General features: G+C 38.0%; 1 protein-coding gene, 1 non-coding gene and 1 pseudogene across 7 annotated transcripts; 2 read left to right on the top strand and 1 right to left on the bottom strand.

Moving 5' to 3' along the window:
* Positions 1-72,347: 72,347 nt before the first annotated feature.
* On the bottom strand, positions 72,348-288,092 carry SRBD1 (S1 RNA binding domain 1). 6 transcript variants are annotated; one of them, XM_057741939.1, is made up of 21 exons: positions 288,041-288,092; positions 283,798-283,877; positions 282,666-282,843; positions 276,122-276,508; positions 267,038-267,204; positions 262,738-262,855; positions 261,547-261,685; positions 257,284-257,380; positions 255,818-255,953; positions 244,119-244,222; positions 240,029-240,136; positions 236,248-236,405; positions 233,041-233,131; positions 232,198-232,305; positions 164,539-164,630; positions 155,407-155,489; positions 103,516-103,622; positions 102,287-102,463; positions 98,259-98,441; positions 76,895-77,079; positions 72,348-73,230 (listed from the first exon to the last, which is right to left on the bottom strand). In XM_057741939.1, the coding sequence occupies exons 1-21, from the start codon at positions 288,089-288,091 to the stop codon at positions 72,941-72,943; spliced, it is 3,039 nt and encodes a 1,012-aa protein (XP_057597922.1). In that variant the 5' UTR covers position 288,092; the 3' UTR covers positions 72,348-72,940. The 6 variants fall into 6 exon arrangements, with proteins under 6 accessions (XP_057597922.1, XP_057597923.1, XP_057597924.1 ...); XM_057741940.1 differs by having other exon boundaries at positions 98,259-98,438; XM_057741941.1 differs by having other exon boundaries at positions 287,935-288,047.
* LOC130856763 (peptidyl-prolyl cis-trans isomerase FKBP1A-like) lies at positions 172,329-174,234 on the top strand (annotated as a pseudogene).
* Positions 280,097-280,169, top strand: TRNAW-CCA (transfer RNA tryptophan (anticodon CCA)). Its single transcript has one exon. It is a non-coding gene; the product is annotated as a tRNA-Trp (tRNA).
* Positions 288,093-288,358: the final 266 nt, after the last annotated feature.

The following is a 288,358-nucleotide window of genomic DNA, read 5'->3' as shown; positions in this document are numbered from 1 at the left end:
AAAGGCTGACTGGAGTGTGTTTAAGAGAGAATGGGAGGTATCCACACATTTATGGTCATCTGACCTTCAACAAGTGTGCCAAGAACACACAATGGGGAAAGGATAGTCTCTTCAATAACTGCATATCCACGTGCAGAAGAATGAAATAGGATCCTTATCTCATACCATATACAAAAATTAACTCAAAATGGATTAAAGACTTAGATGTAAGACCTGCAACTGTAAAACTACTAGAAGAAAACATAGGGGAAAGTCTTCTTAACATTGCTTTTGGCAATAATTTTTTGGTTATGACACCAAAATCACAGGCAACAAAGCAAAAATAGACAAGTGGAACTACATTAAACTAAGCTTCTGTACAGTATGAAAAGGAAACCTATGGAAGGGGAGAAAATATCTGCAAACCATATATCTGATAAGGTATTAATATGTAAAATATATAAGGAACTCCTACAACTCAATATTCTTTAAACAATGATTTCAAAATGGGCAAAGGACCTGAATAGACATTTTTTCAAAAGAAGATATACAAATGACCAGCAGGTACATCGAAAAATACTAAACATCATTAATCATCAGGGAAGTGTAAATTAAAACCACAATAACATTCACCTCATACCTATTAGGACAGCTATTATCAAAAAGACAAAATATAACAAATGTTGGTGAGGATGCAGAAAAAAGGGAAACCTTGTGCACTGTTGGTGGGAATGTAAATTGGTACAGCCACTGTGGAAAATAGTATTAAATTTCCTCAAAAAATTAAAATTAGAACTACCAGATAATCCAGCAACCCCACTTCTGTATATATATATCCAAAGGAAAAGAAATCAGTATTTCAAAGAGAGATCTGCACTCACATGTTTATTACAGCATCATTCACAATAGTCAAGATATGGAAACAACCTAAATGTCCATCAAAGGATGAACGGATAGAGAAAATGTGATATATATATATGTGAGATATATATATATGATATATATATGTGAGATATATATATGATATATATATATGTGAGATATATATATATGTGAGAGATATATATATCACAGTGGAATATTATTCAGCCTTACAAAATGAAGGAAATCCTCCCATTTGTGACAATATGGAGAACATTATGCTAAGTGAAATAAGCCAGACACAAAGACAAATACTACATGATCTAATTTATATGTGGAATCTAAAATAGTCAAACTCATATAAGCAGAAAGTAGAATGGTGGTTGCCAGGAACAAGGAGGATGGGAGGCGGAAATGAGATGTTGGTCAAAGGGTACAAAATGTCAGTTATGCAACATGAATGAGTTGTGTATACCATGGTGATGATAGTTAATGGTACTTTATTGTATACTTGAAAGCTACTAAGAGGATAGCTCTTAGAGGTAAATCTTCTTAACATACACTCACACACACACAATGGTAACTATGTAGAGATGATGGATAAGTTATTGAGCTGGATTGTGGTGATCTTTTCATAATATTATCAAAACATATCAAAACATCAAGTTGTATACCTTAAATATATACAATTTTTATATGTCCATGATATCTCAAAAAAGTTGTTTTCAAGAGAGAATGGGAGAAAACTAATTGGAGACAGATACAGACCACTTTCTGGAGAAGTTCTGCTGCAAATGGGGAGCAGGCCAAAAGTTGCACATGTGGGTTCAAAAGGACTTTATAAAATGGGAGAGATAATCATATACCTGCATGCTGATGGAAATGATTCAGGAGAACATGAACAATTGAAGATGGAGGAGAGAAGTGGGCAGTATGATCAGAGCATACCCTTGAGTAGGTGAGCAGGGTCGGGATCTGGTGCCCAGGTGGAAAGTTGGCTCTAGAGAGGTGCACGGAAAGTTCACTGAGTTATAGGCAAGGAAACAGAGGATATGAGGGAAGACAGAGGCAGGCAGGGAGATGTGGTGGAGTCCTTGGAAGTCCTCTTCTGATGACTTCAACTTGGTCTTAAAGTGGGAAACAAGGTCATATGGGAGGAAGGCATTAGGGATCCGGAGAAAGAAGCTGACAGTGTAGAGTCGTCATCCAGGATAATGGGAGACTGAGTGAACTAGGAGAGTCGAGGAGCATGACCTGGCAGCAGCTGAAGGCCACCTTGAAAATTGTGGGCATAACTTTAAAGTGACACAAGTTAGCATCGTTATATTTTTTTCCTAAACCAGCACGGAGTAAATGGAGAGTTGGATTTAAACTTGGTTGTGGTTTTGCCAAGACAGTACAATAAAATGAGAGGGGCAAGGGAGTGATTATAACGATTGACCAGGAATTTCAGTTGTATTCTAGAAAGAAGGGTTTGCATTTTAGTAAGTGGGAACATGTGAGGTCTTTCACTTTGCCAAGAGTGAGCTGTGGATGGAAAAAGCCTGAGACTCAGTGCCCTGGAGGCATCATTAACTCAGTGACTCCCCGAGGACTGAATGGAGGTGACCTGCCTCCCGAACTGGCCCTCATGACTGTCTTGCCAGGAGGTGTGATATAGCACAGGGGTTGGCCGTAGAACAAGGAGGCGAGGGGTTGTCATATTTGCATTAAACTTGCTCTTTGGCTGCTTGTGGGGGCACCCCACTCACTCCAAGACACAGTCCTCTCTGGGCCTGCAGCAAGCCTGGCCTTGCCAGGAATAAGGCCAGCACTCACCTCTGCCCTCAGCCAGGTGTCTCAGCTGCTCCACCTGAGCCCAAGTACCTCCACCATGCAGCTGCCCCTCCCTGTCCTCCTGCTTCCCTTCTCGCAGCTGACCTACCCCTGCCCTATTTGTTAGTCCCAAGAGAGCAGCTCTACCTCAATTCCTGTCCTCTGAATTTTTAGGGATTTCTGAATCTCTGCTCCCGGCTTATATGACCAAGTCCTTGGCTGTCCCGCCCTCCATTCCCCCCCACCCAACCAGCCCCATCAGACATGCAGACTGGACCTCTGCACAGCCCCCACTCACCAGCCAGCCTAGTTCTTACAGCCACTAGTAAGTTTGTTGGCTCAGTCTCACCTGCCCATTGGCAGACAATCGATCTCTAGGGCTATTTCCAGAATCATGATGGCAATGACAATAACAGTAGTAACAACCACAGTGTAGCTGCTGAGAAGAACCGGACCTACTGTGCTCACTGCTATGTTCACTTTCTCAGAATCCACACAGAGCCTTATAACAGCAGGTACTCAGTAAATACCTGAGGAATAAAAGAATAAATGAGTAGCATCTACCAAGTGCCCACCTAAAGCCCCAGGGATGGTGCTACATCTTTTTCACACGTGATCTAATTTTAATCCTCCCAACGACTTCCTTCAAGGCAGGAGGTGATACTGTACTAATCTGATGAAGGAGGAAAATTAAGATGCTAAGGAGTCACATAGCTAATAATGGCAGAAACAGAATTAGGACCCAGTTCTGTCCATCTTTTAAGGATCTCACTACCTTATACAGATCCAGCCCAGTGAGTCCCCACAGTCACCCTTTGAAAGACAGAACAAGAGGCTGCAATTGACAGCACCCAGACCAGAACGCTCACCAGTCAAGCCACATCCTATGATTCGTGGTATAAGAATGACAAAACCTGGCTCCCAGAAATGTCCTTGGTTCCCCACCTCAGCTCTGAGATGCCATCACCTCCAGTGATGGCCCAGAACCTCAAGAAGCTCTGTCCAGGGGTACTATATGACCATCCAGAGCTCTGGCCAAGGACCCCAGAAATTCCTCCCACTGGTGACCAGCCTTTGTCCCTTCCCTCCGCAGCCAGCCCCATTGTGCATTCCAGGCTGGCATCTTAGATATGAGGTAGGACTTCAGGCACTTGGCAGTCCAGATGCCTGGAACAGATGCAAAGATTACAGGCTGTCCCCATTCTCTATTTATAGAGAGTGTCCAAGTTTTAGATGGGTATACGGCTACCCAATTTGTTATGACCATATAACTAACTTCTATGCACGAGGATAACGCCAGAAGTAATATGTGCTTTCACTTGACCAGTGATTCTCAACCAGGAGTGCTTTTGTCCCCCTCCCCAGACATTTCTGGTTGTCACCTCTAGGGGATGCTACTGGTATCTAGTGGGTAGAGGCCAGGAATGCTGCTAACCATCCTACAATGCACAAAACAGCCCCCCTTAAAAAGGATTATCTGGCCCAAAATGTCAATAGTGTCAAGGTTGAGAAATTCTATTCTAGATCATGCCCTTGAAAGGAAAGTGCATGCTCTTTTCCAGTCCTTTCTTCCTTTCCCCCAGGCTATGAATTAAGGAAAACTGCAGCAATGTCCTTGGATAACAAGCCATGGAATGTGGCAGCCTCTAGAAGCTGGACTAGGCAAGAAAATGGATTCTCCCCTAGAGCCTCCAGAAGGAACACAGCCCTACTGACATTTGATTTTAGCCTAAAGAGAGCCATTTAGGACATATTACCTCCAGACCTGTAAGATATTGAATTTATGTTGTTTTAAGCACCAAGTGTGTGATGGTTTATTAAGCAGCCATTGGAAACAAATATTCACCTTTCTTCCTTGCTCCTTCTTCCCTCTCTCTCTCTCTTTCCAGTCTACCTTCCAGGGCTCTACTTATTCTCTGTGAGAGTCTGAGCCAGTGTGGCAAACAGACCAAGGCCCAAGCTGGTCAACTTCTGGGGCCTCCTAGAAAGCTCTTACCAGCAGGACAGAATGAACACCTGGGAGAAGAGTCTGGGCATGCTACCCCAGAGCACGGGCTGGGTCCAGCAATTCATGGATTCAGGACTAATTCCCTTTATGACTTGCTTTCAGAAACATACATTTCATCTGCACCCCAGATCCTGCAGTAGGTAGCCCAGTCCTAACTCTTTATGAAAGCCAGGTTATCACTGGATTATCTGCAGTTCCAAAAGTGTCTCTGCCCAAAGCCAAAGGGACCACTAGGTGATAGTCATACTAACTGGAGACAGAATTAGCCAACCCTCTAATTCCAAAGTGTTTAGCTTTGGAGCACAAAAAGTTAAACACCTTCTTGCAACACATTGTAAACATGTCAGTGTGTTTAACATGTTAACCGTCCTCTGTTCTCTTGCCCACGTGTTTAGAAAAGAAACAGGTTATGATGTTTAACTAGTGAATGGATGTATGTGCTCATAGCAGCTAACACTTTTTAAACACTTGTGGATGCTTAAAATTATGATGTGTTTAAGATTTGAACACGTTTGCTTTTCTACACTCTTAATCCAATGAGTGTTGGCTGCATTTTTTTTTCCCGAACAGCAAGGGTTTGTCCACCTTGCAAAGACCAGTCTGCAATAAGTTCCTAGAGCTGCAAATTGCATTGTTGTTGGTATTTTTGTTTGGGCAAGTTTTGTGGGGTTTTTTATTTGTTTTTTTAACATTTCTTTCATACATGGACCCCCTCACCAGGAGAGTATAAATAACAGTCATGCTTTGAAGGATGTCTGGAGTTCCTATTCTGCTAGAGAATCTAAAGAGTTTTAGTGGAATCAATTGGGACGCTTTCCCAATTTCACTATGATTTCGGAAAAGAAAAACCAAAGAGGCTCCAGGTCCTGCCCAGGCCACACAGAAGTGTGTGGGGGCCTGGGGGTTAAGCCAGACCTCCAGGTGCCATGTGGGGCTCTACTTGTCTTCTCCACCGAGCCTGCTCAAACCAGTAGCTGGCAAAGGCACGAAATCCTCCCGCTCCCTTCTGAGTGTGGGCTCGCAGTGCGTAACTGTGGAGAGGGCTGTTTGGGGTGGTTGTCGGTCTGCTCTCCTCTGTTGCATTGTGACTGCTCTCCCCGAGGCCTCTAACCTTTCTTGCCTGAAGTCCCCGTGATCGTGCCATCCGCTCGTGTCCACCCATTTCTCCATACCCCACTTCCCACCACAGCCCCTGCTGGATGTGGCCTTTAAATGGCCCTGCAGACACCCTCCCTGACCAGTCTTGTTTCCTGCCCAGTGTCTCCCTCCCTCTCTATGCCTCAGCCACCCTGGCCTTCTTTTCATCTTCGCTACTTCCTGCCCCAGGGCCTTTAAATATTCCCTCCTCTCTGATGAAAGCCATTCTTTTCTAGGTCCTTTTCAACTAGGACCTAGAAAAGCCTGTTATAAACAGCAGTGTCTGAGGAAAGATCTTCCCAACTACCCACAGCCCGTCAAGTCTAGGCAGACCACCCCTTCTCTCTGCCATCCCAGCACTCTTTGCCCCTCTAGCATATAATTACCACGTATTTAGGTTTGCCGTCCCCCACTGGGCTAAGCCTCCCATGAGGGTAGGGTCTACCACTCTTTTCACCAGTGTTTCTCCACCACCTAAGGTCAGACACAAAGTCAGCACCTAATGAATATTTGTCAAATGGCCAATGGTACTTTTGGCTCTTCAGCCAACCTTGGGGTCAAGGAAAGAAAGATTTCATTGTGAGTTGGGGTCTGTGAGCATCGTTTCTGACCTGGTGCAAGCTGTTTAATTTCTCTGAATCTCAGCCTGTCTGCACACTGGATGGGGAACCAGCACAATTCAGCAAGTGTTTCTGGAGCTGGCACAATGTTTAAAGACCCTGCCAGGCTCTCTTGGTGCCTGCAGAGATGAAAACCACAAGGGGCTTGCCTTCCTTATCCTCAAAGAGCTTGTAGTTTAGTGTGCAAGATAAGACTTCTACGTAAATAACCACAATCAAAGGCAAACCTGATAAAGCTTCAAGATAATTTGAAAGGACCATGAAAGCATAGAAGAACCCACTTGTAAGTGACAGACTAAAAAGACCTTGTGGAGGAAAGGACATTTGGGCAAACCTAAGAACAGGTAGGACTTCAACAGGCCAAAAGGTGGGGAAAACAAGAGGGAGTCTTCTTATCAGTTCAGTGACATTGAAGGCCCAGAGATGGAGAAGCCTGGGACATGCCTGAGGAATATCTAGAAGCCAGCTTGGCTGCCATGTAAGACACAGAGGAGGAGATAAAACTGGAGAGGTAGGTCGGTGTCACGCACCACAAGCAATCATGAAATGCCACGCAGGAGTTTGGAATAAGGCAGTAGGGAATGCTGGAGGGCTGTGAGCAGAGGAGTGACCAGCGAGAGCTACACTTAGGGTGATTAATCCAGCTGCAAGGACTGGACTGGGAGGATCACTTGGCAGGCAGCTACAATTGTTCAGGAGAGAAGGGAGAAGGCAGATGGTGGTGAGAAAGGCAGTGAGAGGAGGCAGCTGAAATCAGAGACCAAAGATACCAAAAGCAGAGGGATTTAAGAGCTGATTGGATATGCAGTCAAGGGAGAGAGTGAAGCCCAACAAGGATGTCAAGGTTTCAAGCCTGGACAATCAGGAACATGATACTGCAATGAACAAAAACAAAACACAGGAGTAAGAGAGGTAAGTGGGGGTCCGACCGCATGTTTCAGAAATGTTTACTGTGAGTCACTGGTGAAGCTGCTGGGTAAAAACACTGCAGGTAATGAGAAATGCAGGGCTTGAAACTGGAATGTGGATTAATACCTTTCCGGCTGGGCCACAGGGCTACTGGGAAAATTGAAGGAGACGGGAGGATAGAAGGCACTATGGGACGTACAAGTCACTCTGGATGTGTAAGGCATGACAGTTTGTATTTTCATTACTAGTACAAAATACATCTCTAAATATCTCAGAAGTAAAGATGAGGAAACCATGTCTGGTCTCTGTCTCTCTCCCTGGAGATTAGAAACCTAAAATTGTTCCCTGAGTGTTAAAACCAATCTATAAAGAAACAGCCTGGAGTTCTCTGAAAAGGACACAATGGGTTCAGGGCCGGCAGATAGCAGAAAAGGGGCACAGTCATCCTTGAGGACATCGGAAGGGAGAGGAGGAGGCATCACTGGCCTTACCCACCCGGGCACCATCTAGGGATGCAGAGGCAGGAGTATTTCCATTTCCTTGGAAGACCTACAGACCTAAGTATTCAACCAATCCATCAGTGTTACCAATGCCTGGATTCTGTTGCCAGCAAAGCCCATTAACATTTCCCAGGAAATAGAAATAGAATCTGAGTAATAAAAAATAAAGTCTGACCTTTTTTCCTTTCCTTTATGCTTAGTCTAGTTTCACTTGTTCACAGGGTGCTGTGGACAGAGGCCTCGACCCTGGCACTTCAGACTGGAGTTCCTGGTGCGACACGGCTGGGCAGACACCTCAGCTGGGAGACCCCGCCCAGAAGCTGCGCACGACACTCAATTCAAGATGGCGGCGGCGGCGGGCGGAGAGCAGAGACCACGCGACTGGACCTGAAGTGTGAGCAGCATAGCTCCGCCCACCCTGTAAGAACTCCACCCCTCCCCTCCCTGCTGCGAGACCCCTATAAAGCAGCACTGCCCACAGCCTGATGGGAAAGCCTGTGCTCTAGAGCGTGAGCTCACACCTGTCCATCCTCTGACCAAACAATAAAGCTTCCCTTTGCTTCTGGACAGAGTTTGGTCTTGTTCTATTGGCTCAAATGACACCAGGCAAGAGGACCTTGGTTTGGGTCCAACTGGAAAGGGTCTGTAACAATTCTGTGCCCAGAGATTCAGATTTAAATGGCCTGGGGTATGGCCTGGATATTGAGGGTTTTTTTTTTTAAGTTCTCTAAATAATTCCAATGTGTAGCCAAGTTTGAAATATACTGCTTAGTGCCTTAAGTGATCTCAAATTGTACAAACAACCTTCTCATTTCAACCTGGCCTCTCCTGTGACTTGCCAACAGGGGAAGAATATGTGAGCCGGAAGACTTGGGCAGCTTAAACCTGCCACCTGTTGCAAATAACAAGTATTGGTGAGGATATAGAGAAAAGGGAAACTTTATACACTATTGGTGGGACTGCAAATTGGTGCAGCCACTATAAAGCTTCCTTAAAAAATTAATAATAGAACTACCATACAATCCAGCAATTCCATTCCTCGGTATTTGTCTAAAGAAAATCAAAACACTAATTTGAAAAGATATATACACCCCTATGCTCACTGCAGCTTTATTCACAGTAGCTAAGATATGGAAGCAACCTAAGTGCCCATTGATAGATAAATGGATAAAGAAGACGTGGCATATTATATACAATGGAATATAACTCAGTCATAAATAAAGGATGAAATCTTGCCATTTGTGACAACATGGATGGAACTAGAGGATATTATGTTAAGTGAAATAGGTCAGACAGAGAAAGAAAAAAGCCATATAATTTAACTTACATGTGGAATCTAAAAGACAAAACAAATGAACAAACACAAAACGGAAATAGTCCTAGATACAGAGAGTAAACAGCTGGTTGCCAGAGGGGTGGGGGTGAGGGCAGGAAAGAAATAGGTGGGGGAGATTAAGAGGCACAAACTTCCAGTTGCAAAGTAACTGAGTTGTGGGTATGACATGCACAGCGTGGGGAGTACAGTCAACAATTGTGTACTATCTTAGTGTGGTGACAGATGGTAACTAGACTTGTGGGGATTGCTTTGAAAGGTATAGAAATACTGAACCACTATATTGTGTGCCAGAAACTGAGTGTTGTAGGTTAATTATACTTCAAAAACCAACCAACCAAACAAACTCATAGAAAAATAGATCAGATTTGTGGTTACTAGAGGTAGGGGGTAGGGGGAGAGGGAATTGGATGAAGGTAGTCAAAGGTACAAACTTTCAGTTGTAAGATATTTAAGCACTAGGGATGTAATGTACAACGCGATAAATACAAGTAACACTGCTGTGTGTTATGTATGAAAGTTGTAAAGAGAGTAAATCCTAAAAGTTCTTATCATAAGGAAAAATTTGTTTTTCTATGTCTTTAATGGTCTATCTGTGTGAGATGATGGAGGTTCACTAAACTGACTGTGGTGATCATTTCATGATGTGTGTAAATCAGATCAGTATGTTGTACCTTAAACTGTTACAGTGCTGTATACAAATTAGATCTCAATAAAACTGGAAGAAAAATGTTAAATAAGGTTTGGAAATTTTTAAAAAATTAATATAAAATTATTTCAGACATTGAATGAGCCGTAACACTGTGATGCCTTTGGAGCAGTCTCTCATTTCCCAGTTCTCTCATCACTTGCAAATGGGTAGCATTAGCATCTCATACTCACTGAAGTCTGAGGCGACCTCCAGATAGAATTATAAACTTGTGTTCAAAATATGATTTAAATGCCTTTCTGCCCTGGCTTCACGCCCCCCCCACCCCGCCCCCTTTTTTTTCTTTTCTGTGATTCCTTTGGAATCCGGTGGTAGAAGATTGGTTCCCTGCAGGTGGACTCCCAGAGAGGGAGCTGGCCTTCTGCAGAGCCCTGTGGTTCCTCTGCAGTTTTCTGAGCCAGGTAACTTCTTGGGAGGTATATTAAAACGTTTAAATTTTAGATAATACAATAAATTACTCATCTCCTGAGAAGAGTACTCCTCGGTGCATGATTCAGAATTTCAACTGGTGACGACTGCTGGCTTGAGTTAACTGTCTGCTGGCTGGTCCCCGGACTGGTCAGGAGGCTCAGAATTCATGGCAGGCAGTTGCAAATGTGAGTCACAAAGCACTTGATAGACGTGGAGTCAGAGGAGCAGAGACTGTTTCTTCTCGCCTCTGGCATGTACGACCTGGTAGACTTTACTAGTGTCTGTCTACTAATCACCAGTTTTCATCCCCTTTCTGGAAGCAGGAAGGCTGCACTCTTCAAGCCTTTACAGTGGGACAGAGCTGTGTGCTTGTGAGAGGGACTCCAAGCCTGAGGCAGGGAAAAGCCCATGCGCGGCTTTCCCTCTTTTCCTCTGCCTCATTGATTAGGGAGGCCGTGTTTCAGACACAGGGCCCTCAGGATCCCTGAGTTTTTCATTCGAGGACACTTGTTTTGCAGAGTCCCTGGGACTAGTGTGAGTGAGAAGTAAATTGTGTGTGTTAAAACACCGATATTTGAAGATTGCATATGGAAATGTGACCCATACCCCATTTTTCATTTATTTCAGTGACATTTTAACTCCCATAATAGATTGGTGACTGTATTAATTTCCTATTGCTTTTATAACAAATTGCCAGAAACCTGGTCACTTAAAACAATACAAATTTATTATTTTGCAGTTTAGGAGGTCAGAAGCCCAAAGTCAGTCTCACTGGGCTAAAATCAAGGTGTTGGCAGGGCTGGTTCCTTCTGGAGGCTTTAGGGGAGAATCCTGTCCTTGCCTTTTCAAGCTTCTAGAAGCCACCTGCATCCTTTGGCTCACGGCCCCTTCCTCCATCCTCAAAGCCAACCGAGTAACATCTTTGTCTCCCTCTTTCTCTCTCTGATCTCTGCGTCTGTATTCACATCTCCTTCTGTTACGCTGACCCTCCTGCCTCCCCCTTATAAGGGCCTTTGTGATTACACTGGGCCCAGCCAGATAATCCAGGATCATCGTCCATCTCAAAATTCTTAACCAAACCACATCTGCAAAATGCCTTTTACAATGTAAGACAACATGTTCATGGGTTTGGGGGAGTATATCATGGGCATCTTTAGCAGGGCATTGTTCAGCCTTCCACAGTGACCCATGCATTTGCTTATCTGACTGATGCTCCCACTCTGGTGGGATTTGGCTAGGAGCCAGATGGCCTCTCCCAGGCATACTCCCCCACATCACTAACCGCCATGCATCTCTTCTTTTGAGACTTATAAGTATAGTTCCATGTAGAATTGATTATGGGGAAACATTCCAAATGAAGATAAGCTTTCTGCACAAAGGTGTTCATGAAGCATCATAGATTTTGTTATTTAAAAAAATGTGAAGCTCCTACACGTGCAGCAATAGGGAAATGTGCAAAGAAATTCTAGAACACCTCGTGTTTGAACATTATGCAGCTGTTATAAATATTTATGGCAAATGTTAATAACTGAAATTCTTTATAATAATTTTTAAAGCAAGTTTCACATTTATATAATCTTAATTCTGAGACAAACATAAGTAGAAGAGAAATATATACACCAAACTGTCAACAATGCTTCCCCACCCCCACCCCCTCCCCCGGAGGTCATGTATAACTTTTATTTTCTTCTTTACACTTTCTTTTTTTAATGTCCACAAAGGATTAGGACTACTTTTGTAATCAGAAAGCTTTGTTGTTGATGATAGCAGATAACCAGAGCAGACAAGAGTGGCCTGGTGGTCGTGGAGAACCACTGTTTATGAGGAAAGGTGCTTCGTCTTCTCTGTGTAAGCACACGAGGATTTGTTGCAGGGTGATTTCTGCTCATGTGTGCTCAGACCCTTGAGTGTCCCTTCTTTGGGGGGATTTGCCCTCAGGGAATAGCTAGGACTTCTGCAGAAGGCATAGGGACCCACTGGGGCATCCTGAACAATGAAGTCCAAGGTTAGAGCTTTCAGGTTGCTTGTTACCCACCGGCTTCTGTTCAGCTCAGCAAGGAGATGATCAGAAGAAGGTCTTCAGTGTGAGTATGAAAAAGTGCACTGTCTTTCTAGGTGGCCAAAGCCAAGGAGAAACAAACAAACTCAAGCAACAGTTCCACTGCATAGAAGCAGTGCTGGCCTGAGACCTCATCATCCCCAATGTCAAAATGGATGTCAGCCCATGTGGCATTGTCACCTCCCTGGTAGGGACATGTCCTTCCTAAAAGACCAAGGTGGGTGGGGTGGGTGGGGAAAGAGGCGGATGAGCAAGCCGCCTGAATTCCAGATGTGATCTGAGGGCAGGGACACCAAAATGCTCTCTGCTTTTCAACTCCCTCTTGCTCCTACAGACTCTACAATCTCCTATTAAGGTTTCTGTTTCTTTGGATTAATCCGTTTCCTCTTTTAAGTACCTGTGCCCAAGCTGGGCAGCTGCTTTTGCTCCCCTGGCCTCCCTCCCTCCTCATCCTTTTGCCCATTCTCATGTATCTTTGGTCTCTATTTCGGCTCCTTGTCCAGGCTACAACTTTCCGATAATGGCTCTCCCTACTCAGCCCAATCCCCGGGACGCCTGCCATTCACCATCTCTGAGAGAAGTTAATCCACTCATCACCAAACAACTCAGAAGGACTGAATGTAGAGCTGTTTCCCAAAAGGAAGGGGGCAAGGCACAAGACAACTCTGGGCAGGGGTGAGGATGATGCCCTCTCTGTGCTCATGGCTACGGAGACCTCCATGGTGCTCAGCCAGGTTCCCCATCCTTTACCTTTCCCCTCCAGGTCCTGATCCAAAGTCCATTCTCAAGGATGCTGCCTGTCTCAGACGATGAGCTTCTTAAGAAAAGAGAGGGGGACCACTCTCAGCACAGGGCTAGCATAACTAGCAGTTTAAAGAAGACCAAGAAAGGGGAGGGAGATAAGGGATGAGGCAAGGCCGGGGGAGGAAGGAGCATGCCCCTTTATCCTAGCCTCCATGCCTTCGTTCACGCTGAAACCTAAGGAGGCTGTCCGTGACCGCTCCAGCCCCAGTCGCCCTCCCCTCCCCCGGCCTCGCCCTCACTTAGCAGAGAGCTGCCTGTGCCCATACAGCCAACTTGGACTCCGCCTGCCAGCGCTGTGGCTGTGCACTGCCTGAGCGCCAGTCCCAAGTCCACACCTCCACTGTGAGCTGCTCCTTGTGGGGGCTCACGGGCCCTTGCTGCAGCCTTGATTGATTGGATGATGGGGTGGCCAAGGCCTGAGGCACCCTGGTGGCGCTTGCCGAGGAAAGAGGAGTCCAGGGCACGTTCCAGCCCTGTCAGCACTGGCTCAGCCCGAGTGGTGTAAAATCTCACTCTCGGAGCCCCAGGAGCTCCTGGTGCCAGCTGCAATTTTATTGGTGGTCTGTGACTTCAAAGGCCTCTCCTCCTGGTGGCTGAGCCGGGCGGGCTGTGGAGGAGGAGGCCTTGTGCCCAGGGCACCGGCGAATTCCCCTGGACCTGGACCTGGACCAGCCTCTCCCCAGCCTGTCCTGTCGCTTTCTTCTATATTCATTAAAAATCACTTTCCCAGCTCACTCTGTGACCACAGCAGATGGAAACGAGCTCCTTGTTTAGTAGACTGCTTTTATGGACCTGCATGTCCCAGTCTGCAGGCAAGACAATTGTGACCAAACATCTCTTCAATGTCCCAACAGTTTTTCCTATAGAAACCCCTGCAGTGGCAAGATGACAGCCTGGACTGTGGTCTGGGTGATGTGGGCACCCACATGACATCTCTGTGCCTCACCTCATCTATAAAGGGAAGTGACACCCAGACCCTGCTGCCCTCCTTACCGTGCTTGGAGGCTTAGAAGAGGTCAAGTGCAGCAGAGGAGGATAAAATCTCTCAGTGAAAAGTAGTGCTCACTCCACACTGCTGGCATCCTTCTCTAGCAGGCCTGAAACTCAATCAAATGTTTAAGACACACTCTGGGTTTGAATTTCAGCTCTGACATTTCCCAGCTGTGTTACCTTGGGAGAGTTACCCAACATCTCTGTGCTTCAGTTTCCTCATAGGGATTAATTAACATTGGGGAAAAACTTGACCAGTCCCTGACACCCGGTAGGTGCTAGAACAGTGTTTGCTACTATTATTATCACCACACATAAACCTCATCTTGCTTGCTTATTCCACATGAATAGGTGTGTCTGCCAGCGAGATGACAAGTTTCCAGTGTTCTTGGCTTCTCCCCACGACACACACGGACACACAGGCACACCCCCAGCCCAGCCTGGTATGGTAGTAAGAGCAGCCCAGGGGTCAGATCCTGCTTTGCCATCTGGTTGCTAAATGAGGTCTGGTAAATTATTACAACCCTGCAAAACCAGCTTACTCATTTATAAAGACAAGCCAAGAATAACCTGCTTCACAGACCAGTGGAGAATTTACATGAAATTTAAGGAAACCTACCAGGAAGGATCAGTGAAGCTCAGTGTCTAGCCTGTACTAAGCATTTAGTGAACTTTCTGAGGGCTGGACACACCATAGTGCAATAAACAGTTGCTGGTCTGAGGTCAGTTCTGCACAATAAGTGTTAAATTGGGAGGTCATATCAAGTCACCAGCCCCCACCCCTGCCCCACCCCCACCACACCGCGGGCCATACCTTCCATGGTGGCCACACTTAGAAGGACTGATAAGAGTGAACCCCTTAAGGGCAAGGACTGCATCTTCTCCCTCACACTTGCCAGCAGCTGGTCCAGCTCGGTACAAACAATGCGAGACACAGCCCTGCAGAAGTGACCCTGGCTGTCTGAAATCCTGTCCAGAAGAAAATTATTGAGAGAAAGCTGAAGAAGGAAAAGCTGCCCTCAAACATACCCAGAATCTTGCTGGAGATGGAAACTAACAGGGATGGAAACATGACAGCAGAAAAATACAGACCGTTTTGAAGTCTGCCCACCTGGGAGTCAAGCCACATTGAAAATCAATAAGGCATCAAGGCCGGCAGCGTGGAGAGCTGACTGGATACCTGCTTATGCCTCCTTTAAAGCAAGGAAACCTTTGAAGTTGCAGACGACCAATAAAAATACAGCTGGCATTTACAACTTCAACTCCTCCTGCCTTTGCTTTTCACCAAGTACCTCAAGCTGCAGCCAGAGTCGCCCCGGGCTGGAATGTTGGCCCAGGACCACAGGGCCTATGCCATTGACAAGGACAATGGCTCCTGGCACACACCGGCCAGGTTTGGTGATTAACTGTAGGCCTGCTGGCACCTTCCCAGGACAACCCTAGCTTGGGTTCTGGCCACCAGACTCAGTGGCTGAGATCCCCCAAAATACTTTAGTAAGGTGAGCTCCGTCAGAAGCAGTCTAAGTCAAGGCCAAGTTGAACCACAGGGAAGCTCTTGTTTGCATGGGAACCTCCACCTGATTTAGTATGCTTTCCATCTACTGCCTTGTTCTGTACTCTCTTCTGAAGGCCTGTAACACCAGAAGGGTAAACCTGCTGGAATAAGCCCCCACCCCATCCCCCACACCTCAGAAGATGGAGCAATCCAAACAGAACGTTTAAGCAATTGGTGGAAATGGCAACAAAAATTATAACGAAAGGGTCCTAGAACCCAGTTTCCAGCCCAGTGTTGACCACTTAGGATGCTGAAGTTGGAGGTTCTCCTCACCTACCATCTCATTTTTCTACTTACCACCCATAGGAAGCTCCGTGACCTTACTTTTCTTTCAATAAGTGTAGAACAGGTTCTCAGAGCTCAGGGCTCACGGTCCAGCCAAGGACACAGAACTTAGAGACAGAAAACATTCAACAAAAAAGTGACAAAGGAGTCTTAGAATGAATGGAAGATATTATACCATACAACGTACACGGGCAATGTCAGGCCTAATGACCAAGCTGAGCTAATGTCAATAAACAGAGAACTATTAGGAAATTCATTAATCAAGGCCTTGTTTATACTCCTATTTGTCAACCAAATTATTTGTTTGACTTGTGGCCTCCCTGGTTTATTACAGTCATTTCTGTCATCGGCAGAGCTGAGCTGCTGGAATTTCACACATAGGCAGGGCCTGCACTGTCTTCCATACGCTGTCTTGGTCACCTTCTCCGAGAACCAGAGCTCTCAACGAGGGCCAAGGTCTGTCTTCAGTTAACAAATAACTGCTCTTTGGAATCCAATGGCTCGCTGGATCTTAATTAATTGATTTGCTAATCACCGTTTCCTGTTTCCAGAAGTTGACCTCCGAAGCACTCCCCTGCTCTTGGGGGAATGTCATCAGGAAGGAACTGCAGGCCGAAAAGCAACGGCAGGGTTGAGGGGGACACCTGAGGTCCTGCCCCACCTGGATTTGGTCTTTAAAAGGTCATCTGTCACTCCCCATCCCCCACCCCCATACATGCCCTTCCTGCTCACTTGGCTCACATCCACCCACCATCCCTCCCCACCCCCACCCCCGCCCCAGCCCAGAGGTCAAGCTCCGCTAGAAGGCCTGCCCCTGACCACAGAAGCCGGAAAGGATTTGTGCCATCTCTGGCTTTCAAACCTCTCAGTCCCGAAGATTGTCTCTGCTCTGTTCTGTTGGCATTGTTTATACTCAGCTTTGCAAACTGCGCACTTCAGCTAGTAGCTAGCAGGTAAGTTCTTTGAGGACAAGCCAACCTTAAGGGTCTCACAGCTTTTCATCCTTTCTCCTTGGCCCCACTACCCCACTAACACACACACACACACACACGCAGACACACACGCACGCACACGCACACACAATGCTGGACCAATAGAGGGTACCCTGCTCGGTGCAAATGTAACTGTTGTTAGGGGTTTTGCTTGCCCCCAGACCCTAAAGTATCCCTGTTTAAGGCCTTGCCCATAAGCAAACAGAGAATGATAATCACCTTGGCAACCACCTTCTCTGCTTTCATCTCCTAAGTTGAACTAATTTGCGGGGTTTCCACCTTCTCTGAGCCAGTGCTTCCTGTTCAGGAAATAAATGTCAAATGATTTCACCATTCAGAGTGACGATCGCAGTGGATTTCTGGGTAGCAAGCAGGCAGGGGAGCCCCCTTCCTGAAAAGTAGACATCCTTTATTACTTTGAAGGGAAAACGGTGAAGGGTAGTGGGATGAAGGGTCAGATTTCTCCAGAGTGACTCAGAGTAATATCTCCCCTCAGCAGCCACCCTATGAATTTTGACACATCTCAAAAAGCAGGAGTCTGGAAAAAGCAGTCAGAATCTCTTACCTTCTGTAAAAAGCTACTGTGCAGTCTGTTCCTTTGTAGTCGGGTTTAAAAAAAAAAAAAAAAAAAAAACCATCTTGGAAAAATCAAAAAGCAGATGCACCCATAATTGAAGTTGGCAAGGGCAGCAGAAACCTTGTTGTAGGTGTCACAGGCCCTCGCACCCCAATTAGCCTGGGGGGGTGGAGGGGCTGTGGGTTTCTCTGCACAGATATCTGAAGGGAGAGGCCCTGGTGGGCAGGAGATTTAGGTGCTCTGGGACCCTTCGGGAAACTAAGGGCCCATACCTGGCCCTGATGTGGAATCACGCTCCGGCCTTTGGAGAGCCACGTCCTGGGGAGTCCTGGCCCCAGGCCGGCCCTGGAGGAGCACGGGCTGCAGCTTGGCCGCCAGCCTACCTGAGAGTGAGCAGGGGCACGCCCACAGCCACGACCTGGGGCCAGATTTTACGACCTGCCATTCACCATTCTGACGGGAAAACAAATTTAAAACACCTGGACATTTATGTCTCTGATGGTTTGAGTTGCACAGTTCCATTATATTAAATAATCCAGGTGGTACGCTTCAAAGGCCGCCGTCTTCGGGAGGCCACTGGGCGCGGCCTGGGCCACAGGCAGGAGGGTGGCCTCGGGAAGAGCCTTGTGCAGGTTCAGAGGTAGAGGCTTCCAGGGAGCCCAGGTTCTCACCTGTGACACAGCCCTTACCGGCCACACCCTGGCCCCGACACACCCCTGCCCCAGACTTACCAGCAACATGGGATTTACTCCATTTGGTCAGGTCACAGAACTCTAAAGGTCAAGGTGGGCACTGAGTGGAGAGGAGGTTGGGGTTGACAGGAATAATCAAAAAGCTAAGACTGGATGGTGAGAGCGGGTCAGAAAAAGCTGGGGAAAACATTTAGGATGAACTTGAGACTTGGAGCCCAATAGACCTCTTTAAGGCTGGGGCAGCCAAGAGCAGCACTGTGGTGGCGGTGGGGGTGAGGATGGGGCTTCGGCATCCAGGAGCATCCAGAAAGCAGGCCTCAGAACTGACACTGCAGTGGGTGGGGGTCCAGGCCGGGTCCAGGGCTTCCCCCGGGCTCAGGAGGCGAGGACCACCTGCCCAGCAGCTGGGCAGGTGCTTGGAGACTGAAACCAACAGACAGGTTTATGGGCTTACACAAGGTCCACCTTGTGTGGACTTCCAGAAAACACCAGAAGGCGGCGGCGGGGAGGTGGGCTGTGAGATGTTCTGGTCCTGAGGTGAGGGCTGTGAAGTTTCTCAGCGTTTGTGCTCCGTCTGTGAAATGGGAACGCCGCCTGCTCCCTCTGCCTCACAGACCTACTGTGAAGACCAGAAAGAACGTTTTCTGAAGGCACATTGTAAACTTAAGAGGATACGAACAAAGTCATATGAGCGCAGTTGGGAAAAGGGAGCCTGGGGAACATCTCACAGCCACAGCAGTAGGAGAAAGGCTGAGAGAAGGGGCCCTCACTCCCGGCCTCTTTGCCATCCAGCCCAAATCCTGCAGGGCCTGCTCCCCTCCCCTCTGTATCTCCTCAGCGTATCTCTCACACGTCATGGCTCCTTCCCCATCTCTGGTGCCACCCAACTCAGCCTCAGTGCCAGGGTATAGAGAAAACACCAAGACGTCTCTTCTTTGTGCAGCTAAAAGTTTTGCTAGAATAGGCTTGCTCTTTGGTTTCACAGCTGTTATGTGGATAGGTCATTAATCAGGCCATACACAGGTCGAGTAGAACACTTAGGAAGGTGCCTGCCTCAGACCAGGGCTTCAGAGGCCTGAGTCCCAGACGTGGACCTGCCTGTGTCTAACCGTGGCTTCAAGCAAACACATTACTCCACCTCCTCGGTCTTGTCACTTTGCAATTGAGGGCAGGGGCTGCACTCCTTGAAGCCATCCCATCCCCTTCCATGGTTCTTGACCTTGGCTGCACATTTGAGTCATGTGAGGAAGTGAGAAACAGAACCATTGCCTGGGCTCCACTCCTAGAAGTCCAGAAGTTTTGATGTAATTGGGCTGGGATGGAACCTCAGGGGATTGCACTGCTGGGAACACTTTCACTAGTTGCTGTAAAGATTTTATTAAGCAACTGTCCGGTCTACATGGAGTGGCCCAGGGGCCAGAACCTGGATATTTAAGAGGGAGCCCCTGGGAGTTTCATTTCCCCTCCTGGAATGAAAAGCTTAAGAACACAAAAAGCCCCGAAGGTGATTTTGTGGTCTCTTTTCAAATGATGGCACTAAGGTCTAGGCCACCAGCTGTCCTATGTAGGTCTGCTCTATAAGAAGTGGGCCCAGTCACGGCCTCGGTGTTGGTTGAGTTCATTGGTCACAAATCCTCCACTAAACTATCTTCAGGGGGTCTCCTGGGCAAGAAGGGTCTGCAGCTGGAGAGGCTGCCCCCCTGCCCTATCCACATCTCCAGGCCAGAGGGGCCCTCTGAGCCCCCTCCCCCGCAGGCAGCATCCCTGTTGGTCAGCACCCATCCCTCTAGGCCTCAAGTGAGCCTGAGAGCTTTGAGCTGGTTCCCCGCCCCCCAACCCTGCTACTGTGCAAAGTCTATTGTGAACAGGCGTAAGAGAGAGAGACTCCAGAAAGTCATTCCTCTGTGGGCCAGAAGGGGAAGGACTTGGAGAGCAATGAAAAGTTTTCCATCAGAGGGTTTAAAAGAAATCCTCTATTAACCCTTTCAAGGATACCAAATGGCAGATGTTGGAGCTCAAAGAGGCCTCCAAGGAGCAACTACCTGCAGGCAAAAAAGGTGCTTATTCCCATGTTACCTCTGCCATAAAAACCCAGACGAAGGGCTGATGATGTGTCGTCCATTGGTCTGCTCTAATGCAATAGGGTCATTTCTAATTAATCAGACTCTGCATACATGGGTGCAACTGACATGCTTGGAAAGATTTCCTTTCTTAAGTAATAAAATTAATACTTTCCTTCGATTGCACGCTTGATTCCAGTGTGCTTGTACAGAACAACACTTCACTACCCCTTTAGATAAGTGAGGCAGGTATTAATATCACTGTCTTGCAGTTTAGGCACCTAGCGTACGTAATGACGAGGCAAAAACGTTCTGTAAACCAGGTCTCCTGAGTATCTGCCCTGGTCTCACCTCCACCCCGTGTTGCTGTTCAACAGTTCTCTCTCCAGCTACAATCAAGCTTATACCATTTGTTTGTTCAGGAATTTTATTTTTAATGTAAAGGCATATGTTGTGTCCCCAATTCCAACATGAAGCTGTAAATCACGATATGAAATTCTGTTTGAAGCATGTTCCCAGCTTTGGAAACGTATGTGTGTGTGTCATTCACATAGAATAAAATGACCAAAATAAGATACACCAAAATAACAACCATGGTTATCTACGGAAAATGAGAATGTGGTTGACTTTTTCGTTCTGCCTTTCTCTGTATTTTAAGACCTTTAAAATGAGCATGTGTTAATTTTGAGATTTTTGAAACAAGGTATTTTAAAAATAGAGTTCTGCTTCCGCAACCTCTTCTGCAAACTCTGCGAGAGTAAGCTTCAGCTTGGCCCCCGCTGTGTCATCATGAATTTCAAAGTGGTGCCTATCCGGTTGGGACCGACCATCCCCAAGGGAGGGCCTGTGGCTTAGCACCCGAAGCAAAGCCCCACATTAGGGGCTGTCAGCCGTCACAACGGCCGATTTCTCAGGGATCACCCCAATTAGGATCTTCTCCATGGCTGACACCACCAGCCCTCTGACTTCAGACAGGGCGCATCTGTGACACAGCTGGAGCAGCAGGGTTGGAAAATCAATCACTGCCCAACAACTGTGCGACTGATGGCCCATCCATCAGAAACATAAGGCGTTCGCTCCGTGTATAAAACGCATACATTCTCTTGTGAATCTGCAAATGCAATAAGCAGCCCCAGCACCTCAGCGCTGGAGAAACGGCAGCACAGGCACTTTTGACGGCGGAGGCTCACAGACCGGCACCACCAAGGAAGCACGGCTGGCCCTCTGAGCCCCTGCCATCCTCAGGGCCCCTGAGTCCTCCTGTTACCCACACTCAGGGCTGGCTGTGAGATTTTTTATTGGCCCTGAAAGCTAGTCGTGCTATAACTCTGGGAACGCATCAGTACTTGAAGAATTTCTTTGAGACTTTCTAAAATGTCCATTTCCTCCTTCCTTCCTTTTGTCTTTTCCTTCCCTTCCTCCTTTTTCCCTTCTTCCTAACCTCCACATATTAAAGGAGAAATGTCTTTCCCCTAGATTATGGTCAGGTGATGACCAGATCTATGGGACTTCAACACTCACCCATATGTAAGAGATATACATACATACATACATAAATATGTATGTATATGTATATACTGTATATATATATTCTGAATAAGTGTATAAACAAAAGAACTCATACCTAAGTCTGTCCACTTGGAGAAGCACCAAAGCTACCTCTCTTCCCCCCAGGACACCCTGATGCTGTCAAGTGATACCTTCTTCACCAGCCTCTGGAGGAAGTCATTGAGCTTTGGCTAATGGGGTGGAATGATAGCCCAGCCAACATCTCTGGTTCTTACCAGGATCATTTAAATTGTTCCTCTTCAGATAATAATAACAGCGATGAACATTGTATGCTGCCGTGTGATTTATAGATGATCTCATGTGATCCTGAAAATCTTGTGAAATAGGCATTGTCATTACCAATACAGATGAGGACATTGAAAGGGAACTAAGGGGAAGAATAATGAGTGTCTGTCAGTGATGTGCTTGGCACCATGCTAAGCACTTTTCAAATGTGAGATCATGTATCCCTCAGGACAGCCCTGAAGGATGTGGCATGTATCTAGTATTAGCCCCATGTTACAGTTAAGGAATTAAGGCTCGAAAAGGAAAAAGAATCAGAGAGACTGCAAGACATACCAAAGTTACATGGCACGGGATGAGGTGAACTAGGATTTCTGACTCCAAAGCCTCAAAACTTTCTGACTACAGTTTTGTGAATTAAAGTATGGTAGGGTGTATGCTAACACATATATATGGAATCAAAAAAAAAAAAAACAGTACTGATGAACCTAGTGGCTGGGCAAGAATAAAGACGAAGATGTAGAAAATGGACTTGAAGGAGGGAAGGGGAAGCTGGGACAAAGGGAGAGAGTAGCATTAACATAGATACACTACCAAATGTAAAATAGATAGCTAGTGGGAAGCTGCTGCATAGCACAGGGAGATCAGCTCGATGCTGGGTGATGACCTGGGTGGGGCGGGGTGGGGGGGTGGGGGGGGTGGGGGGGGTGGTTAGGAGGGTGGGAGAGAGGCTCAAGAGGGAGGGGATATGGGGATATATGCATAAATACAGCTGAGTCATTTAGCTTTAGAGCAGAAACTTACACAACATTGTAAAACAATTATACTCCAATAAAGATCTAAAAAAAAAAAAAAAAAGAAAGAAAAGAAAAAGAAAAAGTATGCTGGGGTGTAGTTCTTTAAGTGCTGTGAGCTTTCCTGGTTGATTGATGGCCTGGAGCTCAGGAATTCTTTTTAGGAGCAGAGGGCTGGACCAGGAAAACCCCAGAATGGCCCAGCCTGAAATCCAAACTCACCCTGAGAATAGTCCCCCATGACCCACCCTAGTCCAACTCAGCTCTGGGGCTGGAACTCGGAGTTCCGGGGACACCATGACTTGCATATGCTAAGTCAGGCCATCCCCTCTAGGTCCCTGTCTAGACCCCAGAACTGCAGGCTCTAATTGCTCCCAAGAGGATGCTTCTGAAGTCCCAGGATCCCCCACCTGCACTGGTTTGAGGAAAGAAAGGTTGAGCTGCCTTTGCCCATGGTTTGGGGGGCCTTTCCTCCCCTCTGTGAGCCCGGAGCACATGCCATGGGCAGGAAGGAGTGCTGCTGGGGGCTCATTCCTCTTCTGAGAAATGGAATAGTGGTATTACTAAAGGGTCAGAAAACTCCAGGCAGCAGAACCAGGCTGCCAAACCACGGTGCGCCTGGGGGTGAGCTATGAAACAGCGGTGCGAGCAGTGCACCGGGAGCCTGGCTGGGTTAATGGTGTTCAGAAATAATAATTGTAGCGAGCAGTTATTGAGCATTTACACGTGCCAGGTGGAAGGGTGATTGAACTTTTCTGTAGGGTTCCCGGGGGAGGCATGAGGCCCACTGGGAAGAAGCTAAAGGGAGACAGATTTCAGGTTGTAAAGGGGGAGAACACAGCTACGCAAAGATTCAAAGGGCCGCCTTGCTGGGCTGTGGCTCCTCGTCACTCATTGTTCAAACGTAGTGTGGATAATCCCTTGCTGGGATGTTGGAGACGGAACCGTGGAATGGGGAGCACAGCGGAAGATCTGAAGATTTTTAACGTCCCTTCCAGTGATGTGGTTTCTATGATTCTGTTTCAGTGTTTTAGCCACGTGCCTCCTCTCCTCCATCCTGCAAACCAAGCACTTGATGATATTCTCCAGCTCTTCTAGGCAAATGCTGTGTCCCTGCAGTGCCTGGAGGCTCAGGGACACGAGGCCTCCTTTCCCTGTGTCTCTCCACAAAGAGACAGGTTCAAGACCATGCCCCACAGCTTCCCATCAATGTGGCTTTAATTAGTTCGTGCGTAGAGGCCTCCCTGTACTCCAAATCACAGCAACGTTAGATAAAACAGGAGATGAGAAAGTTACAGAGACCTAGTCCCAATAGCTCAAAACCAGATAAACACCTCTGAGGACCTGAAACCAAGTAGAAAGCCAAGCTAGCAAACAGGTGACAGCTCAGGTCTTGCAGGATATCAAGGGCCTAAGAGCTCCAAAGAGGCAAGGGCTGCATCCAGACTCATGTCTGATACCAGGGGCTGGGATGTGGCTTCCCTGCCTGTGAAATGAAGCAGGAGATAGCTCTGAGTGCTTCTTGAGGCTCTGCTTTACCTGGAGGGGTGGGGGACACAATGCAGGCTTGCAAGTGGCAGGGGGGCCCAGCCACCCACTGGCTCAGGACAGGAGAGCTGAGCCACAAATACAAGGCCTGGGTCTAGACAGGATGCCTGGGACACTGTCGGGACCCTGCAGAACTGCTGAGCAGAGGAGTAAGTGCAAAGCAAGAAAGAGATAAAGAGCAAAACTGGATTTCAAATGAGCTTGCCAACAAAATTCCCCAAACCTCAGAAAAAGAGCCTGAAAGATCAACGATCAGGAAATGAATTTACTCCAAATGAAATGAAAATAACAGAGAAATCTGAGGACAAATTTAGAATAAATATGTTTAGGAAAAGGAGGTAAAAGAAGTAAAGGAAAAGAAAATCAATTATATTTTAAAAACTGTGACACGAAGAAATAAATTAAGAAGGGGAAGAAAAATAAAAATAAACAAAACTACGATCTCAGAAATAAAAATATAGTTGATGAAATAAAAAATGTAAATTCTACTGGGATACAGTTAAAGAGAGAACTAATAAATTAGAAGACAGTACCAAGGTATTTACTCAGAATGCAGCACAGAGAGAAAAATTACGTATGTATTATGTATAATGCATATATACATACATGCTGTTTAAGAGACAGGGAGGATAGACTGAGAGGCTCAAACATATTAATAGACGTTCCATAAAAAAGAACAGAAGGAATAAGAGAAGGAACATTCAAAGATATGATGCTGGGAATTTCCCAAAGTTGAAGAGATACAACTCCTTAGACTGAAAGTCATCACCAAGCACAGTTCAGGAGGGAGAAACTGGCCCATCGCTGTGAAACTGCAGACCCTCAAGGAGAAGAGGAAAATCATCAGGAAGCACCCACACACCCGCGGTGCGGTGGGGGAAGGGAGTCTGTTGGGTTCCTCCTGGGCTTCCCAACAAGTTCTTTATAAAAACTCTCAATTACAGCTACTTCTTTCTGGCATTTGCCATGAACATGGAATCCAGAACTTCTCTGTCACTGAAATAATGTTTCTTTCCCGGTTCCCAAAGAAGCGGGTCTTTTGGAAGGCATTGGATTCCTTCCCTCGCTTTTGCCAACTGCTGTTTTTCTTTAGTTTGTAACTTTCAGTTTTTCCCACAGTATGTCACTCTGGAAAAAATGTGGAAATGGGCCTTTCACATGTCTGAGACAGACAGCACACTCCTATTGGGAAAAAAAAATCTCCAACCTGGAGCCCCCAAGCCTGAGTCAAACTTTCCACGGAATTAAGATCTCTAGTACTTGCAACTTGAGAGGCAAAATTAAGTTGTAATATTCCAGCAAATAACTATAGCCACTCAGAATGCTACTCCTGGCTCCTTGGCTGCATCACAAACCAATGCAGAGGCAAATTTAATTACCTGTCAGGAACTAAATAAAAGGTTTGCTTCATCTAATACTCCCAGTGTGCAGGACAGCTATGAAAACAAGCCTGATGCTCGATCGATCTGCTGTTTACAGAGGCCCAAAGAGGAGCTGAGACACACAAGTGGGCTGCTTGACGCTTCTGGAAGCTTAAATATTCTTTAATGCGTTTGTCTACTGTTCCCTCTTCTGCAGCTAGACTCAAAAAAAAAAAAAAAAAAAAAAAAAAAGTGCTGCTAACTCCCGAGAGCTCTTAATCTTTCCTTTCAGATGTCCAAAATGGCTCATAAGGAAGCCCCACCCCATTAGCTCATCCACGCCAGAAGGCTCATCTCTCCCGGAGAAAAACCTGTTTTCTGGGGTCCGCTGCTTATTCATCAGGACCTCCGGGCTGTGTTTTATCCCCATCGGCATTGGCCGTCAATTGGGTCATAACAGAAGGCAACTTTTGGCATCAGGAGACCTTGGTGAGCTAGGCTAAGCTCACATCCGTTGCTCTAAACCTCAGTTTCCCCAACTGCAACATGGAGAAAATGGCCCCGTCTACTCTACTCCCAGGGTTGTGGCAAGCTTAAGTGTGATGGTGAGTGAAAAACCAAACTAAGGAGGTGTTCTGATTGCTGATGAATGTGGATATCAATCATCGCCTGGAGTCGGAGGGCCAGAGGGCAGGGGAAGAGGTGTGTCCATCCTCATGGAAGTCGGAGATGGAGGCTGTGGGCAGCACACTGAGAACAGAGGGAAGGGGCAGGGCTGGACCAAGCACAGAGCAGAGCCTCGGTATGAGCTGGGCAGGAGACGGCGGCTCTCCGCATTACCAGAACTCTCTTCCAAGGCTCAGCAGAAAGCAGTCAGCCCACACCTGCTGTTTCAGGGCAGACCCTGAAGAGGCAACAAAGTAGCAGCTGGTTGGAAATAAAGGGCAAAATCAGGACTGGGGAGGAAAGTTTCCATTTTTAGAAAGCTTTTCTCCCTTGGGCCAAAAGCCAGCGCTGTTGGTTTGCAGGGATGGACTCTACATTGCCTGTCCCTACGAAATGCTACTTAACTTCTCTGAGTCTTGGCGTCCTTCTCTATAAAATAGATTCTGAACCAGTAAATAACTCTCTAACGTGAAAATCATTATGGAAACCTTTACTGCACCTTTATGGTTTCTGTCCCCTTTCCCCTAGGATCCTGGAGGACTTGAATGAATGAAATGGGTTCGAGTGTCTTCACTCTGGACTTCGGAAGGATGTGAAAGAAAGGGCAGCCTGGAGCTGCCCCAGAGGCAGTGCAACCTGGGTCAGGCTCCTCAACCCCAGGTCACTGGGCCAAGTGGGCACATTTTTCCATGTAAAGGCCCCAGGCCCTCGGTGTGAATGTCCTGGACTTATAAGGGATGATTTAGAGAAGATTCTCCCCATCTGCCCCCAGATCCTGACCACCAGGCACTGCTCCCACCCCGAGAAGGGCTCCCGGGACCAGGGGGGCTTCGTGCCTGTTCTCCAGACCCCTTCTGGCTGCTTCACCTTCTGTCCTGTTGAGCTCCCCGACCAGTGTTGACAGCCAGGCCAGGACAAACGTCTGTGACTCGCCACTTCTGCGGGCCTTTCCGTCACTGGGCACTAACCACAGTCCCACCTCCCTACCTCTGCCCTCGCTGCCTTTCATAGATTAGTTCAGAGCACACCTCCTCCAGGAAGAGCTTCTCAACCTCCGTGACCTCCAGAGAGCTTTCCTCCACCTGTGGCCTTGCAGCCCCCACTGTGCTGGCTCCCAGCACAGAGCAAGCAGGCAAAGCCTCGTGGCATCTCTTCAGCTGTCACACTCTAATGGAAGTAACTCAGGAGAGAGAGAGGCTCGGGCCAGCTCCACAGGTCTGCAGCCAGGCCTCCCTCCCCATCCCCACCTCCTGACAGGGGGTTGGGGTAGATGGCTGTACTGGAAACCCCACAGGCCATCAAAGCAAAATCTTACCCCCAAAGCCCTAGAAGGGGCTGAGAACTGTCTCACTCCTGACCTGGCCAAACTCAGGGAGACCCAGACTGCCCCAGCACGGCTGACTTTTTGGTTAATGATAGAAGAGATAACAGCTTTTAGAGATCCTCTGATTCCTTTTTCCAAGGACAGGGAAAAGAAAGATGCTCCCTGCCATAACTTTGATGATCTATTATCAGGAAGGCACTGCATTGTAAATTTCTCTCCTTGGTGTTTTTGTTTGTTTTTTTTTCCCTAAGCAGTGCTAATAAAATCTCTAACCCACGTGGCAGCCCCACTGCTCATCAACTATTAGCTGCCCTCAGGCTGCACCAGTCTGTTTATATTATAAATAAAGGCCGAGATGCGCTGCTTGCTCAGTGCAGGCTCCTTGGGGACCGGTGGGGGAGCAGAACCAGCCCCTCCTTGCTCCCTCCCACCCCACTTGGGGGAGGGACGGCCCAGCAGAGGCCTTGCCTGAAGCCAGCTCCTTTGGACATTAACAAACCACTACAAGGATCTACAATCCAGCCCCGGAATCCTGGTTTAATTATTTAGGAAGCGTGCTTTTGCTGCCCCCAAGCTCTGCTGCTCCCCAGAGCCTGAGGAATCATTGTTCAATGCTTATTACCGCCGCGGGCCCCAGGGCACAGTGTGCCAGAGACCTCATTTCAATATTTACCACTTAGATCACTTAAGGGCTGTCAGCTTTAATAACATTTTATCAATTGGATACTTATATTATTCACGGCTTCATAAAAATAACAAGACCTGCCTTGGCATTTCAATCACAGCCCGCCTAATTTCAGTGACTGCTTGGGGATTTCTTTTTTATTAACGTTTAGATCTGACGTGACGGCTCCTCTTCCTGGACACACAGGGCACGAGGTGGCCGAGCAGGCAGGCAGCCGGGAGCGGGCTGTGTGGATCCCTGCCCCGGGCATGTGGTCAGCCAGGGTAGGAGCCAACACATCCATGGGCCAGGCTCAGACGCCCTCCCCAAATCTGTGACTTGTGCGTGGTGGGTGGGGTGGCTTAGGGCTCCGTCGGCGGGACACCCTCCGTCGGTGCTCGCCCTTGATGACCGGGCCCCCGGCTTCACCTTCGTCTTTCCCGCGCCTAGGCCGCAGCCACGGGGAACTGTCCCCTGGGCTCCGGAAGGCAGCGTTCTCTTCCACGGGGCTCAGTCTAGAAGGCCTCTGCTCTGGCCTCCACCTGCAGAACCTCTATGCCTCCTGCCAGGCTCACCTCAAGGTCACCTCCGCCCTGAAGCCCGCCCCGCTTCCCAAGTGCCTGCACCATGGTGGCTGCGGGGGCGGGGGGGAGCACGCGGTGAGTGAATGGCGCCCTCCTGGTCCTTCTGCTCACTGCCTGCAGATTCCCACGTCTTCTGGTGCCTCAAGCGCCAGAGTCTGGGCCTTTCCTGAAGTTGCCATCACTCTCCCTTCTGGTATCCTCAAGGCGTGTGGCCCTGTCCTTGACGTTTCCTGCATGTTGCTGAGAAAAAAGGTTTTGCAAACAGCTTCTGGTTGCCAAAGTGTTTGCTGTTGCTCGTAACTGCAGGGCAGCACCAGGACTGCTGCTAGTGGTCAACCCCCAGAGCTGTGAGCCTTCGGGAGGACATCCCAGCGGGTGCGGTGGCCGCCACATCCTCAGTCCTCTTGGCTCCGGTTCCTTCCCTTTCTTACTGCCCCCAGGCCCCTGCTGAGCCCGGGCCCGCAGGGGCGCTGCCTGCTGTGGCAGCCTGCCCAGTCTCCTCACAGAGACCACAGTCCTCTCACGTCACTCTCCTGATGGGAGCCCCTTCATGGGTTTTTGTTTTTGTTTTTAAGCTCTTTATTGGAATATAATTGCTTTACACTCTTGTACCAGCTTTTGAGGTACACCAAAGTGCATCAGCTGTATTTATACACATATCCCCATATCCCCTCCCTCCGCGATTCCCTCCCCCTCTCCCTCCTTCACAGGATTTTACTGCTTTCAGAACCAAATCCAATCTTCACCTTCGCATGGTCCCGGCCTTGGCACGCTGGCCTCACCGCCCAGTCCTTCCTCCAACTCACAGGTCTCTGGCGGCTGCTCTTTCAGAGACTCGACCCACAAGCCCTTCTTTACTGCAGAGCCTTGCAGTGTCGGGACCCCTGGAAGGCTCTTCCCACCGCTCCCCACCTGGCCAATGCTAGTGTCCACTTCCTGTCATCTAAGAGAGAGCGGCCCGGACGCCTGGTTTCTCTTTCCAGCCTGTCATCCTCTATCTCGGTCCCCTTTGCTGCCTCCAGGGGACTGATCGCAATGTGCGATTACTTTTAACTTTGTTGATTTGTTTCGCTCCATGAACTCAGAGACTGTAACTGGCACGGAGTCGCTGTTCAATAAAAATGTGTTGATTGGATGAATTTATCCATTCTGTGCTTCCCTTGCCTTTGTGAGAATCCCTCACACTCAGCAAGCTTCCCTCTCATATCACCTTGAGTATACAGATGAGCAGGTGAAAGGATCAGACACATATGAGCCGTTCCTGTTGCTGGGAAATGCCCAGACGCCTGCCCACAACCCACGGACAGCGTGCACAGAGGGTAGGGACACGGGCTTTGGAGGCAGCCTGTGCCCACTTGTCAGCTGTGCACCTTCACACAAGTTCCTTAATCTCCCTGCGCCTCAGTCTGTTCACTTGTAATTTAGGGTTAGTGATACTTCATAGGACCGCTATCAGGATGAACATATGTAAAGTCCTTAGAACAGTGCCTGGCACGCAGTAAGTGCTCTGTACATGCCAACCACTATTATTGTAGGTTTAGAGTGGCTTTCTGCATCTCCCACCGAGAAAGTTGCCCCCTCTCCCCTGCGTACACACACCACCACCACTGCTCTCTTGGGTGGCTGGCTGTCATTCGCTGTTGAGCCCAGGGAGGCCCATTCAGCGAAGCCGTGACTCGCTCACTTTTGTGCGACTGGTGTGAATGGCCTTGGGATGGGGAAGGAGGAGGCTGCTGAATTCTTGCTGCTGGCTGACCAAGAAGATCTCACAACTGGGGAGACAGGCTTTCTTGCAAGAAGATGCTTCTCATTCTTGTCTACCACACGAAGATAGACTCTCTGGCTCCCCTAAGAAAAAGCCTATTCTTTGTGATGGAGGCTTATGGGAAGTCAGTTTCTTACAAGTACTCCCAAGAAAGGGTTGTCACATCTGCAGACCCCATGGGGCAACTAGTGCCCCTGGAGAGACAGGGAAGGGGAAGCCTGGGGCTGGCTTCACCGGTTCTCCCACCAGGAAGGTCAGAGACTGGCCTGCCACTCATGTCCTGAGCAGCCGGAGTTGTCCAAACATACACAGATATTCCAAAACTGCCAGGCTCCATTTGTGCCCTGTAAACTATACTGATTCTGCTGGTAAATTTCTCTATTGCTCAAAGCTTCTATTTCTATTAGAAAGACATTAAGTGCCTCCCAGGTGGCAGGGCTGTGGGGTTTCCAGCCTCTCTGGAGCAGTGTGTGTATGTGTGTGTGTGTGTGTAGGGCAACTATGTGGGGTAAGACCCGTCCCTTTTGACACCCTAGGCTGCCTGGGTCCTGTCCTCCCAAATGTTCTAAATTGCAGGAGAAATCGCCCTGACAGAACCTCCTGCTGACAGACAGTGTCTTTTGTTACAGATGGAGGTGTTGATCCTTCTCTAATCAGCAGCTTAATTAGGTCTGCCGAGATGAAAGAGTCATTTTTACTTGGGGAGCTAATATTTATAGACAACCCTCTCCCCAGCCCCTGCACTGGAGGTGTTAACAACTTGAGGGCTAAATCAAATAAAAATTATAAAACTCATTTCTCCACTCTACTGAAATCACTGGCAAACTCAGGCAGAACTCTCCAGACTGAGCGCTGCCTGCAGAGAGAGCACCTTCACTTCTGGCTGGAGAGCCCAGGAGAGATCGTGGCGCATGGTGGGCACGTGGGCAGCATTTGTTGAATTTTGAAGGAGTGGAGAGCCGACCCGATGGCCTTCTTCTCCAGCAGGAATCACCAGGCCCTGTGGTTGAGGCAGACAGACCTAGAATTGAATCCTAGCAAGCTGGCCACTCAGCTGTATGACCTTGGGCAAGTTGTTCACCATCTCTAAGTCTCAGGTTCTGTGGCTGTTAATTGGGACAATAAGACCTAATTTATAGGGCTGTTACCCTGAAAGCCTGTAGCACGGTTTTCGGCACATTAGAAGCAGCTTTAGCGTTGGCTGCTAGGAGCAGAGATGCTGGCAGTACAGGTGGAGGCGACAATTAAACCTCAGAGCCTCTGCTTCCATAGAAGGTCTCCTGGGCAGCTTTTATGCCATCTCATTTCACAGACTTCTCGGTTCTGTTAAGAATGTATCAGGCTACCTCATGAGGGGAAGGGAAATTAAAATCACAATGAGATACCACTTCATACCCACTAGGGTGGCTATAATAAAAAACAAAACAAAACAAAACAAAACAAAAATAACAAGTGTTGGCTATGATGTAGAAAAAATGGACCCCTCATACATTGCTGGTGAGTATATTTAACGGTGCAGATACTGTGAAAAACAGTTGGGCGTTCCTCAAAAAGTTAGACATGCAGTCAGCATACGATCCAGCAATTTCACTCTGGGATATATGCCCCAAAGAACTAAAAACAGAGATACCTGTATGCCAATGTTCATAGCATCACTATTCATAATAGCCAAAAGGTGGAATATACCCAAATATTTATCACCTGGTGAATAGAAAAACAAAAGGAGATATGTCCACACAATGGAATATTATTCAGCCATAAAAATGAATGACATTTAATACATGCTACAACATGAACCTTAAAAACATTATGCTAAGTGAAAAAAGCCAGATACAAAAGGCTGTATATTGTATAATTGCGTTTATATGAAATATCCAGAATAGGGAACTCTATAGAGATAAAAAGTAGATTAGTGGTTGCTATGGTTACCTACCTCCACCTCCCCCCACACAGCTGAGGGGTATAGGGAGGGACTGCTAATGGGTACAGGGTTTCTTTATGGGGTGATGGGAACGTTCTGCAATTAATGACGATGGTTGCACATCACAGTATATACTAAAGACCAATGAATTGTACCATTTAAAGTAGTGAATGTCATATGATGTGAACTACATCTCACCAAAAAAATAAAATAAAATAGACTGTATTGGGCCCCCAGTGGTCTCACTTCCAACACATCCGCAATGATTGTTTTCAACGTGAAGCCTCTATAGTAGAAAATTTTTACTAACACTTTACAATTTGCAAATCACCTTCCAATTTAATCCTTATGCCAGCCATGAAAACAGGTATTATTATCACTATTACACAAACGTGGAAACTGAAATCAGAAATGTGAAGCAACTTGGCACAGATGAATAATAAGTAGAAAAGTCGGAACTAGAACTCAAGCCTTCAAACTCCAACACCCTCTATTTTCCCTGCCGATGAAACACAAATTGACCAACAGTGATCTCAGATCTTCCCAACAGCGAGCCGCTTCCCTACAGTTGGGATTACCTACGACTTCAGCCCTCTGTCTCATCTACATGGGCAGCCTTCCTGACCCTATCTGTTCCGGACCCCCACAGTGCATACTCCACAGGTCAGAGAGCCTCACACAGGACATGTGAAACAGGTCACCCGATTGCCATTCCACCCAGGCAGAGAGTTTCTCATTTATATCCAGCTGCCAGGTGCTCCCCAAATGTCCTGCTAATTCTAATATTGACTATCTCAAGCCAGCAGGGGCGGTGAGGAAGTCCCTGTTTTCAGTTATTTCTGTCTCCACCCTGCCCCATGTAAGCCCCACTCCATTTAGAAGAAGGCTTCTCTTGAAGTTCAGAGGCGTTTAGGTGCAGAGGTGAGTCAGCTGTTGGGAGCATCCAATCAGCAGGTCAGGAAGAAAAGGACAGATGTGAAGGACCTGAGAAGAGTGAGGAGGGCTTTCCATTCCACACTATTGGGATGGGGAGTGAGCGAAAGGGAAGAAGGGGAAACCAAGGACTAGAGTGGAGAATGTGCGAGTACGCGGAGGGACTCCTGAGGAGCCGAGCCTGCCTGGAGCAACCAGGGCAGAGATGAGGCAGGACCAGCAGAGGGGAACTGGATAGGGCCGTGGCCACCAGGATAAGGAGGAGGCCACCCCAGGAGGTGGTAGGGAGCTCTGGAACTTCTCAAGTAGGGGCCTGACATGAGAGTTTATAAGTCTCCATGGTGTAAACTGTCCATATAGAAAAGCCATTAAAAAGCACCTGTTCATGGGCCTCAGATGGAGCTTCTGCGGGTGGCAAGAAAGGCTTCAGTAACCAAGGTAAAGGTTTCTTCGGGAGAACTAGAACTAATGGAGAAAAAAACTTTTGAACAAAACTTCTAGCTATCAGATGCTGGAGAAAGGTCACAAGATCCCCATGCCCGCTTCTTCATTCGACCCCCAAGTACCTCATTGGAATAGACACGGACTCCCTTCAGAACCTGTCAGATTCTGTAGGTGCGAAGAGAATGGCCTTGTCCCTTTTTTCTGTAGTCACAACAAATCATTTCTTCTTAAGACTGAAGGTGACCTTGAACTTGTTGCCACTTCCACGTGACGCTGAAGTTCCAAAGTCACATCCCTGCTAAACTGTTGTCCAACCTCTGCCTGGACACCCACAGTGACAGGGCTGTCACTGTCTGTTAGATAACCCGCTGTAGTTGTAGAAATGTCTGACTTTTAGAAACTATTTCCTTGGGCAAAGTCAAAACCTGCCTGCCTGTGGGCTCCTCTCACTGACCTCATTCCACCTCTCAGGGCCATTCAGAGACACATTTGCTCACCCTTCCACACGACGGCCCTTCCATATTTTAATCCGTCTGTTCTACCCTCAACACCTATTTGAAGAGTCTTCTCTTCTTTGTATTTCTTATATGACACTGATTTGGAGCTCTAAGTCCTGGCTGGTTTGCTCTTTTTTTTCTTTTCTTACAATTCACTTTTTAGAGAAGAAAAAATTCGTATTCTGCATTTCTTCTGAGGTACTTCTGAATTTCCCTCCCATGGGTCAGCACTGCATCAAAATCTACAGTAGGCATGGCTTTATCTCCTTCTTCACCCAGCAAGTGTGACGTCTCGGGGCAAGGCCATGTATGGGTGACAGCAGAAGTGGGGCCTGGAACCAGACCCATCAGCTGGGGCATAGCAGGTTCTGGGAGGAAGTCAAGTACAAGGGCAGAATGTGACGTCTAAAGGGCATGGAAACAAATAACAGTAGCCATCAAGGAGTCAGTCCAGCAGTGAGGGTCTCAAGGAAGATGCCCTCACAGATCTAGGGATGACATTCAGGAACAAGCGATACCCCAAGAGCCAGGCAGACGATCAGCACTAGGGAAATTCTGCAGCAAGTGGCCAAGCGTCAGGCCCAGGGCCCTAGTCTCAAGGAGACTGGTATTCTGTGAAGGCCATCAGGACACAGGCAGAGAGAACTGAGCCCCAGACTTGGGTCTGGGTGAAGGGCTTGGTCTTGGCCAGGTGGCATGCCAGCTCTGACTCATTGGTAGTGAGCCCTGGGGCACCATGTTGAACGAGATTCTGGTTCTCTTCTGCTTGTCCAGCCTCATCTCTGCCCTTTCTGCTCCAGACAGGCTGGGCTCCTCAGGATTCCCTCCACATGCTCTGCATAGTCTCCATTCCATTCCTTGGTTTTCCCTCCCTGCTTTTCTCTCGCCCCCCATCCCAGCAACCTGGGAATGGAAAGCCCTCCTCACGTCCTCTTCTCAGCTTCCCATCCAGCCTTCTCTTCTTGACCCAGATGATTAGATACCTGACAGCTGATTCATCTCGAGTCTCAGACAAGATTCCAAGACTGCTTCCAGAAAAGGGTTTCATAATTGTTTGCCAATGTCACTTCAGGCACAGGCGAGGAGGGTGGTGGCATCTCCGAACTAGCCACAAGGTTGCTTGCTAGATCTGGGGCCAGGGTAGGATGGGAAGAGCATCAAACGGTACTTGATGCTGTAGGACCGAAGGTGCTTCAACGCCTCCTGCCGAAGGACGGGATCCCCAGAGCAGAGTGCAGCACAGCTGAGCTTGCACGGGTCCACGGAGAGCAATCTTCAGACTCCCAGCACCAGGCTCTGGCTGTTTAAATCCCCCAAATCATACTGATCCTTGACTTCTCTCAGCTTATGTGGTAAAGCTAGGCAATCAGAAAGCATTCTGCAGAAACAATTTTTACAATGAACAAAAGGAGAATTCCATCTGTTTTAGGTAAAAAACAAAAACAAAAACAAAAAACTGGGGCGTGGGGTGGAGAAAAGAGATAAAATGAGGGTGGAAATAGTAATAGAGAGATAGAATTCTATCATAGTAACTGGCAAAATATTTGAAACCACGTACATTTCATATCACTACAAGTTTCATATCACTACTCGGAAGGTAATCCTGCATGTGAAACCTGTAATAGAAACTGGCTGGGTTTTCCCTGAATGACTTTATTGTAAAAAATCCACATTCTTAATGAGGCACAGGAAAGTCAGAGGAGGCCACCAGGATGGGCCGTGGCAAAAGAAGAAGGGTGGAGTATACTGAGATGTTTGGAGTCTGTTCAGACATTTGAGTAGGACTTTATGCAAATCCAATCGGCTCCAAAATCAAATCACAATTATTTAACCCATTATCACTGGTCCAGAATAAAGCCAGACACATTATTCTTACCAGTCGTCACCCTGTCAAGAGGAGAGGGGAGCACTCGTGTGTTTCCTTGGACTATTATACATCCTGCTCTGAGCCCCACCCGTTGCTAAGTGCATGCAGCATCTTTAACTAAAGAAACTAATTGCAAGCCACTTTCAATATCTCTTGTTTTTTAATTTAATGCCCTCAGAGAGATATAATTGGGCTGGAGGGAAGAATTTTCACTGAAGTCATGAATTTGCTATATAAATACAAACAAGAAAGAAAGCTAATACAGTAAGGGAATATGGGATTAATTTTGAAATTGTCTGATTAGTGGATTGCTGCCCATCAATAATTGCCTTATATTTTCCCAAGGCCCTCTCTTTATTAGAGTCTGGCACCGCATCTGCCCACAGTCTGTCAATCAGCCTGTGCAGCTGGGAGGGTCTGCAGAGAGACCACAATTGGAAGCCTGCTGGGGCGCCTTGCTACACAAAGCAATATATCCCAGACGTGAAAACCCTGCTATCTCGACTGGGCTGCTAACGTCTTCACGCTCAGTCCTCCCCTGCTGGAGAAGGGGCTCACCGTGACTAGGTCTGATTTTTAAAAAGGAAAAAGAAAAAGTTGCAATCGTTTCTTTACATGTATTTTACAGGCCTGGGCTCTGCTAGAGTTTGAGGTCACAAACGCCTTCCCCCTCGCAGTGGCTGAGGTGCTGGGTAATGTCATTAAAAAGAGCTTTGCAACAGCTGGAACTTCTAAAGCAACATCGGCGTCATGGGGGACAACTAAACATGCTTCATACATTTAAAAATTATGAAAGATTATCACAAGGGTTATGAGCAAGTGTGCAGATGGTGGGTTTCCAACTTAATTAATGCTTAAAATCTGGAATGTTCCTCAAGCTCCCAGAACCCTTCCTGTCTATCCTCTCCAGGCCTGATGTTCCCAAGCCGTTAAAGACTCTTGATCAGAGGAAGTTGAGGAGGGTCTGTTGACTGAACTCGCCATAAACATCTTTTCAAACCACACAGACACACACACAAAGTTGCAGGCTGGCTAATGATATGTTTATGCCATGTCCATTTCCAGAAATATTTATGTCTATCCTGCCAGCAATCAGTCAAAATACACAAAAATGGATTTGCATGTAAAGATGCTTCGTTTGAAAGACAAAATATAATGATAATAGAACAAAGATGGCTCAGAGCACGCTCTTGTTTTTTCTTATCATCTACTGTTTTCCTTTTTTGTTTGGTAAACTGAGCATTTGTTTTAAATTGGAATTTTGTTCTTGTGAGGTAGGAAAGAAAACAATTTGGAGCCAAGACTCCTACAGCACCCAGAAGGGTTTATTAGCTATCAAAGTGCAATTTCCTCTCAATGTCTAGGTCCCTGCTCTGCTCTGTGGCCAAGACTAGCCTTGGCGCCATCTTCCACTGGGCACCGTGGGCATCTGTGGCTGCCCCTCGACACATCGGCAGCCTGCTAGGCTCAGGGGCCGAGGTCTGGAGGACAGAGCTTGACTCCCTCTAGTCTTGCGCGATAGGAACACAGCCGGTGCACTGAGAGACTTGGAGGGGTTTTGTGCGGAAACCTTAGAAACACATCAATTCCCCTTCCCTCTACGTTCCACTTGGGCCCCAGCCCTGGAGTTGCTCACACCTCCCTCCCTCACTGCTGTGTCTCCTACCCTGAGAGGCTAATAAGAGCAGGGCTTGCCGCTGTTGCTGCCTGGATGGCCCAAATCACCCCAGCGGTGCACTAATGCTCCGGGTGCACTGCCTTGAGAATTAGCAGGCCAGGGCCACGCTGAAAATGTCATCTCCTTCTGTTAGGTAGGAATGCAAATACCTACAGCAGAGTTGTGAGAATTAAGTGATAGAATGTGAGTGGAAGCACTTTCTAAGCTGTAGTGTAGTGCTTTCTGCCAAAGTAAGGGGCTATTTGCTGTTAACAATACTAGCGAAAGTTTAATGCCTGCTTGTACAGCATACGGAGGCAGCTGCCTTGGCCGCTTGCTTTGCTTTGGAGAAGCTGCCAGCTTAGGCCACAGGGACACCGGGCTTGGCTCACACCAGCAAGCTTCCCGGGTACTGGATGTGGCCCCCGGGGATGGCAGAGTGTCTTCCCCACCTCTGTTTCTCTTTTCTAATCTGATGCCCCTCCAAGGCCCCTCAGATATGGGACCTCTTCTCGCTCCAACTTGAAGGAAATCAGAATTTCTTTTCCTTATGAATAACAATCCTCAGTAGAGCAAAGCAGTGGCAGGCACGGTCCTCCCTCTAGGACTTCCCTCTAGGTGGCTTTAAGGACCACCACAGTGGTACCCGCTACTCCCCAAATGCACTCACCCTGCCTCCCAGGTTGATCTCATCACCCCCTGAGGAGGACTCAGTCTTTCGTTCACCTTCTTTCCTCGCCTGTGATACTTCCCTTCTGTCCTTCACTGGCCCAAACCCGCCCCTCTTTAAAGCCCATCCCTCACCTCACGGCTTCCAACTTCGTCTCCCTCCACTTTCTCCGACCACACCAGCCTTGCCATCTCCTCCTCCCCGACTCCAGTGGTGTGTGTGATTGGTAGGCGCCTCTGGACAACGATCAGTGGGCTTGTTCCTTTCACGTGTGCTGAGAATCTCCAGTGCGCTCAGCCCTGTGCCAGAGCAGATCCGCAGGAGAATGCACACCCCGATGTCATGTCTCATGTGATATTTGTGACTTTCCACTGCCTGGCTTGATTTCAAGCTCCTGGAGAGCAGGGACCATATCTTATTCTGTATTTTGCAACTGTTCATAGTTATCTGTCAATAGACATTAAGTAAGTGAGTGACTCAGGGATAACCAGCTGCTGGAGAGATTCAAAGGGTGAGGCTGAACCACGGAGGAAATAAGCTCTTGAAAATCAAAATGTTGGTGCCCCAGTCAAAACGCAATGTCCCTTGCCTCATAGATGGTCTGCCCCATAGTCCCCAGACACATGGCATGACAGATAAAATTAAAAAGTCACAGCATAGTCATATCCTCTCTCTAAAACAAAAGAATCAACTCTGTGGTTCAGACGCAAAAATGGAACGAGTACCGCAAGTGGGCTGAAACCATTGGTTTGCTGGTTCTCAGTCCGGAGGCAGGCTCCCTGCTTGCAAAGGAGGCCAAACAGCTGCTTGAGACCTCAGGCTCCTGCCTAGAAGAGGCCACCAGGACCTGGGCCAGAGCTAAATCCATGAGATACCCAAGGTCACTATGGGACAGGAGTCTCAGTCATCAGCATGCAAGGCTTAGTTCTGGACTGGGAGGCCCAGGAAACTGGATGGAGACTCCCACAAAACTGCTAGACCAGGGTGGTGAGCTCAGGGCTAGCTCTTCCCCCTCTTCCAAATTTATGAGTGTTGGAGTGCCCCATGCTCAGTCCTTGGACCTCTTCTCTTTTCCATCTACACTCACTCTCTGAGTAACTCTGTCCACTTCCATGGCCCTAATATCATCAATGTGCTGAGGATGCCTGTAATTACATCTCCAGACTCAACCTCTTCCTGGGCTCCAGATACTCAGATGTCTGATAAGTACCCCAAAGTTCCCATGTCCAAAACACATCTCTAGATTCCTGTCCCAAACCAAATCTGCCCCCACCTCGCCCCTTCTCAGTAAATAGCATGACCATTTACCCAGCTGCTCGGACCCAAAACCTAGGGGTCATTTTTGAGTTCTCGTTTTCCCTCATACCTGACATGCAATCCCTCAGCAAGGCCTGTTGGCTTTATCTTCAAAAGAGATCCTGAGTTTGATGACTTCTCACACCTTGACCTCCTGGAACAGTACACAAAGCCAGCCAACATCTCTGGCCAGACTGCCGCAGCCTTCCAGCTGGTCTTGCTGCCATCTTGTTCCCTACTCTCTGTTCTCCACACAGCAGTCACGGCAATGTTTTAAAATCATAAATCAAACCATGTCAGCCCACTACCTCAAACCCTCTCCTGGCTTTCCCTTATACTTAAAATAAGATCCAAAACCCTTATCTGATGTGGTCTCATTTCCTACTCAGACCTTCCTGCATACTGGGCTCCAGACACATGGGCTGTTGGGTCTTCCTTGAACCCATCATCCTGTTTCCTGCCCCAGGATCTTTCCACCTCCTTGGTGCTCTGCTCCAGGATCTTTGTACAGTTCCCTGCCCCAACTCACCCTAGCTTCCACTCAAGTGTCACCTTCCAAAGAACATCTGTCCTGTTCTACAATCCCTTACCCTCACATCCTTGTCACTCTTCATCACCCTTCCTGCTTCATTAGTCTTCACTTTAACATAGTTTCAAACTGTGTATTTTGTTGTTGTTGTTGTTGACCTCTTCCCCATACAAGACCCATGAGGGTAGGGATTTTGCAGCTCTCGTTCACCGTCATTCCCTGTGCCTGAATTGTAGTTGGCACATTAAAGGCACTCAATGAATATTTGTTGCATGAGTAAAATAGGGAATGGATAAATAAGTAAGCAATAAGCTAATACAATCTTATTGTCCTTATTATCATGTACACATAACTCTCATGGAGCAACTTTTTTTAAAAAATTGGGTTTCTTTGTGAGGGAAAAACACTGGTCCAAGAGCTCTGAACAATTACCACTTTCATCCCGGCTTTCATTTCTCAAAGCAGAGCTAAGACCAGACTGGAACATCTGAGCAAGATATCACCAAAGGTCCAGGGAGACTGAGGAAAGGCTTGGGTATAAAGTGTGTGTGTGTGGGGGGGGGGGGGCGCCAGGATTTTTGAGGGCCACAGAAAAGGATGAAAGAGCTCCAGATTGGACATTTCACTCAGGGCCAGTCTCGCTTACAGGATGGGCCACTTTGGAAAAGATAATGCAAGCTTTGGGTGGTAGAATAAGGTCGTAGAGATGAACAGGGGAATGTGCCTGTACTTTCACTTGTTCACTTCAGTCTCCCTCACCACTCACACAAGATGGAAGATATAATTCCATTTTTTTTTTTTTTTAAAGCAAACACTGTGCTTGGAGGCAGGAGTTGAAATTAGGTCTGCATGACCAGAAAGCTTTTTGAAACACCTTGGATCGCCATGCCATCAGGACACACTGAATCAAGGTCCCCTCTCCAGCTGGCACCTAAAGAACATCACATGAATCTGTTAACATTCCATGGTCTTTAAGAGTCTACAAACATGTGCGCTGGCTTGTTTTAAAACAAATGCTATCATGCTGATTCCCCAATGATTCTCACACCAAAATGGGCTGGGGGTGGGGGTGGGGGTGGGGGCACAGGGAAGGGGAAGGCAAGGGGATGCACAGAGGAAGGAAAGCTCTGAAGCAAAGCTACTCCCTAATGACAGGCCAAAACCTTGCTAGAAACATGACTGATGATGTGATAAGAGGGCGCCCTATCACACTAAATGCAAAACAGGAATTGCAAGGTAACTGATGGCATATAAAGAACTAGGTAACGGATTGCCTATTAAGAACACAGTTTCCATTTAGTCGCTTGGAACAGAGCAATCTGCAGCATAAAAGGAGGGGAAAATTTGGCAGGGCGCACTGTGAGCTGGTGAGGAGGCAGGAGTGGAGAGAGTTCTTAAAAGAGATCCTAACTTAATCAATCACTTGAAGCAGGAGACCAAAAGCTGCCTTCGGAAATAGATCAAAAGAGTTGTATGGGCCCAGGCGCGCACACACCGTATCAATCTCTGGCCCAAGTGTGCGAGGCTCCGGGCACCACCTCGGAAGCGTGCCCAGAGCCTGGTTTCATTTGTAAATGCACAGGAAAGGCCTGAAACAGTCCCAGAGAAAGGCTGGTGGGGCAGCGGCCGGGTGGAGTAGGAGTCAGGACCAATTGGAAATTCCTTCAGGTTTACTTTCCTACTGATTTCATTCCCGTGGAACCTACATTAAATCCACCCTTAACCTGACAAATTAGTGAGCCCCATCTAAGAGATGGGAAAGGGCCTGAGGCAAGAAAAACAGGCCAGGCCTGGCTTGCACTAAGGACAGAGGACCCGCCTCTTTGGCCTATATCCCCATGGGCTGGACTCTAGTAACTGAGGCCATTCCTGTCGCACATTCCAGAGCTCCAGGCTGCACCCAGCAGCCAGCCAGCCTTTGCTCACCTAACATTCTGCACAGATAAACAACTGGATAGGTATCTTTTTGTTTACACAAAAGGGATTAACTATGCACTTTGCTGTCCATCTTGCTTTTCTCACTTGAGGCCCCAAGGCCACAAGGTATGTCATGAATTGAGGACCCAGGTGAAGAAAGGCTGATGGCGTGTTACACTGTAAGGTGAACTGTAATTTACCTAGTCCTGTACTGATGGACATTTAGGTTGTCTCCATACCCTACTTTTTTTTTTTTCCTATTACAAATAATGCTGCAATGAACATCCTTGTAACACAACTCGGTGAAGTCTTGCAGGTATATCTGTAGGGTACACTCCTAGCTCAGCAACTAGGCTTTAAGCTCCTTCAGAATAGGAAAATGTATTAATCATCTTTCTTGCTCCTTTGCCTAGCACAGTCACAAAATTCTGTGTCTAGCACGGACTCAATAAATATTGTTAACTTGAGTTAATGAAAAAGGTAAAATCCATACCCTGAATTAAAGAGCCCTAAGCATGAAAGAGATAACAGAACAAAATAGTTTATAACACATTGGTAAGTGGAATGATCTGGACCAGGTAAAACTGCTGTAGGGATTCCAAATGGAAGGTGGAGAATCTCTACTTTTTACCCTTTCCTACATCTGAATTTTATATAGCATTGCTAATTAACATCCTGTTCTAAGAGGCCAGTTATGGATAGGCCAACTCTGCCATCTTCTTCCTGGAGATAACAGGAGGAAGAGAAAGATCCTGGTCAGAACTTGTTCCTTTTGCTGAGATTTTTGGGGACATTCTAGAACAGGATTTCCTCATTAGGTCTGATTTTGCAACACAATTTCTCAGCAATCTGAGTGGCTCTGAATGTCTATCAAAGATGGAAAACAATTGCTATAATTTGGAATTTTATATTTCCCCTCAAAATAATTTTTTCAGAGCTACTTAAGGATACACTCCACCGATAACCAGAGGTTTCTAAATTCATACTGTACTACTGATGTGAGGATCCCAGGGGTCTCTGTAGGATTTGGGACAGCTGCTTTTGACTTTGAAGCCAGCTGCTATTTCATTAAGATGACGTTATCATTATCTCATCAGCCTCTCGTACAACACCGTGAGGCTTTATTATCACCACTTCACAGGATGGGAAACTGAGGCACAGAGAAGTTAAGTACTTGCCATCCCATAATTCCTAACAGGCAGAAATGAACTTGGATCTCGATCTTCGAGTTTACTGTCCTGTCTTGGCTCCTAGCAACAGATCTATCATGAAGCCTCAGCTTTTGGCCCACACTTGCACCTCTCCTTCCAGGACCCTGACATTGTGCGTATATGGTCACATATTTTTGTAAAATTTTCAGAAGTAAGATCTTGTACTATAGTTATAAATCACTGTCTCTTTTTATTCTGACTTTCCTCTGGGACTCATTCACCTAGTGCTCGGTGGCCTCTGAGTGGTGGAGGGCATTTTTAGGATCTGGCTAAAGGGAAGTTGAGTTGGTGTATGTTTACTTTGAGTTTGGTCAGAGATGTTCATATGATTCACAACCACTTCTATGTCAAGTTAAATTATTGCTGGCTGTCCTTGGGCAGAGCAAAACTAACTAAACAAAACCCTTGATTTTACTAAAATAATATATGCACATGGTAACAAATCAAATATTACAGGAGGCTTAGAGAAAAGTTGGATGGTATCACAAGACTTACAACAAAATAAGTTCTCCCCATCCCTCTGAGATAACTACTTTTAATTATGTTAGCATTTTCTTTTGACAGTATCTCCATATTTTTAAACAATATCCTAATATTTCAATATTCTAAGTCAAAAAGTTGATGGACATGTAAATTTTCCTTACAAAAATTATTTTAAAGAAATTTTGTTTTTGTATAGGAAAGTATCTAAATTTGGTTTTGTATATTATAAATGGTACATATTATAGTAAAGCTTATGTTTTTATAATACTTTCTTCATTTATCAATATTAGACATTATCTACTGATTTCCTGTCATTAGGTAGCTTAAACTATCTCTCTCAAATCTATTCACTTCCTCGCTCCCATTTTCTTTCTTTCTTTTTTTTAAAGATTTATTTATTTATTATTTATTTATTTTTGGCTGCCTTGGGTCTTCACTGCTGCACACTGGCTTTCTCTAGTTGTGGTGAGCTGGGACCACTCTTCATTGCAGTGTGCAGGCTTCTCATTGCCGTGGCTTCTCTTGTTGCAGAGCATGGGCTCTAGGCACATGGGCTTCAGTAGTTGTGGCTCGAAGGCTCTAGAGCACAGGCTCAGTAGTTGTGGCACATGGGCTTAGTTGCTCCACAGCATGTGGGATCTTCCCGGACCAGGGATCGAACCCATGTCCCTTGCATTGGTCGACGGATTCTTAACTGCTGCACCACCAGGGGAGTCCCAACTCCCATTTTCTTTTTATAGTTCTGTTTTAATTTTTGGTTAAATCAATAGTCAGAGTTTACAGTTTATATGACAGGGATAATATTTTTGCAAATATTAAATTAATACATTTTATTTTCCCCTTAAATAAGTATTTCCAACAGAAAAGGAGGCTTATGTTTACCAAAAAGACAAGTACAAGAATGTTCATAGCAAAATTATTCGTAATAGTCTCTTACTAAAACCTACCCAAATGTCTATCAAAGGTAGAATGGATAAAAAAATTGTGATATGCTCATATACTCAAGTACTGTACATGTATGATAATAAATGAACTACTGTTGGATGTAACAACATGAATTAATCTTGAAAACATAATATTAAGCAAAAGAAATCAGACACGATAGTACTATATGAATCAATAACATAATAACAACAGACAAAACTAAAATAGTTAGAAATTAGTATAGTGGTTGCCCTTGAGTGACTGTAGGGAGGCAAGAAGAGGCTTCTGAGTGCTAGTAATGTTCTACTTCTTGATCTGGGTACTTTTCATATGAACATATTATATATTCACTTTGTGAAAATTCAACAGTATATACGAGTATACTTAAAATTTCTGTATTTTTCTACATGTTTTACTTCCCTAAAAAAGTTTATTTTAAAATATTATTAAAAAGACACTTATACCTCTATTATTAAATAATATCTATTGATTTCCCAGCTTGTAAAGATTTTGTTATACTTACACTAACATCTGTGTCTTTATCCCTTCTCCTCCCAACTTTATTTCTTACAATATCTTTATTTTAGAATATTTATATTCTCCTCTGTAATCAAAAAACCCACATTTGTTTTAGTTTTAGCTTCAGTGCTTACCACCAGATTATTTTATTGCAGTTTTGCCAGTTTTCTCTTAGGTAACTAAAGTGCATGCTCTTATTCAATCAAAGAGGACAACGAAACAATAATCCCCTCCACCATGTTCTTGTATATTGAAAACAGTTTGCTGGTTGCTTTAGTATAGTAATGGGATAATAGTTTGGCTGGGAATAAAATTCTTGAGAAAAGAAAAGTATATTCATACTGCCTTTTAATCACTCTGAGGCTTGTCTGATTTCACTTCCATCAGTTACTCAATTTTTTTTTTTCTTGCTTTGCCAAAGAATTCTTTGAGGTTCAGTAATTTTGCAACACTATATCTCTAGTTCAACTGTTCTGGCTCAGTTTTTCCAGGATGTTCCATTTCCATATAAAGATTCATACACTTATTTTAGTTCAGGAAAGTTTTCTTAAAGTATATCTTTAAACATTTGTCCTGTCCATTCTTTCTTTCTTTTTTTTTTTTTAAGAACTTTTATTGAGATACAGTTAACAGACAATAAACTGCATATATTTAGAGTGTACAATTTGGTATTTTTTTTCTTATTAGTAATGCATATATGGCAATCTCAACGTCCCAATTCATTCCCCCCTCAACCCTCCCTGCTTTCCCCACTTGGTGTCCATATGTTTGTTCTCTACATCTGTGTCTCTATTTCTGCCTTGCAAACCAGTTGATGTGTACCATTTGTCTATATTACGCATATATGTGTTAATATATGATATTTATTTTTCTCTTTCTGACTCACTTCACTCTGTATGACAGTCTCTAGGTCCATCCATGACTCTACAGATGTCTCAGTTTCATTGCTTTTTACAGCTGAGTAATATTCCGTTGTATATATGTACCACTTCTTTTTTATCCATTCATCTCTTGATGGACATTTAGGTTGCTTCCATGTCCTGGTTATTGTACATAGTGCTGCAGTGAACACTGGAGTGAATGTGTCTTTTTGCATTATGGTGTTCTCTGGGTATAGCCCAGTAGTGGGATTGCTGGGTCATATGGTAGTTCTATTTTTAGTTTTGCAAGGAACCTCCATACTGTTCTCCATAGTGGCTGTATCAATTTACATTCCCACCAACAGTGCAAGAGCATTCCCTTTTCTCCATACCCACTCCAGCATTTACTGTTTGTAGATTTTCTGATGATGCCTATTCTAACTGGTGTGAGGTGATACCTCATTGTCATTTTGATTTGCATTTCTCTAATAATTAGTGATGTTGAGCAGCTTTTCATGTGCCTCTTGGCCATCTGTATGTCTTCTTTGGAGAAATGCCTATTTAGGTCTTCTGCCCATTTTTGGATTGGGTTGTTTGTTTTTTTGATATTGAGCTGGATGAACTGTTTATATATTTTGGAGATTAATCCTTTGTCTGTGGATTCGTTTACAAATATTTTCTCCCATTCTGAGGGTTGTCTTTTCATCTTGCTTATAGTTTCCTTCACTGTGTAGAAGCTTTGAAGTTTCATTAGGTCCCACTTATTTATTTTTGTTTTTATTTCCATTACTCTGGGGGATGGATCAAAAAAGATGTTGCTGTGATGTATGTTGAAGAGTGTTCTTCCTATGTTTTCCTCTAAGAGTTTTATAGTGTCTCGCCTTACATTTAGGTCTTTAATCCATTTTGAGTTTATTTTTGTGTATGGTGTTAGGGAGTGTTCTAATTTCATTCTTTTCCATGTAGCTGTCCAGTTTTCCCAGCACCACTTATTGAAGAGGCTGCCTTTTCTCCATCATATATCCTTGCCTCCTTTGTCATAGATTAGTTGACCGTAGTTTATCTCTGGGCTTTCTATCCTGTTCCATTGATCTATATTTCAGTTTTTGTGCCAGTACTATACTGTCTTGATCACTGTAGCCTTGTGTATAGTTTGAAGTCAAGAAGCCTGATTCCACCAACTCTGTCTTTCCTTCTCAAGATTGCTTTGGCTATTCGGGGTCTTTTGCATATCCATACAAATTGTAACTGTCCATGATTTCTGTTGCCTTCTTTGAAGACCCTACATTGAACTCCTTGGCTTGCCTACCATAACTATTATTTCTCCTCTAAGCCTCTACTCATTCCTTTGTTTTCATTTCATTTTGCAATCTTTTCTCATTTCTACTCTCTCTGTTAGTCTTAAATGAAGAATGTATACCCCTGGGCAAAGACTTCCTAAGGAATATGCAAGCATATATAGTTTCAACAGCATCAATTTCCATATTATCAATTTCCATATATACTCCTTGCAAAAAATAAATTGATCTGCCAGAAAATATACCTGAGGAGGTATTTTGTGAGTTTTTTCTTTTCCCATCACCCCTTTCACAATCACTCAACATCACTGATGTTGGTGAAATCTCCTTCAGTCAAGGTATCATAAACCCTCAATAGGGCTTCATGTCTTTCCTTCTTTTGTATACATTTATGTTAAGCTTGAAGCAAGACATTAGAAACTGAGTATTTTGCCTGAATTGGCATCTTCTGAATTCACTGTAGCATGAAGCAGCAAGAGAAATGACAATTTTTGTTTACTAATTTCACCTCTTCTACTCCGTAACTATTGTCAAGAATGTATTGCTTCTAAGGAAGAGGCTTGTGAGAGCACACAAGGGACAAATTTATGAAAACCTCTGGGATATGTGTATAAAAACAGATGATTGACCTTGGCGTACCTCAAAAACTGGTACAAGAGTGTAATGCAATTATATTCCAATAAAAAAAAAAAAAAGAAAAGCTCTGGCTCTTAGCTATCTTATCTACACTCATTATCCTGAGAATTTTAGTATTAACATTGATTTTTAAATGATGTTATCAACCTGCCACAAATTGCTCTTTCTGAATTTCCGCCATTCTTGGTGATGGAATTGGGAGAGTATTCACATTCAAGGTGTGGATCATGCCTTGGTCCATCTCAGGTGCATTTCTGCGTGATTTGGGGAGGAGGAAGTGAAGCACTCTACATTAATTTCCAGTGCTTCCAGATTAATGTTACATCTGGAAATGAAATATATATATCCAAGTCAGGGTTTTATATTTTCTTGAACACTTATGCAGACTGCTAGGGGAAACATTTTCATTAATTTTGCCAAAAGATGGTGGGATGCTATGAACTAATATTTATTTTTCATTTAGGCATATGTCTCCTTCTCATTGTTACTAGTCAACTACCTGCTGATCAATTATTCTTTTTCACCACATAGATATTAGATTTATATTACATAAAAATATACATTTTATATTTAATTTTTATATTCCAATTACAATAGGAATGTTATAGATTCTACTGTAAATAACACATACAGCAACAATGATTAATACATTTCTTATAAGTCCCCTACTTACTGATGGTCTAATACTTTCTTTTGCTATTACTTTCCACAAAGTAGTTTAAATTGCATTGTTAAAAACAGACAAGAGAATGAAAAGACAAATCATACAGGGAGAAATATTTGCAAGACATATCTGATAAAGGATGGCCATCCATAAATGAAGAACACTTAAAACTCAACAAGAAAGCAACAACCCATTAAAAAATGGGCCAAAGACCTTAACAGACACTTTACCAAAGAGGATATACAGATAGCAAATAAGCACATGAAGAGATGCTCCACATAATATGCCATTAGGGAAATGCAGATTAAAACAACAGTGAAATACCACTACACACCTCTTAGAAGGGCCGAAATCCAGAACACTAGCAACACAAAGTGCTGGCCAGGACACTAACAGTACCAAATGCTGGCAACAGGAACTCTCATTTACTGCTAATGGAAATACAAAATGTCGTGGCACTTTGGAAGATATTTAGTTCAGTTTTGTGGTTTCTTACAAAACTAAACACACTCCTTCCATGAAATACAGCAATCTTGCTCCTTAGTCTTTACCTAAAAAAGTTGAAAACTTATGTCCACACAAAAACCTGAACATAGATACTTAGAGCAGATTTATTCATAACTGCCAAAATTTGGAAGCTACCAAATGGTCCTTCAGTAGGTGCACTGATAAATAAACCGCTACATCCAGGCAATGGTACACTATTCAGCACGAAACAGAAATGAGCTATGAGGCCATGAAAAGACATGGGGTGGGACTTCCCTGGCGGTCCAGTGGTTAAGACTCTGCACTTCCACTGCAGGGAGTGTGGGTTTGATCCCTGTTTGGGAAAATAAGATCCCACATGCTGAGTGGCGTGGCAAAACAAAACAAAACAAAACACCCAAAACAAACAAACAAAAACTTGCCATCTGTGAGAAAAAAACATGGGGTAAACGTAAATGTATATTACTAACTGAAAGAAGCCAATCTAAAAAGGCTACACACTCTGTGTTTCCAACTCTAACACACTGTGGAAAAGGTAAAACTATGAGGACAATAAAAACAGCAGTCGTTGCCAGGGATTCGAGGAGAGGGAGAGATGAACTGACATATCACAGAGGACTTTTAGGGCAGTTGAGAAACTACTCTGTACGATGCTATAATGCTGGATACATGTCCTTACACATTTGTCCAAACCTACAAAACATATAACACCAAGAGTGCACCCTAATGTAAACTATGGACTTGGGGTGATAATGATGAATCATGTAGGTTCAATAACTGTAACAAAGGTACCACTCTGGTAGGGGATGCTGATAATGGAGGACCTTACGCATGTGTGAGAGCAGGGGAAATATGGGAACTCTCTGTACCTTCTGCTCAATTTTGCTGTGAAGTTAAGTAATAAAGTCTATTAAAAAAAATAGAAAATCTACCTCTGTGCAGGTGTAGGATAAAATGTTCCCAAAACATAAACTAGAACATAATATCCTGAACTTTGTAAAACCAACTTTATTTAATTAGGGATAATTCCTCCTTCTCAGATTTTGATGTGATCTTCTAATAATATCAAACACATAATTATAAACATGCTCTTTTTCAATCATTAAATAAATTACTAACTTATCTCTAAGAACTGTCAGGTATCCAACTCTGTCCATCTGTCTTCCCATTTTAAGACATTTTAGGATGTTCTAGAAAACTGAAATTCAGCATGGTTATACTTTATTCACAAAGGATTTCCAATTTTCAATTAAAAAAATCTGTTTAACAAATTTAAGCCATAAAGATGAGATTTATCTAAAAATTACAAGAATAAACAATAGAAATTTTAGTCTTGAAAAGGCTTTTTTCGGCAAAATTATAAGAAATTGAGAAAAAGAATGACTTTAAAGACTAGGAAACAAAATTTTTTGCAAATTGGGTGGTTTCTAATTCCTGGGTTTGAACAAAATTGCAGGAGGATCTAATTGAGTTATCAGTGATAGAATATAAAAAATAATATTTGATGATCACTTATAATTTTTGATTTTGGCATATAACTTGAAGGAATTTCCAAGCCCTGGGTGATATTTTTAAAAATAAAACTCCTTTTGCCTCCATCTAGCTATTTATGTTAACATTGGTTCTAAACTCTGATATCTAAGAAGACTAAAACAAGGAATAGAATTGACGCTAAGCCTGTCTCATTCTGAAAATGTCATACTATTCAAATTACATGAACTAACACAGAAATGCCTCGCCAATACCATTGTGATAACTTTCTGATAACTTTTATTAACATTTAGGAGGTTTAAGGATATAGGAAGTTAAAACACATTTAAAAATGTTTATTGAGGTATAACTCACATATTAGTTTCGGGTGTACAACATAATGATTTGATATTTGTATATACTGCAAAATGATCACCACATAAGTCTTGTTAACATATATGATTTTTGTTGCAGAGAAATATGATAGAGTAATTCAATAAAAATTTTTTAAACATAATGATATTGCATTGGGATACAATTACATGGAAGAAATGAAAAAAAACTAAAATACCTTTTTAGTTTAAGGTAAAAAGAAAGGAGAACTTATTCATGTATTTTGATGCACATCAAAACATTGTAATATTTAGATCTGAATGGATAATTTAAAAGAGTTACATATGCAGCTTTTGGGTTGTAGTTTGCTGAATCTTGGTCTACACCTAAGAAAGTGATAGAGAAAATGTAAATAATGCAGATGAAACTTACAAATGTTATGTCCGTAGCCATTACATTGTAAACAGCAAAAATCAAAAAATTAAAAAAAAACCCAAAACAAAAAAGCAAACCAAACTATTCTAATATTCAAAAACTATTATCCAATTCGCAAAGATGACACATATGCCAGTCAATTGATGAATGAGTGAAATGCCAACATATGTCTTATTTCACTTTCATCTTACTCGTTAACATCAGCAAAGAGGGCTTCCTAGGCGGCGCAGTGGTTAAGAAGCCGCCTGCCAATGCAGGGGACACGAGTTCGATCCCTGGTCCAGGATGATCCCACATGCCGCAGAGCAACTAAACCCGTGTGCCACAACTATTAAGCCTGTGCTTTAGAGCCCGTGAGCCACAACTATTGAGCCCATGTGCCGCAGCTACTGAAGCCCACACACCTAGAGCCCGTGCTCTGCAACAAAAGAAGCCACAGTAATGAGGAAGCCTGGACACCACAACAAAGAGTAGCCCCTGCTCACCGCAACTAGAGAAAGCCTGCGTGCAGCAATGAAGACCCAACACAGCCAATAAATATATAAATAAATAAATTTGTATATAAAAAAATCCACAAAGATATTCTTCAACATCCATGTTGGAACTACACTTGGAGAGCCAGCGGTACTTAAAAGTGCGATTCTTTATTTAGTCCTTTTGTTTCTAAAAACCAAATTTTGTCTTGAGGAAATCTCTGCCACCAGCCTATCCATTCTCCCCTTGTTACTGTGCACCAAGGATTTAGGTCTTACATTTCAGGACAAGTCCCTCAACTCTGAGAAACACACTTGGTAGCCTGTTCTGAAACCTGCAGGCACGGATCCTCTGCTCCTTTCTGCATGCTCTCCTGCTTGAGCGCCACAGCTTTTGTTTTTGTTTCATCCAGACTGAGTATTCTCTGCCTTTTAATCAAGGTACTTTTATTTAAAGTGATTATTGGGACTTCCCTGGTGGTCCAGTGGTTAAGACTCCATGCTTCCACTGCAGGGGGCACGGATTTGATCCCCGGTCGGGGAACCAAGGTCCTGCACCCTGCATGACGTGGCCTAAATAAATAAATAAATAATTGATGTATTAGGGTTTACAGCTACCATCTTACTATTTATTTTCTATTTGTCTCATCTGTTCTATGCTCTATCTTCTTTCATTTAAAAAAAAGATTAATCAAATAATTATCATTCCATTTCCCTTTTGATTAACTAATTAATTATACATTATCTTACTGTTCTTTTCATGGTTACCTTAGAGATTACAACATGCATCCTGATTTGCTAGAATCTAACACAGATTTGTATTTTCACCAATGCAAGGACCATAGAACACTTTCATTTCCTTTCCTCTCTTCCTACCTTTTGTACTTGGTACTATTATTGTCATGAATTTTATTTCTACATATTTTAAACAGCTCAAGATAATACTATAAATGTTTTATGTTGTCAATATGTTAATATTATATTTATCCACATAATTTTATGGTTTCAATATCAGGGTAATGCTGACCTCATAGAATGAGTTAGGAAGTATCACCCTCTTCAGTATTCTGGAAATGTTTGTATAGAATTCGTATAATTTCTTTATTAAATGTTTGGTTAAGTTCCCCAGTGAAGCAATCTAGGCCTGGAGTTTTCTTTGTAGGATGGTTTTAAACCATAAATTCAATCTCTTTACTAGATAAAGCATAATTCAAGTTATCTATTTCTTCTTGAGTGAGCTTTGGTAGTTTGTGCTTTTCAAGGAATTTGTCTACTTCACCTAAGTTGTTGAACTGATTGGTATTAATCTTTTACTCTTTCATTATTTTTAATATGAATAAGCTCTATAGTTTACATTAATACTCTCATTCCTGATAATAGTAACTTGTATTTTATTGCTGTTTTTGTTTTTCTGATCAGTCTGGGTAGAAGATTATCCTTTTTTCCCTCAAAGAGTCAGTTTCTGGTTGCACTGACTTTATTTTCCTGTTTTCTAATTTATTGATTTGTTTTTCTTGTGTACTACTTTCTTTATTCTGCTTATTTTCATTTGCTCTTCTTTTTAATTTATGAAGGTAGAAGCTGAGATCATTGACAGGACTTGAAGGGCAAGGATCCCAAAGAGAAGGGTGGTACAGTAAAAATTTCCTTTCAATGAATTTGCTGATCTTAAATGGCTCAGGTACAACAGGGGAAGGACCAAAGCAAAGAGCGTTAGCTAAGAACCTGGGAAGCCAATCCGATCTTTTGGCAATTTCTCAGGCTGGGTGACAGAAATTATAGAGATCAGTACCCACCAATGAGGAAGGACCCTCGTATACAACCCAGACTTCCAGTTAAGGCTCTGGAAGAATAACACTGTAGGTATATGGATCAGTTGGAAATAGAGCAGTATGCACAAAAGACTGAAACCCACCTTCAAATGAGCTCATCCCAGACTGGTTTACAGTGATCTGTCCCTACACGAACTGCCTGCTAAATGGCAGGTAAATCTTCTCTGGAAGAAGAAAATGTTAGCCAGGGCCTCAATTTATATCTACAGTTTTCATATATGATGTCTGGCATTCAATCAAAGAATTATCAGACATGCCATCTGTCAGGTCAAATGTGTTATACACGGTGTTTGTAGCCGTGGCTGACTTTTAAAAAATTAAAAATAGTACTATATGATCCAGAAATTTCACTTCTGAGTATTTATCTAAAGAAAATGAAAACAGTAACTCAAAAAGATATCTGTATCCGCATGTTCACTGCAGTATTATTTGAAGAGAAATAACTGCAGTGTCCACTGACAAATAAAACGGATACAGAAAATGTGGTACATATATATGCATATGGAATATTACTGAGCCACAAAAGAGAAAACCTTGCCATTTGCAACAATATGGATGAACTTTGAGGGCATTATGCTAAAAGTAATAAGACAGACAAAAAGAGACAAGTACTGTATGATCTCACTTATATGTGGAATCTATAAACAAAAACAAAAAAAACCAAGCTCATAGATACAGAGGATTGATGATTACCAGAGGCAAGGGGTGGGGAGTGGGCAAAATGGGTAAAGGTGGTCAAAAGGTACAGACTTCCAGTTAGAAAGTAAATAAGTCTTGGGGATGTAAGGTACAGCATAGCGACAATAGCTAATAACATTGTATCATATATTTTAAAGTTGCTAAGAGACTAGATCTTAAAAGTTCTATCACAAGGAAAAAAATTGTAACTATGTGTGCTAATATATGTTAACTAGACTTAGTGTGATGATCATTTCGAAATATATACAAATATCGAATCATTACGTTGTACACCTGAAACTAATATGATGTTATATGTCAGTTATATCTGAATTAAGAAAAAAAAATAACTAGTCCCATTGGACCCCAGAAAGGTTATCTTCATGAAGAAAGTAGATTTTATTAAAAAGTAGTATGGTCAAGAAAATGAATGTTTTAAAGTTATGGTGAATGTACATATTGTGTGTATCACAAATAATCTTTATGTAATGTATATAATGTATACATTGAAAAGAAAAAAGGTAATTAAAAGCCGGGGGTGGGGGGCACTGTACAAGAAATGTGAAGCAACTAAAATACAGTACACTTTTTTTCTCAGAGTATAAAAAAGATAATTCATTTGACATGATACTTGGAACACTCCCCTTCAAAAGTTAGTGATAATAGAATTATGTTTCTTTCTCTGAGGCTCCAATACTATTTTACTACACAGTTCACAATATTTACACAGTCCATAATAATTTAAACCAATTTCTAATTTTTCCATTTTTAGAATAGCTTACAGACCAAAAAAAAAGTACAGACACTTCATTACACTTACAGAGAAGAATATAAATGCCATAAATCTTAGTGTCATACAAATAATGGAATACTAGCAGATGCTGCAGGGCAACATAGAGAAGGAAAAGAAAAACAGAGAAAGAAAGGAGAAGGAACTGTAGATATGTTTATTTTCTTAGTTACAGAGCAGTGAATCAAAATACATATAAAACTGATGGGTAAAAATAGAGGTTTAAATATGTTTGAAAAATAACCAAAAATAAGTTTGAAAAATAACCAAAGGGAGAACTAAATTAATAATACAATGATCACTCTCTCATTTTAAGATGGAAAAATAAAGAAATCTCTGACTCTGTTATGGACTGAATGTTGTGTCCCCCCAAAATTCATGTTGAAACCCTACCTTCCAACGTGACTGTATTAGGAGGTAGGGCTTTTGGGAGGTAATTAGGGTTAGAAGAGGTCATGCTAGTAGAGCCCTCATGAATGCAATTACTCTTGTAAGTTTCACGAGCGAGCTTGCTTCCTATCTCAGCTTTTCACTATGTGAGGACACAACAAGAAGACAGTAGTCTGCAACCCAGGCAAGAGTCCTCACTAGAACCCAAGCATGTTGGCACCCTGATCTCAAACTTTCAGCCTTCAGAACTGTGAGATATAAATTTCTTTGTTTATAAGCCATCCAACATATGGCATTTGTTATAGCAGCTGGTGTTGACTAAGAGTGAATCTGCTTTCTTAAACCAATCTGAAACAGTAAGAATAAAAATGGAATAAAAACTCCATTCAGGAGGAAATCAGGCCACAATTATGACCTAAACGTTAATATTTATAAAGAAGGGCTGTTGCCCAGTGTAGTGAAAATTTGACCAGAGAAAGGACTCCAAAAGATGATACCTATGGTTGCAGAGCTCAAGTAGGTTGCAGAGTCTACAGTTTTGCAAGGTAGTGGTAAACCTTGAGAAGCAAAATCAAGTTCCTTGTTTGAAAAAAAAAAAGCCTGAGGCTTGCAAACTGGGTCTAGAATTCTCTATGATCCCCTTTGAAACCACACAGACATGATATTCTGCAAAATTTTTTTGAGACAATAGAGAAGGTAAGGTTACTGGGTAGCCCTGAAGCTACCAATTCTAGTCAATTAAAATTTTGTGAAGTTTGAATATATACTCACACTTACAATACACCCCATTAGACCTTGTATATGTAGGGCTTTATTTTAAGTTAGGACAAAGTCCTGTTGGTTCAGAGGTTGTTCAAAGCCTCTTACATCTCTCTCACATTTTTCTTCCCCATATAACGGGTCCCGAAAGGACTCCGTATGCTAAAATGAGAACAACCAAAAAAGGAACCGGGAATGGTTTCACAACCCTGTGAATGTATTTAAAAATATGGAATTATACACTTTAAGTGGTAAATTATATTGCACGTGAATTATATTTCAATAAAACTTTTAAAAGAAGGAGCCAAGAGACAAAATTATTGCAGGAAAAAGGCAAAGGAGAAAAGAAAAATTCAGAATTCATCAGAAAAACAGTTACTGTGGAATAGTTGAAAATTGTGACCAAAGTATTTCTTATGGATTCAAATAATTCAGTGAAAAAGTGGACTCCATGAATCAAGAGGACAAAGCACAGATAAAAGGACTGAAGAAAGAAATGATAAGACAATATAGGATAAGATAAAACTGACTTGAGTGAACCTAGAAAAGTTGTGGAAAAGTAATGACGTTCAGAAATGTTAATTGCAGAAAGAAGAATACACATTGTTGAAAACAAGCTAAAGAAATGGAGGGCAGGCTCAAGAAAACTGAGCAAAAGAAAAAAGAAAAAAAAGAATTTTAAAGAATTATAGGGAAAAATACATGGAAGACAGGATGTTCAGTTATGCATTCAGAAGACAGAACAATTAAGCACACAAAAAATATTCAAAGTGTAATTCAAGAAAATTCTTCGGAAATAAAAGACTTGAATTTACATTTAAACAGGCACACCATCTTCCAGGAAGAACCAACAAAGGTTAATCATCACTAGAACATATCCTATTAAAGTTAGTGGACTTCAAAGATATGATCTTTCAAACAGAAAATCAAATCACCTCAAGGGGAAGCCATAGAAATCAAGCTGCTTCATACTTCTTTAAAGCAATATTCAACACTGTAGCAACTTACTGCCTTCAAATTCTCAGGGATCCTATGACCCATGAATTTTAGTTTCAGTCAAGGTATGGTTTAAGCATAAAGGCAATGTGCAGATGATTGCAAACATACAAATTCTCAAAGAACATAGTTCCTAGGAATCTTTCGTAAAAAAACTACCAAAAAATAGCTTCTGTCAATTGAAAGACAAATGAAAAAGGTAAATAATTAAGTATCCAATTAAATAAATTAGAAAATGAACAACACAATACTCAAGAACAAAAGAAAGGAGATGCTAGTAAAGATAAAAGCAACAATTAAAGAATAGGAAGCTATACAGCAAATAAACATATATTGAGAATGTTCTTAAAGAAAAACAAAAAGGAAAAAATTTAGCAAAGCTAGTCAAACAATGTAAATTAAAAAAGCACATATATAAATATGAAAAATGAGTATAGAAAAATAAGCATGGACACGGGAAATTTTAAAAATTACAAGAAAATATATAGTTCAGCTTTATGCAAATACATAATTAGGGAAATATAAACTATTAAAATTGTAAAAGTTACAAATAGGTCAATTTTTCAAAAATTTTATAAGTGAATTCTATCAAATCTTTACGGAACACGTAACTTTAATATTATTTAATGGTTCCAGAGTACAAAAAGGAAAGTTCCAAAATCTTTTTATCAGTTCAACATGACACTGACACAGGCCAATTCCTAAACACTGTAAATAAAATATTAGCCAATAGACTCTAGCAGCAGCAACATAAATCATATATATATATCATGATGAAGGAAGACATATCAAAAATGCAAAGATGGCTCAAAATATTAAGTAATCTACTATATAATACAACTTATACATCAAAAGAGAAATACTATGTGAACATTCCTGTAGATGCTGAAAATGTATCTAATAACGTTTGATATCCCTTTTGACTAAGAAAAACACTATTAATAAAATGGTAATAGATGAATAATTTCTTAACATGAAAAAATACACATATTTCAAATGCTGAAAATTATAGTGAAACACTGAGTTGCATTAAAATCAGGAACAAAACAAGAGTGCACATTATTACCAGTAATATTTAACTTTGGCCAATACTAGCCAATGTCATTAGAGAAGAAAAGGGAAAATTACAAGGAAAAGGAAAGGAAAGGAAAAGATAAAAAACATTACTGTTAGCAGTGAGATAATGTTATGGCAGAAAGTCAACTTTAAAAATCATTACAAGAATAAGATAATTTAGTTAGGTTGCTGAGAGTAAAGTTAAAACACAATCGGTAGTTCTCCAATATATGAACAATATTACCTAGAAAATATTCAATTTACAAAAACAAGAACTACGATGGAATACCTAGGAATAAATCTAAGAAATGTACAAGATTCACATGAAGAAAACTTGGAAACACTTTGAAAGGTCATTAAAAAAGACTTGAATAAATAGTAAGACACATTCTTAGATGATGGAAAATGACGGCAATCCTCTCTAAATAAATATATAAATTGAATTTTCTCAAGAAAAATACCAACACTATTATTTTGGGAATAAAGCAAGAAAAGAGTAATATGGAGGACTAGCTCTACCAGATACTGAAAAAAAATTATAAACATTATAGTAACGAAAACAGTTTGGTACCAGCACACGAACAGAAAGATCGGTGGAGCAGAATAGATATCCCAGAAACAGATGTAAATAAATACTGGGATTAGTTTCTGATAAAGTTGGCATTTCAAATCAGTGGGGTAAAATGATATATTTAATAAATAGTATTAGGATAAAAGGGTAGCCATCTGGAAAATATGAAATTGGATTCTGTCTTTCACTTATACCAAACTAACTTCTAAATAGAGTATTAAAAAAAATAAACATAAAGGTAACAGAAATGATGTATCTGACTGTAAAAATTTTAATTTTCTTTATGGCAAAAAATTCCACTTATATTTTCATTTCCAAACATTCATTTAATTCTTTTATCAGACCTACTTCACCACTTAAAAAACTATTCTTTCTCCTTATTCGAATGGTTTGTGTTCAACCTCTTCTTTCATTTAAATATATTAAATATATTTATTTCATAATCTGTGTCTAATAATATCAATATGTGGAGGCTCTGTTTTTTTTCCTGCTGTCTCTTATCATAGTGGTTTGTTTCTTATTTTTGTTTGGTTTGGTTTTAAATTTTTGACTGTGATATCATATTCCTTGAACTTTTCTAAGAGAATTCTCCTTTGGAGAACTTGCGTTCACTTCTGCAGATGTCAGGGGGCACAATATTAAATAATTTTGAGACCACTTGGTAGTATGAAATCAGCAATGCTAAGCAGCATTTTTTCTACTTCTCACTTTGATTGCTTCTTTGATGGGTTATTTTTAAACTTCCAAACATTTGCTACTGTTGTTTTTTGCTACTCTCAATTATCTCCACGAGCATTCCACAAGTGAACCTTTATCACGATGACCTTATTCAGGTCTTGGTCACCTCTTGCTAGAATAATCACTACGTATGATCTCTAGCACCAATGTTGTCTCTGCACTTAGAGGAGAAAGCTCTTTGTTCTTTGTGCGTGTGTGTGTGTGTGTTTAAATTGTATGTAATGGCATGTCTAATCCAGATCTTACAAAATTATTCCAGAAGAAAATCCACAGACAAAACCTCCTAATGAGGATATCGAGGATATCGGTGATGAACTGAATCACCTGCCTTCACCTGAAACAATGGAGCCCACTGAATCAAGGCAGTCAAACATGCCTCCTCTGAGGACACAGAATTGATTTTTTTAATTTCTGAAAGGTCATCTGCCCTGGGAAAGGGAAGGGGAATTCTGCATTTTCTTCCATGGTCTGTAACCTCATCCCTGACAGCTGCAGGGACACGTGCATGGGGAAGAATCTCTCCTTCTCCTCTTTCCCCACTCCTGCCTTGCATTCACACATAGCTGTGTGGCAATTTTCCTTTATCACCATGGCCTGGGATGGGCTTTACTTGCTAGGCATCATGTTCTCCACAGAGGCTTCCCATGGGAAAGTCTCTTTCTGCAGCCCCTCAAACCACAAGACCAGGCATTTTTTCCCATCTTGGGTTCATACTTGGATTGACCTCAGTACATCAACAAGTCTTGATGAGTGCACCTATCCATGCCCGACTCCTAGTCAGTGCCTATTCACACTGTCTTAGACACTCCCAGCTCCAGAAGGTAAAATGCAAGGCAATAGAGCCCAAATCAAGCCAAAGCCAGGCTCCCATGAACTTGTACCTTGACTGCTGCAACTGCCACCTAACTTATTTCCCTGCACCACCCCAATGCATTTATACGTGTCTGTCAGAGCAACTGTCCTCAAATTTAACTGTACATATTTAAATGACCACTATCCTCTTTCCTCCACCAAAAATCTTCAGAGGATCCTCTTTCCTTAGAAAACAGGTACAAATGAAGAGAACCAGGAATGGTGGATAAAGAGGTTAATACAACAAGCTCTATAAATAGAGTTTCTTGCTTTCCTCTAGCTGTCCTTTCTTTTATCAGTTTCTTTAATAGACATAAAATTATACAAAGTAATAATTATACTTATGTATTGGGTTTGTAACATATGTAGGTGTAACAATAATATAATATGATGTGACATAACAATAATAAGTACAAAAAGGGGGGAAAGAGAATAGAGTTATATAGGAGTAAGGTTTCTGTCTCACTGGGAATAAATTTCTATAAATCTGAAGTAGGTTCTGATTAGGTGTATCTGGTAAGCCTAGAGAAACAATAAGAAAATAGCTCCAAAGACATCACAAGTAAAGAAAACTACAGACCTACATCTGTTATGAATACAGATGCAAAAATCCTCAACAAAATACTAGCAGAGCAAATCCAAGAATATATAAAAAGGAGAATACACTGTATAAGTTTGCGAGGGATGCCATAACAAAGCACCAGAAACTGGGGGGCTTAAGCAACAGTTCTGGATGCCAGAAGTCTGAGATTAGTGTGTTGGCAGGATTGGTTCCTTCTGAGGAATCTCTTCCAGCCCTCTCTCTTACCTTCTGATAGTTCCACGGTTTGTGGCAGCGTAACTCCAATTTTCAAATGACATTCTCGCTCTGTGCATGTCTGTGTCCAAACCTCTCCTTCTTATAAGGACATCAGCCACATTAGATTAGGGTACACTGTAATTCAGTATGACCTCACCTTTAATTACATCTTCAGAGATCCTATTTGCAAATAAGGTCATATTCTGTGGTACCCGGAGTTAGGACTTCAACGTATACATTTTTCCAGGGACACAATTCAACCTATAATGTACACCATGACCAAGTGAAATTTATCCCAGGAATGCAAGATTGGTTTAACATTTGAAAATTAATTAATGTAATACACTGTATTAATGGAATTAAACACCCTTCATGATAAAAATATTAAAGAACTAGGAATAGAAGGGAACTTCAATCTGATAAAAAGCAAATGCAAAAACCTCACAACTAAATCATACTTAATGATAAAAGACAATACTTTCTTTCTCCTTAAGATCAGGAACAAGACAAGAATTCCACTGTCACGACTTTCATTCAACATTGTACTAGAGGTTCTAGTCAGAATAGTCAGGCAAGAAAATAAAAGGCATTCAGATTGGAAAGGAAGTAGTAAAACTATCTATGTTCACAGATGGCATGGTCTTAGACAGTCCTGATGAATTCACTATAAAAACTATTAAAAGTAATAAATGAGTTCAGCAAGTTTGCAAAATACAAATCAATATAAAAATCAATTGTATTTCTATACATTTGCAGCAAACACTCAGAAAATGAATATGTATAAGAAAACAATTACATTTATAATTGCATCAAAAAGAATAAAATACTTAGGAATAAATTTAACAAAAGAAGTACAAAACAAACTCTGAAAACAACAAAACATTGTTGAAAGAAATTAAAGAAGACCTAAATAAATATAAAGACATCTGTCCCATGTTTATGGATTAGAAGACTCAATATTGCTAAGATGGTAATACTTCCCAAAGTGATCTACAGATTTGACGCAATCCCTATCAAAATCTTAGCTGACTTCTTTGAAAAACTGACACGTTGATCCTAAAATCCTTATGCAACTAACTACAAGAGATCCAGAATAGTGAAAACAACTTTGAAAAACAACAGAGTTGGAAGACTCACATGACACTTTCAAAATTACTAAAAAGCTGCAGTACTCTAGACTGTATGTGATTGGCATAAGCATAGACATAAAGATCAATGAAATAGAATTTACCTATATGTCTACAGAATAGAACCCATGTGTCTATGGTCAACTGATTATTGATAAGGGTGCCAAGCTAATTAAATGGGGAAAGAACTGTCTTCACAATAAACAGTGCTAGGATAACTGGACGTTCACATGCAAAAGAATTAGCTGGACCTCTACCTCAATCCATATACAAATTCACTCAAAATGGATTAAAGACCTAAGAGTAAGAGCTAAAATTACTAAACTCTTAGAAGAAAACATAGGTGGTGTAAATCTTTATGACCTTGGTTTCTTAAATATGACACCAAAAGCACAAGCAATCAGAGGAAAAAAAAATAAATTGGACATCATAACAATTAAAAATTTTGTTCTTCAAAGGACACTATCAGGAAATATTTTTTAAAAGTCCAGAGAATACGATAAAGTTTTTATAAATCATATATCTGATAGAGGACTTATATTGAGAATACATAAAGAACTCCTGCAATACAGAAAAAAAAAACCTAATTAAAAAGTGGTCAGAGTCTGAACATACATTTCTTCAAAGAAATTATACAAATGGCTAATAAGCACATGAAGAGATGTTCAATAGTATTATCCAGGAGGGAAATGCAAATTAAAACCACTCTGTGAAACCACCTCACACTCACTAGGATAGCTATAATAAAAAATACAGATAAGAAGTGTTGACGAGGATGAAGAAAAACTGCAACCCTTATACATTGCTGGTGAGGATGTAAAATGGTACAGCTGCTTTGGAAAACATGCTGGCAGTTCCGCAAAAGGTTAAACAGAGTTCCCATTTGCCCCAGCAATTCCACTGTTAGGTATATACCCAAGAGAAATAACAACATATATCTACACAAAAACTTGTATGTGAATATTCATGGCAGAATAATTCATAATAGCCCAAAAGTGGAAAACCATCCAAGTGTCCTTCAACTGATGAAAGGATAAAGAAACTGTGGTATATCCATACAGTAGAATATCATTCAGCAATAAAAAGAAATGAAGTATTGATACATGCTACAACATGGATGAACCTTGAAAACAGTATGCTAAGTGAAAGAAGCCAGTCACAAAAGACCAAATATTATATGACTTCAATTATATGAAATGTCCAGAAGCGGCAAATCCATACAGGCAGAAAGCAGATCAGTGGCTGCCTAGGGCTGAAGGTGTGGAGCAACTGCTAATGGGTACAGTACAGGGTTTCTTCTAGGGGTAATGAAAATAAATTCTAAAATTTATTGTGGTGATGGTTGTAGAACTCTGTGAATATACTCAAAATCATTGATTTGTACCCTTTAAATGGCGAATTACATCTCAATTAATCTGTTACCAAAACCAAAATCCAAACAAGGGCAAGGTAAATTTTCCGGAGACAAATTTTCAATTGCAGACTATTTTCCTTGGTCCTGGCTCTATTCACTGGGGCCAGCAGACTTTATTAGTGAAGAGTTGGCCAAAGCCCAAAGGAACTCTCTTCATCTGTGCTTTGCCTTGAGCAATTTATTTTTAAATAACCCTATGTCAAATTAGACATACACAGTCTGGTTTTGCATATCCTCTCCTATGGTTTTTGATGTTTTTATCTTGGGGATGGGGTGGGGCATCAAGGGTATGTTTTCCTCTTTAAAAGATGTGATGGGTTAAGGGCCAATTAATTGTCAGTTTTAGTTTTCTTGGCCCCTGACTCATGTCCGTTTTCAACTTCAGCAGCTTCCAGTATCAATCACATAGGAGCCAAACTCTCCATGAGGCAGAGAGATCTCCCCACTGCTCTGAATTTCTAATTTTTTTCTTTCGTGGATCTGCAGCCTCTGTTCAGTGTTCTTAGAGATCTAGGTGGGAGTGAAGTAATCTAAGGGAACCTTGTAAACAATGAAGAAACAGAGGGGTTTTTTAGTTCCTAGGTCACCTGGTGCTGCTATAAATTGTGAGGCCAGGACTGGGGAGGTTCTGGGGCTGGCTTGCTTGGAGCCTGGGTTAGAGTTGAGATCCAGAAGTATAGGATAGGAGCAAGGGATAAGAGGGGGAGAAATGGGGGACAGTGGGTTCATGAGCTAGTAGATCATGTAAGCTAACTGAGTTGGGAGGATCCTCAGTCCTAGTGCTCCGGGGCTGTACTGGGCCTGTTTATAAGGCTCCCAGATTCACTTACCTCCTCCTCGCCAGAAACACCATAGAAACCGCTGTTTGCAGTGCTTCATACACTTATCATGAAACACACTAAGGTAGATACAGGGGTACTGATATGGAAAGATGTGTATGCTATATTGTAAAAAATAGAACAGTATACATAATCTGACCCTGAGTTTTAAAAAAACTTTATATATGAAGGAGTGTATGTATAGAAAAATGTTGAGGGCATACATAAATTATAAAAGGTAACTACTTCTCAAATGACAAGGGACTTTTATTTTCCAACTTTTATATTTCATTATTTATACTTTTTATAATATATGTATTTTAAATCAGGAAAAAAAATACATTTATTTAATTTATAATAAAATGACCAAAAATAACTTCAGATGTTTCTTGTAGGTGTTACTATAGGTAAAGTGACAGTATATCTTAGTTGTTTTGGTTATTGAAGTAGCAAATTATACCAAATTTGATTCAATTGGCCTTTTGAGTTTTAGCTTCATGGAATCATTTTAACCCTGTGAAGCAAAGAATTTGAACAAATGTTAGGTTTGACTTTCACTGGTGCCACCTTCTCCTTCATTGCCAAGAGACTTAAACCTGGGAAGCAGGCGGGCTGATGTCAAATGATCAAAGAACCAGCCACTGGGATGGGAGAAAGGCATCCAAAGCCTTGCTCCCTTGAGGAAATTTCCCAAGTTATTGTGGACTTGGCCATAAGGAGATGGAAAGTTTGTCTGCAGTGGGTCACTTTCAGTAGCAGGCTTTCATTCTTCTGCTACTTGACTGCTTTTGCAAAATACTGCAACAAATCTGGAGACTTATACTTGGCCTAACTGCTTGGATAAAACAAGACCTGAAACTTGAGACAAAGCAAAGCTGGGCTATTCTAACGCTTTCTCTTCCTCCCTCACCCCATTTCTTCCTTTACCATTGTATCTTTAACTAGATTTTTCTGTAGGATTGAGCGACATAACATTTCAGACCTGTCACATTAGATGAGCTATATAGTTGTGATAAATTCTCGGGTATCTGTGAGGTTTCCCTGTAGTATTTAGATTAATAATTTATTTCCTTTCTTCAGGGTTAGACTTTTTTCTTTAAAAAATATTTAGTGGGGGGATACTGCAATTCTTATTCAGATTCTTGATATGAGGTAAGAGAATAGCAAATCTTTTCCGGGGGTGGTTTTTAAATTAGTTTCTAAAAAGGTAATTTTTAGTGCTGACAGGACAAGAGTCTGCTTATCCCACTCTCCCTCTAAATAATAAACGCAGCCATCATGCACAGAATCATCCTCGCAATATAAAATGAGTGAGTGGGAAGAAATCTATATCTTTCTTCCTGTGGAACGGGCTGCTTTGGCAATGAGCCCAGTCATTCAGGAGTTCTCCATGATCTGTTATTTAAATCCAACTCATTATGACTGATTTTAGGCAGGAAGCCAAAATAAAAAGATCAACTAAATATATTTCTGGTTTTTCCATCCTGTCCTTTCTTTCCATCTCCAATTTTAACACAAGTGCTAACTCTGAGGTCAGGATTAGATGTACAGACACCTCAACACAAGCACTCCATTAATCCAAAACTAAGCATTCCAAAAGGGTCTTGTGGCTTCAACTGAGATGGGATGACACTATGACACTATATTCTGAAGCAGATAGCCAGGTTTAACTCCAAAATGCCCATGATATTTAACTTAAGATATTCTTTGCTGCAGCTTAAATTCCAACTTCTCTAGGCTACAGGCATCATCAAGATACCATATTCATCTTTCATCCCCAGCACCTGGCACAGGGTCTCACAAGAGGTGTCTAACACATGTCTTCTGAATGGAACTTTTAGGTCTATAAGACAACATTTTCTCTATTTTTTATTGCGTTCCACAAACATGGCTATTTAATAACTCTCAAAGCCCTTCTATGTTTGTTTGTAATTCTTTTAAATTTTATTTATGTTTAATCCATCTGGAACTGATTTTTGTGTTAGTGTGGCAACATGATTTTGCCGCAATCTGAAATGCCATTTTTAACATATATTAAGTTCCCATCGATTTTGAATTCTCTGTTTATTCCACTCTTCTGTTTATCTATTCCTGTGCTAGTACCACACTATTTAAATGATAGAAGCTTTTGAGTATACTTTGATATCTGAAAGGACAAATTCCCCCATATCGAATTAAATTATTCTTTAAAGATATTGATTTGACCTTTTTTACACTCTTTCAAATAATTTTAATTTTTAATTTAAGTTTAAATAAACAAACAAAAGGCAAAGTTCACTGAAATGATTGGAATTTTGCCAAAAGTAGATACACCTATATCTCTATCTATCTATGATTTTTGGAGGACTGATCTTTCTACAATATCATGTCTTCCAGTCTTCCAGAAAGACTGATCTTTCTACAATATCATGTCTTCCATATAAAATAAAAGCAGAATATATTAAAGTATACTATGTTCCTATAGTATACTTTAATATATTATATTAAAGGAATATATATACTTTGTTCCTATATAAAGGAACATAGTGTACTTTAATATATTCTGCTTTTATTTTATATTCAATAGTAAAGTTTTATAATTTTTATTCATATTAATCTTGCACACTGCTTGTTAGATTATTTTTAGATATTTTATAGTGTAGTGTTGTAATATATAGGTACATTTATTCCATCATATTGTCTAACATGATTAAGGAAAACTGGATTTTTCTGAACACTTATTTTATATTTAACCATTTTATTGAACTTTTTTTATTAGCTATTTAATCATCCAATCAGTCAACATTTGGTGAGGACCTATCACAAGTCAGGCATTTTTCTATGCAGAGGGGGTAGGTTACAGTACAAATGTATATCAGGGAATACATTTTGCTGTAAACCTCTGTTCGTGCCCCCCTCACCCCTCCTCCCACAATAGCTGAAATGAATGTATGAGGCTTTTGTTTTTCTCACATAGTGTGAAGTCCAGAGTAGGCAGTTAGTTCAAGCTTGCTTTAGTGACTCCACAATGCCAAGATGGATTCAGGAACTTTTCTTATCTTTTGCTTCAGCAGTCGCTCTCTAGTGCTGGAGATGCACTGTTTGCCCTCCAGCACTTCCACATTCTACGTGCACTCCAAGCAGGAAGGAGGGCCAGGGCAAAGGATAAGAAAAGCATGATAGCTGAACCTGAACTCCCCACTTTTTCTAGCCTTCCTAGAACCCTACTCCGTGGCTTTTGCCTATACTCTCTAGCCAGAGCTCTATCATATGGCCATATCCACATCCACTAGTCACACTATTGCTTCCCTCAAATGAGAATTCCCTTAGGAAGAAGGGGAGAATTCTGAATATGCATCAGCAGGCTCCACCATGACAAGATAAAACCCCTGCCCCTACAGAGATGTTCAAAGAATTTATACCTGAGTGTCTTAGATTTCCAACAGCTCAGCCGTGGATCTCTCTCTGCTCCGTATTATTTATTATCTCTACTCGCTCCACTGGTGATCTTATCCAGTCTCATGGCTATAAGTACTGTTGTATGCTGGTGACTACCAAATTTACATCTCCAGCCCAGCCTTGTCCCCTGAACTTCAGACTGAGATAGCCAGCTGCCTACCTGTCATCTCCACTTAGATGTCCAATGAATATCTCAAATTTAACCCGTCCAAAATGAACTTCTTCACCAAAACTTCCCTCCCATCTTAGTAGATAAAAATTTCATCCTTATGGGTCCTTAGGCCAAAAACCATCCTAGATTCCTGTCTATCTCACATCTTACATCCAATACATCAGGAAACCCTGTTTGACTATATCTTCATGTTCCAAGTGTATCTGGAATCCCACCACTTGTCACCTTTTCTAACACTAACCTTCCGGTCCAAGTCACCACTATTTTATACCTGCATTACTGCGACTGCCTCCAAAAATCATTACCCACATATACAATGCTGACTTCTCAGTTCCTTCACTTCCTCTTCTCTAATGAGCTTATCCTTGTCCCCCTACCTCTGCTACTTATTCCCAGGATCGTTCCCTACCCATTGTTACAAAACTACCCCCAAAACTATAATTTCAGAGTTAAGCATCCAATTTTAGACAACCACTTTTTTCCCATCCATTATACCCTCTATATTCTCACTATTACACTTGATCCATCAGGACCTACAATCCATCAATCCTATTCTTTCTCACTGCTCCTCACTCCCCGCTCAAATTCTTACTTTTCTTCTTACTGGGCTTAAATTCCATGGTCAATAATTTTTTTGTTCACAAGCCTTCAACTTCCTTGCCCTTCTTTCTATTGTATTCACTTGACAAACTCCCAAACCTGATTAGATCCATCTCTCTACCTAATCTGGATCTAACACATAGCTGATGTGGCTGAAGAAATATATAACCAAGTTGACTGATCCTACATTCAACTGATCACTAACCTGGCAGAACATTTAACACTGCCTGGAAATCATACTCTATTTCCCTAGGTTTTTCACTTTTTTCCTTACCTCTTCTTTTCTTCTCAAACTTTCAACTCCTTTTCGCTCTGATCTTCAGTCTCAGTCTTCTTTTAAATTTCTTTTCCTTTTTTTTTAATTGACTGCGTTGGGTCTTCGTTGCTGCGTGCAGGCTTTCTCTAGTTGTGGTGAGCGGGGGCTACTCTTCGTTGCAGTGCACAGGCGTCTCAGTTTGGTGGCTTCTCTTGTTGCACAGCACGGACTCTAGGCACGTGGGCTTCAGTAACTGCAGTATGCAGGCTCAGTAGTTGTGGTTCGTGAGCTCTAGATCACAGGCTCAGTACTTGTGGTGGCATGGGCTTAGCTGCTCCGAGGCATGTGGGATCTTCCCGGACCAGGGATTGAATCTGTGTCCTGTGCATTGGCAGGTGGATTCTTAACCACTGTGCCACCAGGGAAGTCCCTTCTTCTATATTTCAATGAGAAAAATAGAAGCAATACAAAGAGACCTTCCATGAGCACCCATCATCATATCTTCCTACCTCATCTGTGCCCACATATTTAATCTTCTCTCTTTTAATATGGATGAACTCTTTGTATCCCTATCTTAGACCAATCACTTGTGCACTAGATTCTATCCAATCTCATCCACTCAATCATCTCATTCCAGTAATTCTCCTCTTTGTCTCCTGTATCAAAATTTCCTGGATCCTTTCCATTTGTATATATTATTATGTCTTCTATCTTAAAAAAAATACAAAAACTCTCCCTGGACTCCATTTTCCCCTTCCAGCCACTTTTCTTTTTCTCTTTTTCCTTTACAGCAAAACCTCCTGAAAAAATCACCTATATTCAGCATTTCCAATCTAACTCCTCCTACTCTCTCTCAAACTCACTCCAATAAGGCTCTCATCTCTACCCTTTATCAGAAACAACTCTTGTTAAGGTCAATAAAATATCTGCCCCAGTTAACTTCTGGTCATTGTCACATCTCAGATAAACCCCACTGAAACACTTTCTGACATTTCTGAAAAGGTCAATCCATCTATAATGTGCTGTCACCATTATATTGCTTATCATGCTTGTAATTTTACATTTTATGTGATTCTTTGATTAATGATTCATTCTCCCTCAATAAATTTAAAGCTCCATAAGGGCAGGGAAATCTCTAATTTTCTATCATAATTGTATGGTCACTGTCTAGCATGATGCCTGGCACACAGGAGGCTATTAATATGATCTGGAAAAATGAATGCTTTATTTTCATCGTCCTCATTTTAAATGTGGAAATGGAGGCCCAGAGAAGTAGAGATACCATCTCAAAAGCACATGTGGATTATTGGAGAATAGGGACTAAAACTACTTGAACATACTGACCACTATGCATCATGATACATTCTGGGGTTACAAGATAAAATGAGATGTGCCCCTCTTCTCCCAGCCTACACCTTACAGAGCACCACCATGTTTGGGCTGCAGAGGACAAGGCATGCAACCTAGTGCAATATCAAAGTCCTCCTTGTGTCCCCAAGGGCTTAGCTACCAGGTCAACAGAGCTGCTTCACCCTGTGGACTGCTCTGGTTCCTGTATGCAAAGTGCCCAAGAAGATGGCTTTTTCCCCTAAAACATTTGTTTGACGATGTATGGTGATGGATGTTAACCAGACTACTTGTAGTGATCATTTTGCAATATATACAAATATCAGATCATTATGTTGTATACCTGAAACTAATATAATGTCATATGCCAATTATACCTTTATTTTTAAAAAAAGCATTTGCTCGAAATTACATTGCAGGCATCAGAATACGACTCTGCAGGTACATATCACTCATCGCTGGTCTACAAACTGTGAACCAGGAAGAACACTGGGAGGAGTGAGCGGGAAGGTCAACTTTGTACAAGTTACAACATTAAGATCCATTGTCAGTTGAAGACCAGTAAGAAGGGGAGAAAAAGCATTTCAGAAATGAAATCATCAGGCAAACAGGAGTTGAGATATACAACTTTTAAGGAACCCACAGTATTAAAAATATCTATGTACACCAGTTGGAAGACTGTATATTTCAAGAAAAACAAACCATCAGGCAGAACTGTCAATAAACACAGTCCGATTTACCACTTTGTAAGGGGCTGTTACTATTAAAGTGATCATATGATTTATTATCCAAAATGGGGCACTTTAGAAATTAAAAAGTGTTCTGGCACTATTAAAAATTATGCCAGGACAATGAGTGTTTACCAAGACTGACTGTCCCAGGCAAACAAGCAGGATTGGTCACCCTCTTTAGTAACCATCCACTCATTACACATGAAGAAAACCAGGTACTCGTTCAGTCATGCAAGTGCCTCCCTCCATCGGGGAAATGAACTACAGCAGCCAGAATGGATAAGATACCAGTCCAGTGTGGGCTCTGTTTAAATCATTTTTACCCTGTATTGTCATGCTAATATTTACCATCTCCACTGAATAAAAACAGAGTTAAGAGTACAGGCTTTATCTACTTGTTTTTCTTGCCCCTTCACACCTGATCTATACTGAATCTTTAGGAGGGCCATTTCTACCCCCATTTGGAGTTTAATCTTAATGCTTAAGAAAGAATATGCCTTCCTGAAATAAGTCAAACAGAAAGTCATTCTTCAAATTTCTAGAGGCTTCCCTTTTCCCGAAAGGCACAGTTAGTTGGCTTATGTGGAATTTGTATGAATATGTACCACATCTTCTTTAATCAACATCGACTCAGATCGTTCACTGAATCACCACAGCAAAAACAAGATCACGAGCCACAAAACTTTATTGTAGGGATCAATACATATATCCTTCTGAGAAACAGTTTGAGCTATTCACTTGAGGGTTATGAACACATCAGGATCTGTTTTATTGGGATACTTCTGGTTTCCTTGGCAAGTGAAAACCATGAGTCAAGTTCAAAAAGCCTGATTTAAAAAAAAAAAATCTATAAAAAGAGAAGATTAAATACTGCCAGCCCTACTGTTAAGAAACATTGTACAATTTAAACCAAGAAGATAATTCCACACAAGTCAAGCAAGGCATGTTGGCAAGTAAAAGTGAAACAATCTATTATACAAAATGCAAAAGGAGTTATAAAAATAAAATTTTGGTCAGAAAATCATTACTACATAATGCCACATAAAGATGTCTATTAGTTGCTTTTTTTAAGGGGAAAAGAAATCAAACTGTTAGCTCTCTATTCAGAAGGAATAATAAGGAAAGTGTTTTGAAAATACTTCTGATATTAAGTGAATTCTTTCTAAACTGCTATCTAGAGCTCACAAACATCTGACTTATCCTTGCCAACCTATAGAAAATGAGGGAATAAAAATCAGTGTTCGGCCATCAGTCGCACACTCACAACACCCGAATGAGGTCCAGGGTAATCCTAGATCGGGCAATGTCGATGTTGAGTACTTGGACTTCCACTCTTTCTCCAGGGCCCAATCCAAGACTCCTTCTCTTCTTTGTCTTAGAAAGTTTTGCTTCTGTTACATTTCGTATGGGAATCAGCCCTGATCTCCCCACTCCTATATCCACAAAAATTCCAAACAAGGTGGCATTCTCGACTTTGCCTGTAAGAACTGTCCCAACCTGCAGGTCTTCCAAGCAGACTATGCTTCTCTTGAAATCAGGTTTATCGAAATCTACAAGGAAAGGGCAAAAAAGTTCGTGTAAATAAGGCACTGTTAGACACAGCATAAATTAGTAAGTATGGACTACATATTGATTGTGTGCCCAGACCAGTATTAAGCACTGAGTAGGGACGTAAAAGGAGCTGAAGATACAGGCCTGCCTTCAGAGAGGAGGCATCCTAGTTAGAGAAACGGCATGCACGAAGTTGAAACAATTCAATAAAATTTACTCCACACTTTCTTCTCCTCAAATTCTCTCTTGCTAACATGTGAACATTAGCACTATACATAAGGACTAAGAAGAGTAGAGTCTTATTTTCTTCTTTATGAAGAGGTGATGAGAAAGTATATTTGCTCAATGAACATGCAGGCTAAGTCACAAACACTGAGAAAATAAGACCCTTGGAGATGGATGATTAAGAGTTTTTCCCCCACTACCTGAATTCTCAAACTGTTTAAAGGGGGTAGAACGTATGTACGTGTTTAGTCAAATGTGGATGAAATTTAAATGTTCTTCTCACTTCTCCCCACAAATTTCGAGCTCAAGGATCAATTCCTATCCGCTTTGAATATATTTATCCAGTTGAAATTTATGGATTCTTGATTATTTCTCAGAAACACAGATCAGCTAGTACCTCATCTCCTTTCTCTTCTTTCAACTCAATTCATAAAACATTTATTAACTCCTATTTTTATCTCCTGGCCAGGCACTCTGCTGGGTGCTAGAGAGACAAAGATGAAGCATAGATCTCTGTTCTCAAGTTCCTTACAGCCCTCTTTCCTTGCTTGAGCTGGTGTACATTTCTCTTTTCATTAACACTACCCCCCATTCCCCAAAGGTAGGCACAAAGTCTGCCAAGGAATCATTACGGCTTTAGTTAAAACAAAACAAAAACAACAACAAATGTTTTATGGCGGAGAAGGTTACAACTAACAATTTAAATGGGGCTTTTGGATTATCTGTGGATTCCACTTACCCATGCTCAATGCTCCTCTTGGCCCCCTTTCCTAGGATTACTGAATGTTGATTCTAATAACAAAGAACACATTCTACGCTCCGATCTCCTTTTACTAAGACCTCATTTTCCCCTCCACCCATTCTAGTTCCTTTTCCTGCACAGCTGTTGGCTTTATCCTGATCACTTGTTAAAGCGATCCTTTACATTTGTATTAACAACTGGTCACCTCTTGGTTCCCCTCCCCCAGCCCAACCATTCTGAAATCAAGCTTTTTAAAAAAATTCACCTTTTGCCTTTAAAACAAAACAAAAACCCTCTTTAAACCTGAAATCTCATTTTCTCCATAAAAAAGGCATATGCTAGCACTGGAATAGATTGTGTAGAATTCCACCTGATGCTGCAGCAGTGAATTCCAAAAACAAAGAACCCATTGAATGTGCCATTACACTGGACAATGCCTGTGTCAAAGCAAAGTGAAACTAAGTTGTTGCTCAGGGTCAGAGATAGGATGGTCTCAGAGACCCCACAGGCGTTGTTTTTATGCTTAGAAACTCTTTTTCCCCTTTCTTTCTTATAGAGGTCCAGCTGCGGCAACTTCCCCAAGGGTTCCTGATCGGTGGCTTAGTTTAACTTTGCATGGAAAATCAGAGTCGAGAACTACTTAACATGTTTTTGAAGACAGCCTGGGTCACTGAGAAATCAGAAGATCCCCCATGTACCAGGCAAACGTTAACACTTAGATTGCCAAGGCTACATATTCCAGTCCTCTGTCACCAGGCTGTTTCTGATGAACCTAATAAGCTGGAAACCAGCAACCAGAGTGTTAGTAAAATAGAATTGATTGTGTCACTGGGAAAACAGAAGACAGGGGACTTGCCTGGTGCCGCTGTGGTTAAGAATCCGCCTGCCAATGCAGGGGACGTGGGTTTGATCCGGGAAGATCCCACATGCCACGGAGCAACTAAGCCCATGTGCCACAACTACTGAGCCTGTGCTCTAGAGTCAGCGAGCCACAACTACTGAGCCTGTGTGCCACAACTACTGAAGCCTTCATGCCTAGAGCCCATGCTCAGCAACAAGAGAAGCCACAGCAATGAGAAGCCTGCGCACAGCAACAAAGAGTAGCCCCCGCTTGCTGCAACTAGAGAAAGCCCAAACATGGCAACAAAGACCCAACACAGCCAATAAATAAATAAATAAATTTATTAAAGCAGAAGACAGGATGAGTATGAAGAAAGAATGAGGTAAGAAAGGAAATAATTTTGAGAAAATGGGGAAAAGAAAAAAAATGTAACATAAATACTGTAATATACAAACATTCAAAATACTATCTGTCCCTTCAAAAGTATGACTGTCTGCCTTCCTTCTTGGGGATGTTTTTCGTATGAAAATGAAAGTTCTCAGACATCTAGAAAACTGTGACTTACGCTAGGGCAAAAGTCAGTTCCAAAGAGATTTATTTGAAATTTCACTTGTCACAATGATAAACACTGCAGTAACTGGTAAGCTCCGTTCAGAGCCCAGGTGCATCTGTTTCTGCTCAACCAGGGGCATCACGGTAAGGACCAACATAGCTGTTGGTTGTTTAACTGAACTATATAATTTAAGTACTGATCTTTACTCTGAGTCTATAGTGTACCTGGGATAATGGAGCAATCAACACCAAGAAGGAAGAACAAGATGGACAAGAAAAGCCAGGACAGAGCATATCTGCCAACCCTCTAAGGTAGTGGTTCTAGGCATAGCACCCTCCAATCCCACCCCGCTTGAAAACCACTGCTCACTTGGTATTCCTGCTAGACAACACCTAGGTGGAATTCACACATAAGAGTTCCCACAAAGGGAGATGGATCTGTCTACTGAAACAGCCCCTTTGATGGACCACCCAGAGGCTGCTACTCCTACATTTTTGGCAGAGGTCTTACTGTATGTTTCATTTCCTTTGTCTCCAACCTTAAAATTAATTTCAAACTTACACAAAAGTTGAGGGAATGGTACACTGAGCTTGCTGGGTAAGCACAGATTCCCTTAAACCTTTTCAAAGTAACCACCTCAGCACAGCCTAACCCAGTTGAAAAGAGCCAAGCACGAACATGGTGTCATAACACTGATGTGAGACAAGTGCAGATTCATTTAAATCTCAGGGTTTCCTATTCAAATTTCCTTGGGAAGTAGGTCATTTGATACCTGAATTCCTTCTCACCGGGTCATTGCTCTCAACAACTATGGCTGTTATACTTCCCTCACTATCTACCTGTGGTGAAAGCTGAGAGACTTTTAATTAGAAGGAAAATCAACAGAGAGATAGTATCTTATTTGTTCAATGTGTTCATTGACATAGAATTCAGCAACCTGGAAGGCTATAATTTAGGGAGAAGATTCCCTTTAGTTTGTGAACTGAATGTTTACCTTGGACTTCTGACTCTTACGAGTAAAAACAGTTTACAAAAGGATCATGAAAAATGTGTGCCTCCATGCACATGGCAGCACACACATGATGCAGAGTCTAGTGTGATGGGAAGTAAGCCTGGGACAAGGAGCCTGAGACCTGGCTTCAGCCTCGGCTCTGGATACTAACTAGCTGCAATGACTCTGAAGGAAGGTCACTATGCTTCAGTTTTCTCACGGATAGGATGGGATAATGGAGAGTCCTATGGCTTACGAGTATTGTGAGCTACGCAAGGGAAAGGTACTGTTATTCAAATTCAATTGTTTACCTGTTCGAAAGTCAAAGCTCTCAGGCTGGCTGAGACCATCTATGATGACCTGTAAGGTGTGTACTGTTGTCTGCAATCTTTCTGCAGTTTTCGCAATTCCTTCTTTTTCAAGGAATGAATTTATTTTTTGTTGCATTTCAGGCTTTCCAGTCTCATAGAGTGTCCCTCCAACGAATGACAAAAACCTGTAGAGGGAAAAAAATCCCACCAATTATTAATAATATTACTTATTTTCCAATCTCCTTATACAGGTCACTCCTTATTCATCTCAGATCCATATATCAATCAATCAATTGGTCTTCATTGAAAATCTATTATGTGTCCCATGCCATAATAGATCATGTGTCCTAGGGAAAAAAAAAAGAAGAGGATGACTTTAGGTTTTTGCGCTATTTTCCAATAAGCACCTGCTCAGAATCAGCATCAGAAATGTTTTACATTGCAGTGTTCTTTAGAGTTTAGTGTCATATACATTTTCCAAATAAGGATACCTATATCTGCTACATGTTTCCCCAAATCTCAGTCAGGAAAACTTATTTGAATTTAAATTAGCTATTAGGCAAACAATAAATTGATGCTACCAAAATCCAGCAAAATATCCAACAAGCATTGCCAGCTTTTGACAAATAAATCATTCTGTTCATATGCCATATCATTGCTCTTCACTTCTGTGTACCCATGATGATAGTGTTACCTGTGCAAGAATACACTCAACCTAATAATTCTCAAATTCCACCAACAGTCAAGCCTCACATGGACTAAATAACATCAAGTACATTAAGTATTCAGAGTAAACAGAAAAAATATGAGGGGATTACCAAAAAGAAAAAGTAAAAGTAACTTTCTTCCAAAATGGAAGCACTGCTAGACTTCCCTGGTGGCACAGTGGTTAAGAATCCGCCTGCTAATACAGGGAACATGGGTTCCATCGCTGGTCCGGGAAGATCCCACATGCCTCAAAGCAACTAAGCCCATGCACCACAACTACTGAGCCTGCATCCTAGAGCCCATGAGCCACAACTACTGAGTCCATGTGCCACAACTACTGAGCCCATGTGCCACAACTACTGAAGCCTATGAACCTAGAGCCTGTGGTCCACAACAAGAGAAGCCACTGTACTAAGAAGCCCATGCACCACAATTTAGAGTGGCCCCCACTCGCCACAACTAGAAAAAGACAGCGCCCAGCAACGAAGACCCAACGCAGCCAAAATAATTAAAAAAATAAAACAAAACAAATCCAAAATGGAAGCACTGCAAGCAAGACCTCAATTACATAATCTTTTTTTTAAAGACTTACTTACTTACTTACTTATTTATTTATTTATTTATTTATTTATTTATTTATTTTTGGCTGCATCGGGTCTTCGTTGCTGTGTGCGGGCTTTCTCTAGTTGTGGCGAGCGGGGGCTACTCTTCATTGCAGTGCATGGGTTTCTCATTGCAGTAGCTTCTCTTGTGGAGCACAGGCTCTAGGTGCTTGGGCTTCAGTAGTTGTGGCACATGGGCTCAGTAGTTGTGGCACACGGGCTTAGCTGCTCTGTGGCATGTGGAATCTTCCCGGCCCAGGGATCGAGCCCATGTCCCCTGTATTGGCAGGTGGATTCTTAACCACTGCACCACCGGGGAAGCCCCTCAATTATATAATCTTAAGATGAATATTACTTTATATACTTTACCTATTATATAGCTGCAATATTTATAAAACAAAAATATTTGCCATTCTCAATTTCCCTCTGCTATGTTTACCATTTCCCTTGCTTGTACAGCTGCCTCTCAATTACTTAGCTTTGGAGTTCAGTAATAAGTTAACTAAGAAAAAAACAATTACAGGGTTAAGATGTATTTCCCTTCAATCTCATCTGAATATTAGGCTGCTGCTTACCTCCTTGCTATTCCTTGGCTGGGTATTTTTCTACATCATTAAGTTCCATTTCCTACGATGAATGGCTCTTAAAAAATGTCAACACAGTAATCAGACAGATAGTGATACTAGTGCCCTCCAATCCTTTCCTCTAAGAATGTCTCTGGAACACAAGCAGGGAAAAAGGAAACTGTTGGAGGCTTGTCTATGATCAGAATTGGGATGTATCCCATCTGTCAGGTTGCTGCATGATCACAAAGGCAATGCTTGTGATTCCAGTCCTTTTTTACATTGTTGAGTTCAACTAGAAAAGGCCTCTTCAGTGATTATCTGGTAGTAATAATCTGTTATCTGGTGAAGAAAGTGCTCTCATCTCTCACTTAACCAGGGCATCTCTTTGGGTTCGAATGTGCAATCCTCCTATATTTCCAAAGCCATACTTTTAGTCAAGAACAGATTCACCAAAATTCAATTTATTTTCTTGAATATATATATATATATATCTTTTTTTTTTTTGAGTATGTGACCCATTTCATTCATAAAACCCCACTAGGACAGGAAAAACAGAGTATGGCTACAACATAGGTGCCATTATCCATTCAAATAAAAGAAAAGAAAGTGTTTTTATACTGTTTCTCCAGAAATTACACATAGCAACATTTAATATTCTCTTGAATATATTTTGATTAAGGGTCTAATGAAAGACCAAGGAGTTGGTGCTTGCACTCCCTTTTTTAAAATGAGCTTCCACCCCAACTGGTGCCAGTGAGATACATACTTTTTGTCTGTGTGTCCATGGCTTCCCTGGCCCAGGGGGAGGCAGTGGTATCTGTCAGTGTTGATGGATGAGCAGTAGCACATAAGGGCCCTGGTGACAGGGAACAGCTGCTAAAGCTCTGACTGATGGGGCAGATGACACATGACAACTTCTGCCTGCAGCCAACTTCCTTGCACAACTTTCTAAATAATACAGGCCCTGCTGAGCAGACTTCCTTGGTATTTACCTTCTTGGCTTGATTGGTCTGCAACTGGCTATTTAGCAGAACATCTTTCAAATGCCCAAGATTCTGGCTTACAAGCAACTGATAAAATGCCAAAAAAGTATATTCATGGGTTGAAACTCTATAATAACCTTGAATAGCATTTTATAATTAATAAAAGTAACTAAAAGGCAGAAACTTCCCAAAGCACTGTACAAGTCTTGGCCTCAATAACAAAAACACTGGCTCAGGAGGCTACTTGGAGTCCTAAGGTTTTAAGTGTGTGTGTGTGTGTGTGTGTGTGTATAACTAACTGCTACTAAAGTCACTTTCATACAAAGCATTCTGTTTATAGTGGTTACAAATGTATGAAGAATATTGGTCTGTTTAACTTGGGTGCATATTTCATATATCATTTTCATCCTCACACACACACAAGCCTGAGGGCACTGGTAACTGAAATCAATAAAAAAGCACTGAGTTGTGCTCCTAGCTAATGCTTCAGTATTGATCAACTCTATTTTTAAATGACTATGGAACAAAGTCAGATTTTTTTATTTTGAAAACTTTCTTAAAGTTACAACAGGGTTGTAGAAAAAGGAAAACAGGAAACAAAAGGGGAGAGGGACTATAAAATGAACTGGGAACAGCATGAGTTTGATCTCTCCCTTATTGGATTTCAAATATATTCAACTGTAAATGATAGGAAACAATGTTTTTTGCTCAGCAGCCACTAAATAAACATGTTCTTTAAATACAGTAAGAATAATCTATTCTACATTATTCTGAATTTTTACTCTAGAATCAAGTGTGATAAGTTAATATCCAATACACTGTTTCATTTTAGAATTGAGTATAATAAGAAATACTCAATGCAAAGTACTTTCTGGCTCAAAAGTACCATATAAAAACACATTGTACTTTATGAAGCTTAGAACTAGAATGTAAGTGAATATGTTCTGAGAAAATATGTTCTGAAAAAATAGTGCTTGATACATGTTCTCATTTAACCCTAAAAGGTAGGTATCACATCATACAGAAAGGGAAAATTGAGGTTCAGGGAGGTTAAATAAATTGCCCAAAGCCACACAGCTATTTTTGCTAACTGGAGTTTCATGCTATACACATCAGTGTGTGTTTGTTTATAGCTGCAGTTACGTCAAAATTAAAGTGCTGTATTTGGTTAAGATATAAAACAATACTTTGGGTAACATTCCACCAACACAATTTAATGGCAGATTAGTTTTAAACATTAGACAGTTAACACTGATAAATCCCGCAGAGAAATTATTATATAAATGCATTTAAGTAGACAATTCTATCAAAAGTCCATGTATTACTAAAATCACAGTGGTCTCATTTTCTCCACTGTCTCTAAAAGGCTTTTCCAGTTTGCTAAGGACTGCTGTCTGAGCTGCTGTTTTTATTTAATATGTAATTTCATCCATCTTACTTAAAGTAAGAAAGTAGCATAAATGCAACAAATAAGCACATCATGTTCTTTTAGCACACATCTGCACAAAGTTAAAATACAGACCTTGAAGCAGAGAGACTGCTTGTTTTTCAAACAGAATGCTATATAACCTAAAATCTCTGATATTTTCAACAGAAACTTGTTACAAAAGCAAGTTTCCCCCCTCAAAGACTTAAAGTCTTTGTAATATTTTTCCTGAAGAATAAGAAATTCTCAAGATTCGTAAGACTTCAGATATGAACATTCAGTTTTATGTAATCATTTCCAGCATGGAGAAAAAATTTAGGAGCCCAGGACTCATTACATTAGAGCAACATGATACCCCACAGAGCACAGAAGAACCATGGTGATGCAACTCCATCACGTTAAAAACAACTTAATATTAACACGTGTTTTGTGGGCTAAACACACAGGATTTAAGACTCCACAAAGAACCGTGCTGCAAGGGCAAAATACTTCTAGTTGTCTATCCACTCTGGACACTTTTAAAAGAGACTTTCATACTTGTTTATTTTTATCCATTGGTTTTACTCAGTCTTAAAGTAATCACATCAACAAACCAATAAATTCAAGAGCACAGTCATTTTATAAAAAGTAGTTATAGATAAAGCAGGTCATCATGTAATACAGGCAGACATTCAACGATTTAAAAAGAGAGTTTATACTCTAAGAGCTAACCTGGCTTTCTTAACTGTGGTTATAGAGCAAGCGGTGAGACACAAAAGTTCGGTAATAATTTGTTACACCAAAACCCACAGATTCTATATATATTCAAAAGTTTACTGCTCTTAATATTAAAGATGAAATATAAATTCCAATGTGGCAAAGGAGGGAAACCTGCTACCCCTTTACACTCTCTGCCGGGAGCTGAATTCACCCAGGTGAGCACGTAGCAGCAGCACACTTTAGTTTTGCTTAAAGGAGTGTGGCTTCACCACATCTGCTGTCTCAGCAGTCAAATCAAAGGGGTGGCGGCGAGAACTGCACTTTAATCATCATCAAAGAATCTTTTCAAACTCCTAAATTCTTTGTTAAACCGAGAAACTGAACTGGGCCAAAATCCTTAAAAATCTTCATTGGTGCAAAATCCGCAAGTAATGGTAAATTCAAGTAGAGTGCATTTACAGAAAGGCCCAAGAACAACCTACTGTGCTTAGAAGCTGGTAGGTATCTAGTGAAGGTAATAAAGAAATGGCTTTTGTTAGCATATCATCAGCCACAGAAAGTTATAGCAAGTACTTTTTCATAAGAACTTGGCAGCTTTTGAAAACACATATTGCAGATAAACTTTTAAAAAATGTAACCCTTTCAGAAAGGGTAACCAGGTTGTTCTGAAAGCCCTTCTAGACTTTGATCTGAGAGTATAGTTTTAAATGGTATGCAGCTATATGGGTGGCAGGGGAGCACTTTTAGTATCATTGCTTGGTACCATTTGCAGTGTCTTGGGAGCACTTCCTGCATCTAAACACATTCTTGGATCTATGAGCAGCAGAAAAAAACAAGAAGCTGCATAGATTAAGGAATGCAGTTGTCTTCCAAAAGACTTGGTTAATAAGCATCAGACTGTTAACCTGCTTCTAACTTCTGAAAAACAGTAAATGTTTCCTCCCTTTCAAAGGCCTGTTATATGTGCACGGAAGCTAGATACTCGATGCATGTTGCATTAATTGTATGTGGGAGAACATAACCTTAGAAAGCTGTTTTATTCTATTTTAGCAATTTAGTACAGGAAATTAACTTTGTAAAAAAAAAAAGCCAGTTAAAATGTGCTTATATAGACATCCTCTAAAAGTATGAGATTTAGCATGATCTTCTCTTTAGAAAAGTTGAAGAAGACATAGCTCATATAGTTACATCAAACAAAATATCTAAGATTAGTGAAATAATAACAAATGCCACAAAGAAAAAGCAGCGCTAATTTGTACGTAGCTTTTCCTACTTCAGAACCACTTGCTAGGTGTGATATACTGTGATTATGATATAATTAAAACTACAATTTTAAAAAATCAAATGTATATACATATATATCCAAATGAGTATAAGTATATAAAAATGGGAAGGCATCATGTATTGAAATGCTGTGATTATTGAGCTAAAGATTTCTAACATCCTGTCTTAGAAATTGCCTTAGAAATAAATTTACAAGTGACAAAGGAAAATCAATTTTCTTACACTTGTTAAAACAATAATCCCCCATTAAAAAAAAAAACCCACAGAATAAAAGCCCAACAACCCAATTATTCAGTTTGATCATCCTCTTTCCATTGAGTCTGGGTTGTTTTAAACACGCTCATACTCACACACACACACACACACACACACACACACCCCATCCTCAAATGACAAAGATTTGCTAAAATCAAAGCTCTTCAAAGGAATGTGACAAAATGCTGAAGTGAATTAAAAGTAATTTAGAAAAGCATTCAGCTTTCTTCAATAAAGATTTATTTACTGTGGAAGAAGACTCTATGAAAGATGATAATAGAGCCTTTGCCTTGAGTGAGCTTAGTCTAATTTAAATAATGACAGTATATTGGAATAAACAATCTTCCACTTGCTTCTGCTCTTTTAGAGGCAGATTTTATTTGCACATAAATAGATATTTTGAAAGTGCTCAATAAAGATGATTTCATTTAATTCTCTCAAAAATTTATTGTGGATATAGATTTGCAGATAAGGAAATCTAAACTCAGATTAAGTGACCTGCCCAAAGTCACACAGCTGAGACCACAAGGTTGTAGATAAGGTAAAAGTCGTCATATATCACGTCTTCATTAGCACTGCTTACCCCTTAACTTTGGGAGATTTTCAATATAGACAGAATATTTAGATCCCAGATAAAATCTGGCACCCAGGACCACTGCCTGGGAGCAATTTATTATTATTTTTTAAACCAAATTCAAAAGGAAAAAGTTTTGCTCTTTTTGAGTTACCGAATAAGAGCTGTACAAAATTAAGTTAGTGGTTTCAAAGGCTGCAGACTTTCTACAGCTCAAAAACACTGTGTTCAGAATTCATATAATTTAATTTACTGTCTGTAAAGCCATAACGTGGATTAGTGCCTGTGAATATTTGAAAGAGGAGGGCAAATAAAAAAGTAGTATTCAAAAACATACAGGCTAGTGATAGCAGAGCTGAAATTAAACAGCTCTGGCACTACTAGGGGATAAAGCCTATGTACTGGAATAAAGAACTTTTTTCCTCGGGAAATAGCCTTTTTACTATGAATTTCATCCTGTCAAGAAATCCTCCTTTCAAGAAATTTGAAAATGCTTAACATCTGCTATTTCCATAAATCTCCCCCCACCCCGCCCCGCCCCCGGTTGTCCTCTGAATGAGCAGAGCCATTTTATTCCATTTAAAGGGTGGGCAATTGAGGTCAAAGTAATTTGCTTATGGTCACACAGAGTCAGAAGACAGGCTAAGATTAAAATCCATAGCTATAGTGGGGACAGGAAGATAATGGGAGACTAAATCAATACCCTACTGAGTTTCAGGCTCCAGACTGAGTGACCTAAACCTGAAGAAGAGAAGAGAAGGAGAAGGGCAAAAACTCTGAAGATGGAAGAGACTGAAGCAAGCACAACTTTATAGCCGGCCAGCAACTTCATCTACTACAAGGCTACACCAGATATGCAGGAGAGAAATCAGTGTTTTCTCCAATTCTAGGACCCAGTGTTAACATTAATTAACAATGCTAAATTATATTATAATTTAATTATATCTGAATCACAAGGCAAAACTTTTTTTCCCGGGAAACTAACAGCTGTAAATCAACCCCCCACCTTTTTCTTTTATGACTCCGCTTGACAGTCCCTTCTCAATCACAACAAAAATAATAGCAATGACTATAGCAATAACAATAGCTTACTCTCTCCCAGGTGCTAAGAATTCTATGTATATTAACTCATGTAATCCCATGAGATAGGTACTATTATTATCTTCATTTAACAGATAAGGAAAATGAGGTACAGGGAGGCTGAATAACTTTCCCAGATCAAATAGGCAGGATTTGAATCCAGGCAGTCTGGCACTGTACTGCGGAGTTAGGTACCATCTCGGATTCTTAAATTTCCTATTTACCTCTACCAACCTTGCCCAAAACTTTGTGTGGCGTGTGTTAGAACAGTGTGTAAGACATTAGATATGACAATCAGTTCCTAAGTATCCCACACCCTGGTCACCTGATTCTCAAGTGGGTAGAATCTTTTTCATCATTTTTCTCTTTTGTGAAAGCACTTTCAAAAATATGATGAATGTTACTTCCTGGAAATTATAGTAAGCTGGCTGGGTTTTCAACTACAGTACTAACAAGAAAAAAACAAACACCAAAAGTCACTTTTAGTAATCCGTACTTTTATCATCTTTATATTTTAGGTTTGGTCTCTTTTATGCTACCATGTCTCTTTATGAAAAGGCAATCTAACATTATCTAATCATAGCTTCACAGAAGAAAATGTGTGGAAACCAACTGATACACATCCTAAGACTTCACTTATCAAAAGCCAGAAAAGATTCTGCCTTAATTATCATATCTGAATGCTGCCGACTGTTGCAAGGCAAGTCCAGAAAAATTTAAGATCTTTCAAATTTGCAAATAACTTCTTAGGTCTGTTTACCTAATCTTCATTTATTTTACAGCATTTGTAGCTGGGTTTCTTTTCAGGCAAGTTTCTCACAAAGAAATATGTTTTTATCATTGTAGAAGTTAGTTGGCACACGAATGCGGAATCAAGCTGTGGTGAATTTTAGATGTGGGAGGTGCGCTAGACATACTCATTAGACTAAGTGACTTACCCCTCAGAAAAGTTACAAATCACCACAAGTCACTGGCCTTCTGAGTTGTTCACAGTTGAAACTATGAATACCAATGCTCTACTGCTGCCATTTTGTTTTGTTTTTTAAACAAAAACAAACTCAACTTCCTGTATTACAGCTGCTTATTAGCTAGAAGGCTTTTCTTCTTGCTGGGTAGAAAGCTAAAGTTGGGAAGAATGTGATAAAACCTCTGAAAGCAATGCTTAAAAAGAAAAAAGAGTTCAGAGGTGCTCAATCCTTGAACAGGAATGGGAAAGAAACAGAGATTGAGATTTGCTCAGTCACTAAACGTCTTCAGTATGGGCCACCAGACAGTCTGGTTTGACTTATGTTAGCTCCATGGCAGAGAGCAAGGCAGGACCTCCAAAGGGACTCTCCACCCTCTAGGCCCCCAACTGCTTTTAGCCCAGGAGCACCAGCTGGGATCCATGTATATTCATCTATCTAAACATAGAATCCTTGTTGGGTTAATTCTACGTTTGTGGGTCCCTCCCAGGCTTCATTGAGATATAACTGACATATAACATTATATAAGTTTAAGGTGTACAACCTGTTGATCTGACACACTTATTTTTTTTAATTAATTAATTAATTTATTGGCTGTGTTGGGTCTTCGTTGCTGCACATGGGCTCTCTAGTTATGGCGAGCAGGGGCTACTCTTCATTGTGGTGCGCAGGCTCCTGATTGCAGTGGCTTCTCTTGTTGCAGAGCACAGGCTCTAGGTGCATGGGCTTCAGTACTGGCAGCATATGGGCTCAACAGTTGTGGCTCATGGGGTTAGTTGCTCTGCGGCATGTGGTATCTTCCTGGGGCAGGGATCAAACCCGTGTCCCCTGCATTGGCAGGCAGATTCTTAACCACTGCGCCACCTAGGAAGCCTGATCTGATACACTTATAATTGCAATATGATTACCACCAGAACATTAGCTTAAGACCCCCATCAGGTCCCATAATTACCATTTCTTTCTGGGGGGTGAAATATTTAAGACCTACTCTCTTAGCAACTTTCAAGTATATAATAGAATGTTATTAACTATAATTACCATGCTGTACATTAAATCTCTAGAACTTATTCATCTTATAATTGGAAGTTTGTGCCCTTTGACCAACTTCTGGTCTTAAAAACCTGACACAAGTTTTTTCATAAATTAAGAATAAACACTGTGGGACTTCCCTGGTGGCACGGTGGTTAAGAATCTGCCTGCCAGTGCAGGGGACACAGGTTTGATCCCTGGTCTGGGAAGATCCCATATGCCGCGGAGCAACAAAGCCCGTGCACAACTACTGAGCCTGCACTCTACAGCCTGCGTGTCACAACTACTGAAGCCTGCGTGCCACAACTACTGAAGCCTGCGTGCCACAACTACTGAAGCCCACGTGCCTAGAGCCCGTGCTCCACAACAAGAGAAGCCACCACAATGAGCAGCCTGTGCACTGCAACAAAGAGGAGCCCCACTTGCCACAACTAGAGAAAGCCCACACAGCAACGAAGACCCAATGCAGCCAATAAATAAATAAAATAAAAAAAGAATAAACATTGCTTGGCTTTTGTATAGTAGATCTCCTGTCTCCAAGAAAATATTTTGTGAGGTTATATGATTACTCGTGTTCCAGACCTGAATTTTAAGTTGACGGTTGTTTACTCTCTGAAAACATACTTCTCCACATTGATTCCAAGGGTCAGAAATAGGTATATCAGCAGTAATAAAGGAAATACCACATTACTACTACAATAGTGCAGATACAGATATAAATCATCCCTTGACATACAGCTTACCTAGTCCATCATTTTGGTGCTGCATGTCATATTCTTGCTACACAGGTTGTTAGCCACTTCTAGAAACTAATCTTTTAAAAAATTTCCCTGATGGCCAAAACAGAAATAACGATTAAATACTAGCTAAAGCTTTATCAAAATGAGTGCTGAGTGACAATCTAGACATTAAATTTCCTGGCATTTTTCAAGTTAAATCAAGAACATAACAGCTTTCAAGCTTAACTATCTGGAGTGAATCAAATTCTTAATGCAGCAGATTCTTTGGGAGAGTGCCAGGTCTCACTGTGACATGGACAAATCAGCATAATGTGCAGCACAAAGCACTGCCTCCCGGCACCTTATTCCTTATTCGAGCAAAAGGGGAAATCTGATACTTGCCTTTGGCTCTCTTGATCAACCAGAATGGTGGGACAAAAACTGAGGAGATGTGGGGGAGTGGCTACTTCCACACAGGCTGCTTCTGGACTTCATTCTACTCACAGCAGCAATTTTATTCATGGCCCACAATAGCCAATACAATGAAATCACTCACACATGGAGACATCACGACAATTTTTGGATGATGGCAGAAAATGGGAAATAATCCTCTTTCATGGTCTGCCTCTGTGTTCTAGCCTATAAAATCCAGGAAGGCCTGGACTCTGGACACGATACTCTGTGGAGGCTTGGGATTCAATTTGAGGAGGTCCTAAAATCCCTTCAATCCACAAAGGATTCTGAAAGAAGCACTTACTCAACACAATGGCAGAAAGGATGATCAAGATGTTCTACCAACAGTTTTGCTTACACAGTTGCATTGACCTCAGTCAATTTAGACTATAGAAAAAAATATTTGAATTGGAGTAAAGCTAGAGACTTCATTTTGCTCTATTAAAATTGTTAATTACTAAGTAGTTCCGTTTCCTCAGTGTTCTCCTATGTAGTCATCTTTCATTCTTTATTTCTATCATTTATTCTTTCATTAAACAAATTATGCCATATCAGTCTGTGTCCTAATGCCACGAGACTAGAAGACACCACTGGGGGAGGAGGGGAGTGGTGATCAAAGTTTAGTTCTTTAACTTTTCTCTTCCCCACTCCCCTCTATTACAACGAGTTTCCACTTCATCCTCCAGTGTCTCTGGTATTCACATTATTTTTTGTCATTCATATCCACAATTACTGTCTTTCATACCCTTCATTCAATCTGTCAGCAAATCATATTGACTCTTCTTTAAAATTATACCTAGAATCTGACAACTTTTCACCAACTCTTCTATCATCTCAGTCTCAGTCATCACCATCTTTCACCTGAATTACTGCACTTAGCTTAACTGGTCTCCCTGTTTCTACCACTATTCCTGTTACTCTCCCTAATACAGCAAACAATGGGATTCTTTTAACATGTAAGTCAGAGCATGTCACTCTTCAGCATAAAAGCTTGCTGTGGCTCCTGATTTCACTCAGAATTAAGGCCAAGTCCCATAATAGCCTCCGAATGCCCTTTTGACCTGATCTCGTTTTCCCTCCCTTGCTCACTCTGCATTAGCCACACTGGCCTCCTTGCTATCCTTGACCATGCCAGGCCTGCTCCCACATTAGGGCCTTTACACTGTCTGGTCCCTCTTCCTGGAACACTATTCCCCCAGATATCTGCACAGCTAACTCCTTTACTTCCATCAAGACTTTGCTCAAATGTCACCTTGTCAATTAGGTCGACCCTGACCACCCTACTTAAATCTGCAAGCCCTTACCCATAACCCTGGGGATCCTGATCCCCATTACTCTGCTTTCTTTTTCCCACTGCTCTTATCACTTCTATCATACTACACAATTTATTTATTATGCTGGTTGTATACTGTCTGTCTCCTTGAAAGCAGGGATTTTTGAATTCCAAGACTGCAGAACAGTACCTGGAATACAGCAGGTACTCACTGAGAATCAGGTATATGTTTAATGAATGAATGAATAATCTGTTAATTCCAGCCTTGATTAATGGCAAGATAGTAGTGCCCTAACCATTCATCATGGGACAGGAGAGGAAGACCAAGCCTTTTTGTTTATTTGTCTGTCTTGTTTTTGTATGGGGTTGATGAGGAGGACTAATGGGAAGAGAAGAGGGAGTTATAAAGGGAGAGAGAAAGGAGGATACAAGTTTTAGTTTTAGGTATATTGAGTTTGAGTTGCGAAGATATTCACGAGAAAATCTCTCACAAGCAAATGGAAAGGGAGAGCTAGAGCTTAGGAGAAAGGCCTGGACTAGAGATGATGAAATGTAGGATTGGAATTAGCAGTGGAGGAGTGAGAGATAAAGACAGTCATGTGAGTGGGTGCAGTCATTCAGGGGAAAATACAGAATAAAAGAAGAAGGTGACGAAGGTAACAACTTGAAGAATATCTACATTTAGAGGGCCAGAGGAAGAAGAAAAGTCAGAGAAGACAGAATGTGAAAACAGTCATGGAAGGAGATCAGTAAATTGATGGTGTCAAATGTAGCAGAATGGGTAAGCGGTTTAAGGACAGAAAGAGGCCACTGGTTTTGACGATCAGGAGGTCATTAGTCGAGACAGTAATTGCAGAAGAGTGGTAAGGACAGAAGCCAATCTATAAAGGCTGAGAGAAAGCAAGCAATAAATATTAGAGGCAGATAACTCTTCTGAGAAGTTTGGCAATGAAAAGAAGGAGGATTGAGATAGAAGCTCTAGGAGGAAGTAAGATGAAAAGTGGTTGCTGCTTTTAGCTTTTAGGGAGGGAAGAACGGGAGATCAGAGCAGCAATATGTCTGTGGGGGAAAACAAAAGGAATAAATTATGGAGACATTGAAGATACAGAGACAGTCACAGCATTTTATAAAGCTAAAGGATCTTATTCACTTGGCTGCCACTCCCCAACACCCCCACCCGCCAACTTTTAGAGGTTGAGGCAGCTGCAACTCAGAGAGACCAAGAGAATGCCAAGGTCAAGTGTCCTTAGTGGCAACCAGCAAGAAGCAAGAGTGGAAAGAGTCACAGAATCAAAATACGGAAGGGTAGCTAGAGGAAGTGTGGGACAATGAGTAAAAGATGTGGAGACAATCTAAGGAAGGTAGCTCTGAATTTTTTCAGTGAAATAGAATGTAATCAACTAATGTGAGAAGATCCTGAAACAAGAGATTGAGAACAGAATGTGTTCAAAGGACTATTGAAATAAATCCTATCTGCAGCAATAGTAGGTTTCTTAACCCCGTGTTCCCCTTATGTATTGTATAATATGGATTTTCTTACTATGTTTTTAAATTGACATTTACTAAAGACCTCAAATTATTCCTTACTCTTTCTCTCTTACTTAAAAACATCTTCTGGCAGAGGTAAGTACAATTTTAGGATGAATATGCTACTCTTGCTCTTCACCCTCTTTCTAGTTTAAAATGAGAAGACACCAAATGTGGTCACTATCAAGCTGCTTATTTTGAAATGTACATGTCTCATTCTGAAAAAACACAATGAAAGGAGTTCTTTTCAGTGCAATATTCAGGAAACATCATATCTGCAGCAGAACAGCATAAAATTATACATACTCTACATGAAGAATCTATTTCCTACGGATCCCTTAATAAAATAAATAGCAAAGATTCCTTTATTGGAGGAGGTAATGTTTTCTCCAGAGGAAAGAGAGAGTATAATTTCAGCCATGTGATGACAGAAAATAACACTCAAAGCTAGGGTATTACAGATACTTTTTTTTTTTCCTCTTTCCTTAAGAAGCACACAAAACACAAGTCTTGTTACATTTTTGTGCTGCATGCAGACTGTCTTTAAGGGTATGATTCCCTTAATCTGAAAGACCATTATGATTACATTTAAATCTGGTTCCAAACCAGCTTTTTAATTGTGAGCTCAGGCTTTGGAGTGTCACAGATCTGATTCAAATCTTGGTTCCACCAGCTGAATTATCGTAGGCAATTTACTTCACCCATCTGAGACTTTGTATACTTAAAGAAGTGAGACTATTAATAGTACTAACCTCATTAGATTGCTGTGGGGTTTAAATAAAACGATGCTTCTAAAGAAAGCGCCTGGTAATGAGGAAACACTCAATGAATGTTTGTTTTTATTGGACTATTAACTATGCCTCAAATCTGACCTGTGCTATATTTTCCTGTCTCCAACCCTTTAATCATCTCTCCTCCTCTTTCTACTGGCTGAAAGACCTAGCCCAAATGTCACCTCATGCATGAAATCTTGTAAGAAACGCCTATCTGGAAATGAGATCTTTCTCCTGTGAACAAGTTTGTGCTTCACAAAGGACCCTTAGTAATTATTGACCTCTATCATGATTATTTGTGAATAAGTTTCATCCTCCCTATTTTGGTAGGCTCCTCGGGACCATAAATCACCTGTACTCATTTTTATATTCTTCAGGCCCTATTACAGTGCTCTGTACATTTGAAGTGGTGAATGAAATCATCAACAATAAAATGCATAGAGTAAAAACTGAAACCATAAAGAACATGAAAAAATATGGAGAACACTGAATTGATCTTAGAAATCAGGTATCTTAAGAAAAAAACAATTTGCACAAAAGCAAGAAAAAGAATAAAAGGTTTATTTCATAAAATTAAACACTCATATTTCAAAAACATAACAGCATTATAAGCAGATGTAAAATTAAACAAACTAGAAAAAATTTCAGTCCATACAACAAAACACCTCAATATTTAATAGAGAATCCCTACATGTAAATAAAACTTTTCGGTAATATAGATGATAAAAATAGTTAAAAAAAAAAAAAGTACACTTTTTTTTAAAATCACTACATGACTAATTTAGGTTACAAAATATCATGATCTCAGTTTTCTAAAATATGAACGTGAGAGAGAATAACATAAGTGCAAAAATAAAAAGATTTAACAGCTTCACATTTTGGTGTGTTTCTGGGAGTAACATCATGGTAGGGTAGCATTAAAGCTATTTATGTTCCTACTGCTTTTCTAATATAACTAAAAATGAAATTTGCTGCAATGGAACTTACTTTTACAGAACGGAAGTCAAACCAGTGATGACCTAATCACATCTGTAATGGGCTTTTTCTTCCCCAGGAAGATACTTTTGTAACACTATATGAAAGTATGAACTACCTATGTTGAGTGATGTCTCTACTAAGTACACCTGAAAGCAAGAAATGACTATCACAGTTCCAAAGTGGATAATGGGGATGGTAAGCAAAATTAGATAAATTACCAGTTTCGTCTCCAGATTTTAAAGGTCAGGAGTTGAACTTCATGTAGAGAAATTTCCCATGAAAAAGTCTTCACGTACCCTGGTTCTGAGAGACAAGGTTACTCCCAAAGGAAGTATGGAGAAGGGTGAAGTCACTAGTAGAGCTTTTATGCTCCACATGCAGAAACTAGCCCATGTGAAAACTGGCAGAGAAGTCTTGTCTTACAGGAGAAATTCAAGATTTCTCAGGCTTGAAAATTGCTGGTGGCATTATAAATCAGTATGTTACTTGGCAATGTATATTAAGAGCCACATAAACTTTCAAACCCTTTGGCAGAGTAATTCTACTTCTAGGAATCCACTGTAAGGAACCACTACTAGTACTACTATTACTAAACTATAGTTCAATCACTTGATGGAATATTACTTAGCCTTTTTAAAAGGGATATGCAGAAATAAAAAAATTTATGCTTATATTAGAAAGCAAACTGAAAAACTTGTAAACCACATTAGAACTACATCATAGAACAAACAAAAATGTACATTAAAAAACAGACAGTGGCTTGCATATAGCAAAATGTTGATTTAGTACCCACAGTGACGTCAATTATTGCAAGAAATCTATGTGCACACATGCATCTTCTCAAACAACAAACACTAAAAATACTATATACTATGAGGCCACAATTTTTTTTAATATTAAAAGAATGAGAATCATGTGCTAGGATTAAGAATGGGACAAGGATGCCCATTCTCACGACTCCTATTCAACATTATACTGAAAGTTCTGGCCATTGTAATAGGCAAGAAAAAGAAATAAAAAGCATACAGATTAAAAAAGAAGTAGTAAAATCTTGAGAAGGAAAGACGGAGTTGGTGGAATCAGGCTTCCTGACTTCAGGCTATAGTACAAGGCTACAGTGATCAAGACACTATGGTACTGGCACAAAAACTGAAATATAGATCAATGGAACAGGATAGAAAGCCCAGAGATAAACTATGGTCAACTAATCTATGACAGAGGAGGCAAGGATATACAATGGAGAAAAGGCAGCCTCTTCAATAAGTGGTGCTGGGAAAACTGGACAGCTACATGGAAAAGAATGAAATTAGAACACTCCCTAACACCATACACAAAAATAAACTCAAAATGGATTAAAGACCTAAATGTAAGGCGAGACACTATAAAACTCTTAGAGGAAAACATAGGAAGAACACTCTTCAACGTAAATAACAGCAAGATCTTTTTTGATGCATCCCCCAGAGTAATGGAAATAAAAACAAAATAAATAAGTGGGACCTAATGAAACTTCAAAGCTTCTGCACAGCAAAGGAAACTATAAGCAAGACGAAAAGACAACCCTCAGAATGGGAGAAAATATTTGCAAACGAATCAACAGACAAAGGATTAATCTCCAAAATATATAAACAGTTCATCCAGCTCAATATCAAAAAAACAAACAACCCAATCCAAAAATGGGCAGAAGACCTAAATAGGCATTTCTCCAAAGAAGACATACAGATGGCCAAGAGGCACATGAAAAGCTGCTCAACATCACTAATTATTAGAGAAATGCAAATCAAAATGACAATGAGGTATCACTTCACACCGGTTAGAATGGGCATCATCAGAAAATCTACAAACAGTAAATGCTGGAGAGGGTGTGAAGAAAAAGGAATGCTCTTGCATTGCTGGTGGGAATGTAAATTGATACAGCCACTATGGAAAACAGTACGGAGGTTCCTTGCAAAACTAAAAATAGAAATACCATATAACCCAGCATTCCCACTACTGGGCATATACCCAGAGAATACCATAATTCAAAAACACACATGCACTCCAATGTTCACTGCAGCACTATTTACAATAGCCAGGACATGGAAGCAACCTCAATGTCCATCAACAGATGAATGGGTAAAGAAGATGTGGTACATACATACAATGGAATATTACTCAGCTGTAAAAAGCAATGAAACTGGGACATTTTTAGAGACATGGATGGACCTAGAGACTGTCATACAGAGTGAAGTGAGTCAGAAAGAGAAAAACAAATATTGTATATTAACACATATATGTGGACTATAGAAAAATGGTACACATCAACCGGTTTGCAAGGCAGAAATAGAGACACAGATGTAGAGAACAAACATATGGACACCAAGTGGGGAAAGCAGGGAGGATTGGGGTGGGGAATGAATTGGGAGACTGGGATACCAAATTGTACACTCTAAATATATGCAGTTTGTTGTAAAAAAAAAAAAAAAAAAAGAAGTAGTAAAGCTTTCATCTATTTGCTGATAACATAATTGTTTATGTAGGAAATTTAAAAAATCTACAAACACCTACTAAGAGCTAGTAAGTGAATTTATTAGCAAGGCCACAGCAAACAAGGTTACTACAAAAAAATCAATAGTTTTTACATATTATCAGCAAAAAATTAGTAACAAATTTTTAAAAATTCCATTTACAATAGTGCTGAAAAGTATAAAATACATTTAATAAAACATATGCAAGACCTCTACACTAGAAACTAAAAACATTGCTGAGGGAAATGACAGAAGATCTAAATAAATTGAAAGATTAATTAAGTTCTTGATCAAAAAACTCAATAAATATTATGAAGACATCAACTATTCTGAAATTCACCTACAGACTCAATGTAATTCCAATCATAATCCCACCAGGTTTTGTTTTTTAATGTAAATTGACAAGTTCATTCTAAAATTTACAGGAAAATCAATCATCTAGAATACTCAGAGCAACATTAAAAAACAAAGTTGGAGGACTTACACTATCTGACTTCAAAACTTAGCATAAAACTACAGTAATCAAGATAGTGTGGTACTGACAAACAGATCAATGAAACACAATGCAGAGTCCAAAATAGACCCACACTTATACAGTCATCTGATTTTCAACAAAGGTACAAAATAATAGGTAAAGGAAAGTTGTGTTGTTGTTATTTCTCAAAATGGTGCTGGGATACCAAATGTTCATAATGAAGAAAAAAAAATGAACCATGACCCCTACTTCAAATCATACACAAAATCTAACTTGAGATATATCCCTGACCTAAACGTAAAAGCTAAAGCCATCAAGCTTTAAAAAGAAAACATTGAGGAACAGATTCATAACTTGAGGTATGCAAAAGTTTCTTAGGACATAGAAAGCAGTAACTTCATATAAAAGAAAAAAGTGGATAAATTGGACATCATCAAAATTAAAAACTTCTGCACATCAAAAGACATTAGTAAGAAAATAAAAAGGTAAGCCACAAACTGGGACAAAATATTTGTGGAACGTATATTTGACAAAGGACTAATATGCAGAATATGTTTTTAACATCCCAACTCAATAATAAAAAAGGTAAACAACTCAATTAGAAAATGCCTAAATGATATGAACAGATAGTTCACAAAAGAAGATATACAAATGGCTAGTAAGCACATGAGAAAGTGCTCAATGTCACCAGGGACATGCAAATTAAAACCACAAAGAGCTACTACCACATATACATATATACTAGAATGGCTAAAATTAAAAAGACTAACATCAAATGATGGCAAAGAGAACATTGTTGGTGGAAGTGTAAAATGGTACAATACACTGGAGTGTAATCTAGAAGTTTCTAAGAAAACTAAACACTCACTTGATTTATGACCCAGCAAATCCTCTCCTAAATATTTTTCCAAGATAAATGAAAACAAAAGTCAACAACAACAAAAAATTATACAAGAATGTTCATAGCAGCTTTACTTATAATAGCCAAAAACTGGAAAAACCCCAAAACTGGAAATAGGCAAGCTTCCCTCAATAAGGAGAATAAACCATGGTATAATCATACAATGGCATATTACTCAACAATAAAAAGGAACCAGCTACTTACCCATGTTACAACATGAATTAAAAATCTCTAAACATGTTGAAAGTAGCCTTTTGCAAAAGAGTACAACTGTACGATATCATTTATATGAAGTTCAAGAAGAGGCAAACTAATCTTTGGCTGAAAAAATGAGAGCATGTGGTTAGCTCTGAGAGGCTAAGGCAGGGATTGTCTGGGAAGAGGTACAAGGGGATGTTTTAGGATGATGCAATGTTTTTTCTCTTGATAGAGGTTTGGGTCACACAGATGTAGATATTTATTTGCCAAAATTCAGCTCTTGTACACTTAAAATTTAAATGTATATGAATTTTACCTCAAAAGAAAAAAAATTAAGAATTACTGAATTCTAGTTAATGATTATTGGCTGACAGTGTTGATGTCTCCAATTTTCTTTTTAAAATATATATAAAAAAGAGATGGGCTAATGGACAAATAGATGGATAGATAAGTGGAAAAACAGGCACAGTAAAATGTTAATGATAAAATCTAGGTGTGGGTATACAGGAATTCACTGTAAAAATTTTTTCAACTTTTCTCTATGTTGAATATTTTCATAATAAAATGTTGGGAGAAACAGATAATGACAGAATATTATTTTCTACTTCTTTTTTTCTGTTTTCTAAATTTTCTATAATGTGCGATAGTCTTTACAATCAAACATTTTTGAAATAACTTACAATTACATTTCTTAAAATAATCAAATATAAATTATTTTAAAACGAGTTATAAATCTTACTTTAGATTCAATGAAAATTAAAACATCCACTATTTTTAAACTCACCATCATTTAATTCACTAAAAGCCTTAAAATATTTAGTTATGCAGCAAGTCACTGTTTTTGAACTAATTAAAAATTTTGAACTAATCAAATGTGGTACTAAGTTTGTTTTTCTTTTAACGTCTAATATTAAACTTTCCCATGTACTCAAACCTCCACCTGTGTTAATTAATGTATGCTCATTAAAAGTGCATCATTTCTGAGACTCTATAATAACTAAGCAGGGCAATATTTCTTAAGAAATCTGAGAGTTGGCTGTTTACTAAAGGGCTTTATCTTTAGATAAGCACAAGCTTTAAGCCAGGTGCTAGTCATTTGTGTCTTGTTAATTTCCAAAACAAACAGAGGAGAGTGCCATGCAATTTCCATTACACACACTTCACCATTAGGACCAGGGTTTATTAGCTTGACATTGCTCCAGGAATAATGGTTTCATTCCTCACTGAAATAAAATAATGTGCCACATAACTCAGCAATGCGGAACTTCTGAAAAATGTTGTCATGTTAAACATGGTCATATTTTTAAAGTCTCCATTATGTCAAAACAAAAGCCACTTCTGTAAAGAACTCACCCTGGGCACAGAGAATTCTCACATGGGCCTCAGACTTACCTCATTGCTATGTCATAAGATTCCGGGTGAATGCAAGTTTGGTCCAAAGGATTTGGCTTTAGTACAATATTCACTGCAGTTTTGCTCTTCTTCTTGCCTTGCTTCTCATTTGTGACCTCAACACCTGCTGAAGATGTCACAGCAACTCCCTGAATTTCGCTTGCAGATTCAGTTTGCTGACTACTGTAACCATTCAAAACAATATGGGGGGGGGGGGGCAGAAAAGAGTCTTTAATTAATTATGTGCTTATTTTTCTGCTACACAAATATACACAAACAGCAACCAAACTCTGACCATTCACTTCACAGAAATTACCACTTATTTGTATAAACGCTGTTAATAGGGTTTTCTGTTACTTAAAGCCAAAAACATTCTTAACTGATTCTGCCTATATAATTGGCATTCTAGGAGAGAACAGAGAAAAACGGAGGAAAATAAATTAGATAAGGAGAAGAAGAAGGTCATTTCTCAGAGCAGAAGGAAAACACAAGCTCCCCAAAGGAATCTACTGAATATAAAACAGAATGAATGGGAAAAGAGTGAAAAAGAGTCCTATTTGATAAACCACAGGGAAAGTTTAGAATATAATTTTAAAAATCAAGAGAGAAAAATAAAACAGATTACTTTGAAAGGAACTAGAATCAGACTGGCATCAGTTTTCTCACTGATAAACGCCAGATGCCAGAACACACTGGAATATTTTAAAAGTCTGAGACAAAATGAGTTTGAATCTAGAATCACATACCTAGCCAAACTAGCATTCAAATTAAAATCACTTTCAGGCATGTAAGGACTGAAGTACAACCCATATAATATACCCTCTCTGAAAAGAATTTCTTAAGTACATAACTCCAGCAAAAACAATGAATTCAAGAAAAATGATAATGTGGGCTACAAGAAATAGTGATGCGCATGGAAACCATAAAAAAATTATTAGGTTAAATAACTTCTCATGAATAATGTAAAAAATATATTAAAAGGACACAGTCTGAAACTAAAATCGCAGATCATCTCACCACAGGACACAGTGTTGAAAGGAGGAAGGTTGATAAGAGACCTAAGGTTCTAGTCTTCTCCAGGAGGACAGAGACACCTATTAACTCCAGAGACCAATGCAAATCAAATTTAAAGATCATCACCAGAAGAATAAAAGTAAGATATACAAGCTGAAATCACTAAGGGGAGATAAAGATGAGTAAGGAAGACAAGTAGAGAAACAGAGAGAAAACGTGTTAACTGATAAATCCAACAAACAGCATGAAACGAAAAGAATCAGGAGGCATGAAGAGAAAATATATAATAAGATGGGAAATCAAGTCCAAACATATCAATAAATACAATAAGTGTGAATATTAATAAGACTGAGCAAAACCAGAAATCTATTTGTTTTTAAGTCATATAAAAAACTGGGGGCTTCCTAGGTGGCACAGTGGTTGAGAATCCGCCTGCCAATGCAGGGGACACGGGCTTGATTCCTGCTCCAGGAAGATCCCACATGCCACAGAGCAACTAAGCCCGTGAGCCACAACTATTGAGCCCATGTGCTGCAACTACTGAAGCCCACGCACCTAGAGCCCGTGCTCCGCAACAAGAGAAGCCACGGCAATGAGGAGCCCGCACAACACAACAAAGAGTAGCCCCCACTCACCGCAATTAAAGAAAGCCCGCACACAGCAAAAAGGACCCAACACAGCCAATAAAAAAAAAAAAAAAAAAAAAAAAAAAAAGACAGGGGAGGGGCAGCAGACAGAAAGGGACCAGCACGTGAGCCGAAGCCAAACCCCATGCCACACCCCACTGCCTGTCCCCGCCATAAAAAAAAAAACAAAAAACTGAACTGAAAATAAAAACTACCAAGCATACTTTGAGAAGGCAGATATAGCAATAATCCCAGCAAACAAAACCGATTTCAAAGTAAAAAGCATTCAATGAGATAGCAATAATCATTCCAAATAAATAGATGACCTGTCAGGGAGACAGAACAGTCATGAATCTTCAAGTCTTTCATCACCAGTTGAAAAAATTAAGGCTTTAAAGCAACCTAAATGTTCATCAACAGGGCACTGATTAGATTAAATTATAGTCCATCTATAAATTAAATACTGTGCAGGTATTATATAAAGAATGATATAAATCAATATGTAATATTTGGAAAGAGATCCAAGATACACTACTGAAACAAATAAAACAAGTTTCAAATAGTTGTATGGCATGATTCCTTATGCATGCATTTAAAAATAATAAATGTTATCAATTTATATAAATACAAATTTATTTTCAGGAAGCAATATATAAGAAAATATGTTGAAGTGACAAGTTGAATTGCCCTTTTCATTTTATTCTTTTCTTATACTATTTGAATCTTCTAACCAAGTGTTCAAAAAACATAAAGTAAGAAACATGGGATTATTTTATTCCCAATTTTTTTTGTTTCTGGGTTTGGTGGTCTACTTACAAAGAACTTCCACCACTCCAATGGTAGGCAAAATTTACCTGTGTGTTTTTCTGGTACTTTTACAGTTTTACTTTTTCCATTTAAGCGTATGATCCACCTAGAATTTATTTGGGTATAAAGTATGGGGTAGGACTACAGCTTCTCCCATGCATACCAAATTCCTGCCAGTTGTCATAATGCCACTTTATGGATAATTAATCAATTTTCCCCACTATTTGAAATGTCACCTTTATCATAAACTAAATTCCCTCTGTGTTTTGGTGTCTTTCAGATTCTATTCTGTTCTACCTATTTCTACATCAAAATCAAACTGTTTAATTACTATGGTTTTATAGTATATTCTACTATACAGTGAGGCTGGTTATTCCTTAGTCTTTTCCAGGAAAAAAAAATTATCACAACTTTGTCAAAAGAAAAAAATACACATGAATGAATCAGGTAGTCCCAAAGCACCAAATACATAGAAGCTATTCTTGGGCTTCCTTGGTGGCACAGTGGTTAAGAATCCCCCTGCCAATGCAGGGGACACAGGTTTGATCCCTGGGCCAGAAAGATCCCACATGCCGCAGAGGAACTGAGTCTGTGCGCCACGACTACTGAGCCTGCGCTGTAGAGCCCAAGAGCCACAACTATTGAGCCCACATGCCACAACTACTGAAGGCTGCATGCCTAGAGCCCATGCTCTGCACCAAGAGAAGCCACTGCAATAAGAAGCCCATGCACCACAATGAAGAGCAGCTCCCACTTGCCGCAACTACAGAAAGCCCGTGCACAGCAATGAAGACCCAATGTAGCCAATGAATATGTAAATAAATAAATAAATTATTTTTTTAAAAAGTTATTGTTTCATGATTACAAAACGCTAAGAATTTTACCCAATTTCTTTGCTTTTGTGCTACCAGAATTAGAAGGCAAGACTTTAGCTATTAATCTACACATCTGATAAATGCTTTGGCCAGTTTTCAGTGAGGAAGGAGTGGGGAAACCCAACTATGCTTAGGGGAACAGCTGTCAATACGAAACGGCCAACGCGAAGTCCTCTTTGTCACCTCATCTCATACCAGTCGTTCCCACTTGTGGTGCTCCAATCACACTGGTCTTAGTTTCATTTCCTGAATACATCAAAGTTGGTTCTACCTTAGGATGTTGCACATGTACTGTTTGCTCTGACTGGAATCCTTCCTTCTGATCCCTGTGTGACTGGCTCTTTTATTTCATTCAAAACTCAGCTCAAATAACTTTTCAATGAATAACATATAAACCAGTTCATTGCTCCACAAGACAGTGTCAAATTGCTCTGTTTTAATTTTTATAACACTTATATCTGAAACTATTTATTTTACTAGTTTATTTATTGTCTGTCTCATACATTAAAATTTAACTCCATGAGGCCAGGGAATTTGTTGATTTGTTCACTGCTGTATTCTCAGTGCCTAGCAAAGATTAGACAGTTGACATATTGAATGAAGGAATGAACACACAGGCAGCTAGGATTTATGCCAGTGAGAAGGATGAGTAACAGTAAGAGAGGAGGTGGATAACAGAACCAACAGTGTTCACTTTAATAATGACCTGCAAAATGTTCGAATATAATCCTGGTTGACTCTGATGAAACCAGCACATTGTTGGAAAGATTTTGGACCCAGCCCTTTCACTTTCTTCAGCTGTTCTCGGTTGATGAATGGCCCATTTTTTTCACGCCATTCAATAATATTTTTGGCTCGGTTGGCATTGAGTCCAGCAATATGCCTAAAGAAATAAACAAAATGAGTAATGTGACCAATGTAATCGTTCTGAGAATACTGAAAGAAAAGATCTCATCTGAAAAGACAATGATATAAAACATTTGCATCATAAAAGCAAAGGTTGTCATATGTCTCTACATTATTGATATTCCTTGTATTTCTGAATCAAGTAATAATTCTGCCTATTCCTGGTTAGCTTACAAAGTGAGTTAGCAGCAGAAGTTACAATACCTACAGCTGCACTGTACTACCCTATTTTTTTTGATTAGTCTGTTTTCATTAGTAAAGACTTGAACTATAGAAAAGTACTCATCCATGATATAAAAACTCTATCATTAGGTACTTGGCTTGGAGTTAATTAGAGAATCTTAATTCTATTATAGAATTCCATATATGGAATTATGGAATGTTTGTCGCTAAGAGAGAAAGCAACACCTTACAACGCAAGGGATATTTTCTGCTATTCCAATTTCAAAGCAGAAAGATCCAGATTTTTTCCAGAGGTCCAGAATTTCATGCTGCATCAGCAGAGTTGTATAATAAATGCAAGACTAGGAGCAACAACAAAAAAAGCAGCTTTTCTATAACCATGGTGGGGAGAAAAGAGCATACAAGATATGACTATAGTACAATGAGGTAAAAATATGGTAATCATACCTTGAACCCTCAGAATTTATCTTTTGGTGACTGCCAGCTTTGACAGATGTAAGCAAGAGACTGAACTAGTGAAAAATATCTACTTTTATGTGATGGGAAACAGCTCTTTTCCATGTTAACCTTATTTAAATTCTATTAGTGACATTAATGCACTCAACAGTTACCATACGCTGTTCACTTTAGATTTTCTGTATTAAAAATGATAATATGAATTGTTACAATTCTTTTCTTAAATGATGTCTTCCCCTCTGACTGATTACCTAAAGCAATGTACAAACTCATAGATTTTCTATAATTGACAACTTTATACATGTATCCCCTTGCTCTAGCTGAGTCTGAACTGGATAGCCAGTGAAACTCAAGATTCTGTGATCTTCAGCCACAGACTTCTTGTCTCACCTTAACAAAACTTCTGAACAGATGTTAATATCTACTCCCACAAAGCTGACACATTCTTCTACAACACTGTCCAGCGTTGCCTTGAGTAGAGTCTGAGACACATCGTGCTGAAAAGACAAAGATCAAACATCAGTCAAAGGTAAAGAACATGCAGTTATTGGACAATTCTGTTACTTTACCTATATTACTGGTAGCAGGCTGAGACACAGCAAAGTAAATTTCTTCATTTCTCTTAAACACACTGCTAGCCAATGTAACTGAGCTAAACTTAAGGAATTTGTTCTACTCTCTAAATTACTCATACAGTTGACTCAAATATAACAGCATCAGTATTTTTCCCTTTTCTGAAATTCTGCCAGAGCAGGGGTTCTCAAACTTTAGCTTGCCATCAAAATCATCTACAGAGTTTGTTAAAACACAGGTTGCTGGGCCCCACATCCAGAGTCTTTGATTCAGTAGGTCTGGTGGGGCCTGAGAATTTACATTCTAACAAGCTCCCCGGTAATGTTGTTGCTGCTGATTCTGGAAGCACACTTTGAGCCATACTGGTCACTATCATTCACGCACTGCCTTGTAGTCTTATCTTCACTTGAATGTGTATTCTCTCCCTTAGTTATTCTTAAGAGAAAGACTGAATTATAGTAGGAAGCAGAACACAAATACTCAATAAATTTGACTGTAAACCTAACTCATATTTCATGAAATTGAAGATATTATTGCTTATAAGAAGCACCATCATTTTATATACAACTAAGAAAGATGATATACTACCAATTAAATCATGACACACTGCTTTCTTTTTACTCAGAATTTTTATTTTTTAAATATTAAAAGAGCTCTTTTAGACTTATTTAGAAAGTTTTAAAATCATATATCAGATATATGATAAAAAGGAAAATATAAGCAATTTAATCTGGTTAAGGTATTCCTAAAATTTCTTCACATTAAGCATTTGACTTTTCTGAATCACTTCTTAAAGTCAGAGTCATAGATGTCCAAGTTTTTCCACGCATTTTGTCTTTTATGCTACTTAGCACCCAGGTAATGCAACATTTCTTAAAAGAGTAATACTCCATAGTTTCTGAGATTTTCTTTCAAGCTTCAGGTGCTCATTCTGTAGTCCTGCCTTAATCTCAATACAAGAGATTTTAGACAGCAACAAAACTCCTATCTTTCCTTAAAGGTCCTTAAATGTTTTATTGTCCAATAGTTTATTGACTAAAACAGTGAAGAATCTGCAGTTGAGTCATGTCTCCAGGATACACAATCAAATTCACAAAGACACCACACCATGATTTACCATAGGGCCAACAGCAACCAGAGGACATCATTAATTGTAAGATGCATCCTAATATCAGAAGTGTTAAAATGTGAGAAAATGTGCATCCTAGAACTGATGAAATACAGTATCTGAAAGTAAATATTTGTTACGGCTAATTGAAGCCAGATCACCACAATGAATAGTTTAAAACATTTGATGTTATTTACATTTCTAAAATTAAAGATTCTCTGTTGTTGTTTCTAGATATGAAACTGTAGGTCAGCATTCCTCTCCTCTCCACATGTCTTACAATCAAGGGTGGGTTTGATAACCTTAAACTCTTAGCAAGACAATACAGTAAACAGACTCCCCAAGCATTGTGATTACACTATTACCATTTAATAACAGCTGAAGTTTTTGATCTGGCAGACTGTTTTTGTCTTTTAGAGATAACCTCGTTGGTAACTACCCAGGCCACAGTTTAAAAATATAGACACAATTATAAAAATCTAATAAGCAAATATAATCATGAAAAAGATCATAAAGTAAAACCCAAGAGCTCACTAAGAACCTGATTATTCATGAGCCACAGCTTTTAAGAAGCTGGATAGTCTTTTCTTTGTCTAAGTAGATGAGAATCAGAAAAATGAAAAGGGGACTTTACAAAATGAGAAGGTAGGAGATGAGTGACACCACAGAGGCAAGTACAGCAGTAAGAAAAAATATTTGAGGAAAGAGTCAAAACTTTAACCAAATAGGAAAAACTATGAGTAATACTTAGGGGTCACTAGAATAAATACAAACAATTCCACATACTTCCAAACACACCAGATGCTAGGATATCTAAATGAGCAGCAGTCCCTATAGCAGACAATCTTGGTTACCTATCCTACCTCTAGTCTCCAACCTCCTTTACCTCTTCCCAATAGAAGCTTCACTGTGTTTCATGCATCTACCCTACCTCTCTAAGGCCATTTGCTTTAGGGAAGCTGGTCCCATCTGCAGCAGATGATAAACGACTGGTTAAAACCAGTGGTTTTCAAACTGAGGGTTGTGACCAATTAGTGGGTCATAAAGTTACTTTGGTGGCTTGCCACCCAGCATAAAAAAATCAATAAAGAAATAGAATAGACCACATCAAGCATGTTACACATATCCTTAACGTGGAATGAATGGTGTAATAAAAAAGGCAGCCAATTGAGACTATCAGGTGAGAAGAATACATAAATTGGCCAGGAACATGTCATTTATTCACTAATGTCTCATTTGATCTTTTGATAAATGATGGTCACTTTGACCACTGACTGATAGAGAAGTTAAGGAGTAACTTTACAGAGTTATGAAGCAAAGTGTTTTAAAAAGTATGAGAAATTTATCATCTATTGGCAAAGTGCTTATTCTTTCAACCAGGTTTAGTTATACACTTTCAGTGTAGTTTTCAGAAAGGATGTTATTGAGTATAACTTTTTACAAATTATCAGCAATTGTAATATTTAAACTGAGTTAGTACAAGTTGTCTTTAAAGTGAATCTTTTAAACATTGAAGAAAAAAAGAATAATAAAGCAAGCTCAACCACCTTTGGAAGTGTCAACAGTGACAAAATTGAGAGAAAATGTTGACTCCAATTAGCAGTCTTTGACTTGATTTGAACCACATTTTGAATGGGAAAAAACAATCAAACTTGATTTTTAAAACAATTTTACAAACACACAAAACAATAAAAATGACAGACCCCAGATACATCATTGGTAATAATGACAGTTTAAAACCTTCAAAATTAAAAACCAAACAAAAACATCCCCACCAGAATGGCTAAAATGAAAAAAAAAAAAATAAAAAATACCAAGCATTGATAAGGATGTGAAGCATCTGGAATGCTCAAAATATCATCATGATAAATGCATGTTAGGTCAGATATGCAAGGCAAGGTAGTTGTATAGGGGATTTATTTTGTATGGATTAAATATAACTTCACATAAAACTGAATCAGACATATGTACATAATGTAAAAATGCATTATTGTTCAATATAAATTACACTAGATAAACAGCAAAGTAATAAAAAAATGAAAATTCCTAGAAACAAAGAAATTGCCAAAACTGACTCAAGAAGAAATAAGAAAATCTGAACAGACCTATCAAAAATCTCCCCAAAAAGAAAAGTCTAGGACTGGATAGCTTCATTAATGAATTCTACCATATATTTAAAGAAGAATTAACACTACTCCTTCTCAAGCTCTTCTAGAAAAATAAATGAGGAGGGAGTGTTTCTTAACTCATTCTGTGAGATCAATTACTCTGATATCAAAGCCAAAGAGACCACCGGAAAAGGAAGCTATAGACCAATATTCCTTATGAATACAGATGCAAAAATCAACAAAATACTAGCAAACCAAATCCAACAATGTATTAAAAGGATTAAACACTATGACATACAATACATATCATGCATTCAGTGGTTGTAAACTCAAGAACTAGATACATAGTTTTTACAGCTGATAAACAATTTCTCTTGGCATTTTAAAATTGACTTTTGAAATACCTTCAAATTTAGAAAAAACCTGCAAGAGTATTATAATTTCCTTATAGCCTTCCGTCAAATAAATACTTCATTGTGTATTTCCAAATAACAAGGACACTGTATTACATACCATTTGTATGATAAATAAAATCAGGTAAGTTATCATCAATGTAATATTACCTAATGTATAGGCAATACTCAAATTTCATCAATTGTCCCATTTCTACTTAACAGCATTTTCTTCCTAGTCCAGAATTCAGTCCAGGGTCACACACTGCATTTAGTTGTCTTATCTCTCTATCCTCTGTGCTAGGCAGCTTCCAAGATGGTGCCCAATAATTCCCAACTCCTGGTATTCATGCACTTGTGTATCCTGTCTCCTTCAGTATAGAATTCATTGATGATTCTTGCCTATATCAATTATTATTAAGATTATTTTACTACTCACAATTACGTATTTGTGTGAAAAAGTATTTATCTTGACTCAATCAAAATTTAAAAGAATAGGCTCATTGTCCTTGTGTTCTGGACTGGGACAAATTCATGAGCAGCTTATACTATACATTAAATCTTTCTGTTTTTGTATTTGAGGGTTAAAAAACCTTATATTTAAATATAAATAAAATAGTGTTTAATTTTATCATAGGTAGTAAGGATAAGTATTATACTGAGAAGCTTTTATTTTGCATAATGTTTAACCGTATAGAGAGACATATACATACACACAAATATATGTGTGATGAGTATCTTGATCATGGTATAAAATGCATTTCCTACTGTGCATCATGATCAAAAGGTATGAAAAATAATGGTCTAAGCCAATCATAGTAGAGTCCCATTCCACTTATTCAATTACGGCAAATGAAATGTGAGGGTAAATCTGCTGGGGCCTTCAGAAAGAACCTTCACTCTCTTAAATACAGACTGTTATGAAGAGCTGGTTTTTTCTTCTTTTCATTCAAGTATGACTCCTGCAGCCAGAGTAAGCATTATATTATGTGACTGGCACCAGCCTGAGGACAAAGCTAACTCACTGAGTATGGCAGGTGGCACACATGGGAAGACTCTGGTTCTTCTTGATACTCCTAAAATCCTGTACCAACAAGTTCTGTACTTACTCCTCCTTCGACCTTCTAGTAATGAAATTTCCTTATTGTTTAATAAAGAATAATAAATTTCCTTATCATTCAAGCCACTTGGAGTTGGGATCTCTGATGTTTTTCTCACTGAGGCAGTCATTTTATTTAGGGGCTTGAAGTCTAGTGGGAAGACTAACGCAACAACAACAGCTAACAGTAACCATACTACCAAAGCCCTGAGAGTTTACTGGCAGGCACTGTGACAAGGCTTTTATAATAGCATCTAATGTAATCCTCACAACAATTATAAGAAGTGTGTGTACGATTGCAGCATTTTCATATGTACGAATTTATTCTAAGGAAATAGCAAGACAAATGTGCAAAGGGGTGTGTGTGTGTGTGTGTGTGTGTGTACAATCTGAAAATTCCCCCAGAGGGTACTGATACAAATAAATTAGGGAACAACCACAACACGAACTATTATGAAGTCATTAAAAAGCATAAGGCAAAACAGCTATTTTACCAAAATGCCCTGTAAGAAAAAAGGTCCAAGATAACAACATACTGAGTTGAAATGCTTTTTAATTCCTCTAGCAGCTAGACTCACGTGAGAAAAATTTCTGCCGCCATCTATAACCCTGCGTTTTGCCTACATTCTTCCCCAACTTCTTGCTTAGAAAAGTAACAAAGAGTTAACAGTATTTCTAAAAGCAAAAATCATATATGTTTAGGGGAGGGAATACTGAACAAAGTTCCATATTGTCCTCATAATAATGTCTTTGACATTAAAGTAGCAGCACTGATTTTGCCATTCTAAAAACATTTTCTAAGCAACTATTATGTACCAGACACTGTGCTGGTTGTGCTCAGTGTTTGAAAGTACAGGAAAAAGCATATGAATTTCATGTCTTCAAGAAGCTCAGTTTACATTTGCTGAAAGCTGGGCTGTGACACATCACTCTACTGGCAGTCATGAGTACAAGAGGCAAGAGGACCCCAGGACTGATTGTGCTAATTGCCAAAGACTTGACGCCAGGAAAGATGAATTGTTTCGTTTTTTAAAAGCCACCTAACTCTGAATTTCAGGGCAAGTTATTTGAATTTTAGTCTGTTTCGAATTCAAAGAAATATTATTTGGGCCATTAGATTTTTACCTAAAATTTATGAGATTTTTAAAAAGAAATATAAGCAGTCATTTACGCTAGTCAGCTTTTTTGAGGTCAGAATCCACATTGTTATTATTGCTCTACCACAAATTTCTAAAGAACTGCTGATCCAAACTGCTCTTTTTTGTTTTTTGGTCCTAAGCACTAAAATTATCTCACAATTATTTTAAAAAATCCTTCCAGATGAAACGTTGTCTGTGGACTACAACAACGAAATTTCACTTTGCATATTCCATATAAACTTTAGGTTTATTCCCAAGTGGTTTTCTGATGCAATATTCTTGAGTATTTTCTTTAGCAATTATCACTCACTCGTGCCCCTTCCTATCTCTTACTATTGCCAAAATATAAGATGCAGTTAGAAACTAAAGATGCAAAAAGGCTTTCCAGGAAAAGTCTAGCTAATTTCAAATAAGGCAAGTTTATTTCCTCATCTTAAATCTACTTTTCTTTGATTGACATGTGACAGTTTAAAAGAGTCATCCAGAGGTGTGTGGGCTGAATGACCCATGAAAGACAGACTGACAGAAGAATGGAAAACATTTGAGAAAACAGAATATGTGTGCTTAAGAGTAGCTCCTCCTCCGAATCTTCAAATCCAGTAACAAGAGGTCATTATACACTCCCTTTAAAGACTAAGACAGCATTCAGCACTATAGAAATACTGTATTTAACACTATTTTCTAAAAGTAAAAATCATACATGTTTAGGAGAGGGAATACTAAACAAAGTTCCATATTTTCCTCATAATGTCTTTTTAAAAACATATGTGTTCTAACTCTACTGGATCCTACATATTTACATGTAACAGACAAATATTCTTGAAAAAAGTCTGGAAAAAGACTAAAAATATTTCTTCATAAGCACATTCTTTTAAAAACAAATTCTTTTAACACTAGCAGAACATTTTTGTTTTTTAAATGAATAAACTATAGGTACAATGAACAACTCACTGTGCCTACGGGGCCCTGGGATTAATATGGCAAAGGGCATTTCAGCACTGGAGGTACTTTTCTGAAAGATCTGGAAACACAGATTAAAGTACGGCTAGTGGTCATATCAGGAAAAAACAACATGGGAAGAGATCCTCTTTGTAAATCCTCCTCCTCTGGTAAAGCATATGAAAAGTATGCTGAAGACCCCTTTATTGCTAACTTGGTATTTAGGCACTCAGTTTGCATTAACTTATACCATTTAATGTAAATCAATTTATTTGAGCTAACCTGACAGAAAGAGCCCTAGGATAATGACTGGCTTCTCTGTTCTGCAGAAGACAAATGGAAACTATTTTAGAAAAAATCAACCTTCCAAGCTGACTCTGGGGCTATAGTGGCTCCACTCCTAAGGCATATATCTTCTGGGTCTCAAAGGAGTCCCAACAGTTGTTCAGTGAGGTCTCTCCATTCTGGATGACCAGAATTTCTGTTTATAGGACACTGTATAACCTCTGGAATCTTCATGCAGCACAAAACTTCAGCAGTTTTTATGTGCTGGCCTTATGGAGTCTTGGCCTGCATATGTGCACCTTAATATGTGGTCAAAGACCTATTTGAAAAAAACAAATGAGACTTCTACTTTTAGCTATGATGGAGTAATTGGTACCAGAGTACTTCTTCCACCATGAACAACTATAAAACTGGACAAAATATATTTGGCACTAATTTGAGATGTTAGACAATGGGCAGTGCAGGACTATGATTCTAGAGAGAGGGAAACTACCTAAGTTCTGCCTCCACAATTGCCCACAATCTCTGTCTGAAGAGATTTTATAGACTGTGGCACAGGGAGGTGGCGGAAGCAGAGCACAGCCGTTGAGCTGAGGAAGCAGAGACTAGAGTTCAAGACTGCTGAAGTGACTGGAATTTAAAGAGCAGTATACCAGAGAGAATGGAGCTTTGAAGAGCAGAACTCCAGAAATTTGTATGAGACCCCCTAATATATTTAGCTAAATACTAAGCTACACATACCCAGGGCACCAGGGCAAGACTCTACAAACCAGGCAAAAAATAGCTGTCTGGGAGTCTGAGGCGATGCAGAGATTCCTGCGACTGCAGAGCTGGGAGACATAGGATGTCCTATCAGTCACAGCGGGGAGACCGCACCAATCACCCAGATGCTCTGCTGATACCCCAGAAAGGCCCGGCCTTAGAAGTTAGTCTATTCTAGTCCTAGAATAAGGGCTGTTCTACACCCATCCTAACAAACTTTATAAAACAATCCTTTCCAGACTGGTTCACTGGTATATTTTACCAAACATTTAAGGAAAAAAAATCATACCAATTTTCTATAATCTCTTCCAGAAGATAAAAGTAGCTTTACTCATAATTGCCAATACTTAGAAGCAACTAAGATGTTCTTCAGCAGGTGAATGAATAAATAACTGTGGCAAAAGCAGACAACGGAATATTATTCAATACTAAAAAGAAATGTGCTATCAAGCTATGGGAAGACATGGAGGAACCTTAAATACATATTAATGTATGAAAAGAAGCCAATCTAAAAAGGCTGCATACTATATGATTCCAACTCTATCACATTCTGGAAAAGGTAAAACTATGGAGACAATAAAAAGATCAGTGGTTGCCTGGAGCAGAGAGGAGGCAGGAAGGGATCAGCACAGCTTAGAGTATCTTTAGGGCAGTAAAACTGTTCTATAATGGTGGGTACATATCCTTATACATTTGTTAAAATCCATAGAAGGTACAACACCAAGAATAAACCTTAAGGTAACTACGAACTTTGGGTGTTAATGATGTGTCAATATAGGCTCACTGAATGTAACAAATGTATCACTCTGCTGTGGGATTCTGGTAGTGGGGGAGACTGTGCATATATGGGGGCAAGGGGTAATGGGAACTCTATCTTTCCACTCAGTTTTGTCCTAAACCTAAAAACTGTTCTAAAAATAAAGTTTAAAAAAAGTTTAAAGTTTATTTAGAAAGACATGATAATCCTTACAAGATTCAATCTGACCTGATAATAAATTAACTGATTTCCAGAACAGAATTCAACACTCTTTTAAAAGAAGACAACATTTGCACTCCTAAGAACATAACATCCACAATGTCCACCATATAATAAGAGAATAAGTAGGCACAGAAAGAAGCAGACAAATATGACCCATAACAGAGTGAAAGTGAAGAACAGCCAGTCAAAAGAAACCAATGTAGGATAACCCATATCTTGAAAATAGCAGATAAGAACTCTAAAGCACTTAAAGAAAACATGGTCATAAATGAATAGATGCGAAATAGCAGCAGAGAAATGGATGCTATAATAAATAACCAAATGGAAATTCCAGATCTGACAATATAGAATCTGAAATGAAAAATTTTCTGGAAGGGTTTAACAGTGGCTTAGAGAGGAGTAGAAGAAAGGGTCAGTGACTATGAAGAGAGAGACAAGAGAAATCATCCTTTCTGAAGAACAGACCTAAAACACAAAGGGGGAGGGGGGAAGCAGAGCCTTAGTGACCTGCGAAACAATATCAAAATATTTAATATGTGTAAACAGAGAAGAAGGGAGAATAGGGTAGATAAATACTTGAAGAAGTAGTGACTAAAATTTCCCCAATGTTTTGAAAAATGTAATGTATAGATCCAAGAAGCTCAGTGAATTCTAAAAAAGATAAATACAAAGAAAGCCACACTTAGAAATATTAGAGTTAAACTGCTGGAAAACAAAGATAAAGAGAAAATCATGAAAGCAGACAAAGAAAGAACATATTACATATGGAGTAACAACAATATGAGAAATGGCTAACTTCTTATCTGAAACAACAGAGGTCAAGACACAATGAATACATCTTTAAATGTTGTATTAACAAACAAAAAAACCCTATCCACCCAATATCCTGCATCTTTCAAAGATGAAGGAAAAATAAAGACATTTTTCAGGTAAACGAGAACTCATTGCCAAAGGACCTATACTACAAAAAATGTTAAAGGGACTTCTTCAGGCTAAAAAGAATTAATACCAGATGGTAAATGGTAAATATGTGGATAAATATGTGATTATGCACATGTGTATGTGTGTGTATATATATCCTAATTATACTTAAAAGACATGATCATTTAAAGCAAAAATGATAGCACTGTATTTTGGATTTACATATATGAAAACAATCACACAAAGAATGGAGGGTGGTGAGGCGGTATAGTATTAACTCTAAATAGACTGTGAAAAGGAAAGAAGATAAATTGTAATTCCTAGAGTAACCACTAAAAAAAAATGCAAGAAAGTCTAGGTGAAAAGTCCATAGAAGAATTAAAATGGAAAACTAAAAATGATTTGATTTTCTGCCAAGATAAGGCAGAAAAGGAAAAACAGAGGTAGAAAAGTAGATGGGGCAAATAAGAAAAGAAACAGCAAAATTGTAGACCTTTATTCAACTATATTAATACTTATGTTAAAGGTTAATGAGGTAAATGCTTCAATTAAAAGGCAAAGATTGTCAATCAAGATATAACTATATACTGTCCCAAAGAGACACAGTAAATACAAACAAACAAATAGGTTGGAATTAAAAGAGTGGAAAAAAATTTACCACAGACATTAAGACTACAAAGACTAAAGCAGCTATATTAATATCAGAAAAAAAGACTTCAACAAAAGGAAATATGTATTATGTAATTACAGAGCTTCAAAACACTTGCAGCAATTCAACTGCTAAATGCTAATTTAAGGGAAAAATTTTATAATATGCCCCCCAAACCTAGTACAAAAATTTGGAATTCTATAGCATTTTTATTCAATAATAGTCAAAACTATTAATTTTTGACTATTAATGAATAGCCAACCAGGAACAGCCTAGGAACAGCCCAGGTGGCCATCAATAGGAGAAAGGATTTTAAAATGTGTAATTTCATATGATGGAATACTATTCTGCAACAAAAAAGAACTGCTGATATGTACAAAAACATGGATGAATTGAAAGAACTTGGGTGCAATGGAATACAAATTGTATGCTGTCATTTATGTAAAATTCTAGAACAGACAAAACCAATGTGTGCTGAAAAAAATCAGAACAGTGCTCTGTGTGTGGGAAGGCGCAACATTTCTGGGCTGACAGAAATGTCCATCTTCATAGATGCGGGTTATGCATTTGTCAAAACTCACTGCAGTGTATCACTTTCCCCTTTTCTGTATGTAAATGATACCTTAAAAAAAGTATAAAGAAACCAAAATCCAACCTAAGTTTCTGAACTAGAAACTAGTTAGACCAGATAATCATTTAGGAGGGATCAGTGATGCCCTTAACTACAGATCTCTCTCAGGATTCATAACTCTAGAGCAGGTATCTGGGAGTTTTGCTCTTTGGAATTTGATAGTAGATGTCCTCCCCAGATAGCTTACCTCATGAACCCAAAAGGTAATTCTTTTCTATATACAGTAATTTTCAAAGCCAGAATCATTCTCAGCACAGCTTCAGTAGACCACATGGGAACTTAATTAATGAATAAAAGTATTAGTTAAATGGCACAAGCATGCTAATTAGCTGCTTGTTTGCTTCTCATTCCATAATTATTAACATAAGATACTGATCCTGCCTTAAGAAGTTTCCCATGATGATTAAAATTTAAACAAAATGTGTACTTCTTTACAAATCACAAAGCTAAAAAATGAATCTTTTCATATGCTATCATAATAGCCCAGTGTTTAAATTTTAATCTAGTCAGGCTTTCATTCTGTCTTTTAGTAGGTGCTCCTATGTCCCCTAGTGGATACAGGTCGACATGATGGAAGAAAGATGGGGGCAATACTGGCTATAAGGTCCATAAATCCTAAATGTCTGCCTTGCCCACAGACTTTTCCAAACCAGTGCCTCACACCATCTAATTTACTGTAAACAAAGAAAAACATTAACACACCTAACTTAGGCCACACATATCTGTCCCATGTGTGGTCACGTATAGGGCCTGGGCTAAAACATAATCCTGGCTTATGACATATGCTTGAACAAATGCATACCAATTAGCTAGACATTTTGACCTAAAATAATACAAAGGAGTCAACATTTCCACTGTAAATTTCTATTTATAGAGATTTATAACTTAGTCAAAAACGTGGACTTCAGAAAAATTTAGGGTGCGAAGACTAGCCACAAGAGGGAAATTTCCCTTCTAATAAATTAAAACATGGTGTAAAGAAAGTCTGATCTGAAACTATTGTTTGTGTGGTGCATATAGAAGAGAGGGAGAGAAATCCTTGTGCACAGTAATTTTGACAGCCTGGTGTTTAAACTATTTGGGGGTGAGGGGCAGAGGTTAGGGTTAAAAGGAGGCAGTAATGCAAAGTAACAAAAAAGGTTTTTTTCCTGCGCAAATGGTAGAAACTAGGTTCCTTGTTAATATTGCCAGTAGTAGTTCTAAAGATACATTTCTCTCCCCAAATACACATAGATATACTCATGTGGCCACACATGCAGCCAGATATGAACTGGCTTCCAGTCCATTAATGTTACAGACAGTAAATCTTCCCCAATTACACCTGAGACTGACACCACCAGAACAGGATCCACATTAATGTGCTTCCATGGGGTAGAATGTTAATATGGTAAGGTAAGGTTCTCTCTTTTTCTTTTTTTTAAATGTTTCCTTTTTAATTCTACTTATTTATTTATTGGCTGTGTTGGGTCTTTGCTGCCACCACGGGCTTTCTCTGGTTGCGACGAGCAGGGGCTACTCTTCGTTGTGGTGCGCAGGCTCCTCATTGTGGTGGCTTCCCTTGTTGCGGAGCATGGGCTCTAGGTGCATGGGCTTCAGTAGTTGAGGCACATGGGCTCTAGAGCACAGGCTCAATAGCTGTGGCACACAGGCTTAGTTGCTCTGCAGCATGTGGAATCTTCCTGGAGCAGGGCTCAAACCTGGGTTCCCTGCATTGGTAGGCGGATTCTTAAGCACTACGCCACCTAGAAAGTCCAAGGTTCTCTTTTGCTTGCAAGTCCCCTGCCTCTATATGATGATGACAACAGAAGGCCCAGGAGCTCCGTGAAATGTGAAATGATTACTCCATACCTAGGCTCCTGTACTGGAGGGAGTGAAGACAGGGATCCAAAACTCTGCCCCCCCCACCCCATTCTTATCCCCATTTCCTATTTTATTTTTATCCATAGTACGAATTATCATCTGCTTCACACAGGTTTGTTGTCTAAGTTAATATTTATTTTTTGTTCGTTGCTGTATCTTAGCACACAGTAGGCACTCAATCCAACTACTGTTTTAATGTGTATTTCCTTGCAAACTGGTTTAACCGAGGATCTCTGTGTGTTTTCTGGCCGTTTAGACTTTTCTCTGCATTCCCACTTCCTAACACCATGTTTCTCAGCACACGGTAGGTACTCAAAAAATTACAAGTTAATTGGATAAAGGCAGGAACACCAGGGGCAAATTTTTCTTTTGGATTCTTCTTGCTGAAGTTGGGAATTTGGTTTAAGAAAAAGAGTTGCCTTAAAATAAAAGGAGATATTAGTGACATGGAATTGCTTTAGGGCATTACAGCAGTATAATTTAAGTTCATATTATAGAAAAAAATTTTTTTAGCAGAAATCAGTCAATGGCAAGCTCAGAAGGTGATATTTTAAAATGAAATCTAAGATGCCCTAACATAACATGTTAAGACTGACCATGGCCACAGTCTCCCCTACTCCAAGCCACCAAATCCTCTGGCAAATAGTTTCTGGTAGGTTTCTAGGTCAACAGAGTCCTGTTAACTCAGACCTTACTCACAGACTAATCGCTGATGCTTCTAATTAGAAAAGTTTAAGTATTTATTTTCCTGGGAATTAAGTTAAACTTAAGCTTCTGTCATTTTGAACATGAGCTAAAGTACAAGCGTCCTGTCATGCAGTAAAAGAAGACCAAGGAAGTTGGGAGATTTGGACCCAGAATGCAAAGAAATGCTTAGGAAGAAAGTCCTGACTTGCCATCTCCCAGGTCAAGACCTGTGAGACTCATTCATGGGACTCCATTTACCACAGAAATCTCATAGTCAACATGATTAGGAACCATTAGGCACCTCTAGCATGAAGGTCAAAAAGCACACTTCCATATGTACCTTGATACAACTAATGGGTCTGGGGAAGAAAATACTTCTTGATACGAAAATGTTACATTTAGATATAACCTTTTCTTTAAAGCTCAATGTAGTATAATGACTCATTTTCCCAAAATATCTCTATGATTCATGGCAGAATTGGACAAAATCAAACCCATTTGACCCACAGAGTAAGTAGGCTGTGGACAAGGGTTAGGTTATAAAGTTAAAGAAAACACAAATTAGAGAATTCTAAAATTTAGACGAGGGATACAGATGTTCCTAACTCCTCTCTACCAAGGAAAGAATTCTACGGCATAAAAATTAAACACTGGTCCTTACAGGATCAGCTACGCAAGCAAGACGAGAGTGCAAATAATCCATCTTATTCATTCCTCAAACCACCAAGGGGACTATTCTGTCAGAGTAAATCTCAGTTTAGAACTGACAGTTTATTTTAAATAAATTTGGGTTTTAAAGTGAATTAGCAACTTATTTCCATTTTAGTGTGAAAGGGTTTTTTTTCCTTTCTCATATTGAGAAGAAATGGGAGGAAAAGGCAGTCTAGCTGCCTTCTTTATGTGCCTCCCTTTTATAATATTTTAACAAAACTCCTTTCCTTCTCTTTGAGGCAGGAGTGTCTTTCATTCAGAAGAGTAGATTTGTAATAAATATCTGCTGTTTTGAATGGAAAATTTCAGAATCAACCAAAGTCTCTCATTCCAATGGGAAGGAGTAGTAAGCTTCACTCTTTAAAAGTCATTTTGACCCAGGTTACACTTAAGAAAACCAACACTTTATCATTAATTACTGTAGCACACAGACCCTGAGGTGACCCCCGTGTTCACTCCTTGTGTAATTCCCTCACCTTGAGTGTGAGCAAGACCTGGAACTTGCTTCTAAGCTGTGGAATATGGCAAAGGTGATAGGATGTCCCTCCAGTGATTAGGTTACGCTGCAGAGGCAAGGTGATTCTCCTAATGTCTTGATGAAGTAAGCATCATGCTGAAGAAGCCCATGTAGCAAGCAACGAACCTGGCAGCAGGCTATAGCCAGCAGCTAGTAAAAAGCTGGGGCCCTCAGTCACTCAGCCAGGAAATGAATTCTGCTGACAATCTGAATGAGCTTGGAAGTGCCCTGAATAGACTCGAAGCAAGCAAATAAAAAAATAAACTTTCTAATGCTTACAAGAATTAACTCATTCATTCATTCATTCTTTCAATAAACATTACAAATATTTACTGAGTGTCTACTTTGTACCTGGCCTTCTTCTAATTAATGAGAATACAGCAGCAAACAGACAGCAAATATCATTAAATAAACAAATAAAAATGATAACTGGTGATAAATGCTATAAAGGAAACAGAGTAACATGATAGACCAAGGAGTTAGAGGTGGCTAGTGGGGTGATTGGGACTGGACTCTTTAAAGAAATACAGTAAAACTGACACTTGAGGAATGAGAAGGAGCCAGCCATGGAAAGAGCCAGAGAGATTAATCTAGGCTGAAAAAAACAAGTGCAAAGGCCCTGAGATGGGAGCAAGCTACAGTGCTCATGAAACTGAAAGGAGGGCAGTGTGGCTGGAACACAATGGGGACAAAAAAAGGGTCAGAAATAAGGCTGGAGAAGCAGACAAGGATCATATAGGCCCCATGGCAAGGAGTTAGAATTTTATTCCAACTACAATGAGAACAGAGACAGGGTCTGACATACATTTTCAAAAAAGCATGCTGTAGAAAATGGACTGAAAAAGGGCAAAAGTGAAAATAGGAAGCCCTGGTAAGAGACTTTTCAGCATATCAAGAGGGAGATGGTGGTTGTTTAGAGTCAGGTGGTTGGGGTGGGAAGAGGTAGAGGAAATTAATATTGGGTGATAAAGCAAAAAAGGAAGGATCCAGGACTTTAATAAAAAGTGATTTTTAAAAATGAGAACAGGTTTGTAGCTTTACTATTTGGGTAGATGATGATGCCATAACAGAAACAGGGTAGGATGAAAAAGAAACAGGTTAGTGGTTTTTCAAATTTGGGGGAGCAGGGAGGTTAGTAGAGGGAGGTCAAGAGTTCTTTTCTAGACACGTTAAGTTTGAGAGGTCTACTAGACCTCCGAATTGAGAGTTCCAGTTGATAGGTGGATATAAATGGAGTTTGGAGTTCAAGGGAGAGATCTGTGGTGAGGCATTCTAAGTATGAACTGTCTAGCACGCAAATGGGTAGAACATAATAAACACTGAAAACCCTGAGAGGGAGGCGGAGTGTAGAGAGAGGATCTAGCAACATCAAGGAACAGAAGTGCAAACGTGCATACTGTAAATAGCTAAATAAACAAAAACCTAAATACAACTCTTTTGCAGTTCCTATGTGCAAATAATTCTGAAATTCACCTTTGAAAAAAAGGAGGAGGTGGTAGCTACCTGCTTGTTTTATGAAGAATGCTGCCTCCAGAACCCTTTTTATGTACAGGTAGTCGTTTTCATTGGATGAGGTGCATAATCGCTAATGACAGGCACTCCACAGTAAATATCTGTGACAGGGTTGAATTTTCATAATTTGGTGCAGTTGTTATTACCAAGAGGGGGCAGAATACAAAGTGTTACAGAGAAGCTATATTAAGCTGTCAAAGTCCTTCAAAATCCCCATACAAGAAAACCCATTTTACAGTAATAACACCAGAAAATATTTATATTGGGTGCTAACAGGTATTGGGAATTTTACAATGCTAACTTAATTCATCCTCACAACCCTGTGGTTGTTATATTGTTACATTATTATTATTTCCATTTTAAGGAGGAGGAAACAGGCACAGAGAGGTTAAGTAAGTTGCCCAAAGTTACACTGCTAGGGTAGAGTCGAACGCAAAAGGTCTCTCTTTTGAGCTGGAGCTCTAAAGACTATGCCCCCCTGTTTCCCACAAGTAAAATAGTATCAGTTGATCTAGCACTGCAAATTCCAGCTCTCTTACTTGGACTGCAAAGAAAACCCGTTGATTTCAGCTATTTTATTTTTTAAGGGAAAGTTTTGTAACAATCAGGAACATTTTTTTTTGTTTATCAGATAATATTTTCTCTTCATTCATAAGGCTTTTCATGACTAAAAATGTTCTGACAAAACAGACATGCTTTTAAAATTCTGTATCACATTGTTCTTATTACAAATCTTATGTAAATGGTAACAGTGTCTATCCAATAACAGAAAAAAAAGAGGAGACTTCTGAAGAAGGTACATGGCAACTTGCTTTGACAGAACACTAGTCTTTTCTATCATGAAACTATAATTTACTTTCTCCTGTTCCCTTTCCCTCTAATTTTTCTATCCTTCTGTCACTAAGAAGGATTCATTGCAGCATTTTACTTGACAGACTGAAAATAATTATGATTTGCCACCTAACCAGCTCAGCTATGAATGACAGATGCACTTCTTTCTCAAAGGAAACTTTGAGACATTTCCATTTCTGCGTGGTTCCTTCACAGCGGCAGCACACTAAGTACAGAGGTTGGGACATAAGTATGCTCATGTCAGAGTCAGAGGAAAAGGAGTATGTCCCTGCCACTGGCAGTTTTCCTTCTTTCTCCTGGGTAATGATATTAGTCCTGATCAAGGTCCAATTCTGATTGTAAGCAACTGCATTTTTAGAAATGGAGAAAGCAAAGATTTTATGATTACCCACCTCCTTTCTGTTGGCAAACAGTGCAGGAGAAAAGAATGATGTCCAAAGGTCTTCTATTGGAATCTCAAAATTTTAGAACTGGAAAGGTTTACAAGAGATCATATATAATATAACCCATCTATTCACAGATGAGAAAATCTAAATCCAGATAAACTTTATCTGTAGTATACCTTCTGCCATGAAAAAGGACTACAACCTGAGTTTCCTCAGTTTGGTTTTTCTATAGCCACATTTCAAAAGACAACAAATTTTCCTTTATTCAGCTAACACCAGAGGACACAAAAAATGGCAAAGTTGAAAGCTACTAATTGAAACACACTACGACGAAGTACAATGGTTCCCAAATATCAGTTCATGACAAGGTTTTCAGTGGTCAATAACAAAATGGGAAAAAGAACAATGTGAAAGTTTTTGAACAAGATCAATGTAGCCAATCCAAGCAACTGTCCTTTACTCTAGAATTACGGCTTTCCTACTATTTTGGTACTAAAATAGTCCTTTCCCTTTTCCTTGCTTGTGACAAGGAAAAAATCTGGAAACGTCCGTTCTCCATAACTCTACTTCGTTAGTTGTCTACTGCTGTGTAACAAATTACTCCCAAATCTAGCAGCTTAAAGCAACAAACTTTTATTATCTCACACAGTTCCTGAGGGTCAGGAATCCAGGAGCAGCTCAGCTGCGTAGTTCTGACTCTCAGTGAGAGTCTCTGATGAGGCTACAGTCAAGATCTCAGTTAGGGCTGAAATCATCTGGAGACCTGAGTGGGTTGAAGGATCCATTTCTAAGATGCTCACTCACGTCATTGCTGGCAGAAGACCTGAGCTCCTCATATGCTGTTGGCCAGAGGCCTCGATTCCTCTCCATATCAGTATCTACCAGAGCTGCTCATGACATGGAAATTGGCTTCCCCCACAGGGAGTGATCCAAGAGAACAGAAGCATCCAAGAGAGAACCACAGTGTCTTTTATACCTTAGTCTCAGGAATGATATACCATTACTTCTGCCATCTTCTACTGTCACAAAGACCAGTACAATGAAGGAAGAGATCACACCAGAGTGTTAGTACCAAGAGGCAGGGATTATTGAGAGCCATCTCGAAGACTGGCTGCCAGAACCACAAATGTTTTCAAAAATTATTTTACCAGTCCCTGAAATCAAAAGTATAGAAACTGTCTGGCGTAGAAAGGACATAAAAGTTAAAAGATTACTGTTCTAGTTGTAAGTAAAACACTAGCTAGTGATGGATAAGTCACTTAATTTTTTAGGCTCAGTTTCCTTAGACACTAAGGGGGGTGGGTTTGACAGTACTTAGATACCTTTCGGTGCTAACATACTACAGTTCTACACTAGGAATGATGATGATGGTGACGAGGACAATCACAAAGACTATGACAAACTTGATAAGTTGCCCAAGGTCAGTAGGCTAGGAAATGGTGAAGCCATAATTTGAACTCAGGCAGCTGGACTGCAGAGCCTATGCTATCCTAACCTCAGGAAACAAATGAGAATCAAAGGTCTTGAGGAAGACCAAGCAAGTCACATAACATCTTGCTGCCTTACTCTCATCAACTGTAAAAAAGGAGAGGATAATATCATCCTATCCCTATTAAGTACTTCATAAACAGTAATTAACAGTTTTATTATTATTGACTTAGAATAACATAATGTAACGGCCCACTCTATGAAACCTGTCTTCACAGCAACTTGCAATAAAATAATGCTTCTTGTAATGTGAAATTTCCACTGTAAAATCATCATGCTTACTATATTGTTATGGTATCACTTCCAGATGACTTTGGTAAAGAACACCAACAGCCAGGAAACTTTCTGTGTAGGCTTAAAATGGAGGTGGTGTAGTGGTAATTTTTAATCTTAGTATTTTTCCTTCCTATATTTTCCTTTCTTCTCTTTCCTAATCTAAGAACTAATTTTAATTTTGCAGGGAAACTTTATAATAGCTTAGTTTTTAATAAATCCCTTTTTTCCAGTTAATACTTAAATTTTTTTGAGAAAAATACCAAATATTATGCAAATAAATGGACCAAAGACCATACTGTAATGATTTAAAGTTCTTTTATCTTTTTCTTTTAGTTAAAATAATAATAATAATATACATATGCTAACTGTAATCATATTCAGAATCACTTGTTATGTTTTTTCTGTTTTCCTCTGATTGTCCTTCTCATGTCCCCAGATACTTAATGCTCTTCTACACCAGAAACAGAAGCCACTGGGGGAACTCCTTTGGTACCAGTAAGAAACAAGGAAAATCTATGACCGTGATTATTTCAAGTTCAGTAAAGGCAACCTTCTGACATGAAAGCAAGGCCACAGAAGTCAGTTAGAAACAATGAAGTGAAATTTCTCAAAACCCTTGCTAGAGGATGAACGTGAAAAATAGGGGGCAAAATAACATTGCCAAAGTTGCTCTCCACTTTAGGAACTTTAAGGAAGACAAAAGGCATCTCAGGAATAGTAGACAATGTTTCCCTTGCCTTTAACTAAGACAGTAGGAAAAAGCATTTAAGGTTTCAGGCATTCAAGAGTGACAACTGTCTTTCAGACAGTTGGAAAGAACTCGAAAAAAACAGTTGTTGGAATAAATGGAATGTGCCTTGGCTTCTGTGGTCAAAATTTCTGGGACTCAGCTGAAACAAGATTCTGGCTTAAGACTTATACGGTTTTCATCACCCTATAAACATTAACATTATTGATGCAGATCTGTCACTTGAAATATTTTACCCATATCCTCCACTGCAAGGAATTTTCTTTTTACCCATTCATCTCTAGTGACAAATTTGTGGCACTTACAAATTTAAAAGGCTGTCAAAATCTAATAATGAAATCTTGGGGGGAGTCATGTGGGGGCACAGATCAGAAAATTAATTTCAGAGGATTTACTACATAGGTTAGGGGTCACAATGAGGTGAGTTTCTCTCAACAATGTGAAATCTACAGAAGCAATACTTTCCTAGAAGTAAAGAAAAGGTAGAAAAGGAGTTAGTGCTAGTCAAGCCACAGCATGAAGTTAGAAACACATTATAGAAACCAACACACAGACGGCATAGAAAACCACGTGTTGTCAGTGACTTCAATCCATGCCCAGGCCCCTGCTTGTTTTAATAATGGCTATTACTAAAAGCCAGACATACTTTTCAATTATTGATAACTCATCTAAGAAACTTTTCCAGTCTCAACAGGGACTGAATTTAAAGGCGTGAGTTCTACAACTTTTGTTACAGGAAAATGTAACAATAATGGAAAGGTGGTTAAAAAAGAAATAAGGCCAGGGCTTTTTCCCTTTCCTATGCCTCCGTGATGTACCTGCTATTAAAGAAAGTTCAACGGCTAAGAGAACGTAGTCCTCAAGGTGTCTTTCGGCAGAAGGAAGAAGTTGCAAGCTGATGCATTCATGCAGGAGACACAGTTGAGGGGGACTTATGAGTTGCCCTAAGTTAGGCAGAACTTCTAGAGAGGCTCTGTCCTGAGATATGTCAGAGATCACATTGTATAAAACCTGGGGCGTTAATTCAAAGTTAGACTATAAAACAATTGCCTTCTGAGAAAGGTAGGAGTTAACATGCCATAGACTGATTCCCAGCAGGCTGACTTCACACAAAAGGAGATGGCCTTCAGCACAGAGTGTCACGGAAGAAGTAGCCCAGTGCTTAAGACAAACCTGACAGAGAGCTGGGGTGGTGAATCAGGGCACTACTTCAAAACATCCCCAGTGCTGAAAATGGAAGTCCTGAGCGCCCAGTCCTCTTTATCATGCCAGGGATGGGCTGTTGGTCCCCCAACCACAAATGCCAGCTGGCATAACAAGAGTGCAGACAATAGCTCTTCCATACTCTACCATGACTGAGCCTCCCCAGGCCCTATGTATACCAGAGGAGGGGATGATCTACTCTTTACACCTATAATCTCACAGCCTAGGGACTGAGAATCCTTTTCTCAAGTCTTAATTTTCAAGTGTGTGGTCTGGTCCTTTGAAATTCCTCTGTACAGTCCCCAAATCCAAGAGGCTAGGAGGCAACAGATGCTGTTCAAAGAAAGCTCTGGTGAGTATGCTGATCAGGTCTTTAAGGCTTGTTTACTACACACCTGCTTTAGTTTCATAGGGCTACTGGAAAAAATGACCACAAACTGGGTGGCTTAAACCAAGAGAAGTTTATTCTCCCACAGTTGTGGAGTGTAGAAGTCCAAAATCAAGATGCTGGCAGCTAGTTCCCTCTGGAGACTCTGAGGGACAATCTGTTCCCTGCCTTTCTCCCAGCTTCCGGAGTTGCCGGCTATCTTTGGCATTCCTTGGCTTACAGCTTCATCACTTCACATTCTGTCTCCACCTTCACATGGTGTTCTTTCTGTGTGTCTGTTTTCTCTTCTTACAAGGACACCAGCCATTAGATCAGGGTCCACCCTAACCCAGTATGACCTCATCTTAACTAAGTATAACTACAAGGACCCTATTTCCAAATAAGGCCACATTCTGAAGTCCTGGGTAGACATGAATTTTGAGGGGACACTACTCAACCCTACTCAGTACACCTCCAAATTCACCACAAGCAGCATCCAAAATATTTATTCCACCTTTCCAGCCAAATATTTACTCCACCCTCTCTCACCAAAAAAGAAAAAATTGTAGCGTTCTTCACTAAAGAAACTAAAAAGTTTGCCCCAAGGAAAAAGGCTTCTGAAATGCGGCGTGTACACATTCCCCAGGTTAAGAATAGCTACCTTCCCTCAAGGGATCATGATAAAGCAAAACCTGCTAATAAAACAAACTCTACCTTCATATAGCAAAGCTCCATTCAGTTTTGTGCGGCCATATTCTTACACAGGAAGAGATCATCAAGGTTCTCCCAAGAAACTGAAAAAGTCTCTGTCCTAAGAGATATCAAGGTAACAAACAGAAAAATAAAACAAATGACCAAAAAAAAAAAAAAGCGGGGGGTGGGGGGGGCAGAAGAAAACGGATAGAGGGAAAATCTCTTTGGTTTGTATTCTTAGGAAAATTAAAGACAATATTACAGATTTTAAAAAAATGAGAGGATAATATTACGTAAAAAGGGAATTAGAGATCAATAAAATATTTTTTAGAAATTAAAAATGATTACCAAAATGAAATATTTAAAATAAAATGACTAGAAGATAAAATTGAGGGCTCCACCAGAGCAACAACAATGACAAAAATCAAGAGCTGAAAATCAGAGAGGTTCCACCTAAAAGGTCCTATCTCTACCTTAATGGAATTAGAGAAAACAAAGGTCACGAAATCAAACAGAGCACAAAATGTTTTCCCAGAGCTGAAGGACACCTTCTGATTATAAAGGTACAAGAAAGCATCCAGCCCAATGAATGGAAAAAGACAAGCACCTATGTTTATAAAGGAAGATGCAAAAAACCTTCCAGAGATGTAAAAAACAGGTCACTCTCAAAGAAATCAGATTCAGATCACCAGCAATACCACCAGATGACAGAATACAACAGAATGGATGCAATACAATCTCTGAAGAAAAATTATCTCAACCACCTAAAAGTCTACACCCTGTGAAAATATTATTCAAGTATACAAATAAAATACCTGTTCAACATGGACAAACTCAGAACATTTACCTCTTAAACACCTCTAAACAGTTATCCAACGGTGGTAGGATTTTACTTATTGCTTTGTCTTCTTTTCTAACTTTCCATGTACTACTAGTATGATAAATGTATCCATTATCAAAGTATTTATAAATTTATAAATTATGGTATAATTATTATCAAGGTATTTATAAATGTATTTGTTATATTTATTATAAAAGTATTTGCTTAATGAACACTCTTTCCCTAAAGAGTTTAAAGCAGAGGTTACTTCTGCGATTTTCTTCCTTTTCCCATCACTTGTAAATAGTTTTTAAATGGCACATCACATTTCCTAAATGGGATTCAGATATGAAGAGTTAAGTGACTTAACCCTCATGAGATTATTACACATTCTGGAGAGCATGTATTTTTGTTCCATATAGAAACCAATATTCTACCTCTAATCAGAATCCCCCACATTGGTTTCTTTTGCCAAAAGAAAACCAAAGGGTAAAACAAAACATTTAAGATATTAGGCATTAGGCATATAGGACTGTGAAAGTTGTATATTAAAGTACCTACCAGAGACCTTTGTTTTTACACATTTATACAGTTATTGTAGGGGTTATGTTATGTTCCTGAATATGTTACATAGCAGGAACTGAGTATATCAGAATTACATATTTGAAGTCAACATAATTTTATATAATAAATAGGTATATTATTCCCTAGGACAAAGAATAACATTTCTACCAAGTTTCCATGGTATACACCAGTATTTCCTCTATATCTTAACACATAATATACAATTACAAACTAAAAATGAATTTACATGGTTTATTGTTTCATAAAGTATCAAGAATAATACTAAAAACGCTTTCTCCTTTCGTTTGTGATATGCATAAACAAGAATGGCAAATGTTACTGTAGAGGCCTCTCCTCAATAATATAAGCAGCATCACTAAAGATGTGCAGTGATGTTAATCACTATGCATACAACTTAACTATTAAGGGCCCTGACTTTGAATCCAAGTAGACTTAGCTTCAAATCTTGCCTCTACTACTAACAGATTCTTAACCTCTTTGAGCTTCAGTTGTTTCATTAATCAGATGGAGGGAAAATAGCACCTAGCCTTGTAAAACAGTGAAGATTAGATTATACGATGGATTTAAGTTTTATTATAACACTGGCACATACTAAGGGCTCCACAAATGGTAACCGTTATGACCAACATCATCACCACCGCCACTATTATCATGTGTTGGGTGAGCAAAACCAAAACCAAAACCCAGACGCTGAAGTGGACCTTCTACTACTGACAGAAGTATTCAGGATTAGGCACAAAGCTGTACAAATAAAACATTTGCATCTCAGAGGCCTGGGAGGTTACATAAACGTATGAATCAGGCCAGGAATGAGAGAGAGATGGGTAGGGGCTGGTGGTACGCTGGAGAGACTTGCACCCTCTCCTAAAGGCATCCAAACTTAAATTATTTTAAAATTCCAAGGATTTCCTTGGTGGTCCAATGGCTAAGACTCCATGCTCCCAAAGCAGGGGGCCCGGGTTTGATCCCTGGTCCAGGAACTAGATTTCACATGCCACAACTAAGAGTTTGCATGCTGCAACTAAAGATCCTGCATGCCACAACTAAGAACCAGCACAGCCAAATAAGTAAATATTTTTTTAAAAAAGTTTTTTAAAAAAATTGAAATTTCACTGCTAGCCAAGCAAAATCCTCTGCTGGTGGAATATGGCCTATAGGTGATTGCTTTTCACCTTGTGAACTAGGACCATTATTCAAGCCCTCAAGCTGCCCTGAAAGAAATTAGAAAACAGGATTCCTAGATTCCAATGTGTCACTACTATTTTTTCTAGGTTTCTCATTTAATAAACCTGTTTTTCTCCCAGAGAATAAAAGTGACATGTTTTAATTATAGCAAATTAGGAGAGTGCACAGGTGCATAAAGGAGAAGAAAATAATATACGCAATCTTATCACTCAGAGGCAACTCAACTTTTAGGGATTTTCCCTTCAACTTTTCCCCAGGCATATTTTTCTTACATAATACAAGTACGAACCCAACTTTTTGACTGAATAGTTGAAGATTTTATTTAAGATTCTTTGGAAACAACATTAAATGATTGTAGATTATTCAATTATAGGGACACACTTTAGTTAATTGAGTCTTTTTTCCTTAATTGAACATTTTCCTTTTCTTTCGCAGTTCAATTATAGGTGATACTATAAGAACATGTTTATGCCTAAAATTTTAAATTAACTTGCTTCCTTGGGATACAATCCCTCCCCCCCCCCCAAAAAAAAACTGTTCAAAATAAAAAAGGATAGCTTAAGATCCTTTATATATGGCATCAATCTACACATTGAAATAGTTACAAAGGTTGACATTCCCCCAGAAGGATAGAGGAATGCCTTTTTGGGTTCCTGTTCACCAACTATGGGTCTATGGGTATTCTTAACACATATGTCAGATTAAGATTCCAAAACTGTTCCTTTCACATCAAAATAGGGGAAATGAATATAAACTCTTATTTAAAAAGTCATTCTGAAATTAAGGCCACTATGACTTCAAAGTTCTATTATTTTACTATAATGTTATAATGTATTGATGCTCTGAAATCCTCTGAAATTAATACAAAAGATATGGTATGATTTTATTTCAATTATCTAAGTTATTGGGGAGCAAAACCAGGGTGAGATATTGAAGTGTAGGGATAGTATCAAAATTATCATTTTATCCAATATTTTCAACCAATATCAACCCTGAATTTCTCTCTGTTTCAGAGCTGTAAGAATAAGCTAAAGCACTGAATCTTATAATAACATTCTCAGAGGGCATACTGTATAGCACTAGCTCACTCTCTTGTATATATGCTACAGAATGTAAAGTCTATCTACCTAAAAGTAAAGCAGCAGCAACATGCCGGCTACAGTTAACATAAACTATAATCATCCTGAGTCAGCTATTTAAATTAAATGGGCAGCAGTATGAGCTGAGATGGTGAAGATCAAGGCTTCATAAAAGTGATCAGGATCTATAGTGATTATCTGCCTCAGCTATCTGTCTTAAGATAGGTGAAACCAGGTATCACATATAGATGTTCAGGGTTAATAGCTCCACACAGCACAATGAGTAGTGCCCAAAAATCTGGAAGTGAAACCAGAGTTTTAACATTTCCCAACAGATAGCATGGGACCAGAAGAAACCCACAGGCCGAGGATACTAAATTTTCTTATTCATCTCATAAGACTGTTATATGGAAATCAAATACAAGAACAGCTAGGCATTTGAAAAACTAAAAATCATTACCATTAGATGTTAACAAATTGTTGCATTTTGAAGCACTAATTACAGTTAACTATAATAAGAAGATATTGAATTCAAAGTTCCTTAAAGGTGTATTTTGTGATTACTATGGTTTATAGCATATTGCCCTTGAAATTGAAGGTATAATTACTTGTTAAGTAAATTAATAAATACTATTAATAAATTATATTTGTATAGTATCATATGCAAAAATGTTTTTCAAAATATTTTCACATGAATGAATCTTTAAGTCTTAGTAGCAACATGTTTACAAACATGTTAGATCCTGTATACTGGGAGAAACAACTGCAATATTTCTAAACTTTTTGTGCTCTGTAACATTAATTGCAAAATAAGTTCTTCTCAATTAGCATCATAGAGTAAAGCACTGTCCTAGTCCATTAGATGTTCCACGGAGGGAACAAGGGAATGACTATATATGTCAATTAAAGCAATTACAGAACAGAAAGATGTTGGGATGAATACGCATCAAGCTAGTTTTAGAACACATAAGAAGCATCAGAGTTTTAGTGGGGGAGGAAAAAGGCAAAAGCGCCCTATCTTGGCTGAGTAGCACTATTAAATTCAGATGCAGGGTTCTATTTAGTTTGGACAGGTCCCAGCCACAGAACAAAGTCAGTCTGTCTTAGTACCATAACCGAATTCTACAAGTTAACAGCTTTTCATGAAAAGCTGCCATTTCAAAATGTCAATCAAATCTGAGCGTAAGTGGGAACTCCTGCAGAAATAACCAGCTGCAGGTTTCAAAAACATTTTTCACTGAAAGTGGAAACACAAAAGATGTTTGAATGGGATCTCTTTTCATTCCTGTAACAGTAGACGGCCATTTTCACAACATCAAGGACAGAAAACAGAGGACAAAATTGCAAATAATGTCTTGAAAGGGCTATTTGCAGGGGTGATGACTGATTCAAGTTACAAATGACAGAATTATTGGCAAATGGGAACTCATTAATATGAAATTGTTTGTTTCTCATTAACTGATCACAGCCTCAGACTATTCTTTTAATTGCACTTGAATGATTACGCCATACAGAATGAAATGTAGCCTCAAGTTTTGACATTTATTTCAACGTCTTTACAGAAATTGATGAGGGTATCAACTGACTTTATGGGGGAAAAATCCACCAATTATAGTTTATGAACAAATAAAAAGAAACATTATTTCACTTTTCAGAATGTCAAAGATTATAAAAAATACCATGCATTAATATTGCACCTTTCTTCCAAGAAAAATTCCCTTGTAAGCAATGATGTAATAAAGTGAAACTAAATAATAGAGTAGTAAATATGATATACTATGAGAGTTTATACAGAAAGGAGATAGGACTTACTCAGGGAGATGCACATTAGAAAATAAGACTCTACAGCAGATCTGCCACCATGCTAGATCTCCAGAGGCATAAGACAGCATAAAGATGAATCAGAACGTAACTTTAAAAAATTCTTCCACAACTTGAAGAAAGTGATACAACACAAATATCTTCCATTTTCTTTTTTACATCACACTCTTCAACACATCTTTTTTTAAAATTTGTTGGCAGCTAATAGGAGAATTTAAGTTCATAGAAATGATGACTCCTCTCAAAACCAGTGCAACTGCCTGTCTGTGCAGTAGAGATGATATAAATGTTGATTTTCTTTTATAGAAACGAAAGGTAAAATCAAAACTAGTTTAAAAGGCACTACCCATACCATAAGGTTCTATTATAATTTTGGGGGCTCCCACAGTTGACCAATTTTTATTTATTTATAAGATTTAGAGAACTTGTTTGAGCCTTGTTCATTTATTGTACCCCATATTATTGCTACTTAAAGATGAAATCAAAAAAAGCTGTACTTAGAAATTAGACTTCCCAAGGCCAAATAAATGCTACAAACTGTTCAAACCAAAAAGTGCCTTCATATGGTATGGGATGATTCAGGGACACTAGAATCGGTCTTCTTTTACTTCATAAAAAAGTTCAATGTCTCTTATTTTCAGAAATTTGGACTTTCTGTGTTTTGTTGACATAAAAATTAACACACATATATCCCAAATGCAGATTTATTTAATTTTAGTAGGTATGGTCCCATTAACATACTTATCTCTAGCCCAAATTGTGATTCTCTGGTTTCACTCACCTTTGTGTACCTGGGAAGTTCTCCTGGGCTCATATTCAACAACAGCAAAGCCTTCAAATAAACATCTAACAAAACTTGTATATAAAATTAAGCAGAGATATAAGAAATCACACTAATCTCTCAATTTTTCCAAAAGGGCTACACTCATGTTCAGCTATATTACTACTCACATTCTCCATTATAAAGAGAAAATACATACTCTTTAACCTATTTTGAGTAAATGAATTCAGTTTTAACATATGTTTCCAAATATATGATAGTTAAGCCTTGGCACAATAGTAACTTTTGCTTTACTTTCAGAACTTTCTCACTTAGTGCTATAGCATTCACAGGTCTTCCTAAGAGAACATCCAATATTTAGTTCCAAATGCTTTTAATTCTTGTGTTCAAACAGCTGTATGAGGTTGTAGAGCTTGTTAAAAAAAAATTGTTGGGCGGGGTAGGGGTGGGCATGAGTTGGTTACCAGTTGTCACCCAAAGATAACAGTTACTTTTATTGGGGTATTACAAATGCAAATGGTTAATGTGGTATAAACTGTATACTAGATTTTAGTTAGAATGTCTAAAGCTATCACACAAGGCATTCATCTGCGTTCCCTGTTTATGGGAATGAAATATGTAGTCATTTGAAGTCCACAATATGTATACTGTGTTTGTAATAACTGCAGATTTTACAAGCACATTATTCTTTCCATTAGGATTAAAACCTCACCGAATAGCAATTTGTGAAAGAATTCTAGCAGGGCCCCGAGCCCAGAACTCTGACCTCTGATGAGATGCTTGGCAGCAACAAACTCTGGGTCTAGGCAAAACATCTGGTTTGAGTTAGACTTCCTGAAAAAATAGCCCCTGTGCTGGGGAAACTGGTATTCACTCAGCTTTGTATATATACTTTGACTGACTTCAACACTGCTATAGGAAAAAAGAGAGAGAGAGAGAGAGAGAAGAAAGACTACTAGAATGCTTGTCAATCACGAGACTCCTTGGTGGCCTCTCTAGAATTAAGCTCTCTTATTAGCTAGAAAAGTCTTTCTTTCCTTATTCCTTGAGTATTTTCCCCCACATTATAGCATAACAGAATGTACAATAACTTCAAAATAAGTCCAGATTTTTATTAGCAGACATAACAATACATTATTTTTCTTTCAATCACTCCAGAGGTGGAGTTACTGGTTAATTTTGACTTCATTCTGTTTACATGTATGGAGGGAAAAAATATAAAACAGTAATGTTTTGAGGGTTCCTATAAATTTGGTAAATACTAAAGCTCAAAAAAATTAAATAGCTTTTAACTAGTGTTCCTTTCTTCTAAAATGATAAACTTAAATGTAGTAAATCTTTATTGAGAAGAGGTTCTTTGAGTTTTTGCAAATTTAATAAAAACCTCAATTCAAAAATGATTCTTCTAATATATATACTAGAGAAAAATGCTCTGGGTTTTTTTTTAATATGGAAACATGAAACAACAATTTGGAGACAGGTCATTATTTAAAGGTTCTCCTGTCCATTTTCATATTCTGATTAGCAGGTTTAGAAAGACAAAGGTGGACATCCATCCACCACAATTAACAGTTCATTTAAACTCATCAAAAAAGGACCATTAAATTGTTTCACATTTTTATACAGACAGACCATCTTTTGAAGCACAGTTCTTACATATCAGACTGAAAACAGCCCCGAACTATGAATGGTGCTAAAAAAGAAAAGGCCAGCATTTAGGTGAGCTGTTTTTTATAGCCAAAGGTTAATGTTTGGACCTAACAGAAACATAAAAGCAGGATATTCCAATGCAGTATTCCCTACCTTGACTATGATTTGATTTGAGTTTCCAGTAAAAGCAAAAAATATAACCCAAATTATCTCACTGTCAATGTGTAAGATTAAGGTCACATGGGATAATGATTCGGAGCATGATTTCAACTTTGAAGGACCTGAGAGAGTTCTGTCATTCTCAGATGGTGGTAAATTGCCATTTTACCTTTCTATATATCACCTTAATTTAATTATTACCTCTGTGAATAGAAGTACAAACTAATTTAAATTTAGTCTTTTGAAAGAATAGTGTGGAACAGAATGCAAATTAATAGTTGTACATTTCTTTAGGTGCTAATTTACTTTTCTGCCCAGTGGCATTGCTAGGGACCCTATTGAATAGTAACATGTTATAAAACATCAGTATCTTTCTTCAATACGTATCAATCTGCAAACCTCTCTTTTACCTTACTTCAGGGAGCTATTCAGGAATAACTAAGATTATTTACATCTTGCTTAAAAATTAAAAATAAAATCTTATTGACCAAAAAAAAAAAAAATCTCATTGACCAAACTCAAACCAGAGTCTGCTCGAAGTTCCTCAGAGACACGCGCACTTATTTGTCTACTTCTCACAAACAGCATGGTTTTTATTAAATGCATGTCACAACTATTATTCAGCAAATTATAAACTTTGTACTATTTCCACATTACACAATTTTTAAAAATCCATATTTCTATCACAAAGTCTTATCATTTCTATTATAATCAGAATCAACAAAATAATCACGGAAAATAAAAAATTTTGCTTCTCCAAACTCTTGTTTCTTGAACCCATAATTTTTATATATTTTAACACAAAATGTTCCTTTGCCAGCTGCGGGTAAAATACCATGTAGCTTAAGTTCAACACTTTCTTTCTCCACAACCTTGCAACCCTCTTTTGTACATACACCATATACACAACCCCTCTACATTTCTTAGCTCACTATGAACTGAAATGTTTCTCTAAGATATTGATTTTGACACAAAATAAAAGGTAATAAAGAACAATGGGACAAAATTCTCATTTAAATGTAATTTTTGAGAAAATATACTGTGAAATAAAATGCACATTGATAACAGCAACTTTCTGTAAAGACATTTACTTTTCCACTCAAAACAGGGATAAACTAAAGCTGCAGTGTTCATTTCAGAAAGAAGGGAGAGGCATTTTTAAGAACTGTGTAAATACGCATGCAGAATTATCATATATATTTATATATAATTGTACTGTAGGTATATGGTAGTAGACTTAGGGATAAAGTTTTTAAAAATAACCACTGCCTGGGATGCCTACCTAAATTATTTTTGAAAGCCTGCTTTCCCTTAAACCTGACTGTGAAACAATCCATATTTGGGTCAGAGCACAAACATAAATGCACATGACTTGACACCTGTAGTTTTTTAATTTTGTCTGATGATGATAAAAAAGAAAATCATTATCATAACTCAGAAGGACACTCAGACAGAGAGGCCCTCTGAAGCACAGGGAAGGAGACTCCTCTGCCATCCTCCTTATGACAGAAGTATCAAGAAAAACACTTTCTTCCCGATACAACTTTGGAATATATATAGTTCAACCCTGAGAGTACAAATCCAAAAACTGAGTATGACAATGAATGGTAACAAAAAAATAACAGTGGTGATTTTGTATTCTGGTAGTACTTTTATACTGGAATTACAGAGCAAATTTTCTTTCCAAAAGGCATAAAGAGCATTTCACTGCTAACCCCCTGCATTTTTTAAAGCTATGGCCACAAAGGCACATTTATAAAATAAGCCCCCACTTGTTAAAACTGTAACATTGCCACCATCACTAGCGTTTCACCTTAGTGACTTAAATAAATATAAATAAAGTAATAAACACTATATGTTTTATAGAGTTCTATGAAACAGAAAAAAAAAAAAAATCACCTTACAAAATAACCTCCTGGCAAATGCAAAAGAAAAGCTAAATTTGGTTTGCCCATATTTTTTTGAGTTCCCAGAATATAAGCTAGGGGAAACCTAACTTATTTAACTGAAAGACTTTTGCTTATTTCATTTTCCACATTAGCCTTTCTGGAAAGCACGGGGAAAAAAGTGTTAAACAGGAAAGGATGAAAGAAGTAGAGAAGGGCAATCAATGTAATAAAAAATATCTGAGGGTTTAAAACTAGATAGTTTCATATTCTAGGTTTTAAGATGAGCTTGATGGAAATCTTTCTACTGACTGAGGCTAAATATTGAAAATAAGCTCTATAAGAATCAGAGATGATGGCTTGCTATCTTAAGTGGTCAAAACGTTCAGCAAATAAGTTACTCGCTTTGCTTTCCCATCAATTAAGTGATGGTAAAACTCTTCATGCTACTGCTGTCAGATGGCTGTCATGTAAACTTTCATTCAGAATTGAGGAACAAAAACTTTAATGGCTACTGTCATATGAACAACTTTAAGAAATATTTTGTTTCAGACTTGTTAATATACTAATGGAGATTTTGTAACGTTTGAATATAATTTTCGAGTCATCACCTGTATAATAGCAATAACAACAACACACTTTAAATAACTCCAAATTATATACAGTTGAGTAAATTTTAATTTGTTTTCCTTTAAGGTCTTCTAAAGTTGAGGCCAGCATGCTGAAGAAAAAACTATCTATAACCCTGTGTCAACATATGATGCTACTGGGAATGGTAAGTGAATTAATTTTCCAAGGAAAATTAATTACTTATGACTTACAGTTGTAAAAGCAAACAACGTAACTCTGGATTAGGGCACATTTAATTTCTGTTTGTAGTAGCGATTAAATTAATTTCATATAATTCATGGTATGTAATGGAAAGCAGAACAAAAATGAAATTCTAGACAATGACTGACACAGAAAAATGTATATATTTATGAAGCTGATCCAAAAATAAAGGTCATGGATATTAATCACTGGGTAATAAAACAGTAATTTTAATAGTTCTATAATAATGGATTTTCAGCATAGTGTTTGAGGAAGCTTCACCGAACACAGAGAAACAAAATAAAAAACTGTAATAATATCCTGTAACATCTCCTAAATCTCTCCCTTCCTCCCTTAAAAGGTAGCTGGGATAAGAATTTGCACATCTTTTATTTATAACCATAATTTTTGTTCACATAGATTTTGGGCAGTTAAAATTAAATATACCATTAAATAATTTGGGGATGAAGTTCTTAAAATTACAACTAAATTCTCTTCCCCTGACACCCAAATAGTAAAGTGCTTCTAAAATGGATCATCTGTGATTCATTTGATTGAATTATGTACCTGAGTACTACTAAGACAACAGATTTTGGCTAATAGGGCCCTAAGAATATATGCACAGCTGCACATATAAAAATATTCATCTTTATACTCCACCACGTCCTACCTGTTCCAATTAAGCCAGACATAACCTTTTAATTTTGGACTCCAACTTCATGGTATAGCTCATGTGTTAAGATAAAGAATTAAGCCTTGCCCTGATACTAATTGTGATTAAACAGTTTAAAGTAGCTGTTAGAGAATGAAATGTCATTCTTATGGTATATTAAAACACACACAAAATCAGAACATTTCATATTCTGGGAATAATCTTAAGTACTGACCACTAGCCACCTGGTTAAATCATTGTTAGTCAAATTCCCACTGACATTTGGGATCATTTGGCTATGAGAGAGCAAGGATTTTGACACATTTCTTTTAAAGTAAACTCTTTCTATGATTTATGCTTTTAGAAAAAAAGTATATGTGGATTTCTAATGAAAGAGCATAAACACACGCAAATAACAAATAAAAACTATACATATATACATATACTTTTCTCAAAATTTTACTTTTTACAAATTTTAAAGTATTTCCTTTCATAGTCACACCGTCTATAACAAGCACTCTTCCCACACTACTTTATCTTTGAAAATGCATATTTATTTAGAGAAAGACTATTATTTATGTAATGCCTTTGAGATCAAGGAGAAAAAATTACTAAAAATATTCTAAATTCCATTTTAATTTTAAACCTAACAAAGGAAGAAGAAATTGTGACATTACTTTGGAGTTTATGAAAATAAAAATTCGTGGCACTGTAGTTTTTAAAGAGTTTTTTTTTTTAAGTAACTGTACTGTGAAAAGATTCATTAAGGAGAGAAACCTTTTCATTCCTAGAGAAGCTGCGATTTAATCGTGATTAGAAAACATTTTTGCTCTATTTTGAAGAATAAAACTAAATGAAGTAATAGAAACCTCACCTTTCTGGCTTGTTTTCCCAAAACCCAGGGTTACTCTTATTTCAAAATGGACTCACTCAGCTGAAAGGGGTTTGTTTATAAAATGCCTTCGATAGGTTCTCTTTAGGGTAAGAGGCACATTCAGCTTTTTTTTCCCCCCAGCTAGTAAAGCTACCCAGGAGGCTGAAACATCACCTTGGACTCTCAGAGAATTTAACTTTCCTTTTATTCTTGGCTTCGACACTGGAACAGGGTTGTAAGAAGACAGAAAAAGAAGGAACAAAAGAACAAAACCATGTCCTTCTGCACCAGAACAAAATCTATCCTGCTGCCCACATCAGTGCTGCCTAACTACACTCAGGAAGAGAACACAGGAGAGAAAAGGAAGAAGGATAAGGAAAAGGAAAGGAAGGAAGAAAGAGGGGAAAGAAGGAAGGAAAAGAAGGGAAGGGAAGGAGGGGAAGGAAGGGAAGAAGGGAGGGAGGGGAGAAAGAGAGAGAAAGAAAGAGGGGGGAGAGAGAAAGGGAGAAAGAGAAAGAAAGAAGAAAGAAAAAATGAGAGAACACAAAACCCTTTGCTGATTGGCAGTAGAGTCTACAAGACAGGGAAGTTACACTGACCTCGTTAGAATACACACACAAAACACCCTCAACATTCCCTTAAGTCTGAAATGAATTTCAGAAATCTCTTTAGGCATCTTTCTTTTATTACAACCCACATTCATATTTCAGTAGAATCACTACAGGGGAATCACTAATTTTTTATCTAAACTATGACATTTTGGCAAATGCTATATAACCAACTATAAATCTACAACAAACCTCAAATACTAAAGACCTGGTAATTATATGATGAGAAACAGCTTGATTATGGGCGAGGCAAGGCAGGCTGTCAACAAACAAACAGCTGTTTCTTATTGACAACCCATAACCAGATTGTGCATCCCAACCAACTGAGGAGTTTGTTTCTGTTGTTGCTGTTGTGTTTGTTTTTGACTGTTCTACCCTCTTCCCCTCCCACCTCCAAAATACTGAGTCAATTTAAACATCAGATGTGAACCACAACAGAAGAATCAGATATGCAAGGATAAGAAGCAAAGCACTACAGACTTACAAAACATTCTCTAGGTAATAACTAACAGAAGTTTAAAGTGTACTTTCCAATTCAACTTCAAATGCCTATCTTTCCCTGTGCAACACGTCCTGTCATTACTATTTATATGAGGCAGCTCAAGCAACGGGCCTGTTTCCTCATTCCTGGATTATGACCACAGCAATGCCGCCACTCTGATCCTTTGTTCTGGAAGCTTTCCCTGCAGATTCTTCTCTCCTCCCTTTTAGTGGAAGGCAATGAACATGATTATACCTGCCAGTGTGAACTAAATGACGTCTAAGGTCCCTTGTGTCTTGAAATTAAATGATTCTAGGAATACTTGAGACGCTGAGCATATGAATAAATAATAGAAGTAAATAGAACCTTAACACAAAAGGTTAAAAAAAAACCCACCAACATAAATGGAATCTGTTTATTTGATGGTTCCATCATATGAAATAAAGTGCACCTTCAGGTATTTTCATATATATATGAAATATATATATTCCTTTTAACACTCTTTCAGAAACCATATACGTAATCTCATTTTATTTTCCAACAAGGCATGAAGAAGTAAAATTACTTTCCCAAGGTCATGAAGCAAATATAGCTAAACCAAAATAAGACCACAGCTCCCTTTGGTGCCCTGGGGCTTTGTGTTCCATTTCACTGAACCACAATGAAATGAGGAAAGGACCAGTGAGAACTTTTACACAATTTCAGTTTAAGATAAGTTCGCTTTAAACACACCCTGAATTATAACTACCCAGCTGCAAGGAGGGGCATATGTCGATGAGCATAGTTATGTGCCCCAGGTATGACTCACCAAGTATTTCTAATAGAGAATTCAAATTTCTTTTGTAAACGTAATTAATGATAAACACAGAATTTCTCTACAAGAAGGTATCTCCTCAACTACAGTGTTCCATTTTATTGAAAACCACACCCTTAACCTAGCAGATGGGCTGGATGTCTTCTGTGTCCTGCGGCCATAGTGGGGGTCTATGTTCAGTTACTACTACTGGTATTATGCCCATAAATTTGTTTTTTGGAAAACTCATAAAGTTGCTTAAATTTATCAACACACATCTGAGTAGGTTTCAAAACATAAACGAGGGTAGAATTCCTTTTTTAAAAAGTCTGGTTGTATTTCACACTATAGGAAGAGAGGGGACCTGAGTAAGGGACTAGGGAACAGACTGCCTCTTCAAAAAGCAGCTCATAGGAGGGTAGAAGGGAGACAAAGAAAGAGACACATAAGCCAGAGGATACAGCAGGAGAAAATGCTGAGGAAGCAGAGAAGAATGGAGGGCACACTTGGAATGAAGGCGTCTCCATTATCCTCCCTTTTAAAATAACTGTTATGTTCCACCTTGGTTTGAGATGGGCATTCAGGAGGAGAAGGAAGAGTCACAGACTTTTAAAAGCCAATCCCCAAGAATCTTAATTTCTTAAAAAAGTAACCAAACCATGACAAAGACAAGTCTGCATGGTGTCCAACATAATGTCTCTTGGAATGTCCAACACATATTCATTCTACTAGTAAGGACAACTAGAAGTTTGAGAAGCCCAACCAATGTCATTAAGTTTTGCCTACAGCACAATTTCTTTAAAAACTAAATTTCTGTCACAGTCTGGGACTGTGGATAGTCATTACTAATCACCATGGCTGAATCGGTCTCAAAGTGGACACGTTCTCACCAGGACTGACAGCACATGATGACTAAATAACAACCTAACCAGGGGCACCAGTGCCCCCCCACAGTCCACCCTGTTTACATAAACCAGGAGGTCCCCCTCCTGGACCGCCCTCCTCTACACTGTCTCTAAACTATACAAATAATGCTTCTCCTGGCCTTAGCCAACTCTCTGGGGAAGCTCTATGAGGGAATGACATAATTTTTAGGGCAAATTTAGGGCTCTGAAGAGATATGTGGTGTGTCACTCCAAAGAAGCAGAGATAAAATATAAAACTAATTGTCATCCTTACTTTCATAGAGCCTTGTAATATGCCAGGTATAAAATGCTTTAATGAATCCTTAGCAGTTAAGACTGATTGATTTTTGAGTCATTCTGTTTGTAAGTGGCTGGTACTTGGCACATCTGGAAAACGAAGGGGTCTTTCAAAAATATTGCCAGGAGGATGACCTATTTTCCATAATGTTCACATCACCAGATGATGCTGGATATGGCACAACTCCAGAGAAAACAACCTTTTCCTGGTTTCTCAGTGGCTGTTTATGAGTGTATAACAAGTGCTCTATACCCCTACAAACTCATTAGGTGGATGGCTCTTCTTTTAATTTCATTCTAGAGTGTGTGTACTTCTAGGCGGCATGACATCCTCATCTTCTCCCATAATCATGTCCCACTTCCAAACAAACATTTCTCAGAGACTGTTTTATCTGAGATTGATTTTCTTTTCCACTACAGCTTCTGTTTATAAATGCATCCAACAAAAGGAAAGAACGACAGGTGCCTCACTTTTTCTTAACTCATATCTGATACCAGATAGTTTTCCTCGTTGGTGGAGGGTTTAGCAGACTGCTAAATTTATGGAGTCTGCCTCTGAGGTATGCGTGGGCTACCTGGAAATCATAAAGACTGTTACCCACTTCCCTAATGCCCTAATGCATGGGCCCCCTTCTTTTTTTCCCCTCCTCCTTGACTTGCAGGACTATTTAGATCATTCACATTCAGTAAATACCCAAAATAAAATAAAGGAAAAAATTTCAAGCTTAAAACTGGACAGAAACCTTACAGGGAAAAAAAAAGAAGGAACCATTTTGCAGATAAACTTCATGTTCTGGTGTCGAAAGTTAAGGCCCACAAATCAAAAAGCAGTCATTTCTACAGAGCTAGGCTTTTCCACTGCTCTCTCAGTGAATCACGCTGTGGTTAGTTGAAAGTGCTGTTCACATAATAAATTAACCACCTCATTTCCTTCATCACCAAAATATACATAGCACCCCCATACAGATTTGTTTTAATAAAAGTAATAAAGCAAGCCCAGAGGTTATGGCTGTTATGACATAATCACACCTCTGAGATTTAAAAACACTCACTTGCACATCATGCCTCAAAAAGTCTTTGCAAGACCCTTCCAACAAAACCTAACTGCACTCATACTCTCTGGCCCCATTTATTCCAAATAAATAATGAAACAAAAGCCTTGTATATGGCAGGAGAAAATTCTCCCTTTCAATTATACATATGAAAAGAAAATACATCTCTTTTAATAATACTGTACAATAAATAGCTTGGGTAGCATGAGCTAGATTATTAAAGAAAATATATCACCAAAGTTAACAGTACACAAAGAAGGTGGCCAACTAGCCTACTATCTTACCCAAAACCAAAGATATCTTCTAAAGTTAGTTGTTCAAAAAGGAAAACAACACGTATTTATTTCTGTGGAAGTGAGAAACAATCTTCATCCTATACAAATTCAGGCAAGTTAGTTTTTCTTACCTGTGATGCTATTTAAAATTATTGAGAATAACCCAGGGGAAAAAACCTCTCATCAATATAATTTTTCCTCAGTACAGACTTTTCCTCTTAGCATTCCCTTCCACGATCACCAGAAGAAAGACACTGTAACACAACTGTCCACAGCATGAGATCGGGGGCACAAATGTGTCATGAGTGAACTCTAACCATAATTCAACAAGGCCAGTTTTCCTTCTCTGCACCACATTACCATCACTTTGCAGGCAGCTCATTTCTGAACTAAATTCTATCAAACTCACAGTCGTTTCTAAAGGATTATACATTTAACGCATATTATTACTATGATAATGATGAAACCTTCCCCTTGAATTTAAAATATAATCTTACTAGTAATTAAATTTACCCATGCTATTCTTAAAAGGCCACGATCAATACACACACCCAACACACATATTTAGAGGAATGAGTTGACTGACATTCCTAAACAATATCAGATATTCAGAGTATAGTTTTTAAGTTCTCGGAAGTGGCCTTCCTAATATTTACACATTTTATTTCTCTTCCCAATCGCTATAATTATCTAGCACATTCTTATATTTGAGTTTTCAATAATTCTTTTTAATATGAACATTAATGTTATACAGATAGTTTTTTGCACTGAGTAAAGAATTACATCTCAAGTTCTCTCTTCAGTATGCCAAACAATTACCCATACATAATTATATACAAATATTCAGCAAAATAAATAATATCCACACGAATGCCAGAATTAAACATTTCTGCAATAATTGTATTCCACTATTTTTAATCTATAGACTATCCATCCACACACAACCAATATCAGACCTAACCAGACACTAAAAACTTCTTTAGAGCTCTGTGGAGAACAAAGATGAAATTATAGAGAATTTCCATAAGCTTACATTTTAATAGATAATTTCACTTTAAAGGAAAGAGTCTATTCCAGTGGCAACAAAGATTTTTCTTTGATAAAGATATTATATACTGTATTAATCACAGATCCTTAGAAAAACTGATTTAGTAATTTAATCACAATCAAAGAACATTCCTATATAAGTGCTCCCTCTGATCTGTCCCTGTAACAATTATTTCCTTAGAGAAAAGGGCATGTGTTGTTGAGGGAGAGAAAGAAATGAAGAGATATGTGCTATAAAGACTAGTTCTTTCATCCTCAGCAATCCCTTACTTTCCATAGCCATTCTCACCCCAGCTACATGGCTATTCTAATGCTCTCTGCTCCTCAATTCTCACTTTTCCCGAAAAGAGATTCATTAAAAAAATATTAGTAACCAACATTTCAGGTTTACCAAACAAAAATTTTAAGTGAAAGGTTATAAAAGTTTATGGTGTGTTCACAATAGAGTTAAAAATATAATAAATGAGCAACTATACTGACAATCTACCATTCATTCATTCATTCAGCAAATGCAACACGTACTGAATATCTATTGTGTGCCAGGTCCTGGGAGCTGTGGACAGAAGTGGAAACACCTCTTCCTCATATGAGAGTTTACATCCCATTAGAGGAGGGACAGTAAACAAAAGAATACTAAGATTTTGGAAAATTTAAAACTAGCAGTTGTTTTTTGGGGCAGGGGATGAGGGGTATAAAACAGTAGGCTCCCACTTCACAAAGAAAATAAAACTCTCCAGGTGGGGAGAAACCCCTTCCAGTCCTTCTCTCTTCCAGTTCTTCCCAGCCACCCACCACCCCAGGAGCGCCTCTCTTCTGAACTCTTGTCCACGTCCCTCCTTAGCTCACTTCTTAGATAAGCTGTGGATGTCATGTCCACCTCAGGCATCTAGCTTCCTCTCTCTCTAGCATCTTCAACTTCTCCCTCTCTACTTCTACTTCCTTCCTATTAACATTTAAACACATTTAAATCCTGACCTCCTTTAAAAACTCTCCTCTTTAAAGATCTGTATACACCTGTCTCAAAGTGCTCACCTTTCATTCAGTCCTCAATCTACTTCTATCTGACTTCTGCCTCCACTACTCCAACGAAATTATTTTTGTTCGCATCACCAACAACACTAAAAAAAAATAAAACGTGAAAGACACATTTTCAATTCTTTTCCGACCTTTATTTTTTTCAGTGTTCCAAGAGGCTTTCAGTAGGGTCTCTTCTCAAAGTGTAATCCTCAGACGAACAGCACTGGTAACACCTGGGAGTTTATTAGAAACGCATGATCTCGTGCCCCACCTCACACCAACTGAATCAGAATCTGCATTTTAACAAGACCTCAAGAAGCATTTTTTACTGTATATTCAAGCTTGAGAAGCATTAGAGACCAGAGGTTCTCAACCCTTAGCCTTTAAAACACAGATTCCAGTGCCCCACCCACAGAATCTGTGATCGTATGTCTGGGAAGGGGGAGCAAGAATTTGCATCTCTAACAAGTTCTCAGATGATATGGATGCTGCTGGCCCAGGGACTGTACTTTAGGAACCAATGGTTCTCAACCCTGCCTGTACATTAGAATTGCCTGTGGAATTTTAAAACGTTTGTTGATGTCTAGGGCCCATCCCAGACCAATTAAACTAAAATCTCTGGGGATGTGGTCTAGGCTAGGATTTTTTTAAAGCTCCCCTGCCTAAAGTTTCTAATTTAGGTAATTTAGGATTGTGTTGGGGGGGGGCGGGGGGGTGCAGATAGTGGTGAAAAGAAAATAGTGTAGGATGAATACTAGTCATATTATGGTAATATTATTACAACACATTATACTATAACTCCTTAAACATCTGTTCTACCTAACTCTGCCCTGTAAATAAACACTAGAAATTATAACAGTCTACAGGTTTGTCCTAGGCCATGTCTTTGAAATGCCTACTTCAAATAATGAAGCAAAACAAATAATATTTAATTCTTAAAATTCACAGAGAAGAATCCAATATTTGTGAAATGAAAAAATTTAAAGATAGTGTTAAGACTCTGCATTAAAGAGTATTTGATTTGGTGCAAAATTAGAGTCTTAAAGATGAAAATTTGAAAGAATATTATGAAGAGAAATGTAACCTAATATTAAAAGCACTTTTTCAATTTCACTGGAAAATGAAAATAGGTTTATTATTTTTCTGATCACATAAACCCTCACTGTAAAATACACACACACACACACAAATGTATGTCAGATATTAAAACCAACTGAAAGCCAAAGTTCCTGAGATAAAACACCTTTATCATTCAACCCAGCTTTCTTGCATCTTTTTATAAAATTTGACTGATTTAACAAAAAGTTATAGAGTGTCATATAACGGACACCATGCACCCACCCAACAGCTCAAGAAATACAATACAGAGTTGAAACTCCTGCTGTATCCCTCCCAGTCCCCATTCCCCTCCCATCTCATGCCCCACTCAAGGTAACCACTACCTTAGATTCCAGTACTTATTTCTATATTCTTACTATATATATACTGGTAGTCAAAAATAGTATGTAGTATTATTTTTCATATTTTAAAATTTTATACCAATCATAAAATACTATACATATTCTGCAACTTGCTTCCTCTTACTATGATATCTTATGAGGTTTATCCATATTAACATAGGTAGCTCTAATTGGGTTATCTTTGCTCCTATATAATATTCTACCATCTGAGTATACCACACTTTATTTTCCTGTTTTCCAGATGAGGGACCTACTGTTTCCAAATTTTTACTACTATAAATAGTGCTTCAGTGAACTTCTTGTACATATCTCCTTTTGCACACCAAGAGAATTTTTCAAGGCTACGAATATCTAGCAAAAAAAAACCTGTTAAGTTGAAGAGAATCCCCATCTCCCACTTTACTGGTTTCCAGTTGCTCTCCAAAGAGGTTGTACCAGCTTATACTTCTTCAAATAACAGGTAAGACTCACACTGCTCCACACTGTTGCTAACATCTAAACTGTCAGATGAATTTTTGACAAACTGAAAGGTTTCCCATCATGATTTTAGTTTGCATTTCCCCAACTACTAGACAGAGTGATCATCTTTCTCATATCTTTATTTTGCGTGTGTGTGTCTCCTCTTCTGTCAATTGCCTATTCACGTCCCTTGCCTGTTTTTCTGTTGAATTGGTTTTTTTCTCTTAATTTGTAGGAGATCTTTATAAATTATGGATTCTTTATAGGTTTTATGTGATGCAAATACCTTCTCCCTATCTGTAGATTTTCTATGTATTGTTTTCTGATTCAGAGATGTTTTATGTTCTGATGCAGAACTTAAAAATCTTTTCCTTTATGGTAGTGCCTTTAGTGTCATGTGTAGTTTTTTTTCCAATCATTCGTGATAAACCTAGTTTTAAATACTGTGAAAATACTTTAAGGTTTTAGAAATCCTAAAAGTGATTTTTGTGCTGATGTATGAAACTAGAAGGTGAACTTAAGTAGAAACTGAAATTGATCTAGTTTCACTGTCCAAGGTCAATGACATACAAAGAGTAAGTAAACAAAAGATAAAGGAAATTAGATATTTCATTGTTAATAATTTAAGATACTATCAGTAAAAGGTTTTTCAAACCACACTAACATTTCACATTTCTTTTAAAGATAAGTAGTGGTCTTATACTAGGATGTATGTACATGGCTTATTACATCGTCAGTGATTTCTAAGAACCTGAGAAAACTACAGTTAATATTTCAACACAGGAAGCATAATTCACCCAGAAGTGAAAAAAAAAATACCCAGAAAAGAAGTTTTAAAACTTTAAATTTATGAATAACTAGAAAATTCTAATACATGAGTTCATATTCCCAGTCCAGGTCAATTACTTGCTTTTGTTCAATTATAAAACAGCTCATAACTGGTCAAAAATAAATGAAATATGGGAACTGCAAGACTACGTTTGAATTTCATGCATAAATATCTGGTAAATCAGAGATTCAAGTATAGCCCGTATCCTGGGATTTACAGCTAAGGGACAAGATTGTAAAAACATTTGTCAAGGAACTCATCTATGTGAATAATGCCTAATTTCTAGAACAATTTCCTCTATGTTTCTTTCACCTTTGTGTTTTATCCATTTCAAAATATTACTTTAGTATAGGGGGCAAAATCCAGGTAAAGTCATCTAAGTGGTATCCATGAGACAGACTCTTTTCTATATCCCACTCTACAATAACACATAATTAAGGGATTAAAATGTGTGAAAAGATTTGGACAAACAATACAGGACAGATGAAAATCCTCATTACCTTTTACATACCTAAACTAAAACATTTCATAATCCTCTTAATATTAACTATAAAATAGGTTTTAACAGAGTAATGTCACCACTGAAGAGCTGAATTTTTTCAGTTGTTTTGTTTTTATCCAGAACTGATCCCCCAGAGAGAGTAGGGAAGTAAAATACAAATTCCCACCTTTGAGGTTTTACCACGAAAAACTGCAGCTGGGAAGATGATTTTCCTTTTACAGTGACTCCTCATTATACATTATAATGAGGAATAAAGATGGCCTGAATATAGAAAATCCACTAAGGGTTCCAGAAACTCATTTTGGAAAATCATTTCACTCTCTAATATCATCAAATGATCTAACAGAGAGGCACAAAGGAGGAAAGGGGACTGCCCTGTCTTTCCTACTTTACCGTGCATGCTCATTAACAAATACAGGTGTTAGTGAGCATGGAAGGATCTAAAACATGGTCCAAAGAAGAAAGAAATAGCAAGTAAATGCAACTTACTCAAGTTGTACTCTCAGGACATGACAAGGCCAAGCTAAACCATCATTCCCCATGTCCCACAGAACTCAACAGAGCCAACCCTACATCATCCTGCTCTCACCCTGGAGTGTTTTCTTGGGAGTAACACCAAGCCACTTTCCAGCAAAGTCTTTAGGGGTCAGTTAGGGATATGCTGTCATTCGACCACACTGGCTGTCTCTCTCTCCAGAAATAATGACAGGCATGTGTTTTTGAAATCAGCTCTCCCCATTTTCTAAGACAAGGATTGGAGTGCTGCCTTGAGCATTTTAGCTGTTATTAAACCAAAAGTATTTTAGTTTCTATTGAAATAATAATATTATAACTTCTATTATTTCATCTAATTATTTAACATTTTCTTTGAGCAGCTTTAATTTTTAAAATTAGCAATGTTTGTCCAGCTAGTCATAATTTAAATCAGAATAAATATAAGTATTAAATTTATACTAAAAGCACTTAAAAGTCCCAACTAAAAAGAAATCCAGTCCCACTCTGGTTGTACTGGAAGTCTATTGTATGAAGGCTTAAAATTAAGTGGCCCATTGGCTGGGAAACAGAAATAGATATTTGTTTTACAACACATTTTTCTTAGTACATAATCACTATAGAAAGTTTGAAAAAAAAAAAAGTAAATAGAAAAAAAACGAAAAGAAAGAAAAGAAAGGAAAAGGAAAGGGAAAAAATCCCTAATCACACCAACAAAGATAAATATCAGTCACCAGCCAGTTACCTTTTTCTTCAGTGTAAATGCACACCTCTAGTTTTAAAATACAAATTGGTTTTATTCTTCATCAACAACTTTACTGCAATTTAAAAATATGTCAAGAGCAATTTCTCATGTCATTAAATTGGCCTTGAAAGCCTGAATTTTTAATGGTTGTATAATATTTCAACTGGTGGATATACTATAACTCATTTAACTATTTTCCTATTGAAGCTGCTTCCAACATTTTGCTGTAATTGCAAACTTGTATGTGAATCTTAGAAATAGTTCTCATTACTGCCTTAGAAGAGACTTCTAAAGGAAGAACTACCAGATCAAAGGGATGCCTTTTTTAAAGTGCATCTTGATAGATATTGACTATTTGCTAGAAATAACAATTTACACTTCTACCAGCAGTGTTTGTGAATGCTCATTTCACTGTGTCCTTTTTACTTGCACAGATATTTATCACTTATTACAACTTTACTCAATTTTTAGGTTGAAATAACCCTTTGTGTAATTTGGGTTTGTTTGACAAAGAGAGAAATTTATATTTTATCCTGGTAAATGGTATGTAGAGGCTCTTTGTAAATTTTTTGTAAACGTTTTGTATAAACCAATATATAAATGTGTACAAATCAAGGAGAAAATACCAAACTCTAATAATAAAATACATACTAGTTATACATACATATACATTTGTGGCCAATAACGTCCCTACTTCATCATCTGGCTTTAAACTTATGTTACATAGCACAGCAAATCCACTCCTAGGTATATATTCAAGAGAAATGAAAACATACATCATAAAAACTTGTACACAGTTTTACTATATGTTCATATCTCTTCAGATATAAAGCCAATAGACTAGTTTTGGATGGATCCACTACACAATACTATCTCACCTAAGAACTGAATATCTAATGGTAATTTCTTGTTGCTTACTAACCAATATCTATTAAAAAAATAAAATGCTGGGGCTTCCTAGGTGGCGCAGTGGTTGAGAATCTGCCTGCCAATTTGCAGGGGACACGGGTTTGATCCCTGCTCCAAGAAGATCCCACATGCCGCAGAGCAACTAAGCCTGTGCGCCACAACTACTGAGCCTGAGCTTTAGAGCCCATGAGCCACAACTATTGAGCCCATGTGCTGCAACTACTGAAGCCCACGCACCTAGAGCCTGTGCTCCGCAACAAGAGCAGCCACGGCAATGAGGAGCCCACACACCACAACGAAGAGTAGCCTCCACTCACCGCAACAAAAAAGAAAGCCCGCGCACAGCAAAAAAGACCCAACACAGCCAATAAAATAAATAAATTAATTAATTAAAAAAAATAATAAAAATAAAATGCTAAATCTACCCCCCAAAAAATAAAATAAATAAAAATAAAATAAAAACTTGTACACAAATGTTCAAAGTAGCATTATTCATAATAGCCCCAAAATGGAAATAACCCAAATTTCCATGAACTGACAAATGGATAAATACAATGTGGATATATATATACAAGGAGATACTATCACCCATAAAAAGTTCTGATACGTGCTACACCATGGAGGAACCTTGAAAATATAATGCTAAAGGAAAGAAGCCAGTCATGAAAGGCCACTTATTGTTTAATTCCATTTATATGACATATCCAGAACAGATAAATCAATAGAAACAGGAAATAAATTAGTAGTTGCCAAGGGCTGAGGAAGGAGGGAGTGCTGGAGAGTGACTGCTAATGGCTTCTTTTTGGGGTGATGAAAATGTTCAAAAATTAGACAGTGGTAACAGTCCCTCTGAATATACTAAAAATCTTTGATTTGTACACTTTAAGTGGGTGAATTTATGTATGCATGTATGTACAATATGTGATTATATCTCAATAAAGCTGTTTTTAAACTGTATGTGTTGCTATATTGTGGTCTATTAAAGCTCCTACCAAAAAGTGAACTTGTCTCTTGCTCTAATTTTTAGAAGCGTTTAATACTGCATATTTTTTGAAGCCATGCTGTTAGCATTCTATAATAATGCTCAGGGCAATTATAACTTCTTAGGATACTATATCGGTAATTGATATGAAATATCCCTCTTTGACCTGTTTAATGTATTTTGCCTTAAATTCTATTTCATCTCATGTTAACATTGCTGACTTTTTCCTTCATGTGGAATACTTTTCTCCAAATTTCAAACATCAAGGTTGCTTTTTTCTTTAGAAGTACCTCTTGCACATATACTTCTTAGTGCTATATTTTATTTTTAGAAGTTTGAGATTCTATTCATAGGGGAATCTAACCCTTTCACCTTTACCTATTACGATACTTATTCCTGTCATCATATATTTTATTTATTTACTATACTTCCTTATTTTCTTTTCTCTGCCTTTGGTTGGAATGATAAACTTTATTTTTTACTCTCATGATTTATATTAAATGTCCTGTTTGTGGTTATTATTCATATATTTCAGACTATGTTTTTTTTTTTTAAACTGTGGCGTTAATCTATATCTCAGTTTTTTTCCTGAAAAAGAATCCTAATACTTTATCACTTCTTTTTCTTCTACCCTCCCACGGTGAGTTGATCTGATCCAGACTAATATATTTAAAGATGAACATTATAGTTAAAAAACTATGAGACTAGTCATGGGAGGGAGGAGATATGGGGATATATGTATAAATACAGCTGATTCACTTTGGTGTACAGTGGAAACCGGCACAACAGTGTAAGGCAATTATACTCCAATAAAGAGCTTAAAAAATAAAATTAAAAAATTAAAAAACAAAACAAAACTGTGAGGCTCAACAATACAGATACACTTTACTGGGCATGTGTGTACTGTAAAGCTCTCCACTATTTCCTTACCCTGATACTGTTTCCTCCCGACATGCTCGTCTCTTCTTTGAACCTCCATCCCCCCCCCCCCACCAGTCCCCCACCCTCCCATACTTTAGGCAGGCGTAGTTCCATAAATAATTCTTTTAAAGAAGGTTGTCTAACAATCAGAGAAGGTGAATCATTACAGATCCAAAAATGTTTTTCTTTTTCTCTCACACTGAATTGCTTGTTTGCCTGAATATAGAATTATGGGTTCAAAATAAACTTTTTCTCACAACTTCAAAACTACTGCATTTCCGTCTTCTAATACTTGCTTTTTCCCAATAATAGAACTGATGTCAACCTGATTCTTTCCTTTGCAGATAAACTATGTTTGCTCTCTGGAAGCTTTTAGTCAATTCCTCCTTATTACTAGCATTCCGAAATTTCACAGGAAGGCATCTAAGTGTAAGCTTTTGTTACTCTTTTATTTAGTATTCATTAGGCCTTTTCAAAAGACTTGTTGTCTTCGGTTTGGAGAAATTTCATTCTGTTATTTCTGTGATTATGACTCCTCTTTACTCGTTGTTTATCTGAACCTCCTGTTAGATGAATGTTGAAGCTTTAGAAGGAGCTCTATATCATATGACTTTTTGTTCATACTTTTCACCTTTTTCAGCTTAAGACTGCACTCTAAAGAATCTCTTAGCTCAATCTTCAAATTCATTAATTTGCTTTTAGCTGTGTCCACTCTTTCCCTTGTTTTTGTGGGTTTTTTTAATCTTAACAATCATATTTTTAAATTCTTGGTTTAATTTCTTTCTATCCCATATTTGTTTTAGAAATGCAATAACCTCTTATCTATCTGTGAATGTTAATCTGACTTATTTCAGAGTTTGTTGCCTGTTCATTGTTTCTTTGGGTGTCATTTTTTTAAGTTTGGTGCCTCATTTTCTATCATAGGTTTTCCTCAAACATTTAGTGATTCTTGGCAGCAAGATCATTTCAGAGTCCCTCTCTGTCTGTTGGTGTATGCTGTTTCTGTTTACCACCATGTGCCGCGAGTGATAATGTGGGAAACGTGGGATATGATGCCAGGCGTCAATGTACATGTCAGGAGTTTGTCCTTGAGCTTCCCGACAATCAAAAGCTACTTGAGGGATCACCCAGCCTCTCTGGCCTCTGTGCTATACTCGGTGCCTTAGCTGGGATTCACAGGATATTGAGGGAGGTGGGGTCATCACAGGGCTAGCCACTCTATACATATCTCTTTATCTCATCCTGCAGGTCCCCTCCTCACTACATGAATATGACACTGGTTTGAGAACCCTACTGATCTATATATTTTGGGGTGTGGCTCCACCATGTTCTATTTTTCTGTGGCTGTGATTCTTCAGGCTTCATATCTTTCAAGAATTCCTGAAATTTCTATCCAATGATGGGACCCTTCCTTGTTTTCCCAGACTATTATTAATTGATTCATATAAGTGAGTGTTTATATAGGTACAGATATATTTGTACACCTTTTCTGTCATCTTATGGCATCTGGAGTTGTGGATATGCTGCTGGTGGTGGTGGTAATGTAGTTAGAATATCATGAGCTCTGCCTACCATCTTGATCATTTTCTCAGTGTCATTATTTGTGTCATTATTTGCTAAGTAGTCTGTACTTCAATGTTAATATGGCTATATCTCTCAATCTCAGACTCACATATCCAACTCCTAGTTGACATCTTTTCTTGTATTTCTTACAGGCACCTCAAATTTAACATGTTCAAGACAGAATTACTGATCTTATCCTCACCAAATCTGCTCCACTCAGGCATCCTCAGGACCCCTGGAGCAAATTCTTCACAACTCCTTTCCCCTCACTTATCACCAAGTAGTTCCTAAAAAAAGATTTAACTTCTTTCTATTTCTACTGCCATTAACTTTGTCCAAGCCACCATCATCTTTCACCTGGAGTAGTCAGAGTCAACATTTATAAATACATATCAGATCACATCATTTCTCTGCCTAAAACTCTTCCATTACTTCTCATTGCCGTTGGAATAAATTCCAAACTTTTTCACATTAAACTCTATCTCTGAATCTAAATCTGGAGACTAGGTCCCTGCTATCTATTTAAAGACCTCTTTGATGCCAATAGGTTATTAGCCTCCTGAGTTCTGTAAGTTTGACTTTCTCTTTGTTCTACTACCTTGCTGAGGTATTCCATAACTTCACCTTGAATTAATATAACTATAATTTCTCTTAACCATGACGCCTATATCATAAAACTGGTATAAGAGGTATACTCTTTAGTTACTAGGCATTTTATCTATCTGTAGCTAGATCAATCCCTTTAGGAACCACCCTTGCCAATGAACAAATCCAGTTAAAGGTTTGGATGCCTCTTAGTCTAACTTGCTATAAAACGGGAAAACTCCAGTTAAGTTCCAATATATGACCCGTTAGTCCAGGCTTTGACAGTGTGAGCCTGGGTAAAAATCCTAAGTACTCTAGGACATAGCTTCTTTTCCTGTTAAATGAAGAAGGTAGGGTTGTATGATCTCAAAGGTCTCTTCTATTTCTAGTGGCCACAGATTCCATGAGCTAATATAATATTTCCTCAGAGAAAGTACAGTACCTATCACTCAAATCTCATGAAAATTATACAGAGGGTAATATTCTATTTCAGGCTTAAGAAGAACTTTCATCAAAGAAAAAATAATTCAACTTGAGATTTCTGGAGACCACCTGAGCCAATATGGATTCATTTTGCCAAGATTTAGTGTTACCCCCGATTGCCTAAGGAACACAACCTCAAGAATTGAAAATACAGTAGCAATACCCATAAGCACTATTACTACCATTATACTACCATACAGTAACAAAAATGAAAGGTTTTAGTTCATACTGGGTAATGACCAAAAACTAACTATAATAGTCAAGTAGGAATGAAAAACAGGAAAAAAAAAATCACAGTAGGTACCAAAGGATTCTTCCTGAAAGATCAATAAAGATCAATAGTCATACTGGCTTACAGAAAGAGCCAACATAACCCCCTTTCTCCATACCCCCTCCATTTTTATAACAATGTTAAAAGGAGAGGCTATTCAGATTGTTACTAGTTGTATCTAATATTTTAATAGTCTTTAAACTGATTACAGTCAATTCTAAGTCTTGATCAAAATCATAAACACCAGGGAAAAAAATTCCCTCCTTCCTGAATAATTTATAACACCTAAATACCTTCCCACAAACTGTATAACCTTTGAAAATGGGAACTTATTTCCACGGACAATTACTATGCCAAGTTTGAATACTGCTTTCTGTATTGATGGATTTCATAAATTAAATGATCCACATTGCTTTACCTGATACATTCCAACTCCAATGTGCTTTGGCTCAATTTTCACTAGCTCAGCTAATGGATCTTGTACACGCCTTGCTATGGAAACTGAAAAAAAAAAAGAATCAGAAAACAAGTATGGCTTAATGTGAAAAGCAGTATCCAGATAATTATTATTTTAGTTCCTCATAATGCAAGTAGTTATCCCTCTTTATTCTTCCCCCCCGAAAGACCAACAATTTAACCAAGTCTCAAAGTTCCTTTTTCTTTCCACACAAAAGTGAATGCAAAATTTCAGGATTAATTACGTCACCAGAATTCCTAGGCATTCCTGAACACGAACACATTGAAAGGGTTATATATTTGGAAAAACAAATAAAACACTTAGTTGCTATATTCAGACAATTACCTGTTCATTCTTTATATACAGTAAAGAATGGGCACCTCACACCTTAAAGAACAAGTGGATACTTGTTTTACTTGTAAATAATCCTGCATCACTATAAACATGACACACACTTGTACATTAAATTCGCTTATTGGGACTAGATCCTGACAGTGACGAGTAAATGGTAGAATCACATCTTACTGAGATCAGAGCTCAAGTTAGTTGGCTAGGGGATACTCTTGTATCACCTTGAATATGATTGCAAGATTAGTCTGAGAAGTGATCTGTGTCCCAACTGCTTGTTCCTGACACATGCACAGTCCTAATTATAGCCCTTTCTTGAACATTACATTCCATTTTTAAGAGACTTGAGAGTTAACTTCAAACATCTCTTTCTTTATTTGTGTCATGATTTTTATTTAGCCATCATTTATTAGCATCTTTTTAAAAGCCAAATGTTGTTAACAAAATCTCATAACTAATTTAGCTTATAAGATAAATTGAGAGTAAGAAATTTAATATGAATGTTAAGGATACTTAAGGCAGCTCTTTTTTTCCCCCCCAAGTAGCATAGTTGCATTGAGTGTTTACATATGAACAACTTTCATTTTCTAAACACATGAAAGCTAGTCAGTGTCACCTACTCATAGAGAAGGTTGGATGAAATATAAATTCATTAAATAAAAACATTAAGGCCATTAAAGGAAATCCCACACCTGTTTTCATGTTAAACTGTTCAGGGTCTGGTAAAAGAAGCCACTTCTTAGAAGTGACTATCAGATTCTCCAGTCTCTGATTTGTGCCACCTCTCATCAGAGATAAGATCTGCTGTGAACATCAAGTGCACTGCACAGTCACTCAAGTCTTTTTCATATCTTTTATTATTCCTGCTAACAGAGAGTGACAATGGCAGCTTGCAAAGCAAGCTTAGAGAGTAATAAGCTGGTGTTTTACAATCTGCCTATTTCTCCCACAGAAGAGATGGGGATTCCTGGGCCTTCACATACACTTTTCTCATCAAATCTCACAAAAAGTTAATTACTGCAAGCATGGCAGGTTATAGGAGAAATGGTTTCCTCTAATAACCACATTTATAGTGACACATTGAAAATATATGTCACTAGAGAAATACCTGACATCCTCCAAAAGCAAATACAGTCAGCCCTCCATATCTGTGGGTTTCACATCCACAGATTCAACCAACTATGGATCAAAAACATTCGAAAAAAAAATTCCAGAAAGTTCCAAAAAGTAAAACTTGAATTTGATGTTCTCAGCAGCTATTTACATTGCACTTACAACTATTTACATAACATTTATACTGTATTAGGTATTATTAAGTAATCTAGAGATGATTTAAAGTATATTGGAAGATGTACATAGGTTATATGCAAATACTATGCTATTTTATATAAGGGACTTAAGTATCCTTGGATTTTGGTATCTGAGAGGGATCCTGAAACCAATCTCCTGTGGATATCAAGGGACTACTGTATTATTTCTTTATTCTAGCCCTTATATAATACAATAAGAATGATTTTCAAAAACGTACATACATTGCCAAAGTACTTTCAGATTAAAAAAAAAACCATAACAGTAAACCAAGTTAAGGTAATAGGTATCAGAACATTTGCTATGTACGAAGGCAATATTAGAAATTCAATAAAAATATATCAATAATAGGTAAATCTCTCAAATTTACACTGTCAGGAAAGCCCACATTATGAAAACCTAAACTTAGAAATTGGTTAGAACAGTCGTATAATTTGATAAGTGTGAATAGATCCCATATTTTAACATTTATGAAATACACAAAAGGATTTTAAACTATTTTCTACTGGATTCCCTTCTAACAGTTCACTGCCAGTGTATCCTTTGTTCATCCTAATATTGCTAAATATTACAACAATGGGTTGAAAATGATGGCTTCTAATGACATATTAATTCTACAGTAAGTCCCAATGGCTTTTGCAGTTAAGTGTACCCAGTAAACAGCCCTTGACATAGATCTAATATTTCTAGAACTGACATTGCACTTTCAGATGCTGTTCATTCTATGTAGAGGAAAAACCCAAGCATGGAAGAGATGGGAGGCAGGAGGAGGGAGAGAGATGAACGATGTTTAAAGTAGAATTCGGAAAGTAGTATGCTCAGGCTTTGGAGAGAAGATGGTGCTGTCCTCCTGCTGGCAGGATAACCAAGAGAAGGGTTATGCAATAAACAGTAATAATGATGGCCAGGCTGACAACAGATTTCTGAAAGTAACAGACAGATAAGTAGTTCAGGCAAAAGGAGTTTAATAGATGTGATAAAGAAAATGAAGAGAGAATAAAATGTCACAGCCTGAAACTTGGGGCACATTCGCATTTTGAGATAGAAAAGAGGAGGAAATGGTGAAAGAGACAGAGAAGGAATGGTGAGGAAAGTATAGTAAAAGAAGTCAAAAAGACTTCTGGAACACGTTCAACATAGAGATACCCTGTGCCCACAGGTTTTTACTCCTAGGTACATACTCAAAAGAAATGAAAACATCTGTTGATGTTCACAGTGGCATTATTCATAATAGCCAAAAAGGTGAAAACAACCCAAATATCCAACAACTGATAAATGGATGAACAAAATGTGGATACCTGTAAAATGGTAAACTATTTGGCAATAAAAAGGAATGGAGTACTGATACGTGCTGTAGCATAGTGAACTTTGAAAACACTATGCTAAGTGAAAGAAGCCAGCCAATCACAAAAGACCTCATATTGTAATGACTTCATTTATATGAAATATCCAGAATAGGCGAATCCATATACACAGAAAGTACATTAGAGTTTTCCGGGGATTGGGAAGAAGCGGGGAAGGGGGACTGATTACTAACGTGTATGGGGTTTCTAGGGGTGATGAAAATGTTCTAAAATTGGATACTAGGGACAGTTACACAACTCTGACTATACTAAAAACATGACATACTTTAAAAGGATAAATTGTATGCTATGTAAACTATATCTCAATGAAGCTGTTATGTATTTTTTAAATGCAGTATGTCCAAATGTATGGCCAATACTGACTATTTTGCCCACATATAATGTCAACACTTCTCTGTATCATTGAGACTATTTATCAGTCTTCAGGAACTTCTAGTTAATGCAATTGGAAGAGAAAAGAAAGAAGGTATAATTACTGAAAAGACAGAAACTAGAGTATTTATTATTATTTGCAGATGATGACTATCTACTTAGAAAACCCAAGCAAGTCAACTGAAAAAAATATCAGAACTAGTAAGATTTCAATCAATTGGCTAGTTTCAAGATACCCAAACAAAAACTGATGCTCCACCACATGCCATCAACAACCAATAAGAAAATATCATGAAAGAGGATCCATTCACTGTGTGTGTGTGTGTGTGTGTGTGTGTGTGTGTGTGTGTGTGTGTGTGTGTGTGTGTGTGTGTATTGCGTGTAAGAAAAATAAAATGTGCATAACCTGGATGAAGGTATAAATTTAATGGAATTTCATTGTATTTCTACAGAGTTTTAAAAATATTAATTAAATGGCTCTAAAAGTTTAAATAAAAAGAAAGAAATGCATAGGACAAATGCAATTTAAAAAAGATTAAGGCAAGTCATATTATAAGCCACCGTAATTGAAAGAGTCCTGCATTGTAGCACACTAGACATACCAAGGAAAAAGGGGAAAAAGTACATATAGGAATTTCATTTTTAATAAATGGTAATTTGTTAGATGGTAATGAAACACATTGTGCAAAAGAAGACAGTAAGTGATATTGAGGCAAAAGCTAAACATTAGAGGAAAAAATTATGTTAGATACACCAAAAGCAAGGAAAAGCAGCCCATAGTGAGTGAAGACTATCACCCTAAAAGGTAAGCAACCAGAGCTACAGCCATATGCAGTAGCTTTGAAAACAACATTTCCTCCTCATTCATACTTTTTTTTTTTTTTTAATTTATTTATTGGCTGCGTTGGGTCTTCGTTGCTGCACACGGGCTTTCTCTAGTTTCCGGGCTCTCTAGAGCAGGGGCTACTCTTCATTGTGGTGCGTGGGCTCCTCATTGTAGTGGCTTCTCTTGTTGTGGAGCACGGGCTCTAGGTGCATGGGCTTCAATAGTTGCAGCACACGGGCTCAATAGTTGTAGCACACGGGCTCAATAGTTGTAGCACACGGGCTCAATAGTTGTGGCTCACAGGCTCTAGAGCACAGGCTCAGTAGTTGTGGCTCACTGGCTTAGTTGCTCTGTGGCATGTGGAATCTTCCTAGAGCAGGGCTCGAACCCATGTCCCCTGCACTGGCAGGTGGATTCTTAACCATTGTGCCACCTAGGAAGTCCCATTCATACGGTATCTTACATCCAAAGGATAAAAGGGGTTCTATTGGTTTTGGTCTTCAGTTCCATGAAACATCTAGAATCTTAAAGCTTCTATAGCAAATAAATGTATCACTTAAAAAGCTGTACTAAACTGTGCTCTCTTAAAATTCTCCTTATTCTGTTATCTAAGAATATCAAAATAGAAATTTTTATTTTTAAAGTCCAATACTCACTTCATTTTTATACTTTCCCTTGCTATTAGAAACAGAGGAAGATAAGTAAATCCCCATGCTGTCTTATTTTATTCAACAATTTCAAATTAGAATTTTTTTCACTAAAGTGCTTATTAAAATGTAGTTTTAATGCTCTTAATGCAAGTTTATTATAATCTTGATCCTCTAATTAGTAATTACATTTTTCAATGTAATTGAAAGCTTACAAATCTATTGACCTGATATAAATATTCCATATGTTGACTGCAGTGGTTGTGGTTACCTGACTAGTACAAGCTTTTCAAAATTCACAGATGGTGTACCTAAAAAGGATGAAATTTGCTTTATGTAAATATACCTTTAAATGAATGAAATATCTTTTCTCTAAGGATAGCAAACTTGTTCTTTATTTTTCCTCTTTCTGCATCGTCTCTATTTCTTTCATGTAGTGTACTCCACCCCCCACCCCATATTTTGGCATCTGTCTTTAATAGTATAAGTTTTCCTTACACGTTAAGTGACCCTAGACTTTCCATAAGGAGTAGGGTACTAAAAAGCTGACTGTAAGTGCTTTGCTCAAAGGTGAGGTTTGTCAACTGTGGGCTTCACTACAGGGTAATTTAGCCATGTCTTTGTGAAATCTCTGATCTCGGTTCCTCTAGGTGTTTTCTCTTGTGTTGTTCAGAATCCCCTAATCTCCTGCATGGAAGATTTAGTCCTTTCTAAGGGATCTGCAACAGCATGTCAATAATTATTTAATCCCTTTTTTTTTTTTAGTAGGTATTCCCACTCTCACTTATAACCCATGTCCTCCAGTGTAGAAACCTCCGGTTTAACCCTCTCTAGAGAACAATTCTCCAGCCTTCTGCAAAAGTGGAAGGACAGTTATTCAACTGTGTGGAATGGGAGGTCTAATTCATTTCTTCTTTTTTACTGATGTGAAATTCACATAACATAAACTTAACCATTCTAAGGTGTACCATTCAGCGGTATTTAGTATACTTACAACATGGTGCAAACCACCACCTCTATCAAGTTCCAAAACATTTTCATCACCCCAAAGGAAGCCCTGTGCACATTAAGCAGTGCCTCTTCTTTGTCCCCTCACCCCAGCCCCTGGCAACCACCAATCAGCTCTGTGTCTGCAGATTTGCCTATTCTGGACATTTCATATATATGTAATCATATAATATGTGACCTTTTGGGTTTAGCTTCTTTCACTTAGCACATTTTCAAGGTTCATCCATGTTGCAGCACGTATCATTACTTCATTCTTTGTTGTGGCTGAAAATACTATTCCATTATATGGATAAACCACATTTTGTGTATCTAACCACCTGCTGATGGACATCTGGGTTGTTCCCAGGTTTTGGCTATTGTGAATAGTGCTGCTATGAGCATCTGTGTACAAGTATTTGCTGAGTACCTGTTTTCAATTCTTTTGAGTATATATCTAGGAGTGGGATTGCTGGGTTATATGATATTCTATGTTTAACTTGATCTCATTACTTTTTAAACAGACTTTCAATCAATCGTCTTATTTTAGACCCATTCTCAGCCCTCCCAAGATACTTCTAAAGGTGCTTGGTGCATTTCCTAAGTCTTCAGGATTTCTACAACCTAGTTCAGGTTAGCTCTGTTCTCTATAATGCTGTCTCAGTAGTCTACTTTCTCAAGTTGGCTAGATCTCATCTGGTTTCCAGCTTCAAAACTATTGTTGCTGTTATCTCCTCTCCCATTCTCCTTGTCCTAGTAAGTCTATACTTTCATTCTATCAAGTTACTGTCATTTTAATGAGATTTCAGAGGGGAGTGAAGTGGTAACAGGTATATTTAATCTTCATTTTAAATCAGAAACCAAATAAACATTTTAATACCAACTATCCACTATTCTATCCATCCAATTTAAATTGTCTCAGTACAATGAATTTATTATGAGGGGAATGTAAGCATATATAAGGATAACTTCTGTTTGCAATAAGCTGATAAACTGGTCAAGAAGATGTAGTAAGATAAAGGTCATTTTCTTACATATGTTTCACACTTGTATGAATGTTGAGGTTCTGTTACATTTGATATAGTAAACTGATGGGGGGTTGAAAGGTAAAACCCACACCCATAGGTAGGTTAGGTCTCAAATGAAGTATAAAGTCACCCCAGGTAGCAGTCACTAGGAAGGAGAAAGACTCCCAGTCAGAAAACAGGAACTGAAAAGCAAGTCGGCCCTAGAAAGCCAAGAGTGGAGACTCTCAGTTTCTTTCAATATTTGCTTCCAGGACCAGGCTTTGAAGACTCAAAATGTCTAGGTAGGTGTTTTGAGTTAATATGGATCAAACATAGACATTGCTGTGGAAACAAGCTAAGACAGAGAAAAATGGCACACATGCAGTGAATCACAAACTGAAGACACAGCTAGGTTTTGAAATCAGAGGCATTAGGATTATATACCAATTTCCCCTTCTATTATTTCCTATTTTCATAGAGTCTTGTTAGAATGCTGTGATCTTGGTCCCTTATAATACTGTGGCAATTATGCATTGACATGGGCCAGTGGTGAAGAGGAAACAGCAGCCCCCTTAGCAAAGGGAAGTCTGAGCGACTGCCACTTCCTATGTAATATTTTTTTCTAATGCCCTGTTGGATGATTACCTTTCAATGCCAACTTGGGAGGCTCTGAATTTTATTTTTTATAAAGAAAAGTATTCTTTTAAGGATACTTAAGGATACTTTTAAGAAGTTAAGCACACAAATATTATGTACACACTTACTTGGCTATGCAGCCTCTTTAAGCCTTGGTTTCCTCATCTGTAAAGTGGGAATAATAAATGACTCACAGGACAATTGCGAGGATTAAATAAAATAATCCTGGTAATGTATTTACCACCATGTGTCACATATATTAAGTGCTTTAAAAAGATTAGTGTTAGCAGCTCCCACTATGATTACTGTAGCTCCTCCTCCTCCTATTGTTATTATTACTATTGTTATTACAAGGCAAGTACCAAAAGAGAACATGGCAAGAGGGCAGAGACCACACCGAGTTGGTGTGACAAGGAAAAGTTTCACTGAAGAAGCAAGATTTGGGGCTGGGATCTGAATTTGAAAAGATGATCATTTTAGATGGGATTGTGTCATGGACTGAACAACTGAAGGGAAACTACAAGTTCTTTTGGATTAAAAAAGAAGTTTTTAACTTTAGATTAATGCAAAAATTTTCCGATACAGATCTCCAGGTAAAGATTTCAAGAACAGTCAATGAAATCTGATGAGCATATTTAAGGAAAAAAATTAAACAAAAAGTCTATTTCCCCTAATTTGGAATTTCCCCAAATAGGGGGATTAACAGATACAAACTACTATACATAAAACAGATAAACAACAAGGATATATTGTATAGCAATGGGAAATATAGCCATTATCTTATAAGAACTTTTAATGGAGTATAATCTGTAAAAATACTGAATCACAATGTTGTACACCTGAAACTAATATAATATTGTAAATCAACTATACTTTGATTAAAAAATAATAATAAATCAGTACACACACACACACACACACGCCATTTCTAACAAAGTAGTCTAAATATCCACCTATTACACAGAAAAATGCTCTGACCAGATCTATATTTTGCTTGGGATACCAATTACTTTCATTAGATGTATCAAAATATCTTAATTTCTTCACACACAAGATTTAAACTATTCCACATCACAGAAATCAAAGCAATTTTATACAACTAATGTCAAATCAGGCTAATTTAAACAATACACTAATGACAATTCCTATTAGCAAGATAAGAGAAACTAACTCGTCATTTAAAAAATATTTAGCAATACACTGAAAGTCTGTGCATGTCTATACATTTGCACTTCAAATATTTTTATGTTAATATATTACTGGTCTCCAACAAAAAGCTGTAATAAGTAATATTTTGTAATAATAATAAAAGAGCTGAGAGTATTTTATTGTTTTTACTATTAACTCTCTAACATTTAATTTTAACTAAAGACATTTTGGGTTAATTTTTCACTATACTCTAGAATACTATGCAATGTTTTTTAAAAGCAGTATTCTTCCACTATTTTCCATAATTCTCAGTAGTATTCCAATTAAACACTTTCTTTCTAACATGCCCATAAACATATCTTCTAAAATTTCTTGGATATTTAAATATTTTGCTTGCTACAAGTCCAAAATATCAAAATCACACACTTTTGTGATGGCCCATAGTTTCTTACCTGCACTTCTCAAATTAGGGTCCAGTCCTGGCATCTCTTTGTTAGCTTCAGGGCTGACACTGTAGATTGATGCTCCTGCTTCACTGACGATACTGAGAAGAAAGAAAAGGGGAATATCATTTTCCAAACTTTCTGCCTGCCCAAAGAAAATAAAGGAATGAGACTAGGTATTGTAAGAAAAGAAAGTTGCAGGGCAAAGCACTCTCTTTATATTTCAGTGATACCTATACTATTTAATTTTACATTAACATGAAGTGATTAAGCAATGCTAGTTTTCTTCACATAGGAAATACACAGGCTTAAATCCATAATGAATTCATTCAGTCATTTTCTGTCAGTAGTAATAAGAGAGAGTTTATAAATGAACACAATGGATACTCCTCCATGATGCCAACGTCAAAATTTTCAGAATACTTAGCTTCTCTTGTGTTTATAATCCATTATTAACTGACATTTATGACTCCCTTCTGAATTAATCATTCTAAAGCATCTTGGAAAGCAAAGACATGGGTGTGGATATATGCGTATGTGGATATACACAAAAACCACTGCCATAAACGTTGCCTTATTATTACCTGGTTGTAATTAACAACCACAATGTGAAAAGGAAGGGTATCAGACAGGATATTACCCCACTTCTTTTCAGAAGGGTCTGAAATCATCCTTTTAGTGAACTTGAAACATATCACTTCAGGCAGGTGTTAAACTACTTCACTTCAACATTTATTTAATCAAAGCATCACCTATATTGTCCTCTTACTTTCTTCTGTGGCTCCATATACTTCACAAACCACAATGACAGCACTCTCTTATAGATGACAGTTGTATAGTGGTTAACATTTTTGTACAGTTTATCAAACATTTTAAAATTAGAGGCTTTCTTAATGATATAACATGTAAAGAAACATCATCTACTTTAAGAATTTACAATACCTTTGGTTCTCTACCATGTGACCATCTAGGTGTCAAGATTCAAAAGCAGAAACGTGTTGGTGCTTAATTTTTAATCCACTCTTAGAAACCTCTCCCTTTCTCTGCTCTTCAGTAGTTACTTCAATTATGAGACACATTGAGCAGATAACTTTTAACATATTGCCCCACTGTAACAACTCAACACTGATAAGTAAAATGTGAAACAGTTAGTTTGCTACTCCAAAGAGTTCTTTGAAGAGCTCTTGATTGAACTCTGACAACAATTATAAGCCATTGAGACTTGAGAAGATTATTTGGGGCAACGAGAAGATTTATATTTTTTGCAACCAAGATCTACTATCCCAAATTTCATAATGGGGAAAATGAACACTCTGCAATTGAAAAGCAAGGCTGCTCATCCTGCTCCTCATCAACACCATCATGATACAATAAGGGGTGCATATTATAGACAAAGCACAAAGCAATCCCTTTAGGAAACTTAGGATAAATAAGAATATTCAGTCACCAGCCATGGAAAATTTGGTTTCAAACACAAATGAACACTCAGCTTAACAATTTTTTCCCCCTAAAAAAACCAGGGTATCCATGAAGTGCAAGCTGGACCTATTATTAAGAGAAAAGAATATTTTAAAAAATCTTACCAATAATTTATTTTCTGTCATTGCCAGAAGCCTCCAAAATTACCATCATTTGAGCAAAGGGAACTTAAATGGTAAATAAAAATTCCAATTAACTGTGGGCTTTAGCTGTTGGGTACCTGAGAATTTGCTGGGTGATTCACTGTCTCTTGGAAGTTATAATTCTCAAAAGACTGAGGGAAATTGTCGCAAAGAAAAACACTCAGATAATAAATATTCCTCCAAATACCATACTGCCACTTCTTTTAAACAGAGGAATACAAAACAGATGTGACACGCTGCACCCAAAGATTTTAGATTAACATTAATATTAAATCAATACAAAATGTAGTAAATTTCATACGCTTTAGTTACAGATAGCATGGGTCCAATAAACTGTTCAGTACTAAGCACAGATCAGAATGCTTAAATAATCTAAATGAACAGAAAAACCTCAACACTGATTAATTCAATATAAAACGTATAAGGATCTAAGAAGTATATGTGGCAAGAATTAAGTGAAATAAATCAAGCTGGGAGTGGTGATGATTTTTTCCAGGAGAAGCTGCTAAAAACAAAAGTTATAACGTTCCCCCCCCTCCCGTTTTTTCTTTCCTATTTAGAGTTCAAGGATAGACATTAGGTAGCAAGTATGCTAGATTTTACAAGGCACTTTCTGTTTATTAGGAAGTTTCTCAATAAACTATTAGAAAATTATTCCAATTATCTCTAGCATATTTTGAGGAAAGCAAAAGTAAACTTTGCACAAAATCCAGATATCTAACATTTAATGCATATTATATGTCACAAAACAAATTTCACTCGGGTGTAAACTAATTAGGCACATAATCTTAGCAATTTGATTATTTTATTTGCTTTGCCATAAAGCAGACCAGACTTTGAGCCAAATTTATAAATTGGGGCAGGGGGGTGGATTTAACTGACACTGTTCTAGCTGAATCCAAAGGTTTTGAGATTATTACAGCACTTGAAGCCCTTTCAAATTGCTTGTTTAGACAAATGCCTAAATAGATACATATGGTATCTCAAACTTTAAATATATGAAAGTACATTTCAGAAGCTACCACTAGACTTACATTTTACCAGATCTATATGTTAATGTGCTAATTCTCTAAACTTAAATTGATAATTTTTAAAGCACTTTATCTAATTCAGCACTATTCTAGAGTCTTTTTAGGTTTTTTAATTAAATATATATATATAAACCATGCACTCATAACTTAAAAAACAAGTGAAATGCCCACAATATATAGATGCATTTGCTTTTAAATTCATTTGAAAAATTTTAACAAAAACTCTATAACTTAAAAATGCTAATTTTTGTTATCCCAAGTAAAATTCAATGCTGTTACATAAATCTGATCATTTATCAAAATTATTTTATTTCAAAAAAATGTTTAAGCCACAGACTTTATACCTCCAGTTTATCTCTTCTACAAAAATAAATTGTATGTTGATGAATCTTTTAAAACCACATTTGTAAGTACTTTTCTTACAGTGACTGTTCATTCTGAGAGTAAAAGAATGCCAATTTCTTTTGCCAAATTGAGATGGGAGAATTTTTTTCCAAGAGAGAGGAAAACTAGCTGCTTGTTTTTGTTAAGTAATTGGGCTAATAGTTTTCACATTCATTTACAAGGTTGCTTGAAACCTCTGTATGAGTTTCCTCCCCTCTTCTTATTTCCCAAATATGAAAACAGCTTTTTTTGTTTTTCTTATTTTAAAATAAATTGCATGTTTCCTAAGTTAACAAGAAAATTTAATTCAAAGTTAATGTACTTAAATGAAAACACAATTAATACTTAGTAAGATATCAAAAATCAGCCAGGATATATTTGCTTAAACTAATAAAAACTGATGTGTTTTTAATTTTTTACAAAAGTATACTAGAATTCCTTAAGACTTATCAATATCTAGCAACTTCCTCTTCCTCCTTCCTTCTGCCCACCAAAAAAGTAAAAAGCTCTGATGCTAAATGCATGGCTCATTTCACTAAAGTTTAAAAATAATTTATCTAAAAATAGTTCTTCCAAATTTTCATACTGAGAAACATTTATATGAAGAGACAGTAGGTAAATGACCTAAGTTTCTGAACAAGTAACAGAAAGTGCTATAAAAAAGTTAATCAACACAGATCTTAATTCTTTGCTCTGCATATAACTTGTTCTGAAGTATGAAAGGATAGCTGTTTGCATTCTTGGAAGAGGAGACAAGGCCAAAAACCAAACCACCATAAATAAAAGGGGCTCTAGGATTTAATGTTTAAAGAATATTTATTTCTTAAAAAAAAAAAAAAAAATCAAAGCAATTTTAAATTCCTTTATTTAGTGATGAATTGTCATTTCAGGGAGTCTCAAATGAGCAATACCTAGTCACTTGAAAAACTAAGGTGGGAATTCCCTGGTGGTCCAGTGATTAGGACTCTACACTTCCACTGCAAGGGGCACAGGTTCAATCCCTGGTTGGGGACCTAAGATGCCACAAGCCATGTGCACAGCCAAAAAAAAAAAAAAAAAAGTAAAAAGTAAAAAATAAACAAAAACTAAGGTAATCTGGTGATGATAAGGATGCAGGAAAACAAAATCCTATACTGTTAAAGATGTTTAAACTGTAAAACTCTTTTGGATGGTAATTTTAAAATATAGACCAAAAGTCACAAAAATATGCATTCTTTCTGATCTATTATACTTAAGAATTTATATGAAATTTTTTGATGATGGCCATTCTGACTGGTGTGAGGTGATACCTCATTGTGGTTTTGATTTGCATTTCTCTAAGCAATTATACTCCAATAAAGATTAAAAAAATTTTATATGAAAGAAATTTTAATTTACACAAAAAATTAAACAGTGCTATTCATCACAGCACAGCTCTAACTGAAAGAAACTGAAACCAAAATGCCTATCATTAAAGAGTTCTTAATGAAAAACTATACTGTCATTAAAAATTATTGTTGTAAAGTATTAAGTGTAAAGGCTGGTTATAAAACTATGACATGAGACCAACTTTGATATTTTTAAAATATAGGTATATACAAAAGAAAAAGGTTTATGTTAATATTAATAGTACTTAACTCTGAGTTACTATTTTAAATGCACTCTTATTTCTTTAAATTTTTCTGCAATAACTATAATATTTATTTGTAAAAAGAAAAAGTCTAAAATTTAAGTTTCAAATGACCATTGTTTACTGGCCAGATTTGATATCATATAATAGCCAATTTTTTTTTTAACCAAGCTTTCTTTTAAAGTTATCAAAGTTATTTTGAACTCAAATGTGGGTAAATATACCATTTGTTAGTAATAACTTCCAAACATGACTCCTAGGAGACCTCAAACAATAATGTTTTATGATATTGTTTTATAACATGAAAGAAAAGTGGCTTAGCAGCAAAGTTAAGAATAACTCTCAAGTTGTACATACAGGTCATATAAGAAGTAAATGCACAATGAAAAATGTTACAAGAAAGTACACATCATATATATTTAAGTTGTACTTAGTCCTTGGCCTGTGAATCCATCCCCCAAGTTATCCTTCATGATCACCATAGCACAATAAATTCACTACCCAGAACAAAAAAGATGTGAAGTGACACAGTTGTATACAAGGAAAGTAGTGTGTGTGAAAAAGAATACTAAAGGCAAAATGTGGTGAAACAGAAAAAGAGCAGAAATACACAACCTCAACATTTCAATGGCACTAAAGGAATTTTACCTGTAGATATGTAACACTGGCACCATCTGGTGGAAGATCGGTTAGAAGCAATTCTCCAACTACCCATTTTTTAAGAAAAATGCTAAGCTGTCTTTCAAAGAATGAGTATTTTCCAAAGAGAAGGAGTCTAGCAATGGTACAGTAATTTCACAGAGGACCCATAACAAGCCTGTGAGAACTTAAAATGTCTACCAAACAGAGGGTGAGTGTACTCTGGGATGGACATCCTATCACATCCACAGCAGTATTTCAACAATACAGAATTCCCTTGGTTACTATATCAGATGAACACTTTCTAGCCACAAAAGAAACCTAAAAAGGACAAATCCAAATTAGCAACTACCAAATAGAACTGTAATTTGGAATTTGGGGTTCCTCAAAAGTAACAGCTACCTGCTCTTCTGGGCCATAAACACAACAATAGTATTCGCTCCACATGAGAATCTGATTCTGGTTTATGTTCACAATGATGCTGAGCTGCTACAATGTACCACAATGTGTCAAAATATTACACTTAAATCACTGTCACTGCTGTCAGTGGGCCATTCAATGATAGAGATGACAAAATCACCAGTATCTTCAAATGCCATCACAGGGAAAGCCAATCAACAAACTGAGGAGAAAGAAGATGGAGAGCTTATCTCTATTTGTGGGTAGAGTCCCTCTGCTGAGGTAGAAGCAGTTTCTGATAAAGAACGGAACCAGCAGAAATTGTCAGTCTCCACCTCTCTCCAGGGTGAGCATTCCTTTTATTTTCTTTCTCCCTTCCCTTCACTGTCTTCTGTTTTCCTTCTTCAAAAAAATCCCTCCTTTAGTTTTTTCCCCCATCTATGTTTGTCTAACATGAAGCTGTTACAAGTACTGCACAATACCACTAAAAGGGAGCTCAAGGGAAAAACAGTCAGAGGAGCAACCAACCACAAGGTGTGATGCCTAAGTGGTGTTAGACTAGGCACAAGGACAAGGGCCCTGCTGCACCAGGACAAGAAAAGCAGGCTCAAAGGGCAGAACACTAACTGTGGAAGAGGCTGTTGTTTGCAGCAGTACTGTAAACATTCCATGTTCACTACTAACAAATCTCCAAAACTAAGAGGGCAAGGAAGAAATACTGATCTAATTTTACAATTAAACCGTGCTTTGGTCAACATTTTGAAATGTCCTAATTTAAAGAACATGATGTCAACCTACCCACCATCCCTACTGCCTCAAACAAACCAAAAAGTATGCTTCTCCTATTCGTGCAGTTAACTCCAAAACTGCCAAATTTTTAAGTGCTCAATTTGTCTTTACTCATATGATAACAGATTATCTGTTTGTTTATTCTTGTTCAAATGCAATTTTACATTTAGATATAAATCTAAGAGTATGAATTGTAGAGTTTTCTTACAAAGGGAGAAGTTTATTTTTTCTTTTCTAGCCCTATTTTTTTTTTTTTAGCTTAAATACATCTATGGGACTTTATCCACTAACAAATATGTGGAATTCAGACTGCTATGGCATAGACTTTTCAGAATGAAACTTACTGCAAGATATTTTATTCCTTTATTACCCATCCAATAACAGAACTCAAAATCAGAACTACTAACTTAGAGGGCTATAATATTCTAATATTTTGTTAATAAGAAGTGAATAATACAATATGAATTATTAAAAGTTTTAAGAAAGAACAAAAAAAAAAAAAAAGGGGAGAGAAGCAAAGGTGAAAGACAATGAGAAATAAAATAGAGACAGAAGCCAAGATACACTCTGCCAGCAACGGATAGCCCAGCTCTTTTTACCTACAGTTGAATAAAGTTTTGGAAATAACAATGGTTTGTGCTGCATTCCCTACTATTCTCCCAAATGCTACTGCTAGAAATCTCAGTGAACTCCACTAATAAATCACACACGTTATCAGTTTTCACAGTTACTCATTCCTCCTTTTCTCCCTTGTCTTATGTTTGTTTTTCGCCTCCCACCCTCCACCTGCCAACCTCTACTTTGCTCTGACATGAACTTATACATCTGCAGAAGTCATCTCTCTCTCTCTCTCTCTCTCTCTCACACACATACACACACACACACACACACACACACACACACACACACCCCGATTTAGGGGAGACCCTATCTACAAACTTCACCTAACTCATTCACCAACCAGCACCCTCTGGTCTGAACCATCAGGCCCTTTTCCGGGGCAGCCTCAAACTTTAGAATTTCTTTTGGCCACCCAGATAATGCTCAGGGGGCAAAAAAAAACCACACAAACCCTGAAAGCATATGCCAAATGTAAGATGACGGCTCTAGATCAGCCACTTTTTCTAATGGTGGTTTTCAAAAGTACATTGAACAGATGGAGAGAATGAGTTGTTCAGTTCAGTTGGCTGCTCCATTTACTTCTTTGTCTATGGTCAGATCTTTACTTTTTTGGGATCACTGCACATTTCTGGCTCTGCTATATTACACTGTGTAAATATTTAGGAGAAATAATTCCTTTCAAGGATCTAAACTTCCACTGTCGTTATGGCAAATGAACCTGTTTATACGATGTTCATTAAGTAATAGCAAGCCTAAAAGAACACAGGAATTTACTAATATATGTGGTACACAAACATCACAATCATAAAGCTTCTCATAGGGGCATATCAAGAACATGAAAGGCCAGTTTATTTTTATTCCCATTGCCCTGTAATTTTCTCTAACTCTACTACAACAGTCCTTAATTCAAACCTTTCCTACAGTTACAGTAACAGGGTAGATTGAACGTATATAAGCTGTACCAAAACTACCCACATCTCCATTTAACCTTCTTTGATTCTCAAGTGGTTATCAAACTTAATCCTGCATCAGAATCTGCTGAAGGTTGTTAAAGCACAGATTGCCAGGCCCCACCCCCAGAGTATCTGCCTCCCTGGCGCTGAGAATTTGCATTTATAACCAGTTCACTGGTGATGCTGATGCTGCTGGGACCACATAGGTTTTAAAGTCTTACTGAGGAATAACTTACATTTCATAAAATTCACCCATCTTATGTATATAATTCAATGACTTTTAGTAAACATTGTATAACCATCACCAAAATCCAATTTCATAACATTTCCATCCAAAAAAGATCCCTTGCGCCCATTTGCAGTCCTCAATCGCATCTCCAACCGCAGGTATCCACTAACTCACTTTTGTTACACTCACCTCTCTGGACATGTCATATAAATGGAATAATAAAATATGTGGTCTTTTCTGTTTGGCTTCTTCACTTAGCATAATGTTTTTGTGATTCATTTATGCTGTAGTGTCAGTACTTTTTTATTGCTGAATAGTATTCCATTGTTCTAGAAATACCACTTTGTTTATCCGTTCACCAGTTGATACAATTGTGGGTTGGTCCAAGTTTTCTGGTATTATGAATAATGCTGCTATAAACATCCATTTACAAATCTTTGTGTAGACATAGTTTCATTCCTCTTGGATAGATTCCCAGGAGTGGAAATACTAGGTTGTAAATTCATGTTTAATTTTTTAAGAAACTGCCTACATACAATGAATAAATAAGGGCTCCAGTTTGTTCATTTCCTTGACAATACTTGCTGTTGCCTTTTTGACAACTGTTCTAGAGCTTATGAAGTGGTATCTACTTGTAGCTTATTTTACATTTTTTAACCATTGATGATGTTGAACATTTATTCAGTGTCTTTGTTGGCCTTTCCTAGTCTTCTCTAGCAAAATATCTATTCAAATGTTTGTCCATTTTCATTTGGCTTGTCTCATTATTGAGTTATAAGTGTTCTTTATGTATTCTAAATACAAGCCCTTCATCAGATACATGATTTGCACATACTTTCTCCAAATTTTTGGCTTGTCCTTTCATTTTCCTAATGGTCTTTTGAAAAACAAGTTTTAAATTCCGACAAAGTCTAGGACTACACTTAGAGAACCAGTGTTCTAAAGCCTCAGGGGGCCGTGCAGAGGTGCCCGCGTGCACAGCCGTTTGGGGGGTGGGGGGCGGCGGGTAGGCAGAGCTGCTGAACCGCTGCCAGGTCTGCTCTCTGTTCGCCGCCCCTCGTGCCGCCTGCCCGGCTGCCTCCACCGTGGGAATGCAGCTGGAGACCATCTCCCGCAGAGATGGCCGCACCTTCCCAAAGCACGGTCAGACCTGAGTGGTGCACTACGCTGGGATGCTTAAAGATGAAAAGAAATTCACTTCCTCTTGGGACAGAAACAAGTCCTTTAAGTTTGTGCTGGGCAAGAAGCAGGTGATTCAAGGCCAGGAAGAAGGGGTTGCCCAGATGAGCGCTGGTCAGAGAGCCAAGCTATCTCCCCAAGCTATGCCTATGGTGCCACTGGGCACCCAGGCGTCATCCCACCAAATGCCACTCTCGTCTTTGGCGTGGAGCGTCTAAAACTGAAATCACAGGAACGGCCTCCTACCTGAGCTCCCCATTCTTGGGTGTGCCATGGAAGGATCTGGTGCCTCCAGATGCGCACAGAAAGTCCACGCGGAGCTTTTCCTGTGCTTCCACTACACTCTTTGTATAAGCATCTTCCTTGGCTGAATGTGTTCTGTCACCGGCTTTGCTCTTCCCCTTTCTCCTCATATGTGTGTTGACCTGAACTATATTATATTACATAAACCTCAAGTTACTCATTTTATTTTTCATTTTGGGGTGAAGATTGAGTTTCAGTCCTTTGGATCTAGGTTTCCAGTTAAGCGTTAGTCAAGTATTAACAGCACAAGTAATGGGTTAACTTCAGAATAGGAATTGGTGGGTGGGCAAGTGCAAGAATCTTATTTTATTTTGGATGGAAGTTTTATCTATTAGATATGTTAAACACTCTTACTGCTGCAGTGCAAAGCCATAGCAGATTCGAGGCGCTTTGGAGGGCAGAATCATTCTCCATGTTGAGAGGTGTCCTCGGGTTGAATTAAAAGCCCCACCAAAACTAAAGTGGCAAGAGGGAGAGCCTTGGCCTCCACCCCCACCCTCCCCTTAAGCCCTCTGTCTTTTGACAGCAGACTGTTTTCACTGAGATGTTGGACACTACACGTGTCTGTCCCCGGGCCAGCAGGGACCTCTAAAGCCTTCTTCACGGCCAGCTTTTTTTTTTTTCTTCCCCATCCTGTGGTTTTTCTAATGGATATTCAGGATTTTTGTAATCTCATAGCTATCCAAGCTCCACGTACTAAATTTTAAGAACTCCAATTGAAAGTTAAGTTGAAGGTGCTGTTTGTAGATACGTAACACCCATGAAAGCCCAGCCATCGTGACAAATCCTTGAGTGTTGTCTTAAGAAAATGATGCTGGTCATCACAGGTTCAGCATCTCCTGTGTTTTGATGCTCAGCTCGTCCTGCTGATCTCAGAGTTTCCTGGCTTCTCCCTCTCACCCCTCTGCTGTCCTGTGGAGTGATCCGGTGGGAGAAATTACTGCTACTCCCCTACCCCTATCCCCACGCCTGCACTACATATGAGTTTCAAGTTTTATTATTGCAATAAAAGTGCTTTATGCTGGCTTTTCTCGAGGAAAAAAAAAGCCTCAAAAATTCAAAAGAAATAGCAAAGCCTTGAAAAATGTGAAAGCTTAAGTGGTTTCCATCCGCATAAGCAATATGTAAATGTTACTCATAGTATCTGCTTTTCTGTTTTGTTTTGTTTTAGCAAAGCCTATCATAACTATCATCCTAAACATATTTACTCTTTTTAGGAGAGAGGGAAAAGAGAACTTGCAACTAACTGGCTTTAATACATTATGAAATGAATAAATCCAGCTGCAGGTGGTCCTAGCTGTCACCTGGGAACACTGGATGGCATGTTGGCACTAAAGAACATGGACCTCTGTGTCAGTGTTTTCAGAAGCACTGGTCAGTCTATGGCTTTTGACATCATTCTTAAGAATATAAGAAATATGTCCACCTTACAAACTAATGGGAATAAAGATAAATGGTGCACCATGGAAGATATTATAGAAAAAGAGAATATTTACTTGAAAAATACATTTGATTTATTTGGATATTTTTGTCTATTTTTATTAGTCTTCATGTCAGGGCATTTTAAGATAATTCATATATCAGTACAGCCCTTTCTTTGTTGAAAATTTACTCTATCTTGAATGAAGAGGAGCCAAAGATGGCAGCTAAAATTCACATCTTGTCTAGGACCATAACTTGCAAATGTGTAAAACATACTTCAGGAATATACAGGATATGTTTGATTCAGGTAGAAGCAATATTAAGATGATTCATTTCCAGGGTGAAACCCAAATTACTACATGTTTACTTCTTGATGGTTATCCATGTCCAAAAAAAGCAAATCATAAGATAAGCTTATATGAATGCTATTTCTATAACTATGACCTAAGATACAGATTCTGTGATTTTATGGAAAAACGAACAATATGGATCCAGTTAAAAGATAAAGAAAACCCATTTAAATTTGCAACAAGAATCCTTCTTTATATAATTCAAATCAACCTAGAACCCAAAGAAATAAGCTTTGTACACTGAAGAACTCCCAGGCATCTACTATAAAATGTTTTCAGATATTTATGTTCTAATTCATGGACTCTATTCATAACATGAGCCATTAGTCCTCATTGCCTTTCAGTTGCTGGGTGGATTTTATTATTCTACTAGTCCTCATAAATTACAATACAAGGAACAAGCCTGTTGACCAATACTCATTCTCCTTTTTCACTGAGCCACTCAAAGCCACCTAAGAAGTTGTCCAAAGAGATATCAGAGAATACAGTTTCACAAGTGATCCACAGTCTCTCAATATGGTCCGGCTCCTAAAATAAAAACTTACAGGGCATCTCATCCAACCTCTTTACATTTTTGGCAATTCAAAAACAACTAGAGTCACTGCATCTTTCCCCAATTACACAAAATTAAGCTATCACCATCTCTGTGATGTTACTGGACTTGAGATCCAAGATAAAGATCAAGATATAAGAAATAGTCTACTCAATAGCATAAAACCAATTATAATTTACCCATAAGACTGAAAGGTAAGAATAGCAAAATAATAACAGTTTTTAAGCCTTCATTTTATAACAGTGTTCAAGTCCCTTCTTCAACCAGTTAGATACTAGTTACTAAGAAAAACAAATTCAGCAGGTTACATTACTTTTCCTGTCCTTATTTACCATTCAGTCCTCTGGTTTTAGAAAACTAAGGCTCAATGGAAAAAAAAAAAAAGGGAAGAAGCAGCAGCAAAAACCTCAAACAGGAGGTCTTACTCCTGGCCGTTTAAAATTTGACAGTCATCAGTGTGTGTTATCTGTATGACAATATGATCAGAACAGAAGCCCATCCTCCAGAATCTGCAATTTCCTAGTGAGGTTCTTAATAACAATAAGGTGCAAGAACTGCACCCCCTACCCCCAACTCCCACCATTTATCCCATAAAACCCAAAAAACTTTGCTTATACAAACAGCAAATTAATATCATGACAAATAGGTACAAAGGAGAATAAGAAGAGATGAACAAACACCTTTGACTCTTCTGTACAAAATCTGTGTGCCTCTCTCCAAACTAACAGAATTGTACTACTAACAGAATTGTACCACTTCAGCAATTCATCCATCTATGAACAAATGCCCTCAGCCTATTCCTGAGAAAGGGAAGAATGATCAGTTATATGTCTTTATCTTGTCTGAAAATCTTGACATTTTTCAGCAAGTAAAGGTTCCAAATGGCAGGTGTCAGAATGCCTTAGCCTCACATGTGGTGCTTTAAGGCAGGAAAAGCAGCAGCAGTAGTATGTGGTCATGTCAGAGCCACACAGAAGCTGCCTAGAGAGCACATTCTGAAAAGAGCAAACCTCAGACTTGGTTAAATCAATCTGCTGCCAGATGCCACTCTCAGAACAAAGCTGCGGTGCCAAGGATTAGCTGCCCAGAGAAACATTCAACTCAGGGCTCTCACAAAAGGGAAAAGAGCTGAGTGCAAAAGGCACCTGTCCATATCCTGTCTGATCATTTGCTCAAACCGGCTCCTTCAATGCAGAGATGAAAAATGGCCATAGAATTCTTCACCTAGTCTACAAGTGAGTATTAATTATTTCTTCAACATCATTTTCCATTAATCTGAAGTAAATATGAATTTCCTGCCTTTCCATAATATTTATAGCTTTCTAAAAGCGCTTTAAGATCTACTAACTCCTATAAGGCAGTCAGGATAATTAGTACCCTCTTCATTTTTCTTGTGGGGTTAGAAAGAACCAAAGAGGTAAATAAAATTAAATCAAGATCATATGAAACTAAGACTCAAAAAGGAAAAACTGGCCTCTGGTCTATTAGTCCAGGCCTTTTTCTTCTTAGATACCTACCCTCTGCTCACTTCTCACCTCCCAATCATCTTTTCACAGGTTTTTCCAATAATTAGAAAGCTTTGGAGCCTTTTGAAAGTTGTTTGTGAAGGTCAATCAATAAGCATTTTTGTTCCCAGAGGTTAACATAATTGGCATGATGGTCTACTTTATTTCTCCTCAGAGCTGAGTCTAAGAAAAAGTAATGATTTCTTAGGAAAACTCAAAGCAGGAGATGCTGGAGAAGCATAAGAACAAGTTATTTAGGGAGGAGCATTCACTGTCAAGTCATCTGGTTAGATACATCAGAAACTAAACAAATTAGGATTCATTCAGATGAGCAGTACACAGTTAATGATATAACTATCCATGGAAAAGAACATTCAGTATCATTTAGGTTTTTATACTTTATTGGAATATACAAAGGGATCCCTTGGCCAAGGGTTGATATCTCAAAACACCTGATTTCCTCCCACACCTCAAAAGACAAAGCACAAACAAGAGCCAGGACTTCCTTGGATTCAAGTTAGTAGTATTTTAAAATAAAATAGTGCCAAAGTGAAGACCTTTGGAAGCATCTAGAACAAGCATGCTCTTCCAATTCTTGCCCAAAGAAATTGGTTTCTTCCTCAACATTTTACTCCCTGTGGCTACACCACTGAAATGTATTTGCCACACACTTGTGCATATTTTCAAACTACAACAATTCACCGGAGTCTACATTATCTTGTCTTGCCTTCTAAGCAATTAGCAGGTACTGTTCTTCAACTCTGTGCAATTGGCTCAAGTAATTTCTCATATTCATAGTTTCAGATCTTATTCTAAAGCCAATTAACATACACAGCAAAGAAAGGATAAAAGTAAAAATTAACACAGACCCACATTCAGATAAGGACTAAGAGTATTCTCACATACATATTCTACAGTTTGAAAGTCAAATGTATTAAATAAAATTAAATAAAATTTAAATAAAAGGAAATTTCCTAAATTAATTTCTTACCTTTTAGTCTCCAAGTTTCTATTTCTATAAAACAAGTCATTTTGATACGGTCATTTTCCATGTCTGCTGTCTTTTTCCTACACACTTTGCTAACTTAATTGATTCCAGACTTCCCAGCATCTCATGTTTTTCTGCTTTACTCATTGAAACAGAAGGATTTGTTTTTTTCATTAACATGGATAAAAACCAATTTGTGTTCATGTTTGGAGTAAAGATGAGTGTTGGTAAAAACAAAGTGTGATGCTGTTGTCAAGGAATGTTTATTGCTCAAAATCACGCAAATGATAAACAGACACATGAAATGGACAAGCTTTGTGCTGGCATCAGATTTAGTATATATTTCAACTAAAATAAAAGCAGAACTAGGAAAAGCCAGAAACAGATATCTCATAATTTGCGATGTCATTGTAAAGAGTCATATTAAGTCATCAGCCTTTTTCACTCCACAAAAAAGCAAGAGTACAAGCTAGGGCACTTAAATGTTAGTTGGTTAATGACACCGCAACCTTTTAAATTAAGTCTATGCTTATTAAAGTCACTGAACATTCTCTAAAACTTAAAATCTAATATCTCTTTTGTTATCCCTGGCAATTTTAAATCCTAATTGTTAGGCCTTATTTTGGGCAAATGTATTTTATCTCAACAATGCTCAATGCTAAGATGAAATCATAAGCAGTGGGGAAAAGGATCCCAAAACTAACAAATGAAAAAAACATTACCTCCTGGTCTAATCTTACCTAAAAGTAATGACATCTCCCCTATCTCTTCATAAAGTTTCCTGCCCCAAATTCTTAAAACCTGGCAACTAGATATTTATGCAATTTTTAAAACACAATATACTAAAGAAAGATGGTTGTTCGGATACTTAGTCATGCTGTAGCTTCAAGGTATAAACTCTTGAAAATTAAAAACAAACATAAAGACAACACACACAAGAAGAAAGCTGAAGCTGTGTTCTTGAGATTCCCAAAGGTAAGAAAGGAAAAGAAAGTTATAGAGGTTACTTAATATGTACTTAACACCACGTGTAAAGAAAATCTGTGATATAATCTGATCCTGAAGAATTTAAACTACAGACTTCCTGATTCCCCAGTGCTGGCAATCACATCCAACACTAACTGTGCACAATGGCTGAAAGAACTTTTAAAACTATTTCATTTCCCCTAAGTTTGTTTTAAGTATGAAGTTTCCATTCCAAGGTAAATTTTAAATGACTTGATGTTCTGAAAATATATTTTATATCAAAGGGTGCTAACAAATTTTTCCTGTTAATTTCTAGTTTAATAACTCAAACTTAGGACAATTATAAGTAAAATTACAATCTCTAAAGTAATATTAATGTTTCACATCACACACATGGCATCATATTCTAACATCATTTTTATCTGAAAGTTAGAAAAAACAAAAACATGTTTTAATACAAACTCAAGTGTACATGTGTTAATGTAACTTTGACTTTTTATTCCTAGAGGAAAACTGAATACTGGTGTTTCTTCTTTATGAGAAATTATAAACGTGAATTGCTAGATATGATAAGTGATTTTACTAAAAATAGATATGAAAGTGATTTAAATCACAAGTCTTCATGAAGCAAAACAAATTATTTATAGTCATAGGCATTCTTACGCAATGATATGAAAGATGTTTTTCTTCTTCTTCCCTGTTTAAATGGGAGGGGAAAAGAAAAAGAGGAGAGAAAGGGAGGGAGGGAAGGCAAGGGAAGGGAAACAGATAAATGTCTTCAGGAAAGAGAGAGTGGGCAAGTGCACACAGAAACGTATATGACTGGCAAATCTATTAAAACTTTTTTTCACTAAAATATTTTTCACTAAATTATGTAGACTAGAAAGTATTAATGACTTGTAAAGAAATAACAAAACGTAACCAATCAACCCTAAGCAGTCTATTTCTCCAAAACATCCAGCCACCCCACTCTCTGGGGGATACATTGGTAGTGAAATGAATGCATTTTCCTCACCTGGAATAAATCACTACCATCATGAGCAGGTTCGAGAGTATCCATTTCCAACCTTATCTACTGGGTAAAAAACAAAACCTCACATATTAGAAACACACACACACACACACACACACACACAGAAGAAACTTAAAAAGCACTCCTTTCTGTTCTTTCACATATTTCCCAGGCTTAGAAACCAGGCTTCTGTCAGCAGATATTTTTCAAACACACGCTTTGGTTTCAATTTGGCCCTTTAAATAGTCTCCAAAATACTTGGAGAAATGCAGCTTTCTAAGACAATTTTTCATAAATAAGCTAGCATGCACGCTTATGTATTGTGTATGTACTCTGTATTTGCTTCAAGCTTTAACTTCTCCATTAAAAATGTAAGTTTTCCATTATACAGAAAGACATACACACCAAATAACTTGTATCTGAAATTAGTCTCTTCCACCATTTTCAAATGCCAAGAGGAAAATTTGTAAAGTAAATAATACTTCTGAGTTAGAAAGATGTAGACTATAACATAATTAAAGAGGCCAAAAAATTTACACATTTTATACCTAAACTTATTGTCCTTATGGAACACTGTTCTGCCACAAAGATTAGTATTTATGGCATTAGCCCCACATCCTAATATCTATAAAAAAATTCTTTCAACTGGGTAGGAGTATTTTAGGTGAAGCTCCTGTGGAAATACCTGCCAAGGGGCTTGAGCTATATATATCATATTAAATGGATTATGGGGTTTACCAAGTGCTGCAGACATTCAAAGCATTCCCTGCACTGAGTATCACAATCATAGCAAGAGAAGACTTCAGGTACATGCTTAAGTTGTCTCCCTGAATTGTTTTTTGTCAAATTAAAGTGTCAAAAAATAGTCTATCAAATGCTGTCCCTGAGGAATCTAGCTCAACCCAAAGAGCAGCTACCAATTAGTAAAGTCAGGTCTTTTAATGGGGAAAATTTTTCTTTTTCTACTGATATCTGAAATTAGCAGGGCCCCCAAAGAAAAGTTTCATCTCAGCAGTTAAAGTGCTACTGATAGTTATAATCACGTGCAGGCTGCAATTCCTTTTGAAAGGCTTTTCAATTGAACAAATACAAAGAAAAAAGAGAAACACAAGTGTTTTCATAGTGAATGACTGCCTAGGATTACAGAGTAATAAAAAGCCAAGGTTAGAGATTCAGATATACATAAGTATTGTGAACAAACAAATCAAAGTCAAATGAAATCCTTGCTCACTCTTTTTGACAAGGTCAGTGCACCCATCCCTTAGCATAATATATGATTGAATTTCAGGTTGTAGAAGGTGCTTCAGGAAAATAAAATCCACCACAAATCATTTAATGTTTCTCTATTAAAATCCTCTAAGAAAAACATTTCCTGTTCATTTGTCTTTTTTTCCAAAACCTGCATATCTCTCAGAGGCTGCCTTGTTGAAGTGTTCATTCTTAGCAGCAGCATAAGCACACAGATGTAATAGATGTTCTTTGGCAGCCAAATCATACCGTATTGTTTTTTTCACCTGACAGTCCAGATGAATTTATACAGTGCAACACCTGTAATTTACCCACAAAAGTGAGAGCCATGTTCATGTACTAGGAAGAGCTATTGGTTGTCCACGAACTTCCCCCCAAAGGTTCTAAAGCTTGATTTCAAAGGACAGAAATATAAGCAACAAGACGAACAAGCTCACAGAATAAGACTGCTTACATGAGGCCTGTACTTAAGCTGCCTAGGTTTACAGTTTGGCAAAAATCATTATGTGACCTGTGGCTACTGAAGTAATCAAAAGGTTCAATTTTAACTGTGGTGAGGGACAACATTAAAAACACAAATTCATATATATATATATATTCCCATGTATACAGTCCTTTTGCACTTTTCACAAAATGCCTCTTTGATTTGAATTATCAAATATTTCCCAATACTGCTGCTTTTTAAAGTCTTCATTCCCAGACACTAAGTTACTTGGCTTTGTGGCTCAAGCGATGACAAACAGATCATTTCCTATTCCCTCCACTTACCTCACCATCAACGAGACTGCTAGAATCCAGTTATGTTAAGAATTATTTTCAACAGCCACCTTCAATTACAAATGTTTGACATGATCACAGACTTCCACTGCTAATCCCCTTTCAAGCTGAAATACCCACACAAGGGCCCTCTGAGACACACAGCATGGCTATTTTCTTTTCTCTGCCTTATCCTGCAAAGCTGCTGAAATACATTTGAATCCCTTCTCTCCTCCCCCATCACTATCATCCATCTCTTATGCAAAGTAACACGCTGACCCATATGCTTTTGTCAAGACCTAAGTCTTGACAATGCGGTTTTCATGGTTAAAACATTTTTCTAAATATGCCTCTCTACCTGAAGGCTATTTAAAGAAAGGAAAAAGTAATTTTTAAGGTAATTGACTCTCATTTCCCCAAGCTCTCTATCTATAGACTATACTTCCTTAGTTTACATACATTTGCATGACCTCAGTATATTTAATTTACAGAGCCTTATTGCCAAGAACAATTCTGGACTTAGAAACTTTCAGTCTTGTCTATTCAGGAAGAATGCCCATCACTTAACCCAATGTAAAGAAAACCTGAATCTACACAGAATAATACTATCAACAAACTATACTTACCTCTTGAGGAGATATTTTTAAATTTCAAAGAACAATACAATTTCCTGGCAAGCCAAATTCATGCATTTATACCAAGAGCACATATCTAAGTCTCTACTATTTCCAAATAACAACCAATTGGGGCTTTGAACAAAAAAACCACAATTCTGCTTTATGTGTAGGTGGACTTATTAAAATCTGTTCTTGGGACTGCCCTGGTGATCCAGAGGTTAAGAATCCGTCTTGCAATGCAGGGGATGCCGGTTTGATTCCTGGTCGGGGAACTAAGATCCCACATGCCACAAGGCAACTAAGCCCACAAGCCACAACTACAGGGCCCACATGCCACAACTACAGGGCCCATATGCAACAACTAGACAGAAGCCCAAGCACCACAACAAAAGATTCCACATGATGCGGGAACTAAGACCTGATGCAGCCAAAAAAAAAAAAAAAAAAATCTGTTCTTAACCTAATTTTCATAAGTCAAATTCCATTTTAAATGTATTTTAAATGCAACAAGAGAACTCGTGAGCTAAAGGAACTACAAAGTGAACTTTTTACAATGCAAAGAATTCACTGGTAAAGCAACTGATCATCCTTTCAATGATGAGCTTTTAACTTGTCATTTTGTGTTTAGAATTTGTATAAGTGAATCATACTTTTCTTTAAGCCTGTATTACACCTATGTTAATCATGGAAACATGGACCTCTATGTTCTACTGTTAGAGGAAACAGGTCTATCCCCTTAACGTACATCTAGTTTACATTCCCAAGGGAACTGGGAAGAGGTAAAAACATACTGAGAAGGACCAAGTAAGAATACAACAACCACTCACAAATTACCCTTGGAGTACACTCTTCAGCTAACAGGAAGCAAAATTAGAAAGGGAAGGCAATCAGGATATGTGACTCCAAAATATGCCACTTTGACTGAATAATTATTTTTACCTGAAGGAATCTGAGAAACGGTAGGTATAGGAAGGATTCCCTAACCTTCCCTTTCTACCCTGAAGCAGGTCATAATACTCACATGTAAGAGGTGTCCTCCTTATACTTGGAGGAACCGAGCATCCTTATCTCCAAAGATGGGGGGATACTGAGAGGAATACGAAAGCACTGGCATCACTGTTTCTCCCAGTTTGCTGCCCTTAACTCATATCCTTTATGTCTCCCATCGTGTTTTCCCACAACTTTCTACCCTTCATCAAACCTAGTATAAAAACGCTCAGGCTTAACTGTTTCTTTAGATCTTCATTTTCTTATGAAGGCTCTTCTGTCACGTAAAACATAATGAAATGAATTTGTATGCTTTCCTCTGTTAATTTGCCTTTGTCAGTTTAATTTTCAGGTCCAGCCAGGAACCTTAAGAGAGTCAAGAAAAGTTTCTCCTCCCCTACAAAAGCAAAAATCAAGCTCCATCTTCAAACTCTTCCCTTCCTGGTCATGCCACTCTTTTTCGATAACATTTAACCCATTGCTCCAGCAAGGTCACACTACAGGACAGCATACCAGAAGTGGTAGAGAGATCTTTCTTACTCCACTTTCTTCCTCATATGAAACTACATTAGGCCAAAGGGAATCCCTCCGTGATTATTTCCTGTCACCTTCTGAGATCTAGTTACATAACGGGGGGCAGGGGAAGCTTACCCCCAGAAAGTTCTAGTCTTCCAGAATGCTCCCTTTTAAAAGAAAACCTGCCCAGTTAATAAAATAGGTAATTAGTTTCAACTTACCATTGAGACAAATTTAGTTCATGCTGAATTTAAAAACACTTAAAAGTTGAAGAAGGTGGAAAATTCAAAAGAGGTGTAACAGTTCACTACTTTTACAAAAACTATCTGAAAGAGTTTTAGGGCCCACAAAAAACAAAATTTGGCTGGCTCAATCACTCAGTCTCAAGTCCTTTCTGGAACATGGGTTGTTAAACTAGATCTCTGAGGGTATTCTGCCTCCAATACTATATCATGTATGACAGAAAAATTCCTTAATGCTAAAAACTGATGAAAATGGATTACTCTGAATATAAACTCAATTCTGTTAAGAAGTTTTTTTTGCAAATGTCTCCACCATCCCCAAATGAACAATCAAGGTGAAAGGTAAAATTAAGAGTGTTAAAAATAGGCATGCTTATTTTCTTAAGTCAAATTTCTGGAAACACCTTCCATACTTAACCAATAGAGAGGTAAAAAGCACATATGCTGGAAATAGCATGAGATCTAAGATCAGATAACCTGGACTTGAGTCCTCATTCTACTAATTCTTTAATTCATATCAACCTGAAATTCAGGTCCTAAACCTGTAAAATGTGAATAATATAGCCAGGGGTTTACTATAGGAGATAAATAAAAAGAAGTATAAAGGCACTTGATAAGCAGTAGTAAATACAGGGGACATTATAACAAAAATTTCTGAATCGAAGAATTTATTAAAATCTGCTTTGGGATTTCCCTGGCAGTCCCATGGTTGAGATTCCATGTCTTCACTGCATGGGGGCATGGGTTCAAACCCTGGTTGGGGAACTAAGATTCTGCATGCCACACAGCACAAAACAAATAAGTAAATAAAATAAAAAATTAAAAAAAAAACTACTTTTATTCAACTTTAAGAAGAGTACATAATGATTTAAGTTAGAAATACATAACACAAAGTGATTTACTATAAAGTAAAAATACTTCCCAAGTGAAACTCCTAAAGTCAATATTCGAAGGCAAGGTTCCTGAGTTTTGAGTGGAGTAACTCTCTCCCCCATTTTTTCCTTTACAAAAAACAAACTATTTTAAATTCTTACTAAGAGTCTTAATTCCTATAACTTAATTCTTCACAAATTTCCAGTTTATGAAATCACATTCTATAAGTCAGTGACCTATTGATAAACGCACATAAGCTGGGATAATTTACTGTGGAGAGGTAGCAGGCGGGATAATCAGCAGTACTAAATAATACAATATATTTACTTTGCAAGTAAATGGGTATGAATCTCAACAAAAATAAATATGAGAAATAAAATTTATCTGGCAACTCACCTATGAAAGAAAAGGAAAAAAGATTACTTTACCATCGCACCTTATTTCCTAAAGTGCAAAAACACCATTCAAAAACATATCCCAACACAGAAAAGTTAACCATGACTTACTTTAGCTAACTTTCAAGGTAAAATTAGGTAGAAAAATAATTTTCTTATGTGCTTACACAATCCATGACTGAAATGAAAACATATACACATCACACTTCTGGACCCTTCTCAGTGAGAATAAAATGGAATGGGGGAGGGAAGGTGTTGGGACTACCTGAGACCTTCTGGCTCCATCATTTTGGAAATCAATGAAGAGTCTGACTCAGGGTTTCCAGAGGAAATATCTATTTTTACCACAGTCTCTCTGGAGCAAATGCTTTTCAAAGTGTTCAAATTCTCATTTAAACTGCTTTTAAAATTATTAACAACTCTCATACATTCAAATTTTATAGCACAAATAATTTTCAAGGCATTTTCAACCAGAACTCCAAGTCATTCTTAGATTATGACCAGCTATGACAAACCATATTTTTTATCAAATATCCTTATTCATTCCTTTAATCACTGTATGTCACTCTTTAATTTTAAAAAGAATTTCTGAATCTCATGAGAAAACGTATCGCTAAATAATACGACATGGAAACTAATTGTGCTTCACGCTCAAGAACAGTAAACTCAGTGAGAATCTGGGAACAAGAAAGTCGATGAAATTTTATCTTACTGAACATAAAGTTTAAAACCCCTTCAGAATGAAAGAAGACATTATTAGCCACTGAGTGTTAGCTTTTACAGGGTCAGACACTGTTGTGCTACATACATATTAATGTTTTTAATCTTCACAACCACCCTGTTATCATCCCATATAACAACTGAGGAAACCCAGGCACAGAGAGATTAGCTAATGTGCTGAAGGTTATGCAACTAGTAAGGTCAGAATTATAATATGAGCACAGGTAGTCGGACTCAAGAGCCCATACTCCTAAACAGTATTTTGAGCTATCTATTATATTCAGCAGAGTACAGATCTCATTAAACTTCCTAATCCTGAGAGGCAGGTATTATTATTTTCATTTTACTAAGTAGAAAACTGAAGCTCAGAGAGATTAAGAAACTTGCCCAAAGTCAGATGGCTAGCAAGGGGCAGAGCTGAGGCTCAAAAACAGGACTGTAGGACTCTGAAGTCTGTGCTCTCATACTTAGCACTGTATGTATCACCTACCAAGGAGGCACTGACTCCACCACCACAACCCCTCACCAACCCCTGTGATACTTACTTATCTTCCTATAGCTCACCCAATCACTGACATAAAAGGGCAGGTATAAAAACCAAAACAAATTACATGAAGAAGGAAAATGAGCAGCCAAGAAAGACCTGAAACATCACTTAAGTACTGTGATATTTCTAAGTCATCTCTATATTCAGAAAAATCATCACCAATATTTTTTAATATGTCATCAAGAGGCAGAACATAAAATCACCATTCCATAATCACTGTGCATGCTAGCTGATTCGCTCCATGACGATTCCAGAGACACACTACAAGGAATCCCTGGGTGTAACTGTGATGTTTTCAGGAAACCTTGTCTTGTCCTTGTTGTCACCCATCTTTTCCTCCATTCAAAAAACACTCCTATGTGCCTTACGCTAGGCACCAGTAAAGCCCTCACGAGGGCCAGATTTCCTACATCCCCAACCACTGGCTTCCCTGTGCATATGGCACCACCATCGCCGGGGCTCCCGCAATCCAAGCAGCGTGCTACTGCTGATTCACACACAGCGGGGAGGAGTCACTATTGTAGCTTCTCTCTCCCCACACATGGGCGCCGATAGACAAACAACAAAAGAAGCCCGTACTGAAGCAGACCCAAGAGCTCCAAGGTAGCCTCAGGACCAGACTCCTGTGGTTGGACCACATGCAGAGCTGGGGACAAAACCAAAGCTGAACACCAGGGACGGGGGACTAAAGCCAAGGATTAAAAATCTTTCCTTCAGCTGTACAAGCTGCAGATTAAAGCCCCATGATCAGCTAGGTAGACCCTGTGTCTTTGAGATATCTGAGTAGATAATGAATATTCCCACAAATGAAAAAGGTCTGGCTCTGGCGGCTGTGGACTTGGGGGCAAGCATACACAGGAAATGGGCTAGATCAGAGCCTAAGTGGACCCTACAGGGCCCACAACAGGTCCAGAGTCCAACCTAGAGGTAGAGGAGGGCCTCTTGGGGAGGCGGAGGGGGCCTGTGGCTCAAGGCAACAGAATTATTATTATTAATCCTATTGTTTTGATTCATTCTGTTGCTAGTTCTGGCTTTTTTTTTAAATTACGATCTTAGTCTTATGAGATCTTTGTGTTTTATAACATATTTTTAATCTATTTTTTATTTTTATTTTCTTATATATTTCTATTTCTAGTTGGCTTTTCTGTTGTGCTGTGTTCTTTTCCTCCATATTTATTTTCTTCTTTTTCTTTAATACATTTTTATTTTATTTTATTTTTATATTTCCATTTATACTTTTCTGTTGTTCTATATTTTATCACTTTTTAATTTTATCTTATTTTATTTTTAATCATTATTATGAGTCTGTTCTGTTTCCTTGCTTTATTCTTCAGTAGACACATTGCTTTGGTTTTTGTTTTTAGGTTTTGTGTATATTTTAGTTCTAATTCTAATGGTTTGATTTCATTTTGGGGTTCCTCAGTTTATCTGGTTGTTCTCTTGCTCTTTGTTATATTTGGTCCTTGTTTCTATTTCTGTTGATATCATTTTGTTTTCACCATTTCTCTGGGGTTTTGTGTGTCGTTTTTAAATTCTTTTTTCTTTTCCTTTTAAAATTTTCTTAATATATTTCCATTTCTATGTTGCTCTTCTGTTGTTCTGTCTTCTTTCCCCTTTCCCTTTTTTGATTTTATTTTAATTTTTTCTTTTTTTTAAATCATTCTTGTCTTTTGTTTTATCAATCTTGAGGTTTTTTTTTTTTATTTCTTCGCATCAGTCTTCAGCTGGCACTCTGCTTTGGTTTTGTTTGTTTTTTTTTCTGAGTTTTTGTTGGTTTTCTTTTTAATTGTCTGATTTTGTCCTGGGGTTCTTTTGTCTGGTTGTTCTAGTGCTTTATGTTTTATTTGGTTCTGTTTTTGTTTTTCTTGTTTATGTATGTATTTTCTTGTTTCAGTATTTGTTGGTTTGATTTAACTTTTTACTATTAGTCTGGGGCTTGGTTAGTCTTTTTTAACCCCCTTTATTGCTGGGACAAGCAACCATCAGGGTCTTGATTCCTCGACCAAAAGCCAGGCCTGAGGCTCTGGGGTGGGAGCACCGAGTCTAGGCACCCAGTGCTGGACACCTCACACCAAACAACAAACAAGACAGAAACACAAGCCCACGCATCAGCACACAGACTACCTACAGTCATACTAAGCTCAGAGACACCCCAAAACACACCACCTGACACAGCCCTGCTCATCAGAGGGAAAAGACTCAGATCCACACACCAGAATGCAGGCACCAGTCCTTCCCATCAGGAAGCCTACTTAAGACACTGGACCAGCCCCACCACAGGTGGCAGAGAACAGAAGCAACAGGAATTATGACTAGGTAGCCTAGGGAAAGGAGACCTCAAATATTGTAAATTATACAAAATGAAAAAACAGAAACATCTTGCAGGCAAAGGAGCAAGATAAAAACCCACAAGATCAAATAAATGAAGAAGAAATAGGCGAATTGCCTGAAGAAGAATTCACAGTAATGATAGTAAAGATGATCCAAAATCTTGAAAACAGAATAGAGAAACTACAAGAAACATTTAACAAGGACCTAGAAGAACTAAAGAGCAAACAAACAGTAATGAACAACACAATAACCAAAATTAAAAATACTCTAGATGGAATCAATAGCAGAATAATTGAGGCAGAAGAACGAGTAAGTGAGCTGGAAGATAGAATGGTGGAAATAACTGCCACCGAGCAGAATAAAGAGAAAAGAATAAAAGGAATGGAGGACAGTCTCAGAGACCCTGGGGACAACATTAGGTGCACCAACGTTCGAATTATAGGTGTCCCAGAAGAAGAAGAAAAAAAGAAAGGGTCTGAGAAAATATTTGAAGACACAGTCAAAAACTTTCCCAACGTGGGAAAGGAAATAGTCAATCAAGTCCAAGAAGTGCAGAGAGTCCCATACAGAATAAATCCAAGAAGAAACATGCTGAGACATACATTAATCAAACTAGCAAAAATTAAACACAAAGAAAAAATATTGAAATCAGCAAGAGAAAAGCAACAAATAACATAAGGGAACCCCCATAAGGTTAACAGCTGATCTTTCTGCAGAAACTCTGCAGCCCAGAAGGGAGTGGCAGGATATATTTAAAGTGTTGAAAGGGAAAAACCTACAGCCAAAAACACTCTACCCAGCAAGAATCTCATTCAGATTCAAAGGAGAAATCAAAAGTTTTACAGACAAGCAAAAGTTAAGAGAATTCAGCACCACCAAAAACCAGCTTTACAAACAACAACTGCGAAAGGAACATCTCTAGGCAGGAAACACAAGGAAAAGATCCACAAAAACAAACCCACAACAATTAAGAAAATGGTAATAGGGACATACATATCAATAATTACCTTAAATGTAAATGGATGAAATGCTCCAACCAAAAGACACAGATTGGCTGAATGGACACAAAAACAATACCTGTATATATGCTGTCTACAAGAGACCCACTTCAGACCTAGAGACACATACAAACTGAAAGTGAGGGGCTGGATAAAGATATTCCATGCAAATGGAAGTCAAAAGAAAACTGGGATAGCAATACTCATATCAGACAAATTAGACTTTAAAATAAAGACTATTGCAAGAAATAAGGAAGGACACTACATAATGATCAAGGGATCAATCCAAGAAGAAGATATAACAATTGTAAATATCCACGTACCCAACATAGGAGCACCTCAACACATAAGGCAAATGCTAACAACCATAAAAGTGGAAATCGACAGTAGGAAACTTTAACACCCCACTTATACCAATGGACAGATCATCCAAACAGAAAATAAATAAGGAAACACAAGCTTTAAAGGACACATTACACCAGATGGACTTAACTGGTATTTATAGGGCATTCCATCCAAAAATGACAGAATACACTTTCTTCTCAAGTGCACACGGAGCATTCTCCAGGATAGATCACATCTTGGATCACAAATTAAGCCTTGGTAAATTTAAGAAAAATGAAATCGTATCAAGCATCTTTTCCAACCACAAAGCCATAAGACTAGATATCAATTACACAGGAAAAGCTGTAAAAGATACAAACACACAGAGGCTAAACTATAATATGCTATTAAACAACCAAAAGATCACTGAAGAAATCAAAGAGGAAATTAAAAAAATACCTAGAAACAAATGACAATGAAAACATGACAATCCGAAACCTATAGGATGCAGCAAAAGCAGTTCTAAGAGAGAGGTTTACAGCAATACAATCCTACCTCAAGAAACAAGAAAAATCTTGAGTAAACAACCTAAACTTATACCTAAAACAAAAAAAGAAGAACAAAAAGTAGCCAAAGTTAGCAGAAGGGAAGAAATCATAAAGATCAGATAAGAAATGAAAAAGAAATGAAGGAAACAATAGCAAAGATCAATAAAACTAAAAGCTGGTTCTTTGAGAAGATAAACAAAATTGATAAACCATGAACCAGACTCATCAGGAAAAAAGGGGAGAAGACGCAAATCAACAGAACTAGAAATGAAAAAGGAGAAGTAACAAATGACACTGCAGAAATACAAAGGATCATGAGAGACTACTACAAGCAACTATATGCCAATAAATTGAACAACCTGGAGGAAATGGATAAATTCTTAGAAAAGTACAACCTTCCACAACTGAACCAGGAAGAAATAGAAAATATGAACAGACCAATCGCAAGCACTGAAATTCAAACTGTGATTAAAAATCTGCCAACAAACAAAAGTGCTGGGCCAGATGGCTTCACGGGCAAATTCTATCAAACATTTGGAGAAGAGCTAACACCTATCCTTGTCAAGCTCTTCCAAAATATAGCAGGAGGAACACTCCCAAACTCATTCTATAAGGCCACCATCACCCTGATACCAAAATAAGACAAAGATGTCACAAAAAAAGAAAATTACAGACCAATATCACTGATGAATAGAGATGCAAAAATATTCAACAAAATACTAGCAGACAGAATCCAACAACACATTAAAAGGGTCATACACCATGATGAAGTGGGATTTACCCCAGGGATGCAAGGATTCTTCAATATACGCAAACCAATCAATGTGATACACCATATTAACAAACTGAAGAATAAAAACCATATGATAATCTCAATAGATGCAGGAAAAGCTTTTGATGAAATTCAACATCCATTTATGACAAAAACTCTCCAGAAAGTGGGCACAGGAGGAAACTACTTCAACATAATAAAAGCCATATATGACAAACCAACAGCCAACATCATTCTCAAGAGTGAAAAACTGAAAGTGTTCCCTCTAAGAAAAGGAGCAAGACAAGGGTGCCCACTCTCACCACTATTATTCAACATAGTTTTGGAAGTTTTAGTCACAGTAATCAGAGAAGAAAAGAAATACAAGGAATCCAAATTGGAAAAGAAGAAGTAAAATTGTCTCTCTTTGCAAATGACATGATATTATACACAGAAAATCCTAAAGATACTACCAGAAAACTACTAGCGCTAATTGATGAATTTAGTAAAGTAGCAGGATACAAAATTAATGCACAGAAAGCTCTTGCATTCCTATACACTAACAACGAAAAAGCAGAAAGAGAAATTAAGGAAACACTCCCATTTAGCATTGCAACAAAAAGAATAAAATACCTAGGAATAAACCTGCCTAAGGAGGCAAAAGACCTGTATGCAGAAAACTATAAGACACTGATGAAAGAAATCAAAGATGATACAAACAGATGGAGAGATATACCATGTTCCTGGACTGGAAGAATCAACATTGTGGAAATGACTATACTACCCAAAGCAATCTACAGATTCAATGCAATCCCTATCAAATTACCAATGGCATTTTTCACAGAACTAGAACAAGAAATTTTACAATTTGTATGGAAATGCAAAAGACCCCAAATAGCCAAAGCAATCTTGAGAAGGAAAGATGGAGCTGGAGGAATCAGGCTCCCTGAATTCAGATTATACTACAAGGCTACAGTAATCAAGACACTATGGTACTGGCACAAAAACAGAAATATAGACCAATGGAACAGAATAGAGAGCCCAGAGATAAACCCACGCACATATGGGCACCTTATCTTTGACCAAGGAGGCAAGAATATACAATGGAGAAAAGACAGCCTCGTCAGTAAGTGGTGCTGGGAAAACTGGACAGCTACATGGAAAAAAATGAAATTAGAATACTTCCTAACACCATACACAAAAATAAACTCAAAACGGATTAAAGATCTAAATGTAAGGCCAGACACTATAAAACTCTTAGAGGAAAACATAGGCAGAAAACTCTATGACATAAATCAAAGCAAGATCCTTTTAGACCCACCTGCTAGAATAATGGGAATAAAAACAAAAACAAACAAATGGGACCTAATGAAACTTAAAAGCTTTTGCACAGCAAAAGAGATGAAAAGCGAGACAAGAAGACAACCCTCAGAATGGGAGAAAATATTCGCCAATGAAACAACTGACAAAGGATTAATCTCCAAAATATACAAACAGCTCATGCAGCTCAATATCAAAAAAACAAACAACCTAATCCAAAAATGGGTGGAAGACCTAAATAGACATTTCTCCACAGAAGACATGCAGATGGCTAACAAACACATGAAAAGATGCTCGACATCACTAATCATTAGAGAAATGCAAATAAAAGCCACAATAGGTATCACCTCACACTGGTCAGAATGGCCATCATCATCAAAAAATCTAGAAATAATAAATGCTGGAGAGGGTGTGGCGAAAACGGAACCCTCCTGCACTGCTGGTGGGAATGTAAATTGGTATAGCCATTACGGAAAACAGTATAGAAGTGCCTTAAAAAGCTAACAAGAGAACTACCATATGACACAGCAATCCCACTACTGGGCATATACCCTGAAAAAACCATAATTCAAAAAGATACATGCACCACAATGTTCACTGTAGCACTATTTACAATAGCCAGGACATGGGAGCAACCTAAATGCCCATCAACAGATGAATGGATAAAGAAGATGTGGCACATATATACAATGGAATATTACTCAGCCCTAAAAAGGAACGAAATTGAGTTATTTATAGTGAGGTGGATGGACCCAGAGTGTGTCATACAGAGTGAAGTAAGCCAGAAAGAGAAAAACAAATGCTGTATGCTAATGCATATATATATAGAATCTAAAAAAATGGTACTGATAAGCCCAATGGCAGGGCAAGAATAAAGACGCAGACACAGATGTAGAGAACAGACTTGAGGACACGGTGTGGTCGGGGTGGGGGTTGGTAAAATGAGAGAGTAGCATTGACACATATACACTACCAAATGTAAAACAGATGGCTAGTGAAAAGGTGCCGCCTAACACAGGGAGATCAACTTGATGATCGATGATGGATGATCAGTGATGACCTAGAAGGCTGAGATAGGGAGGGTGGGAGGGAGGCTCAGGAGGGAGGGTATATGGGGATATACATATAAATACAGCTGATTCTCTTTGTTGTGCAGTGGAAACTGGCACAGCAGTGTGAAGCAATTATACTCCAATAAGGATCTGAAGAAAAAAAAAAAACACTCCTAATCAAGTACTCAGCCTTGACTCTAAACATAGGGAAAAGGAAAGGAAGAGATCTAACAAGCTCATTTGAAAGTGCCAGAACTTAGTGTGTTCAATTTGATAAAAGGATTTGAGATACACTACTAAATATACAGACTGTGCCAAGAATTAAAATAAGAATCTTTTACACTTAGGAAGAGAGCAAAGTAGACACTATAACATATAAACAAAACTAAAAGACAGTACACTATTCTTTTTCAAAAATAAGTACTAGGGGTAACTAGTAGCTGGAGTTGTTTTCACAGGTGGGAGCTGTGTGTTTAACAATACCCCTGGAAAGAAAAATTCATATTCTATAAAAGAACCATAAAATATGCATACACAATAAAATGCCATTCAACATTCCTTAAAAATGATAAGGAGTCCTTAAAAAATGATATTTATCTGTAACACATAAAAGAATGGGAAAAAAATAGGTATTCATTAATGTTAAACTGTATAACATACACACATATACACACACTACACAGATATATCTGGAATCATGTTAAACAAAATAATGACTGTGACCTTTGGATAAAGTACAGATAATTTTCTACACTGCTCTTTAGACTACTCTATACTGTTTGAACTGCTTACAGGAGTACATATTTACACAAAAACAATAAAAGTATTCTTAATTTGTCAGTGTTTAGTGTATAAGTATAGAAGACACATTACAATTTCACAAAATAGATGGTTAAAAAAACCCCTACTAAAACCAAACATTTAAGGAAAAAATACCAATTCTCTAAATCTCTTTCAGAGAATAGAAGAGGGAATACTCCTCAACTCATTCTATGAGACCAGCATTACCCTAACACCAAAACCAAACAAAAACACCCAAGGAAGGAAAACAACAGACTAGCATCTCTCAGGTACATAGATACAAAGGTCCTGAACAAAATATTAGCAAATCAGATCTAACAATGTATAAAAAGAATTATACACCATGAGTAGAATTTATCCTAGGAATGCAAGGCTGCTTAAACATTCAAAAATCAATATAGTCCATCACATCAACAGGCTATAAAAGTCACACCATCATAACACTAAATGCAGAAAAAGCATTTGACAAAATCCAATACCCATTCATGAGAGTCTCAGTAAACTAGGAATAGAAGGAGACTTCCTCAACTGGATAGAGATTATCTACCAAAAAAACTATAGCTAATATTATACTTACTGGTAAGAAACTAGAGCTTTCCCACTAAGATCAGGAACAAGACAGGGATGTCCCCTCTCACCACTCCCTTTCTACATCATAGTGCAAGTTCTACCTTATACAACATGAAAAGAAAAGAAACGAAAAGGAAAGAAAGAGAAAGAAAAGAGAAGAGAAGAGAAGAGAAGAGAAGAGAAGAGAAGAGAAGAGAAGAGAAGAAAAAAGAAAAGAAAAGAAAAGGAAAGGAAAGGAAAGAAAAAAAGGTATACAGGGTAGGAAGGAAGAAATAAAATTGTCTTTGTTCACAGATGACATGAGTGGAAAGGAAGAAATAAAACTGCCTTTGTTCAGAGATGACATGATTGTCTATGTAGAAAATCTGAAACAATCAACAAAAAAATTCCTGGAACAAATAAGCAATTTATAACTAGCTTGCAGGACTCAAAGTTAATGTACAAAAGTCAATCACTTTCCTATAAACTAGCAATGAACAAGTTAAATTTGAAATTAAAAACACAATATACCATGGCAGGGAGGCAGGATCAAGATGGCAGAGTAGCAAGACACTGACCTCACCCCACTCATGAATACATCAAAACTACAACTACAGGAAATTCCCTGGTGGTCCTATGGTTAGGACTCCATGCTTTCACTGCTGAGGGTATGGGTTCAATCCCTGGTTGGGGAACTGAGATCCCCACAAGACATGTGGCACAGCCAAAAAAAACCCCAAAAAACAAAAACAAAAATAAAAAACAAACCTACAACTACATATAAAGTAACTCTCACTTAAAATGACCTGGAGACTAGCAGAACAGCTCTTCTACAACCAAGGCTATAAAGAAAGAACTACACAGAGTCTGGTAAGAGGAGAGGAGAAGCAGTCTAGTTGGGACCCACACCCCAAACAGGTGACCCAGAAGAGGGGGGAATATCACAGGATCAAGGATCCTCCCTGAGGAGCGAGGTGTTTAAGCCACATATTAAGCACCCCAGCCCTGGGGTCCTATGCCAGGAAAACAAACTCCCTTAGCTGGTTTGAAAACCAGTGGAGCTTACCCAAGAGCTGTAAGAAATCAAGACTCTGCTCTTAAAGAGCACTCACCCAGACACACTTGTTCCCAGTCCTAGCACAGAGGCAGCAAATTGAAAACTGCCTGGTGCTCTGGTCAGCTTGCCAGGATGGCCTCAGATCCTCCTGTTCTGATGATGCTCTCCTGTAAGGCAGAGGCTGCCACTCCAACAGTAGTGCACACTCTTGGAAAGAAGAGAGCTGGCTCAGGCCACAGCCCTGCCTATGACCAGGGCAGAGGCAGTCACTGCTAGTACACCCGGCCATGTCCAAGCACATGCTTGGGAAGGAGCAGAACCAGCTCAGTAGTGTAGCTCCAACTTCTCCAGCCCCAACGCGGCCTCTAACCAAGGTGCATATACCGGGCGAAAAAGTTGAAATAGCTCAGAAGTACAGCCCCAACCCTCGGGCCCTGGACACCCCCAACTGAGGTGGCATGACGGAATCACACCCGGGAGAAACTCAATCCCCTCAGCGTTCCTGCTCCAATCCACTGGGCCTGAATCCACCCCCAACTGGGCAGTGACAGCCACTGAGCTCAGGGAAAGCCCTGGCTTGCACCTGGCTCTGGCTCTAGCCCCTCCAACTCCAGCCCTACCTTCCACCAAGGTGGTGGCTGCCAGCACATTCAAGGAGAAGATGCAGCTCGTGCTTACGTCACATCCAGCTCTCCCACCAAAGCCACTGAGCACACATATCCTGCAGAAGAAAACTCCTGCACAAGGACACACCTTCAAGACCTGGCTATGTAACTGTTTCACCTAATTTCATAGAGTCAGAGAAAGACAGACAAAATGAGAAGAGAAAGGAATATGTCTAGAATAAAAGAAGAAAAAAAAAACAACCCTTAAAAAAAACCCTAATGAAACAGAGATAAATAATTTGCCTGATAAAGAGTTCAAAGCAATAGTAGTAAGAATAGTAACTGAACTGAGGAAAAGAATAGATGGACACAATGAGAATTTTAACAAAGAACTAGAAACTATAAAATAGAACCAGACAGAGGTGAAGAATACAATAACTGAAATGAAAAATACACTAAAGGGAATTAACAGCAGATTAGGTGATACAGAAGAACACATAAACTATCTGAAAGATAGAATAATGGAAATCACCCAATCAGAACAGCAAAAAGAAAAACAAATTTTTTAAAAAATGAGAATAGTTTAAGAAACCTCTATGGGACTTCCAAGGTGGCACAGTGGTTAAGAATCTGCCTATCAATGCAGGGGACACAGGTTTGATTCCTGCTCCAGGAAGATCCCACATGCTGAGGAGCAACTAAGCCCACACACCACAACTATTGAGCCTGAACTCTAGAGCCCATGAACCACGACTACTGAGCCTACGTGCCGCAACTACTGAAGCCCACGTGCCTAGAGCCTGTGCTCCGCAACAAGAGAAGCCCAACAATGAAGAGCCCGTGCACCACAATGAAAAGTAGCCCCCACTCGTTGCAACAGCAATGAAGACCCAATGCGGCCAATAAATAAATAAATAAATAAATAAATTTATATATATGTGTGTGTGTGTGTGTGTATATATGTAAAAGAAACCTCTAGGACAACAGAGAGCATACTAACATTAACATTATAGGGTCCCAGTAGAACAGAGAAAAAGGTAGAAAATGTATTTCATGAAATTATGGCTGAAAATTTCACAAACCTGAAGAAGGGAACAGATATCCAGGTACAGGAAGCACAGAGAGTCTCAAACAAGATGAATCCAGAAACCCACAGCAAGACAGACTAAAATGTCAAAAGTTAAAGAGAGAATTCTAAAAGCAGCAAGAAAAAAACAAGTCACATACAAGAGAACTCATATAAGGCTATCAGCTGATTTTCAGCAGAAACTCTGTAGGCCAGAAGGGAGTAGCATGATATATTCAAACTGATGGAAGGAAAAAAACCTGAAAATCTAGCATAGTCTATGCAGCAAGGTCATCATTCAGTAGGGTGCTAAAGTCCCCCAACTGTTATTATATTATTGTCAATTTCTCCCTTTTTATCTGTTAACATTTGCTTTATATATTTAGATGCTCCCATGTTAGGTGCATGTATGTTTATGAATGTTATATCTTCTTCTTGTATGGATCCCTTTATCTTTATATAATGCCCTTCTTTGTTTCTCATTATAGACTTTGTTTTAAAGTCCACTTTGTCTGATATGAGTATTGCTACAACAGTTTTCTTTTTGTTTCCATTTGCATTGAACATCATTTTCCATCTTCTCACTTTCAATCTATGTGTCTTCATCTCTGAAAGGAGTCTCTCATAGGCATATAAATGGGTCCTTTCTCTTTTTTTTAAATCCAGTTAGTCACCCTAGTCTTTTAACTGGATAGATTCACAGATACAGTGAACATCCCAGTGGTTACCAGGGGCAAGGAGTGGGGGGAGGCAACATAGGGGATGGGGATTAAGAGGTGCAAACTACTAGGTATAAAATAAACTTCAAGGATGTAATGTACAGCACAGAGAATATAACCAATATTTTATAATTTTAAATGAAGCATAATCTATAAAAGTATTGAATCATTATATTGTACACCTGAAAATAATATTGTAACCAATCAACTATACTTCAACAATAGATAGATAAATTTTTTAAAATACCACTTATATTACCATCAAAAAATGAAATACTTAGGTAAAAATTTAACAATACATGCTAAGATCTATGTACAAGTAAGTAAAACTACAACATTCTGATGAACAAAATCAAAGAACTAAATAAAGGGGGAGATATTCCATGTTCATGGATAAAAAGACTCGATATTGTCAAAGCGTCGGTTCTTTCCAACTTGATCTGTAGATTCAATACAATCTCAATCAAAATCTCAGCAAGTTATTTTATGGATATGGACAAACAATTTACAGTTTACAGTTGACCCTTGAACAACATGGGTCTGAACTGCACAGGTCCACATATACACCAATTTTTTCAATAAATATACTGGAAAATTTTTTTGGAGATTTATAACAATTTTAAAACACTCAAAGATGAACTGCATAGCCTAGAAATATTTTAAAAATTAAGAAAAAGCTAGATATGTCATAAATGCATAAAATATATGTAGATACTAGTCTATTTTATCATTTATTACCATAAAATATACACAAATCTATTATGAAAAGTTAAAATTTATCAAAACTTATGCACACAAACACTTACAGACTGTATATGGTGCTATTCCTGGTCAAGAGAAATATAAACAAATGTAAAGATGTAGTATTAAATCATTATGTAAAATTAATTGCAGTACATGCTCTACTACTGTAATAATTACATACCACCTCCTGTTGCTACTGCGCTAAGCTCAAGTGTTGCAAGTATTTGCTTAAAACACTGTGTAATGCTAATCATCTCTGTTTGAGCAGTTCATTTCTCTAGTAAATTGTGTATTGCAGTAAAAAGTGACCTCTTATGATTCTCACATGTTTCATGGTGTTTTGTGCAATACTGTAAAAACTGAATAATACCAGGGGACCCACATGAAGTACCACTAGTGATGATGGAAGTACTCCCAAGAAGCAGAGAAGTCATAAGTTTACAAGAAAAAGTTGAATTGCTTGATCTGTACCATAGACTGAGGTCTGCAACTATGGTTGCCCACTACTTCAAGATAAAGGAATCTAGCATAAGGACCACTGTAAACAAAGAAAAGGAAATGTGTGAAGCCATCAATGCAGCCATACCAACAGGCACAAAAACCTTACACTTTTTCCAAAATATCTTTTTATCTCATATTGAAAATGCAGCTTTTATGTTGGGGCAGGATTGCCATAAGAAAGGCATACCTATAGACTCCAAAAAGATTCAAGAACAAAATGAAGTCATTATATGACAACGCAAAAGGAAGGTGAAAGAGGGAATTTAATGCCAGCAAAAGATGGTTTAATAATTTTAGAAAGAGGTTTGACTTAAAAAAATGTCAAGGTAACAGGAGAAGTAGCTTCTGTTGACCAAGAAGCAGCAGACAAGTTCCCAGATGCCATTAAGAAAATTATTAAGGAGAAAGGATATCTACCTGAACAGATTTTCAATACAGACCAAAATGCCCTATTCTGGAGAAAAAAATGCCACAAAGGACATTTATTAGTAAGGAAGAGAGGCAAGCACCAGGATTGAAGGCAGGAAGGGATAGGCTAACTCTACTGTTCTGTGCAAAAAAACTGCCCTTACCTATAAAGCTGCTAGCCCCTGAGCCTTGAAGGAAAAAGATAATCACCAGCTTCCAGTCTCCTGGTTGTACAAAAAAGGCAGCCTAGACAACAAGCACCCTTTTTCTGAATTGGTTCCACAGCTGCTTTGTCCCTGAGGCCAGGAAGTACCTTGCCAGTAAGGGACTGCCTTTTAAAGTTCTTTTGATATTGGACAATGCCACTGGCCACCCAGAACCCCATGAGTGCAACACCACAAGTGTAAAAGTGGTCTACTTGCCCCCAAACGCAACATCTCTAATCCAGCCTCCAGATCAGGGGGTCTGTAACGACCATTAAGGCTCATTACACACAATACTCTATGGAAAGGACTGTTAGCACTATGGAAGTGATCCCCAATAGAAACAACATCATGAAAATCTGGAAGGGTGACACCATTGAAGATGACTTTATTACAGAAAAAGCCATGAAACAATAAATTCCTGCTGGAGAAAACTATGTCCAGATGTTGCACATGACTTCACACATTTACAACAGAGCCGATCAAGGACATCATGAAAGAGATTGTTGGATATGGCAAAAATAAAGGTTGGGGGTGAAGGGTTTCAAGACATGCATCTTGGAGAAATTCAAGAGCAAAGAGACGCCATACCAGAGGAGTTAACAGAAGATGACTTGATGGAAGTGAGTGGTTCCACCCAGAGCCAGACAACAAGGAAGAAGATGTAGAAGAAGCAGCACCAGAAAACTGACGTTATACAATCAGACATAAGGGCTCCGATTATTCAAGACTGCTTTTGACTCCTCTTACAACATTGACCTTCTATGATACAGGCTCTGAAACTAAAGCAAACAGTGGAAGAGGGACTGGTGCCATATAGAAACACTTTAGGGAAATGAAAAAGCAAAAGACAGAAATTACAACATGTTTCGGTGAAGTTACACTGAGTATGCCTGCCTCTCCTGCCTCCCCTTCTATCTCCTCCACCCTTCAGCTTCTGCCACCCCTGAGAAAGCAATACCAACCCCTCCTCTTCCTCCTCCTCCTCCTCAGCCTACTCAACATGAAGACGCGAGGCTGAAGACCTTTATAATCATCCACTTCCACTTAACGAATAGTAAATAATCATTATGCTATACACTTAATAAGTTTATCTTTTGTGTATGTGTGTCTTTGTATGAAAATCTAGTAACTGTGGAGCAAAACTGTTTGAGAAATTTTTGTGTTATCAGCATCACCACCTAAGAAATCACTGTTTATGACACTGTGTGCAAGACTTGTATTGAAGTAGCTAGCCTAGCCTTACATAGGTGTAAGATGAGTGATACTCAATATAAAATCAATAATGTGTTCATTTTCTTACTGTTTTGTTAACTTGCTTTCACAGAATTTCATTACTGTACAGTATGCCTCTCTTTCTCCTAATTGGAGAAACTGCATATCAGCCTACCATCACAGGTAAGTGGTTTAAAAAAAAAAAGTAAGGGTTTCTGATACTGTATTACAAATATGACTATAAGACCATATGCCACAAAAATTTTATAACAATTCGCTCATTAGTGTATAGGCTAGGCCACCATTAAGCAATCACATCAATTACACTAGGCTTCCAAAAACCAATCATACTGCTACTTCTTCATTACCAATGCTTGAATCATTATACCTATAAATATGAATTTCTTTTTTATATTACCTTCTCGCTTTCGATGTCTAGTGTTAGTAATACTATCTGTATAACATCTACAGTATTTTATATCATATAAGACAATATTGATGTAGATACTGTCAGATGATTCATCTTAGAAACAGATGACATAAACATATAGTATCAATAAATACAGTACGGTACTATAAATGTACTTCCTCTTCCTCATGATTTCCTTAACATTTGCTTTTCTCTAGCTTACTATATTGTAAGAATACAGTATATAATACATATAACACAAAATATGTGTCGTCTGACTGTTTATGTTAAGGCTTCTGGTCAACAGTAGGCTATTAATAATTAAGTTTTGAGGGAGTCAAAAGTTATACATGGATTTTCCACTTTGTAGGGTTAGCTGGTGCCCCTAATGCCTACACTATTCCAGGGTCAAGTACTTATGGAGAGGCAAAGACCCAGAACAGCACATACAATACGGAAAGAGAAGAATGAAGCTGGAAGACTGACATTACATGACTTCAAGATTTACTATAGAGACAGTGGATATTAGTGAAGAATAGACAAATAGATCAATGGAACACAACAGAGAGCTCAGAAATAGAACCACATAAATATATTCAACTGATCTTTGACAAGGAACAGAAGCAACAGAATGGAGCAAAGATAGTCTTTTTAACAAATGGTGCTAGGAAAACTGGACTTCCACATGTAAAAAAGTGAACCTAAACACAGACCCTACACCCTCACAAAAATTAACTCAAAATGTATCACAGACCTAAATATAAAATATAAAAATATAAAACTCCTACAAGATAACACAGGAAAGATGACCTTGGGTGTGGAAATGGCAGTATTTAGGTACAACACCAAAGGCATAATCCATGAAAAAAAACCAACAGATAAGCTGAATTTCATTAAAATTAAAAACTTCTGCTCTGTGAAAAACAACATCAAGAGAATGAGAGGACAAGCTACAGACTGAGAGAAAATATTTGCAAAACTATCTGATAAAGAACTTTTACCCAAGATACGCAAAGAACTCTTAAAACTCAATAATAAGAAAACAAACAACTCTTTAAAAATGAGCCAAAGACCTCACAGACACTGCACCAAAGAAGATACACAGATGGCAACTAGGTATATGAAAAGATACTACACATTCGTCAGGGAAATGCAAATTAGAATAAAGAGATACCACTACACAACTATTAGAATAGCCAAAATCTAAAATACCAACCACACCAAATGCTGACACGGATACAGAGAAACAAAAACTCTCATTCGTTGCTGGTGGGAGTGCAAAATGGTATAGCATTCTGGAAGACAGTTTGATGGTTTCTCACAAAACTACATATACTCTTACCATACAACCCAGCAGTCATGCTTCTTGGTATTTACCCAAAGGAGTTGAAAACTTACATACACAAAAACCTACACACAGATGTTTATAGCAGCTTTATTCATAACTGCCAAAACCTTGGAAGCAACCAGGATATCCTTCAACAAGTGAAGAGATAAACTGTGGTACATCCAGACAACGGACTACTATCCATTGCTTAAAAGAAATGCGCTATCAAGCCATAAAAAGACATGGGAAACTTCAACGTATATTACTAAGTGAAAGAAGCCAATTTGAAAAGGCTACATACTATGCGATTACAATTAAATGATATTCTGGAAAAGGCAAAATTATGGAGACAGTAAAAAGATAAGTGGTTGCTAGGGGTTAGGGGAGAGGGGAGAGACAAACAGGTGGAGCACAGGATTTTTAAGGCAGTGAAACTACTCTGTATGACACCACAATGATGGATACAGGTCATTATATATTTGTCCAAACCCACAGACTATATAACACCAAGAATGAACCATAATGTAAACTCTGGACTTTAGGTGATCATGACGTATCAATTTAGGTTCACCAATTGTAACAAATATACCACTCTTGTGGAGGATGTTAATAACTGGGGAGTCTCTGTGGTGGTGGGGGGTGGGGGGGAACCGGCAGGGAGAATAAGGGAAATCTCTGTACCTTCCTCTCAATTTTAATGTAAACCTAAAACCACTAAAAATAATAATAATAAAGCCTTAATCTAAAAAAAATTACTAAGTACTTTCACCATATATATGCTGTAAAGAATTTTAAAATAGTTCTATAGGGTAAGGTATTTTGTTAATGTAAATGCAAAATAAGGTATACTAGAACCCATAAGTTCCGGTTATAGAGAATCCATTTAGTCAAGAATACATGAAAGCCTATACTTTCAGGGATCATTTCTACAGCTCGTTACTAGAGAAGTTTCTCTGAACATGTAAAGAATACACGAGTGAGTACCATGTGCTAAACGCTGCCCCATATCTGGAGGAAATAAGAGTAGATGGCCAAACTTCCCTGTGCCCATGGAATTTATACGTTAGTAAATATTTTCTAATTATGAAATTGAAAAAGTATAAAGCTCAATAGCTAAAAACATATATACTGATATTGAGTCATAGTACACCACAGCAATAAAAAAAATACAAATTTCCACAAATAGCTTTCCAGAAGAGTTATACTAATTCATACACAGCATATGAGGACATCTATCTCATTACACACTCATCAGCATTAAGTATTATTTAAATTTAAAAAGATAAATTCAAACATTATGAAAATATATATTCTTCTCATTGTTCTGCTATGCTTATTTTATCTCTTAGATAGCCCTGTTTTGGCATTTTCTATTGTATTTAGTGATCTCTATTCCTGTTTTTGTAGTGTCACAGTGCTTTGTAGTATGTTTAATTGCAATGTAGGAATTTCAAGGTAGGACTTGACTTTTACATTAGTGAGAGTTTTCATTTTAACATATCTTGATAACAAACAAGTCTAAAAAATAAGTAGGTTACAGCAGGGCAACTAAAAGCAGGAAAAATGCTAAATCTCTCAGAATAGATGACAGCTGTTTCAGAGCAAGGAGAGGTTGGTGTGACAAGCTTTGAGTAGATCTAGTGAATTCACTGGGCATTAATTTGTCAGAAATTTCCCACTGACATTACATAAAAGTTAACTCTCAATTAAGTCTTTGAATATAGTTTCAGAAATAACGATCAATTTGATATTTTACTTTTTATGTACATACAAGAGTAAAACATGGTAAAAAAATGTAAGTCTAGGTAATTCAAAAAGCTCTTTCTATGTGATGATAAAGCACAATGTCATCATTTAATAGTCACTTTTTTTCTTAAAGGTACATAAAAAATGGTGTGTCTTAAAAATGATAACACCTTAGATTCATTAAAAAACAATAATATATTTAGCCCCCACATTAACCCTATGAGTTAAGTGTCATCATGAATATCTTTACAGGTAGGAAAACTGAAAGGCTAAATAAATCACCAAGTATATAAAACTAATAAAATATCAAAGTTAACCTGACTCTTCTATGCAATACTGACCCTCCAAAGAATCTACCGAGTATTTAAGTAATTACCACAACACCTCCCAACTCACTTGAGCCCTGCTACATGAGATTATTTTGAGTGGAATGAAGAGCAGAACAATATTATGTAGTAATTTCCAAAGAAGGCTGGCAGTACTAGTCAACCAGGTGTTTGTGAGCAGAGTGGGAGAAGAAAGAAAGAACTGAGGGACTGGCAGAGGCCTCGAAGCCCCAGGTCATGCCTCTCATGACCTTAATCCACAGCACCTTGTTTGGAAAACCACAGCTAAGGATGAGGTAGGTGGTAATCTTCCACTTTGCATTTTTACAATGTGCCCCGGGCTTTCTTAAGAATCAACCAAGGAAACATCTTCTTTATGTTTTTGACACACTATAAAGGAACAGTTTGGAAAAGAACAGATCACAGAATAATGACCTCCAATTTTTCTATATGAAGAACATAGCTGTATTCAAGCAAATAAATCACTTTAAACACAAACATCTGATTTGATTTTGTTCACATTAACAAGCCAACTTACAAATTGCCAAGCCGGTGGGTTTTTTTGTTTGTTTGTACAACTAAAAAAATTTATTTCAATCTCATTTTGCTCAGAGAGAAATGACAAGAGTCAGGCTTTCTGTATGACTTTCTCAATGTGAGCTCCTGAAAAAGAACAAGGTAAGAAATGGATGGACCCTAGGAGGGCACAGAAAAAGGAAACAAAACATTCCGTTTTCTCAAATACAGATAAGGAAAACTATCAGTTATTCCTGGAAAGACAAAGGGAACAACTTTATAGTCGTTACCAAACTCCCATACTCAAGGGTGCTCAACTATACAACAAGGGTACCCCTTTGCCCTCACCACCAGCTCACTTCACATCACATCTCTTTCAAACTAAACTCTGGCTTCTACAGGCCCAGGGAAAGGAACACCTTAATCAAAGCAAAAAGAAACAAAAAGTTCATCTGGCCTGTTACCTTCCAAAGGCCCAGATGGCTATTTGAGTTTACAAGGTTATCTTTGATTAAGCTTGATTTTCATTGTGCTCTCCCTCCCCTCCATCATACTCTTTTATTTCCTTAAATACATTCAACATATGTACATTATATTCTTTATGTGATAATCCCAGCAACTGCATGTTCGTTGGTTGAAAAGCAAATTGTTACTTCTGCTAACTCAGGCACATTATGTGATTTTTTTTCAACGTGTGTGTTAATTTTCTCTGGAATTCTAACCCTAGAAAATCTTTGATGCCTGAGTTTAACATGTTTTCCCTCCAGAGAGTATGGAATTTGCTTTTGCTACATAGCAGTGGAGTACTCTTCTAAATACTTAATCATTCAATTCCTGCAACAATCTTATAAAGTTGCTCTTCCTGTTTAAAAAAGATACACCTAAAACATGAGATACAGAAAGGACAAAAGTAAAAGAATGGAAAATTACATCCCAGGCATTTACTAATCAAAAGAAAGCATTTTCAGACATCAGTCAAGGAGGGCTCAAAAGCAGTCAGCAGTGGGCAGTGCAGAATCAGCAGCAGCATGTTCCATGACCCCAGTGGTACTTCTGTGCTATTGCTAGGTTCAGTCAGGCCCATGCCTGGAGAAGTATACCTGCTCGTTATGAATCTGGTTTTATTGAAGAGCATCTGGAAGCGATACCCCCGGCAGCCCAGGATACATTGTGAGAAAGTAAACTCACAACCTGTTCACACTGCCAAAGAGCAGTTTGCTTTTGGCATCTTTGATGACAGCTACAACATCTCCACATTCACTACCAGGATGCAGCCAAAAAGCCACAAAGAGCTCAAGAAGCACTGGAAGAGAGCATCAGTTCCAGGATATATAAATAACTCCTACAGCTCAATAACAAAAAACAGACAAGTCTATTGAAATGAGTAAAGGACCTGAAAGACATTTCTCCAAAGAGGAGATACAAACAGCCAATAAGTACATGAAAAGATGCTCAATATCATTACTCATTATGGAAATGCAAATCAAAACCACAATGAGATACCACATCATGGCTACTAGGATTGCAATCATCAAAAAGAAAAAAAAAGAAAAAGAAAAATTAAAAAGAAAGAGAAAATAATAAGTGAATAAGTGTTAACAGGAATGTGGAGGAACTGGAACCCTTGTGCATTGCTGGTAGGAATGTAAAATGGTGCAGCCACCGTGGAAACCATTTTGGCAGTTTCTCAAGAAAGTTTAAACATAAAACTACCATATGATCCAAAATTATTGAAAGCAGTGACTTGAACAGATATTTGTACACTAATATTAGTTCACAGGCAGCATTATACACAATAGCCAAAGGGCAGAAACAACCCACATGTCCATCAACAGTTGGAAGAATAAACAAAATGTGGTATATACATACAATAGAAAATTATTCAGCCATATAAAGGAATGAAATTTTGATATATGATACAACACAGATGGACCTTGAAAATATGCTCATGAAAGATGTCAGACAGAGAAGGACAAATATCACGTGAGTCCACTTATTTAAGGTACCTAGAATAGGTAAATTCACAGAGACAAAAGAAGAAAGAGGTTACCAGAGGTGGGCAGAAAGGTGGTAGGGCAAATTATCATTTAATGGGTACAAAGTTTGGGTTGGGTATGATGAAAAAGTTTTGGATACAGACAGATGGTTGTGATTGTTATACATTGTGAATATCTTTAATACTACAGAATGGCACACTTGTGAATGATTAAAATGATAAATAACATGTTATACATACTTTACTAAAGTAAACAAAATTTTAAAGCAGTGCTGGTGATAAACAAACAAACAAATAAGTAAAAACTAAAAGGAGAGAAACACCACAAAGTATGTTCTACAACCAAAATGGAATAAAATTAGAAACGAGAAAGAAATTTGGGAAATTCACAAATATATGGAAATTGAACAATACACTGGTCAAAGTAAAATTAGAAAGTATTCTGAATGAAAATAAAGACAAAACATACCAAACTTTTTAAGATATAGCTGAAGGACTGCTTGGAGGAAAAATTACAGCTATAAATGCCTATATTAAAAAGAAGAAAGATTGCAAATAAAAAAAATGTCCACCTAAGACACTGGAAGAAGAAGAGCAAACTAAACTGCAGGAAGAACATAATGAAGATTAGAACATAAGTCAAAGAAAGAGAACAGAAAAACAATACAGAAATTAAACAAAATAAAAAGTTGGTTCTTAGAAAATCTCAACAAAATTGACAAAATGTTAGCTATACTGACCAAGAAAAAAAGAGATTATTAAATTACTAAAATTAGAAATGGAAAGAGGGCATTACTACCACCTTTAAAAAAATAAAAATGACATTAAAGGAATAATAAGAAAAATACCAATAAATTAGATAACTTAGATGAAATGGACAAATTCCTGAAAAGACAAAAACTACTGAAGATGACTCAAGAAGAAAGTAGACTATCTGAATAGACTGGTAACAAATAAAGATGTTGAGTTAGTAATCAAAAGACCGCCCACAAAGAAAAACCAGGCCCAGATGGCTTTATGACTGAATTCCACCACACATTAAAAAAAAAAAAAAATTTAACACCAATTCCTCACAAACTCTTCCATATAGAAGGAGGAACACTTCCCAACTCATTCTATGGGGCCAGTATTACCCTGATACCAAAACCAGACTAAGACAGCACAAGAAAACTACAGACTGATATCTCTTATGAATATGGATGTAAAAATTGTCAACAAAATACTAGCAAACCAAATCTAGCAACATATAAAAAGAATTATACACCAAGACCAAGTGATTTACCCCAAGAATGCATGATTAGTTCAACACCCAAAAATCAATTAATAAAATCAATCAATATATCACATAAGAGAATAAAAAACAAAATTGATATGATCACCTCAATAGAAAAAGAAAAGGCATTTGTCAAAATCCAACATCCTTTCATGATAAAAAATACTAAACACATGACATGTTCATGGTTTGGAAGACTTACTGTTAAAATAATAACAATCTCCAATAATCTCCAAACTGATCTACTCATTCGATAATCCCTATCAGGATCTCAGCTGATTGCTTTGTATTGACAAACTGATTCCTAAATTCATATGGAATTGCAAGGGATCCTGAACAGCCCAAACAACCCTGAAAAAGACGAACAAAGCAGAAGACTCACACTTCCTGATTTTAAAACCTACTATAAAGCAATGATAATCAAGATAGTGTGATAAGTGGCATTAGGATAGACAAATAGATGGATGAAATAAAATCCACATATAAACTTACACTTGTTTGGTCAAATGATTTCCATAAGGATGTCAAGATCATCCAATGGGGAAAGAACAGTCTTTTCAATGAATGTTGCAGGCAAAACTGGATAGCCACACGCAAAAAACTGAAAATTGACTCTTACTTTATATCATATACAAAAATTAACTCAAAATGGGTCAAAGACCCAAATGTAGAGCTAAAACTATAAAACTCTTAGAATAAAACATATGACCTTGGATTTGGCAAAGGATTCTTACATATGATGACCTCAAAACACGAGCAAAAAAAGAAAAAAAGATAAACTGGATTTCAACAGATTTAAAATATTTGTGCTTTAAATGTGATCATCAAGAAAGTAAACAGACAACTCACAGAATGGAAGAAAGTATTAGCAAATCTTCCATCTGATAAGCAACTTGTATCCAAAATTTATAAAGAACTCTTAAAACTCAGTAATAAAAAGGCAAATAATCTAAAAAAAAAAAAATTAGCAAGGGATCTGAATAGATATGTATCCTAGGAATTTATACAAATGACATATATATATATGAAAAGATGCTGGATGCCATCAGTCATGAAAGAAATGCACACTGAATACCACTTCACACCCACTAGAATATCTATAATCAAAAAGTCAAATAATAAGTGTGGTGAGGATGTGGAGAAGTCAGAACCCTCATACACTGCTGGTAGGAATGTAAAATGGTACCAACACTTTCGAAAACAGTCTGCTGTGCCTCAACCAATTAGACATAGAGTCACCAGAGCAATTCCCCACATGTCCGCACAAAAACTTGTACATGGGACTTCCTAGGTGGCGCAGTGGTTGAGAATTCGCCTGCCAATGCTGGGGACACAGATTCAATCCCTGCCCCAGGAAAATACCACATGCCATGGAGCAACTAAGCCCATGCACCACAACTACTGAGGCTGCGCTCTAGAGCCTGTGAACCACAACTATTGAGTCCATGTGCCACAACTACTGAAGCCCACTTGCCTAGAGCCCATGCTGCACAACAAGAGAGGCCACCCCATAAGGAGCCCATGCACCACAATGAAGAGTAGCCCCTGCTCTCCACAACTAGAGAAAGCCCATGTGCAGCAACGAAGACCCAACATAGCCATTAAAACAAATAATTAAATAACTAAATAAATTAAAAAAAAAAACTTGAACATGAATGTTCAGCATTATTCATAACAGCCAAAGAATATAAATAACCCAAATGTCCATCAACTGATGAGTCTATCAACTGTGGTACATCCATACAATGGAATATTGTTCAGCCATAAAAAAGAATGATATTCTGTTACATGCTACAACATGGACGAACCTTGAAAACATTATGCTGAGTGAAAGAAGACAGTTATAAAAGACCATATATTCTATGATTTCATTCATACAAAATGTTTAAAACAGAGATATCTATAGAGACAAAAAGTAGGATAGTGGTTGCTTAGAGCTGGGAGGAGGGGCATGGGGACTGATAGCTAAAGGAACAGGGTTCTTTTTGAGATGGCAAAATGTTTTAAAATTGACACTGGCAATCACTGCACATACTGTGAATATACTAAAAAATCACTGAATTATACATTTCAAATGGGTAAAGCCCATGGTATGTGAACTATATCTCAATAAAGGTGGTATTTAAACAAAATAAATGAATTGAGACTTCCAAAAACAACAAGCAAAACTGATAAGAACCCAAATGTCTATCAACTCTAAAACAGAAAAATATTGTATAATTACGCAATGAACACTAAAAATTAATGAATCACAGTTATATATATACATCAAAATGAACAAGTCTATGAAATAACCTCGAGTAAGAAAGAAAAAACTACTCACAGAAGAATTCATGCAGTAGGATTCTATCTCTATAAAGGCGCCATGAAAAACAGGAAGGGAATTATTAACACAGAGTTCAGTAGAGTGACTATTTCTGGAAGGGGATACAGGAGATGTATTGAAGGAGGCACAGAGAGGTGGGCTTCAAAACCACTGATAATGTTATGTGTCTTAAAAGCTGAATGGTGAGCACACAAATCATTTAATCACTATTGTTTAAATTATATATTTTCTTTTGTTTGTATGGTACATTTTTTCAAACAATTTTTTAATGTATTGATAACATTTGGTTCTAATCTGGAAAACACACCTTGTATTTTTTGTATCCTCCACAGCCCTTACAAGAGTACCTGATGCCCAAAAGAATTATGCATGCACATAAATATAGATACATACTCTCCACATATATACCTGCAGGTAGAGGGAGGGGTTAACCAGTTTTAAATCAATTCACACTTCTGAGTACCAACATAGGCAAAACACTGAACAAGGTACTCTTCTAAAAGCATGAACAACAATGCCTCCCTAGCCACAAACAATTTTCCAAATAACAGTTACACAAGTAGGAACAATACAAAGAACAAACATTTTAAGTGTCATAGTAGAAGTATACAGAAAGTTTTATGAGAATACGAAGGAAGACAAGATTAATTCCAACCGCAGACACCCAAGAGTTTCATGGAGGGTGTGGCACCTCAGACAGGCCCTGAAGCATAGGTAAAATTGTAATAGGCAGAAGATGAGGAAAGGGTATTCCATTTTTTTAGTAGTTATAATAAAAATAATAGCAGCTAATATTTATTGGTTGCATACTATGTCCCAAGCACTGTTCTAAGTTTTTGTTTGTTTGTTTTTGTTGTTGCTGTTCTAAGTATTTTTAAATGTATTACCCCATTTAATCTTAACCAAATCCTACGGTAGATACTAGTATTATCTCCACTTTAGAGATGAAGAGACAGATTAAATAACTTATTTTGGCAGTAAGAAATGAAGCTGTAATTTGAATCTGGCTCCACAGCCTGTTCTTTTAACTACAAAGGAGGTAAAAAAAAGAAACCCACTCATGTTCAAAGAACAAATATTCCAATTTACCTGGCATATAAGAATTATTGATAACTGAGGATACTTGGTAAGAGGAGAAAGGGCACTTAAGTTGAATCCACTGAAAACAGAAACCAAAATATCATTGTAAATAAAGGAGCAGATCAGGGGAGGACTAAAATGAGACTACTCTGCAAAATAAAATATTGAAAATGGATATATTTTAGCTTACATTTAATAAAATATAGGCTTATAAATTATAGCTGTGCTAATTCTTATAATGAATCAACTGTTGATTATAACTTTAAATTACATGATTCCTTAATGAATGGCATCAATGGCATAACAAAAAAATAACCATGCCGACTTGGATTACAAATGCTTGAATAATGAATATCATGCCTTGGGTTGAAAGGGAGTAGAAGAGATTATATTAGAAAAGTAGCTTGAGGCCAGCTCATGAAAAGCTTAAACTTTCAACGGAAGAAGACTGACAAACAGGAGAAGCTGAAAGAAAAAAACAGGAGAAACAATCCAGAGGGAGAACTGACAGGACTTGCTGACAGTCTGAATGGAGTAGGTAGCAGAAAAAGAAAGCAAAGATTACCAATTTTGCGCCCAAGGAATTGCTAGCCCGTCAACGAAGGAGGGACTTAAAAAACCAAACCAAACCAAAACAAAACAAAAAAACATAAAGGAAATTGGGATTGGAAGCCAAAGCAAGGAGTTAAGTTTGGTTGCAACAGAGGGATACTCAGGAGACTGGCGGCAAGCCACTGAAATTTGAGGCCAGATCTCTGGAGAGAATTTGAAACTAATGATGTAAATTTGGAACCCAAAGAAGCAAAAGATGAAATCCCAGAAGTGGATGGAGAAATTATCAGGGAAAAGAAGATGCATAGAGAAGATGAAGGAAATGAAGAAAATATCTGGGCACTAAGAGCAAAGAACAGGTGCAAGCGTGCATAGAAAGGATGACTACCAAAAGCAGAAGTAAGATCATTCAAAAGCAGTGGGAGAAGTATCAGTATATGAAACTGAGGAGGAGTCCAGATGAGCTCAGCCAAATATTAAATGAAATATTTCACTTCTATGTAATAACAACAAAAAAAAGGATGCCGGGCATACACCACATTTTGGAGACAAACTTTCCCTTGAGATATTAAATTTAACAGAACAGATACAGTTTACATTTTACCACTTAACAAAAATCAAAAACCTGTCACTTCTTACTAAGGAAAGGTAGCCAGAAGGAAGACAAGACAAGACAAGACAAGACAAGACAAGACAAGACAAGACAAGACAAGACAAGGCAAGACAAGGCAATAAGAAAATGAAAGAGTGGGGACTTCCTTGGTGGCGCAGTGGTTAAGAATCCACCTGCCAAAGCAGGGGACACCAGTTCAAGCCCTGGTCCAGGAAGATCCCAGATGCTATAGGGCAACTAAAGCCCATGCGCCACAACTAAGCCTGCACTCTAGAGTCCGCGAGCCAGAACCACTGAGCCTGCGTGCCACAACTACTGTGCACCTAGAGCTCATGCTCCACAACAAGAGAAGCCATCACAATAAGAAGCCCTTGCACTGAAAGGAAGAGCAGCCCCCTCTTGTCACAACTAGAGAAAGCCCACGTGCAGCAACGAAGACCCAGCACAGCCAATAAAATGAAATGAAATGAAATGAAATGAAAAAGAGTAGAAGAAATCAAACCTGAAAAATCTAAGATACTTCAAAAGTCCAACATGTTCCTGAGAGATTCTCTGGTCAGTTTTCTCTATCTACTTCTCATACCTGCCTGTCAAAAGCCATGAATGAGAAAAATATCAAGTCTCAAATTGAAAAATTTGAGCAGAGGTCCTTAACATTCTTCCAGTCTTTCCACACCCAACAAAATTTTATAAAAATAGAAAAAAGACCAATTTCTTCATAGAAATTTTAATTATTACTCTTCCCACCAAAGTCTAAACCACCTACACGAGGAGTTCATATTTAGAATCAGACATAGAATCTCCCAAAAGGCTTAAGAGGTAGGGGTTCCCTAACAAAGCAGCAGAGAGAAGAAAGAAAATAGATACCTGGGTTCTTCTTATATAACCAGTGAATTTTAATTCGAAATAAGTCTAAGACCTGGAAGAGAAAGAACTCATTGAATCCTAGAAATTAAAGCATGTGGCCTGAATAGAAATGAACATCCTCAAAATACTTTTCATTATACACTGAAGACATTATAGCAGCTTCTTCACATCTATATCTTTCCTCAAAGTTTTTGCATTTTGGCCACACCAGCATCTAATTCTGAGCCAGAAAGATCCATGATATATGACTACTGTCACATAAAATATCAAATAGAATATGGCAATGACAACGATGGCAGCATCATGATTTAAACCACGGAACTATCTTAATTTAAACCTGTTATGAGTTGGGAGTGTAGTCTAACTTCTGTGGTCCCTTCTGTGGTTCATGAAAATTACGTTGAAAGAAAAAATAAAAATATTTCTAAGAATAGTAGAAGTTTTGGGGTAAATGAGATAACTAAGCAAACATAAGAAAATCAGTCAAAAATATACTGATCAACTGCTAAGCTGGTGACTCACAAGATTAAACTACTTATCACTAAGTAACTAATAAATGTCACTTACGGCCCTTCACTGCTTTGACTCTTATCAATCAAGCTTTACATTAACTTACAGTTAATAAGTTTGAATATTATGCATAATATTGAATAATCATAAATGCAATAGTAGGGCCAAATCTTGTGCTTTTAACTATACTGGTCCTAAATTAGATAGGATACATAAAACCACAAAAAAAAAACAAAAGTCAAAGCATGCGTCACTATGTCAACCAAAGGACTCCACAACTCTGCCTTAGGAAAGCTAAAATGCTTGCCAAAAAAGATCCTGATGACTTTTTAAGGCAGTATCACACTTTGTTGTCTCCCAATTCCCTATGACCATGACGAGTCATGTCAAATTATTAAAGGATCATATATGCAAAAGAAGATGCTGTTAACTGTGAAGGAGGAAAGCATAAGGGGTTGAAGAAAATTGTGGCACGAATGGAAAGCTATACATCTTCCAGCTTTCATTCTACTACCTATTTCCTAATATTCATCTCTCTCAACCCCAGAGGCCACTCTTCCATATATGGCTTATGGCAATGGCTGCAAGTTCTCCACTTCCTTCAGTCAACAAATGGGCAAGATGTACCTCTCCCACCTCCTTCCTTAATCACAGGCTCAAATACCACACAAACTAAATACACTGCTCACTTCCAACATAGACTAAGTAAACTATTTTCCTGCAGGAGACCTCTGTAGCTCATTCTGTGATGACAGTCTGTCTCAAATATCTGCTTTCCTTAAAAAGAAAAGGTCATTACCAAACTACTCTGTGTTAGCTGTAGTGCTAGTTTCTTATACTTTATAGGCCAAACACTTCGGTGATTTCAATAAATCACCAAGATCAGGTCTGGGCTGAAATTTATTTTCCCATCATATATGAATAGAAAGTTAGTTAAGCATGTAAATGCAAACAAAATTAAAGAATATCAAGAGAATATGCTATTTTAAAAGCATTTTAATACTACACAAATACATTTTAACAGATACTAATTACAAAAGAGTTTTTATTACAATAGATTTTAAAAGACTTCCACAAGTCAAGGTTATGTTAATAAGTTGAAAATAAAGTATAAATTGGAAAACAAGTAAATTTCATTTTATAAAACATTCGGTAATTTCTATCCTTCACTATTCTGGTTAAGATAGTTCTATGGTAAAGATGACAGAAACAGATCCACAGACAATCCTTGCAATTATCTAAAAAGCAAAATGGTTTTAAATATTCTCTTGTAAGTAGGAGAAATATCCAACAAATATTTGTGAAACAAAGAAGGAATCAGTTTCAAAACTGAGCTACAAGAAGTTCTACCCCATATATTCAGCCTAGAACAGAGACAATAAATAGCCTCTAAAACATGCATTTACAGGAAAATAAATATTCCACAATACATATGGCAAACCTCCCCTGAGTCCTGTTTCCTTTGTTCTTCTTAAGACTCAGTTTCCCACATTACTATGTTTAAAAGCTTTTTCTCAGATGGCTCAGTAAAGAATAAACAGGCTGTGAAGTTAAATTAGTTAAACAATCTCTGAATAAGATACTGACATTGCCTTTTATTCTTGTTTTCACAGAGGTCTGATGAATTCTCTTTGGTCACCCTCTTCAGCGTTCTTATAATCCAGATGAGTGCCTCATCACTGATCATAAGCACCACATTGGACTAAACACTCTCCAACCCAAAGGAAAACACAAAAACAAACCATCTTGGGAGGAGCACAGTTGAAAAAATATGTCCTTAACTTTTCATTTACTCTCTTCTCTAGCTAACCATTGTCACCCAACCACCACCACCACCGTCGCCACCATAACACATCCCACCCCCACTCCCAACACTGGAAACAACTGCTTTAAATTTCTTTTAGTGCAGCAAGCAATAGCTTGTAAAAGGATGCAAACCAGCTGAAACGTTTGACAGACAGTGTTAAATACCAGGGAATTCCTATCAACCATTTTACTTTAAAAGGTACTTTGATGTTGGCTATCTTTCATGTACCTCTTTCATGGCACATTAATAAAGAAAACGGAGCTGAAGTAAATCAAGTCCTAAGGTCACATCTAGAATTACAGCACTGTAGGTACCTGATGAAATACGGATTAATGCTGCATGAGTAGTGAATAAATAAAAGCTTTTCTACCCACCAATCAGACAAGTTTTACAAGTGCTTCTGAACTTTATTCTGCAACTAGACCTGAGACATCTTTAATCCCCTATGCCCCTGAAACCTAATTATCATAATGTGAACCCAAATGTTAGGGTCCCTTCAAAATGCAAGTGCTGTGAAGCAGAAAAGTAATGGGAATTAGGCTGCGTGTAACCTTAGAAATGTACAGATGTGGGGAACTTGAAAGTGGTATTTCAATAAGTTAGGAGAGTGTAACACAAAGATTTAGCCACATAAAATACATTAGAATCAAAAGGCACCCCCTCAAAAAAACAAACAAACAAACATATAAAAAACAAATAAGGTGATTCAAAAACTACCATTTACAAATACCAATTTCTGGCCCCAGAATCTACAAGTTCTATACAACCAAATGAAAAAGATCTCAACAACAAAGAATTTCACAGTTTTGCATTTTTCTAATGCAACTAAAATATGAAACATTCTGCACAACCCAAACAGTTCTTCTAATAAAAAAAAAATGTAATGCTCCCAAATAATCGATTGAATACATTTTCTAAAGTGCTGGCCAAAGGTGAGGGAGAGAAGCAAGCTGTTTAATGCCAAAGAAAAGAGAAAAACATGAATCAGAATAGGCCGAGGAGTTGACAATCACAAAGTAACAACTCATTCCATTAGTAATTTGTTGATAATGCATTTACACATCTAATTTATTCTAGGAACTATGGTCACAAAAAGAGGTAAAACTGCATACTACAAATGCATTCTTCTTGTGTGCACTATACATCTGTGTTCACTGTAACACAGAACTAAGCATAAATCAGGACTGCACTGGGCTCTAATCACAGAGACAGTTATTTACAGTTCCAAAATATCTACACTACAACTCTATAATATGGTTGCTAACTTCACACAATACACAGTTTTTTTGAAAGATCAATGTGTAACTATTTCATCTACCTATTTATAAGCATTAGAATCTTAAAAATGATTTTTTCTACTCAACGATGTGTCTATGACAAAATAGCGTTAATCTGATGTGTATACTTTAAGAAATAACAGAACTATGTATATATGAAATTGGTGAACTCCACTGTACTTTCAAGATTACAGTAAAATATCAGTTTAGAGGAGAATCTAAGAATATGACTGTACATACACAAACTGATATGGACGGAGAAAAAATGTAAAACAATTGCTCAAAATAAGGTATTGTTCCTTATTTGTAAAGGTTATCAAAAACACTCATAACATTCCAAAGTTCATCAATTCTTAAATTAATGTTGAACATATTTAATTTACATTTTTGGTTCTGTTATAGCAAATACACTTGTCTAAACAGAACATCTGTTTTGGTTATAATACATTGTATCTTTGGCAAGAACTTATAATAAAACTAACAAAAACAATCAAGAATCTTTATTGGATCTGGCAACAAAAGCAGATTTGTAACTGAAAACCTTAAGACGTGAAATGACCATCACTGGGCTGTAGGCCAGTTCTAATCTAAGTCAATAAACAAAGATCTGCAAGAGTTAAGGCAGGGAGAGGGAGGCTGGGGTAATTCCTGCAGATACTTAAGTTGGACTTGGGGATGTAGAAACACATGGGTTGCAAGCTGCTAAAACATATTTTATTTTGATCAAAAACTGTCAAACTGAATCTGAATCCAAACAGTATTTTAAAATCACACACACACCCCATAAATTATTCATTCCTTATGCCTTCTTTCCAACATACCTCAATGAAATGGTCTACTTATACAGGTATATTTTAAAAAATATTCTGGCTGTTTCAACAAAATGAACATAAATCATATTGGTTGAAAAACAATTTTATTTTTATTTTTTTTAAGGCAGTCTTGTCTATTTTATTTTATTTTATTTGGCGCACGGGCTTAGTTGCTCCGCAGCATGTGGGATCTTCCTGGAGCAGGGACTGAACCCTTGTCCTCTGCATTGGCAGGTGGATTCTTAACCACTGTGCCACCTAGGAAGCCCAAAACAATTTTATTTTTAAATTTACTTAATGCCACAAACATCCCAGAAAGTAAGCCTTATAAACAAGAGTCTAGTGTTTATAATAGTCAAAGAAATGGAGGAAGGAATATCAGTAGGTGAAAGACAACAAAGTCCTAGAATATCACAGCATGTTTTCTCAAGCCACGGCTATAGAAAGAAGTGAAACAAATACTGTAACACCTTAACTTGTCATTAAGCTTAATAATCAAACTAACATCCAAAAAACAATTTAGGCTGTCCCAGTTCTAAAGCTAATTCACCTTGTCCTACACATCTCTTCCTTCTAAATGTTCATCTGTATCCTGTATCATATCCCTTTATAATAAACCAGTTAAGTAAGTAAACTGTCTTCCTGAGTTCTCTGAGCCACTCTAGCCCACTCTAGCCCACTCCAGCAAATTAAATGAACCTGGGGAGGGGGTCCAGTGGTTGGGAACGCCAATCTATAGCCAGTTAGTTGATTAGAAGTTCAGATGACAACCTGAGCTTGGGACTGGCATCTGAAGGGGGGCGGAGGGGGAGTTTACAGTCTTGTGGGACTAAGCCCTTAACCTGTGGAATCTGATGTTATCTCTGGGTAGACAGTATCAGAACTGAATTGAATAGCAGGACACCCAGCTGGTGTCAGAGCACTGCTTGAAATTGGGTCACGGAACCCAAAAGAATTGGCAATAAGAAATACACTCTACATCTCAACCCAGTACACAATACATGTATGTAACTAAAACAAATATTCATGAAATAATATTTAGTCTTGCTATATGAAATTAACTCTGTTTTCTATTCTTCTCTATTTAAATTTTTGTTTAATGCTGTTGGGACCCACTATATTGCCTTCACCTTCCACCAACGGGTTACAACCTACAATTTGAAAAACACGGCCCTAGAGAGCTCATATGACACGGAAAAGACGAGGATAATGAAGACATGAAGACAATGTAGATAAATGAGGATATAAATTCATCACGCTTCCCTTCAGCCTGTGTGGTTCCCTTAAAATATATCTCATATACCATACCACACAAAGAGAACTCCTGTCACTAAAAGAGAAGAATATTTGTTATATCTGTATTTACCAAAAAATGTCACTTCTTGTTCACCTCTATCCCCTTACCTTGCTTTTAATTCTCTACATAGAATTTAGCACTAATTGACACAGTATATAAACACACACACACACTTATCTTTTCATCTATTTTCCTCACTAGAATAAAGCCTTCAAGAAGGCAGGTACCTTGTCTGCCTTGTTCACCAGCACAGAACACTGTGCCTGCCATACAGTTTGGGTACTAAGAGTACTTTGCTGATTGTATGAGAGCACATGAGATGGTTTTGTTCTGGCTAAAGTCCCAAAAGCCTGTTTGCCAACATTAGCAACCCTCCAACTTCATCCTATAAAATGCGCATGTGTTTGAGGAGAGGGACAGGAGGGAGTTAGAGCTGAAAGAGACAATTTCTTTATGAAGATTGTTGGAATGCTGTGGCATTTCTCTGGCTGCCCCAACACTCACTCCACGCCAAGTGATGGGGCTTCACCAGGGCAAATATGTGAACATAAAGAGAACAGATGCAAGAACAAGCATAGGAGAGAAAGAGAATAAACAGGGGGAGAGCTGCACTAAGGATAAGTTGCTGATCCCCCTTTCAGAGTAGGCAAGGATGCAGGAACCAAGTGGGCCTGCAGGAGGAAGTGGGAGGTAGCCTGAAAGAGATTCTGTCCAAGAGGACCGAGTAGCAAAGGGACCCAGAGAAGAGGGACCTGCCTGAAGCCTGGGTCTGGAGAAGGAGAGTCATAACCAGGCAGCCAGAGAAGATATCTGCCAAGTCACATGGATAGCAGTTCAATGATTCTGTTGGTGAAAACCTCAGAAAATAGAAAAAAAAGTTTTTCAAAACACCTCATGGAAAAATGAATCAGCAATGGTAAATGGGCCACTGAGAGGACTCTATTCTCAGACTGCAACTGTCCCCACTTTGTAAGAGTATGATTCTTTTCCCTATTCTCAACTCTGAGGACTAAACTTGGAGAAAATTCAGCTAGTGAATTGGAGAGGAAGAGAAAAATAACACGAAGGGAAGAAAGAGGAAGCTAAACATGCCCCTTGCAAAACCCTACAGTACAGCAGTATTTCCCAAAGTGACATGGAATTTATCTCAAATTTGGAGCTTTGATTATTACACTAGAGAAGATACTTTGATTGCTAAAATGAGACTGTTTTAATGACTAAAAGGAAATGAAGAAGCTGAGATCTCTCCATTATTTCAGCCAAGGATGAAAAGAACTACAAACATGACTACCGAGTAGGACAGAAATTAAAACTCTTCTTCTTGTACTCTACTGAGTCTACCTCATTCAATTAATCATTTACATGTGATAAATATTTGTTGCATGAATGAATACATAAGTAAAATAACTAGAATAAAATAAAGTATTAATACCATTCTCTGAGTGGTGAATTACAAATTAGTTTTATTTTCCTTTTTGCATTTTCCTAGATTTTTCAAAACTCGTTTGAGCATGCTTAAAAAAAAACAAAACTATTAAATTGACAGAGAACAATGTCATGCACATGTTTCACAGGTATTCACACCCAGAGGAAACAAGTAAAAGAAGCAAGTAATTCTTAATTCAAAAGTGTAAACTGAGGGAATTAATTTCCTGGTTGTCCAGTGGTTAGGGCTCAGCGTTTTCACTGCCACAAGCCACACAATGCAGCATCCCCCCCACCAAAAAGTGTACATTGAGATGATTCAAAATGATCATCTTCTAACTTTCCCTTATGGTTTATGTCTTTGCTGCCTGAAAACATCAAATTTTACATTTAAAGTAGATTAAAAGTAGAAAATCAAGCAGTGACCTCCTTATTGACAGTAATAGGGAAGACTGGCTACCTGGATCAACAGTTTACTGAAAACAACTAAACATACTAGATATAATACATCTTCTTAAATGCATCAGTGAGTTGGCAAGAAAAAAAAAATACTCAAGCTAAAAAGAAAAAAAGAACATGGGAACCTTGATTTCTGAAGCTGACTTTCACCTGAGGGCATTGCTGAACCAGGTAAATTTTATGGCCTCAGAGAGCTTCACAGAACTAGAGGATTAGAAGGCAAAAGCCAGGGTCCACCTAAGATGGTATTAACAAATAATTTCCCCCAACTACTCTCCCACATATAAAGCTCATATCCCAAAGGGTTAAACCTGAAGTATAAGGGTCAAAGTATACCCTGTACCCTAACCCCAGAATATTGCAATGAAAATGGACTATCTCAAATCTTGTCACAGGAGAAACCTCTGATGAGAATATGGAACCATAAGCCATCTCTCTCATTTGCAGCCTAAATTCACACTACCTGGATGGCCAGGAAAAAATTCAAGCCGAGAATTTAAGTGATCACAAACTGGTGGTGTCTACCAGAACCTGGCAGAAGCAAATGCAAATCCTCTTTGAAGTGACTCACAATCCAGGCCTCAATGAATTCCCACAAAGTCCATGAAAATAAGGAGTTTTCAATAAAAATTAACTGAGCAGGAAAGGAAACAAAGCAGAACTAGCAGTAACAACAGATGGCAGAAATAAGACTTGTAAGGATTTTAGATATCAGAATTATCACAGACTGCAAAATAATAATGCTTAGTATGATTAAGGAAATAAAAGATAAGTTTAAAAATGTTTTCAGGAACAAGTAAAAAACTATAAGAATGATCAAGCAGATTTGGAAAATATAAAGTTTCTAGATATAAAAAATACAACCAAAATTAAAAATTAAATGGATGGATGTCATTTCCCCACAAATTAAATTATATAGTCAACTTAATTCCAATCAAAACCCCAGCAGGCACATTAGAAGAAACTGAAAAGCTGATTCAACAATTTAGGTAGAAGTGCTATGGACCTAACATAGCCAAAAAGATTTTGAAAAAGAACAAAACTGAAGGACTACACTATGGAATTTCATCACTTATTAAGCTATACAAATCAGCACTGAGCAGTATTAATTAAAGGTAAAAAGATTACTGTAAAGATGTATAGCTCAGTTAAACAGAATAGATTCCAGAAATCGATCCACATATATATGAGCAGTTGATTTTCAACAAAGACGCCAAAGCAATTCAATGGGGAAAGGAAAATCTTTCATCAAATGGTACTGGAATAATCCATAGCCGTAGAGAAAAAAATAACTTCTTACCATATGGAAAAATTAGCTTTAAATGGATCACAGACCTAAATAAATTTAAAGCTATAAAACTCCTAAAACAAAACTCAGAGGAAAATCACAGTGACTTTAGTCTTCCCAAACATTACTTACATAGGATAAAAAGCAAGAATATACAAAACGAACTGATAAATTGGACTTCATCAGAATTTAAAATGTTTGCTTTTCCAAAGACCATGTTAAAAAAAATGAAAAGGCAAGCTGTAGACTGGGAGAAAATGCTTACAAAACATGTATTTAACAAGGAGTTGTATCCAGAATAAATATAAAATACTCTTATTAGATAATAGGAAGAAAAACAATCCAATTTTTTTTTAATGGGAAGAAGATCCAGACAGATACTACAAAGAAAATACATGGATTACAAATAAGCAAATAAAGATGCTCAACATCATTTATTGCTGGGGAATGTCAATTAAAACCACAATGAACTATCACTACACACTAGGACAGCTAAATTTAAAAGACCAGCCATACCAAGAAGATGGATAAGGATATGGAGAAGCTGGAACTCTGATACACTGCTGGTGGGAATGCAAAATGGTAAAACCACCTTGGAAAACAGTTTGGCAATTTCTTAAGTTAAACATATACCTACTATACAGTATAGCCATTCCACTCATACTTATACACCCAACATAAATGAAAGAATATGTCCATGCAAAGACTTGAAAAAGAATGTTCATACAGCTTTATTTGTAACAGCGAAAAACTGGCAACAATTCAAATGCCCATCAACAGGTAAATGAACAAACTAATTATGATTTAACCATACAATAGAATACTCAGCAACAAAAAGAACAAACTACTGGCATATACAACATCATGGATGAACCTCAAAATAATTGCACTGTGTGAATACATACTGTATGATTCCAATTACATACAAGTCTAGACAACAGAAGCTAATCTATAGCTACATAAAGCAAAATCAGAGGTTGCCTGAAGGACAGAGGGGTCAGGGAATGCAGGATGGATTATAAAAGAACATCAGGAAATCTGGGGGGTAATGAGTATGTTCATTATCTTAATTGTGGCAATAGTTTCATGGGAGAACACATATCAAAACTTAGGAAACTGAAATCTTTAAATATGTGCAGTTTATTACATGCCAATTATCTCTCAATATCTGCCAAATATCTCTCAACTGAAAAATTAATAAACAGGACTTCTAGAAGTAACAAATATAACTTCTAGAAGTAAAAAATTCAATGGATGGGTCTGAAAGCTAAAGAAAAAGCTAGTGAATTGGAGAAAAAGATTTGAAGAAATCAACCACAAAGCAGCAAAGAGAAACAAGAAACGGAAAATGAAAAGAGAGAGGTTAAAAGGCATGGAGGATAGAGTGAGAAGCCTGAATAGATGTTATTGCAATTTCAGAGGGAGAACAGAGAGGAAAAAATGGGACAGAAGTAACAATTGAAAAGTGATGGCTGAGTTTTAAAGAACCAAAAGACATGACTCTACCAATTCAAGAATCCCAATAAATTTTAAGTAGACTAAATAAAGCAGTATAAAATGCTACCTAATAGCAAAAAGGAACAATAAACAATTCGATATTTTATTTCTTATCAACACATCTGTACTCTTCTGATTAAGTTGTCAATGATAAATTTGGAAAAAGAAATAACCTTTCTCCTCAGCTCATTACAAATACCATCCTAAACATCCCTACAAATAAATACTTAAATTATGGTCAATAAGTCTGTACTGTTAGGTTTAAAACTAACGATACATCAAAGATTGGAAAAAATCCAGCTGTCAAACAACAGGAGATGTCAAAAATATGGTATAACCAAACAAGAGAATTAAGGTAGGGAAAAGGGAGGGATGAAAGAAGGGAGGGAAGAAGAAGAAAAATGAGGGAAGGAGAAAGGAAAGGAGAAGAGGGAGGAAAAGGACAGGAAGAAATCAGGTGGCTCTGCTGTTTACAAAACACCAGAGTTGGTGAAAAGAGAAGCCTTAAGAAGAATGGGGGAAACTGGCACCCATTCCTTGTTCAAAACTACCCTCAGGTTATCTAACAGCCTTCTACTCTCTGTTTCTGTTATCTAAGCTGATTGAGATTCTCTCATTAATTTTTGGCTTCTTAGAGAATAAAGTATCAAAGCAACCACACAAGTAAAGGAGAGGATAATGAGGTTTGTGGCTTCAAAACAAAAAGTCAGAAGACATAAAGAAAAGTTTCAAGCATAATACAAAACTCAAAAGCCATAAAGAAAAAGATAAGTCTGAGAAAATAAAATTTTAAATTCTATATGAAATAAAGCTCAAATTATAAACACAAAAACAGGGGAAATGATTTGCAGAATTTGCAAAAATTATGACAGACTGATTATTACTATACAGACATTTACAAATCTGAACAAGAGCAATTATGAACAAGATGGAAACCTCTAAAAGAAAAAAAAATGGGCAAAGGACACAAACAAGCCACCCACACATACACAAAAAATCCATAAACGGCCAATGAATATATAAAAATATATTTCACCTCAATAATAATAATAATAGTAATAATAATAATATGCTGTTCTAAGCACTTTATATTATGAACTCATTTAACCTTCATAATAACTCTATGAGAGGGGTACTATTATTATTCCATTTTATGCATGATGAAACTGAAACACAGACAGGTTTATGGGTAAGAGAAAATGATGATACATTAAGTAGGGAAAGGTTATAGAACATGTACAGTGTGAGTTCCTTTTTAATATACACACACACACAAGAAAAATCTAGAAATCGCTCTAAAATATAACAGTCTAGATAACAGAAAATCCTGTCACTTTATATTTTCCAATGTATCTATGATAATAAATATTATTAATATCTCTAAAGAAATATTTGATTTTTAATTTTAATCAAAAAATTCTTATTAGCTTCACTATTACACAGTTTTCACAAGTGAGTTAACCCTTTGAACCTCAAGCTATTCCCGAAGATTAAGTCAAGTCTGAAAGGTACGTCAACTTATCTCAAGCAATAAAGTTATGGTTCCTTAAATTATATCTTCCTTCTGTTAAATGGTTGGTACGCTTCTGAAATAAAAAGAAGGAAGAGCTCTAATGTGTATTCCACAGATGTCCAAAACCAACCCTTTTTTCCTAACAAAGTCTGGCTATTTGCTTACCCTTCACTGACCAGGCCCCTCAGTATACATCTAACCTCAAAAATTACAACCCCAATCCTCCACTACAGCCCCCCTTCCCTTTTCTCATTCTTTCATCACATACCACACCTTCTCAGTTCATTCCATTTTCTAATTCTTTCACTATCCTGATGAATAAAGCCATTAGGAAGCAAAATTAATTTCTCTTATTTTCTATATTTGGCTGCTCAAAGTCACTTGTATATTTCAGCTTTTAGAGTAGAAACATTAAGCAAAGGGTTGGATTTAACAGCACAAAATTTTATTTTCCATTTTCTGCTCTCAGGTTTTAAGGGGTCTCATGTATCTGTGATTCTCCAGAATGCACATAATGCTGTGATTTCTAGCAATGTTTCCACTATCAGCATAAATCTGGCCAATCATAGTTTGAAACACAAGACGGCAAGTTTTAGAGATTACTTATAATTCTCTCATAGATCATTAATAAACATATAACTCTAACCAAACAATACCTTTATTTCAGAAATCATCATTTATCTTTGGCAGAATATAAGTCTATAATCCACTAAACGCAAATTTCTGTATCAATGAAAAAACAGAGAAGACAGTACATCATAGGTTTACCAAAGCATTAAGCAGAGGGGAAATTTTCCATAATTGTTGCAGACAGTAATTCCGGTCTGTAGCCTTGAAAAGACTTATCTGATTAAAAACAGTTTTATTGTTAATATTTAACAATTCAAATAGGTAAATAGTTATTGAGATGCATCTATAAAAATAGAAATATGCAACGTGAAGCAGGCAGAGATAAGTAAAACATGGTACGCTGATTTAAGAAGGTATCAATGTAGGAGAAACAAGATACAGTGCATATAAACACAAACGCCTCATAAGGAGCTAGCCATTTCTACAGTTCAATAAATTGTACCATTGCTACCCAAAAGAAAACACTGTTTTTTACAAAAGGAAAAACAGGGATTAAAAGAAAAAGGAGAAAATACTCAAGTGTAACGTTTTAAAATACATGGGAACAAATATTCAGAAACTCAAAAAATAAAGTGACCACCTACTATGGGCCAGAGGATTGAAAAGAACAAATCATTCTAGCACATATTTAAAACAAATGACACATAATACTGTAGAATTTCTTTTCACACAGACTTCCAACTTTAAACACGTATGGCAAACTAAGATCTAGTGCAGTTATATTCTACAACTTAATCCATTTTTTTTTCTCCTTTGGTAACTGACATTTGAGGCTTTGGATGACTTCCTCCACAGGAGGTATAAGTATCAGAGTTTATAAGGTATTTTAAAAGAAATGATTGAGACGAAGTTGGATGGATGGGTCAGGATGCATGGGGTTTACAAGTTAGAAGATAAATCATGGTATATGTTAACCTGTGGCAAGTAGTTCAGGGTAAGAGATGTTAGAAGGAATAGATAAGAAGGAATGTGCTGGTGGATGTGTCAGGAAAAGGTTCTTCAGGATGAGTAGCTGACAGAATTATAGGAATGCCTATCAGATTATCTGTTCAAGAGTGTTAAAAATGACTCGAAAGCATGGAAATTTCAATTTAAAAGTAGTTTGCAATGTAATTTCAAGGCATTAGATGAGAAAATATGGTTTCTTCATAAAGGTATGTTGAACTGGCAAAATGATAACAAAATAAAATTGAACAGTTGATTTTCCTAAAGCACACACTGTAACTTCTGATGAAGTATTTGCATCATTTGAGGATTTCAAAAGCACATAATAAAATACTAGCACATATACTCCAAAAGTACATTAAGAGAATAATATACTATGACAAAGTAAAGTTCAAATCAGAACTGCAAAGATGGTTCAATTGTAGGAAATCTACTACTTTTAGAATTGAGCATATTGATCAAAAGAGGGGAAAAAAAACTCTTTAGAGAAAAATTATTATGGCAAAATTCTGAAAAAGCATTAGTTATCTTTTATCTTTGATTTTTAAAGTATAATAAAATAGGTATCAGTATTTTTAAAACACTCATAAATAAAGACTTTCCTTTAAATGATTTTTTTAAAAAACATACAAAAGACAGTATCATACTTAAGAGAAACACTAGAAGCATTCTAATAAAAGTAAAGGAGGGAAAAAAATCCTCTATCACTACTACTATTTAATAGCTTTTCAAAGATATTGCAAGAAACCTTTAAAGAAGAGAAGAAAATAAAAAGGTATAAAACTAGAAAAAGAATTGATAAATTCATTGTTTTTTGCAGATGCTATGACCATATATTCTCTTGAAATCCAAGAAAATCACCTGAAAAACTAAGTATAAACAGTGAAAGAATTCTGTACTATGGTTGGGGAACAAAAGTAACGTTATAAAAGTGTTCCTTTATACAGATATAAAGCAATGTAGTCAAGTAATTCCTAACACAACCACAAAAAGAGAGAAATACGAAAGAAAGTTTTAGTATTGAATATGCAAAATAATTATAAAGAAAACTTCAAAACATTACTGAAAGCAAAAGCATTCCCCATTTTAATGATGCAAAGAGAAGCTCAGAGAGGCAGAGTAAGTCTTACAAACTTGCATAACCAGTAAATGGTGACAACAAAAGACGAACCCAGATTTGTCTGGCTCCAAAGCTCATCCTCTTTCTACTACCATACACTGCTGCAAATTCCAGAAAGGGAGACTCTATAAGCAAATTCAGATGAAATCCAACAAGTCTTCACTATTTAATGTTTTTAATAATTTGAAAGTTCTTTTTATAATCACTATACATGTATCCAAGATAATTATATCAAATTAATGTGAACAAGTTAAAAAGAAATTACAGAAATTGCCTGAGATAAACTGAATTAGTTATGTCAGGTCCTTGTGTTAGGTTCCCAAAAGGACTGGGTACATGTCTGCACTTCCCAGAACAGGGAAGATCCACAGTATTTCCAAGACCAAACTGAACAACAAGAGGGAGAGGGAAAAAAGCTGAGGCAGACTATTCAATCTGATCCTTTCCTGAACCATGATCCCACAGCACTTACAGTTTGTCCCCTTTGGTTACCCTGAGTTTGTTTTTCTAACATCTTGATTATACTCTTGGCACATGGAATACTACACTAAACACAAGGCCCCTCTCTTTTGGCCTATCTGAATGGATCCTAGAATTCTTCTTCCTGAGTAGGGTTTTGGTTTTCTTTTGTTGATCCTGATCACATACTTATCAGCTGACTATACTCAGTTATTACATTTCTCAAAAAGCAGTGGGAGACGGCTCTTACGTGCTCTCCTCTAGATCACCCATTATAACTATCTTCTCTCCTAAAATTAAACCCTTTAGGATTTAGCATTCTACTGTACTTTGGAAAAGGGAAACGTGGCTATTTGAAGTTCAAAGGGAAAGTGAGGAAACAATGGTGAATGAAAGCAGAACTACTAACCTAGGAGCAGGACTTAAGATATGAGTCATGCTAATCCAGAGTTATTTAGAAGTCAACTGTATGCCTATACAAAATGAAAGCGTGTGATGAAGAGACAAATGAGAAAGGAAAATCAGAAACGCTTTTAATTTGTAATACTTACCTTGGCTCTCAGTTCTGAAGGCCAGAGATTCATAGGCATCAAGACTTTGGAAGAAGAAGACTAAGTTATCCACAGTCTGTAGCTGCTAGGCCTGTACACCATTCTACTTACTAGTCACTAGTTAGCTAGAGCCCTCACACAACGTACTACCTGGAAAACCCCAAGAATCCAAGTAAGCCCTAACTTGCTGCATCTGTGAGCAGTTTCAGTATACTGAAACTCCAATTTCTCCAAAAGACAGACACTGTACATTGTCCTGCAAAGCTCTTATCAATAGGAAGAGGTGCTATGAGGGCAAACAAGACGTACATCTTAAAAAGAGAAGGGAGAATTTATCACGGAAGGAACTTGACAAGTTCTTTTGCCTCTCAAAGAAAACAAACATTCCTAACATCCTTACCAGTAAACGACATCCAGTGGTGCAAAGTAGTTTTTCATTATCAGGTCAGCAAAGTAAGCTTCTGTTTCCCGGCAGGCAGTTCCATTTCCAATCACCACTGTGCTGCAGCTTCAAGGAGAGACAGAATGAGAAACTGGATGAGATCGAGGCATGCTTCTAAATCAATCAGGAGAAAATGGACAGAATGCACAAACAGTATTATATGATGCTCTTATTCTCTCATATATCCAAGCAACCTCTCCACTATCTCACAAAGGCCATGCAGACTCATGTAGAGTAAAAGACACTGCCCCTGCACTAGGTATTATAGCAGGCAGTGGAGAAATGTTTTATGGTCACACGATCTCAACAACAGCTAGCTTTCTTCCCATCGAGAAGGAACCAAATTCAGACATGAATACATAAACTCTGGAACATTCTAAGCCATAATAAAGAATTATGGCTGAATTATGTAACACATTTTCAAGTAATTTCCGAAGCTTCTCTAACTACTGCCACATACATTCTTCCGATCCATGAAAAAGAAAGAGAGAGAGAGAGGGAGGGAGGGAAGGAGAAAGAAAGAAAGAGACAGAGAGAGGAAGCCCAAATTGAAGAATTAAATGCTCCCTTTTGCTCCTATTGCCACCTTTGCCTAGTGAAGGCAGCAGAGGAAAAGAGCAGCAAACCTCCAGAGCCTCCAAACGTAGAGTTCTACAGCAATCAGCCCCGGCACTGTTCTACATGGTTCCTTTTCTAACACCAAGGCACTTCCTTTAATCCCTCCCTCCAAATCAGGGACTTCAAAGATATCTCTGATTGACTGAGATACTGAAATACTCAAAAGGTTACTTATTTTCATACCTGAAATTCAGCAAAAGCCTCTTAATTTTCTCTGCCTCTCGGAAGCCTTGTCCACAATGCAAGTACACCACATCGGTATGAAGTATCTGACCTTAGGAAAAAGCGAAAAGAAAAAGCCATTTTGTGAAAAATTACAAAATATAACACACCACTGATCTGATTAAGCAGGTTGAAACTGAAAAAGGGAACTGGTTCATCTTTTAAAATACAGTCTGAATCTTTCATATTCCTTAATCAGATTCCCCCTTAAGCACTCTGAAATTCTGTTACTTCCAAAGTTACTCGGATTCTATTTGCTAGACAAAAACCATTATTAACTAGATAATATGCCATGATACCTTAAAAAGAAATGATTTTTAATAACAATTAACATCAAAAATAGTAAAAACTTACATTTACTGAATATTTACTATATATCAGTGAGTGCTGTAATACTATTCATTTCTTCCTTAGGGTTGTAGATATGTAAATTTCTTCACCTTATGTAATTTTTTCAGCTGCCTACTTATGAACTGTGAGCTTTTCTTTAATATATTTCAGCCAGAAGTATATTTTAAAATTTGAGGGTAACGACCTAAAGAATAGAAATAATGAGCTATGTGACAACTTAGGAAGTAGAAAAAGAACGACAGAATAGTCTCAAAGAAAGTGGAAGGAAGAAAACAATAAAGTTAAAAAAGCAGAAACTAATGAAATAGAAAAAAAACCCATATAATAGAGAAGATCAATGAAGTTTAAAATTTTGAATCACCTGTTAAGAAAAATACATACTTTTAGCAATACCAATCAAGCAAAAGGACAGATGACACAAATAAATTATATTAGAAATGAGAAGGGGGTATAACTAGAAATTCAGCACAAATTTAAAAGATACAGAGAGATTATCATAAACAATTTTATGTTAATTTAGATTAAATGATGAAATGGATAAATTCTTGGAAAAGTCTTACCAAAACAGACAGAAAATATATACACATGTAGGCATAAAATTTTAAAAAGAACCATTCTATAAACAGTACAAATACAGTAAAGGATAAAAGCCATATGGTAGCTCAATAGATGTAGGAAAAAACACTGACAAAATATACTTTCCATTTATTGTAAAAATGCATGGCATAAAAAAGGAGCAACTAGGACAACAAAATCAAAAACCCATAGTTATATTTATAAAAAATGTATTCCCACAAAACCCAGAAGGTGAGCAGGGGGGAACAATGCACCAACAACTACCAAGACCAATGTGCATCAGCGTTTCTGTGGCAGGAGGCAGAGAGAAACAATGGAGTATCTCATGGACCTGAGATCAGAAGAAGCCTCAAAATGTCAGAAAGTACTTCCCTGGAAATCAAAACTGGCCTGTTTGAGAACAGGAAGAAAAAATGGAAAAGACCTGTGCATACTCTAATTTATAGGTCAGTATAAAGGTTGCACAGTAAGTTCAGAAAGGATTGGAAAACTCTGGTTTCTGAACTCTAGAAACTAACAAGAAGAACATTCTTTTCAAGACAAAACCCCACAGTGAGAAAAAACTGCTGAGAATCATATCCATATCGGGCAAGGTAAGGACAGTATGGGCAAAAGAGGAAAAAGTCTAGGAAAAAGGGAAGAAAGCAACAGGAAAGCAAATTTCAGAAAGTATAAGGTTATCTCTCTATCCAACTAGATATAAAAGTTTTTCTTCCCAATAATTTGAAAAAAGTAGAAATGATAGTTCTAGAGATATACAGCTACCCTACCTAGCCTTCCATCCTGAAAGATGAGGAAAACTAATTTTAAGTAAAACTAAGCAACAGAAAAGGATCATAGTCAAATTTCATACAGAATGATTATTTTTCAAATCAGGAAATAAAAAAAGACTAGTATGATGTCCTTACAGAAAGATGTGCCCCAAAACAGAGAAAAACTATAACCCAATATATAAGAACAAGCTATCAAAAAAAAAAAAAAAAAGATGATAGAAAAAGAGAATAAAATAAATCAGAATTAGAAAACATCAGAAGTAACATGAAAGACCTCAGGAATGAACTAAATATGAAAGAAAAAGTTATCCCAGGAATGAAAACTTAAACCAAAAGAAGCATAAGAAAAATGTAAGCAATCAAAAAAAATTAAAAGGTGAAGAAGTTCACCATAGAATTATAACCTATTTTTTGTAAGTATCAAATGGAAATTCAAAAACTTAAAGACATGATAAATAAATAATTCAGTGGGCTTACTAGCACATTGGGCATAGCAGAATAGAGGATTAATTAACTTAAAGACAATGAATAGAAAATAAAAGAATTGAAAATAGAAGAGGAAATTGAATGGTCTAAAATACACGTAATTGGAATTCCAGAAAGAGATGCAAGGTCTACAAACCACAAGCAGAATTCATGTTCCCCTCCCCCAAAACAAACAAACAACACACACACAAAGAAACAGCTAAGCATATAAGAAAACTTCTGAAAATCACAAAGAAAAATATCTTAGCAGCCAGAGGAAAAAATTACTACCTTCAAAGGAACAATTATAAGATTTCTGGCTGACTTCTCAACAGAAACAGTAGTAGCCAGGAAAAAAAAAAAAAAAAAAGAAAGAAATGACATCTTTAAAGTACTGAAAATACTGCCAATCTTGAATTCTACACCCAGCAAAAATATTTTTCAAAACCAAAGGCAAATCAGAAACTTTCAGACAAAAAAAAAAAAGGAAACAATTTGTCACTAGCTGATACACACTAAAAAGTAACAGGCTAGAGCTTTAGGAAGAAAGAAAATGATCTCAAATGGAAACAAAGAAATGCAGAGAGAAATGAAGATAACAGAAAGGGCAAATATATGACTAAACACAAAAAAAAATACTGACTAGACAAAACGATAAAAATGTCTCATGATATTTACAATACATACAGAATTAAAGTGCATCATATATAAATGCAGTCTCTATAAGCAGAAGTTGATGGGGGATGGAGTTATTAAAGTCTGAGCCCAGTTAATCCTCAGTATATCCACTGTGACCGAAGGAAGGACATAAATGACAGTAAATGTTGAGTGTCTGGGTCAACGAATAGGAAGCTTGATTCTGATTCCCATATTCCATTTTGTGAGAAAACCATCATCTATTCCTTGAAAATTAACATAATTTCCAAAGCCTCATGAAATATATGAAGTGAAATTTATGACCAACCAAACAACTCTTATACAGAAAGCTGAAAGATATATTTACTGGTAGGAGAAATTATGGCTAATTTGCACCCGTGTTTATAACCAGGATCCACTCCCATCAAGGTACGCCCTGGGACAGGACTTGTTAAAAGGAGCTGACGAAGGTTCCGTCCAAACATCATTACTGATTCCTTCTCTGCATCTGATGTTAGTTTGGCTCTTTAGAAATAGAAAAAGAGAAGAAAAAAAAAGTATTCAGTTTTTCATTCATTCAAATTTTATTCCAGAAAAAGAGCACAAATTCATTTTATACAATTATTCCTCACTGGAGTATTCATTATAACAAAATAACAAGAGAAAAAAAATCACATACAAAATTCTATTGAGTCTCTTTTCGCTAAGCTCAGTAATACATGATATACAAACACAAACAATTTTGTGGTATCAAACCTGCTGAGTTTGTCATACCTACACTCCTTCTCTATCTGCTTTCCCTTATATAAGAAATTTACATATATAAGTATCTGTGAAATCACATGGGGTGTCAAAGTTTATCAGCTGATTAAAAATACAAATACATAATTAGTGATCAATTATTGAATCATAAGTAGCCTCCTCCATCAATACTTAGTTTTATACCCTCACCTATATATATATCTCAGTGCCATCTTCTCACTCTATTCCATTCCCCACATTTATCCCCAGAATCCTGCCTCACATAAATAACTTCCCAATTTTATCCACAGAAGCTATTAAAAGTCTAATTTTAAAACTTTTTCAAAGATAAAAAAAATACATGTCTATATTGAACTTGGCATTTGGGAACTAAGTTTTATAACATTCACCTAGTTAACAAAAGTTCTTAGCATATTATCTCCTGAAATTCAAAAGAATTTAGTAAAAGTATGTCTTCTCTATTAGATCAGGTTAAAAACAAAAGTGCATGCCAATGGGCACAAGAACAAAAGAAATTCAGAGCACATTTCATATCAGAACAGCACTGAGGTAGAATTATCTACGTATCTAAAGGCACATACAGGGACTTCCCTGGTGGCACAGTGGTTAAGAATCCATCTGCCAACGCAGGGGACATGGGTTTAATCCCTGGGCCGGGAAGATCCCACATGCCATGGAGCAACTATGCCCACGAGCCACAACTACTGAAGCTTGCGGGCCTAGAGCCCATGCTCTGCAACAAGAGAAGCCACCGCAATGAGAAGCCCACATACCACAATAAAGAGCAGCATCTACTTGCCACAACTAGAGAAAGCCCGAGCGCAGCAACAAAGACCCAACACAGCCAAAAATAAATAAATGAGTGACTAAACTTAAAAAAAATAAAAAATAGAAAAATAAAGGCACATACAGCTAACATTTGTTTTTATGGCTTAATTCAGTTTCTTAAGGCTTTTCTCTGATCTTCTCTAATATTTCACTGTCATTCTCCCTACATTCAGCTAAGCGCTATGAAAATATCATTACAGGTATTTCTAAATCTTCACTTTTAACTTTATTTATTGAGTGAGCATTCGTACTCAGTCTTATACAAGGTATTGTGATTGATGTGAGAGATACAAAGCTGAAAAAATCCCTGCCCTGAAGATCACTGTCTAGTGGAAGAAACAGAAAAATAAACAAATGAGTATAACACATGGTAGGGATAGCTAAATTAGGAGAACTTTCTAAAAGAGATGTCTTCTCAGGTGAATCAAGAAGGATAAGTAATAGTTAAGCAAACAAAGGTAGGGAGAGTAGCTGAAGGGCACAGAGAAAATACTCTGGGCAATAGAAGCTGCATATGTAAAAGCTCACAAAAGCTCATGGCTCATTTATAGAAAAAGCAAATAATTTCACATGATAAAGTAAAAAGAAATACCAAGACAAAGGGCTGCAGAGAAAGAAAAAAACAGACCACAAAGGGTCCTTCTAAAGAGCAGGGATTTTATCCTGGAGACAAAGAAGATCCACTGAAGGATTTTAAGTAAAAGAGTATGAAATAATCAGATGGGAATTTTAAGATGGCAATGTGGAACATGTATTAGAAAATACAAGACAGGGTCATCTATGACCCTACTATAGTAATTCAGACACGAAATGATGATAACCTGAACTAATCATGGATATAATATCACCTAGTAAAGATGGAGATAAAGAGGAGGCAAAATTCAAGATCTAATAAAAGATGGTATAATAGACCACACTTGGTAATACTGATAATGTAGTCTTGATGAAAGAGGTATGTGTGAAAAATGACACATGAATGAATGATCACAACAGTCATGGAAACAAAAATGCAGAAGTGGACAATGAATCTTACATAGTCAACTGAATAAAATGGCTGCAAAATAATATAGTCTATATGATCTCTTTTAATACACACACATGAATGGAGAAAATTCAAGTTAACAATGGTTATCTCTAGGTAGTGAATTTATGTGTTTTTTTTTCCTTTGTGTTTTACTGATTCTTTCAATTTTTCTACACTTGGACAAATTTCTTTTTAATTAGAAAATTAATTTTCTTTAAAAAATAAATCAATTAGGGTTTTCCCCCCTCAACTGCTGTTCAGGTAATTACAAGTATTTCTATCAAGAGACACATCCGTAAACAATGTCTGCAAACCAATTTATGGACTGAAATAAGATATATTTTTTTAACCACAGGCATTTTAGAAAAAGAGGAAGAAAGTGCTCTTGCTTGCCACTGCTAATGGAAGTCGGAGAAGAATTATACATTAAACAATCCCACACCAAACTGCACACATTAAACCTCAATGAAATTATTCCATAAGCAATAAAGCTATTCACACCAAATATATGCAAAAATGTCAAAAGCACCACTGGACATTATATGCAACATGAGAAAACAAGATAAAAGGATGAATCAAGAGAATGAATGACTTTGATAAAAAAAAATGTTGGATAAAGAAGCTATATGTCCTTTTTAATAGTACCTGCTCACTCCCTACTCTAAATGCCTCCCAAGTCAATGGCCAAGTCCAATAAAAGAAAAACAGACAAACATAAAGGCTGCTATAACTTCTAGTGAGCCTGAAGAGATGGCTAAAAATCTATAGTTTCCAGGTAACCCTTGCTGAAACCTCTAAATAAGTGAGAATGAAGAAAATCTACAGCATGCAGAAAGGAATACATGGAGGCATGGCTGGTGTCTAAAGGCTAACTACCAGGACAAAAGCTAGAGAGAAGCAGGAAAGAGGGTTTTTGCCTCCCAACATTTCTGTCCATCTTCTCCCCCAAAAACATTTGGTACCTCACCTCTTTTGCAGTTCTTTGTAACCCTTAGTTCTTCTGCTAGTTCATTTAGATGGTCACTTTAATAATCATCTAATATCTGCTCATCACTGCTGATAATGATTCACTGAAACAACTCCCATTTGGAGTTAAATATATATTAGCTTTCTCTCATAGTAATACATTTGTCATGTGCTCCACTGATTTCCTTACGCCTTTTTTGGCTCCCTTACCTCTAAAACTCCTGCCAGCTAACTTCTCCATTAACTTCTTAGTTTGCTTCTCCCAAGCCAAATCTCTCATCAATAAAACCATTTGTTTGGCTTGGTTGTCAAACTGCAAGACTGGTATTGCAGAACTGGAAGGGGTCAAGATTTGAAAAGTATACCGTAATTAAGAGCTATGTTTTTTGATCTATGCATGTGAATGCCTCTACAGATTGACATCTAGGCTTAAATTTAAGACTGTGATTCTGACTCAGTTCTTTGGATTGGTTAATGGATTAACAAATATTTACTACATGCTTTAATGGGCCTATTACCATACACAAAAATAAACAGTACACAAAGTTAAATAAGACAAGATGCATACCTGAACTCTCTACAAAGGAGAGGATAAATAAGGCGTTTAAAGGAATCGTCCAGTGAGTTGTATAAGATCTTCATTAACTCTGGCCTTGCAAAGCCACGTGGTCTCCACCTGCAAAAAAGAAAAGCCTATACTAAAACTGATGTAACAATAATAAGACCATAAAAGGGCTCCTGTAAGAGGAGAGATGAAGTGGAAAAGAAAAGGGGAGAAGAAACTTTATTGAAGCCAAAGTAACATAATCTTTGAGGAGAGACTCTGATGTCTGAAAATTATTACTATGACATCTGGAGTTCTTATTTTTAAAAACCTGATAACCATGGTAACACATAAAACTTAAGGGAGGAAAAAACTCTCCTGTTCTGGGGAGAGTTCCCAAGGCATTATTAATAATGGTCAAAAATTTTAAGATATAAGAAAGTCACCAAAAAATTACTGAACCACTTCTATAGCCTGAATTATGTCCCCTAAAATTAGTATGTTGAAGCCCTAACCCACAAATCAGATGATATTTGGAGATGGGGCCTTTGGCAGATAATTAGGTTTAGATGAGGTCATGAGGGTAGGGCCCCCATGATGCAATTAGTGTCCTTATAAGAAGAAATATCAGATACTCTCCTCTCTCTCCCCCCAGGCCAGGTGAGGACACAATGAGAAGGCAGGTGTCTGCAAGCCAAAAAGAGGATTCTCACCAGAAACCAAATCAGCCTGGCCTTGATCTTGGACTTTAAATTTTTGTTGTTTAAGCCACTCAATCTATAGTATTTTGTTATGGTAGCTGAAGCTAAGACAAGCTCTATATCCTTCTTTTCCCATTTCTTAATCTCTTCCTAAGAGCTAAAGTAGATTGAGCAAAGGAAAAACTCTGTTTTAACCATTGCCTCTTGTCATTCTTGAGTAGAACTCACTCTATTCCTCAGGTTGTACTGCTCTACTAGGCAGTAAATATATTTGCATACATACCGATAAATGTAATTGCCAGAGAACCCATCATTAGTAGAAACTGGAGAAAGAACAGTAAGAGAAAAGCACAAGCTAAAAAGGACAAATTCAACCCTACCCCTCTGTGTTCTCTACATCTATAGCATCTCTGCCTGTGTCCTTCAATGGCTCTTGAATAGAAAACATTAATATTTTAAAAACGGTCCCTAACAAACCATTAATATACTTTAGGACACTGTCATCTCCCTTACTTAGCTAGGAAATTAACTATATTTCGGTGAATAAACATTTAAGCATTTATAATGTGATACACCAAAGGCTACATAATAATAACGAATCAAATCTCTTCCACAGAAGGGTATTATTTGAATAGAATATAGTTTTGTTTTTTAATTGAAATGAAAGTGCTTTTAGGCAGGACATACATCCTTCCATCCAAATCCTCGCTTCTCCCTACTGTCACCTATACCTGAGGGCATGAAATGTAGGGAGCACTAGGATACGAATTAGACAGTTATTATTATTATTATTATTATTTTGTTATGTTACAGGCATACCTCGGAGACATTGTGGGTTTGGTTCCAGACCGCCACAATAAAGTGAATATCACAATAAAGTGAGTCAAATGAAGTTTTTTGTTTCCTAGAGCATATAACAGTTATGTTTACACTATACTGTACTCTATTAAGTGTGCAATACCATTATGTCTTAAAAAACAAAGTACATACCTTAACAAAAAAATAATGCTATTGGAAAAATGGCACCAAAACATAAGCTCAACAAAGGGTTGCCACAAACTTTTAATTTGTAAAAAAAAAAACCAAAAAAAACAAAAAATCCCACAATATCTGTGAAGCACAATAAAACAAAGTGCAATAAAACTTACAGCTGCGTTGTTGTTGTTACTAATTTGGGAAATTCATTGTCAAAAAAGATATCCCAGAAGAAACATCTGAGATGTCTTTTAAAAAAATGACTTGTGGTTTACCAAATAAGACAAAGGAATAAAAGCATTCTGGGAAGAAACCATAGCATATGTAAAAGCTTAGAGGCATGAAAGAGCATAATAAGCTCAAGTAACTACAAGTAGATTAGCAATACTAGCGCATAAAGTAGCAGGATCAGGGTGCGGGGTAGATGAGGCTAGAAAATATGGCAGTACCCAAATTATTGAGGGTCTTATCACCATGCTCTGGAGCTTGGCCAGTTAGGAGAGAGAACATAGCCCTGGATCATGGGACAATATTCTAGGAAGAGAGTCCTTAGAGGCAGGAAGGCCCTAATGGACTGATTCTTACAATGAATGTATCTGATGCCTGCTGGGGGGTCATTCCCTTTAAAGCCAAACCAAGGTTTCCCCATTGCTTATAGGAAAAAAATGTAAACCTTTAACATTACATACCCAATTTCTCTGGAAGCCCCAGTAGCCTTTCTTAAACCTCAAGATTCTCCTGTGTTGTGACTGCTCATCTCCCTTCTTCTTGCTCTAGTCCCCGGAACAGAGTGCTATGGGTCCATTTAATACCTAAGTATGTTTCAGTTTTAGTCATTCACAGTTGACCTTCAGACCACAGACCCAGCTACACTCACTTCCTACATTACAGAAACTCCTTTTTCTTCCTCATCCCACAGCAGTTTCTATCTCTTGACTGGCTTCCTATGATCTATTCACTTAGCACTCAAAGGGACCTGAAACAGTACCAGCAAAGCCACAGACCTTATTACTTCTAAATTTAAAGGAAATACAATGGGTTTGCCTTACAAGATATCATCTTAAAACTCGATTCTTCCCGATTCAATAGTTAAACACAGTTGAATAAAACTAAGAAGGACCTCACTCTAACTCAATTCCACAATACACAACACATGCTGTGTAAGATGTACACAATGAAGCACACAAATTAAGGCAGAGGTGGCAACTCAAATACCCACCAGGGTCAGGAAAGTACTGTAAACAAACGAGTAAGACCCAGGGCCTATGTGTATGCTTTTGACAGAGACACACTTTGTTCATGCATTACAGGCAAAGAAATATTCTCCACTTTGACAAAGAAATATGCTCCCTACCCCCAATTCGGTATCTGTAGAAACAGTCTCCACTTTGACAAAGAAATATGCTCCCTACCCCCAATTTGGTATCTATAGGCTCTCTCCATCTAGCTTTCAATTTCCCACATTTAAAAGCATAATGGGGACTTCCTAGGTTGTGCAGTGGTTAAGAATTCACCTGCCAATGCAGGGGACACAGGTTCGATCCCTGTCCCAGGAAGATCCCACATGCCACAGAGCAACTAAGCCCGTGCGCCACAACTACTGAGCCTGCACTCCAGAGCCCATGAGCCACAAATATTGAGCCCACATGCCACAACTACTGAAGCCCATGCGCCTAGAGCCCGTGCTCTGCAATAAGAGAAGTCACCGCAATGAGGAGCCCGCGCACAACAATGAAGAGCAGCCCCCAACCACCGCAACTAGAGAAAGCCTGTGTGCAGCAATGAAGACCCAATGCAGCCAATAAACAAATAAATAAATAAATAAAAATAAATAAATAAAGAGAAATGGATACAGGATATAGTTCCCCCTTAAATTCACCACATGAAAAAAGCAGCACCACTTTAGTGTAGCATTTTCTCAAAGTGACGTGACAGACATCTGGGGACAGAATAATTTACTTTTACAAGACTATCCCATTCATTGGCACTAAAAGCTAGTTATAAAAAAGAAAAAAAGCTAGCAGCCAGCCCCAGTCATTCATTCATTATCCATATATCTGATAAATTAAATTTTTGTTTCAATTATCCCTAATAAACAAAACATTTCAGATATACTATATACAGTATGTTTATGTTAATTCACTTTTCATAAAAGAAAACACACTCTATAAAAGATTCATATGGTACAGGATTACAGTAAAAGTCTCTCTCCCTAGAAATAATCACTATTAATAATTCTTATGTACTTCCCAGATATTATCCATTTAAATATATACAACATATGCACTTTTTTTTTAAATGTAAAAAAGATACTATATCCATTGTCTGTCATTTTTTTTTAACACAATGGACACCTTTCCATTATCAGTACATACAGATCTCAATATAGCATTTTAAAAATGAAAAAAAGAAAATTCTGTAAAAATCTATAAACAGACCTGTTTTGGATGCACCACCTACAGAACTCATTCTTCACTCCATCAGAAATGTTGACCTTGACTGTCAGTATCTTCAAATTTTCTCCACGGTTAATTGCCAGAATCTGAGTGCAAACATATATGGCAAAGACTGATGATCCACAAAATATATAAATGATCAGTTTAACCAGTTAACATTTGTGAAACAAACTGGGTGGTTATCCAATCTAGAGCTATATCAATTTTGTATTCATTTATTTGCCAGGAATGTATGCAAAAATAATCACTTCTTTATACTTTTTTCAAATTTTTTCACAATAAAATACAGGTACAAAGCCTATGATAATCACAGGAAGAAACTCTGGTGATCTAAAATCTCTTTTTGAGTTCTACTAACTGAAAATTTTTTATCATCTAGTGTTAGAAGGACATACTTCTTACATTTGTGAAAAGACATTGCTAAGATAAAAACAAACATGCAAATTTCTAAGTGGAATATTTAATAACTACTAATTGTTACCATTTAGTGAGCACTTACTAATTGCCAGGCCCAGCTAAGCACTTTAAATACACTACCTCATTTACCTTACCTTCAAAGCCACCAGTGATGCATGTATTATCATCTTACTCTTATACGATAATTTTTCTAAAACTAACTTGTTTCAAATCACAAAACTAGCAAGTAGCAAAGGAGGAATTTAAATTCAGATTAACCTGTCTCTACTTTTAATTAATATTTTAAAACAACAATTGTTTTAAAACACATTAAAAACACTCCTTAAAGAACAGCAAACAAACCTAAAGCAAGAAAAAGAAGGAAGGAAATAATGAAGAATAGAGAGAAAATTAATAGATAATAGAAAGACAAAAAAAAATATCAACAAAACCCAAAGTTGGTTCTTGGAAAATATCAACAAAATTGACAAAGCTTCCACTAGACTGACCAAGAAAAAAAGGGAGACATTCCAATTATCAAAATCAGGAATGAAAGAGGGGCCATTAATATGAAGGTTATAGAAATAAAAGGGATCATAAGAGAATACTACGAACAACTGTATGCCAAATTAGATCACTCAAATAAAATGAACAAATTCCTATAAAGACATAAACTTCCAAAATTGAATAAATAAGAAACAGAAAATTCAAAATGATCCATAACAAGAGAGAGAATTAGTAATTTTAAAATTTCCCACAAGGGAATACCCAGGCTCATTTGGCTTCACTGCTGAATTCTATTAAACATTTAAAGAATTAATATCAATTCTTCACAAACCTTTCCAAAAATACAACAAAAGAAAAAACTTCCTGACTCTAATTACTCTGTTCTTGCAACAGCATTGCAAGAGAAAAGTAAAAACCATTACCTCTTACTAATATAGATATAAAAATTCTCAATAAAATATTAGTAAACTAAACCCAGAAACATATAAAAAGGATTATACATGAGGATCAAAAGGGATTTATTCCAGGAACGCAAGGCTGGTTTAACATCCAAAAAGCACTTAACATAATACATCATAACAATAGACTAAAAAACAAAAATTACATGATCATTTCAATAGATGCGGAAAGAATATTTGAGAAAATTCCAGCAGTTGTTCACGATAAAAATACTCAGGAAACTAGGAACAGAAAGCAAATTATTTAACATGATAAAGGGCACATACAAAAACTCCACAGATAACATAATACTTAATAGTAAAAGACTGGATGCTTTCCTTCTAAGATTACAAGGCGGTGTCCTCTTGCACTTCTATTCAATGTTTTACTGGAGGTTCTATCCAGGGAAATAAAGCAAGAAAAAGAAATAAAAGGCCTCTAGAATGAAAAGAAAAAGAGTAAAACTATCTATATTTGCAGATACTATGATATTGTATACAGAAAATCCTAAGGAATCCACTATAAAAACTATTAGAACTAACAGAGTCCAGCAAGGTTGCAGGATAATCAATTTCTACACACTAGCAATAAACATTCTAAAAGTAATTTTTTAAAATTCCATTTACCATATTACCATCAGGAATAAAATACTTAGGAATAAATTTAACAAAAGAAGTTCAAAAGTTATACTCTGAAAACTATAAAACATCATTTTAAAAAGAAACTGAAGAAGACCTAAATAAGTGGAAAGACATTCCAGATCCATGATCAAAAGGCTTAATATTGCTAAATGGCAATAATCCCCAAATTAATTCATAAATTCAATGTAATCCCTATTAAATCCCAGCTAGCTTCTTTGCAGAAACTGACAAACTAATTCTAAGATTCATATAGAAATTCAAGGAACCCAGAATAGCTAAGTCAATCTTGTAAAAAAAGAACAAACCTGGAAGACTCCCACTTCTCAATCTCAAAACTTACTACAAAACCACAGCAATCAAGACAGTGTGGTACTGGCATTAAAGATAAACACACAGATGAATGGAATAGAATTGAGAGTCCAGAAATAAATCTATATATCTACCATCAAGTGAATGTCAACAAGGGTGCTAAGGCAATTCAACGGGGAAAATACAGTCTTTTCAACAAGTGATGCTGGGACAATGGATGGCCACACGCGAAAGTATGAAGTTGGACTGCTTCCTCACACTATACACAAAGATTAGCTCAAAACTGATTACAGACCTTAACATAAAAACCAAACCTGTAAGACACTTAGAAGAAAATATGTGAGAAAATCTTCATGACCTTAAGTTACATAAGGTCTGAAGTACAATGCCACATGCATAATCAACACAAGAAAAAAAGATTGCACTTCAACAAAATTACAATTTTTATGCCTCAAAGGATACCATCAAGAAATTGAAAAGAAAGCACTTAGCAAAAAAGAAGAGTTTTGCAAATCGTACATCACATAAAGGACATATCTAAAACATACAAACATCTCTTATAACTCAACAATAAAAAGACACAACCTAACTAAAAATGTGCAAAAAGAGACATTTCTTCAAAGATAATACAGAAATGTTCAATAAGTACATGAAAAGATGCTCAACACCATTAGTTACTAGAGAAATGCAAACCAAAACCATAATGAGAAATCAATTCATACTAAAATGGCCACAATCAAAAAGACAATAAGTATTGGTGAGGATGTAAAGAAACAGAACCCTCATAAACTGCTGGTGGGAAGGTAAAATGGTATAGCCACTTTGGAAAACAGTAACTTTAACTTATATAAATTTTAAAGGTATTTTCAAGTAAAATGTTAAATATAGACCAAATCCTAAAGTTTAAAAAATTACAGATACTTTTTAAAAATTCCTTAAATATATTTGAGAAATTTCTAAGGTAAACATTGGCAGAAATAAAATAATCACTTAAAAATAAAATTTTAATACAAAATAAACTTTAGTTTGGGCTGGACAAAATCTTCAATGTTTGCATGCTCTCTAAAATATTGAAACAAACACTAAACAGTAAATAAAAGCTCTTCATCCAAGAATTTACCTGTAGTGAGGTAAATGCAGAATACAATAATATAGGGGGAAAAGTTATTTAATTCTGATTTATATAAATACCGTTATATCAAAATATATTATTGGAGGGAGGTGCTTTTCTTTTCACCATACCTAGTAAAGTCATAGGTCAAACTTTAAAAATTCCTAATATAGTGGACCCATGGTAGAAGAGGGAGTGGAGTAGCAGAAATAGAGCTTGGGGCAAAAACTGAGGTTGAAAGTGAATAGAGAGACAAAGCAGATTACTGTAGATGGCAGCACTGAATGTGAAATAGGTACAGAAAATGAGACCTCAGTGAATGAAGCTACAAAAAAGAATGGGAAGGCTGAGTTAAAATTCATGTGGTGGAAAGGAGCACACTAAGGACCAATGTGGAGAAGAAAGAAACCAAGATGTAGCTAGAAGAATTAATTTAGTAGACAGCCATAGCAGCTGTTCCCACGGTATTTGGAGAAGGAGTTCCAGGAACTGTTGTTCCTTTACCGCTGTCTGTCATCATTCTCCCTCACTTCTATATTCTGGGATGCTGTATGCTGGGCTAAGTGGAGGGTGAAAGAGTTTAGAGTTGGGGACATGAGGCCTTAGCACTATAGGGACTAAACAAACAGCTATCTTTGCGAGCTAGCACATCATCACTCTAGCCTCCAAGATAACTAGAAAGTTCTTCTCAAAACACAGTGCTGTTTTTCAAAACTGACATTCTCAAAATGCTCTACCTTCTCAGGTCTTAGTACTGTCACAGCTAGAAGCCTGTGTCAGTCACAAACTTCAATTCAACCACAAACTAACTTAGAATGCCCTATGTGCTAAGCACACGAGTTAAAATGCAGAGACCAAAATGTTTTCAAGCAGATATTAGAAAGACTAGGTTTTAATAGAATGAAAGCATTCATATTTTTCCAAAGTTGCAATAAAATTAAATCAAATAAAGGGAGATAAAATCCAACAACTAAATCATTTATGCAAAAGGAATTTTAGTATTGTAGTCACTGGTTTTGTTAAAAATTCTTTTTCACTAGGCTCTATCAATAGACAATAGCTAGGCAATTAAAATTTCACTCTTCTGGGCTTCCTAGGTGGCGCAGTGGTTAAGAATCCGCCTGCCAATGCAGAGGTCACGGGTTTGATCCCAGCTCCAGGAAGATCCCACATGCCGCGGAGCAACTAAGCCCATGTGCCAAAAAAAAAAAAAAAAAATTTCACTCTTCTAACAATTTCTCTGATTATCAAAAGTATTCAGTTCACCCCACATGATACAAAATACACAAAAGTAAAATGGACAACTTAGATATAACAGTGAAACACTTCAAAAGTTCAACAGAAGGGAACATGTCACCTACACACCCCAAGTAGGAACCAATACATAATAAGCGTTCAAGAAGTATTTGTAGCGTAATTGAAGACTCTTCATGTTATTTTACACACACACAAAATAAAACAAACCTTTTCATACCTATGCCCCATAAGTTTTTAAAAATTACATTTTTAATGGTGATAATTAAACATCACCATGAAAAGTGATACATTCTAGTCTTTTTCATTATCCTCTCCACATAACAGTAAAATTCAGAAAGGAGGAAAAAAAAATTTTTTTTTAATGTTTTATTGAGGAATTCCAGGTTTAAAAACACTGGCAGTCTCCTAATTCCAAATCTCCCCCTCATCCTCCTATAAAAACAATAAAGTGAATAAATAAAACAACATAGAACCCACATCTTCAGTATTTCTAGGAAACAAAGAATTAGATTGGCATCTGATTTCCCAAAAAACAAGCAAACAAAAAACAAACAAAACAACATGCAAAGCAAGGCAATAACAGAGCAACATATCTGACAAACTTAAGGAAAGAAAGTGCAAACGAAAAATCTTATACTGAGCCAAGCTGTCTTTCAAGTATCAAGGACACAGGAAACAATTGTGACTGTGTCAAAACTCAGAGAACAGAGGCATATCTCAAGAGATACTGCAGGTTCAGTTCCAGACTACTGCAATAAAGCAACATCACAAGGAAGCAAGACACATATTTTTTTGGTTTCTCAGTGCATATAAAAGTTATGTTACACTATACTATAGTCTAGGTATGCAATAACACTGTCTAAAAAACAATGTACATATAGCTTAAAAGTGGCTATCATCAAAAAGAACACAAATAACAAACGTGGGCGAGGATGTGGAAAAAAGGGAACCCTGTACACTGCTGCTAGGAATGTAAATTGGTGCAGCCACTGTGGAAAACAGTATGGAAGTTCCCCAAAAAACTAAAAACAGAACTACCATGACCCAGAACTTCTGCTCCAGGGTATACATCCAAAACAAAAACACTAATTTGAAAAGATACATGCACTCCAATGTTCATAGCGGTATTATTTACAATTGCTGAGACATGGAAGCAACCTAAGTGTCCATCAACAGAAGAATGGATAAAGATGTGGTATATATACATGCAATGGAGTACTTCTCAGCCATAAAAAAGAACAAAATTTTGCCATTTGCAACAACATGGATGGACTTGGAGGGTATTATGCTAAGTAAAATAAGTCAGACAGAGTAAGACATATGCAGAATATAAATATATAACAAACTAGTGAATATAGCAAGAAACAAACGACTCACAGATATAGAAAACAAAATAGTGTACCAGTGGGGAGAGGGAAAGGAGGAGAGGCAAAGGGAGGGGAATGGGATTAAGAGGTAAAAACTATTATGTATAAAACAAGTTACAAGGATATACAGTACAACACAGGGAATATAGCCAATATTTTACAATGACTATAAATGGAGTATAACCTTTAGAAATTGTGAACTGCTTTACTGTAACCTATAATTTTTATATAATATTATACAGCAATTATACTTCAATAAAGAAATGTAAAAATCAATTTTAAAAATTAAAAAATTAAAATAAAAAAATACTTTATTGCTAAGAAATGCTAATCATCATCTGAACCTTCAGCAAGTTATAATCTTTTTGTTAGTGGAGGGTCTTGCCTCCATGTTGATGGCTGCTAACTGACAGGGGTGGTGGTTGCTGAAGGTTGGGGTGGCTGTGGCAATTTCTTAAAATAACAATGAAGTTTGCCACATCAACTGACTCTTCCTTTCAGAAACAATTTCTCTGTAACATGCAATGCTGATAGTGTTTTACCCACAACAGAACTTTTTTCAAACCTGGAATCAGTCCTCTCAAACCCTGACACTGCTTTATCAACTAAGTTGATGTAACATTCCAAATCATTTATTGTCATTTAAATCATCTCCCCAGCATCCTCACCAGGAGCAAGTTCCCTCTCACAAAGCCTCTTTCTTTGCTCATCCATAAGAAGCAATTCCTCATCAATTAAAGCTTAGTCATGAGATTTCAGCAATTCTTTCACATCTTCAGGCTCCACTTCTAATTCTAGTTATTAGTCTTGGTATTTACATCACATCTGCAGTTACTTCCTTCACTGAAATCTGGAACCCTTGAAAGTCACCCATAAGGACTGGAGTCAACTCCTTCTATACTCCTATTAATATTGATATCATATCCCTTCCCATGAATCACAAGTGGTCTTAACGGCATCTAAAATGGTGAATCCTTTCCTTTTCAATTTACTTTGCCCAAATCCACAAAAGGAATCATTATCTATGGCAGCTTTAGCCTTTTGAAATGCATTTCTTAAATAATAAGACCTGCAAGTTAAAAGTACTCCCTGACCCATGGGCTGCAGAATGGATGCTGGGTTAGCATGAAAAAAACATTCATTTCATTGTGCATCTCCATCAGAGCCCTTGGGTGACCACGTGCATTGTGAATGAGCAGTAATATTTTGAAAGGAGTCTTTTTTCCTGAGCAGTAGGTCTCTACTATGGGCTTAGAATATTCAGCAAACCATGTTGTAAACAGATGTGCTGTTATCCAGGCTTTGTTGTTCCATTTATGGAGCATTGGTAAATGAGCATTGGCTTCAATTTCAAGTCACCAGCTGCATTAGTCCCTAACATGCTTTGAAGCTTTGAAGCCAGGCATTTTCTCCTCTCTAGCTATGAAAGTCCTAGATGGCATATTCTTCAAGTATAAGGCTGTTTTGTCCATAATGAAAATCTACTGTTTATTGTAGTTACCTTCATTAATTATCTTAGGTCTTTTGGAGAACTTGCTGCAGCTTCTACATCAGCACTTGCTGCTTCACCTTGCACTTCTGTTATGGAGATGGCTTCTTTCCTTAAACCTCACAAACCAACCTCTGCTAGCTTGAAACTTTTCTTCTGCAGCTTCCTCACCTCTCAGCCTTCATGGAATTGAATACAGATTGGGCCACAGTCTGGAATTAGGCTTTGGCTTAAGGGAGTGTTACAGCTGATTAGATCTTCTATCCAGACCCACTAAAACTTTCTCCATATCAGCAATAAGGCTGTTTCACTTTCTTATCATTTGTGTGTTCACTAGAGTAGCACTTCTGGTTTCCTTCAAGACCTTATCCTTTGCATTCACAACGTGGCTACCTATTTGGCACAAGAGGCGTAGATTGTGGCCTATCTTGGCTTTTGACATGTCTCCCTCACTAAGCTTAATCATCTCTAGCTTTTGATTTAGTCAGAGATGTGCAACTCTCCCTTTCACTTGAACTCTTAGGGGCCACTGTAGGGTTATTAAATGGCCTAATGTTAGTATTATTGTGTCTCAGGGAGTAGGGAGGCCCAAGAATAGAGATGGGGGAACAGCCGGTCAGTGGAGCAGTCAGAGCACACGTAATACTTACCAATTAAGTTTGCTGTCTTATATGGGTGTGGTCGTGGCACCACAAAACAATTACAATAATAACATCAAAGATCACTGATCACAGATCACCATAACAAATATAACAATAATGGAAAATTTTGAAATTGCAAGAATTACCAAAATGTGACACAAAAGACACGAAGTCAACAAATGCTGTTGGAAAATGGCGCCAATAGACTTGTATGAAACACAGTTGCCACAAACCTTCAATTGTAAAACACGGAGTATCTGCAAAGCACAATAAATCAAAGTGCTATGGAATAAGGCATGCCTGTACTGTTCACATAAAATATTCTTGAGAAATATAAAAGAACAGAGGTTAGCAAACTATGACCCATGGACCAAATCCAGGCTAACATGTTTTTGTAAGTAAAATTTTGTTAAGACACAACCATGCTCATTCATTTATGTATTATCTATGACTGCTTTCGTGCTACAATAGCAGTTGTATGGCTGCAGGAAGAGCCACCTAGCCCACGAAGTCTAAAATATTTTCTCCCTGATCCTTTACAGAAAAACTCTGCCAACTCCATACTAGACTAGAGACTAAGCTTCAATCAGCTAAAAGAAAACTGGAAAATTTTGGCAAAAGGACAAAGGGCAAGCATTTCATATAATTGTACGGCTAATATTAAAACAAGGGTGGAATCAATTTCCATTAGGAAAATACAGGTTGCAATCCTGATACCAAAGAAGACTTCAAGCTAAAAAGCATTAAACAAGATAAAGAAGGACACTTTATAAGGTTAAAGCCACATGCTCATTTTGGAATAGAGCAGGGGAATACATACCACACTTTAAGGATGCTGTTAGGTGTGACATCACCAAAGTGGTGGAATAGGGAATTCCAAAACTCCAAACCTCTACAAAAGTAACAAACTGACAAAAACTGTCAGATTCAACTTTTTCAGAACTCTGAAATCTAATAAAAAACTTACAACAACCAGAGGAACACTTAAAGAAGAAAGAAGCCACAGAATTTTGGTGAGAGAGCACTTACCCATTCACCATCCTCCACTCTGCAGTTCAGCAGTGGCGGTGAAGATAACAGCCTACTTTCCTGGTGCAGTTTGCTAGTACCAGAGGGAGCAATATGGACCTTATTCTCAAAAACTTGTGATCATGTGTTTTGATCTGTCTTACAGCTCCCTGAAGGTTTGGCTCAAGAGCTTATCTTTGTTTTGCCTGTCTCAGAGTTTCCCCAGAACAGAAGTCATTTCCTGGGTAGCATTTGTTCAAAGTATTTAAAGGCAATGTGTTAGCTGCAGTCTCAAGGGATAAGGGATAACACTTGGGGATGAGGGATTATAGTTAGGGCAACCATTAGACAGACCAGAAATACCTGGGAAGGAAGAAGGTAGTAAATGAGATACTCATGGGGAAAGGGGCTTTTTAAAATTTCTGCATATTTTAGGAAATCTAAGCAGTCATGAGCATACTCAGGACTAGACAGACACCTGCTCTGAAAAGACCTGACAAGATCTTAAACTTCACCTCTTTCTGATCTTTGAGCTCCATGCAAAGAGAAAGTGAAGGCTAAGACTGAGTTGTAAATAGCCTCGCTAAGCATTGAAGGATGCCCCAACACAGAACAAATATACAGAACTGGGAGAGTTTGTTATTTGTTTTGCCCTAGGAATTAAGAAAATCTCTGTCAAGTAACTAGCTGTCCACTAAGCTAATGGGCCAGAGACTTCAGTCGCCATCCATGACAAAGAATACAGACTATAGAAATAGTTTAGAAGTCACTAAACATACCACAAAACCCCACAACAGCAACAACAACAAATGCTGGGGAGGGGGCAGAATCTGACTTTCAGTGTTGCCAACTTATAATATTCAAAATGGCAAGTTTTAACAAAAAATTACACAGCAGGCAAAGAAACAAGAAAATATGACCCATTTAAAGAAAAAAAAGAAATTAATAGAAACTGTCTCTGAGGAATTTCAGACCTTGGCATTATCAGAAATACTTTAACTGTTTTAAATATGCTCAAAGTTAAAGGAAATCACAGAGACCTAAAGGAAACCATGAGAATGTTGTCCCAACAAATACAGAATATCAATAAAGAATTGAGAATTATAAAAAAGAACCAAAGAGAAATTCTTAAGCAAAACAGTACGACTGAAATAAAAAATTTACTAGACGGGTTTGATAGTCAATTTGAAGAAGCAGAAGAAAGAATCAGCAAACTTGAAGATATGTCAACTGAGATTACAGAGTCTGAGAAGAAGAAAGAAAAAAGAAATAAACTGAGCCTAAGAGACTTGTGGGATACTCTCAAGCATGCCAACACACATATAATGGGAGACCCAGGAGAGGAGAGAAAAGGGGTCAAAGAATAACTGAAGAAATAATGGCCAAAATTTTCCCAATTTTGATGAAAAACGTCTACCTACACAACCAAGAATCACAACAAACTCCAAGAAGAATAAACTCAAAGAGATCCACAGCAAGACAAATTATAATCAAATTGTCAAAAATCAAAGAGAATCCTGAAGCAAGAAAATCATGTGCAATCATCACATGAACGGCTCAGTAACATTAACAGCTGATTTCTCATCAAAACCATAAAGGCCAGAAGATAGTGGGATGACATATTCAAAGTGCTAAAAGAAAAAACTGCCAACCAAGGATTCTATATTCAGAAAATCTATGTTTTTTGCAAGATAAAAAAATTCTGGAGACTGGTTACACAACGTCAATATACTTAACATTACTAAACTGTACACTGAAAAACAGTTAAGATGGTAAAGTTTATGTTATGTGTATTTTATCACAATTAAAAATAAATTTTTAAAAATAAGGAGAAATTAAGACTTTCCAGATAAAAACTGAGGTAGTTGACCTGCCCTACAATGAAACATTACAGGAAATCCTACAGGTTGAAATAAAATCTAGATAGTAACTCAAAAGCATAAAAAGAAGTAAAAAACACTGGTAAAGTTAGCTACAGGTAAACATAAAAGCCAGTACTATTGCATTTTTGGTTTGTAAAAAAAAGGTTTTTTTCTATATGATCTGAAGCCACATTCCACAATGTAGATATATAACCTATGACTACAATTAGGATAAAAATTAGTAAAATGAAAAGTGAAATTAAAAGACTGAGGCATAATGACTACAATTTATATAACTGAGATCTCCCATACTTTATTCTAAATCAGATATCTCTAATTTGTATTTCACAAGGAAAAGATCCAGAATTGAGCTCAAATCCAAGCATACTGGGAAGATCACCAGCCACAGAGTCAAGATACCAAAAGTTTATATTGTTAGCTCTGCTAATAATTTTCAGTGTCATTTACTAACTTCTGTGGTCCTTGAGTTCCCCATTTGTGAAATGGGGAGGATACAACAATATGATAAAAATTTATATGAAAGAAAAAAAGAAAATAGTTGATTGAAAATTCTTTAATTCCTTAATAAAGTAATAAATCTGAAGTATAATCATTATTACTACTGTCAGCATGCATAAGCAGTTTCTTTATTTACCTGATGATGTTGGATGTTTCTTATGTTGCATGAAAAATTTTGGTAGAGCAGAAACTTATCGATATCTTTTTCATTTACTTTTTTTGAGGACACCTTTGCCAGAGATGACTGGATACAAATATATCTATTTTGGCACCTGTTCAGATACACAAATATTCAAACATTAAGTAGTTACTAATACGTGCTTTAGTAAAGAAGCACGTTATATAGAAACAAGATTAGCAAAAATCTGAATGTGATTTACCAAATGAGGTTTTTTTTTAAATGATGCTCAACTATAAAAATGTTATTAAACCATCAAAAGAGGACTCCTCGCCTATTCATGCTAGTAGCATAGGTGCTCCTATATAAATATGCTATTTATATATCACCAATCCTCCCATAAAATGAGTTCAGACACTATCTGCAGTTACACCAGATATCTGGCCTAGATATTATTATGATATCTGGCCTAGATATCATCCTTTTCTAATCACTGAGTTAGGGACTCAGAACCAATTAAAAGCTAACAAGAAGGGAAATAAGATGATGTGTCAGGACAGCTTCCAATGACAATTTAGGAAACTGAACCAAAGTTCAGCAGTATAATTACTTACAAAAACACATTTAAAAACCTGAACAATTCTACTTCAACTCATTCCTGTGAGGGCCACTGAGAAAATAGAAAACTTCTCTCCCTTATATTAACAAAAACCCTGACAAGCAACAGTAGTCAACTGGTTCATCTCCACCTTTACTCTCCTCTGCACAGCTCACAGAGCTAGAGATGTGGAGAGAGAGGAAGAGCAGACCTCTGCCAAAACCCTGTTTCCTGAGACATAGAAGGAAAGGAAGAATAGAATACCTAAAAATAGGGTTTTTAAATAATACTTTTTTTAATGAGACATAAAATCCATAAGACCAAGTAGAGTTTAGGTCAAAGAGTTTTACTCTCTTATAAATTGGGACCATGATACCATGGATAAGCTGCTTTCTATATCAGCTAAAATTCATTTTGAGGTCAGCACTTTTAGCCATACCTGATATTAAACATTCTCAAGTTAACCCAACCACTGGTAAACAGAAAAAATGACATCTTATAAAATTAAGTACATACACCTCACTATGTTTAAAAAGCAATGCCACCTACTCTAAACGGTTATGAATCTCTCTCTAGCATATACTGCATAATGCAGTGGTTTTTAAACTGTGTTCCTCAGAGGCCTCTGCTGAGGTGCTTCAGGATAAGGAGGATGAATAGGCAGTGTTCCAGTCTCTCTGCCCAGAATCCAATTAAAGCCACTTTACTTTTATGTTTTATGTATTCGGGTTCTGTTGTTTGAGCAAAGAGCTCTGCTACTAAAAAAATTTAAAAATTTTTAAAAGTCTGAAAATAAAGTTTTTAATGAACACTGGAGTTAGCATTAACTGTGTGACCCTTAACAGCATGAGTCCATAAAGCAGAAAACTCTCTGAGAGTTACTCACAATTTCCGAATGAAGTCAAGCGTGTCTTTGTCTTTGGCAATCATGTCTGCTAAAATATGCTGCACTCCTGTTTCAATATCCTGGAGTGCTGAAAGCCCTTTAGAGGAATGGTAAGAGGGAAAAGAAAATCAAGAACTACAGTTTGATTTTTAAATCTAATAACTAAATCACAATAAATTTATTCCAGTCAAAATAAAACCTTAAATTGACAAACTTAAGACAAAAGTATCATAGTAGTGAGTAGCTGCCCCCAGCAACAAAAGCAAGTCTCCAAAAACAGTAATATAGGACCTTAACATACCATATAACCTAGTGGTAAAAAATGCAGCTCTGGAGCCAGCTGCCTGGTCTAATCCTGGTAGGTGGCTCCACCATGTACCAAATGTGTGACCCTGGGCAAGTAACTTGTTCTCTCTGTGCCTCAGTTGCCTATAAAAATGGAATAATAATAGTATCTACTTCATGAAGCATCTACAAATATTAAGCATGGTTATAGGAAACATATTAATAGAGTCATATCCCAAGGTATACTACTTCATTCCAGTTATAAAAATTCTTCTTTGCAAGTAATTTTATTAATATTCCTATTTGGGCTTATGAGGCATTTATTCAATGACGTATTTAAATTTCTCAAATCTCAAATGAACACAAAACAAGAGTCATTGTGTGGCTGCTCATCTTCACAGCTGAACTGTCTATCAATGGCACATGAAGTTCTCATCAAGTGCTTTCAGTTTGCTAGTTTACAGCAGTGTGTCTTGTACATTATGGCCCTTGCAATATCAACTTATATACTGAGAGAGATCATTTGCAGTGCATTCTTTCATTTCTTTTGTCTTTATTATTCTATTTCCATTAAAGCTTCTTTTTTTCCTTGCATTAAAGCTTGATTACTCAAGCACTGAGTATCATAAGTATGTTTTTCTTTGGCACACGGGCTTAGTTGCTCCGTGGCATGTGGGATCTTCCTGGAGCTGGGATGGAACCCGTGACCTCTGCATTGGCAGGCGGATTCTTAACCACTGCGCCACCTAGGAAGCCCCAGATAAGTATGTTTTTCTGAGGGTATGGTTTTAACAAGTAACAAGTACAAAAGACAAAGAACAGGAGGATAGACGGAGTAATTAATAAAGAGAAAATGTCTTGTTGGGTTGTGTTATAACTGATCTTAACTAATGATGTAACTGCATTTATTTCAAAGAAATTTAAAGAAAGAAATTTGGCCACTGAAATTAATAGGAATCCTGTTTACATTTTAAGAGAGTTTCCCTGTGAGGGAATTTTCAGGAACAAATTACCTTTGAAAGGTGGAAGATTGTATATGTAAAGACGTAGAACAGCTGTGGCACACAGTAAGCAGTCAGTAGGTGTCTGCTCCTGTGTTAGCTTTCTCGCCAAATCAGGCCTTATCCTAGAAAACCACTCACTATGTACTCATTCCTGGAGTGCAAAAGTACCTCATAGCATCATTACCCAAAATTTACTGAGAATACCAGGGTGAGAAGTCAGTAGTAAAGATGGAGCCTACAATGAGATCAATTAATGAGAGAGAGCAGAAAGAGGAAATTATAGATTTTGCAATTATAACAAAGGGCTTTTGAAAAGCCCACATCATTTAGGGGAATATGTATTTAATGAACCTTATGTAATTGAAATTATGCGAGAACTCTAGAACAATGTACTGTAAAGTATAGTCTAAGGACCCTAAAATAAAATCACACTAGGTAATTGCTAAAAATATAGACTCTAGACTGTGGTATTTTATTGTTTTGTAGAGCATCCTAGATGACTCTGATACTCTTAAAAGTTTAAAGAAACCACTGCTAGTGAGGTGGCCTGAGCTTTCTCTAGAGCTCTGGTTCTCAATGGGAGGCAGAAATGTTCAGTCATTCAGGAAGCTTATCCAAATTACAAACCCCCTCTCAGTCCAACTAGGGAGAGAGAGGACTGGAAAAGAATCTTGTGTGTTTTGAAAAAGGACCTTCTCCCATCAGCGAGAATTGCTCATTGGGGCTTAATACAGCTGAGGATAACAGGAGTTCAAAAAGTTTAGCACCTCAGTAAAATCAGGAGAAAATTATGTCCAGAAATCCAGAAAATCATATCCCTTGCCTTGCAATGAAAGCTTTACAGCTACGCACTCTTCCACAACTTCCACAACCTCCACAACTACAACAAAAATTGAAGGGCCAACATTTCTCTTCACTTTATCTGCACTAACGCCACCTTGTCTTGCATACAACGGGGCAATAAGCTACTCCTCCTTATATAGGGATATTCTAGATCTTCTAGGATGTAGCCCATCTGTGGCACAGCCTCTTTTTGATTCAGATCAAATTCTTGTTGGTCTGTGGTAAGTAAAGTGTCTTCCAGCAGGGGAAAAAAACACTGAAATATCTGGTTTCTTAAATACTTCTTTGAGGAATGATGGGAATAAGGAAAACACTTGAGAAAAACAGTAATAGAACAGAGGTGATCATGAGTGTGGACGTAGCATAAAGAACGAAGGGACACACCAAGCGAACTTCGAAAAGCAGTACCTAGCTTGTTTGGAATTGATTATAATCCTTCCACATTTATGATCAGAATAAAAGAAAGAGGGAGAAAAGCAAACAGAAAGTCCTGATATGTGTGCTAGTACTACTGTAACTGTGCTGGTTCCTGACCTACCCCATTATCAGAAGTATCACCTGTGCCCATCATCAGGTAGTCCATGAGCATCACCATATAGGACAATTAAAAGATATAAGGTTATCAGACCTACCTAGTAGGAACTCAGTACGTGTGTGAACTAAGGAAAACTTTGTACCAGAGGAGGTGAAGAGTAGAAGGAAAGGAAATAGACCAGAAGAGAAAAATAAAAACAGACCATAAATCATTATGCATATAACACTCTGAAAGCTCCAACATTTGATTCTAATAAAATATACCATCACAGGGCACAGAGAGTTCCCACTGTGCTAACCTTAATGCTTGGCTGTACAGTCTCAGCTAATATTAAAATGTTAAAGTTGCAACCATTTGAAAATATCACAAAAAGTACACATTAAAAAAATTAAACGAATTTTACTCATTTCAACCCATCTCCAAATTCAAATAAAACCAACTTGCTTTTTCTTTTCATTATTGCCCTTTTCAATACAGATATCAGAACGTGTGTCTTTGTGTGCGAGCAGATATTCATGTTTTCAGACACAAATACTCAATTTTTTAATTGCAAATTCACGTTTGCCACGTTATTTAAAACAAACACAGGTTTTGCTAATTCTCTACAGTTTAGTACATCCTGTAGGTTTTGTTATCAGAGACTGCCCCCTACAGACGCTCTCCCAGCCTAAAGAACAGAAGGTCAAAAGGAACAAGAATGAGAGCAGTGATCACCAGAGCATCAATCTCCCCATTCAATCCTATCAGAGCACTCTCTGAAAAAAGCCACTCTTACTCAAAAAGCTCTCACTCCACGGCTCATTTTGACAATAAAACCAACATACCTTGGCATGTATCAGCTGTCACTTTCCCTAGGTTTTTCTTAGAAATATCCCTCCCTCACCCCCTTCCCTTCCTCTCTCATTCTCTTCCGTGCACGCACACATACAAAGTGATAGAAGATACATTTCAGAAAAAGACAAATACTTTAGTCCTGGAGAGTAGAAGTGTGGGAGTAGGACTTCACTTTATAATTCATGTCTGTCCAAATTATTGAAATTGTTAGAGTAGATATAACTTTTATAATTAAATAAATTTTTAGAAATAGAATAAAAGTTTTAAAAGACAATACAGTATGATCTTTATAACCTTGGGTGTAAAGGGAATTCTTTAAAATGAAAAAAAAAAAGCAATTATCTTAAAAGATTAACAAAATTGAAAAGATGAATAAATTAACTATGATAAAACTAAGACCTTCTACTTACCAAAAGATGGCATAAAGAAAGTGAAAAGAGAAGTTACAAGCTGGGAGAAAAGATCTGTAACACATATAACTGAGAAAGAATACCTAAAAAATACTTATAAATTAATAAGAAAAAAGATAAAAAGCACAATAGAAAAATGAGCAAAAGACTAGAACAGGCACTTCATCGTAAGAAGAAAGCTGAATGGCTAAGCAGGAGGTATAGTGGGATTTGTTTTATTACAATGATTTACTCTTTATATGCTTTAATATTCTTTTGTATTGTCATTACCTAATGAAACAATTTTTTAATCTAAGTTTTCAAATTAAAGAAAGAAAGAAACAGGAGCAACCTCTTTAAGTAAAACCGGTACCTTTAACATTGGGTCTAACATAAGAGAGCAGATTGAGCTCCCCTGGATTCTCAAGCAGTGTCCTGGCTGCTCCTTCTAATCCCAACTGCTTTGCTCTCTGGGCTTTGGTGCCTTTGCTCCCAGTTTTATACGGTGCTGACTAGAAAAAAAAAAGTCAGAAAACATACCAAATCATCCTATTTTAAAAAGCAGAAGTTAAAATTAGGACACAAAATTAGAGGACATGTGAGAATGCTAAAGACATCCTCTTCTCAACCCTTTCCTCTTCTTTCAGAGATGAATTAATACTAACAGAAAATATGAGTTGTATGAAGATGGTTGTTCCTTATCAGACTCTGTTCTTTTCCACATGCTAACACTTAGCTATTTGCTTGGATTCACTCAATCCTACAAACAGTGCTTGGACTGCCAAGACTGCAAGTCCTCAACTCAAGCAAGCTTCTCTAAAAGACGTCCACACACAACACTTCTACTTCTTAGTCCACATTCACTCCTCAACCTGCTGCCATCTGACATCTCCTTCCACACACCTTGCTGAAAGTGGTGTCACAAAGATCCACAATGACCCTCTAATTACCAAATATACATTTTTCAGTCCTTGTCTTGCCAAACCTCCCTGCTATATTTAATTACTTAACCGTTGATCATTACCTCCTTCTATGACTCTCTTCCGTAATATTCTATGGGTATCATGATCTCCTGTTTCTGTTCATACTTCTCTGACTCTTCTTTCCATGTCTTCTTCTTAGGCTCTCCCTTCTGCCATCACGCTTCAAAAGCTAGTGTTCCTCAATGGTCTATCCTGACCTGCTTACCCCATGATCTCTCCTTGCATGAAATCTTCCATTTTCATGGTTCCAAATACACCTATATGCTGAAGACACTCATATTTATATCTCTAGCTCAGCACTCTCTCTTAAGCTTCACACTTGTTACCTGCTCTCCTTTTCCCCCACTCAACTGGGAATTCCTTGAAGACAAGGAGTATATATTAGTCACCCTTGTAAATCCAAATGCCTAGCACAAAAAAGCACTTTATTTATTGAAAAAAAGAATATTTTGTTGAACTGAATAATGATGGTGGCTGATGACTTTAGCTTTTTATTTCTAGCTCTTCTTTAACTATAGAAAGACCCAAATCATCATACACTCAGGTAGGTATTACATTAAAAGATAAAAACGGTTCCTTACCACGTGTTCTAGTTCTTCAAAAGTTTTACAGTTCAGCAAGGCTTTTAACAAGCACTCAGACATCTTCCCCTCCTTCTTAATTTTTTGGATTGTACTATGAGCCTTCTTTGCAACAGCCCTGAAAATAAAAACTATTGTAACGTACAAGACCTATATGTTAAAACTTTCTCTTTGAAGCCACAGCAAACTTACAGAAAAGTTGTAGGTAAGGTAAAAAGAACTTTTTTGCCCCTCATAACCAGCTGAGAAGTTACCATCATCCCCAAATACTTCAGTATGCACTTTCTATACACAAGAATCTTCTCCTATAACCATCAGAAGCAAGTAATTAAAACTGATATTCTAAAATTGATATAGTATTGATACATTATATTCTAACCCTCAGACTTCATCCACATTTCACCAATTGTTCCTATAATGTCCTTGATAGTGAATTCAGCTAAGAATGGGTTTTATGTAATTGCTATGTGTCTACAGTCTCCTTCAAGCTGAAATAGCAGTTCGGTCTCTTCTTAATTTTCAAAACCTTGATACTTTAGAATGTATTAATTATAGTCTCTCATCCTATTTCATTACCTGTTACTACTTATAATTTCTGCCTAATAATGGTATTGGTAAAATGATGGGCAAAAGTTTAGAGAGATGATAATATAAATTACTAAAGATGATTGATGGAAAAGAAAACTAACTCTACCTATGGAAAAAACAAAAACAAAGGCAGAAGATTATAATTTAAAGAGAAAGAATACGCAGTCCTTAGATCACACCCCTGTATCTTTTATATTCCCAGTAGTCCAAGACTATTTTCAGAGTCTGAAGCCTACCAGGGTTATTTTGACAAAAGGCCAATGCCCTATTGGCTTGCACATAGGGATAGGAGAGGCATCCTTACAGAAAACACAGGAAGCTTCTCACTATCCATAATCATAACCATTTTTTAACTCACTTTTTTAACAGTGACCCTCAGTAAGAAATATATTTTACCCTGTAATCTGGTATACATATACACATATATAATTTCATATTTAATAAAATATGATAGTTTCATGAAACAATATTTACCTTTACCAAAGAAACTGCACTCATATTTTCTATTCTCCATTTCACTTTTGTTAAAGTGGTAATGACCTATTAAATTAGTTTCACTACTCATTTATAAGTAACAACAGATTGAAAACCTATGCTCTAGTTATAGAAAAAGCTGAGCTTAAGAAAAATAAGCCAAAGCAATCTTGAGGGAAAAAAAGGAGCTGGAGGAATCAGACTCCTTGACTTCAGACTATACTACAAAGCTACAGTAATCAAGACAATATGGTACTGGCACAAAAACAGAAATATAGATCAATGGAACAGGACAGAAAACCCAGAAATAAACTATGGTCAACTAATCTATGACAAAGGAGTCAAGGATATGCAGTGGAGAAAAAGCAGCCTCTTCAATAAGTGGTGCTGGGAAAACTGGACAGCTACATGGAGAAGAATGAAATTGGAACACTCCCTAACACATACACAAAAATAAACTCAAAATGGATTAAAGACCTAAATGTAAGGCCAGAAACTATAAAACTCCTAGAGGAAAACAGAGGAATAACACTCTTTGACATAAATCACAGCAAGATCTTCTTTGACCCACCTCCAAGAGTAATGGAAATAAAAATAAATAAGTGGGACCTAATGAAACTTCAAAGCTTCTGCACAGCAAAGGAAACTATAAGCAAGACAAAAAGACAACCCTCAGAATGGGAGAAAATATTTGCAAATGAATCCACAGACAAAGGATTAATCTCCAAAATATATAAACAGTTCATCCAGCTCAATATCAAAAAAACAAACAACCCAATCAAAAAATGGGAAGAAGACCTAAATAGGCATTTCTCTAGAGAAGACATACAGATGCCCAAGAGGCACATGAAAAGCTGCTCAACATCACTCATTACTAGAGAAATGCAAATCAAAACGACAATGAGGTATCACCTCACAGCGTTAGATTGGGCATCATCAGAAAATCTACAAACAATAAATGCTGGGGAGGGTGTGGAGAAAAGGGGATGCTCTTGCACTGTTGGTGGGAATGTACATTGATACAGCCACTATGGCGAACAGCATGGAGGTTCCTTGAAAAACTAGAGTTACCATATGACCCAGCAATCCCACTACTGGGCATATACCCAGAGAACACCATAATGCAAAAAGACACATGCACTCCAATGTTCACTGCAGCACTATTTACAATAGCCAGGACATGGAAACAACCTAAGTGTCCATCAACAGATGAATGGATAAAGATGTGGTACATATATACAATGGAATACTACTCAGCTGTAAAAAGGAATGAAATTGGGACATTGGAGAGTTATGGATGGACCTAGAGACTGTCATACAGAGTGAAGTGAGTCAGAAAGAGAAAAACAAATATCGTATATTAACACATATATGCGGAATACAGAAAAATGGTACAAATCAACCAGTCTGCAAGGCAGAAATAGAGACACAGATGTACAGAACAAACATATGGATAACAAGTGGGGAAAGTGGGGGGGGGGGGGGGGGTGTTGGGGTAGGATGAATTGGGAGATTGGGATTGCTATACACACATTACTAATAAGAAAAAAATACATCAAATTGTATACTTTAAATATATGCAGTTTATTGTATATCAATTGTATCTCAATAAAAGTTCTTAAAGAAAAAAAGAAAAGAAAAAAAAAGACCATACCTCATTACCAAAAAGAAGTTTCTGTACGACATAAAAAAGATATTCTAAGCCCTAGTCAATGCCACCACTTACTTGGAAAAATATTCCTTTACTAATATTTAATGTATTCCTCTATTAACAGACACCCAGAGAATGAACTCTGTTGTAGCTGAAATGCTTTTTAGAGAAGAAGAAAATAATAATAGTAATCTTGACATAAAGCTCCTATTGGTCCCCCACCTGATCAAAAATTGGTAGAGTACCTTTAATTTTTTTAAGTAAATTATTCTTGCTTGTGACACTTTCCCTAATTTCAGATCCCAAAACCCTGAGATTTTCTTCATTACTTTGCTTTCAACCAAACAGAAAGCTTACTTCAGAATTTGCAAACTACTGGACTTCTAGATGTGGTCTGTAGATAATCTGTTTGACCCAGATATTTTTTTACATAAAAATTCAGATTACCAGTTTTTCAAAAATAGGAAGATCCAGCAATCTGGGTAGCGAACCGCACATGTTATAATCTGCTGGAGATGAGTAGCAGCTGCCTCTCTTAGACAGGACTTGAGATCTCCAGTTTGCATCCCTTTGTATTTGATTATACTAGCCTGGCCCTGGATGATGTGAATCTGAAACCACTTGATTAACTACTCATTTATATTTCTGGGTTGACTAATTGATATTGCCTTTCAATGAAACATAACTTTCCACATATTAGCATTTAAATCTTCCCGGCACTAAAAGAAATTCAACAAAAGGGGTAGAAATGTTAGTGAGATGGAAGTTTCTTCAAAATCACAGAGGCTTATTAGGCTTGTTCTAAAAATAACCCTTAGTGCTTTTAGAATGGCTTGATGGTCAGATTATATCCAATTTAAATCATACCCTTGTTGAAGAACACAGCACTTGGCATGTAGGAGACATGCAATAAATAAATGAATGGTGAAGAGTGTTTTAATAAACTCTACTGAATAATACAGTTAGACTCTTACAATCTTTATATGTTTATTTCTGAGTTATAATAAATCCAGAGGAATAATTTTTTGAGTGCTTTCCACTCTATAACCATACAAAACTTACAATCCACTGACATTAAATTGCCATGTCCTATAAAAGACTAGAAAAAGGAAATATATATATTTCCTACCAAATTCTATACAGCCAAAGAACTCTCCATTTATGGACTTCACAGTATTAAGAGGACAGTTTTATGTAAGCTATTGAAGATTTAGATTAAAGTGTATTTTTCTGAGTTACCTGCTGGTAGTTCTAATTTTGCCATTATGCAAAAATCATTTTTATTAAGAAAGACGACATTCAAACTCATAGGCACACACTCTTAATAACTCAAACCACCTTTTACAGATGGTGGTTTGCCCAAGTTATACATGAACACACCAGCAGAGGAACTCTGCACACCCTTAAATAAGTAAAATGAGCTGGCTTCCTCTGTCAGAAGGGACTATATCCAGATTACAATAAATCAAGGAAACAAAATACTGGAATTGTCAAAATATACTATCATTCACTTCCTCTCATTAGCTCTTTCCCCTTACACACCCTCTTTCCCCTTACACAAAGCTCATCCCTTCCCAGGTTTCTTACCGTAGCTCCTCTAGAGTTTGCTGAACTTCTCTCAAGGAATCAGCATCAAGGTTATTAATAAGCTCTTTTCGATAACGTATAATGAAGGGAATTGTGTTATCATCATTAAAGAGACGAATAATGTTGGCACAAACCCAAAGTTCAACATCAGTTCTCTCAGATAAAACCTGCAAATTAAGGATATTTAGCGATTTAAAACTCTGAAAATTAAACATCTATATTATAGCACATGGTTTCAAATACAGCATTAAATGTTCTCTAGTTACTCAAAACAAACTGCTGTGGTTTTAAAAAAAAGAAAAGAAAATTATATGAAATATATGTATATGACAATCATAGAATAGTCATTTCACTAATTCAATAAAATCCAATTGAAACCACTCTGCATTATCTAAATTCTACCAGGCTCAATGAGATATGCATTTTTCATCTCTCAGATTGGCACCAAAGATCAAGGAGTTGGTAACTCACTGTCCTGGCAAAAGTGATGAGAAAAGGTACTTTCAACTATTGCTAGTGAGAAAGTACAATGGTACACATAACCTCTGGAGGAAGAACAATTTGGCATTATCTATCAAAATTTACAATGCGTAAACTCTGTGACCCAGCAGTTACACTCTTGGAAATTTGTTCTGATATATTTATATCTCTGGAAAATGATATTACTTACAGTGACATGTTTTAAAGAACTTTTTCCAGTATGGTAGAAGTCAGCAAAAAACCAGTCTACAATGGGGAACTGGTAAATAAATTATGATATGCCCATGGAGCAGAATACCACACAACTTACTCTTATATGAACTGATATGGAATGAATTACAAGAACTTGGAGCACGGCTTAGTTTAGGGAAAGGTAATTGGTTGGCTTATAGCTAGGGCAGGAAGATCCTTCTGTGTCTTTGGAATTTTGTATCATTCCCATATACTACATACTCAAAATAATTATTTTTTAAAAAACAAGTCTATAGGTTTCAGCAAAAAAGTACAAGCAAGCAGAAAAGTTTAGAGAAGTCAGCCTGGAGAAGAGAAAAAATAAAATGCAATTTCAGTGACCATTCTCAAAACCTAAGAGGATTTTTTTAAAGCAAATCATGAAAGGCATACGCTTTATTATTATTTCAATCTTGATGTTCAAGGTATGCCAAAAATACAAGAAAAAAATTCAAAAATTATTAAAGAATGAACATGATCAACTGCTTAACAAAATCAATACACATATATATTACCATGTGTAAAATAGATAGATAATAGGAAGCTGCTATATAGCACAGGGAGCTCAGCTGGGTGCTCTGTGATGACCCAGAGGGATGGGATAGGGGGTGGTGGTAGGAGGGTGGCTCAAAAGGGAGGGGAGATGTGTATACACACAGCTGATTCACTTTGTTCTACAGCAGAAACATTGTAAAGCAATTATACTCCAATAAAAAAAATCAGTCAATATATAAAAGAGACTGAATTTCAAAACTACAGATGAAATAAATGGCTGAACTCCAGAGACTATCGAGGATACTCTCATTCCTCTGTGCACCTGAAATCCTGAGGCCTACATCTTATCACCCATTCGGAGAATGCCAGCTCCACATCTCCAGCCCTAGCTCTCTTCCACATGAGCACCAGACTCATTTAGGCAGCTACCTGACCTACCTCTTGAAATCCTATTAGGCATCTCAAACTCTGAACTTGCAAAAGTGATTTCCCTCTCAAACTTCTTCCTCTTCCAGTTTTCCCCTTATGTCCATTCAAATACCAGTTCAGGCCTGAAAACTAAGAGTCTTCAACTCTTTTGACTCCTTTAACTCTTAAATCTACTCCATCGTAAGAGTCAATCAACTGTAGTGGCAAAATATTTCTTTAGTCTATCACTGCTCTGCATGTCTTCCCCACAGTCCAGTCTAGTTCAAGCCAGGATTACTGCAATTGCCTTTTACTATGCTTCTTGCATCCACTCCAATCTCATCTATGTCAATTCCCATAAAACCACAAGAATTATCTTTTCAAAATATATACTGGATCATGTCACCTGACTAGTCAAAACCTTTCAATGGTTTCCCATAGCATTTATAATCCAAAGCCCTTACCATGACCCAAGAAACACTGGCCTCCCTCTCCAACCTCATCTTATTCAGTCTTCCCCTCATTGGAAGCCAGCCCCAAAGGGCTGCTCCTAGAACAGTGTTCATTTCCTAGAACAAGCCCAGTTGCTTCCCTCTTCAGAGGTCTTCATGAGGCTGCTCTATCATTCAGAAATGCTCCTCTTGCTTGGTGTTATCCCTGACCCCTACAAATCAGATTCATTAGTATTTTCTCCCTCAAACCTGTACCTCTTCCTGTTTCCTATTCCAGTCAACATCATCTCCTACCACAGAAACCTTAGAGGATACTGCGGTTATCTCCCCCAACAATACCTCCCCGTTATGTAGCAGCTTTGTGGCTACAGAACACTTGACCTCAACTCCACCTCCACAGCATTTTGTTCAGTAACCAGTCATTTTAGAATTACAACAGCCAGAGTGTGGCCAGAGAGATTAGTCCAGTCAGCGTGAAGCTCAAGATCTGGCCTAGAACTCTGGTCCCAGGTACAATTTCTTCCTCTGGAGAAACAGTTTATACAAGTAGATTCTTGAAGCTGGATGGTAGTGCTAAAAGAATTGTACAGAGACTGTTGCAGTGCACTTAGGTAACTTTTGTGTTACCTAAGTCAATAAATCTCCTTTATTGTTTAAGCCAGTTCGAGATGGGTTTTCTCTTATTGCAACCAAAAGCATTCTAATCAATGTCCTCAGTTTCACTGTGTGTTCTCAATCCCATTCATCTAACCTGTCACCAAGGAAGCAAACTGAACTTCTAAAATGTCTGTTCTTTCCCCTCAAGTTCCCTTTCTATTATCTTCTTTTACCTGAACTACAGAGCAGTTTTTTTTGTTCTCAACCTCTCTGTATTACTACTGATTATATTTCTAAAACACATATATAAGTCCTTTATTTTTTTCCTCTTTTTCTTCTTTTGAACATAAGCTCCAAAGACTCTTATCTAACTACCATTAAAAGTCCAACCATTGCAGCACAGTTTTAAAATCCCTTCCCAAGCCTGGTCTCAAACTTCACTGTCTTCGAGGAATAAACAATCTAGAAGGGAAGATAAAACATTAATGTAAGTAAGTACATATAAACAGAACACACCAGAGAATCAGTGGTATAATGTTTTCAAAGAAGAAAACGATCTCCCTGGTGAATCAAGGAAGGCTTGCTGCAGGGGTAGCATTTCAGCTGACCCTTGAAAGGCCAGATTCTGAAAGATGGACATAAGACATGAAAATGACAAAAATGCTCATTATTTTGGAACTGGGTGATCATTAGAACCCACAGGCTCCCACTATCCTAAACTAGCTCAGCGATTGTTAAGTAAAAGGGGCCCAAGACAGCTAAGACTCCAGACCCGCACCTGGATAGTACTAGGTCCTTACAAATCCAGAAGCATCATATGTGTTAAGGGGGTGTGTACTGCTGCTTATGAAAATTTGCTTCTTGAAATTAAGGATAATAAAACTACATACAAGCAGTCACAACTTTGGGGCCTCCAAATCACCCAATTTCTTCTGTCTTAATTCAGTCAAACATTTGTTTTAGCTCATATGATATGCCTATAACCATACCAAGCCAGTGATAAACAAAATGTAAAAAACCAAGTCCCTCTTGTCAAGAAGCTTATAAGCTAGAAAGAAGACAGATAAGTAGACAGTTAAATACTGTGTGATCAGTACTCTGACAGAAACATATACAGACTGCCTTGAGAGCACGTGGGAGGAAGAAACATCTACCTCTGCAGGAATGGAAAAGCAACAAGAGAATGAAAGTATCTCCAGGCAGCCAAATGGGGGCAGGAATTCTAGGAAGAGAGAAGAGCATATCAAAAGCCACTGATGAGGAACCACTGCACTTTTTTTTTTAATTTCTATGTTCAGTAATGCTAAAATGTACAAGGGGTATTCAGATGAGTGAGAAATGCAAAAGTGGATGGAGCTAGATGGTGAATTCTAAAAATAGTTTGAACTTTATCCTATGCTCAATATCAAGCCACTGAATGACTGATCTGCTCACTACTTGATTTCAGCTGTGGAGTCAACCCTCCCCCCCCCACCCCCATAAATTCCCTTGACATTTTATGAGTCAATGAGATCTGGGGACTAGAGCAGTGGTTCACAACCCGTGGTTCCCCAACCAGCAGCATAAGCGTAATCAAGAAACTTGTTAGAAATGTAAAGTCTTGAGCCCGACCGCATATCAACTGAATCAGAACCTCTGGGGTGGGGCCCAGCAATCTGTGTTTTAGACAAATGAGGTAAACAACAAAGAAATAACTAAGAGGTAAAAGTAGAGATCCAATGTTAAGGACGGGCAGGGGTAAGGCGGGGAACTACTAAAATTTTTACTTTTAAACTATTACTTATTTAAACTATTACACTTATTACTCTAACAATTTTTATAGTTAATTGGTGAATAGGAATGAGGGTTAAGTAAAAAGGAAGGCAGTCTCAATATTTTTTTCACCTCTAAGGCTTAAATAGAGAGGCGCTTTTTGTGACTTGTTTTAAGCTAATACCTGTGTAGGGCTTATTATGTTCCACACACACTTTTACATATTCAATATTAACTCATTTAAACTATATGAGATAAATGCTATTATTATTCCCATTTTACAGATACAAAAACTGAGGCCCAAAGAAGTTAAGTAAATTGCCGAAAGTCCCCCTTTTCAAAAATTTGATTTGCGTGCAAAGCAAGATGATTTTCTTCAGGCAAAAGTATCAATACAAATTAATCAAATCGCCTTCCTTCTCTTCCTGAATCCCACTGCAGACAAGACGTGGTGCCTTCATACTGTCCGCTGGTGTCTAAAACCTCCAACAAAATGGCCTTTCCCCCAAGGGGCTTGAGAATTTACTCCTCAAAATCTATATTCCCATTTCCTCAGTTAAAAAAGAAAACTTCTGGGTACCAACAACTAAACTATTGCCTTAAATTAAATTAATCCAGACAGCATTTTAAAAGAACTAGCATCTAAATTAAATGACACTCAAATGAGTAGATTGAGACAGGGAATTTTTTATTCAAAATCAAACCAGCAACTGGACACCTCCCTTCTAAAACACTTTTGATTACTGCTGTTCTCTTTACCCTTACCTATTTATTTTATTATATCATTTATTTTATCACACACTTAAGTTTCCTTAAAGATTGCAAAAGGAAAAACTATGCTGTTAGAAGTCAGAAGAGTCGTTTTAGGAAATGGGACAGAGGATTGAAAAAGGGTATGAAGGGATTCTAGGGTGCTGGTTATGTTCTGTTTCCTGATCTGAAAGCTTGTTACATGGTTACCTTTACGAACACTCATGTACAATTTTACATATATATGTAACACACATGCATATATATATTTCAGAAAGTTTCTTTTAAAGCCCATAAAAAATACCATGAGCTAAATTATAAAAATAAAAGGGGCCAATCCACTTTCTTTTACTTAATCCCTCCTGGAACACACAGGCTAACCTAACGTATAGTGCATGCTTATGTGCAGAAGGCCAGTGGGAACACCAACTCAGAGACACCCGTCTCCTTCCTGTCCCTCTTCTTCCCCCTATTCTTTCATCCCGTGATCTTCTTCACCCATATAATCCCACATCATCTTCTTGCAAGAATGGGGGAAATGGCTAATAAAGAGGTTTTTGCTTGCTTTTCCTCCCTAATTTAGCAAACATTACTAAGATATTATATATGGCCGCCCCACTCCCACCCCCTCTCCCCCTCCAAATAAAGACACTACATAATCGTAATCACCACTTGGGAGCACTTCATTTTCTCAAAAACTGCCTGTAACTAATCACCTCTTCAAATTCTTATAAAGGGTATGGTATTCACAACATATTTGTGTAATGATAAAATATACTTTAACAAAAACTAGTTTCTGATGCCAACCACACATTTGCAGTTTGGGGGAAGGGCTGAAGTAGGCTGTTTCTCAAGGAGTCTGGTGCTCCCCAAACCTGATTAGGAAATAGACACAAAGTGTGTTTATATGTAAAGTATTGACAATCTAGTTTCCCCTCCCCGAATAAGACAGTGACGTTCCTGAAAAAAGCTGTAGACTTTTCAGAATTGAGAAACATACCCTGAGGGGAAAAAACAGGATCAAAGTGTCATGGTGGGCAGGGTCCATGGGGAACAGCACACAAAGTGAAGGAAACAGAAATGACATTTTCCTCACGTTCAGTTAGTAATAATTAATAATTCCTATACAATTAAGCGCCATTGACCATTTCTTACTAACTAGAACTTGTTAGGACCTCCCAAAAGAACTTGGACATACATTTAATCTGTGACAGATAAAATGCACACCACAGGCATTTCATTGAGTCTGGTCCTCACTCAAATGTTCAAGGCCTTCCTGACTACCTGACTTGGCACTGCTGACTCACTCCTCTCAGCCCCTTTCCCCCAACACCTGCCACTGTCCTCAACCATGTTTGGAAGAAGGAATGCAGCACTAAGCTAAAATGATTCTCTCTCCTGCTTATAGAGAATAAAAAAGTATAGGACAGGAAGTCCACATACACTACAAGACTTGTCTATAAAAGTTAACTCAAGGTTAGACAAGAATGACTGCATCTGGTTAAATTTTTTAAAAACCCAAACATGTAAATCACACCTTAAGTTCCCCAGGCAATTTCCCTAAACCCATTTAGAAAATGTTGAGCTTACTAGCTGTCCTCAGGGTGCTCAGCGAAGGCAGCAGCTGAGGCAACCACTTCTTCCAACTCACAAGCAAGGAGTGCCTCATGCTGAGAATAAGCCTGTCTGAGCTGTCAAAAATCACTTTCAATAAGGAAGAGGAGAAGATATGCTTGGAATTGAAAGGAAAGACAAGCACACCCATGTTACCCAAATAATATGGCCAAAGGCCATAAAATAGTTCTAGAACCTGAAAACTTGCTTCCATTTGATATTCGAACAACACAACCATGGACACTGCTGCTAACGATTTACAAATGAAGCCTTTACTCCTGGCTGCTCTTCTGCCACTCACCCTCAGGCAGCTGGGGAACTATTCACCACACACTTTTCCTTCCTCACAAGCTAAAACTAGTGGTAAATGAGTTGTGGAGCTGTCATTTTTCACCCTTGGTAAAGAAGCAGGAATATCTGCCGAGAGAAAATAACTCAGACAAACAGAGAAGGGGCAAAAATGGGTGATCGTGAAACCCCTGAAAGAGAGAAAACTGGGAAAGTGACTTTCTCAAGTCCTCAGTTTTCCAATTTCTGGTTCAAGGCCTTTAGGAGACTCACTCACACTTTGTCCCTTGCATTCTTTGAAAGGCCTATGTGTCCTTGGTAATAAACCCTTTTCTGTTTAAGCTCATGAGAAATGGGTTTCTATAACTTGTAATCAAGAGGACCAGCAAAGGCAGGGTCATTTTCATCTCCTTCTCTGTTACACAGATTAGGAGATAGGGGTGTGAAGCAAAGTTTCACAGAATAAGTGGCCCTTGACTTCATTTTGAAAAACTTATTTCCACAGTTCAAGAGATTTCCTGGACTTTGAAACCTTCCTCCTTCCTGCTCAGGGTCACCTACTAGAGGCAGATCTATGTCAACAGCAGAAGTAAGCCTAAAAGTAAAGGAGAAGAGAAGGGAAGTAGGACACATCCACCTGCCCCTGTAGGTCTAGACTGGAACCAAGGAGTCTGTGTGTTAAGAAAGCCTTCAGGGTGAACCTGATGCAAGCTGCCATGAACCACCCTTTTAAAACATTTCCTTGTAGGCCTAAATGAAAAAAAGAAAAAGAAGGCATAGAAAGGAGCCTAAATATATTATTTCTCCAGGAAACTTTGAACTATTCAGGAACGAGATTGAGAACAAAACTATGAGGCAACATTCTATTCCTTAACGAGTCAGAGAGAAGAAAAATCATAATTAAAAATTACTGGCGATGTTCGACTAATAGGTAATAGAAAAGGAAGCATAGGTAAAAAGAAGTTCCTCTGAAGAAAAAGGTAACACACAGACGATCCCAGACTGAGAAATAGTATTACTCAGCAGAGGCACTGGACTCTAGAACAGTAATTCCCAGCACAGGAAAGAGTAGACATCAGAATCACCATGGGACAGATAAGAAGGAAGGAGGTTACCCCCATCTACCCTGAGGGGCACTGCTATGATTAAGTTTGAACCATTCATTCCCAGAGTGTATCCAGGCAGACAAAAGGTTGAGAATCAGTTTAGTAGTCACTCTTCAGGGGCTTCCCTGGTGGTCCAGTGGGTAAGACTCCATGCTGCCAATGCAGGGGGCCCAGGTTCAATCCCTGGTCAGAGAACTAGATCCAGCATGCATGAAGCAACTAAGAAGCCCGCATGCTGCGATTAAAGACCCCACATGCCACAATGAAGACTGCAAGTGCTACAACTAAGACCTGGTGCAGCCAAAAATAAATAAACAAATAAATATTTTAAAAAAAGAAAAGAAACAAAGAGTCACTCTTCAGGTCTTCTCTACCATCCCCAAAGCCAGCCAAATAAACTGGGAGAACTCCTATTTCTCCTGTAGTAAGAAACATAATTATGGTAGCTCAAGTTGGAATTCAGATAGAATTTTCCTTTAAGAAATTACTAGGCCTTGTTCATAGTCTAGTACAACATTGCACTAAGAGTTAAATAGATGTACTAATGGCCAATGACTTAATCACTTGCACTGCTTATATAGGCAAATACAGTCCAAGTGCAAAGCAAAAACTTAGCAAGGAACTCAGAAGGCCCAATCTATTGATGCAATCTATCTATATAGGACATGTTCACTAGAATACTGCGGTGGTGATCTACCTTGCCTAAGGTCATAGCTTTTTATTGAAGAACTGATGACAATAAGCTATAATACCAAACAGCATACCCAAGAAAGGAACCAACGGCTAAAGCTTCCAGGAATCATTGGCAAAAGTGAAAAGAGAACTGAAAACTCCCAGTCCTTCCTAGCCCCATCCCAGTCAAAAAGAAAGGAATCAAAGGAACTGAAGTGACAGAAAGAGGCTGCACATACCTGTACTATGTCCCAGTTCATTTCCACCTCCTCCTGAACATTGTTGGCATTTGTCGGAAACCTGACAGGCTGCCCCTGAGGACATGTTTCTGTCTTCACTTTCTTCAAAGGCGACTGACTGCATGTGAAGTCGTCTTTATCCTCCTCCTTCTTGCACCCGCCTTCCCACGTGGTGCTTGTGGACGGTGTCTCTGTGCTGTTACTTCCACTCTCTACGCTGCTGGCTTTGTTGGTTTCTTCATCAGCTTTCAGTTTTTTGGTCTTCCGAGCTGAGGGTGACTGAGCTGAATTTTTCCGTTTCACCTTTGCTGTTTTCAGAGTCTGCACAGTCTCTAATTTATTTTTTCGGTCTTCTAAATCAACATCAGCAATAGCCACAGAGCTATTCTATCGAATCACAAAAAGATCACACAAGAATGAGAAGATAAAAACCAATGGCTCTGGAATATTATTCAGCAATGAAAAGGCACAAATTGTAGACATACACAATAATTTGGAAGAATCTCAAGGAAATTATGTTGAGTGGAGGAGAAACACCAATCTCAAAAGGTTATATACTATATGATTGTATTTATACAACATTCCTGAGAGAATTAGTGGTTACTGGGGTCAGAGATGGGGGTGGGGGTTGGGAGGTGGGTATGACTATAAAAGGGCAACACTAGGGATTCTTGTGATAGAATTGCTCTGTGTGGTGGCTGCACAGACCTACACACATTGCACAGAACTAAATATACATACACATACACACAGAAATGAAAACAAAACTGGAGAAATGTAAATAAGATCAGTGGATTTTATCAATGTCAATATCCTGGTTGTGATATTTAACTATAGTTTTGCAAAATGTTACCATAGGGGGAAATATGATAAAGGGTACATGGTATCTCTCTGTATTCTTTTTTTTTTTTTTTACAACTACAGGTGAAAGTTTAATTTTTTTAAATAAGTAAAGGATAGATATATAATGGGCAGAAAGACCAAGATTTAAAACTTGCAGTCAAAAGTCAACCCTTTAGGGGGAGAAGAGTAACATTCACAGGCTCATAAAACTCTACATACTACACCTGCCACCAGTTCATGCAGACAGAGAACAGAAAACATGGCAGGGCATCAGGGTAATACCAGGCATTTTTCCTTAGTAAGAGTCTACACGGCAGTACACACAGGTGTCCAAGCACTACTCTCTGTACTACCCGCCCCTCCCCCCAGGTGACAACTCAGGTGTGAAGCAATGACATCTGGCACTCATTTTGAGACTACAGCAGTAAATAAGATACAGACCCTACCCCATGGAGTTTACAATTTCACAAGCTAGCCTGTTTTCAGTTACCTAAGTGATGCAGACGGCACAAGCTCGAATAAAAGAACGGCTCCCAAACTAAATTTTAGTCAATATTCCATTTTCTCTCCTATCAAATATTTTTCCATAATTAATGACTACTGAAAAAACTGGGAACTACCATAAAGAGCAAACCTCCCCATCCTAATGCCCACCCACCACCTAATCTGGAAATGATATATAATACATTAAACAGCTCCCTGAGTATTACATTTTTAATTGGAACATAATAGATAAGAACAGAAGTATAAAAATAGAATGCCTCCCCAAGTCCATAAGAGTTGATAATAACCTGATCAAATTAATTGGCATAGCTAAAGAAAGAATGTGTCAATCATACAGAGAGTTGCCAGCCCTTGAGGAACCAAAAAAGGAGAACTGTAAAAACAGATATGATCAGCATTCTAAGTAACGTACAACGAAGAGGAAAGGTTAGCAAACAAATTCTGAGTAATTCTGGTCCCAGTAGTAAGACAGCCCTCCTATGAGATGGATACATCAGACTACCTTAGATTCACGCAATTAAAACATTCAGTTCTCATTGTGATTAGCACAGTGTCTCGACCACAGTAGGCATTCAATAAACCCAAATGAATAGATTTATCTAATTCTCCTATTCTGAGCACATGCTCATCAACTTAATTTCTGATTATTATTTAATTCCCTACTTACTTCAGCTGCCAACGAGAGACAGTGCCAGTCTTAAGAATTTAACTCCTTGTGATGGTTATATCAAACTATTAATTATTAAACCAGCACTCTGGTTTTACACACCACTCGTATGAGTATGGCTGATGTAAAAACACCCAGGAGAGATATATCGGTTCTGGAAATGCTGACAAAACCATGTTCTTGACTCAGAAACCGAGTTCCCTTACTTACTATTTGTGATCCATCTCTCCCCTTGGCTTTCTGGTCTATAAAATCAGGGTAATTACAGCACCTGCCTCAAGGGGTTGTGATGATTAAGTAAGATCACACAAGTGAAGTGGTGAACATGTTGCCTGGCTAATGGTAAGCAATCAAATATCTGCTGATACCCCATCACTACCATGGCTACCACACCCAGACCACCTGACAGGAGAGGGAAAAGGACGTAGATGGAGAAATAAAGAAAAAATAAAATGACAAAAGGTGGGGGTTTAAAGTAAGAGGAAAAAAAGAAAAGCCAGCAATGAAAAATTAGACACTTAAAGGTATCTTCTCTGGAGTCTTTGCGCAGAATTTACCTAGTGTTTCTCAGTGTAGTTCACAGACCCCTGAGACCCTTTCAGAGGGCCTGCAAGGTCACAACTATTTTCATAAAAATGCCAAGGCACTATGTGACATTTCACTGATGGTGCAAGAGCAATGGTAGCAAAAACCAAGGCAGTGGCACCAAGCTGTACTAGCAATCACTGTTTCCTTCACTGTCACACAGTTGAAATAAAACAATGTCAGTTTCACTTAAGAACGAAGCAGTAAAAGTTATTAATTTTTAAAATTTAGATCCTTGAAAACACACCTTTTTCATATTTGGTACTAAAATGTACATAAAGCACAAATGTACACATAAAGCACTTCTGCTGTAGGCCAACGTGTACTGACGTGCAGAGGTTGTCTCACAGTAAATCAGTGAACCAGTATTTTCCAAATGACCAACATATAATGTTACAGAATCACACATGGGTAAAAGATCCATTCAAATAACACAGACCAATGGATTTTAATATAATAAAATACAGTATGGTGACAGATTCCACAATGAAACCTTTTAAAAACTACCACTTACTGAGTTTTATTTATAGTATCAAATAATATCCACAATTATCTGAAAAGGCTATTAAAATACCACTCCCTTTTCCAAATACATATCTGTGTGGAGGCTGGGATTTCTTTATTTCAATTATCTTCTAGTAAATCAGACATTAAAGACATTTGTAAAAAATGTAAAACAACATCATTCTTCTCAATAATTATTCTGTTGTTTGGGGAAAAGACTTATTTTTCATTAAAGCATGTTATTTGCATTAACGTGTAATGGGCTTATTATTATTTTTAAAGTGATCAATATTTTCTCACTTTTAATTTCTAATATGGTAATTATTTAGATATAACCCACATAAGCAAAAGTTCCTTGGCATCCTCAGTAAGTTCTAAGGGTGTGAAGGAGTCCAAAGATCAAAAATTTTGAGAAAAATGTATCCAAACATGTTTGGATCAAAACACAGATCAAAAACATATGGAAATATCTCTCCATGTTTAAAGCTTCTAAGATTCTACAGCCTTCCTCAGTAACATACTCAAGTTTAATAAGCCATGAAAATACTTTTTCTCCTTATATTTAACCTGAATAATCACAGTTCATTTTCTTTTGCCTTCATGAGTTTTTTAATCACCCTTAACACTTCAAATGGTAATTATGTAGCCTATCACTAAACCCAAAACTCAAGGAAGAATCTGACCATTCTTCTTTTTGCTCTTGCTGACACTGTCTAAATCAAAAAACTGGCTACTTGTGTCTTTATCAGTTGAATCAGTCAACAGGCCTTGGCCTTGACCTTGCCTTGTGTTGTAGTGTGTGAGCCTGACAGATACTTGGGAGAGAGATATGGAGTCAAGGTAAGGCGTCTTAAAAATTAGATGTAGGGACTTCCCTGATGGTCCAGTGGTTAAGACTCCACGCTCCCAATGCAGGGGGCCCGGGTTCAATTCCTGGTCAGGGAACTAGATCCCACATGCTGCAACTAAGAGCCTGCACGCTGCAACTAAAGGAGTGCACATGCCACAACTAAAGATCCCACATGCTGCGACTAAGAACCAGCGTAACCAAATAAATAAGTAAAATTTATTTTTAATTAGATGTAAAAGAGCACTTTATACTCTATCGCAATTGGGGAAGAAAAGTTGACATGAGAAAAGAACGGAGATAACAGAGGGAACAGAGACCTTGCACAAGAGTGGATCTTAAGCCCAAGCGGCAAACCAATCCTTGGCAGGAGGAATGACATTTCATGTCATGGCAACAGGACAGAATGTGAACACAAATACAGACAGCTTGGTCATGAGAAAATGAGAAACTTCATATATTCTCAAATAAATAACAGGCAATGTCCTCAGCTGAGCGAGAGAAGAGAAAGAAATTTAGGAAGTTTAAGAAAAGAGAAAGAGGTGGAAAAACAAACCTGCTGGAGAAAAATAATGAATCTACCAGGTATTTCTGATGCAATTTTGAGGTCTGAGATTATGAATCTAAAGTAAAGCAAATTAGGTCATTGGTGAGACTGTTCCCCGCAACAGTCAGCTGCTCAATGCAGGCAGGAGAGGCTATGGCTCACCCAGTGCTGGGATTTAATGAGCCACGTAGGATCGAATAAAAGAAGGGCAAATGGGGAGACTGTTCAAAAATAGTGATTATATAATCGAGGCTAGATTAGGTAGGAAAAGAAAAGGGCTGACGGACAGTGACAGAGCCCTGGAGTAAAAGGATTAGGTAGTGGATCTCAACTCTGGCTGTACATAAAAATCACACAAAGAGTGAGTTTTAAGAAAATAATACTACTGGTGCCGAGGCCCACCTCCAGAATTCTTTCCAGATTTAACTGGTCTGGAAAAAGGGCCTAGGCATTGATATTTTTTTTTTCAAGTTCCCCAGGCTGAGAACTAGTGATGAGAAGTTGTGACAAATTTGCAAAATTGTGGCAGGGGGCGCACCTGAGCAAGTAAGCTGGAAAAACAGGAAATGGTGACCCAATGGTATAAAAGTGAGATAGGTGGAAAAGAAATGCCAGTGGTAGCATGGTCTGGTCACGACATGATTCAGGTTGAGATCACAAGAGGGGCGGTGAAGGTAGAGAAGAAGTCACTCCAGTGAAAAAGTCACTGGAGGTGGGAAGGTTAAAGAACTAGGATCACAGGGTATTAGAAAGCTCATTCAAGTGGAGGGGGGTATCACTGAGAATAATGACAGAAGATGGCAGAGGGGAAGATACAAAGCAGGAGCTAAAGTCTTCAAAGAATGAAGAGGAGTGGCCAGTGGATGGGCAAATTACAGCAACATGCAGAGGAAGAGACTGAATAATGATGGATTTTGTCTACAATGTTTGCTAACAACAGATTTTAAAATTATTCAGAGGCTATCAATTCTAGCTCCACCCAAAACCAATTCTAGCTCCACCCAAATCAGGGTTTTCGATTATTTTGTTCCACGGTGGAATATACACCAGAGCAAGATGCCAAACCAATGAAATGAAATCTTCTAACACGTTCCATGCACTTTGAGCTAGAAAACTTATGGAATATCTCTTAAGTGAGAGACTTTCCATGTGAAATCTCTTTTTCTCTTTAAAAAAAATATACATATACCAAGCACTATGGGAAGCATCAAGAAGTCACCATGACAAGGGCTCTTAAGCTGTACACTCGGGAACCATACTTTAAAACTTACAGGATAGGCACGTGTACATTTTCTGAAGAGAAGGTTCATAACTATAATCAAATTCTCAAAGGGTTTGTGAGCCCAATACAAAGAACCATGGAACTAAGAGATATTTCCTAATTAGGCAATCAAGCTACCTTTAAGTGCAGCTATGCCATGCTTAATGAAAAACCTCCAAATTCCGCCAACAAGTCAATACTTTCTCAGCTATAGGTAAAACCTAACCACTCACCCACTAAAAGTGTGCTCAGTGAAAAGCTTGCATGCAAAGATGAAGAGACAGAGGTGCTGGCTGATAGGAGAAAAGACTGATTCAAATGCCCTATCCAAGGGCACAGCAAGGTACAATGTAATGTCCGCTCCGTACACAATAAATGAGTCCCTGGGAAGTCAGGCACCCACTGCATGTTAAAAGAATATTCTTTTCAATGAACTAGGGAAGCTGTTATTTAAAGGAATACCACAGTGAATGATTCTGGAAATGATAATTCTTTCAGTACTGCAACACAGCCTATAATTTATTTTTGTTGTTGTTTTTAATCCAGATTGGTATAGCTACAGTGTCTGCTTACAGCAAGATATACAAATGTGCCAGTTGATAAATATTCCTTCTCCTCCAACATGGTGGACCTGATGGTAAATACTATTAAGACCCCTGACAGAGGACACCATTGCCCTGTAGTTTTTGCCATTTACCTGCTTTGTCCTAGTCCGTGTGAGGAGAAAGCAGCATCGCTAATTAGGAAGGCACTGCAGTGTTCCCTCCATCCAGCTAAAGCACCTACCAGCTCCTCCTTGACAGCCACGCCTTCTGAGCCATGATTGGTCTGTAGGGTGTTCTTCTTCACTCGTGGAGCCCTCTTCGGTTTGGATTCCTTGGAAACAGGCGGCTTACGGCTTCTAGGGACTTTCTTTTCGGGCTCCCAGGCACTATCCTCCTTGTCATCTTCAGAGGCAGATGATCTAAAAGTTAAAAGACAAAGTTTTCCAGAAAAAATGAAGCCAAATGTTAAAGGTGAAAAAGAGATATATGCTTCTTGAAAGAAGAATAAGATAGATGGTATTTAATATAAAATGGAGTGATGTGAACACAGACTATGAGGAGATATTGCTAAGAACTGAAACAAGAGAGTTCGAGGATGGAAGATGCCTTAGAGGACTGGGACGGGGAGGGTGGGGGGGACTCGAGGGAGGGTGGTGAGGGAGTCAAGGGAGGGAGGGAATGCGGGGATATGTGTATAAAAACAGATGATTGAACTTGGTGTACCCCCCCAAAAATAATAAATAAAATTAAAAAAAAAAAAAAAGAGAGTTGACCAGAAATACCTTCTGATTATAAATCACAGGTCTCCCTCCATTCTCCTCTCACCTAACCAATACACACACCCATACAGTCAAGACACAGGAAACCATTTATTATCTTAATAAATGGGTCATGTCACACCATCATCATAGTGAGGTCTTCCATTTTTAAACAATGTCTAAAGACATTTTTGATTGTCACAACTGGAAATGCTATTGGCAACTAATGGGTAGAGATCAGGGATGCTACTAAACATCCTACAATGTAAAGAACAGTCCCCATACCAAAGAATTATCTAGTCAACAGTGCTGAAGTTGAGAAACCATGTTTTAAAGCAATATAAAAAACTCCCCTGCCCTCCTGGACCTTATATTCTAGTGTAAATATTATATTTTACATTTAGTTGGTCACGTTCTCCTTGTTCAATAGTTTATCACCAACACCTAAACAGAGCCTGGGACACAGCATGAGTTCAATAAATATTTGTTGCATCAATGAATGAAAAAGACACAGCCTTCTTCAACCCAAATGACTTCAGAAGTTAGTAAATGACAAAATGCATCTCCTTAAAAGACACATCATTCTCCTGCCTCATATAAAACCAATATGCTTACAACTCAGAGAAGGAAGAGAATTCATCTTTGGATATCACAGTCTGGACCTTTACTTTTGCTCTTCTTGGCAATGATGACATCTGGAAGAAGAAATACAACATGAAATCAGCATGATTTAAATCACTTCAATGACTGATCACCTATTTTGTCTATGAAATGATGTGCCATTCAAAACTAACACTCCAATAGCTCTGCTGCTAGAAAATGCCATAGGGGGGAAATGACAATCATTCACAAGCCTAAATACTTGCTTCCCCTCCTATGTGATTGCCAATTATAAGGGCAGCTAACAGCCTTCCAATGGTTTCAAAAGGTAATGAGTGTCGGTCATCTTTGGAAAAATATAAGTTCCTATAGGGTGAGAAATCTTCATTTTTTTAGAATTATATGCTTGCATATACTGCAAGTATTATTTGATAATTTATCAGACAGCAAATTATAAAGTCCTTTATTAAACTATATCTCAGGCAAGAAATACCTTCTGTCTTCTTTATCTTCTTACAATTTTAAGTAGAGGCCCATCTACAAAGTTGACAGTCAAATAAACAGTGCTGATTGACTAAATAAGCAGCCAGGTTATTCCTAAAACAAGATAACCTAGTCCCTTATAATAAAAGTTCACAATATTTAAGTAAAATAATTAATCACAAATGTCACTAGAAAATATTTCCCAAATTCAAAGGCCCAGCTCTTAAAAAAAAAAAAAAAAGACTCAAATAACCAGAGACATCATACAACACAGGAAGTAAGCCATTTTACTTCAGCTGATAAATTTTATTACCTAAAGACTGTATGTCAAACCATTAAAACTACATTAGACTCTGACATGCTTGTGACCCTTTAAACAAGTTCCTAAACCAGTCATGCGTTATGCCTCTGTTCTAACTCCCACTTGGAGAAGGAACACCTCACGGAAATACCAAAGGGGTTGTCACAAAAGGGAACATGTCCTCCTCGCAGCTGTAGCTCAACTCAATCCAGTGGGTGCAGAACTACTGGACAGGAGAGCGCCCAGACGGAACCAGGAGAACTAAAGAAGTAGACAGGATATTCTCCCATCTTTTCCTTCACCTCCTTTTTGGAATTTTATGTTTATCAAGGTCACATTCCTCAAATAAGTGCTCCTAGATACTGATCATAAAGGAGCAGATAACTTGCAATTTCTCTGTTCTGTGTATTTTACCACAATAAAACAAAAACAGAAACAGAGGAAGTCAGTATATGAGGGGGTGGGCATTTCAAGCAAGGGCGGAAATTAATTATTCAATAAGGTGTATTAAGACAACCAGCTACCCCTCTGGAGGAAAAACAAGTGTTTAATTCTTACCACCACACCATGAACTAAAATATATTCCACACTGACTGACGATTTAAATGTACCAAATAAAACTACAGTACTACAAAAGGCAAAGAAGACTATTTTCATAATTTTGAGTGGAAGTAGGAGAATAAAGGTTTTCCTAGGCATGACTCCAAATTCCAAAAGCCAAAAAGAATAGCAGATTTTACTACATAAAAATTTAAACCCCAAGTCAGCAGTGGGAGCATTTCAGAACCAAAACAATTTACTCTGCTGTATCCTCCAAAAAAAATCACAGGAAACAGTGCCTGATAGCTTGGAACTAAGGGTAAAGGGAGTAAGCTGCCTGAGGCACAGGAATATCTCTAGATGCCCTACTTCACTTTATGCTATTAACAACTGCTCCAGGAAAAAGTCTGGAGGTTTATTCTCTAGAGAAGGTAAAGCAGTCTGTAGACTAGAGGTTGTGTACAGTTGCAGACATGGGAAACACAAAGGCTGAATGCTAAACAGAGATTCCCTGTCCCCTTCTCCTACTGAGCTCCCCCAAAAGCTGCAAGTCAGATTCCTACCCTCTAGGGAAGAGCATGGGAAGACCCGTCTTTGGAGACTCTGACCAGCCCAAGAATAAAAAGCTGAAGGTGCTAAGCTCCCCAACAAACAACCCAACCAGATCATCCACTCCTACCACCCCTTCTACATTATACCTCCATCCCAAATCTTACCTCTGAGATTCAGATTTACATAATAAACTGCCTGCCTATGAAACTATTTAAACTATGCTTCATAATTATCCAAAATTTACCATATCCACAACAGAACTCCTGACAACCATTCCTTGTCCTAAAACCCATCTGGACCTCAGTCTTTCCCACCTTTGTAAATGGCACCATCACCCAGCTAAGATGAATGGTTCTTTGCTAAGTCAGAACCTTGGAAAAACTTTAACAGCTTCATTGAGCTATAACCGACATAAAATAAATTGTTCATGTTTAAAGTGTACAGATTTGATAAGCTTTGACATATGTATACTCATCTCTACAATCAAGATACTGAACACAGCCATCATCCTCTAAAGTTTCATTTGCTAAACCAAAACCTTGCAAATCTCTTTTCTTTCATCTCCCACACCCATCTATTAGTAAGTCACATAAATTCCGCCTCAAAAACGTATCTTAAATCTTCACGATCTCCAGTGAGGCTTTAGTCCCAAACGCTTCTCACCTGGTCTACTGTAATAATAGCCTCTTAACTGGCCTCCCTGCTTCCACTCCTGCTCCTAAAACCCATTCTTCACATATCCATTCAAGCGAACACTTAGAAAGTGCTTTAAAACCATTCAATGACTTCCTACTCCATCCTCTACTCAGAGTCAAATTACATTTTTTAGCATAGCCTTCTAGAACACCCTGAAGAAGTGACCTCTGCCGACCTTTCTAACCACATTTACCACTCGCTGTAGCTCCTCAGCCATAGTCACAACATGCTTTCAGTCCCTATAACAAGTGTGATTCTTCCCCAACCCAGGTTCCCTCTGCCGGGAGCACTATTCCATGCTCATCAACAGGCTGGCTCCTTCTCAGCTCTTAGATCTCAATATTTTAGGCCTAAAATGTGTTTCTCAGATAAAATATTATTATAAGACCCTATTTCCTTTATAGAGTATCATGTAACACTATGTAACATAATCTATACTTATCCTTGTTTATTGTCTGCATCCCCACATTTACTTCATGGCGGTAAACACCAGAAAGTATTTGTCTTAGTCACTTCCGTATCATACAGAGTCTGGCACTTAATACTTGCTCTATAACTATTTTTAAGTGAACATAAGAATATATATAAAAATGGTCTCTACATAGGAATACACATTTTACCCCCATCACTATTAGGCAACATCATACATGGCACTCATTGCTTTCTTGAAAAAGTGATGGTACAAAAGAACATTCCTATTCTTAGTGGCTTGAGTTTTTCCCTCCTCCAAGCTCTCTTACCTCTGTGGGTACGTAAGCCAATTCAATATCAATAACTTGGAGGTTGCTATGTTACTAAGGGAGAAGGCACAAAGCCAGGGCAAGTGAAAATCGGGGGAAGCGAGTGGAAAGACCTGCGCGCACACACACAAATACTACATTAAAACTGGAAAAAGAACAATTAGATAACTTAAAGGAAAACGGGGGAACAACTTTTTAAGAGGCACCTAAAGAAGCTTCCCTGTGCACCAACAAAAGTGCTTGGAATGTCAGCACAGATCCCTAACTAAGTAACAAAAATAAAATACTAGAGCTGTAAAGAACCTCAGAAATCAGATAGTCTCTTTTATGAAAAAGAAGCCTGAGATCCGGTGAAGTGAAATGGTTTACTCAAAGGGAAGATCTATGTGGCATAAGGACTAGAACCCAGAGCCCCAAACACAAAGCCTAGGCTCGCTTCCCATTGCACATACATCATATTTATCACATGCTGTCGAATGGGAGGCTCGAGAAAAGTCGCCTAGAGAGTTCCCATTCATTCCTTTCCTCAACAGTTATTCAGCACCTCCTACGCTCCAGTCACAACGCTGAAGATTCAGCTGATTCTGCCAGGGCCAAGATCTGACAGTGAATAGGGCGCTTCCTCCCCCATCTCCGATCATTTGAAGTATGAAAACAATCTAGGTCGGCCCGGGCTTTCCCACATCTGCCCCTATGCTCAAAGAGCTGCAATTTGACTGAAAAGACGCGCCAAGTGACACGCGGCATCTAGGAGAGGTTTTCCGAGGGCAGGGTGTGAGATACAGACGGCACACAGTAAAATGTAATGAAACGCCTCACTTTACAAAGGGATGTTATTACCCAAATAAGCGCTCAGAACTTTTTAATGGCCCCAAAAATACCGGAGCCCGGGCGCCGGGCTAGCGCGAGCCCGCAGGAAGACCGCCAAGACGGACGCTCAGCTCACCTTCCCGCCCAGCGTGTCAGAAGGCCCGGGATTCTGTGTGTACGACCACATCTTCCGGTTCCCGCCGGAAGTTTTTCAAACGCCGGAAGTCCCGCCTGGCTTCTGCCTGACTCGCCGCATAGGCGAGCCGCTCGCGGAGCGGTGTGGAGCCGAAGGGAACGGAGGCGGGGCTAGAGCGAGGATCCCGTGGGAGCGCTAGGGTGGGGACACGCTCCAGGGCTGGGGGCGGAGCTCCATTTACCCGGATCTGGCGGAGGTGGGGCTGGAGGTGCTTGCAAAGGCAGACCGGCTCGCAGTTTTTCTTTCTTTCCCTTCTGT

This window comes from Hippopotamus amphibius, chromosome 7 (genome assembly GCF_030028045.1).
Source record: "Hippopotamus amphibius kiboko isolate mHipAmp2 chromosome 7, mHipAmp2.hap2, whole genome shotgun sequence".
In the NCBI taxonomy this organism is placed as follows: domain Eukaryota; kingdom Metazoa; phylum Chordata; class Mammalia; order Artiodactyla; family Hippopotamidae; genus Hippopotamus; species Hippopotamus amphibius.
The sequence above is the reverse complement of the archived record's forward strand: the minus strand, read 5'-3'. Positions and strand labels throughout refer to the sequence as shown.

What these genes read in the sequence shown, in the direction of transcription:
- SRBD1 (XM_057741939.1), bottom strand. Translation starts at nt 288,091, where the DNA reads ATGTGGTCGTACACACAGAATCCCGGGCCTTCTGACACGCTGGGCGGG. An exon ending in CAAACTCTAGAGGAGCTACG is followed by an intron (nt 262,856 to 267,037) that starts GTAAGAAACCTG and finishes TTTTATTTTCAG; the next exon opens with GGCTGTTGCAAAGAAGGCTC. An exon ending in AGGCTTTTGCTGAATTTCAG is followed by an intron (nt 232,306 to 233,040) that starts GTATGAAAATAA and finishes CTCTCCTTGAAG; the next exon opens with CTGCAGCACAGTGGTGATTG.